This window comes from Chionomys nivalis, chromosome Y (assembly GCF_950005125.1).
Source record: "Chionomys nivalis chromosome Y, mChiNiv1.1, whole genome shotgun sequence".
NCBI classification, from domain to species: Eukaryota; Metazoa; Chordata; class Mammalia; order Rodentia; family Cricetidae; genus Chionomys; species Chionomys nivalis.
Window position 1 is genome coordinate 910907 of NC_080113.1, and position 288358 is coordinate 1199264.

Here is a 288358-nt window from a genome sequence, read left to right on the forward strand (position 1 = left end):
AAGACAGAGAGAATGGAACACCAGAGCATGTGTGTTCCTCCTGTACCATCCCAAAATCTTTATGAGTCAACCAGCATTTCAGAGACTCCAAGACATCCAACACAGAATTTACTTCTTGACCCCTAAGACCTTTCCATGGAGTATAGTAGTGTTCAAGATTTCTGTGTCCTAAGCAAAAGAGGAAAGGACACAAGTGAGCAAACCGGTGACAAGAGTGAAAAGGGGAGGAAGGGCAACTGAGTAAGTCACCCACCACTTGGACTCCAATTAGGACTACAAAATATCCTCCACAGGTTTTGTTGGTTAGGCCTGTTAGAAAACATCCTGTCCCTGAAGGGGAACTATCATTCTTGGATGGGAGAGATGGCTCAGCAATTAACATCACTGCCTTGTTTTCCATAAGACTGGGTTTCAATTCCTCACACCTATAAACTCACCTGTAACTCCAGTTCTAGAACATCTGACACTGGCCTCCACAAGCACTGAATTCACATGGTGAACACACTAATGTGCAGATAAACTCACACATAAAAATAAATTTAATCATTTATATTAAAAATAGTAGTTACTCTTTTATTTCAAACTAGCAGGGAACTATATTCAAGAGCACAATGCTCTTACAGACTGGAATTATTAGGTTCTGAGGTATCATGACTGCCAGTTTCATAAAAAAAAAACTGCCACACTGATTACCCAAGTAGTTGCTCCAGTCTGCATTCCTGACAATAATGGAAGGTTGTTCCTCTTTCTCTACATCCTTTCCAGCATAGTCTTTCATTGGTGTTTTTGATTTTAGCCATTCTGACAGTTCTAGCATTGCATAGCAGAATTGTTCTGATTTGCATTTCCCTGATTGATAAAAATGTTGAGCATGACATTGTCTTTTGGCCATTTGAACCTCTTCTGTTGAGAATTCTGTGTTCAGTTAAGTACCCCATTTTTAATTGCATTAATTTGAGTGTTAATGTCTAGTTTCTGGATTTCTTTATATATTTGGAGATAAGGCTTTTTATTCTGGATTGGTGAAGATTTTTCCCCATTCAGTAGGATGCCTTTTTGTCTCAGTGACAATGTCTTTTCCATTATAGAAGCTTCTCAGTTTCAGGAGGTCCCATTTATTCCTTTTTGGCCTCATTGTCTATGCAACTGGGGTTCTACACAGGAAGTGGTCTCCTTGCCCATGTGTTGCAGACTCATTACAACATTCTCTTCTATCAAGTTCAGTATGGTCAGATTAATATTGAGGTCTTTAATCCATTTGTATTTGCATTTTTGCATGGTGATAAATATGGATCTATTTTTATTGTTCTACAGGTTGACATGCAGTTATGCTGTCTGTCTTCACAAGTCTTTCTCCATGATTTAAAGAAAACAACTTCTTCCCATTACAGCTCCTGTCATGTTCACCTGCTGTATATCTCATATAGTTCATTCTGCTCTCTGTCTTACTCCCAGGTCTGATAATGATAATATTGCTTTTTCAACTAATGCACCACACACCTGATGAGCTGGCTACTTTTCCCAACCACTCCCAAGCTGTGCCAATATATTTAACAGCCAGTAGCAGTGACACTCTTTGAGACCTATGGAGCTTTTTATAGATAGAGTTCTAAAAATGGGATGGGTCCCAGGAAGTTGGAAGATTCCAGAAAGTTGGCTGGGGTTCTGCCTCATAATTAAGATAATTAAGCCACCCAATAGCTAAAATCTCATTATTCACCATTGGAAGGGGCACTGTCCAACAATCTATTCTTGGAAACATGACTGACACATGGCAAAAAAATGATGCCAAGTGTATTAAATAATTAGTATATATGCATCTGCAGTAATGTGATTTGGAGGGATATTTTGTGGCCTTTATAGTGTGTGTGTATGTGTGTGTGTGTGTGTGTGTGTGCATGAGTCTGGGTATTTGTGTGTCTTTTTGTTTGTACATGTGAGTTGACCAAAGGGCAACTTCAGTGATCATTCCTCATAAATCATCTACCATGCTAATTTAGGCATCATCACTTACAGGAATAGATATATGGTGGTTTGAATGAAAATGGTCCTCTCTCAGCACATGGGGAGTAACATTATTGGGAGGTGTGGCCTTGTTGGAGAAAATGTGTCACCAGAGATAGATTTGATGTCTGAAGCTCAACATAGGCCCAGTGTTTTATTCTTCCTTCCTGCTGCCCGAGGATCTGACTGTAGACCTCTTCCCTTCTCCAGCACCATGTCTTTCCGAAGTCTGATATAATACTGCCATGACGTTACTGGACAGCACCCAACTAAATGCTTTCCTTTATAACACTTATGGTGGTCATGGTGTCTCTTCACAGCAATAGAAACCATACCTGAAACAAGATGGATAGAAAGATAGATAGACAGACAGACAGGTGTTAGATAATAGGTAAAGAAATGAAGAATAAATGGATAGATGGAAGGATGGAAGGATAGATGCATAAAAAGAGAGAGATGATATTAATAGATTAAAAGAAATATAATTAATACATTATTGAAAGTCTCATGATTTCTAGGACACATGACAAGACAGAGAAGATTCATACAGCTGACTAGTACTTGATATGCAGAATGAGTAATGTGCCTCCAATGCACAACACTACTAACAGTAGCTGTAAGTAACTTCCTGACACATTGATTATAACTTCTCAGAATAAAGATTCACACTTCATGCCAACACACACATTGAGCCCTGCATAGATTGTGTCTTTTACAGTCTAGCAGGTAATTTAACAATAAAACCATATCAGTGTACTGTGGAATGAGAGCCACAGCTTTTACCACTAGAAAATGAGTCTTAAAATGGAAAGGAGATGCAACAGGAACTCTAAGCATGAAGTAGATAAGGGAGAACAAGTGAGAAAACTCATGTGCTGACCTATAGGTGTTCACATGTATACTGTAGTGAGTGTACGTGTGTTTATATAAAAGGCTCTTCCTGATGTTATTTCTGAGAGGCCAAAGATGCAAACATCAGATTCATTCAGTATTCATCATTCCAAGTGTTGGGGTTTAACATCTGATATCATTCCCCATAGAAGAAGATAACAGCACTCAATGGAAAAATGTTGGATTGATAGACAGAGGAATGCAGAGGGCAGAAAAGTAAAATATCTCATGCATCCAGGGTGGAACTAAGTTCTCAAACAACACAAAGGTCAAAATGTAAACATGAGATGGCATGAAGGCTTGTCAGTTCCCGACGAGGGACAATTACCATCCCAGAAACCAATAATAGCTGCCATTTTTAATCTTTGGAAGAAAATGGGTTTCTGAATCACAACTGCTATGATTAAACGAACAGCAGAGGAGGAAACTGGGTCCTTGGGGTGGCATTCCAACTCATGAATGCAAAGGAAACATAAAATTAGAAACCCACCACCTGGTAGCTACTCTTTATGCCTTAATTGGCTCAGGTAAAAATCATTCAGGGATTCCGCTGCTTACTGGAAGCCTAAGAAAATGGCTATTTTCAAAGTGTCAGTGTCTTTCTGCAAAAGTAACAATTTCCAATTGACTCAACTGTAGTTCATCCTGATGATCAAAGATACCATCACTTGTGAAGAAACAGCCTGGATTTTTAGAAGGACCCTTTGGAAGTACAAAATGAATGTGAAACAAGGACATGAAATAAAACCAGCCAGAGGTTGTTCAACAAAGAGAGAATGGATTGTATAAGCATGTCACAGTCTGAACACAAAGTATGGGAAAGTGCTATGGAATAGGGACAGGTCACATACAGTGTCTTAGACTAAGACCTCAGTTGGAAAAAATAATTTGGCTGCAATGAACACAATATATAAATGATAAAATGGGGAGAAAGCATGGAATTGAAATAATCATTTGTAGAAAAGTTGCTTTGTGCAATTGTGAACCCCAGGGAAACCATGTGGATGAGTTTTTAATATAAAATAAACAGCAGAAAACAATAACAATGATAATAACAACAACAACGATAACAACAACAACAATAACAACAACAAAAACAATAATAATAATAATAATAATAATGTCATTTTTGTTATGAAAGAACACTAACCATTGTGGGAATTCTAGAGGACAAATTTGAGAAAGGAATTTCTTCAGAATCATGAAAGCAATCAAATGACTAATAGAGTACAGCAAGGAGAAATAAAGCAATAAAGACTTGAGGTTTAAGTGCCTGATGAATATAACTAAACACAGATAATGCTTTCTAAAATATTAGATAACCAGCAGTTAATATGACAATTGATATCTGTCATATATTGAAATCTGATCTTAGAGGGAGTGATGAGGCATATAAGTCATCATACAGGCAATAAAGAAAGGGCAGAGATGAAAATTGGGGGTTTCTGAGTCCTTATTTGCACATGACACCTTCCTCTTTGTCATAAGCCAGGATGCACCATGCCCAAGCAAAGAATCACCACATTGGCTCCTAGTGTTTCCAGTGCGTTTCTCTCACTTGCTGTTCATCACAGTTTAGCTTTATCTGTAAACTAGCTATTAACTTTGAGTCATATGGAAAGATGGAACCACGGTGATCTGAATGGAATAAATGAATGTCTTTGGGGCTATTACTGCTAATTGATACAGGAAAGTTATACCATTGAGGTAGGTATCTTAGTACCATCCTGAAGCAGGTGGACATAAGGTTTATAAGACATTGCCTGTAAAGCACATTCTCCATGGCAGCTTCACTGTCAGTAGCCTATTAGTAAAGTGATAGGGAATAGAGTACTTCCTTGATTTCAAATTCATCTGCCAGTAACTCCCCAACAAGTGTCTGGGCCTTTTCTGGAAGTTGGTTTTTTTCATTCTTTATTTCTTTTTATGACAATCTCATTTTACATACCCCAGTTAAATCTTTCCTCTGTCCTTGCACTCCTGTAAACTTCTCCCTACCCCATCCTCTATCCACTCCTCCAATATGAACTCAGTGTTTGTTAAGGCCAGGAAAACATATCTGATGGCATTTCCAATTGCTAATAAGCACCCCAATAAGAACTAAGGCCTAGAGGACCTGTACTCCATGGTCACTTCAACTGGAAGAAGTTCTTGACTTTAGGCATAAGACCACATATGTTGCCAACATCTTCTAAGGAAACAGGAGGGCTGGAATAGCATCAAATTCATGATAGCTTCATTTGCCAGCTGTCCCAAAAAAGGATATGACCCGGAAGATATATTCCTAAGACAGAATTGCCAGCCTTACTACCAATAGCTCATAAGTAATGGAGAAAACCTGGAGAGGATTTGCCCATAGTAACTTCTCCTGCCAGCAACTCTTCAGTAAGAAAAAATCATGGAAGTTTACCACACTCTTGGAATCTTTTTCTACCAGTAGCTCCCCAGTTTGACAAGAGTGTGTTGGATTGCAAAAGAGGCAGAATGGGCTCTCCTATGTGGTTTTGGTGCCACAAAGTCACACCACACCTGGTCCAACCTTTCAAAGAACATTGGCCAAGGAGTTTCCACATCACCTCCCCTTTTACCTAATAAGAATGTTCAAAACCAATATAGAACTACATATAATAAGAACAGATATCATGTATAAAAATTAGAATTATGGCCAGTATAGGCAATATTGTGCATGAAATATAAGCTCAAAGTTTTAATAATTATTTTATTCCTGGAGTCTTAATCTTGTATTAGAAATGGGTTGGCTAGATCATAAGAGGAATTTAGCTACAACTCTCAAGACTTTAACTCCCATCGAGGCCTGAGAATTGAGATATAATATTAAGTATGCACTAAATGCATTAAAGCTGCTTCCAAAATGTCCAGTAGATAACAGAGATACATGGCTACCTGGGAAATCACCCAGTGTCTCATTTGCAATGTTAAAGCAAACCACTTTGGCTAAGACCTAGAGTAACTGACAGCACTTTTTCAGAGGCTGGAAGATTTTCAAAACAGTCATACCCTATCTTGGCAAGGTTTGACAGTACTTTTTCTTGTATTTGCTTGTCAAGTCCAGACACCATGAATTTTATCAGTCAAAACAAGGACAATTTTTTCACCAAAGCCTAGTTTTGCAATGAATAGTACAAATTCCAAGTACAGTGTCTTTGATGCTCAACATTCTTTCAGAGATAGATCTGTGCTACAAAGAGCAATTGTGTCTCACATCAACAGAATCCTAAGTTATTTATATTCCAGTTTATGCAGTTCCTTTAAGTGTTTGATGATTACCTATCTATACAGAATACAGGCACTATGTATCATAAGAACCTGATTAGTGTAAATATAAGTATGAAAATCATGATGACTATTAACTTATAATACTTAATACTTTAATATATATCTTAAAACTATTACTGCATATTAGAATATTAAACAATCTTTAAACAAATGTGCAACAAATAATGACAATACCCTCAATATAAGCAGCTTATAGATACCTTGATCAGATGTAGAGATGTATGATGCATTGTAATAGAGGAGTCAACCTACCTTAGGATCCAGTAATTCGACTCTTAGGGAATATACCCAAGAGTTACCCAATCGTACTACAAAAGCATTCATTCAACTATGTTCATATCAGCACTATTTGTTATAGCCAGAACCTGGAAATAAACTAGGTGCCCCTCAATAGAAGAATGGATAAAGAAGGTGTGGAAAATATTCATTTTAGAGATCTACTCAGTGGCATAAAACAATGACATCTTGAAATTTGCATGCCAAGAATGGAAATAGAAAACATTTTACTGAGGGAGATAACCTATATACAAAAAGATGAATATGTTATGATATCTATCAGAAGTGGATTCAAGCCATGAGCAAAGGACATTGGGCGCATAATTCATGATCCTAGAGAAGTAAATAAGAAGGAGAACCTAAAGAAAAACATATATTTATCCTCCTAGATATTGGATGTAGAAAAGATTGCCAGGCAAATGTTGGGATCATGGGGTTGGGAGTGGGGAGAGAGAAGGGAGAATGGGAGGATTGGGAATTTGGATAAATGAGATGTAGGAAGGGTGGATATAAGAGCAGAAAATTAGATATCTTTAGTAAGGGAACCATTTTAGGGTTGGCAACAGAATTGGCTCTAGATGAGGTCCCAGGTGTCCAGGAAGATATCTGCATCTCGGTCCTCTTGCAGAAGAGGAAGGTGTCTCTGAACTCCCCTTATCCCATAGACTTACTGATAAATATCTCGCATATTACCTTCGATCCTGCATCTAGTGATGTATGGAGATAGAGACACTTTCCCACATTGGAGCACTGGACTTAGTTCCCAAGATCCAGATGAAGATCATAAGGAGAGAGAACATGAGCAAGGGAGTTAGGACCTCAAGAGCTGCTTCCACGCAGAGACTATGGGACATATCTAATAGAAGCTCAAGAAGGCCAGCTGGACTGGTACTGAATGAGCATCTGATCAAACTAGACTCTGAATGTTCTTGACAATGAAAGCTGACTGAGAAGCCAATGATAATGCTACTGCATTTTGATTCTACTGCATGTACTGATTTTGGGGGGTTTAGTATGTTTGGATACACATCTTCCTTGACATGAATGGAGTGGGGAGGGCCTTGGACTTCCCACTTGGCAGGGTACCCTGTTATCTCTGAGGACTGCAGAGGGACGGACAGGGAAATGGGCAGATTGTGAGGGAAATTGGAGGAAGGAAGGTGGAAAATTTTAATAAATAAATTAATTAAAATAAAACCATACCAAGAGATACTTTTTTATCAGGGCTATTTCTTCTGCCTACCATTAACGAGATCAAGAGAAATAGTAAAAGATGGTAAATAAATATGTGATAGATATCATGGAGAAGAGATGATACAGAAGTGATAAAGACAGATGATAATAAAAAGGTCATAGAGAAAGAGATGACATAGATAATAGAAGAAGAGATGATACAGCAAGAGATGATAGAAGAAGATATGATAGAGAAAGAGATGCTAGAGGAAGAGATGATAGAAAATGGGATGTAGAGAGACGGATGGTAGTGGAAGACATGATAGAAGAAAAAATAAGAAAGAATCAGATGATAGAGTAGTGTTAGAGGAAATCATGATATAGGAAAAATGATAGAGGAGAGATGATAGAGAAAGAGATAATAGAGAAAGAGAAGAAGAGAATGTGATGACAGAGAAAGAGATGACAGAGAAATAATAGAGTAAGAGAAGATAGAGAGATGATAAAAAAGAAATGATAGACCAGAGAAAGAAATGATGTCAAACAGAGGTAATAGAGAAATGAATAATAGAGAAATGATAGAGAACAAGATCACAGAGTGATGACAGAAATATAAGATGATATTAGATGATAGAAAAGAGACAATACAGAAAGAGATGATAAAGAAAACATTAACATAGTAAGATATGATAGTAAAAACAATGATAGAGGAAGAGATAATAGAGAAAGAGATCAAAGAGGAAATGATGATAGTCCAAGACATGGAGGAGAAAGTGATGATAGAGGAAGTGAAGATAGAGACATGATGGAAAAATAGAAGAAGTGATAGATGGGATAGAGAAAATGATGACAGAGAGAGTAGAAAAATAATTGCTGGAGCATATATATAGAGACAATAGAGAGAAGATAGAAAGATGATAGAAAATGATTTGATAAAGAGATGGGAGAGTGATGATAGAGATGATATAGAAAGAAATGACAAAGAGATTATAGAGAGATTATAGATAATGAGATAACCTAGAGATAGTGCAGGAAGAGATGATAGTATAGAGAAAAAAATGATGGAGTATAGAGATGAAAGAGAGATGGTGAAAGGAATATAGAAAGAAAGAGTGAAATACATATAGAAAGCAGAGCAAATTGTGGAACTGTACTATTGGGAGTGCACCAAGGCCAGCTGCTCTGGCACTGAATAAGCATGGGATGAAGCTAGACTCCCTGAACAAGGCAGACAATGAAGGCTGATGAGAAGCAACAGACAATGGCAGTAGGTTTTGATCCTAATACATGAATTGGCTTTGTCCGAGCCTGGCCTGTTTGGAAGCTCACCTTCCTGGACCTAGATAGAAGTGGGAGGACCTTGGACTTCATACAGTGCAGAGAATTTGGACTTCACTTCAGTACCTAGAGTTAGGGAGCAATGTGTGGAAGGAGGGGCAGGGAATGGGAAATGGGGAGGAGGCAGAAACTGTAAGTAAAAAATAAAAAAATAAGGGAAAAAAGCATTTTCCTTTAATCTTTCAGAGTTATGTTCTCCAGAGTTAAGGTTACATTTCTCTGCATCCCATTCTGCCCTATCCATAATTTTATGCTTCATATTGAGTATGCTTCTACGTAGAAATGCTTCTCTTCCTTTGAGATGTCAATTCAAGCTCATTAGAGTGTATTGATATGTTCCAATCAAATGACAATAGAGAACAAGTCTGAATTCAAGTAATGAATGACCCTTATCCATTCAAGCAAGCCATATTGTTGTATATTCTTTCATATGCCTTGTGATTTAGATAGAAAAAGAAATAAAATCAGGAGTTGGGGGCAACCAGGAAGGATGTCTTTGTGTCTCTGTGCTGTAACCAGCAAGCTAGTCCTCTTATCTGTGAAGTCCCTGGCCAGAAGGTGGTCCTGATCCTGTATGAGTAAATTCATCAGAGAGATCAGTGTGCTTCTGACTGGCTGGCCGATGCCATGGGAATGGAGCACAGACACTCTCAAACCCCTGAAACTTTGTGGTCATTCTATAGGAGCTTCTTTCCACAGTTACTGCCTCTCTTATTAGATTCCATCCCATCTTGTTCCTGGGGTAATTCTCTTCTGTGGGGCCATAATCTTCGCCTGCTCTGCCTATTTGGGGGATGAAGCTTTTGGATGGTGTGTTGAGTGCAACCAGGCAGGATTTTCTTTGTTTCATTCAGCTTGGAAACAGCAAGCTAGTCCTTTTGTCTGGGACGTCCCTGGCCACCAAGTGGCTCTGATCCTGTACCAGAAGATCCATCAGAAGGCATTGAAGGAGGAGATGAGAAGACGAGTTCCTCTACCAACCTGAAAATCATGATTACACCAGAATCCAATGAATGTACAACAGAAAGATTTGAAACCCCTAATGTAGAATAAATAGACAAAATAGACGTTATGAAAATGATAGAGTCCCTTAAACAGGATGTAAAAAAATTCCTTAAAGAAATGGATGAGGAGAATAACATAAAGTTTGAAGAAATGATTCTGAAAAGATACCCTAGGAAACCAAGAAAAAACAATCAAACTGATAATGGAAACTGTTCAAGAATTGAAAACTGAAATGAAAGTAATGAAGAAAACAATAACCAAGGACCATCTGGATATGGAATATCTAGGTAAACAAACAGAGACAACAGAGACAAGCAAGCATAACCAACAGAATACAAGAGATAGAAGAAACTATCTCACATGCTGAAACACTATTGAGAAAATAAACACACTGTTCAACGAAAATAACAAACCTAAAAAAATCTCATCACCAAAACATCCAGGAAACCAGGGACACCATAAAAGGACCCAACATAACAATAATAGGGGTAGAAGAAGGAGATGAATTACAGATCAAAGGCCCAGAAAATATATTCCACAAACTTATCGAAGAAAATGATTCCAACCTAAAGATGGATATTCTTTTATTTTAACCTCTTTTAGGGGGTTTTATTGATACAGGTTTCTCTTTGTAACAGTCCTGCCTGCCCTGGAACTCTCTTTGTAGACCAGACTTGCTTCGAACTCACTGAGATTGGTCTGCCTCTGCCTCCTCAGTGCTGGGATTAATGGTATATACCACCAACACCTGGCTTTATTTTATTTATTTTATTTTATTTTTATTCTTTTTTAATTAAAATTTCCACTTCTCTCTGTTTCCCATTTCCCTCCCCCTCCTCCCAAATATTCCCCCCTCCCCCCACTCCCCTTGCCCAATCCCCACTCCTCTTCTCCTCCCCCCACTCCATTCCCCTCCCTCTCGATACTGAAGAACAGTACAAATTCCCTGCCCTGCAGGAACACCAAAGTCCTCCCACTTCTATCTAGGTCCAGGAAGGTGATCGTCCAAACAGGCTAAGCTCCCACAAAGCCAGTTCATGTATTAGGATTGAAACCTAGTGCCATTGTCCTTGGATTCCCATCAGCCTTCATTGTCAGCCATGTTCAGAGAGTCCAGTTTCAACCCATGCTTATTCAGTCCCAGTCCAGCTGGCCTTGGTGTGCTAGCAATAAATCATTTCCACTGTCACAGTGGGTGGGTGCACCCTTCGTTGTTCTGACTTCCTTGCTCATGTTCTCTCTCCTTCTGCTCCTCATTTGGACCAAGGGATGTACTCACTCATAATTGGATTCTAGCCATAAATAAAGAATATTGAGCATATAATTTGTGATCCTAGAGAAGCTAAATAAGAAAGTAAACCCAAGGAAAATGCCGGGCAAAAGCTGGGAACTTGCGGGTGAGGAGGCTTGGGGCTAAGGGGAAATGGGATGAGAAACATGAGAAGGGGAGGATGGGAGGAGCTTGAGGGATTGGGATCGTTGGGATATAGGAAGGGTGGATACGGGAACAGCGAATTATATATCCTAGCTAAGGGAGCCATCTTAGGGTTGGCAAGAGACTTAACTCTAGAGGGGATTGCAGGTGTCCAGGGAGATGTCTCCAGCTGGTAGCTTGGGCACCTGAGAAGAGGGAACCTGAAATGATCCTATGCTATACTGATGAATATCTTACATATCACCTTAGAACCTTCATCTGGCGATGGATCGAGATAGAGACAGAGACTCAATTTGGAGCAATCGTCTGAGCTCTTAAGAAGGATATTCTTATAAAGGTTCAAGTAGTATAAAGATTACCAAATAGAATGAATCAAAAAAATACTTACCATATAGTAATCAAACACAAAACATAGAATATAAAGAAATAATATTAAGAGTTGCAAAGGAAAAATGTCAAGTAAATTATAAAGAGAAACCTTTCAGAATTCATCTGACAACTCTATAGAAACCATGAAAGCCAGAAGATCTTGGATAGATTGCTACAGAAAGTAAGAGACCATGGATGCAAGGCCAGAATACTATACCCAGCCAAGCTTTTGTTCACCATCAGTGGAAAATCAAAACATTCCAGGATAAAAACAAATTTAAATAATATGTAGCCATAAAGCCAGCATAACGGAAAGAAATTGAGGTAAACTCACAACCAAAAAATCCAACAAGGCCCAAATAACCTAGACATCTTTGAACTCTTCACAAATACAACCCAAAAAAAGTTAACAACAAACTCTAACACCAAAAAGTAAAAAAAAAAAAAAACAGAGATAACAACCACTGGTCATTAATATTGCTTAATATCAATGTATTCAATTCACCTATAAAAAATAAAAAGGCTAAGAGTTGGATGCAAAAACAGGATCCATCCAACATTCATTTTTTTTGTTGTTGTACTAATCAACCCAATCACACTTATAATCATCTACATAACAATCATAATAGGACCCATAATTACAATAATAAGCTCCAACTTATTTACTATATGAATTGGATTAGAAATAAACTTATTAGCCCTTATCCCCCTCATAATTAACAACTCCAACCCATGCTCCACTGAAGCAGCAATAAAGTATTTCCTGACACAAGCAACCGCCTCCATAATTCTCCTCCTTTCCATTATCAAAAACTTTAAACAACTAGGCCTATGAACATTCAAACCAGAAACCAACAATATTATCATAACAATAACCTTCATCTCCTTGGCAATAAAATTAGCTTTAGCCCCCTTCCACTCATGATTACACAGGGGATTAAACTCAACACAGGACTTATCCTCCTCACATGACAAAAAGTTGCCCCATCATCTATCCTACTTCAATTTCATGAACTCATTAACCCCAACCTACTAATTTTATCAGCTATTATCTCAGTACTAATTGGGGCCTGAAATGGACTTAACCAAACACAAACACGAAAAATCCTAGCCTACTCATCCATTGCCCACATGGGTTGAATAGTCTCCATTTTACCTTACAACCCTACACTAACAACCCTTAACCTCACAATCTATGTCATTATAACTATTCCTATGTTCTTAATTTTCCATGCCCACTCATTCACATCAATCACCTCTATATCACTTATATGAAACAAAATACCAATAGCCCTACCCATAATTTCACTAATTTTACTATCGACAGGAGGATTACCCCCACTCACAGGATTTTTGCCTAAATGAGCTATTATCACAGAACTTTTAAAAAACAATAACCTATATCTAGCTACACTAATAGCAATAACCACCCTAATTAACCTATTCTTTTATACTCGACTTATTTATTCAACCTCGCTAACCACTTTCCCAACCAATAATAGCTCCAAAATGTACATCCACCAGAACTACACAAAAAACAATGAAATCCTGCCCCCACTGGCAATTACTAGCACACTTATACTTCCCCTATCTCCCCTACTCCTATAATAGAAGTTTAGGATAGTCAGTCCAAGAGCCTTCAAAGCCCTAAGCAAACCCACAAAGTTTAACTTCTGATAAGGACTGCAAGACTATATCTTACATCTAATGAGTGCAAATCAATTGCTTTAATTAAGCTAAATCCTCAACTAAATTGGTAGGACTCAAACCTACAAACTATTAGTTAACAGCTAAACACCCTAATGTGGCTTCAATCTACTTCTCCCGCCTATCAGAAAGGGGGCGGGAGAAGCCTTAGTAGAGTCAGTTCTCTACACCTTCGAATTTGCAATTCGATGTGATTATCACCTTAAGGCTTGGTAAAAAGAGGCCTTATCCTCTGTGCTTAGATTTACAGTCTAATGCTTTACTCAGCCATTTTACCTATGTTCGTTAACCGCTGATTGTTTTCTACCAATCACAAAGACATCGGGACCCTATATCTACTGTTCGGGGCCTGAGCAGGCATAGTAGGAACCGCCCTTAGCATCTTGATCCGAACTGAACTCGGTCAACCAGGGGCCCTATTAGGTGATGACCAAATCTATAATGTAGTTGTCACAGCCCACGCATTCGTAATAATCTTTTTCATAGTTATGCCTATAATAATTGGTGGTTTTGGTAACTGACTTGTACCACTTATAATTGGGGCACCAGATATAGCATTCCCATGAATAAACGACATGAGTTTCTGACTCCTACCCCCATCATTTCTTCTCTTACTAGCTTCATCCATAGTGGAGGCCGGAGCAGGAACGGGCTGAACTGTCTACCCCCCACTAGCCTGTAACTTAGCTCACGCTGGGGCATCAGTCGATCTAACTATACTTTCCCTTCACTTAGCAGGTGTATCCTCAATTCATGGGGCAATCAATTTTATTACCACAATTATTAACATAAAACCAACTGCTATAACACAATATCAAACTCCCTTATTCGTATGATCAGTTCTTATCACCGCTGTTCTCCTACTTCTCTCACTACCAGTACTAGCTGCAGGAATCACAATGCTTCTTACAGACCTTAATCTTAACACCACTTTCTTTGACCCAGCTGGAGGAGGCGACCCTATTCTTTATCAACACTTATTCTGATTCTTCGGACACCCAGAAGTCTATATTCTCATCCTCCCAGGCTTTGGTATTATTTCCCATATTGTAACTTATTATTCAGGCAAAAAAGAACCATTCGGCTACATAGGGATAGTCTGAGCTATAATATCTATTGGATTCCTTGGGTTTATTGTTTGAGCCCACCATATGTTTACAGTAGGGTTAGACGTGGACACACGAGCCTACTTTACATCAGCTACAATAATTATCGCAATTCCAACAGGAGTCAAAGTCTTTAGTTGGCTAGCAACCCTGCACGGAGGGAATATCAAGTGATCTCCTGCAATGCTATGAGCTCTAGGAATTATTTTTCTATTCACAGTTGGAGGACTTACAGGCATCGTATTATCTAACTCTTCCCTAGACATTGTCCTCCACGATACGTATTATGCAGTCGCCCATTTCCACTATGTTCTCTCCATAGGTGCCGTTTTTGCTATTATAGCCGGATTTGTGCACTGATTCCCACTATTTGCAGGATATACACTAGATGATGTGTGGGCTAAAGCACACTTCGTCATTATATTCGTAGGAGTAAACATAACATTCTTCCCGCAACACTTCCTTGGCCTTTCAGGCATACCACGACGCTACTCCAACTACCCAGATGCCTATACTACATGAATACAGTCTCATCCATAGGATCCTTTATCTCACTCACAGCAGTCCTAATCATAATCTTCATAATTTGAGAGGCTTTCGCATCCAAACGAGAAGTGCTTCACGTAGAACACGCCTCTACAAATCTAGAATGACTTCATGGTTGTCTGCCACCATATCACACATTTGAAGAATTAAAGTAAAATAAGAAAAAGTTAAAGTAAAATAAGAAAGGAAGGACTCAAACCCCCTAAAACTGGTTTCAAGCCAGCACCATAACCTTTATGTCTTTCTCAATGAGATATTAGTAAACAAATTACATAACTTTGTCAAAGTTAAATTATAGACTAAACTCTATATATCTTATATGGCTTATCCCTTCCAACTAGGCTTACAAGATGCTTCCTCACCTATCATAGAAGAACTGATAAACTTCCACGACCACACACTTATAATTGTTTTCCTAATTAGCTCTCTAGTACTATATATTATTATGCTCATACTAACAACAAAATTAACTCATACCAGTACTATAGATTCCCAAGAAGTAGAAACCATCTGAACTATCTTACCAGCTGTAATCCTAATTTTAATTGCTCTACCTTCCTTACGAATTCTATATATAATAGATGAAATTAATAACCCAGCTCTCATAGTAAAAACAATAGGCCACCAATGATACTGAAGCTATGAGTATACAGACTATGAAGACCTCTGCTTCGACTCATACATAATTCCAACCTCTGACTTAAAACCAGGAGAACTACGACTTCTAGACGTAGATAACCGAGTAGTCCTCCCTATAGAACTATGAATCCGAATGTTAATTTCATCAGAAGATGTACTACACTCATGAGCTGTCCCTTCCTTAGGACTTAAGACAGACACTATTCCAGGGCGACTCAACCAAGCAACCATTTCATCCAACTGCCCTGGACTATTCTATGGAAAATGCTCAGAAATCTGTGGGTCTAACCACAGCTTCATACCTATCGTACTTGAAATAGTCCCTCTAAAAAATTTGAGAACTGATCTTTATCAATAATCTAATATCATTATCAAGCTTAGAGCGTTAACCTTTTAAGTTAAAGTTAGGGATGTTAAGTCTCCATAGTGAATGCCACAATTGGACACATCTACATGATTTATTACAGTTCTATCAACCACAATCACTCTATTCATTCTTATGCAACTAAAAATTTCACTACACAATTTCCCACAAACCCCATCAGTTAAATCGATAAAAGTTACAAAAACAAACAACCCTTGAGAATCAAAATGAACGAAAATTTATTCACCTCTTTCATTACCCCTACAATAATAGGATTTCCCGTCATTGTTTTAATTATTATATTGCCATCAATACTTATAACCTCTTCCAAATGACTAATCTCAAATAGCCTTCACTCATTCCAACAATGGTTAATCAAACTTATTATCAAACAAATAATACTAATCCACTCACCAAAAGGATGCACATGATCACTTATACTAGTATCCTTAATTATATTTATTGGGTCAACCAACCTACTGGGCCTATTACCACATACATTCACCCCAACTACTCAACTATCAATAAACTTAGGAACGGCAATCCCACTATGAGCCGGAGCCGTAATTCTAGGCTTCCGACACAAACTAAAAGCCTCATTAGCCCACTTCCTACCACAAGGTACCCCTATCTCCCTAATCCCTATATTAATTATCATCGAAACTATCAGCTGATTTATCCAACCTATGGCCCTAGCAGTCCGTTTAACAGCAAACATCACAGCAGGACACTTACTAATTCACCTAATTGGAGGCGCTACACTAGTCCTCACAAGCATTATTCCACTGACAGCTGCAATCACATTTATTATTCTAGCCCTCCTTACTATTCTAGAGTTTGCCATAGCCCTAATTCAAGCCTACGTATTCCCCCTACTAGTAAGTCTCTACCTACATGATAACACCTAATGACCCACCAAACACATGCTTTCCACATAGTTAGCCCAAGTCCATGGCCTTTAACAGGAGCCTTCTCCGCCCTCCTGATAACAACAGGCCTAGTAATATGATTTCACTACAACTCAATAACCCTATTGTCTTTAGGACTTATAGGCAACACACTCACTATATATCAATGATGACGTGATATCATCCAAGAAGGAACTTATCAAGGCCATCACACCCCAGTTGTTCAGAAAGGCCTATGTTATGGAATAATCTTATTTATCATCTCTGAAGTATTCTTCTTCGCTGGCTTCTTCTGAGCATTTTATCATTCAAGTCTAGTCCCAACCCATGACCTTGGAGGCTGCTGACCATCAACTGGAATCACACCACTAAATCCACTAAAAGTCCCACTCCTAAACACATCAGTCCTGCTAGCATCAGGAGTATCCATCACATGAGCCCACCATAGCCTAATGGAAGGCAAACGAAATAATATAAACCAAGCCCTATTGATTACAATCATATTAGGGGTGTACTTTACATTCTTACAAGCCTCAGAATACTTTGAGACATTTTTTTCTATCTCAGACAGAATTTACGGATCCACATTCTTCATGGCAACCAGATTCCATGGTCTTCACATAATCATCGGATCAACCTTCCTCATTATTTGCCTTCTTCGACAATTAAAGTTCCACTTCACATCTAAACATCACTTTGGCTTTGAAGCAGCAGCATGATACTGACACTTCGTAGACGTAGTGTGATTATTCCTATATGTATCCATTTATTGATGAGGATCCTACTTTCTTAGTATAATAAGTACATCTGACTTCCAATCAGTTAGTTCTAGTCTACCCTAGAAGAAAGTAATTAATATAGCACTTATCTTACTAGTAAATGTCTCCTTGGCCATGATCCTAATTTCCGTAGCCTTCTGGCTCCCTCACCTAAATATATATACAGAAAAAGCCAACCCATATGAATGAGGATTCGACCCTATAAGCTCGGCCCGATTACACTTCTCAATAAAATTCTTTCTAGTAGCTATTACTTTTCTCCTATTCGACCTTGAAATCACACTACTACTGCCTTTACCCTGAGCCATACAATACCCTGATATAAACATACCAACCACCATTGCATTTATCCTCATCACAATCCTAGCCCTAGGCCTAGCATATGAGAGAACACAAAAAGGCTTGGAATGAACCGAATAATTGGTAATTAGTTTAATAAAAATTAATGATTTTGACTCATTAGATTATGATAATATCATAATTATCAAATAATGACAACTGCCGCACTCAATATCACACTGGCCTTCACTTTCTCTTTCCTACGCACTCTTATAATCCGATCACACCTGATATCTACTCTCTTATGCTTAGAAGAAATAATACTCTCTCTATTTATCCTAGCAACAATTACACCTCTAAACACACACTCAATAATTATATTCCCAATTCCCATTGTTATTCTAGTATTTGCCGCCTGCGAGGCAGCTGTAGGGCTAGCCCTACTAGCAAAAATCTCAAACACCTATGGCTCTGACTTCGTACAAAACCTAAATCTACTACAATGTTAAAAATTATCTTACCATCACTAATATTATTACCCCTAACATGACTCTCAAACAGCAAAAAAGTGTGAATCAATGTAACAACTTACAGCCTCCTGATCAACCTCATTTCAATCAACCTTCTATGACAAAACAACGAAAACAACCTAAGCTTCTCCACTATGTTCTCTGCAGACCCACTATCCGCCCCACTTCTAGTCTTAACAACCTGATTATTACCACTTATACTCCTAGCCAGCCAAAATCACATCAAAAATGAACACAAATATAACAAAAAACTATATATCTCCTTACTAGTATCACTTCAAATTCTTCTCATCATGACATTCTCTGCCAACGAGCTCATTATATTCTACCTCTTATTTGAGGCCACCCTAATCCCCACCCTCATTATCATCACATGATGAGATAACCAAACAGAACGACTTAATGCAGGAATTTATTTTCTGTTCTACACTCTAGTGGGATCAATCCCCCTATTAATTGCCCTAATCTATATTCAGAACTCCACAGGAACACTAAACTTTATCCTAATAACGTTAAACTCCTCACCAATTAACCAAACATGATCCAACAATATTCTATGACTGGCCTGTATCACAGCCTTCATAATCAAAATACCCCTATACGGAGTACACTTATGGCTCCCAAAAGCCCATGTAGAGGCCCCTATTGCAGGATCTATAATCCTGGCAGCAATTTTACTGAAATTAGGAGGATATGGCATAATACGACTATCCACAATCCTGGACCCCGTAACCAAATACATAGCATACCCCTTCATTCTTTTATCACTATGAGGAATAATTATAACCAGCTCCATCTGCCTCCGACAAACTGACCTTAAATCACTCATCGCCTACTCTTCAGTCAGCCATATAGCCCTCGTTATTGCTGCCATTATAATCTAAACTCCATGAAGCTTTATGGGGCCACAGCACTATTAATCGCTCACGGCCTAACGTCCTCCTTACTGTTCTGCTTGGCAAACACAAACTACGAACGCATCCACAGTCGAACAATAATTATAGCTCAAGGACTACAAACAATCTTCCCACTAATAGCTACATGATGAATTTTAGCAAGCCTAGCCAACCTTGCCCTACCACCAACAATCAATTTAATTGGAGAATTAATAATTACAGTCTCCCTATTCTCCTGATCGAACCCATCAATTCTATTAGGGACTAACATTATCATCACCTCTCTCTACTCTCTGTACATATTAATCACCAAACAACGAGGCAAGCTAGTAAACCACATAAATAACCTACAACCCTCACACACACGAGAATCAACACTTATAGCCCTCCACATCTTCCCACTCGTACTACTTACCATCAACCCCAAACTAATTTTAGGGCCCACACTATGTTAATATAGTTTCAAAAAAAAAAATACCAGACTGTGAATCTGAAGACAGGGTATGACAACCCTTATTAACCAAGAAAGCATGCAAGAGCTGCTAACTCATGCCACCATACTTAAACATACGGCTTTCTTACTTTTATAGGATAGAAGTAATCCGTTGGTCTTAGGAACCAAAACCTTGGTGCAACTCCAAATGAAAGTAATAAACATAATTACGTCCTCCATTTTCCTTATCTTTATACTCCTAACATTTCCTATAGTCGTCTCATTTACCAATATCACAAAACACATCGACTTCCCTAACTATGTAACCTCATGCATCAAATACGCGATCTTCATCAGCCTAATTCCTCTATCTTCCTTCTTTAACTCTGGCGCAGAATTAATTATTACAAACTGATACTGAATGACTATTGGATCTATTAAACTTTCGCTAAGCCTAAAATTTGACTCTTCTCAATTGTTTTCCTGCCAGTAGCCCTATTCGTTACTTGATCAATTATAGAATTTTCCACATGATATATACACCCAGACCCAAATCTAGACCGATTTATCAAATATCTACTAACATTTTTAATCACGATACTTATTCTAACCTCAGCCAACAACTTATTTCAACTTTTTATCAGCTGAGAACGTGTAGGAATTGTATCATTTATACTAATCGGATGATGATATGCGCGAACTGACGCAAACACAGCCGCCCTCCAGGCTATCCTATACAACCGTATCGGTGATATTGGCTTCATCTTGGCAATAGCCTGATTCTGCACAAAAACCAACTCATGAGAACTTTAACAGATCTTCATTATAGATAACCCTAACATCATCCCCCTAACAGGACTTTTAATTGCAGCTACAGGAAAATCGGCCCAATTTGGCCTCCACCCATGACTACCTTCAGCCATAGAAGGCCCAACTCCAGTTTCAGCACTACTACACTCAAGTACAATAGTTGTCGCAGGTGTATTCCTATTAATCCGATTCCACCCACTTATCTCCAATAACAACACCATTTCAACAGCTATACTATGCTTAGGTGCTATGACCACCCTATTCACAGCAATCTGTGCGTTAACCCAAAACGACATCAAAAAAATCGTAGCATTCTCAACATCAAGCAAATTAGGGCTTATAGTAGTAACCCCAGGAATTAACCAACCCCACCTGGCCTTCTCACACATCTGCACCCACGCATTCTTTAAAGCCATACTATTCATGTGTTCAGGGTCCATTACCCACAGCCTTAATGATGAACAAGACATTCGAAAAATAGGGGGACTAGCAAAAGCCATACAATTTACATCCTCATGCCTTACAATCGGCAGTTTAGCTTTGACAGGGATACCATTTCTCACAGGATTCTACTCTAAAGACCTAATCATCGAAGCAGCCAACACCTGCTACGCCATCACCTGAGCACTATTAGTTACACTAGTTGCCACCTCAATAACAGCTGTTTACAGCATGTGAATTATTTACTTTGTCCTTATAACTAACCCCCGCTTTCCCCCAACAATCATTATAAATGAAAACAACCCTTTATTAATTAACCCAATCAAACGATTAGCACTAGGAAGCATTTGGCAGGATTTTTCATCTCATATAATATCCCACCAACAACCGTCCAAGTAATAACCATACCCTGATATCTAAAAACTACAGCCATCATAGTCACGATTACAGGATTTGCAATCACACTAGAACTAAATAGCTTAACCAACAACCTTACAACGACAAAACCCTCATCCACAAATTCATTCTCAACCACCCTAGGTTACTTCCCTACAATCGTACACCGACTACTCCCCATAAAGCACTGAACACAAGCTTCAAGACAGCCCTAACCCTACTAGACCTCATCTGATTAGAAAAAAACTATTCCAAAGATTACTTCCACCTTACACACACTCACCTCCTCCACACTAAGTAACCAAAAAGGATTATTAAAATTATATTTTCTCTCTTTCCTAATCACCTTCATTTGTCTCCCAATTATCCTGCTCACCTAATTCCCACGAGTAATTTCAATAATAATAAACACACCCATAAACAAAGTTCAACCAGAAACAACCATCAACCATGCAGAGCAACTATACAAAGCAGCTACACCAGCACCCCCTTCACCCATTAATCCCAACCCATCGCCATCATAAATAGCTCACCCCCCTATGCTATTAAACTCTAATACCACATCTAAACCTTCATAATATTTAGTCACAAATAGTATACCCACCTCTATAAAAATACTTATCACTAAGATCCCAATTGTTAATCAACTAGAAACCCACGCCTCAGGATAATCCTCCGCAGACATGGCAGTAGTATAACCAAATACAACTAGCATTCCCCCTAAATAATTAAAAATACTATCAACCCTAAAAATGAACCCCCAAACCCTAACAGTGCCAGACAACCAGAGCACCCACTAACAATTAAACACAATCCCCCATAAATAGGTGAGGGCTTCAAAGAAGTACCCAAACAACCTAAAGTAATCGCTAAGCTTAAAAATAAATTAATTCTGTCATAATTTCTACATAGACTTTAACTATGACCAATGACATGAAAAATCATCGTTGTTATTCAACTATAGAAACACCTAATGACAATCATCAGAAAAAAAACACCCATTAATTAAAATCGTCAACCACTCATTCATCGACCTCCCCTCCCCATCGAACATCTCATCATGATGAAACTTTGGCTCTCTCCTAGGCCTGTGCCTAATAATTCAAATTCTTACAGGACTATTCCTAGCTATACACTACACATCAGATACATCAACAGCATTTTCATCAGTAGCCCAGATCTGTCGACACGTAAACTACGGCTGACTAATCCGCTACATACATGCTAACGGAGCTTCCATATTTTTCATTTGCCTGTTCCTACACATAGGATGAGGAATTTACTACGGCTCATATAACATAATCGAAACATGAAACATAGGCATTATCTTACTGTTCGCTGTAATAGCAACAGCATTCATAGGTTATGTCCTACCATGAGGACAAATATCATTCTGAGGAGCCACATTAATTACAAACCTCTTATCAGCTATCCCATACATCGGTACAACACTAGTAGAATGAATCTGAGGAGGATTCTCAGTTGACAAAGCCACTCTTACACGATTCTTTGCCTTCCACTTCATTTTACCTTTCATCATCACCGCCCTTGTTTTAGTCCATCTGCTATTCCTACATGAAACAGGACCCAATAACCCAACCGGACTTAACTCAGATGCAGATAAAATACCGTTCCACCCATACTATACAATCAAAGACTTTTTAGGAGTCCTCATTCTATTAATAGCTTTCATAATTTTGGTTTTATTTTTCCCAGATATTCTCGGAGACCCCGATAATTACACTCCTGCAAATCCACTCAACACTCCACCACACTTTAAACCAGAATGATATTTTCTTTTTGCCTACGCCATCCTACGATCCATCCCTAACAAACTAGGTGGTGTACTAGCCCTTATCCTCTCCATTTTAATCCTAGCATTCATACCTCTCCTACACACCTCAAAACAACGAGCACTTATATTCTGCCCAATCACACAAACAATATACTGAATCCTAGTAGCCGACCTACTAATCCTCACATGAATCGGGGGCCAACCAGTCGAACACCCTTTCATCACAATCGGTTAAACAGCTTCAATTGCCTACTTCACCATCATTGTAATTTTCATACGAATCGCAGGTATAATCGAAAACAACATCCTAGACCTAGATTAAATGTCCCGATAGTATAAATAATTACCCTGGTCTTGTAAACCAGTAATGAAAAAACCTTTTCTCGGGATATCAGGAAGGAAGGACTGCCCCCCACCATCAACACCCAAAGCTGACGTTCTACTTAAACTACTTCCTGTACATAAATTTATCTAGTACATAATACATTTATGTATATCATACATTAAATTATTTTCCCCTAGCATATAAGCATGTACTATACATTAATTATACAAGACATCATATAGTTTAACCAACATTACTGTACCCAACCATGCCTATTACTATCAATTACCTAGTTAATGCACATAGACATATCTGCGTTATCTTACATACACCATTAAGTCATAAACTCTTCTTGTCCATACGACTATCCCCTACCCCATTTGGTCTATTAACCTACCATCCTCGGTGAAACCAGCAACCCGCCCACCCGTGCCCCTCTTCTCCCTCCGGGCCCATTTTAACTTGGGGGTGACTAATGTGAAACTTTACCAGGCATCTGGTTCTTACCTCAGGGCCATAGAATGTTTTATCGTCCATACGTTCCCCTTAAACAAGACATCTCGATGGTACAGGTCTAATCAGCCCATGCCCAACATAACTGTGGTCTCGGGCAGTTGGTATCTTTTATTTTTAGGTATGCTGTGACTCACGATAGCCATCAAGGCATGAAGTTCAGCTTAACATGTAACTGGACTTCCTATTCAAGTGTCATTTATCCTCATAATTACCCCCATAGCATATTAATTAATGGGTCCGGGACATATTTACAAGCTGTACTAACTGTGCAAATGCTTTGTACCCCTTGTCAAGCCTCCAAGGGCATACTTTTCATGTTAGACAGACATAAATTTGACTCCACAAAACTCTAGAAACAAGGTAATCCTAACTGGGCTCTCACACATTCGAGTAATCACGCAAATATAGCTTAAAATTTAGTATTAACAACACAAAAAAATTAATACCAAAAAACAACTCCAACACCCCAAAATTTTCAAGTACAATTCCAGTACTGATTTTTTTTTGCTGTTAATGTACCTTATTAAAAGCAAAGCACTGAAAATGCTTAGATGGATGCAAGCATCCCATAGACATCAAAAGGTTTGGTCCTGGCCTTATAAATAGTTGGAGGCAGAATTACACATGCAAATATCCATAAACCAGTGTAGAATCCCACAGAGTTTAGCCTAACTCTTAGGAGAGGGCATCAAGTATATACAATAGCTAAAGACGCCTTGCCTAGCCACGCCACCACGGGACTCAGCAGTGATAAAAATTAAGCAATGAACGAAAGTTTGACTAAGCCACGCCTCTCTAAGGGTTGGTAAATTTCGTGCCAGCCACTGTGGTCATACGATTAACCCAAACTAATTATTACCAGCGTAAAACGTGTCACTGGAAATACTAAAAATAGAATAAAAATCCATCCAATATGTGAAAATTCATCTCTGGACCTAAGACCAATGACGAAAGTAATTCTAATTAACCTTATGCATGATAGCTAAGATCCAAACTGGGATTAGATACCCCACTATGCTTAACCCTAAACTTCAATAATTTAGAAACAAAATTATTTGCCTGAGAACTACTGGCCACAGCTTAAAACTCAAAGGACTTGGCGGTACTTTATATCCATCTAGAGGTGCCTGTTCTATAATCGATAAACCCCACTATACCTCACCACCCCTTGCTAATACAGCCTATATACCGCCATCTTCAGCAAACCCTAAAAAGGAACAAAAGTAAGCAAGAGAATCACCATAAAAACCTTAGGTCAAGGTGTAGCCAATGAGGTGGGAAGCAATGGGCTACATTTTCTTTTTAAGAACATTACGCTACCCTTTATGAAACTAAAGGACAAAGCAGGATTTAGTAGTAAATTAAGAATAGAGAGCTTAATTGAACCGCCCATCACCCTCCTCAAACTAAATAAACGAAAACTATATATAATTAAATCAAACTTTTACGAGAGGAGATAAGTCGTAACAAGGTAAGCATACTGGATGGTGTGCTTGGAATAACCATAATGTAGCTTAACAAAAGCATCTGGCCTACACCCAGAAGACTCCACAACCAATGGACATTATGAACTAAATCTAGCCCTAACATATTCTAAATATAATTATTGATAACAATAAAACAAAACATTTGACAAAAGAGAGTATTGGAGAAAGAAATCTCTCTTAGGAGCAATAGAGAAAGTAGCGCAAGGGAAAGATGAAAGAACACTTAAAAGTAAATAAAAGCAAATATTAAACCTTGTACCTTTTGCATAATGAGTTAACTAGAAAACATCTAACTAAGAGACCTTTAGCTAGATACCCCGAAACCAAACGAGCTACCTAAGAGCAGTACAAATGAACCAACCCATCTATGTAGCAAAATAGTGGGACGACTCCTAGGTAGAGGTGAAAAGCCTACCGAGCTTGGTGATAGCTAGTTACCCAATAAAGTATTTATGTTCAACTTTAAGATTACCACAAGAAAAAATAATCAAAATGTAATCTTAAAATTTAGCCTAAAGAGGGACAGCTCTTTGGGAATTGAAACAACCTTTTATAGTGAATAAATCTTATAATACAAAAACCATTGTTGGCCTAAAGGCAGCCATCAATAAAGAAAGTGTTAAAGCTTTATTGTTGTTTGGTCAATGATGGAGTGTCTTGTGGATGGGACATCACAGAAAGACATGCCTCAAAACAAAACAGGACTTATGGTCTTTTCCCCTTGGAGAGGAAAGGATGAAAGGAGATGCAGAGTGTGGAAGAGGACAAGATGGCTGTTTAGGAAACAGAGGAGAGTGGCAAAAAAGATGTAGGATCTCAGACAGGGATAACGCATGAGGGAAAATCATGTCATATAAAAAGTTGTGACATCGAGGTTTTGGGACTAAGGGGATACAGAGTGATCGCGAAGGGTTACAAATGTATACTCAGAAGCAAGAAAATTAGGTTTCATTTGATTAATGGTTTAATTCATACCATCTGGAAGTCACTGGGTATATTATCTCCACTGGAGCATGTTGAGTGACCAGGATCCTCATGCCTAAAGAAAAGTGTCTCCTCTCAGTGGCTCTTCTGCAATGTGTTGGACCTCAGGCTACCTACTTACTTTTGCCAGGCTTCTGTCTGCCACCTATTTGTTCATTCCTGGATTCTTTCTATCTTGAACTGTCACAGGTCTTATGCATGCCATCAAAATCCTGTGAGTTCATTTAAACAATTGGCCTGTCATAACGGTAAAAACTGTTCCCTTGTCATTGATCATATTCTGTGTGACTTGGGCTATAAAACTCATGAACAGACTCAACCGACCCCAGGCTAAACATGTACATATTGTTGCACATTGGTGTGTGACATGCACACATATGATGAATGCACCGAGCTCCATAAAATCAGTTACCTAGTGAATCTGTGATGTTAGGAGGAATGTGGCAAAGACCCCACAAACATCAGACCCGAAAATACCAGTATGATATTGATGCCTGACTCCCATCATGCAAGGTTCCTGCCATCTTGTATTCGGGCAGTTTTGGTTCCTTCATCTTCACAAACTTCTTTAGTAAGGTTGTAGGTGTCAAACTTCCAGTTAGGGTCCATTATGTAAATCAAGGGTCCCAGGTCAGGTGATAGCAGCAACATTTACCAATATGTGACACAAACCTATTTTAGTTTATTTTTTTCAGTCATTCAGGATACATGACAGAGACAGGATCTGCTTCATTAATTTGTGTGACAAATGATTTCCCTTTAAGAAAAAACCCACTTGAATTTTGCATGCAAATGGACAGAAATAGAAAACACTATCCTTAGTGTGGTAAGCCAGACCCACAAAGAGGAACATGGGATGTACTAACTCATATTTGGTTTCTAGCCATAAATAAAGGACATTGAGCCTAGAATTCATGATCCTAGAGAAGCAAAATAAGAAGGTGAACCCAAAGAAAAACATAGGCATCCTCACGAACAGTAACCTTCATCAGGTGATGAAAGGAGACAGATACAAAGACCCACATTGGAGCACTGGACTGAAAACTCAAAGTCCAAATGAAGAGCAGAAGGAGAGAAAGCATGAGCAAGGAACTCAGGACTGAGAGGGGGCCACCCACACACTGAGACAATGGGGATGTTCTATCAGGAACTCACCAAGGGCAGCTGGCCTGGGTCAGAAAAAGCATGGGATAAAACTGGACTTGCTGAACATAGTGGACAATGAGAACTACTGAGAACTCAAGAACAAATGACAATGGGTTTTTGATCCTACTGCACGTACTGGCTTTGTGGGAGCCTAGGCAGTTTGGATACTCCTCTTACTAGACCGGGATGGAGGTGGATGGTCTTTGGACTTCCGACAGGGCATGGAACCCTGATTACTCTTAGGGCTGATGAGGGAGGGGGGCTTGATTGGGGGACGGAAATAGGAGGTGGGGGTGGGGAGGAGGCAGAATTCTTTAATAAATAAATAAATAAAATAAAAAAAGAAAAAAGCCCACAAACACTCCCAACAACATCATCAGCATTCAACAACATGTCCATGATTTCTTTGCTTTGCCTTTGATGGAGCAGGAAATCATGCTGCTAGTTATGTGCAAGCAATGTGAATTTCCCTGTAAATATATAGACGGAACTGACAGGTTATCTTAAACACATCAGGGGTGCCATGAAGTGGGTTAATCATCACCATGTGACAGTGACATATTTAAGATCTCTCATTTGCCTTTAAATCTCAGAATTGTCAAGATGATATGTTTTTGTGCAGACTTCTCAGGGTTTTCTCCAATTCATGGTTTCCATGGATGTTTGCTAGTTATGCTTACATGTCTTTTGCCAGATTCTGTCAGTTTTTGCAATGCACTCTCAGCTCCATAACCGTTCCAGCCCTTAGATTCTAGTTCCAGGCATTTTAGACATCTTGTGACTGTTGCACGAGTGTCTCATGTTCCACCTAAATGATTTGGAATGCTATTTAGGCTGAGTTTTAACTTCCTTCCCTGAGTTCATTGGCTTTCCTTGACCATCTTTCCTGGGCCACTGAGCCTAACTACTAGGGGTTTCCTCCAGTTACTTCTCCATGCTGAGCCAGCCTACACTCTCTGTACTAATGTGATAGTGTTTCTGTAGCGAATATTCTTCTCAAGATAAGAAGAAATTTCAATATTATAATCCATCTGTTTTTATTGTGACTTAAACACACACACACACCCAAAAGTTAATGCACACACACTGTTGATATCTCAACTTAGGGTGCCATTCTGGGGTTAGAGAGGCTTATCTCTAGAGGGGTTCTCAGAAGACAATGGGGTGACATTTACTAGGACATGGGCAGGTGAGCTGTGGGTGCCTGAACTGTGCCATGTCTCTAGGCACTACGGGTGCTTTGTCCCATAAGCAGACTGATGACTATCTTGAATATCACCATAGAACTGTTGTACCAAAGAGGATGGAGATAAAGACAGGGGCCCACATCAGAAAACTAGACTGAACTTCCAAGCTCCAGTTCAAGAGCTGAAGGGGAGAGAATAAGAGCAAATAACTCAGGAATAGAAGGGCTTGGTCCACCCACTGAGTGTTGTAATAAGAGCAGCGGACTAAGTTTCTAGCAACCGGCTGCCCGCATGGCTAGATTTATACCCAAAATAATTACACGGAAACTGTATTCTTTTAATCACTGCCTGACCCATTAATTCCAGCCTCTTATTGGCTAGCTCTTACATATTGATTTAACCCATTTCTAATATTCTGTGTAGTACCACGAGCTGGCTTACCAGGAAAGATCTTAACCTGCATCTGTCTGGAATGGGAGAATCATGGCGACTCCTGACTCGGCTTCTTTCTCCCAGAATTCTGTTTTGTCTACCCCGACTATCTTATTTTCTGTCCTTTTAAAGGGCTAAGGCAGTTTCTTTATTTAACCAATGAAATTAACTCTTCCATCATTTGCTGCTCCTATTTCAACAGAGTGGCACCCAGCATGATAATGAACTCCATGTAAAACCTGAGAGAGCTTAAAAAGGACACACAGAGAGAATTTAAGACAGCTTTTTGCTGTTTGTCAGTTGCGTGTGGCAAAGAAATTGTCCTGACTCAGCAACAGGAAAAAACTGGATGTTTTAAAATGCTGGCTTTCTGGGCTGTGCCGCCATCGCGATCTCTGTCTGGCTCCTGCTGGAGACAGAGCTTTTGAATGGAGCATTTGGAGTAAAGTGCTATGGCTTGCTTGATGGCAATGTGGACTGCTGTGTGTCTAGAAGTGTGTGTGGCTCAGGGGCACCAAATTGCTCTGAGGCCTGAGCAGATCAGCTCCTCTGCCTTGGTAAACTGTGCTGATCTAAGGTAGGAACTACCATAATTACCATAATAACAGCGCAGTTAAAGTTTAGACTGGGCAGGACACACACAGGCGGTACCATATTATCTGTATATGGTGCAACTTAAGTTTTTGAGAAGTGCTTAACATTTTAAGAAATGCTCCTGGATAGTAAAAAACTTACAGATTCACAATAGAACTGATTCAGACACTGTTGGATGAATGTACGTAGGCTTGAGAGAGAGAAAAAAATATATATAAAGAATAAAGTTAATGTCTTAAAAAAGGGTAAAGTTTTTAAAGAGACAGAGTACAGATAGTTATAAATTAAAAGAAATAAAGAAAAATAAGCCACATAAAAATGGAAAATTCACAGATAGTCTGGATTATGTACATTGTGTTTTCTTTAAAATTTTTGACTGTAAAGGAGCTAAGGACAGAGAGACATTTCATTACATGGGCTGCCAAGCTAAACCAGAATGGATATAAGGGTATTATGATTTCAGAATATGGGTCTAAGGATATGATGCTTTGGAGAGGGTCTTCTTTTGTTTTCACAGAGGATGTGACCCTGTGGATTTCTTCTATCCCAATATGGTATGATAGACCACACCCTCCTGAAAGGTTACTGTGAACACCCTCAAAAAATTACTTCACTCAATTGCCAACTGAGATGACCCTGGCACACAGGTTATCCCATAAAAGACCCGAGTAACAGCACCCCCATACAGCAGGAAGCAGTTTGGAGAGTAAAAACTGCGCCCATGTTCCCAAATATTGTTTATAAATGTTCTTTTACATTTGAAGGGGCAAATGATATAGATATGAATAATTTTCATTGGTATGGATTTTAAGGTCAATTTTGTTATATGTATATGTATTTCTGCTCTTAAGGTATTGTGATTATATAGTTCATTTAAAAATTTAATGTAAATATAGGTTGTTAATGGATAATTATCGATAATAGTAAAGCTTGTAGTCATGTTAGTTAGACTTTCTAGATATACATAGATATATTTCAGCTAGATAGGCATTCTTCATATCTTTCAAAGACTGCAGAATATGGCATTTAATGTTTTAATAACTTAGGGCTTTTCATGATAATGAGACATGTCTGCTCCTGGCAGAACCAATCTACTTCAAGAGGAAGATGGGCACCGAAGAGGCTCCTTATGGAGTTTAATAGTCATTTGGACATTGAAACTGCTCATACCTGGACTGTTGCATAAACTGGACACAAAGAACCACAAAAAAGAACTGCTGAACTTGCCTAAAGCTGAGAACCCACAGAAAAAGAACTGCTGAACTTGACTAAAGGTGAGATGGTCTTCCGGGGTTCCAGATTCATGAAAGAGTCTACGAGACATTCTGCAGGACACAGCAAAAAGTGACTGAACTGTCTTTGAAATTTTACTGCTTCATGGAAATGTCTGCTGAAAACTATGGGCCTGTAGGCTGAAGATGGATGTCCCAACTCTACAGAGGAAATTTGGGTGACTGTCCAGGCAGCAAGAGGTCTCTGTCATTTCTAGAGTTTTCTTATTTCTTGTTTACTTAGGTAATATTATATCCTTCTGAAGTCTTTGATGGAGTTGAAGAATAAATAGATAGTTATAGTTTTTCTTAGTTATGATAAAAGATAAAATAGATATAAATATTGTATCTGTAATTCTTGCTTGATAACTGTTTTGTTACATGTAATTTTACTATGTTAAAGTTAAAGTCTTTCTTTTTTGTTTAAACAGAAAAAGGGGAAATGATGGAGGTGGGTCTTGTATTAATCTGTTGCTTTCATTGGTTAATTAATAAAGAAACTGCCTAGGCACATTTGATAGGCCAACCCTTAGGTGGGTGGAGTAAACAGAACAAAATGCTGGGAGAAAGAAGCTGTGTCAGTAAGTCTCCATAATTTTCCCACTCCAGACAGATGCAGGTTAAGATCTTTCCTGATAAGCCAGCTCGTGGTACTACACAAAATATTAAAAATGGGTTAGATCAAAATGTAAGAGCTAGCCAATAAAAAAACTAAAACTAATGGGTCAAAGAGTATTTAAAAAAATACAGTTTCGATGTAATTATTTAGGGACATAAGCCATGCGGGCAGCCGGGTGGCATCCTACCGCTCCTATTTCAACAACTTTAGACACTGTGTCTGAGCTAATGGGAGCTCAGAAAACCAGCTGTGATGGGACTGAAAGAGCATGGGATCAAAGCAGAAGCATTGAATGTGGCTACCAATTGGGGCAGAATGAGAATCCAATGATAATGGAACTGGGATTTGTCTGTACTGCACATAAAGCCTTTATGTGATCCTATTATATGTGGATGAATAACTACATCAAACTGGATGGAGTGGGGGGCATGGGCTTCCCACAGGTCAAGATACCCAGCCATCTATTAGGACTGGATTTGAAGTGGAGAGGTTTGGTGGTTGAGTGAGAAGTTAGTGGGAGGAGAAAAGGAAGTGGAAATTTGAAATGTATTATTTATGAAGGAATAAAGAATCAATTGAAGATAACCAATGGAGAGATGGGAGCTAAGAAAAAAAACTTTCATGTGAGTTGTTGACTCAGACACCAAAGACTTTTTCAGAAAAATAAGATACAGGAATTGAGTTGCTTGGGCAAGAACGTGACTCGAGTAATTGGGAAGATGAGTGGGGGCTTTATTTTGGGTCTTCTGGGGGCTGTATACAGACATCTATAGAACATTCCACCCAAATAGGAAAGAATATACCTTCTTCTCTACAGCTTATGGAACCTTCTCGAAAACTGACCACATACTCGGTAATAAATCAAACTTGCACAGTTACAAAAAAATTAGTAACCACCAGTGTCTTATCAGATCACCATGGATTAAAGTTAGAATTCAACAACAATGCTACCCCCAGAAAGTCTATGAACTCATAGAAACTGTACAGACAATTACTGAACCACACCTGGATCAAGGAAGAAATAAGAAAGAAATTAAAGTCTTTCTTGAATTCAATGAAAATAAACACTCAACATACTCAAACATATGGGACACTATGAAAGCAGTGCTAAGAGGAACGTTCATAGCGCTAAGTGCCCACTTAAAGAAAATGGAGAAAACACTCATTGGAGACTTAACAGCTCACCGGAAAGCTCTAGAAAAAAAAAGAAGCAGAATCACCTATGAGGAGTAGAAGACTGGAAATAATCAAACTGAGGGCTGAAATCAACAAAATAAAAACACAGAAAACAATCCAAAGAATCAAAGAAGCAAAAGACTGGTTCTCGGAGAAAATCACAATATTGATGAACCCCTATCCAAACTAATCAAAGGGTAGAGAATACGCAAATTAACAAGAAGAGAAACGAAAAGGGAGACATAACCACAGACACAGAGGAAATTCAGAGAATCATTAGATCTTACCATAAAAGCCTGTATGCCTCAAAATTGGAAAATGTAAAAGAAATGGACACATTTTTAGATAAGTATCATATACCAAAGTTAAACCAGGACCAGATAAACAATCTAAATAGACCTGTTAGTTGCAAAGAATTAGAAGTTGTTATAACAAACCTCTCTACCAAAACAGGCCAGGTCCAGGCGACTTCAATACAGAATTCTACCGGAACTTCCAAGAAGATCTAATACCTATACTCCTTAATATATTTCACAATATAGAAAGAGAGAAGTCATTGCCAAATTCCTTTTATGAAGCTGCAGTTACTCTGATACCAAAACCACACAAAGAACCAACCAAGAAAGAGAACTACAGGCCAACCTCACTCATGAACATCGATGCAAAAATCCTCAATAAAATACTGGCAAACTGAAATCAAAAACACATTAGAAAAATTATCCATTATGATCAAGTAGGCTTCATCCCAGGGATGCAGGGCTAGTTCAACATATGAAAATCTATCAATGTAATCCATTAAATAAATGAACTGAAAGATAAAAACCATATTATCATTTCATTAGATGCTGAAAAAGCATTTGACAAAATTCAACATCCCTTAATATAAAGGTCTTAGAGAGATTAGGGATACAAGCATCGTACCTAACTATAATAAAAGCTATTTATAGCAAGCCTACAGTTATCATCAAATTAAATGGAGAGAATTCAAAGCTATTCCACTAAAATCAGGAACACAACAAGGCTGTTCACTCTCTCCATATCCTCTTCAATATACTGCTTGAAATTCTAGTGATAGCAATAAGACAACATAGGGGGATCAAAGGGATTTAAATTGGAAAGAAAGAAGTCAAACTTTCATTATTTGCAGATGATATGATAGTGTATATAAGCGACACCAAAAACTCCAGCAAAGAACTCCTACAGCTGATAAACACCTTTATTAGCATGGCAGGATAAAAGATCAATTTCAAAAAATCAGTTGCCCACCTATACAGAAAGAATAAGGAAGCAGAGAGGGAAATCAGAGAAGCATCACCCTTCACGATAGACACAAATAGCATAAAATATACTGGGGTAACACTAACCAAGGAAGTGAAGGATCTATTTGAAGAGAACTTTAAGTCTTTGAAGAAAGAAATTGAGGAGGATAACAGAAAATGGAAGGATCTCCCTTGCTCTTGGATTGGGAGGATCAACATAGTAAAAATGGCAATTCTATCAAGGTCAATTTGTAGATTCAATGCAATCCCAATTAAAATCCCATCAAAATTCTTCACAGATCTTGAGAGGACATTAATCAATTTTATATAGAAAAACAAAATACCCAGGATAGCCAAAACAATCTTATATAATAAAGATTGTCTGGAGGCATTACCATCCCTGACTTCAAATACTATTACAGAACTTCAGTATTGAAAAAAAGCTTGGTATTGGCATAAAAATAGAGAAATCAATCAAAGGAATCGAGTAGAAGACCCTGATATTTACCCACAAACATATGAACACCTGATGTGTGATAAAGGAGCTAAAAGTACTCAATGGAAAAAAGAAAGCATCTTCAAAAAATGGTGCTGTAGGAACTGGTTGTCACCCTGTAGAAGAATGAAAATAGATCCATATCTATTGCCATGCACAAAACTTAAGTCCAAATGGATTAAAAACCTCAATATAAGTCTGAACACACTGAACCTGATAGAAGAAAAAGTGGGAAGTACTCTACAACATATGGGTACAGGAGATCACTTCCTACGTTTATCCCCAGCAGCACAGACATTAAGGACAACATTGAATAAATGGGACCTCCTGAAACTGACAGGCTTCTGTAAAGCAAAGGACACTGTCACTAAGACAAAAAGGAAACCCACTGACTGGGAAAAGATCTTCACCAATCCTGCAACAGACAAAGGTCTGATCTCCAAAATAAACAAAGAACTCAAGAAACTAGACTTTAAAATTCTAATTAACCCAATTAAAAAATGGGGCACTGAACTGAACAGAGAATTCTCAACAGAAGAAATTCAAATGGCCAAAAGACACTTAAGGTCATGCTCAACCTCCTTAGCAATAAGGGAAATGCAAATTAAAACAACTTTGAGATACCATCTTACACCTGTCAGAATGGCTAAAATAAAAACACCAATGATAGTCTTTGATGAAGAAGTTGTGGAGTAAGGGGCACACTCATCCTTTGCTGCTGGGAATGCAAACTTGTGCAACCACTTTGGAAATCAGTGTGGAGATTTCTCAGGAAATTTGGGATCAACCTACCCCAAGATCCAGTAATATCACTCTTGGTAATACACCCAAGATGCCTATCATAAGACAAAATTATCTGTTCAACTATGTTCATAGCAGCATTGTTTGTAATAGCCAGAACCTGGAAACAACCTAGATGCACTTCAATGGAAGAATGGATGAAGAAAGTGTGGAATATATACATATTAGTGTACTACTCAGTGGTAAAATCAATGACTTCTCGAATTTTTCATGAAAATGGATGGAAATAGAAAACACTATCCTTAGTCAGGTATCCCAGACCCAAAAAGAGGAACATGTGATGTACTCACTCATAATTGGTTTCTAGTCATTAATAAAGGACATTGAGCATATAATTTGTGATCCTAGAGAAGCAAAATAAGAGAGTGAACCCTAAGGAAAACGTATAGTCATCTGCCTGGATAGGGGAAGTAGACAAGATTGGCAGGCAAAAACTGGAAACTTGCGGGAGAGGTGGCATGACGCTAAGGTGAAATGGGGTGAGAAACGTGAGAAGGGGAGGATGGGAGGAGCTTGGGGGAGTGTAATTTTGGATTATAGGAAGGGTGGATAAGGGAGCAGAGAAATATATATCCTAATATAGGGAGCAATCTTAGGGTTGGCAAGAGACTTGACTCTAGAGGTGCTCGCAGGTGTCCAGAGAGATGTCCCCAACTCGTACCTTGGGCAACTGAGGAGAGGAAACCTGAAATGACCCTATCCTATCCTGATGAATATCTTGCATATAACCTTAGAACCTTCATCTGGCAATGGATCAAGATAGAGACAGAGACCCAATTTGGAGCAACAGACTGAGCTCTTAAAATCCAAATGAGAAGCAGAAGGAGGGAGAACATGAGCAAGGAAGTAAGGACCACGAGGGGTGCACCCACACACTAGGACAGTGCAACTGATTTATTGGTAGCCCACCAAGGCCAGCTGGACTGGGACTAAATAAGCTGGGTTGAAACTGGACTCTCTGTACATGGCAGACAATGAATGCTGATGAGAAGCCAAGGACAATGGCACTAGGTTTCGATCCTAATACCTGATCTTTCTTTGTAGGAGATTAGCCTGTTTGGATGCTCACCTTCCTGGACCTAGATAGAAGTGGGAGGACCTTGGTCTTCCGGCAGGGTAGGGAATTTGGACTGCACTTCAGTATTGAGGGGGAGGGGGAATGGAGTGGGGGGAGGAGAAGAGGAATGTTAATAGTGTGAGGAGATTCGGGGAGGGGGCAATATGTGGTAGGAGGGGGAGAAAAATGGGAAAGGGGAAGGGAAATTTTAATTAAAAAAGAATAAAATTTAAAAAAGGAAAAAAAAAGAAACTGCCATCACATATGTTTTCCTGGCCTTATCAAACACTGAGTTCCTTTTGTAGGAGTGGATGGAGAATGGGGTAGGGAGAAGTTGACAGGAGTGGAACTACAGAGGAAAGACTTAATTGGGGTATATAAATTGAGATTGTCCTAAAAAAATGAAAGAAAAAAACCAAATGCCTCAAGAGGCATGGACACTTATTCAGGAGTTACTGGCAGCTGAATCTGAAATCAAGGAAGTGCACTATTCCCTATCACTTTACTAATAGGCTACTGAGAGGTAAAGCTGCCATGGAGAATGTGCTTTTCAGGCAATATTTCATACTGCCTAGGCCCACCTGCTTCTGGATGGCAATAAGGTACCACCCACAGTGGTATAACTGTCCTGTATCAATTAGCAGTAATAGCCCCACAGACATTCATTTATTCCATTCAGATAGCCGTGGTTCCATCTTTCCATATGACTCAAGGTTAATAGCTAGTTTACAGCTAAAGCTAAACTGTGATTAACAGCAAGTGACAGAAACCCACTAGAAACACTAGGAGCCCAATGTGGCGATTCTTTTCTGGGGCGTGGTGCATATGAGGAGGAGGAAGGTGTTGTATGCAAGCAAGGACTCAAAACACCCCCATTCTCATCTCTGCCCTTCTTTCTTTATTGCCTCTACAATGGCATATATGATCCATCACTCCCTCTTAGATCAGATTTAAATAAATGACAGATATCACTTGTCATTGTCACTGGTGCTTATCATATATTTAAAAAAGCTTTATCTGTGTTTAGTTATATACATCAGGCAATTGAACATCAAGTCTTTATTGATTTATTTCTCCTTGCTGTGCTCTGTTGGTCTTTTGACTGCTTTCATGATTCTGAAGAAATTCCTTTCTCAAATTTCTCCTCTATATTCCCACAAATGTTAGTGTTCTTTCTCATCACAAACAAATGACATTTATTATTATTATTATTATTATTATTATTATTATTATTACTACAACTACTATTACTATAATTATTATTGTTATTATTCTTGTTGTTTTTGTGCTGTGTATTTTATCCTAAAAACTCATCTACAGGTTTTCCCTGGTATTCTGAATTGCACAAAGAGGCACTTCTACAAACAATTACTTCAATTCCATGATTTCTCCCATTTTATCATTTGTCTGATTGTGTTCATTACAGCCAAATTATTTTTTCTAACTGAGGCCTTAGTCTAACACACTGTATGAGACCTGTTCTTATTCCATAGCACTTTCCAACACTTTGTGTTTAGACTGTGACATGCTTATACAATCTATTCTCTCTCTGTTGTACAACTTCTGGCTGGTTTTATTTCATGTCCTTGTTCCAAGTTCAGTTTGTACTTCCAAAGGGTCCTTTTAAAGATCCAGGCTATTTATTCACAAGTGATGGTATCTTTGATCATCAGGATGTGCTACAATTGCTTCATTTGGAAATTGTTACTTCTGCAGGAAGACACTGACACTGCAAATAGCCAGTTTCTTAGACTTCCAGTCTGTAGCATAATCCAATGATTCTAACCTGAACCAATTAAGGCATAAATGGTGGCTGCAAGGTGATGGGGTTCTAATTTCATGATTTGTTTGCATTTATGAGTTGGAATGCCACCCCATGGACCCAGTTTCCTCCTCTGCTGTTTGTTTAATAATAGCATTTGGGATTCAGAAACTCATTTTATTCCAAAGATTAAAAATGGCAGCTAGTATTGGTTTCTGGGATGTTAAATTGTCCCTTGTCAGCAACTGACAAGCCCTCATGCCATCTCATGTTTCCCTTTTGACATTTGTGTTGTTTGAGAACTTAGTTACACCCTGGATGCATGAGATATTTTAGGCCTCTACCCTCTGCTTCCCTTTGCCTATCAATCCACCATTTCTCCATGGAGTGCTGTTATCTTCTTCTTCAGGGAATGGTATGCAGAATTAAACCCAAGCACTTGGAGTGATGAATACTGAATGAGTCTGATGTTTCCATCATGGCCTCTCAGGAAACTAACATGAGGTATAACAAAGGGGCAGTGGGTCTGCATCCCTGGCATCCGGCTGCCTGCCTGGCTTTAGGGGAAATAATTACACAGAAAATATATTCTTTTTAATACTGCTTGGCCTATTAGTTATAACCTCTTATTGGCTAGCTCTTACATATTGATCTAACCCATTTCTAATATTCTGTATGGAACCATGAGCTGCTGGCTTACCAGGGAGGATCTTAACCTGCATCTGTGTCCACCGGGAGAATCATGGCGACTGACCGACAAGGTTTCTTGCTCCCAGCATTCTGGTCTGTCTACTCTGCCTACCTAATTTTCTGTCCTATCAGGGCCAAGCAGTTTTATTAATTAACCAATGAAAGAAACAGATAAATACAAGACCCACCTCCATCATTTCCCCTTTTTCTGTTTAAACAAAAAAGAAAGGCTTTAACTTTAACATAGTAAAATTACATATAACAAAACAGTTATCAAGTAAAAATTACAGTTACAATATTTATATCTATTTTATCTCTTATCATTACTAAGGAAAACTATAACTACAACTAACCAATCTTCAACTCCATCAAAGACTCCAGAAGGATATAATATTACCTAAGCAAACAAGAAGTAAGAAACTTCAAACTCTAGAAATGACAGAGACATCTCGCTGCCTTGACAGTCACCCAAAGTTCTTTTATACCACTGAGGCATCCATCTTCAGCCTTCAGACCTATAGTATCCAGCAGACATTTTCATCAAGCAGGAAATTTCAAAGACAATTTAATCACTTTTTGCTGTGTCCTGCAGAATGTCTCACTGACTCTTTCATGACTGCAGAATGTCTCACTGACTCATTCATGAGTCAGGAACCCCCAAAACCATCTCGCCTTCAGGCAAGTTCAGCAGTCCTCTATCTGCAGGTTCTCTGTGTCCAGCTTATGTATTGAGTCCAGGCAAGAGCAGTTTCTTACCAAAATAGCTATCAAACTCCATAAGGAGCCTCTTCCAAGCCCATCTTCCTCTTGAAGTAGCTGGTGCTGCCAGGAGCAGACATGTCTCATTGTCATGAAAAACCCTAAGTTATTAAAAAATTTAAATGCCATATTCTGCAGTCTTTGAAAGATATGAAGAATGCCTATCTAACTTAAATATATCTCTATATATCTAGAAAATCTAAATAGCATGACTACAATCTTGACTATTATTGATGATTATCCATTACCAACCTATATTTCCTAATTATACATTACATTTTAAGATGAACTACACAATCACAGTACCTTAATCAAGATTAGAAATATGCATATACATATAACAAAATTGACTTTAAAATCCATACCAATGCAAATTATTCATACCTATATCATTTCCTCCTTTTAATGTAAAAGAACATTTATAAACAACATTGGGAATATGGGTACAGTTTTTTCTCTCCAAACTGCTTCCTGCTGAATGGGGGTGTCATTAATCAGGTCTTTTATGGTATAACCTGTGTGCCAGGTCATCTCAGTTGGTAGTTGAGTGAAGTTATTTTTTGAGGGTGTTCACAGCAACCTTTCAGGAGGGCATGGTCTATCATAACATATTGGGATAGAAACAATCCATAGGGTCTCTCTCACCCTCTGTGGAAACAAAAGAAGACCCTCTCCAAAGCCTCATATCTTTAGGCCCAAATTCTGAAATCATAATACACTTATGATATCCATTATGGTTCCACTTGGCAGCACATATAATGAAATGTCTCTCTGTATTTAACTCCTCTACAGTCAAAAACTTTAAAGAAAACACAATAATACAAAGAATACAGACTCTCTGTGAATTTTCCATTTTTACGTGGCTTATTTTTCTTCTTTGTTAATCTATATCTGTACCCTGTCTCTTTAAAGACTTTACCTTTTTTTTAAACCATTAACTTTATTCTCTATATTTTTTCTTCTTTCTCTCAAGCCTACATACACTCACCAACACTGTGGTCTTTTATGTCTGAATCTGCTTTATTGTGAATCTGTAATATTTTACTATCCAGGAGCATTTCCTAAAATGTTAAGCACCGCTTAAAAACTAAGTTGCACCATGTACAGGTAATATGGTACTGCCTGTGTCCTGCCCAGTTTAAACTTTAACTGTGGTGTTATTATGATAATTATGGTAGTTCCTGCCTGAGACCAGCACAGTTCAGCATGGCGGAGCTGAGCTGCTCCTGCCTCAGAGCTATTTGGTGCCCCTAAGCCACACACAGTTCCAGGCACACAGCAGTCCACATTGCCATCAAGCAAGCTGTAGCACTTTACTCCAAATGAACCATTCAAAGACTCTGTCTCCCACAGGAGCCAGACAGAGATCACAATGGCAGCAAAGCCCAGAAAGCTGGCATTTTAAAACAGCCAGTTTTTTCCTGCTGTTGAATCAGGAAAGTTTCTTTGCGGCAAGCAACCCACAAACAGCCAATAGCTGTGTTAAACTCTCTCTAACTTTTTTTAAAGCCCTCTCAGATTTTTAAGTGGATTTAGTCCATCATGTTGGAGCATCACTCTGTTGTGTTAGGAGTGGTGGGCTACATTCCTGGCACCTGGTCGCCTACACGGCTGGCTTTATACTCAAAATAATTACACATAAACTGTATTCTTTTAAACATTGTTAGCCTTTTAGTTATAACCTCTTATTGGCTAGTTCTTACATATTGATCTAACCCATTTCTAATATTCTGTGTAGCTCCATGAGCTGGTGGCTTACCAGGGAGGATCTTAACCTGCATCTGTTCCAGCAAAAGAATCATGGCGACTCACTGACTCGGCTTCTTTCTCCCAGCATTCTGGTCTGTCTACTCCGCCTACCAAATTTTCTGTCCTATCAGGGCCAAGCAGTTTTCTTTATTAATTAACTAATGAAAGCAACAGATGAATACAAGACCCACCTTCATCAGAGAGGAAATATCTTTTATATAAACACATGTACACCCACTACTGTATACACATGAACAGCTATAAGTCAGCACATGAGTTTTTTCACTTGTTCTCCCTTATCTACTTCGTACTTAGAGTTCCTGTTGCATCTCCTTTCCATTTTAAGACTCACTTTTGTAGTAGGAAAAACTGTGGCTCTCATTCCTCAGTACCCTGATAAGGTTTCATTGCTAAATCACCTGCTAGACTGTGAAAGACACGATCTAAACAGGGCTCAGTGTGTGTGTTTGCAGTAAGTTTGAATCTTTATTCTGAGAAGTTATAATCAATGTGTCAGGAAGTTACTTACAGCTACTGTAAGTAGTATTGTGCATTGGAGGAACATTACTCATTCTTCAAGTCAAGTACTAGGCAGCTGGAGGAATCTTCTCTGTCCTTGTCCTGGTTCCTAGAAGCCATGAGACTTTAATTAATGTATTAATTATATTTCTTTTAATCTATTAATATCATCTCTCTCTTTTTATTTATCTATCCATCCATCCATATATCAATTTATTCCTCATTTGTTTACCTATTATCTAACACCTGTCTGTCTGTCTCTCTATCTATCTATCTGTCTTTCTATCCATCTTGTCTTAGTTATGGTTTCTATTGCTGTGAAGAGACACCATGACCACCATAAGTCTTATAAAGGAAAGCATTTAGTTGGATGCTGTCAATTAACATCATGGCAGAATTATGACAGATTTCAGGGAGACATGGTGCTTGAGAAAGGAAGAGATCTACATCCAGATCCTTGGGCAAAATGAAGAAAGAATAACACACTGGGCCTTTGTTAAGCTTCAGAAACATCAAAGCCTATCTCTGGTGACACATTTTCTACAACCAGGCCACACCTCCCAAAAATGTCACTCCCCATTGACTGATAGAAGACCATTTTCATTCAAACCACCACATATCTATTAATTATATATATTTGGACGATCAATCATTACTTACCATCACTCTATCATTTATCTGTCATATATCTATTTATTTGTTATGCTATCAGTCATCTATCTATCCATCAATCTACTTATCTACCTATGTTAACTCCTATGTATCACACTATCAAGCTATTATGTTTATCTATGTACCTATTAGTCTGTCTACGTATTTATCTCTGTATCTCTACGATATGTATAATTATTCCTCTGTACATGTTTCCTCTATGTTTCTATGTAATTCTATTTATGTATCAATATATATATATATATCTGTATATATCTATATGTCGATTATTCTATTAACCCTTGTCCATTTATATAATTCTATCTGCCCACTAATCTATTTTCTATCTATGTTCCATCTATATAACTGTCTATCTACAATCTATCTGTTTATCTGTCTGTCTATATATATATAATCTTTCATCGATTTTTCCTTCTATCAAATTATTTATCTGTCTACATACAATCTATCTATCTATCTAGCCATCCATCCATATATATATATATATATATATATATATATATATATATATATATATATATATATATATATATATATATATATATATATCATCTATCTACAATCTCTCTATGTGCTTGTCACTTTTCCTTTGTGTTATTTCTCAGTATTTAGTCATAACCTTTTAAAACTTCCACCATCCTCTCAATCTTTGTGTTTTCCCCATAAGATTTTGATCAAGTGCTCTCTGTTGACCATGGCCTCTAAAAACACTGGTATTAAATAATTGGCCTTAATTCTGCTGGACAAACAACTCTTAGTAAAAGGATATTCCATTTGGTGAGCCTAGACTCATATCTTACACAGTTTGCCAAGCAGGTCCTCCTGTGACGAGGTATTGGAAGATCTCCAACTGCACCCATTGGACAGTGAATACACTATAGGCATTTCTGTGAAGGTAAAATGCCAATGTTTAAGAGAACTGCAGCTCAGGAGAGGAGGTTGATCTCAGAGTAAATGTCACTGAATTTTCTGGTTTCCTTCTGCCTAAAAAGCACAGAATCTGCATTTCTTGAATAAAGGGTCCCATATACATTTGGAATAATTGTTATCCATGGTATTTTTCAGCTTTTTTGTTGTTTTCAAAGGACATAGAATCTTCAACTTATCTTACTCTACCATCTTCTGTGGTATTATTCAGTTGAACATTTAAGGAAATGCACTTCTGAAAGGCTGTCTGCCCACTTTAGTGTGAAGTCTAACCCTTCCCAAATCAGGAGATGAGGAGTTATTTCCACCTACAGATGATATCCTTGTATCTTTGGCAGTGCATGATAGTGCTGTGATGTTGATCACGGAAATTTCTTTTTCAGTTTGCTGAGGGAAGGTAATGATAGATAACCATGGATGATGGTGAGTAAGGTGCAAAAATCCAAGCAAATCAAGGAAGAGTCGAAACATGGAAACAGAGACACTGATCAGTGTACAACAGGGTTTTAAGTCAAGGATAGCCTTGATTTGCTATAGGATACCTGTGTCTGCACTTGAAATGCAGGCTGGCAGAAACATCAGTGTCTCTTTCAATGGCTTCCCTAGATGCCTGAGTTGGCTTCATACTCTAAAGCATATCATATCCCCTAGTCTCACAGGAGACCTTTCAGTTGCAAGTGATAAAACACAATTCAAACTGGCTTTAGGGAAAGCTGAAGTTTAGTTAAAGCAGAAATTTATCTAAGCATCAAAAGACAGTGAGGAACCTTCAGATGTGGCTGGAATGGGTGATCAAGTAATCTTGACCAGGATCCTGGTCTTGCTTGCAATTTTTTAACTGACTTTACTATGGACATAATGCTATTATGCTTTCCATGGCTGTTTTAAGGTCATGTGCCTTTTCACAAAGCCTAATTTGGTCAGGTGAGGTCAACTCTAACAAAACCAGTATCTCATATGATGACTGGTCTAGCTAAATGAGGAAGATAGAACATACAGTGTCCAACAGTTTGCCACAGCAAGGGAGGATAAGCCACACATGCCTGGATTTGGAGGAAAGTCTCAGGGAGAACTAAAGGGGAGGGGCAGGAAGGTCCTTGTGGAAGATGGTGTATACAAGTGCTTAATTTTAGTCAGTACTCTCTGTCCCTTTGTGATATTGTTTTCTTAATTTGAACACCATTGGAATTCTGTAATCACTGTGCTGTGAAGTCTCCACAAATGAGCAATCACTTTCTGAATGAATCTCAAGATAAGAATAACATACTGAAAGAAGGGTTTTTTTTCTCAGTGATAAAGTAGCTTTATGTGTACAGCCCTGAGTTCAGATTCCTGAGACCTTATTCAAAGCTTGCCAAGGTGGTAGTGTGTGCCTGTAATGTTACTCCTGGGGAGGCAGACACAGGGGACTCTGGGACTGACTGGCCAAACTGCCTCTTTTATTCAGAAAATACTATTTCTCTGTAAGTGATGTTATCTAAATTAGCATGGTAGATGATTTCTGAGGAATGATCACTGAAGTTGTCATTTGGTAAACTCACATGCACATACACAGACACAGACACACACACACACAAACAGACACACACATACAGACAAACACACACACACACACACTAGAAAAGCCTCCAAATAACCTTCCAAACCACATAACTGCAGATGCACATATGCAAATTAATGAATAAAATTGGCAACATTTTTGTGCCAAGTGGCAGTCATGTTTGCAAGATTAAATGGTTGGACAGTGAGCCCTCCAATGGGGAATAATGAGATTTTATCTAAAGGGTGGCTTAATTATCTTAATTGTGAGGCAGAACCCCAACCAAATTTGTAGAATCTTTCAGCTTCCTGGGACCCATCCTATTTTAGGAACTCTGTCTATTAACAGCTCAATAAGGTCTCAAAGAGTGTCACTGCTACTGGCTGTTAAATATATTGGAGCAGCTTGGGAGTGGTTGGGCAAAGAAGTCGGCTCATCAGGTGTGTGGTGCATTACTTGAAAAAGCCACATTATCATTATCAAACCTGTGAGTAACAAGGAGAGCAGAATGAACTATAAGAGATATACAGCAGGTGAACATGACAGGAGCTGTAATGGGAAGAAGTTGTTTCCTTTAAAGCATGGAGAAAGACTTGTGAAGACAGACAGCATAACTGCGTATCAACCTGTAGAACAATAAAAATAGATCCATATTTTTCACCATGCCCAAAACTCAAATTCAAATGGATTCATGACCTCAATATTAATCTGACCACACTGAACTTGATAGAAGAGAAAGTTGGAAAGAGTCTGCAACACATGGGCACAGGAGACCACTTCCTGTGTAGAACCCCAGTAGCATAGACAATCAGACCAAAAAGGAATAAATGGGACCTCCTGAAACTGAGAAGCTTCTGTAATGAAAAGACATTGTCACTAAGATAAAAAGGCATCCTACTGAATGGAAAAATCTTCACCAATCAGGAACCAAAAGTATGATCTCCAAATATATAAAGAAATTTAGAAACTAGACATTAAAACTCAAATTAATCCAATTAAAAATGGGGTACTTAACTGAACAGATAATTCTCAGCAGGAGAGGTTCAATTGGCCAAAAGACAATGTCATGCTCAACCTTTTAAGCAATCAGGGAAATGCTAAACAGAACAACTCTGCTATATGATCTTACACCTGTCAGAATGGCTAAAATCAGAAACACCAATGATAGACTATGCTAGAAAGAATGTAAAGTAGGAGCAACACTCATTCCTTGTTGTCGGGAATGCAGACTTGTGCAACTACTTGGGAAATCACTGTGGCACATTTTCATGAAATTGGGAGTCATACTGCCTCAGAACCTTATAATTCCACTTTGTAAGAGCATTTTGATCTTGAATATAGTTCCATGCTAATTTGAAATAAGAGTGACTACTATTTTTAATATAAATGATAAAATTTCTTTTTAAGTGTGTGAGTTTTTCTGCACATTTGTATGTACACCATGTGCCTTCAGTGATTGTGGAAGCCAGAATCAGATGTTCTAGAACTGGAGTTACAGATGTTTATATGGGTCCAAGGAATTGAAACCCAGGCCTCTGGAAGAAAAGGCAGTGACCTTAATTGCTGAGACATCTCTCCCATCCAAGAATGACAGTTCCCTTTTAGGGGAATGAATATTTACCAACAGGCCTAAGCAACAAAACCTGTGGAGGATATTTTGTAGTCCTAACTAGAGTCGAGGTGATGGGTGACTCATTCAGTCGCCCTCTATCCCCTTCTCACTCTTGTCACCTGTTTGCTCACCTGTGCCCTTTTCTCTCTTGTTTAGGACACAGAACTCTTGAACACCACCATCCTCCCTGGAAAGGTCATAGGGGCCAAAAAGATAGTTCTGCGTTGGATGTCTTGTACGCTCTGGAATGCTTGTTGCCTGATAAAGATTTTGTGAAGGTACCAAAGGAACACACATGGTCTGTTGTTTCATTCTCTCTGTCTTTAAACCTCCAGAATGTTTTCTTTCTTTTTCTCTCCCTTCACCTCCACCAAGTCCACTCTTCTCTCTCCTGCATGTTCTGTCTGAATGTCTGTCATTTGAAGCAATGGAGATGACCTTACAAAAGAGGAGATTATTGTCAACAAAGAAGCTTTTGTTTCCTTCACTGGTTTTTGGTCTCAATGGATGATCTGTTCCTTTTTCCCTCTTCTTTATTTCTCTCTGTCTTTCTCATAAGCAGGCTGCTTCCTTTACTTTGGCAATCGATACATCATTGCAGCATTTACCAACTGGCAATGCCTAGTTGAATTATTTACTTAGTATTCTTTTTTATGTGCCCCACTTTACTGCAGCAGCTGTCTGCATTATCTGGCTGAAGTCTCATAACAATAAAGCCTCCTTTACTTTGGCTTAACAACTAATTTGCGGTCAATAAAAAATAATAAAATCCATGAGCTTGATGTGTTAAAATTACATTAATATACATTTAATTAAATGACTATTAAAATAACAATAAAAAGCCTCATCATGCACATCCTTGCTTAATTTGAATACCACCAAAGGAACACACAGCTTGTAGTTGAGATAACTGGACATGGGATATTTATACCCAATTCTCTTCATTTCTGATCAATGAATATTTTGGCTTTAATTTCTTTCAGAATCTTTTGGAGTTTTCATTATCCTTACTTTCTGTGAGAAAGCTTTAAGATTAGTATTTATGTTGTCCCCACTATTTTTTGCATATTGGTTGCTCATTGCTCTTCTAACAGAAACCACAGAAAGAAAAGATTTTAAATTTGAATCAATCAGAGAACTCCCAGTTCCAACTGGCTCAGATAGTGTAGGAAATTTAAATTCACCCAAAGATCCTGCACTTCACATCTCATCTATTTCTGTTTAGAGGTGAAAGGAGACCTGGACGTAGGCTTTTCCAACTTACATTAAAAAATGTAATTTCTTAACACGTGCATGCACAAACAGAAAAATGCACATGTGCAGGTCAGAAGACAGCTGTCTAGACTCATGTTCCTCCTTCCACTGTCTAGGTCTCTGACTTGAACTCAGGTCATGAAGCTTAGAGGAAGGTGGCTTTATCTGTTGAGCCACTTTGCCAGCCCTTGGCATCAGCCTTATTAGCCACTTCCCGGTGGCTAACAAGGGAATGTCTAGAAAAGCATGGTGCTTTTTCTGTGTGGCCTGCACAAGAATGAGGTGGTCTGGAGTATGTCTAATAAAGAAGGATGTTGGATCCATAAAGTCTCATTGAACAGGAATGTGAAGCAGCTTCCAATGTGACATACTTTGTTTCCTGGGCATGGGCTGCTTTAATACCTACACTATGGCCTTGCCCTGGAAATCCTGGCAATCCTTGTGTTTGTTAGGTATGACAAATTAAACAAAAAGGGCTTCCATATTAGGAGTCAAAATACCTGAGTTTAGGAGATAGGTACATATGAGACAGACTGACAATGCATATCTATACACACATAAACACACACACACACACACAGCCATATATTTGAGACAGGTTATCTCATTAAACCAGATGCTTACTGATTTTTCTAGAACAGGTGGTCTAATTGGTGTGTAAGTATGGATCTGAAGTTGACTCTAGATCAAGGAGAGGCCACCCTAGTGCCAGACTTGGCCCAGAAGGGTTTAGGGTGTGTATGGTTGCAATCATACATATGGAAGTTGTTTCTTTATTTGTGTGTGTGTGTGTATCTGTGTGTGTGTGTGTGTGTATTCATGAATGTGAGTGCAAGTGGGCATTGCAACAGTTAGGATGTGGGCTTGTGGAGATCAGAGGACAAGACAGCAAGTGAGTCATTGCCTTCCATTGTGTTTGATATGGTGTCTTTGTTGCTTATTCAAGGCTAGTTGACTAACTAGCTTCTGAAGAGTCTCCTGTCTCCACCTCCCACCTCCTGTTAAGAGAACTGGGCTTGCAGACAATTGTACACATCCTGATTTTAAGTAGATTCTGAGAATTCAGTCACAGTGCCTTTCACTTTCATGGCAAGTGTTTTGCCCAATGTACCAACTTCCTGGCCCAAGAGTTACTTATTGTTACTATTATGTAATTCAGTAACATTTTATTAGTCATGGTTCTCTAGAGTAACAGAACTTATAGAGAAAGTTTTAACACAATGCTTTATAGTTTGTGGCCTCATTAATTCCACTATGAAAGGAAATTCCAAGAGCATATTAGGTATTCAGACTTAGATTCTAAGTGTCACAGTTAGTCTTTGTACACCCAGAATTACAAAGAAGAAGGTGTTAATGCTGGTGAGGGAATATATAGTCTTGCCTTTGAGAGCAAACAGGCAGAGAAAGTGATTCCTTCTTCCATTTCCTTATATAAGCTGCCAGCAGAAGGTGTGGCCCAGACAAAAGTGCCTCTTCCCACCTCAAAAGAATCCTATCTCAAAGATCCAGATTAGGAGTGTGTCTTACCACTTCAAAATTGTAATTAAGAAGAAATACCTTTCCATAAATATGCCCAGTCATTAAAATTGCAGATGATATGATACTATACATAAGTGACACCAAAAAGTTTACCAAAAAACTCCCACAGCTGATAAACACCTTTAGTGATGTGGCAGGATACAAGATCAACTAGAAAAAATCAGGTGCGCTCCTATAAACTAAGGGTAAGTATGCAGAGAGGGAATTCAGAAAAGCATCCTCTTTCAAGATATCCACAAATAGCATAAAATATCATGGAGTAAATCTTAACAAGGAAGTCAAAGATCTTTTTAAAAACAATTCTAAATCTTTGAAGAAGGAAATTTAAGAGGATACCAGAAAATGGAAGTATCTCCCTTGCTCTTGATTTGGGAGGATCAACATAGTAAAAATGGCAATTCTCCCTAAAGCAATCTATAGAGTCAGTGCAATCCCCATCAAAATCCCATCAAAATTTCTCACAGAACTTGAGAGGAAAATAATCAAGTTTATATAAAAAAACAAAAAACCCAGGAGAGCCAAAACAATTCTTTTTTTAAAAAAATTATTTATTTATTTATTTATTTATTAAAGATTTTGGCCTCCTCCCCGCCACCACCTCCCATTTCCATTTCCCTTCCCTAATAATTTCCCCCTCCCTCGTCAGCTCTAAGAGCAATCAGGGTTCCCTTCCCTGTGGGAAGTCCAAGAATCATCCATCTCCATCCAGGTCTAGTAAGGTGAGCATCCAAATGGCATTTGAGCAGCACAGACATTAAGGGCAACATTGAACAAAGGGGACCTCCTGAAACTGAGAAGCTTCTGTAAAGCAAAGGACACTGTCACTGAGACAAAAATGCAATCCACTGACTGGGAGAAGATCTTCACCAACCCCGCAACTGAAAAAGGTGTGATCTCCAAATATATAAAGAACACAAGAAACTAGACCGTAAAAGGCTAATCATCCCAATTATAAAATGGGTCACTGAACTGTACAGAGAATTCTCTAGAGAAGAAGCTCAAATGGCCAAAAGACTCTTAAGGTTATGCTCAACCTCCTTAGAAATCAGGGAAATATAAATCAAAACAAATTTGAGATACATCTTACACCTCTCAGAATTGCTAAAATCAAAAACACCAATGATAGCCTTGGCTGGACAGGGTGTGGAGTAAGGGGTACACTCATCAATTGCTGGTGGGAATGCAAACTTGTGCAACCACTATGGAAAACTGTGTGGCAGTTTCTCAGGAAATTTCGGATCAACCTACCACAGGACCCAACAATGCCACTCTTGGGAATATACCCAATACATGCCCTATCATACTAAAAAAGTATTAGTTCAACTATGTTCATAGCGGCATTATTTGTAGAAGGTAGAACCTGGAAACAACCTAGATCCCCTTTCACGGAAGAATGGATGAAGAAAGTGTGGAATATATACATTTTAGAATACTAATCAGTGGTAAAAAGCAATGACATCTTTAATATTGCATGCAAATGGATGCAAATAGAAAACACTATCCTGAATGAGGTAACCCAGACCCAAAAAGATAAACATGGGATGAACTCACTCATATTTGCTTTCTCACTATATGCAATTGACGTTGAGCCTATAATTTGTGATCATAGAGAAGCTAAATAGAAGGTGAACCGAAAGATAAACACATAGTGGTCTGCCTGGATATGGGAAGTAGAGAAGATTGCCGGGCCAAACCTGGGAATTTGGGGGTGGGATAGGATGGGTGTAAGGGGAGATGTTGAGAGAAATGTGAGAAGGGGAAGATGTGGGGAGCTTGGGGAAATGGATGGTTGGGATAAAGGAAGTGGATATAGGAGCAGGGAAGTATATATCGTAATTTAGTAATCCATTTTAGGGTTGACAAGAGCCTTGACACTAGAGCGGTGCCCAGGTGTCCAGAGCGATATTCCTAAATAGTTCCTTGGGCAGCTGAGGAAAGAGATCCTGAAATGGCCTGATCCTATAGCCATAATAATGAATATCTTGCATATCACCATAGAATCATCATCTGGTGATGGATGGAAAGAGACAGAGACTCACATTAGAGCAATGGACTGAGATCCCCAGGTCCAAACTAGGAACAGAGGGATGGAGAACATGAGCAAGGAAGTCAAGACCGTGAGGGTGGCACCCACCCACTGAGATGTTGCGGTTGATCTATTAGGAGATCACCAAGGTCAGCTGGACTGGGACTGAAAATGAATGGCATAAAATCAGACTGTCTGAATATGGTGGTCAATGAGGGCTGCTGAGAATCCAAGGAAAATGGCACTGAATTTTGACCCTACTGTATATACTGGTTATGTTGGAGCCTAGCCAGTTAGGATGTGCACCTTCATAGACCTTGATGGAGGGGGGAGGACCTTGGACTGCCCACAGTGCAAGAAACCCTGAGTGCTCTTTGGACTGGAGAGGGACCTGGTGGGGAGTGGGCTTGGGGAGTGGAGGGAGGAGGAGGGAAATGGGAGGAGGTTTAATTAAAAAAATATATATGAAACAAAGAGTGCCCCGATTTTTCAAGGAATGCAGCCCCTGCAAAGGCTTATGACAGTGACTCTAGGCTTTTAATCCCCCTCCTACTCTGTACTGTCATCATATTGACTTTTGCCAAGCTTACCCTAAGAGGATGCATGGTCTTTCATAGGTAAAAGTGTGTCCCTTCTCTCTTACATGTCTTAAATGTACACAAGGAAACCAAAGATGTTAGGAGTCAATGGCTGACAAGCTCTCTTCCTAAATGGGAAAGGTGATGACTTAAACAGGAGACAAGGAGACTCTCATGTCTTGCCCAGACACTCAGGGGATTCACTGCCAGAAATAAAGTGCCTTATTGATGGGTATCAGCAGACAAATATGGATTTTAGAAAATAATGCTGCCCTTTGTTACTGGTGGGAAATATAAATTTTGCCTCTGCTGAGAGCATTGGATGAGGATCGTCAGAGTGAAGCGGTGAGCTACACAGCATCCCGTTGGGTAGACAGAGCTCCTTATTTCTAGCACGTGTTCAAATGATGAAGTGGATCGGAAAACTCATGTTTTTTTTCTTCCTACCAGCTTAATATTCTGAGGTGTATGTATGTGTGTGTATGTGAAGGAAATAGGTATACATATGCGTAGAATTGTGCTTGCAGGTGCCTGCATGCATGTGGCAGCCAGGGGCCAAATTCAGGTATCATTTTTCAGGTGTTTCTCATCTTTAATATTCTTGTTTTTATTTCATATGTGCATTATCCTATGACTTTGTGCACAAAACAGAGGTTAATGTATACCTTGCAGGAGTTGGTTTTCAATTTCTACCCTGTAGGTTGGGTATCAAACTCAAGTAGGCAGCCTTGACAGCCTGCGTCTTTACCTCCTCAGCCATATCACTGGTTCCACCAAGCAATTTTAAAGATACAAATGCTGCCAGGGTGTGGTGGCACATGCCTTTAATTCCAGCACCTGGGAGGCAGAGGCAGGTGGATCTCTGTGAGTTCGAGGCCAGCATGTTCTACAAGAGCTAGTTTCAGGATAGGCACCAGTGATACAGAGGAATGCTGTGTAGAAAAATCAAAAAAATGCAAAGGCCTCACACAGTCTAAAGTGACTTCCCAGATGTGAGTCCACATTGAATGGTTTGGGTCAGGGAACACTTTCCATCATCACAGTTTTCAAAAATGTCATTCCCAATAACATATGCCCCTGAAAACCTGGAGGTTAACAAAACTGTCAGAGCTATGCCGACAGTCCTGTGTCTAACCACCAGGATAATCTCATGATGAGATGACTATGTTTGAAACCATAGGGTAATGATGGATTTCTATGTCCTTTTTTTGGCTGAGCTCATGGGGACAAAACAGTTTACAAGGGTCCTACAAAATTTACCAGCTCTGATATTAGAACTTGCCCTATGTTTCTGCGAAGTGGGGTGACTCTGACTCATGGGAAAACTTGTTTTAGCAAAGAGGTACAATACATGGCTGGAGAACAAGGCTCAGTTGGCAGAGGGAACCTCTGGCATTCATGATGTCTTGTTTTGCTGCTCAGCACATCACCAACTAGTGATAGCACACATGTCTCTTAAGCCCCACACTTGGGAGGTGTTTTCTGTAGATGTAGAAGTTCAAAGTGTTGATGCAGAACCACAGTTTTGACATCAAGTTCAAAGAGAAAAAAGATGCTTTATTCTGGAACCAAATATAATTGAACATATTCTGGAAATAGTCAAATTTTCTCAAATGCTATGTTCCACAGGGCTTTTCTACATGGAGTTCTAGGTCAATTTTGGCTGTATGAGACCTCATTTCAAACAAAAGTTCCAACCAAACACACAATAATACAGAATAAATAAAACCTATATTTAAAACATCTAGTAAAGTGTCAGAAGAGATGGAACAGTGGTTAAAAGTACTGGGTGCTCTTGCATAGAAAGTGTGTTATGTTTCCAGCACCTTCATGAGAGCTCACAAACATCTGTAACTCTAGCACCAGGGGATATGATGTCCTTCTATGGTGTCAGTGGGCACTGCATATCCTTATTCTCTGTCTCTCTGTCTCTCTCTTTCTCTCTCTCTTTCTCTATCACACTCTCTTCTCCCTCCACCCCCTCTCTATCTCTACACACACATAAACACACACACACTCAGACACAAACACACATTTTTGAAAACAAAGCAACCAAGTCCAGTAAATGGCATAAAATATGCAGTTGATAAAAGTGAATTCTAATATGGTTTCTCTTTAAGCATTAACTGTCTTCTATACATCTATCATGTTTCCTACAGAAGATTAAAAAGATAAATAAAAACAGAACCCAAAATTGTACATTTCATGTAAGGCTGAGACAGGCCCAATCTCACACATTCATTCTGTTTAAAAAATGTTAATAATATTACAAATCTGACATTGGGTTGGTTGTCTCTCAGAGATGCATACAGCGTATGGTCGAGGATGGCCTTCTATTATTCATGATTTCTATCTGTCTTAGGATTGAAAGGAGACATCTTCTCTGAGCCTGTGAATCAAGCAGCAGTGTACACCAAGAATTACAGAACTCAAGAGATCAAGGCAGGAGGACCAGATATTTAAGTTCATTCTCAGCTACATCGTGAGCTTGAGGCCAACCAGGAGTACATGGGACACTTGTCTCAAAAAAATCAAAACACAACCTAGAGTGATAGGACAGAATATATTTTACTACCAACAATAGTATTTCTTAGCTGAAGCCTAAGGAGATTACACTGCTCTATTGAGACACGGACTTTGGATTCATTGAAAGATCAGTGAACTGACTCCATCTGCCAAACCTCAGGAATTACGTCAGTAAGGTGACAGACTCAGCAAACTGTAGCAATGAAGGCTCCCATGGGCCATGAAAGTACTTTCATTTTCACATGTGCAACACCTGGTTTTGTAGAGAAACTGCAGTGAGTAAGGACAGTTGTACCATGAGGGTGTCCAGAGAAACCCAGATAGGCAACCCCTCAGTACTGCATCAGCATCACACAGAAACCCCTTAATCATACATCCTAAATGTTGGTTTATTTGTTGAGCCCTTGTCTGGCATGAATGGTGCCTTGAGATCCATCTTCAGCCATGCATAAACAGCTGAGTCTCAGTGCTCAGGAGGTGGGCATTGAATCTGCCTAGTTGTTCATCAACAGACAGAAGGGAAGAGAGGTGTAATGTAATCATATGTATGGACATGTTTGTGTGTTGTATATTCAACTCAAGATACTGCACAGGTTAGACCAGTGCCATCTATTGCACTGCATCCCTAGCCACTACCTGAGGAGATGATTTTTGTCTGTAGTGGATATCGCTCCTTGGTGCCTTTTGGATTGGCTCACACCCAAAACCTATGAGCATTTGCGGAGGTGCTTGTGGAGCAGGAGACCAGGTGTCCTTATGATGTGCCAGGAGAGCTAAGGACAATATCCTCTGGTCAGAGGAATCTATTCTTTTTGCAGGCATGTGAAGGAGAAACACTTTAGAGGTGATGTCTTGGGGGTAGGGAAGATCAATCAATATGTAATGGCTAGGCCTTTGCTAGTCGGGTCTGCCCCAATATTGTAGCTGGTGAAATTAGCACAACATACATCCATAGCCTGTCCCTACAGCTGTGGCTCTAAAAGATGACCCATATATGAACTGCCTGCCTGACTCCCTCTTCCTCACAAAGAAGAGGAGTTTATGTATAACATGGATTTGGTGATAGAGGAATTGAAAATTACCTGGGAAGGAGAGAGGTTTGCACAAGGAGAGAGGGAACCAAAAATGTGTAAATGCTGTGTGTTGCCTCTTGGCTCCCAGAGAGCATGGCATCTGCCCCCACTAATGAGAAAGCAGCTGGTTTGTAATTCTCACTCAATTATTTCAACAAGGTGGACACCAAGTAGGCTGCCTTCCCTGGATGTGAAAATTCTATTTCCTTTTCTGATTTTTCTTTATTTCTGATAATTACTTCTACTTTCCTCATGTCATACATGTGAGTGAGCAGCTGGTAGCCATGTTTATACTTAAAGCAAGCTAAGTTGGTCAATTTGACTTTCAGGGATTTGAAATTAATTAGTATTGTTTGCAACTGTTAAAGGGTAACATGCCCATTGCTGGGTGTGTGTCCTGGAATATGGAATGAAGAGTTAACCATTGGCCAAAGTGAGAGGTGGGAAGTGGAGGAGACAGAGCAGATTTAGAAGGACAGGGGCCATGTCCTTCTCTTCCTATTCTCTAGTTTAAGTCTGTGGTTTGTGCAGAATCCAGTAATTATGAGAATGTTCTTCCATTCTTGCAGAAAATTTGTGCTTTGTCACAAAAGAGCCCTAAGTGGGCAAAGGATTTCTAGTTCAATTACAAGAGCTGTATATGGAGCTGCAAGCAAGTCTGCTTTTTATCCTGCTGAGACCTCGCACAGCTAGCATAGACCCAGAATAATTACAGGGAAACTATATTCATTTAAACATTGCCTGACCCATTATATCTAGCATCTTCTTGGCTAAATCTCTTATCTTGATTAACCCATTTCTATTAATGTGTGTACCTCCACAAAGTATTATTCATAGAAATTTTTGGCAATAGTTTATATTCATTCTCTTTTTGTATGAGTATGTGCATCCTCATATGTGTTCAGGTGCAATGCATATGTGTATGAGAGTGCAGAGTGTCCAGAGGACAGCTTCAGGTATTGTTCGCTGCTGCCATGGACCTTTGCTTTTAGTTTTTCTGTATTTGAGAAAAAGTCTCTCACAGAACCTAAACCTCCACAATTCAACAAGTTTGACTGACCGGTGAGGCCCAAGGATTTGTCTGTCTTCACGTGTGATTATGCATGTATGTTGCTTTCTGGGCTTTAACAAAAGTCATTGAAGGATTTCACTCACATCCTCTTGCTTTAATGCAAGCAATCTACAACCTAGGTACCTGTGTGACTCAGAGGTTTCTTCTGAAACCAGACAATAACAAAAGCATAAATAGATTTGCAATGTTTGAAAGAAACAAACCCAGAGAAAGGTTCCCTCTCACTTTCATCCTTCTTTCTATTCTCCTTTCCCCTGTCTACATATCTACATCATTCCTTCCCTCTCTCTCTCCTTTCTTCTCTCTATTAATGGCCCAGGGTATGCTTAATGTTATAACAATCCATCTCCCTCAGTTTCGTAAATGTGGGGAATTATAGTCATCAACAACAAACCTGATCCTGTTTATCATTTTTTCCCATGACCTAAGCATTCAGATGAAAGGGTCTCTTAATGATGAGGTGCCTAGTGGGACACAGGATAAGAAAGAAGGAAGATAATCACAATAACCAGGATAAGGATGTTTGCATAAGCTGATAATTTAGGCTCAGTAGGTATATTAAGTGGTACAGCATCATATATATTATTAAGTAGCTTGGGAGGACAAGGTCAGCAGAGAGATAACTAAGACCATGTTGGAAAGAGAACATGGGAAACCTTAGAAACAACAACCTAAGGACTGATAACCATAGCCAGAAGAGTTGAATTTCCAGAGACTGCAACTTTGACTATTCATTCTCAGACCAGCCTTGCCATGTCTGCTCCTGGAGAAAGGACCCAGAACTAAACTGCCCTTTGTTCTTTTATAAGAAACTGTGTAGCCTGGCGGTGGTGGCGCACACCTTTAATCCCAGCACTTGGGAGGCAGAGGCAGGTGGATCTCTAGGAGTTCGAGGCCAGCCTGGTCTACAAGAGCTAGTTCCAGGACAGGCACCAAAGCTACAGAGAAACCCTGTCTCAAAAAAATAAAAATAAAAAATAAAAAAAAGAAACTGTGTGAAAGCCTTGGATTGTTTGTCTCCCCCCAATCCTTCTAGAAGATATTTAATTTACTCAGATACTTTTCTTTTATGTGACTAAGTTATGCACATTCCCCAAGCACCTTGGCATCCTGACCCCTACATATGGGCTGAATGCACCTGCTCAGCAAATTTCTCCCAGGTAGCTCAGCGTTGTAAAAACTGGAGCAGAAACCTGGGCAGTACCCCATGTTGAGCCCTCACCAGCAAAACACTTCTCCATTCTTCTGGGCATACTTTGATGAGTAAGAGGTGCTTAGAACTCATCCTTTTTTTTTGCTTAAGTGCTGGCGCTTTTTAATCTCCTTATTTCTCTAAACCTCCTGTGTTGTAATGCACAAATGAAAACTCACAAAAACAATCACTCTGCTTGGGGTCACAGTTCTAGCCTCATGGAGTCCTCATAATGTACAGCAGTGTCTGAGATCATGGTCATGTGTAGAGTAGGGTTGGACCATGCTGAGCATGATGTGAACAGTACTTTTCCTATAGGTAAGTAATAGAAATAACTTTATTTAATCCATGGTGAGAGAAGTAGCAGTGAGTCCTCTTGGAAAGGATTCTTGAGGATCTCAAATCACTATGGGTACCAACCCCATCTTGTTCTTACTTTGGAATATACATAGCCAGACAGGCCCAGGCCCATGAGTACCATGTGTCATTAGCATTGAACCAGGCACCTTCAAAGCTCAGATGGATCTCCTTACCAAAAATCCCAGAATTTCTCTGTCTCTTGAGCCTTGCTTAGAACCCAGAGTGCTCACCCAGAGAAGGCTCTGGATTTTAGTCTCAGGTATGTCGTGAACTCCTTGTGTTTTCAAATCACAGGATAGTCAATTCAACCATAAACTGGCATAAACTGGAATCAGATATGAAGAGAATCTCAATGTGGGATTGCTCAGATCAGTTTGCCTGGTGAGCATGTTGTTGTCTTAATTGAATTGGTCAGATCAACCTTGAATGTAACCTGAGTGCTAGGGGCTATTCTGTGAGTAGACTCCTTAAATAGGTAAAAATTAATCAAGCAAGTGAACACATATAAACTTGCCTTCCTCTTTGTTCTTCTTTGACTGTGATGTGATCAGCTGTCCCATCCTCACGTCACTGTGACCTACTGACAGCAAGGTGTGTAGCCTGGAGTTGTGAGTGTAATAAACCCTTCCTCCCACTGTGCTTTTGGTCATGCCATAGCAATGGATGTGGACTCATCCTCTCTGGGCACATTCTCTAAAGTGTGGGTAGAAACTTGCATCTGAGGCCCAGGAACCTCAGAGAATACAGCCCTAGGTTTCCACTGAACAAAAAAGCACAAAGAAGAAACAGTGGTGATTGCAGCTGAGAGAGCAGTGAGGCAGATTCTCTGTGGATAACAATGGAAATATCTGAAAGTCAAAGAAGAGAAGTCTTGAGAAAATTAACCCTGGAATATGGGCTCATCTTATAATTTTGAGGGAGGGAGAAGCCTGTGAAGCTTTTGCTTTCTGTAGATTGAGCTTACCTTCTCAGAGCATGCCGAACCTTTGAGTAGATCAGTTAACCTATTCACTGAAAGCCTTGATGGACAGGTTATGCCCATTGCTGATTAGAAACAAATAATTCATCTCATCAATCTTTTTAAAAAAGTATTTATTTCTTTATTATGAATAAAATATTCTGTCTGTGTGTATGCCTAGAGGCCACAAGAAGATACCTGATCTCATTACAGATGGTTGTGAGGCAGCATGTGCTTGTCAGGAATTGAACTCAGTACAATTGGCAGAGCAGGTAATGCTCTTAACTGCTGAGCCATCTGTCCAGCTGCTTATCTCATCACTCTTTGTATCAGTTTGAACATATCTGACATACACCTATTATAAGTTATCAGTTTTTTGTCTTTGTGTGTGTGTTTGTGTGTATAAAGCTAAATAATGGGCTAAAGGAATGTTTGACAACAAAATATCTAAAATTACAAAGATACCAACTTTAAATCTGAGAGGTTATATACCACAAAAAAGAAAATTTCAATCAAATCTTATGGTAGGTATATGGCATTCAAAGGTGAAAACCAAAGAGAAAACTCTGTGAGTGTTTTAACAGGGTGTCCGTGACAGCTGGTTTGGTGTGGGGAATCTGCAGCCTTGATTTTCAAGTCCCACTATCTAAAATCAAGAATATCTTGATGATCACACAAAATGTGGTCAGTGGAGTAGTGTATACTCCACTTTTTTATGTATCTGATGAGTTCTGATGAGTTGGTGCTTCATACTGGTTGGGGGCACCCTCTGTCTTCATTTACTCTTCCTTTCCTTGTTTTATTTTTCTTTTAAGCCCTTTCTATGACCAAGTTGATTTTCATGTAACTATGTGATTCTTTTAATAAGTATCTCTCCCAGGTCAGCTTTTAAATATCAGTAGGCTGGGGGTTATGTCTGACCTTGCTCTTTGTTCAACACCTAGGTTAGGTTTAAGGTCTCAGCAAAGTTAAGGGTCTGTTAAGCAAAGGGCCTTTTTATTTCTATTTTACAGAAGAGGTGCCTCAGGCAGAGACAATTTATATGGTATCAGAACACATTGAGCTTCTTAATTTGGCTTTTGAATCTTTTCAAGAATGTACAACAGAACTTGAGATACTAGGATCCTCAGGGTAATTCTTGAAGCGTCTTATCTTCAGAGACTCAGAGGGAGCATGTTCAGAATTGTTAGAGGATGAACAGATAAGTCATAGGTTGCTGGGCCACAGACTGTGACACTGATCTCACAGTAGCCCCTCCCTGGATGTGAGGGTTTCCTGAAAATGTACTAATTATACATTGCATACTGCTCGGATGTAGTAGAATAAATGTTGAGGAATAATAATCTTTCTGCAGTTATAGATATAAATTTAGGACAATTTTTAATTAAGAGACATGGACTTAGAATGTACCCTTGCTCCCCCAGAAATTGCTATGTCAACTGGTGTAGTGGGGAGCTGCGGGCCTCTTCCCATAGCCCGGCTCCTGCATGGTTAGCCTTATACCTGAAATAACAACACATAAATGGTATTCTTTTAAGCACTGCCTGGCCCATTTCTATTCATGTGTGTAGCACCTTGAGGTGCGCTTACCAGGAAGATACTAGCCTACGTCCATCCTGGGTCGGAGCTTCATGGCATCTGCTCTGGAGCACATGGGCATTGCGATTGTCTCTCAGAGGAGCTGCCCTGGGTCTGCCCGGGAGAGGGGAGCATGGCATCTGATCTCACTTCCTCTTCCTCCCAGCATCTATTCTGTCTACTCCACCCACCTCAGGGATGGCCTATCAAATGGGCCAAGGCAGTTTGTTTATTGACAAATGACCTTCCTCCATCATTTCCCCTTTTTCTGTTTAAACAAAAAAAGGCTTTAACATAGCAAAATTACATATAACAAAACAGTTATCAAGCAAGAATTACAGTTACAATATTTATATCTATTTTATCTTTTATCATAACAGTGGAAAACTATAACTATAATTATCTATCTATTCTTCAACTACATCAAAGACTCCAGAAGAATACAATATTACCTAAGCAAACAAAAAGTAAGCAATTTTCAAAGCTCTAGAAATAACAGAGACATCTCGCTGCCTGGACAGTCACCCAAAGTTCCTCTGTACCATTGGGGCATCCATCTTCGGCCTACAGCTCCATGGTATCCAGCAGACATTTCCATGGAGCAGGAAAATTCAAAGGCAGTCAGTCACTATCTGCTGTGTCCTGCAGAATGTCTCACAGACTCTTTCATGAATCAGGAACCCCGAAAGATCATCTCACCTTTAGGCAAGTTCAGCAGTCCTCTCTCTGCGGGTTCTTTGTGTCCAGTTTATGCAACAGTCCAGGCAAGAGCAGTTTCTTGCCCAACTGGCTATCAAACTCCATAAGGTGCCTCTTCGATGCCCATCTTCTTTCTTCTTGAAGTAGATTGGTGCTTCCAGGAGCAGACGTGACTCATCGTCATGAAAAACCCTAAGTTATTAAAATATTTAAAATGCCATATTCTATAATCTTTGAAAGATATGAAGAATGCCTATCTAAAATATATCTATGTACATCTAGAAAATCTAACTAATATGACTACAAGCTTGACTATTATTGATAATTATCTGTAAATGATTGCAGACAGATTATAAAAATATATACAGCTTTAATAAGGAAATAGACTTACAGGACCAAAGGTTCCTGCGGAGAACAGGGAAAGCAAAGAAAAAAAGGGCTGCTGGGATCATGCCTGGCAGATTTATCAGTAAAAATTAGCACAAGGCGAACACGACCCCAATGGGTGGGGCTATATCCCTACATCTCCCCCTTTTGTCTAAATAAGATAGAACTAAACCAAATACAACTATATACAATAATAACAAATAATAAATATAACAAGCAATATTGAGAACAAAAGTTTTGCTATACATTCTATCTCAAGTAGTCTAAATAACATAGAGAGTAACTACAATTATATAATCTTCAACTCCGTCAAAGATCTGAGAAGGGAAAAATATTACTTAACAAACGAGAGATATTCAAAATGTGCAACAATTGACAGAGACAACTGACTACCTGGGCAATCACCCAAAGTCTCGTTTGCAATGTTGTGTCAACCAACTTTGGCTAAGGCCTAACATAACTGACATACCATTTTTAGAAGTATCCTACCCTGTCTTGGCAGGATAAGACAATCCTGTTTCCTCCACTTAGGGATATTCTGTATTCTTGTCAGAAGTTGAGGTATGGGCTCTTCTTAACCCAAAGGCCAGTTCTGCCAAGAAGACAAGCTCCCAGTGGACTGTCTTTGGTGCTCAACGTTCTCTTGGGAGTAGAGTGGTGTTGCCAGGAGTAATTGTGTCTCATTGGCACAGAAATTTTAGGTTAGATTAAAGGCCATTTTCTACAGCTCTTTGAAGAGGCTGAAGATTATACTATCTATACAAAATATAATCTCTATGTAACTAAAAGACCTAATTAACTTAAAAATAAATATGACAAACACATAATTCTCAATACCTATCTAACTTGAAGACTAAAAGAATAAACAACTGTGCAATATATGAAGACAATGATCTTCAACTGTAAACAAAATCATAGTATCAGAGGTAGAAATGTACAATGTAATACGGTAGATGTATCAATACAATATAGACAAAGTTATAAGCATACTCATACAAAAATAGAGGTAGTAACACTCACATTCAAAATTCAATATATCAATATACAAGAAACAGTACCAATACAATTTTCTATAAACAGTAATTCACAAATACCAATCATCCCATAAAACCAGTTAATCCCCCTTCTTCTTCCTCTTCTTCTTTTTTTTTTCATAAAAATATCACCCCATCCCCTCAACCCTAAACCAACCACTAAAAGATGTCCCTAACCCCGAGGGCAAACTCTGTTTGGAGAGGGGATGTCATCCTCTAAGATTGCTTCTAGCTGACATGTGGGCGACGTTCTTCTTAGGGGGTCCTGTGAAAGCAAATGATGGTAAAATTCCCAAATTAACCTTTGACATAAGAAAATTGTAACTAGTCTCAGAGCGTTTTGAGAAGGGCAAGTAGGGCATTACTTTACAATCTCCCTAGCTTGTTGCCATGTAATAGAAAACTCTTTCTTCAAACCTTTGCTATTAACATGATGTTTTTTTTTATGAAATTCAGAGGCTTGTAGCACACTACCAATCAATAATTGATCAATTTCTGCATTACCTTGTGCTAGAGGACCTGGCAGACTCGTATGGGATCGGATGTGTGTTATGTACATGTAGTAAGAGCTGTGGGCCTCTTCCCACAGCCCGGCTCATGGCTGCCTAGCTAGCTTATGCCCCAAAATAATGACACACAAACTGTATTCTTTTAAACACTGCTTGGCCCATTTCTATTCATGTGTGTAGCACCCCAAGGAGCGCTTACCGGGAAGATTCTAGCCTACGTCCATCCTGGGTCGGAGCTTTATCGCGTCTGCCGGGGAGAGGGGAGCATGGTGCATGGCGTCTGCTCCAGAGAGCAGAGCTGTCGAGTCTGAGCTCACTTCCTCTTCCTCCCAGCATTCTATCCTGTTTACTCCACCCACCTAAGGGGTAGCCTATCAAATGGGCCAAGGCAGTTTGTTTATTGACAAATGACCTTCCTCCATCATTTCCCTTTTTTCTGTTTAAACAAAAAAAAAGGAAGGCTTTAACATTAACATAGCAAAATTACATATAACAAAACAGTTATCAAGTAAAAATTACAATATTTGCATCTCTTTTATCTTTATCATAACTAAGGAAAACTATAACTATAACTATCTATCTATTATTCAACTCCATCAAAGACTCCAGAAGAATACAATATTACCTAAGCAAACAAAAAGTAAGCAACTTCTAAACTCTAGAAATGACAGAGACATCTCGCTACCTTGACAGTCACCCAAAGTTTCTCTGTACCGTTGGGGCATCCATCTTCGGCCTAAAGGCCCATAGTTTCCAGCACACATTTCCATGAAGCAGGAAATTTCAAAGGCAGTTCAGTCACTATCTGCTGTGTCCTGCAGAATGTCTCACATGAATTCATGTCTCTTTCATGAATCAGGAACCCCAAAAGATCATCTCACCTTTAGGCAAGTTCAGCAGTCCTCTCTCTGCGGGTTCTTTGTGTCCAGTTTATACAATAGTCCAGGCAAGAGCAGTTTCTTGCCCAAATAGCTATCAAACTCCATAAGGTGCCTCTTCGATGCCCGTCTTCTTTCTTCTTGAAGTAGATTGGTGCTGCCAGGAGCAGAGTGTCTCATTGTCATGAAAAACCCTAAGTTATTAAAGCACTTAAAATACCATATTCTCTAGCCTTTGAAAGATATGATGAATGCCTATTTGAAATATATGCATGCACATCTAGAAAATCTAACTAACATGACTACAAACTTGACTATTATTGATAATTATCCATTAACAACCTATACACATTACATTTTTAAGTGAACTACACAATCACAATACCTTAATCAATATCAGAAATACATATACATATAATAAAATTGACCTTAAATCTAAATCACTAAAGCAAAATCCATATCAATGCAAATTATTCATACCTATATCATAACCCCCTTTAAATGTAAAAGAACATTTATAAACAATATTTGGGAACATGGGCGCAGTTTTTTCTCTCCAAACTGCTTCCTGCTGAATGGGGGCGCTGTTAATCAAGTCTTTCATGGTATAACCTGTGTGCTAGGTTCCTCTCAGTCGGCAGTTGAGCAAAGTAATTTTTTGAAGGTGTTCACAGCAACCCTTCAGGAGGACGTGGTCTATCATACCATATCGTGATCAAAGAAGCAATCCACAGTGTCTCATCTTCTGTGAAAACAAAAGAAGAAACTCTTTTCCAAAGTATCATATCCTTAGATCCAAATTCTGAAGTCAAGGTATTTTGAAAATATCTATCTTGGATTAGTTCAGCAGCATTTATAAACAAATATCTTTTAGCATCTGTTACTCCTTCCTCAGCATTAAAACAATTCAAAGAGATCATAATAGCATACAGTATCAAGATTCTCATTGTATTTTCCATCTTTGTGCAGCTTTATTTTAACCTCTATTTCGTTTACTTTTACTTTTATTTTATATTTTCTGTATATCTTTGTCCTGGAATAACTCTTTAGACCAGGCTGTCCTTGAACTCTCAGAGATCTGTCTGTCTCTGCCTCTCAGGCATTGGGATTAAAGGCGTGTGCTACCACACCTCGAAGTCACAGAGGTCAATCTCCCTCTGTCTCCCAAGTGTTGGGATTAAAGGTGTGTACTACCATACCCAACTCTCTTTCTTCCTTATTTTTTTTAAGAACTTTTAGCCTGCATATACTTTTAACACACTAAACAATTTAGAAATTTTCTTTGTCTTTGAATCTCTCTTTACTGTATATCTCTCTTTTTCTGACCACATGAGTCTTTAATTTACCAAGCGATATCAGTAGGACGAAAGCTGTGGCTTTGACAACTGGATCCAGCACATTCCTTAGCTTTCCAGCCTCATGGCTGAGGTACTGGCTGTAGCCATGTTAATCACCACAACTCTGTGGCGTTTCAAGGTCCTTGCCAGCACACAAGCTACAACACTCAAATGCTCTCTCTGTAGCTGACCTCCTGCCTCAGACAGTCAGAGTTTGCCCTGGCAGGATGGCCCAGAAAGCCGGCATTTTAAAACAGCACAACTTTTTTCCTGCTACGGCTGAAAACAAACAAGCATGCAGTCAGCTTTTATCAATACCATTTAAGTGTTTCTTGGCAGGAACTCTTAATGAGCTGCAGGATTTTGCAGCTAAAGCTGAGTCAGGAAGCCTCTCTTAGATGAGAGCGCTTGCTTGCTTCTAGCAAGCAGGGCAGACCCAAGAAATTGCTGCTACCAAGAAAACATGCTTTACTCTATTCTTTCCCAAGCTTTCTCAGGCTTTCAGTAGATTCAGTGCCCCATTTCTGGGCGCCATCTGTAGTAAGAGCTGTGGGCCTCTTCCCACAGCCCGGCTCATGGCTGCCTAGCTAGCTTATGCCCCAAAATAATGACACACAAACTGTATTCTTTTAAACACTGCTTGGCCCATTTCTATTCATGTGTGTAGCACCCCAAGGAGCGCTTACCGGGAAGATTCTAGCCTACGTCCAACCTGGGTCGAAGCTTTATCGCGTCTGCCGGGGAGAGGGGAGCATGGTGCATGGCGTCTGCTCCAGAGAGCAGAGCTGTCGAGTCTGAGCTCACTTCCTCTTCCTCCCAGCATTCTATCCTGTTTACTCCACCCACCTAAGGGGTAGCCTATCAAATGGGCCAAGGCAGTTTGTTTATTGACAAATGACCTTCCTCCATCATGTACATAGGGCAAAGCCTATTCCTAATCAAATCTTGCACCTGGATAAACAAAGAGGTTAGTTCTGTATCAGCAGGTATAAATTCAGCAGTTTCAATATGCAAAATAACTCTTTCTGCATATTGTGAATCAGTAACTATATTAATAGGTTCTTTAAAATCCCTTAGCACCATAAGAATGGCATGTAATTCTGCCTTCTGGACAGAAACATAAGGACTTTGTTCCACCTTACCCAAGTCCTCTGATTTGTAACCTGCCTTCCCTGATTTATTTGCATCAGTATAGAATGTACGGGCTACAGTTATTGGAGTATCATGGCCGATTCGAGGAAGGATCCAAGAAGTTCTCTTTACGAAGTTAAGCCTCTTGCTTTTTGGATAGTTGTTATTAATGTCTCCCAAAAATAAGCACAAGCTCTTTGCCATGGTTCATTATCTTCCCATAATTTCTTTAGTTCATCAGCAGTGAAAGGCACTATAATTTCTGCTGGGTCTATGCCTGCTAGTTGACGAAGTCTCAACTTGCCTTTTATAATTAACTCAGAGACTTTTTCCACATAAGTTTTCAGTTTCTTACTTGGTTTATGTGGTAAAAAGATCCATTCCAAGATAATATCATCTCTCTGCATTAAAATTCCTGTAGGGGAAATTTTTGATGGTAGTATGATGAGAATACAGTTGAGCTCTGGATTTACCCTGTCCACATGTGCCTGTTGTAATTTTTCCTCAATCATCTTCAGTTCCTTTTCTGCTTCAGCTGTTAATTTTCTGGGACTGTTTAAATCTTTGTCACCATCCAAGGTTTTGTTCAAATGAATTATTAGATCAGGTTTTATCCCAATAGCTGGCCATAGACTGGAAATGTCCCCTAATAGTCTTCGAAAGTCATTAAGAGTCCGTAGGCGATCTCTCCGAATTTGTGCCTTTTGTGTCTTAATTTTTTGCAAACCTATTTTATAACCTAAATAATTAACAGAATCTCCCTTCTGAATCTTTTCAGGAGGAATTTGCAATCCCCATTTAGGTAAAAGTATTTTTATTTCTTCAAAAAGTCTGTTCAAAGTATCCATGTTTGAATCGGATAACAATATGTTGTCCATGTAATGATATACTATCTATTTGGGAAATTTCTTGAGTATTATTTGCAATGGTTGATTCAAAAAATATTGGCATAGGGAGGGGCTATTTAACATACCCTGTGGGAGGACGGCCCAGTGGTACCGCCTTGAAGGTTGAGAATTTTTGTAAGTAGGCACTGTGAAGGCAAATTTTTCTCTATCTTCTTTTTGTAAAGGTATAGTGAAAAAACAATCCTTTAAATCAATAACTATGAGAGGCCATCCTTTTGGCAATAAAGAGGGCAAAGGAATTCCAGATTGCAGAGGGACCATATCAACCTTGTTGATAACCCTGAGATCTGTCACCATTCGCCATTTACCCGATTTTTTTCTTAACCACAAATACAGGAGAATTCCAAGGGCTGGTAGAATCTTCTATATGTCCAGCATCTAATTGCTCTTGTACCAACTGTTCTAAATCCTGTAACTTTTCCTCAGCTAAAAGCCATTGCTTTGTCCATATTGGTTTCTCAGTCAACCATTTTAAAGGCAAGGCTGTTGGTATCTCTGAAGGGACATCAATTGCTTGTTCTTGTACAGCCCGAATGGCCGGTTTTCTCCATTTGTAATATCTTTTAATATTATCCCCAGAAATATTGGCTCTAGAAGTAGCAGGAATGTTAATTTGGGTATTCCATTGTTGTAATAGGTCACGACCCCATAAATTCATTGCAATATTGGCTACATATGGCCTTAATTATCCTATTTGTCCCTCTAGTCCTATACATTCAACCCATCTCGTGCTCTGCCTTACTTCAGATAGGGTTCCAATTCCCAGGAGCTGAACATTTACATTCTGAAGAGGCCAATACAGATGCCAAGATTCTGGGGTAATGATACTTACATCCGCACCTGTGTCCAGCAGGCCAGTAATAAAAATGCCATTTACACACACTCTCAGCTTTGGTCTTTGATCATTTATAGAAGTTTGCCAAAACACATGGAACTCATCTTTCTGATCATTATTGCTTGTAACCATAGGCATGGGGCTTTCTAATTGTCCTGATGAGTCACGTTCTCTGTAGTAACTGGAAATGACTGAACCATGTTTGCCATGAGGGCCTGTGAGGCCCCCCTCTCACGTTTCCCATCTGTATCAGGTTGCCTTGTCTATCTCTTGTAGACCTACACTCATTCATCCAATGTCTGCCCTTTCCACATCTTCTACACAAACCTGAAGGCTGAGTCCTCCTATTTCTGTTATTTCTAGAAGATGCATTATTATTATTTCTGAAAATCCGTTGTCTACAATTCCTTTTCATATGATCCATTTTGCCACAATTGAAACATTTGGTATTCTGATGTCTCCTTTTACCATTGAAAATTGCTTCTTCTACCCATGCTTCAGTGCCATAGTCAAATGTATCAACATTCAGTGTATGCAAGACCTATTCTTCCAATGGCGCTGATCTGAGCTCTAAACATCCTAAAATCCTTTTGCATTCCACATTTGCATTTTCATAAGCCAAAATCTCAATCATTATACATCTTGCTTCTGGGTCAGATGTCCCTATTTGTACAGCTTTAGTTAGTCTTTGTAAAAAGTCACTAAAGGGTTCTCTCTGACCCTGTTTAACTCTGACAAATGATTCCATTCTCTGTCCTTGGTCTTGTACCGTGTCCCAAGCCCTTAAGGCTGCTGCAGTACACATGGAGAGTGTACTTTCATCCAAATTAGCTTGTTCCTGAGGGTCAGAAAATAGCCCCTCTCCTAGAATTTGATCTAGGGAAACCTCAATTCCCTTTGCTTTTTCCTGCTGTTCTAAAAGTCTAGCCTCTTGCCTGAATAAGCATTTCCATTTAAAATGCGGTCCACTCTCAAGGACAGCAGAGCTCATTTGGAGCCAGTCCGAGGTCATGGCTTTATTTGTTGTGGCCCAAGATCTTAGCATCTCTTTAACATAAGAGGCATTCATCCCAAAAGTCATTACAGCATGTTTAATTTCTTTGATATCATTCATACGGACAGGTTCCCATGTATTTTTCTTGATGACCCTAGGGTTTCTGGAACCAACTACTTTCTCTGTTGTTAAAACTGGAAAGGCAGATAGAATTGTAGGTAGAGCTTTGTGGGAATTGTCCTGGAGAGATTTACCCACAGTTTTAATTAAAATTTGCCTTTCTACCTCTTGCTCTTCTTCCTCAGAATTTAGAAATTCTTCAATCTTTTAAATTCTATTCACCATTGCCTTCTGTAATATCTGAATCTCCTGTCCAGAATTATGTTCTAAAATCTTCATTGAGGATTCTAATGTATGAAGTTTGTCCATTAGAGATAACATCTCATCTTTGGACATAATTTTTATAGGATAAACCAAGCCTTCTTGTATTGAGAATCTTTCCAACAATCTGTCATAAGCTTTAGACAAAATCCGATTGTCACATTCAACAGTTTTGATTCTCTCATTTAATGTTTAAGTTCCTACTGAAAGGGACTGAAGCTTATGATCCAAATCAGTTGTTCCCTCTTCCATAGTAACGAATTTCTCCTTAACATCAGCCTGTACCTCTTCTAAATGTTGTTCAGTTTGTTGAGTTGTGTTAAACAAAGATCTGTTCTCTGCCTGGAGAACTTCAAACTGATTTTTTGAGAAGATTATTGTCATTCTCATTTGTTTTTAAGCGATCAACCTCGTCTCATAAAGACTTTATCATATTTCTATTATCAAACCATATAGTACCAAGGAAAACTAAGAATCCCAGAAATATCCATATCTGTGGGCTGAAAGACACTTCTTGTAAAATATCCCACATGGTACAATTGAAAAGGCTGTTAAAGTCTTGAATGGTAATGTTTTCAGATATTTTTCTTATTTATAAAAGAAAATTATGTACCTGTAATGACGTTTTCCTGCGAGTGGTGGTGAAAGAAATGCACCTGAGTCCACGTGGTCTAAGCCAGAGGTGGTCTGAAACAATTAACTCAAAACAAAAATTATTGTACTGCCTGACAAGGGAAGGGGTTGGCGGCTTTTGCTTCAAAACCGCAGGTGCTTCCATTAATTCAGGCAGTGAGGGTTTAGAAGAAGCAGGGAGCAATTAACTGCTCTGTGGGGGTCGCTGCTCTGTGACTGTATCTTGGCCTGGAATGGGGGAAGGGAAAGCGAGCAGGGAGCGCGCTGTAAAAGCTTACAGGCTATGCTCGCCCAATCGCACTTCCTGAGTTCTGGTAACTAACTTGCTCACAAAGGCTGGGAAAGATGGAGCTTGCGCCCCCCCCCCCCATGCCGGGTCAGGGGAAAAATACCCCAATGTTGGACTCCAAACTGGACTGATTATAACAGAATTTTTTTCCAACCCTAAGATGGCTCCCTGAGTTAGGATATATACTTCCCTGCTCCCGTATCCACCCTTCCTATAGCCCAACCATCCCAATCCCCAAGCTTCTCCCATACTCCCCTTCTCACGTTTCTCATCCCATTTCCCCTTTGCCCCATGCCACCTCACCCGCAAGTTCCCAGTTTTTGCCCTGCAATCTTGTCTACTTCCCCTATCCAGGCGGATGACTATACGATTTTCTTTGGGTTCACTTTCTTTTTTTTTTTTTTTTTTTCTTGCTGATTTTTTTTATTAATTAATTAATTTAATTATTAAAGATTTCTGCCTCTTCCCTGCCACCACCTCCCATTCCCTCCCCCTCCCCAATCAAGTCTTCCTTCCTCCTCAGCCCAAAGAGTAAGCAGGTTTCTCTGCCCTGTGGGAGGTCCAAGGACCACCCACCTCCATCCAGGTCTATTAAGGTGAGCATCCAAACTACCTGGGCTCCCACAAAGCCATTACATGCAATAGGATCAAGAACCCATTGCCATTGTTCTTCAGTTCTCAGTAGTCCTCATTGTCCATTATGTTCAGTGAGACCGGTTTTGTCCCATGCTTTTTCAGTCCCCGGCCAGCTGGCCTTGGTGAGTTCCCGATAGATCATCCCCATCGCCTCAGTGTGTGGGTGCACCCCTCGCCGTCCTGAGTTCCTTGCTCATGCTCACTCTCCTTCTGCTCCTCCTTTGGATCGTGAGACTTCAGTCCAGTGCTCCAATGTTGGTCTCTGTCTCTGTCTTCTTTCATCACCTGATGAAGGTTAATATTCAGGGGGATGCTTATATGTTTTTCTTTGGGTTCACCTTCTTATTTAGCTTCTCTAGAGTCACGAATTATAGTCTCAATGTCCTTTATTTATGGCTAGAAACCAAATATGAGTGAGTACATCCCATGTTCCTCTTTTTGGGTCTGGCTTACCTCACTCAGGATAGTGTTTTCAATTTCCGTCCATTTGTATGCAAAATTCAAGAAGTCATTGTTTTTTACTGCTGAGTAGTACTCTAATATGTATATATTCCATACTTTCTTCATCCATTCTTCCATTGAAGGACATCTAGGTTGTTTCCAGGTTCTGGCAATTACAAACAATGCTGCTATGAACATAGTTGAGCATATACTTTTGTTATATGTTTGGGCATCTCTTGGGTATATTCCCAATAGTGGTATTGCTGGGTCAAGAGGTAGGTTGAACCCGACTTTCCTGAGAAACCGCCACACTGCTTTCCAAAGTGGTTACACAAGTTTGCATTCCCACCAGCAATGGATGAGAGTGCCCCTTTCTCCAGAACCTCTCCAGCAGAGGCTATCATTGGTGTTTTTGATTTTAGCCATTCTGACTAAAATGTAAGATGATATCTTAATGTTGTCTTGATTTGCATTTCCCTGATTGCTAAGGAAGTTGAGCATGATCTTAAGTGACTTTTGGCCATTTGAACTTCTTCTGTTGAAAAGTCTCTGTTCAGCTCAGTGCCCCATTTTATAATTGGATTGATTAACATTTTACGGTCTAATTTCTTGAGTTCTTTGTATATTTTGGATATCAGACCTTTGTCAGTTGCGGGGTTGGTGAAGATCTTCTCCCAGTCAGTGGGTTGCCTTTCTGTCTTAGTGACAGTGTCCTTTGCTTTACAGAAGCCTCTCAGTATCAGGAGGTCCCATTTATTCAATGATGTCCTTAGTGTTTGTGCTGCTGGGGTTGTACGTAGGAAGTGTTCTCCTGTGCCCATGTGTTGTAGAGTACTTCCCACTTTCTCTTCTATCAGATACAGTGTGTTTGGACTGATATTGAGGTCTTTAATCCATTTGGACTTGAGTTTTGTGCATGGTGATATATATGGGTCTATTTTCATTCTTCTACAGATTGACTTCCAGTTTTGCCAGCACAATTTGTTGAAGATGCTCTCTTTTTTCCATTGTATACTTTTAGCTCCTTTATCGAAAATCAGGTGTTCATAGGTTTGTGGGCTAAAGTCAGGGTCTTCTATTCTATTCCATTGGTCGATTTCTCTGTTATTATGCCAGTACCAAGCCGTTTTCAGTACTGTAGCTCTGTAATAGAGTTTGAAGTCAGGGATGGTAATGCCTCCAGACAATCCTTTATTGTATAAGATTGTTTTGGCTATCCTGGGTTTTTTGTTTTTCCATATAAAGTTGATTATTGTCTTCTCCAGATCTGTGAAGAATTTTGATGGGATTTTGATGGGGATTGCGTTGAATCTATAGATTGCTTTTGGTAGAATTGCCATTTTTACTATGTTGATCCTCTCAATCCAAGAGCAAGGGAGGTCCTTCCATTTTCTGGTATCCTCTTCAATTTCTTTCTTCAAAGACTTAAAGTTCTTGCCAAATAGATCTTTCACTTCCTTGGTCAGAGTTACCCCAAGGTATTTTATGCTATTTGTGGCTATCGTGAAAGGTGATGCTTCCCTGATTTCCCTCTCTGCTTCCTTATCCTTAGTGTATAGGAAGGCCACTGATTTTTTGGAGTTGATTTTGTATCCTGCCACATTACCAAAGGTGTTTATCAGCTGTAGGAGTTCTTTGGTAGAGTTTTTGGGGTCGGTTATGTATACTATCATATCATCTGCAAATAATGAAAGCTTAACTTCTTCCTTTCCAATATGGATCCCCTTGATCCCCTTATGTTGTCTTATTGCTATTGCTAGAACTTCAAGCACTATATTGAAGAGGTATGGAGAGAGTGGACATCCTTGTCGTGTTCCTGATTTTAGTGGGATGGCTTTGAGTTTTTCTCCATTTAATTTAATGTTAGCTGTCGGCTTGCTGTAAATAGCTTTTATTATATTTAGGTACGCCCCTTGTATCCCTAATCTCTCCAAGACCTTTATCATAAAGGAGTGTTGAATTTTGTCGAATGCTTTTTCAGCATCTAATGAAATGATCATATGGTTTTTTTCTTTCAGTTTATTTATATGGTTGATTACATTGATAGATTTGCGTATGTTGAACCAGCCCTGCATCTCTGGAATGAAGCCTACTTGATCATAATGGATAACTTTTCTAATGTGTTCTTGGATTCGGTTTGCCAGTATTTTATTGAGAATTTTTGCGTCGATGTTCATGAGTGAGATAGGCCTGTAATTCTCTTTCTTGGTTGGGTCTTTGTGTGGTTTTGGTATCAGGGTAACTGTAGCTTCATAAAAGGAATTTGGCAATGACTCTTCTGTTTCTATATTGTGAAATACATTAAGAAGTATAGGTATTAGCTCTTCTTGGAAGTTCTGGTAGAATTCTGCATTGAAACCATCTGGCCCTGGGCTTTTTTTGGAAGGGAGATTTTTGATAACTGTTTCTAATTCTTCGCGACTAACAGGTCTATTTAGATCGTTCACCTGGTCTTGGTTTAGGTTTGGTATATGGTACTTATCTAAAAAAGTGTCCATTTCTTTTGCATTTTCCAGTTTTGTGGCATACAGGCTTTTGTAGTAAGATCTAATGATTCTCTGAATTTCCTCTGTGTCTGTGGTTATGTCCCCCTTTTCATTTCTGATCTTATTTATTTGCGTGTTCTCTCTCTGTCGTTTAATTAGTTTGGATAGGGGTTTGTCAATCTTGTTGATTTTCTCCAAGAACCAGCTTTTTGTTTCATTGATTCTTTGGACTGTTTTCTGTGTTTCTATTTTGTTGATTTCTGCCCTCAGTTTGATTATTTCCAGTCTTCTACTCCTCCTGGGCGAGTCTGCTTCTTTTTTTTCTAGAGCTTTCAGGTGTGCTGTTAAGTCCCCAATGTATGCTTTCTCCGTTTTCTTTAAGTGGGCACTTAGTGCTATGAACTTTCCTCTTAGCACTGCTTTCATCGTGTCCCATAGGTTTGAGTATGTTGTCTCTTTGTTTTCATTAAATTCAAGGAAGACTTTCATTTCTTTCTTAATTTCTTCCTTGACCCAGGTGTGGTTCAGTAGTTGACTGTTCAGTTTCCATGAGTTTGTCAGCTTTCTGGGGGTAGCTTTGTTGGTGGCTTCTAACTTTAATCCGTGGTGATCTGATAAGACACAGGTGGACACTGATATTTTTTTGTATCTGTGGAGGTTTCCTTTGTTTCCAAGTATGTGGTCAATTTTCGAGAAGGTTCCATGAGCTGCAGAGAAGAAGGTGTATTCTTTCCTATTTGGGTGGAGTGTTCTATAGATGTCTGTTAAGTCCATTTGATTCATTACCTCCAACAATTCTCTTAATTCTCTATTAGTTTTCTGTCTGATTGACCTGTCCATTGGTGAGAGAGGTGTGTTGAAGTCTCCTACTACTAGTGTGTGTGTGATTTGATATCTGCCTTGAGTTTTAGCAATATTTCTTTTACATAAGTGGGTGCTTTTATATTAGGGGCATAGATATTCAGGATTGAGACTTCATCCTGCTGAATCGTTCCTGTTATGAGTATAAAGTGTCCCTGTCGATCTCTTCCGATTGATTTTAGTTTGAAGTCAGTTTTGTTAGAAATTAGTATGGCCACACCTGCTTTTTTCTTAGGACCATTTGCTTGAAAAACCTTTTCCCAACCCTTTACTCTGAGTAGATGCCTGTCTTTGTGGTTGAGATGAGTTTCTTGCAAACAGCAGACTGTTGGATCCTGTTTTCGTATCCAATCTCTTAGCCTGTGCCTTTTTATTGGTGAATTGAGACCATTAATATTAAGTGATATTAATGACCAGTGGTTGTTAACTCCGGTTATTCTTACTGCTTTTGGTAGAAGAGTTTGTGTGTCTCCCTTCTTTGAGTTGTGCTGTTGAAGGGTCGCTAGATGCCTGGGTTATTGTAGGCAGTGTTGGCAATGTTGGATTCCTTGGGTTGTGATTTTCCTTCTCTTACTTTCTGTAGGGCTGGATTTGTCGCAACGTATTGTTTAAATTTGTTCTTATCCTGGAATGTCTTGTTTTCTCCATTGATAGTGAACGATAGCTTGGCTGGGTATAGTAGTTTGGGTTTGCATCCATGGTCTCTTAGTTTCTGTAGTACCTCTATCCAGGACCTTCTGGCTTTCATGGTTTCCATAGAGAAGTCAGGTGTAAGTCTGATCGGTTTACCTTTATAAGTTACTTGGCCTTTTTCCTTTGCAGCTCTTAATATTCTTTCTTTAATCTGTATATTTTGTGTTTTGATTATTATATGGCGAGGGGACGTTTTTTTTTGATCCAGTCTGTTTGGTGTTCTGTATGCTTCTTGAATATTCAAAGGAATATCTTTCTTTATGTTGGGGAAGTTTTCTTCCATAATTTTGTTAAAAATGTTTTCTGGACCTTTGAGCTGTGCCTCTTCTCCTTCTTCTATCCCTATTATTCTTAGGTTTGGTCTTTTTATTGTGTCCCATATTTCCTGAATGTTTTGTGATGAGAATTTGTTGGTTTTGGTGTTTTCTTTGATCAGTCCGTTTATTTTCTCTATGTTGTCTTCAGAATCTGAGATTCTTTCTTCTATCTCTTGTATTCTATTGATTATGCTTGTTTCTGTAGTCTCTGCTCGTTGACCTATATTTGCCATATCCAGCTGGTCCTCAGTTTGTGTTTTCTTCCTTGCTTCCATTTCAGTTTTCAATTCTTGGACTGTTTCCATGACCTGTTTGATCGTTTTTTCTTGGCTTCCCAGGGTATCATTTACGTATTTACTCATTTCTTCAGACTTTTTGTTATACTTCTCATCCATTTCTATGAGGGCGTTTTTTACATGTTGTTTAAGGGACTCTATTGCTTTCAAAAAGTCAGTTTTTTCCTCTTCTCCTGTGATAGGGTGTTCAAGTCCTTGTGTTGTAAGATCATTGGGTTCTGGTGTTTTCATGTTGTTTTTCAGATTGTTGGGTGAATTCTTGCCTTGGCGTCTGCCCATCTCCTCTTACCGATGCTATCTATTGGGTTTGATTTAATTGTAGCGGGGCAATCTGTTCTCAGTGCAGGCTTCACTGTTTCTTGCCCGCACTATCCTGTATCCAGTGCCTCCGCCGCCCGGGCCTGCCTGCCGGTGCCTCCGACGCCCGGAACTGTCTGTGCGCCGGTGTTTCCGCCGCCTAGGCATGCCTGCCAGTGCCTCTGCCACCTGGGCCTGCCTGCGCGCCGGTGCTTCCTCCGCCTAGGCCTGCCTGCCGGGCCTGACTGTTGGTGCCTCCGCCACCCGGGCCTGCCGGCACGCCAGTGCCTCTGCCGCCCGGACTTGCCTGCGTGCTGGTGCCTCCGCCGCCCGGGCCTGTCTGTGCGCCGGTGCTTCCGCTGCCTAGGCCTGCCTGCCGGGCCTGATTGCCAGTGCCTCTGCCACCCGGGCCTGCCTGCGCGCGGTTGCTTCCGCCGCCTAGGCCTGCCTGCCAGTGCCTCCGCCGGCCGGAACTGTCTGTGCGCCGGTGCTTCCGCCGCCTAGGGCTGCCTGCCGGTGCCTCCACCACCTGGGCCTGCCTGCGCGCCGGTGCTTCCGCCGCCTAGGCCTGCCTGCCGGGCCTGACTGTCGGTGCCTCCGCCACTCGGGCCTGCCTGCACGCCGGTGCCTCTGCCGCCCGGACTTGCCTGCGTGCTGGTGCCTCCGCCACCCGGGCCTGCCTGCGCGCCGGTGCTTCTGCCGCCTAGGCCTGCCTTGGGTTCACTTTCTTATTTAGCTTCTCTAGGATCACAAATTATATTCTCAATGTCCTTTATTTATGGCTAGAAACCAATTATGAGTGAGTACATACCCTGTTCCTCTTTTTGTGTTTGGGATACCTCACTCAGGATAGTGTTTTCTATTTCCATCCATTTGCACGCAAATTTCGAGAAGTCATTGTTTTTTACCGCTGAATAGTACTCTAATATGTATATATTCCACACTTTCTTCATCCATTCCTCCATTGAAGGGCATCTAGGTTGTTTCCAGGTACTGGCTATTACAAACAATGCTGCTATGAACATAGTTGAACAGATACTTTTGTGATATGATAGGCATCTCTTGGGTATATTCCCAAGAGTGGTATTACTGGCTCTTGGGGTAGGTTGATCCCAAATTTCCTGAGAAATCGCCACACTGATTTCCAAAGTGATTGCACGAGTTTGCATTCCCACCAGCAATGGGAGAGTGTGCCCCTTTCTCCACAACCTCTCCAGCAAAGACTATCATTGGTGTTTTTGATTTTAGCCATTCTGACAGGTATAAGATGGTATCTCAAAGTTGTTTTAATTTGCATTTCCCTTATTGCTAAGGAGGTTGAGCTGGACCTTAAGTGTCTTTTGGCCATTTGAATTTCTTCTGTTGAGAATTCTCTGTTCAGTTCAGTGCCCCATTTTTTTAATTGGGTGAATTAGCATTTTAAAGTCTAGTTTCTTCCAAGGAGATGTCCCCAGCTGGTACCTTGGGGAACTGAGGAGAGGGAACCTGAAATGACCCTATCCTATACTGATGAATATCTTACATATCACCTTAGAACCTTCATCTGGCGATGGATCGAGGTAGAGACAGAGACTCAATTTGGAGCAACGGTCTGAGCTCTTAAAGTCCAAATGAGGAGCAGAAGGAGGGAGAATATGAGCAAGGAAATCAGGACCACAAGGGATGCACCCACCCACTGTGACAGTGGAACTGATTTATTGGGAGCCACCAAGTCCGGCTGGTCTGGGACTGAATAATCATGGGTTGAAACTGGACTCTCTGAGCATGGCGGACAATGAAGGCTGATGAGAAGCCAAGGACAATGGCACTAGCTTTCGATCCTAATACATGAACTGGCTTTGTGGGAGCTTAGCCTGTTTAGACTCTCACCTTCCTGGACGTAGATAGAAGACCTTTATCTTCCCGCAGGGCAGGGAATTTGGACTGCTCTTCAGTATCGAGAGAGAGGGGGAATGGTGTGGGTGTAGGAGAAGAGGAGTGGGGATAGGGGGAGGGGAGTGGGGGGAGGGGGCAATATTTGGGAGGAGGGGAGGGAAATGGGAAACGGGGAGCAGGTGGAAATTTTAATTAAAAAAGAATAAAAATTAAAATTAAAAAAAGAAAAAAATGAAATCTAACATTCACAAATGAAAAAAAACTAATACAGAATTTTTAAATTCATTACTGATGGGGAAGAAAATACTAGACTAACTTGGGGTCAGTGAGGAGGTCTCCTTATTTTTCTTCCCCAGTGGTCCTTAACATGAAAATCCCTATGATTACATTAATAAGTGGATGAAGCTGATTAATTATTGGTTTCCAGCAGTATATAGCAGTGGCCTTGACTCAGGCCCCTGTAGATCTGACTTGGGTAATTACTAGCAGTTGGACATGAAGAAATAACATCAAAGATAATAGTAGCAATAGCAGTGGTGATACTGGTAGATTCACAGGGAAGTATTTTGGATGCAGAAGGGTGATGTGAGATCTACAAAGTACCTACACAAAACCGGACATTTCATATTCCATATAAGAACACATTTTCCCACTGTAAATCTAACAACTATCCATTTGCCCTTTATTTTTCTTTCCTCACTGGCGATCATCAGTCATGGAATGAGGTATCATGTGAACAAGACCATATTGTTTGAAATGAGAGTGTCTGGAAGTTATCCTTGGTTTCTCCAATGTACAACCCTGACCAGTTGACTCTTCCTGTCTGTTCTCTAGTTGCGTCAATTATAAATTTGGAGCAACAGTTTTATAAGATGTCTGAATATTTCTGAGAAATGATGTGTGTGGTAGGGCTAATATCAAAAGCCCCACCTGCTTCTCATTCAAATCTTTGGAAAGTTTATGAAATCTTCAGGAGGCAAAGTGTTTCTGGGTGAATTATATCCCCAAGGAACTTCTTTGAGAGTGTACCTCAGTTTCTGCCTATACTCTACTCTGCTTCCTGGGTATGTGTACAATGTAATCAGTGATTTTCTTTTTAGCCCTTTTGGTCATGACTTCCTCACCAAGATTGACTATAACTCTTGGGAACTGTGAAACAAAAATCATCCCATTCTTCCCTGAGTTTCTTTTCCTCAGTGTATTTTATGGCAGCAATGGAAATAAAATTAAAAATTCAGTCAAGTGTTAAATCTGGTGTTGTGCCAAGGAGTCTTTACAGATGCAATTGTAGCCAGCTACCAATCTATCTTAGAGTGTGGAGATGATCCTGGAAGGCCAGACACATCAGATGAGGCCCTTGAAGCAGAGCCTCCCAACCAGCTGGCAGAAGAAAGAATTGGAGAGGTCTGAGTGGTTAGGGACCATTTGAAAGAGGGATGGCTGACCTTGAAGATTGAGAAAATTTTGCACCATGGAAAATGGATGGAGCCGATAGGATCCAGAACTCTTCATTGCAACCACAACCCATTGTATAAACTATTTTAAGTGTAGAAACTGATTACTAAAGGTAACGCCTTAACCAACCTGACTTTCTAGATGTGAACACTTCCCCAGCAGCTTCAGTTTTCAAATCTGCATATAACTCCCCCATTTGAGGCTGTTTGGACTGTGACTCACATATCCCGAGGTAGCAAATGAATGGTGTTTGGAAACTCTGAGGTTTGTGGACATTCTGTCACACCACAAAGAATAAAGTAACCCATTTATTGTTACCCACTTTCAAGTGCAGCTGTAACAACTCAGAGAGAGAGTCTTTGAGGCAGAAAGTGGGCAGATGGTGCAAGAGCTGGAGAAACACAGTAGCCTCTGGCAGACTCTTCATAGGCTCATGGGTGGTGAAGGAGATTACAATGAGTTTGACTTCATGGAGCATTATGGGAAATCTTCCATCACCCAGTTGGAAATAGAAATAATCCTGTACATGACTGATCTAATAAACAGGTCTGGTGAGTGTGCAGACGATGTGGGAAAACATACATCCTCTTTTGACTACTAAAGAATTCCAGTGTGTCATGCCCTGTAGTTACATGGAAAAAATATTAAAGCTAGCTGTGCAGCTAAAATTTCCATGCAAAGTGTTAAATGTGTTAAACCAGAAGAGATTTAACTGAAGTGTATTCTTAGCAGCATCAGTGTGTACATTATTGTGTGTATGTGTGTGTTTATATCATAATAAAAACAGAAGTATTGTAATATTGTAAGTTCTTCTCATCTTGAGAAGAATATTTGCTACAGAAACACAGTCACAGCAGTACTGAAAGTGTATGCTGTCTCAGCAAAGAGAAGTAACTGGAGGAAACAACCAGTACTTAGGCTCAGTGGCCCAGGAAGGATGGCCATCGAAAGCTATTGAACTCAGGGATGGAAGATAAAATGCAGCATAAATAACACCCCAAATAATATAGGCGGAACATGAGACACTCGTACAACAGTCACAAGATGTCTAAAATGCCTGAAACTAGAATTTAAGGGGAAGACAATGATGTGAAGCTGAGGGTGCATGGCAAAAACTGACTGAATCTGGCAAAAGACATGTAAGCATAACTCAGCAAACATCCAAGGAAACCATCAGTGGGACAAAACCCTAAGAAATCTGCATGAAAACATATCATGTCTACAATTCTGAGATTTATAGACAAACGGGGGATCTTAAGTATGTCACTGTCACACTGGTGATAATTAACCCACTCCAACGCAGTGTGACTCCCTTATATATTTAAGAATACCGGTTAGTTCGGTCTATTTATTTACAGGGAAATTCACATTACTTGCACAGATTAACTAGCAGCATCATTTACTGCACCATAAAAGGCAAAGCAAAGAAATCATGGACATGTTGTTGAATGCTGATATTGTTGTTGGGAGTGTTTGTGGGTTTTTTCTTAAAGGGAAATCATTGGTCACACTCATGCATGAAGCAGATCCTATGTCTGTGATGTATCCTTAAGGACTGAAAAAAAAATAAACTAAAATAGTTTTTCTCACATACTGGTTCCTTTTTTGTTGTTATGTCCAAATATGGGTGTTGCAGGAGCCCCTTCCACTCCTTCAGGCTATAGGTGCTGAGATACCAGCCCATTGGGGTGTGGTCTGTCTCTCTTTCAAAAAGAGGCAACTTCATTCAGCCAGCTCTGCCCCTGACAACAGTCTCCTTTCCTGATCCTGCAAAAGGCCGTTGTCTTGAATTGTGATCTGTAAGTTTTCCCCTTTATATAAATGACCATTCTATTAATCATAATTTTAAACTGGTGTGGGAGATTGTTTGTGACTTATGGTTTCATATGTGATTAAAACAACCTGGGTGAGGAGGGGTTCTCTCTGTTCATATTGTGAAAGGTATGGCAAGAGGAGGAGGAGGCTGCTCGTCCTCTGTAAGGAAATCAGTAAATATGGGGACCAAGTGAAAGGATGTCCTGAACATTAAGAATTGTCCTTTAGACCCCAATTCCTCGATCTAGGTTATGGGTTTCCACAACCTCCAAAACTTGCTGAGGACCAAGTATTCATAACCAGAAGCCTGTGTGGTCCATATCACATGCAATCATTGTGAGTATGCCAATCTGTTTTTTAATGCTACATCCTTTTGTCCCTCAAGAACCATCTTTATTACCAGTAATGATAACTTGCACCATCTTTTGGGTCATACAATAGCTCTATGGTGGTGCTGGTGCATTCTTACATACCTTGCTGTGTTGTTATGAGACCTTAAGGGACAGCAATTGTTTCAGAAATCAAAGGCAGTTGGGTTAAACCTGTGGTTAGCAGTTGCTGGACACTAGGTTTGCCTATAGCTACTCTATGGAAGGATAAGACTAAGAAAGGGTGACAGCACATGTGGAGGCAGGTAGTCTTACATTTTAAAATGACCCATTTTGAGGCCTTACTTCAGTCTCATCTACTCTCCTCATCTTGGTTTCTTTATCAGATTAGGACAAAAATTTAAACATAATCTCCAGTATCTGTGAACACTGAATGAGTTACATATGTGTGACCACAGTGACAGAGCTCATGGGCATCTATTTCATTGCGCAGGAATGTCACTCATCAATCTGTGATCTGCCTTACTCTACTGCACAAGACTTTTCACAAGAGTTGCTCCTCTGCTGTTCCTAATATGGTCTCCATCAACAGAGAAGTCAGATATATCCATGCCCAGGAGGACAAGTTCTTTAGAAATGAAAATTTCTAGAACACGAGACATAGAAGATTTATCTGGGCATGCTGTTGACAGAATACAGGGAGAAATAAAAGAAGTAATTGAAGAATATAGAGACATGGAAGAAAGGATTAATTCAATCATTCATTGGAAAAATGAGTGAACCAATAGATGAGGATGCCTAGTAGGATAAAAAAAGGCTGCATTCACTTTGATGAACAGGCTAAATTGAGGGTACTTAAGGTTTTCTACTAAGGAGGAGGCTTAATCCATTTTACCTCTTTGTGCTCTACACCCACCCAGGAGTGTGATGATGAGGATGAGGATAAGAAGGGGCAATGGTGTACCAGCATGCCCTGATACAAGCTCTCACCCACATTGTAGCCAAATCAAATGACCTGGGACAACTGATCTACACGCTTGACCCTAACTGGCAGTTGACACCTCCAAATTTTTAATCAAGTTTGTGAAGATGAAGGAACCAAAGACTTCCCAATTACAGGATGACAGTATCCTTGCATGATGGGAGTCAGGCATCAATATCATACTGATATTTTGGGGTCTAGTGGGTATGTGGAGTCTTTGCCACACTCCACCTAACATAACAGATTCTCTAGTTTACTGATTTAATGGAGCTCAGTACATTCATCATATGTGTACATGTCACACTCCAATGTGTATCAATGTGTACATGTTTAGCCTGTGACCAAGGAAGTGAGAGATCTATTTGACAAGAACTTTAATTCTTTGAAGTAAGAAATTGAAGAGGATACCAGAAAATGGAAGGATCTCCCTTCTTCTTGGATTGGGAGTATCAACATAGTAAAAATGTCAAATCTCCCAAAAGAAATCTATAGATTCAATGCAATCCTCATCAAAATCCCATCAAAATTCTTCACCGACCTTGAGACGATAATAATCAACATTATATGGAAAAACGAAACACCAAGAGTTGCCAAAATAATCTTATACAATAAATGAATATCTGGAGGCATTAACAAAATAATGACTTTAAAGTCACTTCTATTTTACATTTTTTTTGGTTTTTTGAGACAGGGTTTCTCTGTGGCTATGGAGCCTGTCCTGGAACTAGCTGTTGTAGACCAGGCTGGTCTCTAACTCACAGAGATCTGACTACCTCTGCCTCCCAAGTGCTGGGATTAAAGGTGTGCACCACCACTGCACAGCTCTATTTTACATTTTCCAACAATAAGATGTTTAATATTATGAGATCAATCAATATTTTGCAAGATCACTAAAGTCTTTAATTATTGAAAAAAAATTTTTCTCCCTTCCTTCCCACCTCCCATTTCCCTCCTCTCCTCCCACGCCTCTCCCCCTCTCCCACTCCTCTTCTCCTCCCTCTCCAGTCCTAAGAGAAGTCAGGGTTCCCTGCCCTGTGGAAAGTCCAAGGTCCTCCCCCCTCCATCTAATAGAAGGAAAAAAGGCATTAGGTCTTGCTTATGTTTACAGTGGCAAGTCTCAGAAATAAATTATAACAAAAGCTCATATCTACACACTGAGATACCTGAACTAGAGTCCAGAAAACACTTCTTATCAAGCCACCCACCCCAAGATTACAGATGTGCTGGAGCAAATTAAACTATTGATTTGTTCAGTTCAAAATGACTTATTTTTATTTATTAAAAATTTCCACCTATTCCTCTCTTCCCATTTCCTTCCCCATCTGCCCAGGGCCATTGTCATTGGCTACTCAGTCAGCCCATATTGTTAGCCACATTCAGAGAGTCCGGTTTGATCACATGCTTCATCAATCCCTGTCCATCTGGCTTTGGTGAGCTCCCATTAGATTAGAACAACAGTCTCAATGGGGGACACTCTCTTCACAGTCCTGACTTCCTTGCTCATGGTGTCCTTTCTTCTGCTCCTCCTTTGGAGTTTGGGAGCTCAGTACAGTGCTCCCATGTGAGTCTCTGTCTCTATCTCCATCCATCGCCAGATGAAGTTTCTATGGTGATATGCCAAATATTCATCAGTGTGGCTATAGGATAAGGCCAGTTCAGGAGACCTCAACTCACCTATCCAAGGAACAAGCTGGGGAAATCCCCTTGGACTAGGGATCCCCACTGTGGTCAAGTCACTTGCCACCCTAAAATGGCTCTCTTAATTATCTATTTCCATGCTCCCTTATCCACCCATCCTCCATCCCAACCATCCCATTCCCCAACATTCTCTCCAAACTTCCCTTCTCCCTTCTCTTTCCCCATGTTCCCTTACACCCACACAACCACAATCCCCAAGCTCCCAATTTTTACCTCACAATCATGTCTACTTCCATATCCAGGAGGATAACTATATTTTTTCTTTGAGTTCAACTTCTTATTTAGCTTCTCTGTGATCGATCATGAATTATAGGCTCAATATCCTATATTTATGGCCAGAATCCATTTATGAGTGAGTAAATACCATAATCATCTTTTTAGGTCTGGGTTACCTCACTCAGGTTAGTGTTTTCTCTTTTCATCAATATGCATACAAAATTAAACATGTCATTGTTTTTTTTTAACCCCTGAGTAGAACTATAATATGTATATGTTCCATACTTTCTTTATCCTTTCTTCTATTGAGGGACATCTAGGTTGTTTTCCATTACTGGATATTACAAATAATGTTCTTAAAGAACAAATTCTTTTAGAGTATGATTGAGTGATTCATTGGTATATTTCCAAGAGTAGTATTGCTGGAACATGAGGTAACTCAATCCTGAAATTCTTGAGAAACAGCCACACTGATTTCCAAAGTGGTTGCACAAGTTTTCATTCTCACCAGCAATGGGTGAGTGTTCCCCTTACTCTACATCCTCTCCAGCAAAGGCTATTATTTTTAGTTTTCATTTTAGCCATTCTGACTGGTATAAGATGGTATCTCAAAGTTGTTTTGACTTGCATTTTCCTAATTGCTAAGGAGGTTGAGCTGGACCTTAAGTGTCTTTTGGCCATTTGAAATTCTTCTGTTGAGAATTCTCTGTTCAGTTCACTGCCCCATTTTTAAATGTTTTTTTAAAGAATTTTAAAGTCTAGTTTCTTGAGTTCTTTATATATATTGGAGATCAGACCTTTTTTATTGGTTTGTTTGTGGAGATCTTCTCCCAGTCAGTAGGTTGCCTATTTGTCTTAATGACAGTGTCCTTTACTATAAAGCAGCTTCCCAGTTTAGGGTGATCCAATTTATTCATTGTTGCTCTTATAGTCTGTGCTACTGGGGTTATAATTCAGATGTGGTCTCTTGTGTCCATGTGTTAAAGAGTACATCCCACTTTCTCTTCTGTCAGTTTCATTGTGGTCAGATTAATATTGATGTCTTTAATCCATTTGGACATGAGTTTTCAGCACGGTGAGAGATATGGATCTATTTTCATTCTTCTACATGTTGACAACCTGTTATGCCAGCACCATTTGTTGAACATGCTTTCCACCTTCCATCATACTTTTAGCTTCTTTGTCGAAAATCAGGTGTTCATTAGTTTGTTGGATAATATACTTGTCTTCATTTCCATTGGTCGACTTCTCTATTTTTATGCCAGTACCAAGCTGTTTTCAATACTGAAGCTCTCTAATAAAGTTTGAAGTCAGGGATGGTAATGCCTCCAGAAGTTCCTTTGTATCATATTGTTTTGGTTATCCTATTTTTTTTCAATATAAAGTTGATGATTGTTCTCTCAAGTTATGTGAATCATTTTATAGTGACTTTACTGGGGATTGCATTAAAGTTTTAGATTGCCTTTGTTAGAATTGCTATTTTACTATGTTGATCCTACTCATCCAAGAACATGGGATGTACTTCCATTTTCTTGAGTCCCCTTCAATTTTTTTCTTCAATGTTTTAAAATTCTTGTCAATTTGATCTTTCACTTCTTTGGTTAGAGGTACCCCAAGTTACTATATGCTTTTTATGGCTATTGTAAAAGGTGAAGTTTCTCTGAATTCCCTCCTTGCTTCTCTGTTCTTTGTGTATAAGAGGGCTACTGAGTTTTTTGAGTTAATCTGATAACCTGCCACATCACTGAAGATATTTATCCAAGGAAGGAGTTCTTTGGTAGGGTTGTCTCGCTCACTAGTGTACACTATCTTATCATCTGTAAATAACAAAAGTATAAGTTCTTCCTTTTGGATTCAAATCCCCTTGATCTCCTTATGTAGTCATATTACTATTGCTAAACCTTCAAGAACTATGTTGAAGAGATATGGTGAGAGTGGACAGCCTTGTGTTGTTCCTGATTTTAATGGGATGCTTTGAGTTTTATCCATTTTATTTTATATTAGTTGTTGGCTTGCTATATATTGCTTTTATTATATTTAGGTATAATCCTTTTATCCCTAACCACTCCAAAACCTTTATCATAAAGTGGTGTTGAATTTTGTCAAATTCTTTTTCTGCATTTAATGAAATGATCTTATAGCTGTTTTTTTCGGTTTATTTATATGATGGATTACATTGATAGATTTTCATATGTTGATTCAGGCCTATATCACTTGATGAAGCCTACTTGATTGTAATGGATAATTTTGTAAATGTATTCTTGGATTCTGTATGACAGAATTTTATGGAGAATTTTATCATCGATGTTAATGAGTGATATTGGTCTGTAATTCTCTTTCATGTTTGGTTCTTTGTGTGGTTTTGGAATCAGATGACTGACACTTCATAAAAAGAGGTTGTCAATGACTCTTCTGATTCTCTTATGTGAAACAAATTAAGGAGTATAGGTATCAGCTTTTCTCAGAAGTTCTGACAAAATTTAGCATTGAAACCATCTGGTCCTGAGCTTGATTTGCTTGGGAGTTTTTTTTTATGACCTCTTCTATTTCCCCATGTCTTATAGGTCTATTTAAATTGTTTATTTGCTTCTGATATAATTTTGGTAAATGGTACTTATCTAAAAATATGTCAATTTTTTTACATTTTCCAACTTTGTGGCATACAAGTTTTTGTAATAAGACCTAATGATTCTTGAATTTCCTCAATGTCTGTTGGTAAGTCCTTCTTTCATTCCTGATCTTGTTAATTTGGGTATTCTCTCTCTACCTTTTGTTTAGTTTGAAAAAGGGTTTGTCAATCTTGTTGACTTTCTGAAAAAAACTGCTCATTTTTTTCAATCATTGTTTGAATTGCTTGCTCTGTTCCTATTTTGTTGATTTCAGCCTCCTGGTTGATTATTTGTGGTTGACCCTCCTGGGTCAGTGTGCTTCTTTTTTTCTAGAGTCTTCAGCTGTGCTGTTAAGGCTCTAATGTGAACTTTCTCCATTTTTTTAATGTGGGCACTAGAAGCTATGAACTTTCTTCTTAGCACTGCTTTTATAGTTTCCATAGGTTTGGGTATGATGTGTCTTTATTTTCCTTGAATTCATGGAAGACTTTAATTTCTTTCTTTATTTCTTCCCTGACCCAGTTGTGGTTCAGTAGTTGACTGTTTATCTTCCATGAGTTTTTATGCTTTCTTGGGTTAGACCTATGGTTAAATTCTAACTTTACTCCATGGTGATCTGATAAGACACAGGAGGATACTAATTTTTTTGTATCTGTCCAAGTTTGCTTTGTTACTAAGTATGTGGTCAATTCTCAAAAAGGTACCATGAGATGATCAGAATAAGGTATATTCTTTTGTCTTTGGGTGGAATGTTTTATAGATGTCTGTTAAATCCATTTGATTTATTACCTCCATTAATTCTCTTGTTTCTCGGTTCAGTTTCTGTCTGATTGACCTGTCCATTGGTGAGCGAGGAGTGTTGAAGTCTCCTTCTATTAATGTGTGGGTTTTGATGTCTTCCTTAAGATCTATTATTTTTTTCTTTTACATAAGTTGGTGTTTTTAAATTAGGGATATAGATATTCAGAATTGAGAATTCATCCTGTTGAATTGTTCCTGTTATGAGTGAAAAGAGTCCATCACCATCTCTTCTGATTGACTTAAGTTTTAAGTCAATTTTTTTAGGTATTAGTATAGCCACACCCACTTGTTTCTTAGGTCCATTTGATTGAAAAAAACTTTTAACAACCCTTTACTCTGAGAAGATGTCTGTCTTTGTGGTTGAGGTGTGTTTCTTGTAAACAGCAGTATGTTGGATCTTGTCTTTTCATCCAATCTCTTAGCCTTTGTGTTTTTTATAGGTGAATTGAATACACAGATAATAAGTGATATTAATGACCAATGGTAGTTTACTCTGGTTATTTTTGTTTTCATTTTGATATTATACTTTGTTGTTACCCTTTTTTGTGTTGTGCCTGTGAAGAGTTGCTAGATGACTGAGTTATTTGGGCCTTGTTGGATTTCTTCGGTTGTGATTTTCCCTCAATTTCTTTCTGTTAAGTCGGCTGAATGGCTACATATTATTTAAAATTGTTTTTATCTTGGAATGTTTTGATTTTCCATTGATGGTGAAATAAAGTGTGTCTGGGTATAGTAGTCCGGACTTGCATCCATGGTCTCTTACTTTCTGTAGCAATCTATCCAGACCTTCTGGCTTTCATGGTTTCTATAGAGGTGTCAGATGAATACTGAAAGTTTTATCTTTATTATTTACTTGACATTTTCCTTTGCAGCTCTTAATATTTCTTCTTTATATTCTATGTTTTATGTTTTGATTATTATATTGTGAGGGGATTTTTTTGATTCGTTCTATTCAGTATTCTATATGCTTTTGAAACTTTATAAGAATATGCTTCTTTAGGCTGGGAAAATTATTTTCTATAAGTTTGTTGAATATATTATCTGTGCCCTTGAGCTGTAATTTGTCTCCTTCTTCTACCCCTATTATTATTAGGATGGGTCTCTTTATGGTCTCCCTGATTTCCTGGATGTTTTGTGATGAGATGTTTTTAGATTTGCTGTTTTTATTGACAATGTGTTCATTTTCTCTATAGTGTCTTCAGCATCTGAGATAGTTTCTTCTATCTTTTGTATTATGTTGGTTATGCTTGCCTGTCTCTGTAGTTTCTGTTTGTTTACCTAGATTTTCCATATCTAGATGGCCCTTGGTTATTATTTTCTTCATTACCTTCATTTCAGTTTTTAAGTCTTGAACTGTTTCCATTATCAGTTTGATTGTTTTCTTCTTGGTTTCCTAGGGTATCTTCTAGGTATCATTTCTTCAAACTTTTTGTTATTCTTCTCATCCATTTCTTTAAGGGAGTTTTTTCACATCCTGCTTAAGTGACTCTATCATTTTCATAATGTCAATTTTTTCGATTTCTTCTGCATTAGTTTGTCCAAGTCTTCCTGTTGTACATTCATTGGATTCTGGTGTAATCATGTTTTTCAGGTTGGTGGAGGAACTCGTCTTCTCATCTCCTCCTTCAATTGCCTTCTGATTGATCTTCTGCTACATGAACAGAGCCACTTGCTGGCCCAGAACAAAGGACAAGCTTGATGTTTCCAAGCTGAGTGAAACAAAGAAAACCCTGCCCGGTTGCACTCACCACACCATCCCTGAGCCTCAGCACACAAACAGTATGAGCAGGGGAATCTTATGGCCCCACAGAAGGGAATGTGTGCCGGGGAGCAAGCTGGGATGGAATCGGATAAGAGAGGCAGTAACTGGGGAGAGAAGCTTCTGCAGAATGACAACAAAGTTTAGGCTGTTTGGGAGCATCTGTGCTCCATTTCCATGGCATTGGTCAGCCAGTCGGGAACACACTCAACTCTCTGATGGATCTACTCATACAGGATCAGGACCATCTTCTGGCCAGGGACCTCACAGATAAAAGGACTAGCTTTCTCCTTGCAGCTCAGTGAAACAAAGGAAATCCTTCCTTGTTGCCCTCACATCCTGATTTTATTTATTTTCCTATCTAAATCACAAGGCATATGAAAGAATATACAATAATATGACTTGCTTGAATAGGGAAGGGTCATTCACTACTTAAATTCAGACTTGTTCTCTCTTGTCATTTGATTGGAACATATCAATACATTAGTGAGCCTTGAATTGACAACTCAAAGGCAGAGAATCATTTCTATGTTGAAGCCGATTCAATACAAAGCCTAAAATTATGGATAGGGCAGAATGGAATGCAGAGAAATGTAACCTTAACTCTGGAGCACATAACTGTAAAAGAAGATTATAAGAAAATGATTTAAACTAAGTATTAAGAACAATAAAATTTGTAGTCAATTTGTTCATTTGGTGTACATGCACTACTCAAAAAAAAAAAAAAAAAAAAAAAAAAAAAAAAAAAACACTGCATATGCCAGACATAGATCTCATGCTAGGTAAAAACAAATTTTTAATTTGTTTTTTACTTTAAAACAATCTATTTTATATATGAGTCCCAGTTCTTATGCCCTCTGTTTCATCCACTCCCCCCAACTTCTACCAACCCAAAATCCGATCATATGCTCAGAGATGGGAATTCATCTCTTGGAAAGTCAGCAAAGCCTGATAAATCACTTTGATGCAGGTTCAAGACCCTCTCCCTGTATCTAGTGTGTGCAAGATAGCCATCCGTCCAAAGAAAATGGGGTTGAAAAAACTAGTTCATGAAATAGGATATCATCCAAGTCTTACTGCCAGTGGACCCACAGTCTGCCCAAGCCTAATACTTGTCAGTCACATTCAGATGACCTAGTTTGGTCCAATGTCATCCCTGAGTCAGTGAGCTTGCACCAGCTCAGTTAAGCTGTCTCTGTTGGTTTCCCCACCATGGTCTTGACTCCATTACCTTTATACTCTCTTCTGCCTATTTTCTACTGGACCTCAGTAGCTTGGCTAACTGTTTAGCTATGGATCTTAGCATCTTTATCCAACAGTGGTTGAATAAATGATGATAATTAGAGTGGTCAAGAATGTGATTACATATGCAGGCCAGTTCAGACATCCTCTCCACTAGTAGTAGGAGTTTTAGCTGGGGCCGCTTTAAAGGGTTACTCAGAATTTTTCTGGCAGCAATTTTCTCTCTAACCACAGTATTGTTTTCTATATCAAGATATTTTCTTCATTGTTCTCCTTCTCTGTCCTTCCTGCATCTCAACCACCCCATTCCTTCATTTCTCCTTGCCCTTCCCTTCTTCCCTCTCCTTACTCTTATTCCCAACTTTCTTCCCTCACTGCTCCCAATTTTCTCAGGTGCTCTTTTCTGTTTCCCTTTCCCAGGGGTATCCATGCATGCATCACTTAAGATACTCCATGATACCTTCTTGTTGACAGATGAGTCTATCCTGCCTAGTCCCACTGTAACATACTTTAAAGACCACACAAAAGCTTATATTAATTATGAACTGTTTGGCCTATTGGCTCACACTTATTATTGGCAAGCTCTTACATCTTATATTATCCCTTAATTCTTATCTATGTTCAGAAACATGGCTTGGTATCTTTTCCCAATCAGTCATTCTCATTGTTTTTCTTCTGCCTCTAGCTGATAAGTCACTCTGTCATCCCCTCCCCATATTTCTCTTAGTCTATTAGCCTCAACTCTATTTCTTGCCTAGTTACTGGAAAGTCTATAGCTTTCCTGTGACTAAACATTATAGTCTACAAAAATGCTAACTCACAGTATGCCCCCTTTTTTGTTTTCAAAACAAAAGAGCTCTGAATTCTATCTTATTTGTTTAGCTTTAATATACATATTGAAGGTACAAGATGCCATCTATTGGTGTGGATGGCATTAGGCTGGTGAGAAGGCCTATTAGGTTAGTCACAAGGAAGTTGAATTTTCATCATTAATGTGTTCCTTTATCTGGAGCTTTGCAGATAGAGAGTTTGAGAGTTTGGTCAAAACTTTCTGAAAATAAAAGGAAAGCATAATTTTTTGGTCTGAAAGAATAGAAAGACTCAATTATGAGGAAATGGGTTTTTGAAATTTCAGTTCTATACACTCTGTGCCTCAGCCTTCACCCCTTGTCATGCTGACAGCTGATAGTCCTCCACACATGGGTCATCTAAAATGTTTCTGGCAGAATATGTAGAGTCATGTTCTTAGCCCTAGAACTAGTCTGTATCATCTAATTTGTTTCTGTGGCTTCTACTGACTCATGTATATAGTGAGGGAACTCCCAAGTTAGCTTTCCTTTGTGCTTCTTATAGTGTGAGCGATTGCCCTGAACTTTTGGAAAAGCATCTTGATACAGTGTAACTTAGTGGACCAGATCTCCAGGGTAAGGCTTCATATTGCAAAAGTGGCCAGGCTTGAACTCAGTTATCTTGAAGTGTTGGGACATGTTGTTTACTACTGTGGAATAATGCTTTGTATCCTGTAAATATTTGTTATTTGTGTTGGTTCAATAAAATGCTCAGTGGCTAGAATCCAGGCAGGTAGTATAGGCAGGGTAAACAGACTAGGAGAATTCTTGGACTAGAAAAAATATTATTCTGCTATCACCATTCAGATGCAGAGGAAGCAAGATGTGAATGCTGCACTGGGTAAGGTACCAAACAACATGACTAATTATAGATAAGAATTATGGGTTAATTTAAGTTATAAGATCTAGCTAGGAATATGTGTGAGCTATTAGACAAACAAAGTTGTATTTAATGTAGTTTCTGTGTAAAAATTTGTGTCTTGGTGACCAATAAAGGAAAGGGCAGTCTGTATCTACAATTTGCTGTTCTTTCTATATGTATTTCTCTATTTTTTTCTATATACCTTCCCCATCTCTCTATCATCTCTATACTCCATCATTTCTTTCTCTATACTGTCATCTCTTCCTGTTTCATCTCTAGATCATCTCATTGTCTATCATCTCTCTATATCTCTTTGTCATCTCTTTCTCTATCATCTCTATCAATACTCTTTCATCTCTTTATCATCTCATTTTCTATCATCTGTTTATCATATCTCTATTGTCTCTATATCTATCCTCCAGCATTTATTTCTCTAGTCTCTTTCCAACCCTTTCTATATCCCATCTATAATCTCTTCTATTTTTTATCATGTCTTTATCATCTCTTCCTCTATCATCACTTTCTCCTCCATGTCGTTGTCTATCAACATTTCATCTTTCATCTCTTTCTCAATCACCTCTTCCTCTATCATTGATTTTACTATCTTATCTTACTATATTAATGTTTCCTTTATCATCTCTTTCTCTATTGTCTCTTTTCCATCATCAGTTTCTCTATTATCTCTCTGTCATCACTTACTCTGTCATCTTCTTATCTATCATCTCTCTATTATTCATTTCTCTATTACCTCTATCTGCCATCATTTCTTTTTCTAGTTTATCATCTCCTTTTCTATCATCCATCTTCTCTTACACTATTATCTCTCTGTCACTCTTTCACTGTCACCTCATTCTCTATCTTATCTTTCTCTATTATCTCTTTCTTTATCATCTTTTCCTCTATCATTTTTCCTCTATCATGATTTCCTCTAAAACTTCTCTATCATCTCTTTTTCTATCATCTTTTCTTCTATCATCTCCTCCAAATCATCCCTTTCTCTACCATCCCATTTTCTATCATCTCTTCCTCTAGCATCTCTTTCTCTATCATATCTTCTTCTATCATCTCTTACCTTATTATCTCTATGTCATCTCTTTTTCTATGAACTATTATCATTTGTCTTTATGACTTCTGTATCATCGCATTCTCTATGATCTCTATTTCATATTTCTTTACCATCTTTTACTATTTCTCTCGATCTCATTAATGTTAGGCAGAAGGAATAGCCCTGATAAAAAAGTATCTCTTGGTACTGTTTTATTTTAATTTATTTATTTATTAAAAATTTCCACCTCCCTTCCTCCAATTTCCCTCACATTCTGCCCATCCCCATCTACCTCCCTCTGCAGTACTCAGAGATAACAGGGTGCCCAGCCCAGTGGGAAGTCAAAGGTCCGATCCACTCCATCCATGTCTAGGAAGGTGTGCATCCAAACAGACTAGGTACCCAAAAATCAGTACATGCAGTCAGCTTTCATTGTCAGGTACATTCAGAGAGTCTGGTTTGATCACATGCTCATTCAGTCACAGTCCAGCTGGCCTTGGTGAGCTTCTATTGGATCAGTCCCATAGTCTCTGTGGGTGGAAGCACCTCTTGAGGTCCTAACTCCCTTGATCATGTTCTCTCTCCTTATGATATTCATCTGAACCTTGGGAACTATGTCCAGTGGTCCAGTGTGGGTCAGTGTCTCTATCTCCATACATCGCAAGAGGAAGGTTCTAAGGTGATATGCAAGATATTCATCAGTAGAGCTATGTGATAAGGCCAGTTCACAGACACCCTCCTCTGTGGCAAAAGGACCAAGCTGTGGACATTTTCCTCGACACCTGGGACCCCCTCTAGAGCCAAGTCTTTTGCCAACCCAATTTGGCTACCTTAGTTTAGATATCTTCATCTCATTAATCCCTATTCCCAATCCTCCCATTATCCCTTCTCTCTCCCCACTCACACCCGGATAATCACAACATTCGCCTGGCAATCTTGTCTACAACTAATATCTAGGAGGACAAACATATGTTTTTCTTTGGGTTCTCCTTCTTAATTACTTCTCTAGGATCATGAATTATAGGCCCAATGTCCTTTGCTTAGGGCTTGAATCCACTTATGATTGAGGTCATAACATATTTATCTTTTTGTATCTAGGTTATCTCACTCAATAAAATGTTTTCTATTTCCATTCTTTGCATGCAAAATTCAAGATGTCATTGTTTTATTCTACTGAGTACATCTCTAAAGTGAATATGTGCCACACCTTCTTTATCCATTCTCCTATTGAGGGGCACCTAGGTTGTTTCCAGGTTCTGGCTATTACAAATAGTGTTGATATGAACATAGTTGAAGAAATGCTTTTGTAGTATGATTGGATATCTCTTGATATCCCAAGAGTGGAATTACTGGATCCTAAGATAGGTTGACTCCTCTATTATAATGCATCATAAATCTCTACATCTGATCAAGGTATTTATAAGCTGCTTACATTTTGAGGGTATTGTCATAGTATATACTTGATATCTGTTCTTATTATATTTAGCTCTGTATTGGGTTTTGAATATTCTTATTAGGTAAAAGGGGAGGTGATGGGGAAACTACTTTGGCCAATGGCCTTTGAGAGGTGGGACCAGGTGTGATGTGACTTTCTGCTACCAAAACCACTTAGGAGAGCCCATTCTGCCTCTTGTGCAAACCAACAGACTCTCTTCAAACTGGGGAACTACTGTTAGAAAAAGATTCCAAGAGTGTGGTAAACTTCCATTATTTTTTCTTACTGAAGAGTTTCTGGCAGGAAGAGTCACTATGGGCAAATCCTCTCCAGGTTTTCTCTCGTAATTATGAGCTAATTGTAGTAAGACTGGCATTTCTGTCTTAGGAAAGTATCTTCCAGGTCAAATCCCTACTTGGAAAAGCTGGCAAATGAAGCTATCATGAGTTTGATGCTCTTCCAGCCCTCTTGTTTCCTTAGAAAATGTTGGCAACAGATGTGACCTTATGCCTAAGCCAAGGGCTTTTTCCCGATGAAGTGGCCATGGAGGACAGGTCTTCTAGCACTTAGCTCTTATTTGGGAGCTATCATCAATTGAAACTGCCATCAGATAAGTTTTCCTAGCCTTATCAAACACTGAGTTCCTATTGGAGGAGTGGATGGAGGATGGTGGTATAGATATAAATAATTTGCATTGGTGAGAATTTGAAGGTCAATTTTTTATATGTATATGGATATTTCTAATCTTGATTAAGGTATTGTGATTGTATAGTTCATTTAAAAATGTAATGTATATAGGTTGATAATGGATAATCATCGATAACTGTCAAGCTTTTAGTCATGTTAGATTTTCTAGATGTGCATAGATATATTTCAGCTAGATAGGCATTCTTCATATCTTTCAAAGACTGCAAAATATGGCATTTACTTAGGGCCATTCATGATGATGAGACACGTCTGCTCCTGGCAGCACCAATCTACTTCAAGAGGAAGATGGGCACCAAAGAGGCTCCTTAAGGAGTTTGATAGCCATTTGGGCAAGAAACTGCTCTTGCCTGGACTGTTGCATAAACTGGACACAGAGAACCCGCACACAGAGGACTGCTAAACTTGCCTAAAGGTGAAATAGTCTTTTGGGGTTCCTGATTCATGGAAGAGTCTGCGAAACATTCTACAGGACACAACAGATAGTGACTGAACTGTCTTTGAAATTTCCTGTTTCATGGAAATGTCTGCTGGATACTATGGGCCTGTAGGCTAAAGATGGGTGCCCCAACGGTACAAAAAAAACTTTGGGTGACTGTCCAGGCAGAAAGATGTCTCTGTCATTTCTAAAATTTTAGAAATTACTTATCTCTTCTTTGCTTAGGTGTCTTTGATGGAATTGAAGAATAGTTAGTTATAGTTATAGTTTTCCTTAGTTATGATAAAAGATAAAATAGATATAAATATTGTAACTGTAATTCTTGCTTGATAACTGTTTTGCTATATATAATTTTACTATGTTAAAGTAAAAGCCTTTCTTTTTGTTTATACAGAAATGATGGAGATGGGTCTTGTATTAATCTGTTGCTTTTATTGGCTAATTAAGAAAGAAACTGCCTAGGCCCATTTGATAGGCCAACCCTTAGGTGGGTGGAGTAAATAGAAGAGAATGCTGGGAGAAAGAAGCCAAGTCAGTGAGTTGCCATGATTCGCCCACCAGACGCAGACACGGGTTACGATCTCCCTGGTAAGCCACCAGATCGTGGTGCTACACAGATTATTAGAAATGGGTTAATCTAGATATGAGAGCTAACCAGTAAGAGGTTAGAGCTAATGGGCCACACAGTGTTTAAAAGAATACAGTTTCCATGTAATTATTTCAGGACATAAGCTAGCCATGCGGGCGGTTGGGTGCTGGGGATGCAATCCTACAGCTCTTATTAAAACAGAGTGGCACCCAACGTGCTAATGAACTCCATGTAAAACCTGAGAGGGCTTGAAAAGGAGAGAGAGAAAATTTAACACAGCTTTTTGCTCTTTGTGGGTTGCGTGCTGCAAAGAAATTGTCCTGACTCAGCAGCAGGAAAAAATTGGCTGTTTTAAAATGCCGGCTCTCTGAGCTGTGCTGCCATCATGATCTCTGTCCGGCTCCTGCGGGAGACAGAGTCTTTGAATGGATCTTTTGGAGTAAAGCACTATGGCTTGCTTGATGGCAATGGGGACTGCTGTGTGCCTGGATCTGTGTGTGGCTCAGAGGCACCAAATGGCTCTGAGACAGGAGCAGCTCAGCTAGCCCTGCTAGACTGCACTGGTCTCAGGCAGGAACTACTGTAATTACCATAATAACAGCGCAGTTAAGGTTTAGACTGGGCAGGACACACACAGGTGGTACCGTATTATCTGTACATGGTGCAACTTAAGTTTTTAAGAAGTGCTTAACATTTTAAGAAATGCTCCTGGATAGTAAAAAAAATTACAGATTCACAATAGAACTAATTCAGACACTGTTGGATAAATGTACGTAGGGTTGAGAGAGAGAAAATATATATATATATATATATATATATATATATATATATATATATAAAATAAAGTTAATGTCTTAAAGGGTAAAGTCTTTAAAGAAACAAAGTACAGATAGTTATAGATTAAAATAAATAAAAAAATAAGCCACGTAAAAATAAAAAATTCACAGAGAGTCTGGATTCTTTGTATTATTATGTTTTCTTCAAATTTTTGACTATAAAGGAGCTAAATGCAGAGAGACATTTCATTATATGGGTTACCAAGCTAAACAAAAATGGATATAAGGGTATTATGATTTCAAAATATGGGTCTAAGGATATGATGCTTTGGGGAGGGTCTTCTTTTGTTTTCACAGAGGACGAGACTCTGTTGATTGCGTCTATCCCAATATGGTATGATAGACCATGCCCTCCTGAAAGGTTGCTATGAACACCTTCAGAAAATTACTTCACTCAACTGCCAACTGAGATGACCCTGACACACAGGTTACACCATGAAAGATCTAAATACAATGCCCCCATTCAGCAGAATGCAGTTTGGAGAAAAAAACTGCTCACATGTTCCCAAATATTGTTTATAAATGTTCTTTTACATTTAAAGGGGGATATGATATAGATATAAATAATTTGCATTGGTGTGGATTTAAAGGTCAATTTTGTTATATGAATATACATATTTCTAATCTTGATTAAGGTATTGTGATTTTATAGTTCATTAAAAATGTAATGTATATAGGTTGTTAATGGATAATCATCGATAACTCTCAAGCTTTTAGTCATGTTAGTTAGATTTTCTAGATGTGCATAGATATATTTCAGCTAGATAGGCATTCTTCATATCTTTTAAAGACTGCAAAATATGGCATTTACTGTTTTAATAACTTAGGGCTTTTCATGATAATGAGACACGTCTGCTCCTGGCAACACCAATCTACTTCAAGAGGAAGATGGGCACCAAAGAGGCTCCTTAAGGAGTTTGATAGCAATTTGGGCAAGAAACTGCTCTTGCCTGGACTGTTGCATAAACTGGACACAGAGAACCCACAGAGAGAGGACTTCTAAACTTGCCTAAAGGTGAGATGGTCTTTCGGGGTTCTGATTCATAAAAGAGTCTGTGAAACATTCTACAGGACACAACAGATAGTGACTGAACTGTCTTTAAAATTTCTTGCTAAATGGAAATGTCTGCTGGATACAATGGGCCTGTAGGCTAAAGATGGGTACCCCAACAGTACAAAAAAAAACTTTGGGTGACTGTCCAGGCAGAAAGATGTCTCTGTCATTTCTAAAATTTTAGAAATTACTTATCTCTTCTTTGCTTAGGTAATATTATATCCTTCTAGAGTCTTTGATGGAATTGAAGAATAGTTAGTTATAGTTATAGTTTTCCTTAGTTATGATAAAAGATAAAATAGATATAAATATTGTAACTGTAATTCTTGCTTGATAACTGTTTTGTTATATGTAATCTTACTATGTTAAAGTAAAAGCCTTTCTTTTTTGTTTAAAGAGAAAAAGGGGAAATGATGGAGATGGGTCTTGTATTAATCTGTTGCTTTCATGGTTAATTAAGAAAGAAACTGCCTAGGCACATTTGATAGGCCAACCCTTATGTGGGTGGAGTAAACAGAAGAAAATGCTGGGAGAAAGAAGCCAAGTCAGTGGAATCGCCATGATTCCCCACTCCAGACAGACACAGGTTAAGATCTTTCCTGGTAAGCCAACTTGTGGTGCTCCATAAAATATTAAAAATGGGTTAGATCAATATGTAAGAGCTAGCCAATAAGAGGCTGGAGGTAATGGGCCAGGCAGTGATTTAAAGAATACAGTTTCCATGTAATTATTTCAGGGCATAAGCTAGCCATGCGGGCGGCCGGGTGCCAGGGACGCAGCCCCGCCACTCTTATTACAACAGGATTGGGTAGGGAGAACTTGACAGGAGTGGAAGGAAAGAGTAAAGATTCAACTGGACTATGTAAAATGAAATTGTCCTAAAAAGAAAAAAAAGAAAGAAAAAACCAACTTCCAGAGGGGTCCCAGACACTTATTGGGGAGTTACTGGCAGCTGAATTTGAAATCAAGGAAGTTCACTAGTCTCTATCACTTTACTAATAGGCTACTGACAGGTGAAGCTGCCATGGAGAATGAGCTTTCCAGGCAATATCTCATACTGCCTAGGCCCACCTGCTTCTGGATGGTACTAAGGTACCACCCACAGTGGTATAACTGTCCTGTATCAATTAGCAGTAATAGCCCCACAGACATTCATTTATTCCATTCAGATAGCCGTGGTTCCATCTTTCCATATGACTCAAGGTTAATAGCTAGTTTACAGCTAAAGCTAAACTGTGAGGAGCAGCAAGTGACAGAAACCCATTGGAAAACACTAGGAAACCAATGTGGGGATTCTTTGCTGGGGCATGGTGTATCCTGAAATATGAGGAGGAGGAAGGTGTGGTATGCAAACAAGGACTCAGAAGCCCCCTATTCTCATCTCTGCCCTTCCTTTATTGAGTTTATGACGGCATATATACTCCATCACTCCCTCTTAGATCAGATATCTGTAAAAGACAGATATCACTTGTCATATTAAGTGCTACTTATCTAACATTTAAGAAAGCATTATCTGTGTTTAGTTATATTCATCAGGCACTTGAACCTCAAGTCTTTATTGATTATTTCTCCTTGCTGTACTCTGTTAGTCATTTGATTGCTTTCATGATTCTGAAGTAATTCCTTTCTCAAATTTGTCCCCTAGAATTCCCACAATGGTTAGTGTTCTTTCTCAACACAAACAAGTGACATTATTGTTGTTGTTGTTATTACTATTGTTGTTGTTGTTATTATTATTTTTGTTGTTATTATTATTGTTGTTGTTGTTCTGCTGTGTATTTTATCCTAAAAACTCATCCACGGGATTTCCCTGGGGTTCTCAATTGCAAAAAGAGACATTTCTACAAATGATTACATCATTTCCATGCTTTCTCTCCATTTTATGATTTGTCTGATTGTGTTCATTGCAGCCAAATTATTTTTTTTTCCAACTGAGGCCTTAGTCTAAGACACTGTATGTGACCTGTCCCTATTCCATAGCACATTCCCACACTGTATGTTCAGACTGTGACATGCTTATACAATTCATTCTCTCTTTGTTGAACAACCTCTGGCTCGTTTTATTTCATGTCATTTTTCCAAGTTCAGTTTGTGATGGAGGAAGGTCATTGGTTAAATAATAAAGAAACTGTCTAGGCCCATTTATAGGCCAGCCCTTAGGTGGGTGGAGTAAACAGACAGGATGCTGGGAGAAAGAAGCTGAGTCAGGGAGTCGCCATGATTCGCCCACCAGACACAGATGCAGGTTAAGATCTCCTGGTAAGCCACCAGATCGTGGTGCTACACAGAATATTAGAAATGGGTTAATCTAGATATGAGAGCTAGCTAGTAACAGGCTAGAGCTAATGGGTCAAACAATGTTTAAAAAAATACAGTTTCCGTGTAATTATTTCGGGGCATAAGCTAGCCATGCGGGCAGCTGGGTGCCGGGACACAGCCCTGCCGCTCTTATATGTTCCCAAATATGGTTTATAAATGTTCTTTTACATTTAAAGGGGGATATGATATAGGTATGAATAATTTGCATTGGTATGGATTTTAAGGTCAATTTTGTTATATGTATATGTGTTTCTGCTCTTTATTAAGGTATTGTGATGTAAAGTTCATTTTAAAAATGTAATGTATAATTAAAAAATATAGGTTGTTAATGGATAATCATCAATAATAGTAAAGCTTATAGTCATGTTAGTTAGATTTTCTAGATATATAGAGATATATTTCAGTTAGACATTCTTCATATCTTTCAAAGACTACAAAATATGGCATTTAATGTTTTAATAACTTAGGGCTTTTCATGACAATGAGACACTCTGCTCCTGGCAGCACCAGCTACTTCAAGAGAAAGATGGTCATCAAAGAGGATCCTTATGGAGTTTGATAGCCATTTGGGCAAAAAACTGCTCTTGCCTGGACTGTTACATAAACTGAACACAAAAAAAAACCACAGAGAGAGGACTGCTAAACTTGCCTAAAGGTGAGACGGTCCTTCGGGGTTCCTGACTCATAAAAGAGTCTGCGAGACATTCTGTAGGACACAACAAAAAGTGACTAAACTGTCTTTAAAATTTCCTGCTTGATGGAAATGTCTGCTGGATACTATGGGCCTGGAGGCTGAAGATGGATGCCACAACGGTACAGAAAAACTTTGAGTGACTGTCCAGGCAATGAAATGTCTCTGTCATTTCTAGAGTTTTGGATCTCTTGTTTACTTAGGTAATATTATATCCTTCTGGAGTCTTTGATGGAGTTGAGAAATGGTTAGTTATAATTATAGTTTTCCTTACTTATGATAAAAGATAAAATAGATATAAATATTATAACTGTAATTCTTGCTTAATAACCATTTTGTTATATGTAATTTTATCACGTTAAAGTTAAAGCCTTTTTTTTGTTTAAACAGAAAAAGGGGAAATGATGGAGGAAGGTCATTGGTTAAATAATAAAGAAACTGCCTAGGCCCATTTATAGGCCAGCCCTTAGGTGTGTGGAGTAAACAGAACAGAATGCTGGGAGAAAGAAGCTGAGTCAGGGAGTCGCCATGATTCGCCCACCAGACACAGACGCAGGTTAAGATCTCCTGGTAAGCCACCAGATCGTGGTGCTACACAGAATATTAGAAATGGGTTAATCTAGATATGAGAGCTAGCCAGTAACAGGCTAGAGCTAATGGGCCAAACAGTGTTTAAAAAAATACAGTTTCCGTGTAATTATTTCGGGGCATAAGCTAGCCATGCGGGCAGCTGGGTGCCGGGACACAGCCCTGCCGCTCTTATTACAACACAGTTTGTACTTCCAAAGGGTCCATTTAAAGATCCAGCCTGTTTTTTTACAAGTGATGGTATCTTTGATCATCAGGATGAGCTACAATTGCTTCATTTGGAAATTGTTACTTCTGCAGCAAGAAACTGACACTTTGCAAATAGCCAGTTTCTTAGACTTCCAGTCAGCAGTGGAATCCATTAATGATTCTTACCTAAGCCTATTAAGGCATAAATGGTGACTGCCTGGTGGTCGGGTACTAATTTCATGATTTCTTTGCACTTATGTGTTAGAATGCCAATCCAAGCACTCTGCTGTTTGTTTAATCATAGCAGTTGGGATTCAGAAACTCATTTTCTTCCGAACATTAAAACTGGCAGCTATAATTGGTTTCTGGGATGTTAAATTGTCCCTGGTCGAAAACTGAGAAGCCACCATGCCATCTCATGTTTCCCTTTTGACATTTGTGTTGTTGGATAACTTAGTTACTCCCTGGATGCATGAGATATTTTAGGCGTCTGTCCTCTGCTTCCCTCTGCTTATCAATCCACTATTTCTCCATGGAGTGCTGTGTGTTCACCCTGTGCATTTAGTGCTTGTGGAGGCCAGGGTCAGATGTTCTAGACATGGAGTTACAGATGTTTGTATGTGTGAGGAATTGAAACCCGGTCCTCTGGAAGACAAGGCAGTGACCTTAAGTGCTGACCATCTGTCCCATCCAAGAATGATAGTTCCCTTTTAGGGACAGGCCTTTTTACTAACAGGCCTAACCAACAAAACCTGTGGAGGATATTTTGTAGTCCTAACTGGAGTCCAAGTGGTGGGTGACTCATTCATCGCCCTCCCTCCCCTTCTCACTCTTGTCACCTGTTTGCTCACATGTACCCTTTTGTCTCTTGCTTAGGACAACGAACTCTGGAACACCACCATCCTCCCTGTAAAGGTCATAGGGGTCAAGAAGAAAATTCTGTGTTGGATGTCTTGGAGTCTCTAGAATGCTGGTTGCCTGATAAAGATTTTGTTAAGGTACCAGAGGAACACTCATGCTCTGTTGTTCCATTCTCTCTGTCTTTAAACCTCCAGAATGTTTTCTTTCTTTTTCTCTCCCTTCACATCCAGCATGTTCAGACTTCTCTCTCCTGCATGTTCTGTCTGAATGTCTGTCATTTGAAGCAATGGAGATGAACTTACAGAAGAGGAGATTATTGTCAACAAAGAAGATATTGTTTCCTTTGCTTGTTTTTGGTCTCAAAAGATGATCTGTTCCTTTTTCTCTCTTCTTCCCTTTTCTATGTCTTTCTCATAATAGCGCTGCTTCCTTTCCTTTGGCAATCGATACATCATTGCACTTTTTACCAACTGGCAATGCCTAATTGAATTATTTACTGAGTCTTCTTTTTTATGTGCCCTACTTTCCTGCAGGAGCTTTCTGCATTATCTGCATTACCAATAAACCCTTCTTTATTTTGGCATAAAAACTAATTTGGGGTCAATATAAGATAATAAAAGCCCATGTGCTTGATGTGTTAAAATTTTATTAATATACATAAAATTAAATGACTATTAAAATAACAATAAAAAGCTTCATCATGCACATCCTGGCTTAATTTGAATACCACCAAAGAAACACCCAGTTTGCAGTTGAGATAACTGGACATGGGACACTTCTACCCAACTCCCTTCATTTGTGATTAATGAGTATTTTGGCTCCAAATTGTTTCAGAACCTTCTAGAAGTTTCATTGTCCTTACTTTCTGTCAGAAATTTTTAAATTCGTATTTATGTTGTCCCCCCCTATTTTTTTGCATATTGGTTGATCATTGACCTTCTAATAGAAACCATAGTGGAAAAAGATTTTAAATTTTAATCAATCAGAGAGCTCCCAGTTCCAATCGGCTCAGATAGTTTAGGAAAATTAAATTCACCCAAAGATCCTGCTCTTCACATCTTATCTGCTTCTGTTCAGAGCTGAAAGGAGACCTGGCCTTAGGCTTTTCCACTTACATGAAATAATGTAATTTCTTAACATGTGCATGCAAAAACAGATGCATGCTTGCATGTAGAGGTCAGAAGACAGCAGTCTAGATTCATGTTCCTCCTTCCACTGTCTGGGTCTCTGGCTTGAACTCAGGTCGTGAAGCTTAGAGGAAGGTGGCTTTATCTGTCAAGCCACTTTGCGAGCCCTTGGCATCAGCCTTATTAGTCACTTTCTGGTGGCCAGCAAGGGAATGTCTAGAAAAGGTTGGTGCTTTCTCTGTGTGGCCTGCACAAGAATGAGGTTTGTCTAGAGTATGTCTGATAAAGAAGGATGTTGGATCCATAAAGTCTCATTGAACAGGAATGTGAAGCAGCTTCCAATGTGACATACTTTGTTTCCTGGGCATGGGTTGGTTTAATACCTACAATATGGCATTGCCCTAGAATTCCTGTCAATCCTTGTGCTCATTAGGTAAGACAAATTAAACAAAAAGGGCTTCCATATTAGGAGTCAAGAAAAACCTGAGTTTAGGAGATAGGTACATATGAGACAGACTGGCAATGCACATCTACACACACAGACACACACACACACACAACCATATATTTGAGACAGGTTCTCTCATTGAACCAGATGCTTACTGATTTTTCTAGAAGAGGTGGGCTAATTGGTGCATAAGTATGAATCTGTAGTTGACTGTAGATCAAAGAGAGGCAGCCCTAGTACCAGTCTTGGCCCAGATGGTTGTAGGGATGTGTATGTGTTCAATCATACATATGGAAGTTGTTTCTTTCTTTTTGTGTGTGTGTATCTGTCTTTGTGTGTGTGTATTCATGAGTGTGAGTGCAAGTGGGCATTGCCACAGTAAGCATGTAGACTTATGGAGATCAGACAACAACCCAGCATGTCAGTCGTTGCCTCCTATTTTGTTTGATATGTTGTCTCTGTTGTTTTTGTTGCTTATTCAAGGCTAGTTGACTAGCTAACTTCTGAAGAGTCTGCTCTCTCCACCTCCTACCTCCTGTTAAGAGAACTGGTCTTGCAGATACTTGTACACATCCTGATTTTAAGTAGATTCTTACAATTCAGTCATAGCGCCTTTCAATTTCATGGCTAGTGCTTTGCCCACTGTGCCAACTTACTGGCCCATGAGTTATATGTTGTTACTATTATTAAATTCAGTAACATTTCTATTAGTCATGATTCTCTAGAGTAACAGTACTTATAGAAAAAGATTTAACACAATGGTTTACAGGTTGTGGCCTCATTAATCCCACTATGAAAGGAAAGTCCAAGAGCACAGAAGGTATTCAGTCCGAGAGTCTGAGTGTCTCAGCTAGTTTTGGTACACACAGAATTCCAAAGAAGAAGGTGTTAATGCTGGTGAGGTAATAGCCTTGCCTTTGAGAGCAAACAGGCAGAGAAGGAGATTCCTTCTTCTATTTCCATTTTATAAGCTGCCAGCAGAAAGTGTGGCCCAGACAAAAGCGCCTCTTCCCACCTCAAAAGAGTCCTATCTCAAAGATCCAGATTAGGAGTGTCTCTTACCACTTCAAAATTGAAATTAAGAAGAAATACCCCTCCATAAATATGTCCAGTCATTAAAATTCTTGTTAACTCTAGATGTAGTCAAGTTGACAACTAAGAATAGCCATCACATCATTATGAATAATTTGTCTATCCACGTAGAAATCTGTATTTCTAGCTCATGAAAACCTCTAAGGTTGTATGGCCACAGATCTACTTCGCTTCTAATGCGACTTTTCTGAAGTCGAGCAGAGACTGCCCCTTCTGTGGAATGTCAATCCTGCTCACTGCAATCTACACCACCGGTTTAAAACCTTGTGGGGTTGTAGGGATGTCACATTTACATGCTGATTTTCTGGTTTAGATTTTGAAGGAAAGTAGAAAGTTTATTATTTAGGCCCCATCTTTTATAAAATAATGTGACACATACTACAGTTCATTCCATCACTCTGGTGGGAAGTCTGTCTATGTAAAATCTGAAAGGGACATTGGGAAGTGTGTGAGTTAGGAATGAGGTGAGGGGATGGAGGATTCTGGAAATCAAATCACAGAAGGAAAGATTGAGTAAAGTAGATTGCCAACTGGCACATAAAATACAGATGAATAAGATGTCATTGTGTCAGTGGAGACAGGGACATCATAATGCTCTTCATATCTGTCAAGGGACAATGTGGGGTAGATGCAGTGTTAACTTGCCTTTCAGGTCCTCAGAGTGTGGGTTCATTCTCAGTGGAAAGAAAATATGGTCACACAGTGAGTTCCTTGGTTAAGATTTTAGTCTTTCATAATGAATTCAGATCTTGATTCCGTGATTCCTTTCTGTTGGAACTTTGTTAGACTGTAAGACATGTCTGAACCTAGCTTCCTTATCTCTTAGGAAGAAAGGAGGCAGGATTCAAGAGGCCAAATGAGATAGTGGACAGGGTTCTTACAGAATGATTTCTACTAATGTCATTGTGTGAAGCAGGCCAAAGTTATGGAGGAGGGTTGTATGTCTATTTGTTAATAAGGAAACTGCCTTGGCCCTTTTGATAGGACAGCAGCTTAGATAGGCAGAGTAAACAGAACAGAATGCTGGGAGAAAGAAGTGAAGTCAAACAGATGCCATGCCCCTCCTGAGAAAAAAGCAGTTTAAGAATCTCCCTGGCAAGCCACCAGCTCATGGTGCTACACAGATTATGAGAAAGGGGTTAATCAAGATGTGACAATTAGCCAATAATAGGCTAGAACTAATGGGCAAAGGAGTATTTCAAATAATACATTTTCTGTGTAATTATTTCTTTTAAAGCTAGCCCATGCAGGAGCCGGTTGGCAGGATGCACCCTGCCGTTCCTCCAACACAAAAGAGAAGTCAAAATTAAGCTCAAAGTTCCTCTACAGAAATGTGTATATTTAGAAATTCAAAAGACAGTTGTTTAAAAAGATGAGTGTAACTTTTTATGGAAATATGTATGCATGCGTGCAGAGGCCAGAGTTAACCCTAGGTGTCTCCTTAGTTACCCTCTGTCATGTTTAAGATACATCATCTCTTTGAACCTGGAGCTGACCAATTCCCCTTGACCAAACAGTGAGTCTCAGAGACCCAGGTGTGGCTGTCTCCTCAGCACTGAGTTATGGGTGTATATCTTTAATGGCAAGATTTTTACACAAGTTTGAAGGGATCAAATTTATCTTCTCAATTTATATGGAAAGCACCTTACTGACTGAACCATGGCTGAAGAACAAGACAGTTGGTTAAAAAATATTGAGCTATGAGCAAATATTCTGGATCAGAAAAGGGAATGGTATAACTTTAAAAGAAGGGCTGTGGAGATTGAGATAAGAGACATTCAAACTTGAACTCCTTGGTTCCTCCCCTCAATCTCCTGGTGGATGTGTCCATAGGGCTACTGAATTTTCCCAGCATGGGGAAACTGCCAACTGTGAAATCTGTTTGTGCTCAGGTCTCGATATCAAATTTAGAGGGTAATTATATAAAAGTGTACTTCCAAAGGAAACATGCAATGATTGGTCTATCCCAGTAGTATATTGCTTTTAAAGGCAGATGTTCATTTCTATAGATGCTCATTTTAGAGGGGCATGACAGCAGATGCTCAATGCAGAGCTGCATTGCTATAGCTGCTTAAGACAAAGAAATATTGCTCCAGATGCTCAAGACAGAGATGCAACATTGTAGATGCCCAAGGTAGAGATTGATTACTTGGGATTGAAATAGAATTCCAGGTCTTGAGCTCTGACTGCCAGGATTTGTGGCTCATTAACCTTTAAAAATGCTCTCAGTATCTTCCTGGCATTGGGACTTAGGGTTCTTCATTGCTATGTGACCACCTTTGTCTCCTCACTTCCTCTTATTTTGTGTAATCTCAGTTTTTCTACTTTCAGATTATGAAATCCATCTTTTTCAGTCTTAGCTTGTTTGAGAATGTAATTGAATTTACTCTCTGGAACTCTGCAACTCCTCATGGTGTTGCATGCCTTAGCGTTGTATTAGGTCCTCAGCTTCCATTGATAGTCAGAATTCTTCATCTGTTTCCTTGTTGCTGCCTATGTAATTGTGGCAATGTATGTTATACCTCAAGCTGGATGTTCTACCTATTTTTCTGTTATTCCTGCAAGTGGTTCATCCCACTGTACTATAGACAGAGTCTACTCTGTGGTAGAAGACCAGCAAAGAAGATATTTTGATGCCCTGGTATTACAACCCCAGATGGGATGCTTCCCAAACCAGCAGGCATCCTGTTCATATGATCAGAAGAAAGGCAGAAGTTCCTTGTGTAGATTGACATCATCACATCCTGGAAGATGCATTAGCTCCCAATACTGTTAGTTATGACGCTTCACCACATGTCCTTAATAAGCTTTTTGTTACATCAGTGAGACTTGTTGCTGAGACTCTAGGGAGACTGGCTTCCTTCTGTCCATGGTGAGGATAACTCCGGGGTAAAAGTTCATCTGTGGCACTCTGGCTGGCTTTCTTAGAAGAGAAGCTTCGAATGCTTGTGCTAGCTGCTTGGAGATTTTTTAGCCTAGACAGGAGTAGTGACTGGGGAAACAGCTGTGGCTGTTTCCTTCCTAGCTCAGGTCCCCTGCTCCATTTTGAAAGCCCACAGGGTAGTGCCTTCATACTCCCTCTCCTTTTCTTTTCTCTATCCTGTGTGAATCCATAATTGTACCTTTTTATCTGACTCTGAACCTTCCATCTCTGCATATAAAGCTCTTTAATGCCAACATGGAGTCTTGGTTGATAGATTCCATCCTGCAGGGAAACTCCTTAGATAGGAAGTAAACAACTCAAATTAGCTAAAGAGATTCTGTTATCCTGAGCAGATTCACAAGGCCCCTTCCTCCAAACAGTATATTGGCAGTAAATATATAACTGAGCAATCATCAGAGACCAATAGAGATGCTTAGATGAGGCTCAGATCAACTGAGCCACCAGATTTACAAAAAAGCACTCTTCAGTTCATTGAGGTGCCTCAAGGCTGCATAGTGAATTCCAGGTTCTGAACCTTGCTGAACTATTAACCATGCTGGGGTGGGCTTTGTTGAATGAACTATTATTGAGTCATTTCTACTGTAAGTGCTCTCTCACCAATTTTCCTGTAAGTAATCCCAAAAAATTCATTGGTCACCTAGTTAGACTTGGTCTATTGTTGGTTCCATATACCTGGTGTGTAGTCAATTTGTTCACACAACATAGGTGTCACGCAGACAAGTCATCTCAGGATAGGCAATGAATCTTCAATACCCTTTGTTGGTGGAGGCCATTCATTAGTTAGTTTCCAGGCCACCTTGACTTGAAATGATCAATTAAAACCTATATTTTTCACAATACTGTTTGGCCAATAGCTTAACCATATTTCTAGATTCCTTCCTTATTTTAACCTCACCCATTTGCATTTATCTGTATCACCAATAGTTCATGTCTTACCAACAAATTTTTGGCAACTCCAGAGAATGTGTTCTTCCCTGGTGGTGTCTATGTGGCTTCTCACTGACCCCATCTTCTTTCTCCCAACATTATTTACTTTTCCCACCTAGGCCTATTCTGCTAAGCTACTGGCTGAAACAACTTTATTCGTTAACCAATAAAAGCAAACATAGACAAAAGGACTTCCCAAACCAACCCTTTGTCCAATGTATTAATTCCAAGAAATGCTATAAAAATTAACTATAAAACCAAGTACTTGAAAGAGGTTGATGTTTATTCTCAGGATCTGGAATAAATGTGTTAGTGGGTACCCTACTTCCTCAAGATATGCTAGGAAAGTTGTCTTTTGATATTCCTCTGTTTATATCACTTCTCTTATTGTCTACAATGTTTGTTAGCACACCACTGTTTTCCTGTGTGTTTTCTTTAATACAGGGGTTTGCCATTGAATTTGAAGACCATCCTAACCTGAGATGACCCATTTTTGATAATCTTAATCTTCTATTCGCAAAGTTCTTTTTTAAAAATATGATCCCTCTCAGTGGGGGATAGGACTTGGATATATCTCTTTTATGTCCTGGTTCCCTGTTGTACTGTGTATTCACATATTCTCAGGATTAAGACTGTGTTATTTGGCAAGAGGCACTACATTTTAGGTGACCCTGTGTGATTTGTTTATCCTTTGTTAAATAGTACCTTTAATGATCTTGAGAGAAAGGAAGGAAATGCTATTAATCCTTGGGCATCTGTCCTTCTGAGGGTTGGTTTTGTTTTAATTTCATGTATGTACTTGCAATATGTCATGGTTTCATTCCATTTGCTAAGATAAAGCATTGTAACAAACAAGCAAGCAAGCAAAAAGCATCAAGACAAAAACATCTTAAGGGAGAGAAGGTTTAATTTGCCCACAATTTCAGAGGGATTGGTTCAATAGCTATTGGAATGGCAGAGCAACAGGAGTATGAAACTGGCTGGGCACGTTGCATCAACAGTTAGGAAGCAGAGAGAGAAGAAGAAGTTGGTTGAGTCTATAGATTCTTAGAGCCTATCCACAGTGTCATCCTTCCTCCAGCAATTCTCTGACTCCTAAAGGTTTTGCAACCACTTCAAAGAGCACACCTGTTGGGGATAAAATGTTCAAATATGGGAGCTTATGGGAGACATTTCTAACTCAAACCACAACAGGTTCTATGCCATTAGCTTCCAGAACTAACCAGTGAAAACTATTATCATCCATGTTGGGCAACTTTTCATACTCAGGGCAAGATAAATATAAAGTCATGCACAACTTGAAGATGGCTCCTGTAACTTTAGGCTGTGATAATTACATGCATAACATATAGGCCTCAGGTAGGTTCATAATAATGAAACATTGAAAGGCTAATCAATTTTAATATTTTAAAGTCTATTTAACCCCAAGCAAGGATCCTGCTTCTGAAGAAACTGGTCTTGGGAGAAAAAGAGGTGACGAGGTCAATAACAGAGAAAAAGATAAAATGTTCTCTAGCTTGATGAGCTGTTTGAAGAACTGGTCATTGAAGCTCATGGGGAATGAAAGCAAGACCCACAGCAGCAGCTTTATTGGGTCAGTGTGTGCAACCGCAATAGGCTGTGTGATCAAAGTTACCCTAAGTGTTTCACTTCCAGAGTAGATTAAATGGAAGGCAAGTGTGTTCCGAGAGGGCTCCTCAGGGAGACACACTTGAGTTGATATCAGCCATCAAGCAATGGGAACAGATCAGGTGTAACAGACAGGAAGAGGGGGATTTGACAGAACGAGGATGAATTCTGGAATGAGCAACTTTTATTTTCTTTTTTTTTTGCTGTTTTTTTTTCTTGCTGATTTTTTTTATTAATTAATTAATTTAATTATTAAAGATTTCTGCCTCTTCCCCGCCACCACCTCCCATTCCCTCCCCCTCCCCCAATCAAGTCTTCCTTCCTCCTCAGCCCAAAGAGCAAGCAGGTTTCTCTGCCCTGTGGGAGGTCCAAGGACCACCCACCTCCATCCAGGTCTATTAAGGTGAGCATCCAAACTACCTGGGCTCCCACAAAGCCATTACGTGCAATAGGATCAAGAACCCATTGCCATTGTTCTTCAGTTCTCAGTAGTCCTCATTGTCCATTATGTTCAGCGAGACCGGTTTTGTCCCATGCTTTTTCAGTCCCCGGCCAGCTGGCCTTGGTGAGTTCCCGATAGATCATCCCCATTGCCTCAGTGTGTGGGTGCACACCTCGCCGTCCTGAGTTCCTTGCTCGTGCTCACTCTCCTTCTGCTCCTCCTTTGGATCGTGAGACTTCAGTCCAGTGCTCCAATGTTGGTCTCTGTCTCTGTCTTCTTTCATCGCCTGATGAAGGTTAATATTCAGGGGGATGCTTATATGTTTTTCTTTGGGTTCACCTTCTTATTTAGCTTCTCTAGAGTCACGAATTATAGTCTCAATGTCCTTTATTTATGGCTAGAACACTTAAGATCATGCTCAACTTCCTTAGCAATCAGGGAAATGCAAATCAAGACAACATTAAGATACCATCTTACACCGATCAGAATGGCTAAAATCAAAAACACCAATGATAGCCTCTGCTGGAGAGGTTGTGGAGAAAGGGGCACTCTCATCCATTGCTGGTGGGAATGCAAACTTGTGCAACCACTTTGGAAAGCAGTGTGGCGGTTTCTCAGGAATGTCGGGTTCGACCTACCTCTTGACCCAGCAATACCACTATTGGGAATATACCCAAGAGATGCCCAAACATACAACAAAAGTATATGCTCAACTATGTTCATAGCAGCATTGTTTGTAATAGCCAGAACCTGGAAACAACCTAGATGTCCTTCAATGGAAGAATGGATGAAGAAAGTATGGAATATATACATATTAGAGTACTACTCAGCAGTAAAAAACAATGACTTCTTGAATTTTGCATACAAATGGACGGAAATTGAAAACACTATCCTGAGTGAGGTAAGCCAGACCCAAAAAGAGGAACATGGGATGTACTCACTCATATTTGGTTTCGAGCAACTTTTATTTTCATTGTTGTTTCACATCACAGAAAACGAAATCTACCTGCCTCTTTCAATTTTACTTGAAAGTACATTGAGAGAATGGTAAAAATTCAGAGATTTAAAGACATTTCTTTTCCTCATGCAATGTACAATGCTTCAGACAAAAAAAAATTCTATATAAAAAAGCCCTACTCTTTGTCTCTCTCTGGACACAAATATCCTTCCTTCCCCACATTGCCAGGAGCCATACAGTTAAGAATAAGTTGTCAGGCAGTTTGTCTGTTGCTATTACCGAATTCTGTCCTTCTTCTTGCTGGTACTTTGGACTTTTATTGTTTCATTTCATGTTGGAGATGTTTGATGTATTAGTCATGCATACACACTACTGTATTCTCAGTCTTTTGTTCTGTAAACTTCATTACACAACTATATCAATTAGAGCATTTGTTTCTTTTTGTCTTTGGTATCTCTAATTAAGAAATAAGCATCCTGGCACTACTTCTGCATATATCTGTTCAATCTTGGAGTGAGCCAGCTCGAACCTACTTCCTCCAGCTTCTCCCAGGAGCTGTGCCCCTGCACTTCCTTCCCACCCATTTTATGATTTGAATACCTGTTGCTCTCCTTCTCTTTACAGAGACATGGGAAGATCTGGTTGCTGGTACCTATGACTTCCACAGATACATTTGTTGTCCCCTAGACATGTGCACCCTGGGCATTCCGTGATACCAAATGTATTTTTTTTATTTGACCTAAGAGTAATTAGATGGTGGGTGGAGCTCTCACCTTTTTTGGCATCAATTGAAACAAACTGCCAAGATCAACTAAGTCACACACATGTAATATTCAGTCCCAAGTAGGGGTGTATCTCGGGACAGGATATATGTGACAAGGATATATATGACACAAGAGTGTCAACCTCTGCCATATTTTTCCTAACAACTTTTCAGAGCAGTAATTGATGTCTGTGAAAGGTAAATCTTTTAATGAAAATCTGACAGGCTTTCTTTTATGTTACACGTGTTTTTCCAATGTATTGATGTTAACAAAATGATGCACCATCACTATCACAGCTGGCTTAAACTGCCAACCTGACCCAACTTAGAAGCAGATAAGAGTCTCCGTTGAGGAATTGCATCATCAGTTGGGTCTGTAAGCATGACTGTTAGGCAAGTGTTAATCAACCCCAATCCACTGTGGGTAGTATCATTCCCTTGGAAGACTTCCTGTTCTTTATGAAACCTAGCTGAGTGTGAGGCTTCAAGAAAGATAGCAAGTGGCATTCACTGTACTTCTGCTACACGGGATGCTGGAGTTTTAACAATAAAATAACTTAAACACACACACAAATTGGTTCTGTATTGGAGTTACCAGTCTAAGGAGAGTCAAGTGTAAATGTAGGCTCTTTGGTATAGCAGAGAGACAGGTATTTCACTATTCATTTTGGACCTGTGTTGCTGTCAATATAGAATGTATCAGGGAAATTACAACGGAAATAACTGAAGTGCTTTTCCTTGGTAATGTCTCTCTGCTGAGCTTTACTGACTTTTCTTAAATACACAGGAGTTTTGTCTGGTCTTAGAGTAAGCATATCTTTTCTTTCATCTGTCCTACATAAGAGGGAAGGATCAGAAGTTTGTGCCAGACCCCAAAACCACCAATTTGACAACTGGTATCAGTTGCCAGTGTGTTTTTAAGTTTGCTACAGTGTCTCCTGTGGGAGCGTAGAATATCCTGTTTCAGTCAGTGATGAGTTTTCTCCCCCTGAGGCCAACCTGGTGGACAGTATGTTTTTTAAGATTTTGTTAAAGGCACAAACTGCAAAATCATCTAGGAAATAATACCCCAAAGAGATATAAAAATGTTGCTGCTCTCACTTTATCCACTTGCTTCTTTTGCAGACAAAGAACACTCCAGAATGCAGGTGGTATCTATAACAGCATGGCTGTGATAGCTAAGCATACCTCATTGGAGTTTTTCAACACCTGAGGCGCTAGCTTACAACAAATGCGCAGGATAGTGTGGGGTTAGCACACATGCTCTAGGAACTTCTTAGGGAACTGGGTTACTGGCCATCTCCAATGTCTAATTTCTTCAAGCACCCTCAATTAGGCAGGTGCTTTTGTATCAGCTACAGCTTAAATTTCTTCTGACTCTAAAAATTTCACAGTATCTAGGACAAACTTTTCCATCTGATATCTCTTCGGAATATTAGATGAGTTCTCTGAGGGCCATAGATATGTCTCAATTTTCACCTCCCAGTCCCAGAAGTTTCAATGGTACCTGACAAACTCAGGACTCTCACTAAGTGTTAAAGGGAAGAATGAGGTTTTGGCATATCCAAAGACAGCAAAGAGGTCCTGAGGGACTGAAACCTCACCAGGTCTTTCATTAGATCTGCTGTTTTTCTCCATGCCTCTCTCCTGAAAAGTCATGGATGGAAATGTGACTATGAGTTTGTGTTTGATTTCAGGCAGGTGTGGAAGAATGCTGGCTAATTGAACTTGTGAGCAATTTCCCTTAGATTGAAGGCTGTGTGGTGAGGTGGGGATCATGCTAACTATCTTCTCAGTTTATCTGGGTCACCTGTCACCATGAGTGTCCTGTGTAATTGTCCTATGGACAAATCCCAGTGCAGTCTGATGAGGAAAGCTAAAAATACTGAAACATAATGTCATGGCCTGGAAAGACAGAGATTCTTTGAAGTTCTTTGTAAGAGGTTTCTAAAAGAACCCAATTACCATTTTCTGGGGTACTGTGGGAACAAACTGAGACTTAGGCACTGTTTGCCTTTTTTTTCATTTTGTGTGTGGTTTACTTATGGTGTATATGTGTTTATGCATGTTTCTTCATGCGTGTGTGTTCACATGCATGTATGTGTGCACATGCATTAAACAGCAGAGCTTCTTAACCAAATGTATACATCGACAGTGAGGCCAGCCTCTTTAGCTAGCACACCAAGTGGGTTTCTGGGGTATCAGACCTTTGATGCTTACACTATACCATACAGCCATCGCCCAAACCTCCTAGGCACCAACTTTACAAGAGATAATGTGTAGCATTTATTATGCACCCAGATGCTTGATGCCTAACAATTCCTGCAGTATTTCAAACTCATTGGGGATTGCCTCATATAGTCAACATCCTAGAGATGTGAAAACTATGTAGGGCCACATAGAAGTAGGAGTCAGGCTGGAACTAAAGGCTTAGAGCTCACATCACTATATTCAAAAGAGTGCACTAATTCCTCAGTTAATGCAGCCCCTACCTAGGCTTGTGACAGTGATTCCACTCTCTCGTTACATCTTCAATATAGTTCTTGAAGTTCTATTCATAGCAATCAGACAACATAAGTTGATCAAGTGGATTTGAATTAGAAAGGAAGAAGTTAAATGTTCGTTATTTGCTGATGATATGATAGTATACATAAGTGACCCCAAAACTCTACCAAAGAACTCCTACAGCTGATAAACACCTTTACTGATGTAGCAGGATACAAGATCAACTCGAAAAAATCACTTGCCCTCCTATACATTAAGGATAAGTATTCAGAGAGTGAATTCAGAGAAGTATCACCTTTCATGATAGCCCCAAAGAGCTTAAAATACCTTGGGGTAACTCTGACCAGGGAAGTAAAAAATCTATTTGAAAACAACTCTAAGACTTTGAAGAAGGAAATTGAAGAGGATACCAGAAAATGGAAGGATCCCCCTTGCTCTTGGTTTGGCAGGATCAACATAGTAAAAATGGCAATTCTCTCAAAAGCAGTTTATAGATTCAGTGCAATCCCCATCAAAATCCCATCAAAATTCTTTACAGAACTTGAGAGGAAAATAATCAACTGTACATGGAAAAACAAAGACCCAGGATAGCCAAAATAATTCTTTTTTTATAAAATTTATTTATTTATTAATGATTTTGGCCTCTTCCCCTGCCTCTGCCTCCCACAATAAAGTCCCCCTCCCTCATCATCCCTAAGAGCAATCAGGTTTCCCTGCCTTGTGGGAAGTCCAAGGACCACCCACCTCCATCGAGTTCTAGTAAGGTGAGCATCTAAACAGCCTAGACTCCCATATGTCTAGTACTGCTAGTACATGCAGTAGGATCAAAAATCCATTGCCATGGTTCTTGAGTTCTCAGTAGCCATCATTGTCCGCTATGTTCAGGGAGTCTGGTTTTATCCCATGATTTTTCAGACCCAGGCCAGCTGGCCTTGCTGAGATCCTGTTAGAACATCCCCATTGTCTCAGTGTGTGGGTGCACCCCTCGCGGTCCTGAGTTCCTTTCTCATGCTCTCTCTCCTTCTGCTCCATTTTGGACTTTGAAATTTCAGTCTGGTGCTCCAGTATGGGTTCTGTCTGTCTCCTTTCATTGCCTGATGAAGGTTAATATTCAGGAGAATGCCTATATGTTTTTCATTGTGTTCACCTTCTTATTTAGCTTCTCTAGGATCAAGAAATATAGGCTCAATGTCCTTTATTTATGCCTAGAAACCAACTATGAGTGAGTATGTCCCATGTTCATCTTTTTGGGTCTGGCTTACCTCACTCAGAATACTGTTTTCTATTTCCATCCATTTGTATGCATAATTCAAAGTCATTGGTTTTTTTTTTTTACTACTGAGTTGTACACTAACATGTATATATTCCATAATTTCTTCATGCATTCTTCCATTGATAGGCATCTAGGTTGTTTCCAGATGATGGCTATTACAAACAATGCTGCTATGAACACAGTTGAGCATATATTTGTTTTGGCTATCCTGGGCTGTTTTTTCCATATAAAGCTGATTATTGTCTTTTCCAGTCCTGTGAAGAATTTTGATGGGGATTGCATTGAATCTATAGATTGCTATTGGTAGAATTGCCATTTTTACGATATTGATCCTCCCAATCCAAGAGCAAGGGAGATCGTTCCATTTTCTGTGTCCTCTTCAATTTCTTTCTTCAAAGACTTAAAGCTCTTGTCAAATAGATCTTTCACTTCCTTGGTCAGGGTTACCCCAAAATATTTTATGCTATTTGTGGCTATCATTAAAGGTGATGCTTCTCTGATTTCCCTCTTAGTTTCCATATCCTTAGTGTATAGGAAGGCACCTGATTCTTTGGAGTTGATCTTGTATCCTGCCACATTACTAAAGGTGTTTATCAGTGGTAACAGTTTTTTGGTAGACTTTTGGGGGTCGCTTATGTATACTATCATATCATCTGCAAATAATGAAAGCTTAACTTCTTCCTCTATAATACAAATACCCTTGATCCCTTTTGTGGTCTTATTGCTATTGCTAGAACTTCAAGAACTATATTGAAGAGGAATGGAGAAAGTGGACATCCTTGTCGTGTTCGTGATTTTAGTGGGATGGCTTTAAGTTTTTCTCCATTTAATTTAATATTAGCTGTCGCCTTGCTTTAAATAGCTTTTATTTTATTTAGGTATAGTCAAAACAATCTTATACAATAAAGGAATGTCTGGAGGAATTACTATCCCTGACTTCAAGTTCTATTACAGAGCTTCGTTATGAAAACAGCTTGGTTTTGGCTTTATAAAAACAGAGAAGGCGATCAATGGAATTGAGTAGAAGACCGGATTTTAACCCAGAAACCTATGAACACCTGGTTATCAACAGAGGAGCTAAAAATATATGATTGAAGAAAGAGCATCTTCAACAAATGGAGCTGGCAGACCTGGTTGTCAACCTGTAGAAGAATGAAAATAGATCCATATCTATCACCATGCACAAAACTCAAGTCCAAATGGATCAAAGAACTCAATATCAGTCTGAACACACTGAACCTGACAGAAGAGAAAGTAGGAAGTACTCCACAAGATATGGGCACAGGAGACCACTGCATACATATAATCCCAGCAGCACAGACATTGAGGGCTACATGGAACAAAGGGGACCTCCTGAAACTGAGAAACTTTTGTAAAGCAAAGGACATTGTCACTGAGACAAAAAGACAATCCACTGACTGGGAGAAGATCTTCACCAACCCCGAAACTGCAAAAGTCTGATCTCCAAAATATATGAAGAACTCAAGAAACTAGACCGTAAATCGCTAATCAACCCAATTATAATAGGGGGCACTGAACTGAACAGAGAACTCTCAACAGAAGAAGTTCAAATGGCCAAAAGATAATTAAGGTCATGCTCAACCTCCATAGCGATAAGGGAAATGCAAATCAAAACAACTTTGAGATACCATCTTACAGCTGTCTGAATGTCTAAAATCAATACACCAATGATAGCCTTGTCTGGAGAAGATGTAGAGTAAGGTATACACTCATTCATTGCTGGTGGTAATGCAAACTTGTGCAACCACCTAGGAAAGCAGTGTGGCAGTTTCTCAGGAAATTTGGGATCAATCTACCCCAGGACCTTGCAATACCACTCTTGGGAATATACCCAAAAGATGCCCTATCATATGACAAGAGCATTTGTTCAACTATGTTCATAGCAGCATTATTTGTAATAGGCAGAACCTGGAAACAACCTAGATGCCCTTTCACGGAAGAATGGATGAAGAAAGTGCGGAATATATACATATTAGTGTACTACTCAGTGGTAAAAAACAATAACTTCTTTAATTTTGCATGCAAATGGATGCAAATAGAAAACACTCTCCTGAATGAGGTAACCCAAACCCAAAAAGATAAACATGGTATGTACTCACTCATATTTGCTTTCTTGCCATAAGTAAAGGACATTGAGCCTATAATTTGTGATCATAGAGAAGCTGAATATGAAGGTGAGCCGAAAGAAAAACATAGTCTTCTGCCTGGATATGGGAAATAGAGAAGATTGCCAGGCAAAACTGGGAATTTGGGGGTGGGGTCGGATGGGCGTAAGTTGAGATGGGGAGATAAAAGTGAGAATGGGAGTATGGGGGGACCTTGGGAAAATGGATGGTTGGGATAAAGGAAGGGTGGTTATGGGAACGGGGAAGTATATATTGTAATTTAGGAAGCCATTTTAGGGTTGGCAAGAGCCTTGACACTACAGGTGTTCCCAGGGATCCAGAGTGATATTCTGAACTAGGTCCTTGGGCAGCTGAGGAAAGAGATCCTGAAATGGTCCGATCCTACAGCCATAATAATGAATATCTTGCATATCACCACAGAATCTTCACCTGGCGATGGATGGAGATAGAGACAGAGACCCACATTAGAACAAAGGACTGAGCCCCCAAGGTCCATATGAGGAACAGGGGGAGGGAGAACATGAGCAAGGAAGTCAAGACTGCGAGGGGGAACCCACCCACTGGGATGTTGGGGAGGATCTATAAGGAGATCACCAAGGTCAGCTGGACTGGGACTGAAAATGCATGGGATAAAACTGGACTCTCTGAATATGGTGGACAATGAGGCCTGTTGAGGATCCAAGGTCAATGACACTGAATTTTGTCCCTACTGCATGTACTGGCTTTGTGGGTGCCTAGCCTGTTTGGATGCTCACCTTCGTAGACCTTGATGGACGGGGAAGGACCTTGGACTGCCCATAGGGCTGGGAACGCTGACTGGTCTTTGGACTAGAGATGGAGAGGGTGGAGAGTGGGCTTGGGGAGTGGAGGGAGGAGGAGGGAAATGGGAGGTGGAGAGGAGGCAGAAATTTTTTTTTAAATTATATATTGAAAAAATTTCTTATTTATTCTTTCAAATGACTGACTTACAAAATATTGGCACAGAGTTGGGCTATTTAAAATTCCCTTTGGGAGGACCTTCCATTTATATATTTTGACTGACTGAGAATTGTTATTAGTTGGCACCATGAAAACAAATTTTCCCCTGTAATTTTTTGGTAAAGGTAGAGTAAAGCAACAGTCTTTTAAATCGATAATTATAGTAAACAATTCTTTAGGTAAAAGAGAAGTCAAAGGCATCCCAGGCTATAAAGAGGCCATTGGCTGAATTACTTTATGTATGACTCTTAAATCTGTCTTCATTCTCCACTTTCCAGATTTTTTTTTCATTTAACAAATACGATAGAATTGCAAGGATTTGGTTGAATCTTCAATATGTCCAGTTTTTAGCTGGTCCTGAAACATCTCTTTTAAGGTCTGTAACTTTTCTGCTGCCATAAGCCATTGACCAACCCAGACAATTTACTTAAGTAACCATTTTTTTTAATATATTTTTTATTTTATTCTTTTTAAATTAAAATTTCTGCATCCTTCCCGTTTCCCTCCCCTTCCTCCCACACATTCCCCCTCCCCCTCTCCCTACTCCATTGCCTCTCCCTCTGGATACTGAAGAGCAGTCTAAATTCCGTGCCCTGCGGGAAGTCCAAGGTCCTCCCACTTCTATCTAGGTCCAGGAAGGTGATCATCCAAACAGGCTAGGTTCCCACAAAGTCAGTTCATGTATTAGTATCGAAACCTAGTGCCATTGTCCTTGGCTTCTCATCAGCCTTCATTGTCCATCATGTTCTGAGAGTCCAGTTTCATTGCATGCTTATTCAGGCCCAGTCCAGCTGGCCTTGGTGAGCTCCCAATAGATCACTTCCACTGTTACAGTGGAAGTGGGTGGGTGCACACCTCGTGGTCCTGACTTCCTTGTTCATGTTCTCCCTCCTTCTACTCCTCATTTGGACCTTAAGAGCTCAATCCATTGCTCCAAATTTGTTCTCTGTCTCTATATCGATCCATCGGCAGATAAAGTTTCTAAGGTGATATGCAAGATATTCATCAGGAGAGAATAGGGTCATTTCAGGTTCCCTCTCTTCAGTTGCCCAAGGTACTAGCTGGGAACCTCTCTCTGGACACCTGTAAGCTGCTCTAGAGTCAAGTCTCTTGCCAATCCTAATATGGCTCCATTGATTAGGATATATATTTCTCTGTTTCCGTATCTACCCTTCCTTTATCCCAAGCATCCCATTCCCCCAAGCTCCCTCATCTTCCCCTTCTCACGTTTCTCACCCCATTTCCCCTTAGCTCCATGCCACCTCACCCGAAAGTTGTCAGTTTTTGCCCGGCAATCTTGTCTACTTCCCCTATCCAGGCGGATGTCTATACGTTTTTCTTTGGATTCATCTTCTTATTTAGCTTCTCCAGGATCACAAATTATATGCCCAATGTCCTTTCTTTATGGCAAGAAAAAAACGATGAGTGAGTACATCACATGTTCTTCTTTTTGGGTCTTAGATACCTCACTCAGGATAGTGTTTTCTATTTCCATCCATTTGCATGCAAAATTCATGATGTCATTGTTTATTACCATTAGTAGTACTCTAATACGTATATTTTCCACACTTTCTTCATCCATTATTCCATTGAAGGGCATCTATTTTTTCCAGGTACTGGCTATTACATACAATGCTGCTGTGAACATAGTTGAAAAAATGCTTTTGACATATGATAGGGCATCGCTTGGGTATGTTCCCAAGAGTGGTATTACTAAATCTTGGGGTAGGTTGATCCCAAATTTCCTGAGAAATAGTCACACTGATTTCTAAAGTGGTTGCACAAGTTTGCATTCCCACCAGCATGGATGAGTGTGCTTCTTACTCTACAACCTCTCCAGCAAAGGGAAATAGAGGGGAGTGGGCTTGGGGAGTGGAGGGAGGAGGAGGGAAATGGGAGGCGGGAAGGAGGCAGAAATTTTTAATAAATATAATTTCAATAAAAAAGATACATATGAAAAAAAGAGTGCCCCAATTTCACAAGGAATGCAGCCCCTGCAAATGCTCATGACAGTGACTCTAGGCTTTTAATCCCCCTCCTACTCTGGACTGTCATCATATTAACTTTTGCCAAGCTTACCCTAAGAGGATGCATGGTCGTGTATAGATGAAAGTGTGTCCCTTCTCTCTTAAATATCTTAAATGTACACAAGGAAACCAAGGATGATAGGAATCAATAGATGACAAGCTCTCTTCCTGCATGGGAAAGGTGATAACTTAAACAGGAGACAGGGAGACTCTCGAGTCTTACCCAGACACTCAGGGGATTCACTGTGAGAAATAAAGTGCTTATTAATGGGTATCAGCAGACAGATATAAATTTTAGAAAAGAATGCTGCCCTTTGTGATCGGTGGGATATAAATTCTGCCTCAGTTGAGAGCATTGGATGAGGATCTTCAGAGAGAGAAGTGAGCTACACTGCCTCCCATTGGGTAGACAGTGCTCCTTATTTCTAGCATGTGTTCAAATGATAAATTGGATCAGGAAAACCCATGTGTTTTTTTTTCTTCCTACCAGCTTAATATTCTGAGGTGTATGTATGTGTGTGTGTGTCTGTGTGTATGAGCAGAAAATTGGTATACATATGTGTAGGATTGTGCTTGCAGGTGCCTGCATGCATGTGGCAGCTAGGGGTCAACTTCAGGTATCATTTTTCAGGTGTTTCTCATCTTTAGGCTTCTTGTTTTTATTGCATATGTGCATGTGCCTATGTCTTTGTGCACATACCAGAGGTTAAAGTCTACCTTGCAGGAGTTGGTTTTCACTTTCTACCCTGTAGGTAGGGTATCAAACTCAAGTAGGCACCCTTGACAGCCTGCATCTTTACCTCCTCAGCCATCTCACTGGTTCCACCAAGCAATTTTAAAGATGCAAATGATGCCAGAGTGTGGTGGCCCATGCGTTTAATTGCATCCCATGGGAGTCAGAGGCAGGTGGATCTCTGTGAGTTCGAGGCCAGCATGTTCTACAAGACCTAGTTCCAGGACAGGTACCAGTGCTACGGAGAAATGCTGTGTAGAAAAATAAAAAAAAAATGCAATGGCCTGACACAGTCCAAAGTGACTTCCCTGATGGGAGTCCACATTGAATGGTTTGGGTTAGGGAACACTTTCCATCATCACAGTTTTCAAAAATGTCATTCCCAATAACATATGCCCCTGAAAACCTAGAGATTAATATATCTGTCAAAGCTGTCCTGATAGTCCTGTGTCTAACCACAAGGATAACCTCATGCTGAGATGACTATGTTTGAAACCATATGGTAATGATGGACTTCTATGTCCTTTTGTTGGCTGAGCTCATGGGGACAAAACAGTTAACAAGGGTCCTACAAAATTTACCAGCTCTTCTATCAGAACTTGTACTATGGTTCTGCGAAGTGGGGTGACCCTGGCTCATGGGAAAAAGTGTTTTAGCAAAGAGGTACAATACATGGCTGGAGAACAAGACTCAGTTGGCAGAGGGAACCTATGGCATATAATGTCTTGTTTACTGCTCAGCACATCACCACCTAGTGATAGCACACATGTCTCTTCAGCCCCACACTTGGGAGGTGTTTTCTGTAGACTCAGCAGTTCAAAGTGTTGATGCAGAACCAGAGTTTTCATATCAAGTTCAAAGAGAAAAAAGATGCTTTATTCTGGAAACAAATATAAGTGAACATGTTCTGGAAATAGTCAAGTTTTCTAAAATGCTATGTTCCACAGGGCTATCCTACATGGAGTTCTAGGTCAATTTCAGCTGTATGAGACCTCTTTTCAAAAAGCTCCAACCAAACACACAATAACGCAAAGTAAGTAGGACCTATATTTAAAACATATAGTAAAGTGTCAGAAGAGATGGAATAGTGGTTAAAAGTACTGGGTGCTCTTACATAGAATGTGTGTTAAGTTTCCAGCACCCTCATGACAGCTCACAAACATCTGTAACTCTAGCACCAGGGGATCTGATGTCCTTCTATGGTGTCAGTGGGCACTGCACATCCTTATTCTCTCTCTCTCTCCCTCTCTCTCTCTCTCTCTCTCTCTCTCTCTCTCTCTCTCTCCTCTCTCTTACTATCACTCTATCTTCTCTCTCTTTTCCACTCTCTCTATCTCTTTACATAAACACACACACACAAATTTTTCAAAACAAAGCAAAGAAGTCAGAATCTGGCTTAAAATATGCAGTTAATAAAAGTGAATGCTAATATGGTTTATCTTTAAGCATTAACTGTCTTCTATGCATCTGTCATGTTTCCTACAGAAGATCAAAAAGATAAAGAGAAACAGAACCCAAAATTGTACATTTCTTGTAAGGCTGCTACAGACCCAGACTCGCACTGTCATGTTGTTTAAAAGATATCAATAATATTACAGTTCTGACATTGTGTCGTTTTTCTCTCAGAGATGCATACAGTGTAGTGGCAAGGATGGCCTTCTATTATTCATGATTTCTATCTGTCTTAGGATTGAAAAGAGATATATTCTCCCAGCCTGTGTATCATGAGGCAGTGTACACCTATAATTCCAGGACTCAAGAGGTCAAGGCAGGAGGACCAGATATTTAAGTTCATCCTCAGCTACATCGTGAGCTTGAGTCAAACTAGGAGTACATGGGACACTTGTCTCAAAAACATCAAAACACATCCTAGAGTGATAGGACAAAATATATTTCACTACCAAAAATAGTGTTTCTTAGTAAAAGTCCAAGGTGATGACACTGCTCTATTAAGACACAGACTTTGGATTTATTGAAAGATCAGTGAACTGACTCCATCTGCAGAACCTCAGGAATTAGGTCAGTAAGGTGACAGACTCAGCAAACTCTAGCAATGAAGGCTCACTTGGGTCATGAAAGGACTTTCATTTTCTCATCTGCAACACCAAGTTTTTGTGGAGATGCTGCAGTGAGTAAGGGCAGAAGGACCATGAGGGTGTCCAGAGCAACCCAGATAGGCAACCCCTCAGTATTGCATCAGCATCACACAGAGACAATAAATAATACATCCTCATTGTTGGATAATTTGTAAAGCCCTTTTCTGGAATGAATGGATCCTTGATATCCATCTTCAGCCATGTATAAACACCTGAGTCTCAGTGCTCAATAGGAGGGCATCGAATCAGCCGAGGTGTTCAACAGACAGCAGGGAAGAGAGGTGTAAGGTAATCACATGCATGGAGATGTTTGTTTGTTGCATATTCAATTAAAGATACTGCACAAGTTTGACAAGTGCCATAATATTGCGCTGCATCCCTAGCCTCTACTCGAGGAGACGATATTTGTCTGTAGTGGATATCGTTCATTGGTGCCTTCTGGATTGGCTCACACCCAAAATCTATGAGCATTTGTGGAGGTGCTTGTGGAGGAGGAGACCAGGTGTCCTGATGATGTGCCAGGAGATCTAAGGACAATATCCTCTGGTCAGAGGAATCTATTCATTTTGCAGGCATGTGAAGGAGAAACACTTCAGAGGTGATATCTTGAGGGCAGGGAAGATAAATCAATATGTAATGGGCTAGGCCTTTGCTAGTTCTGCCCCCTTATTGTGGCTGGTGAAATTGGCACAACATACATCCATAGCCTGTCCCTATAGGTGTGGCTCTAAAAGATGACCAATATACGAACTGTCTGCCTGACTCGCTCTTCCCCACAAAGAAGAGGAGTTTATGTATAACAGGGCTTTGGTGATAGAGAAATTGATAATTACCAGAGATAGAGAGAGGTTTGCACAAGGAAAGAGGGAACCAAAAATGTGTAAATGCTTTGTGACGCCTCTTGGCTCCCAGAGAGCATGTCATCTGCCCCCACTAATGAGAAAGCAGCTGGTTTGAAATTCTCACTCAATTATTTCAACATGGTGGACACCATGTTGGCCGTCTTCCCAGGTTGTGATAATTCCATTTCCTTTTCTGATTTTTCTTACTTTCTGATTATTACTTCCACTTGCCTCTTCTAATACATGTGAGTGGGCAGCTGGCAGCCATGTTTGTACTTGAAGCCATCTAAGTTGGCCAATTTGACCCTCGGCGATTTGAAGTTAATTAGTATTGGTTGCAACTGTTAAAGGGTAACGTGCTCATGGCTGGGTGTGTGTCCTGGAATATTGAATGAAGTGTTAACCATTGCTCAAAGTGTGAGGTAGGCAGTGGAGTGGACAGAGCAGATATAGAGGGACAAGGGCCATGTCCTTCTCTTCCTAGTCTCCAGTTTAAGTCTGTGGTTTGGGCATAAGCCAGTAATTATGAGAATGTTCTTCCATCCTTGCAGAAATTTTGTGCTTTCTCACAAAAGAGCCCTAAGTGGGTAGAAGATATCTAATTTAATCCCCAGAGCTGTCTATGGACCTGCAAGCAAGCCAGATTTTTATGCTGCCCAGACCCCGCACAGCTAGCTTAGCCCCAGAATATTACAGGGAATGTATATTCATTTAAACATTGCCGGGCCAATTATATCTAGCATCTTCTTGGCTAAGACTCTTGTCTTCATTAACACATTTATATAATGTGTGTAGCTCCATGAAGTATTATTCATGGAAATTTTTGGCAATAGTTTATTTTCACTCTCTTTTTGTATGAGTATGTGCATCCTTATGTGTGTGCGGATGCAAAGCATATGTGCATGAGAGTACAGAGAGGCTAGAGAACAGCTTCAGGTGTTGTTCTCTGCTGCCATGGACCTTGTTATTTTTGTCTGTTTTTGAGAAAAAGTCTCTCACAGAACCTAAAACTCCACAATTCAACAAGTTTGACTGACCAGTGAGGCCCAAGGATTTGTCTGTCTCCACCTGTGATTAAACATGTATGTTGCTTTCTTGGCTTTAAAAAAAGTCATGGAAGGATTTCACTCACATCCTCATGCTTTTATGCAAGCAATCTATCAAGCAAGGTCCCTGTGTGACTCAGAGGATTCTTCTGTAACCAGACAATACCCAAAGCGTAAATAGCTTTGCAATGTTTTAAAGAAATAAGCCCAGAGAAACGTTCTCTCTCACTTTCGTCCTTCTTTCTATTCTCTTTTCCCTGTCTCCATATCTACTTCATTCCTTCCCTCACTCTAAACCTCCTTCCCTCTATTAATGGCCCAGGGTATGCTTAATGTTGTGACAATCCATCTGCGTCAGTTTATTTATTTTTTTGGTTTTTCGAGACAGGGTTTCTCATGCTTCAGTTTATTAAATGTGACAAATTATAGGAATCAACAACAAGCCTGATCCTGATTAGCATTTTATCCCATGACCTAAGCATTCAGGTGTAAGGGTTTCTGAACGTTGAGGTGACTAGTGCGACACAGGATAAAAAACAAGGAAGATAATTGCAATAACCAGGACCAGAAAGTTTTGCATAAACTGATAACTTAGTCCCAGTGGGTATATTAATTGGTTCAGCATCATATATATTATTAAAGATCTTGGGAGGATAGGTCAGAAGACCATGTTGGAAAGAGAACATGGGAAACCATAGAAACAACAACCTAAGGACTGATAACTACAGCCAGAAGAGTTGAATTTCCAGAGTCTGCAAATTTGACTATTCATCCTCAGACCAACCTTGCCATTACTCCTCCTGGACAACGGACACAGACTAAAGTGCCCTTTGTTCTTTTATAGGATCCTCTGTGAAAGCCCTAGATTGTTCTGTCTCCATACAGTCCTTCTAGAAGATATTTAATTTACGCAGATACTTTTCTTTTATGTGACTAAGTTATGCACACTCGCCAAGCACCTTGGCATCCTGACCCCTACACTTGTGCTGAATGCACCTGCTAAGCAAGTCTCTCCAAGGTGGCTCAGGGTTGAAAAAACTAGAGCAGGAAACTGGGCAGTATCACATGTTGAGCCCTCACCAGCAAAACACTTCTCCATTCTTCTGGGCATACTTTGATGGGTAAGAGGTGCTTAGAACGCATACTTCTGTCTTTAAGTGCTGGCGCTTTTTAATCTCCTTATTTCCCAAAACTTCCTGTGTTGTAATGCACAAATGAAAACTCACAAAAACAAGCACTCTGCTTGGGGTCACAGTTCTAGCCTCATGGAGTCCTTATAATGTACAGCAGTGTCTGAGATCATGGTCATGTGTAGAGTAGGGTTGGACCGTGCTCAGCATGATGTGAACAGTACTTTTCCTATAGGTAAGTAATAGAAATAACTTTATTTAATCCATGGTGAGAGCAGGAGCAGTGAGTCCCCTTGGGGAGGTTTCTGGAGGATCTCAAATCACTATGAGCAGCCACCCCATCTTGTTCTTACTTTGGAATATACATAGCCAGCCTGGCCCAAGCCCAGGAATACCATGTGTCATTAGCATTGAACCAGGCACCTTCAAAGCTCAGATGGAACTTCTCAACAAAAATCCCAGAATTTCTCTGTCTCTAAAGTCTTGCTTAGAACCCAGTGAAGGAGTGATCACCCTGAGATGGCTCTGGATTTTAGTTTCAGGTATACACTGAACTCCTTGTGCTTTTCAAATGACAGGATAGTCATCTTCAACCATCAGCTGACACAAACTGGAATCAGATATGAAGAGAATCTCAATGAAGGATTGCTCAGATCAGTTTGCCTGGGGGTCATGTTGTTGTCTTAATCGAATTGGTCAGATCAACCTTGAATGTAACCTGAGTGCTAGGGGCTATGCTGTGTTTTGACTACTGAAATATATAAAAATGAAGAAAGCAAGTGACACACATACACTTGCCTTCTTCTTGTTTTTTCCTTGACTGTGATGTGATCAGCTGTCTCATACTCACGTCACTGTGACCTACTAATAGCAGTGGTGTGTAGCCTGGAGTTGTGAGTGTAATAAACCCTTCCTCCCACTGTGATTTTGGTCATACCATAGCAATGGATGTGGACCCATCCTCTCTGGGCACATTCTCTAAAGTGTGGGTAGAAACTTGCATCCGAGGCCCAGGAACCCCAGAGAATGCAGCCCTAGGTTTCCACTGAACAAAAAAGCACAAGGAGGAAACAGTAGTGATTGCAGCTGAGAGAGGAAGGATGCAGATGCTCTGTGGATAACAATGGAAATATCTGAAAGTCATAGAAGAGAAGACTTGAGAAAATTAACCCAGGAATATGGGCTCATATTCTAATTTTGAGGGTGGGGAGAGGACTGTGAAGCCTTTGGTGCCCTTAACTGGAGCTTACCATCTCAGAGCAGGCTGAACCTTTGAGTAGATCAGTAAACCTCTTCTCCCAAAGCCTGATGGACAGGTATTGCCCATTGCTGATTAGAAAAAAAGAATTCATCTCATCATTCTATTTTTAAAAAGTATTTATTTCTTTATTATGAATAAACTATTCTGTCTGTGTGTATGCCTAGAGACCAGAAGAAGACACCAGACCTCATTACAGATGGTTGTGAGGTATCATGTGCTTGCCAGTAATTGAACTCAGTACATTTGGCAGAGCAGGTAATGCTCTTAACTGCTGAGCCATCTGTCCAGCTGCTTAACTCATCATTCTTTGTATCAGTTTGAACATATCCATCATATACCTATCAAAAGTTGTCAGGTGTGTGTGTGTGTGTGTATTTGTGTATATAAAGCTAAATAATGTGCTAGAGCAATGTTTGAAAACAAAATAGATAAAATTACAAAGATACAAAACTTTAAATCTGAGAGGTCATATACCACAAAAAAGAAAATTTCAATCAAATCTTATGGTAGTGCTATGGGGTTCAAAGCTGAAAACCAAAGAGAAAACCCTGTGAGTGTTTTAACAGGGTGTCAGTGACAGCTGGCTTGCTGTGGCTTGCTGTCTGCAGCCTTTATTTTCAAGTCCAGCTATCTAAAGTCAAGAATATCTTGATGATCACACAAAATGTGGTCAGTGGAGTAGTGTATACTTCACTTTTCTATGTTTCTGATGAATTCATACTGGTTGGTGGTGCTGATTTAGGACATTTTTGTCTATTGATTTTCATTATTGAGAAATGTGTGTTAGATATCATAGTCAGTGGTGGAACTACTTTTTCCATTAGCTTTAGTATCTTATACACTGAAGTTCTGAACGAATATACCTGTGTATCTGGAAAAATGTAATCATGTTCTTTGTGTGTGTTTGCTGTTTATATATTTAATATGGTTATGTAAACATGTATATGGGTATATGTCTGTGCATGTGGAGATGAGGCCAGTATCAGGGTACTTCCTCAGTAATTCTCCACTGTATTTTTAAGGGTCTTGGAGATCCTCCTGCCTCAGTGCTGTCATAACAAATGTTCCATAATTCTGTTAGGGTCTGGGGGTCATAACTCTGGTTCTCATGCTTTTGTGACATGTACTTCATTACCTGAGCCATCTCCCAGTTTCCTTGTTCTTTATGTAGCATCTCTTTTTATCTCCTTATTAGGGATTCATACAGACTTTAGGATCTTTCTCTTTTAATGTATCACTAGTGTCCTCATGTTTTTCTAATTTACAATGAGTTTCTTTTTTTTTTCGAGACAGGGTTTCTCTGTGGTTTTGTAGCCTGTCCTGGAACTAGCTCTTGTAGACCAGGCTGGTCTCGAACTCACAGAGATCCGCCTGCCTCTGCCTCCCGAGTGCTGGGATTAAAGGCGTGCGCCACCACCGCCCGGCTACAATGAGTTTCTTATACCAAGTATTGGCTTGGCCTTGAGATTAGAAAAAAGGCTTGCTGATCTTTATATTAATTTATGCACATAAAACATTCATAATTGTAATTAATATCTGTAGAACTATACTGGAAGCTGCTGCCCTACTGTTATCTATTTTCCCATCTGCTCTCTACTTCTCTTCCCAATTTCTGCTGCCCTTCTGGCCAATTGAACATTTCATCTCCACCTTAGAGATAATTGTTTTTTATTCTTTTATAAATAAAATATTTATGCTGAGGACACATCTCAGTGACAGAATGCATGCTCAGTGCATGCAAAATCTGGATTCCAACCTCAGCATTGAGAATTTTTTTAAAAAAATAAAACAATTTGTGTTTTATGTGTTCCACCACAGCTGATATTTGGAATATGTGTCAAAGAATCCAGATTCACCATTGGGTAAATACTGCTCTAAAGATATATATATATATCCTGTGAAATATTATATTCCAATTACTCCTAACTATCTGTTCTGTTTTGCCATCTATATTATATTTGCTTCAGATGTGAACATATTAATATTAGTTTTATTTTAAAGAGCAATTTTGACTCTGAAAAAATGTTAAATTTTAGTCTTGTTTAGGTTACTCTATTCACATTCACATATTTCTGTGCATAGATGTGAAATTGTACTCATTTTCTTCTCTTTTGATGTTTATTCCTTAGCATTCCTTTTCAAGGTCTTCTACTTTTTAATTTTAAATAATCTGTATATGTGTATTGTGTGTTCCCATTTGTGCAGTGCCCCAAAGCCAGAGAGGGGTGAAACATTCTGCTTGAGCAAAAAGTGTTTGTGAGCCACAGAACATGGGAGCTTTGATCCAAATTGAGATCTTCTGTAAACAGAGGATACATTCTCAATCACTGTTTCAAATCTGTGGTCCCACATGATGAACTTTCTTTCAGTTACTTCTACTTGTTAGCAACTCCATTAGATTTTGTCTGGAAAAAAAACTTTAAGAAAGTTTTGTCTTTGATAGGCATTTTCCATGAGCATAAAGTTATAATGTAACAGTTACGTATTTCAAAAGTGAGCAGCTTTAATCCTGCCTTTTTTTTTTTACAGCATCTATGATTTCCAGTCTATCGTCTATCCACTTTGGCACCCTCTGTCTTCATTTACTCTTCCTTTCCTTGTTTTATTTTTTTTAAGCCCTTTCCATGACCAAGTTGATTTTTCATGTAACTATTTGATACTTTAATGAAGTATCTCTCCCAGTCCAGCTTTTAAATATCAGTAGGCTGGGGGTTATGTCTGACCTTGGTCTTTGTTCAACACCTAGGTTAGGTTTCAGGTCTCAGCAAAGTTAAGGGTCTGTTAAGCAAGGGGCCTTTGTATTTCTATTTTACAGATGAAGTGCCTCAGGAAGAGACAGTTTATATGGTATCAGAACACATTGGGTTTCTTAATTTGGCTTTTCAATATTTTCAATAATGTACAACAGAACTTGAGATACTAGGATCCTCAGGGTCATTCTTGAAGAGTCTTATCTTCAGAGATTCAGAGGGAGCATGTTCAGCATTGTAAGAGGATGAACAGAAAAGTCATAGGTTGCTGGACCTCAGACTGTGGCACTGATCTCACAGTAGCCCCTCCCTGGATGTGAGGGTTTCCTGAAAAAGTACTAAGGTGTTAAATTATACATTGCATCCTGCTCGGGTGTGGAAGAATAAATATTGAGGATTAATAACCATTCTGCAGTTATAGCTATAAATTCAGGATAAGTTTTATTTAAAAGACACAGACTTAGAATGTACTCTTGCTACCCTAGAACTTTCTATGTCAACTGGACTGATTAGAACAGAATCTTTAAATGCATTACTGATGGGGATGATAATACTAGACTAACTTGGGGGAAGTGAGGGGGCCTCCTTATATATCTGCTTCAGGGGTTCTTGCCATGGGAATCCCTATGATTACATTAATAAATGGAAGAAGCTGATTAATTATTGGTTTCCAGCAGTATATGGCAGTGCCCTTGACTCAGTCCCCTGTGGATCTGACTTGGGTAATTACTAGCAGTTGGACATGAAGAAATAACATCAAAGATAATAGTAGCAATAGCAGTGGTGATACTGGTGGATTCACAGAGAAGTATTTGGGATGCAGAAGGGTGATGTGAGATCTACAAAGTTCCTACACAATGTCTGACATTTCATATTTCATATCAGAACACAATTATTTCCCACTGTAAATCAAACAACTATCCATTTGTCCTTTATTTTTCTTTCCTCACTGGCCATCATCTGTCATGGAATGAGGTATCATGTGGACAAGATCATATGGTTGGAAATGAAAGTGTCTGTAAGTTATCCTTGGTTTCTCCAATGTACAACCGTGACCTGGTGACACTTCCTATTTGTTCTCTAGTTGCCTCAATTATAAATTTGGAGCAACAGTGTTACAAGATATCTGAAGTTTTCTGAAAATGATGTGTGTGGAAAGGCTAATATCAAATGTCTCACCTGCTCCTCATTCAAATCTTTGGAAAGTTTATGGAACCTTCAGGAGGCAAAGTGTTTCTGGACGAATTATATCCCCAAGTGGCTTCTTTGAGAGTGTACCTCACTTCTTGCCCATACTCTACTCTGCTTCCTGAGTATGTGTACAATCTAATCAGTCATTTTTATTTCAGCCCTTTTGGCCATGCCTTCTTTACCAAGATGGACTATATCTCTAGGGAACTGTGAAACAAAAATCAACCCATTCTTCCCTGAGTTGCTTTTCCTCGGTGTATTTTATGGCAGCAATGGAGATAAAATTAAAAATTCAGTCAAGTGTTATATCTGGTGCTGTGCCAAGGAGTCTTTACAGATGCAATTATAGCCAGTTACCAATCTAAGAGTGTGGAGATGATCCTGGAAGGCCAGACACATCAGATGAGGCCCTTAAAGGAAAGCCTCCCCACCAGCTGGTGGAAGAAAGAAATTGGAGAGTTCTGTGTGGTGGTGAACCATTTGACAGAGGGATGGCTGACCTTGAAGATTGAGAAAATATTGCATATTGAAAGTAGATGGAGCTTTTATGATCCAGAAATCTTCATGGTGAGTACAGCCAATTGTATAAATTAATTTAAGTGTAGAAACTGGTTACTAAAAGTAACACCTTATCCAACCTGGCTGTCTAGATGTGAACTCTTCCCCAGCAGGTTCAATTTTCAAGTCGGCATAGAATTCCTCCATTTGAGCCTGTTTGGACTATGATGTACATACCCCAAGGTAGTAAATGAATGGTGTTTGGAAACTCTGAGGTCTGTGAACATTCTGTCACACCACAAAGAATAAAGTAACCCTTTTGTTGTAACCACTTTCAAGTGCAGCTGTAACAACTCAGAGAGAGAGTTTTTGAAGTGGGCAGATGGTGCAAGAAGCTGTAGAAACACAGTAGTCTCTGACAGACTCTTCATAGGCTCATGGGTGGTAAAGAAGGTGACAATGAGTTTGACTGCATGGGGCATTATGGGAATTCTCCCATCATGCAGTTGGAAATAGAAATAATCCTGTACAAGATTGAGCTTAGAAAACAGGTCTGGTGAGTGTGCATAGGATGTGGGGGTACATAGATCCTCTCTTGATTGAAACAGAATTTCAGTGTGCCATGCCCTGTAGTTACATGGATAAAATGATAAAGCTAGCTGTGCAGCTAAAATTTCCATGCAAAGTGTTAAATGTGTTGAAACAGAACAGATTTAACTGAAGTGTATTCTTAGCAGCATCAGTGTGTGTACATTAACTTGTGTGTGTGTGTGATTATATCATAATAAAAAGAGATGGATTGTAATATTGAAATTTATTCTTATCTTGAGAAGAATATTTGCTACAAAAACACAGTCACAGTAATACTGAGAGTGTATGCTGTCTCAGCAAGGAGAAGTAACTGGAAGAAACCCCTAGTAGTTAGGCTCAGTGGCCCAGGAAGCATGGCCATTGAAAGCTAATGAACTCAGGGATGGAAGATAAAATGCAGCATAAGTAACACTCTAAGTCATTTAGGCGGAACATGAGGCACTCTTGCAACAGTCACAAGATGTCTAAAATGCTTGGAACTAGAATCTAAGGACAGGACAATGATGTTAAGCTGAGGGTGAATGGCAAAAACTGATTGAATCTGGCAAAAATCATGTAAGCATAACAAAGCAAACATCCAAGCTAACCAAACAAAGCAAACATCCAAGCTAACCACCAGTGGGAAAAGACCCTAAGAAATCTGAATGAAAACATACCATGTTGACAATTCTATGATTTAAAGACAAAGGGGAGATATTGAGTATGTCACTTTCACAGTGTTGATGATTAAACCACTCCATCACAGTGTGACTCCCTGATGTGTTTAAGATAACGTGTCAATTCTGTCTATTTATTTACAGGGAAATTCTCATTGCTTGCACAGGTTAACTAGCAGCATCACTTACTGCACCATAAAAGGCAAAGCAAAGAAATCATGGACATGTTGTTGAATGCGGATGATGTTGTTGGGAGTGTTTTGGGGTTTTTTCTTAAAGGGAAATCATTGGTCACACTCATCCATGAAGCAGATTCTGTCTCTGTGATGTATCCTTAAGGACTGAAAAAAATAAAAACTAAAATAATTTTTCTCACATACTTGTTACTTTTTGTTGTTGTGTCCAAATATGGGTATTGCAGGAGCTCCTTCCACTCCTTCAGGTTATTACTGCTGAGATAACAGCCCATTGATGTGTGGTCTGTGTCTCTTTCAAAAAGAGGCAACTTCCTTCAGCTTGTTCTCTTTCTTCCAGTACTACCCCTGGCAGCAGTCTCCTTTCCTTATCCTGCAGAGGGCTGTTGTCTTAAATTGTGATCTTTGAGTATTTTCCCTTTAAAGAAATAACCATTCTATTGCATAATTCTAAATTGGTGTGGGAGATTGTTTGTGACATACTACTGGTGTGGAGGGGTTCTCTCTGTTCATGTTGTGGAACGCATGGCAAGAGGAGGAGGAGGCTGCTCGTTCTCTGTAAGAAAATCAGTAAATATGGGCACCAAGTGAAAGGATGTTCTGAAATATTAGGAATTTTCCTTTAGACCCCAATTCCTCGATCTAGGTTCTAGGTTTTCACCCCCTCCGAAACATTCTGAGGACCAAGTTTTCAGAACCAGAAGCCTGTGTGGTCCATATCCCATGCAATCATATTGAGTATGCCAATCTGTTATTTAATGCTACATTCTTTTGTCCCTCCAGAACCATCTTTATTATCAATAATGATAACTTGCAGCATCTTTTGTGTCATAGAATTGCTTATGGTGGCGCTGGGGCATTCTTACATACCTTGCTGTGTTGTTTTGAGACCTTAAAGGGACAAAAATTATTTCACAAAACAAAGACAGCTGGGTTCAAAACTGTGATTAGCAGTTGGCTGGACACTTGGTTTACCTATAGCTACTCTATGGAAGGATAGATTTGACTAAGAAAGGGTAGCAGCACACTTGGAGGTAGGTAGTCTTACCTTTTCAAATGACCCATTTTGAGGTCTTACATCAGGCTCCTCTATTCTCCTCATCTTGGTTTCTTTATCAGATTAGGACAAAATTTATAATCCAATCTCCAGTATCTGTGAATACTGATTGAGTTACATATGTGTGACCACAGTGACAGAGCTCATGTGCATCTGACTCATTGCACAGGAATGTCACTCATCAATCTGTGATCCACCTAAATCTACTGCACAAAAGTTGTCATGAGAGTTGCTCTTCCTAATATGGTCTCCATCAACCGTGAAGTCAGAAATATTCATACCCGAGAGGATAAGTTCTTTACAAATGAAAATTTATAGAACAGACGAGACGTAGATTTATCTGGGCAAGATGTTGATAGAATACAGGGGGAAATGGAAGAAGGGATTGAAGAAGATAGAGACAAGGAAGAATGAATGAATTAAATCATTCATTGTATAAGTGAGTGAACAAATAGATGAGAATGGCTAGTAGGATAAAATGTGTGGCATTCCCTCTGATGAACAGGCTAAATTGAGGGTACTTAAGGTTTTCCTCTAAGAAAGAGGCCTAATCCATTTTGTCTTCTTTATGCTCTAGACCCACCCAGGAGTGTGACGATGAGGATGAGGATAAGAAGCTGCAAGGGTGTACCTGCATGCCCTGGTACAAGTTCTCATCTGCATTGTAGCCAAATCACTTGACCTGGGACAATTGATCTACATGCTGGACCCTGACTGGCAGTTTGACAACTCCAAACTTTTAACCAAGTTTGTGAAGATGAAGGAACGAAAAACTGCACCATTACAGGATTGCAGGATTCTTTCATGATGGGAGTCAGACTTCAATAGCATATTGGTATTTGGGGGTCTGACAGGTTTGTGCGGTCTTTGCCACACTGCACTGAACATAACAGATTCCCTAGTTTACTGATTTTATGGTGCTCTGTGCATTCATCATATATGTGCATGTCACACACCGATGTGAATCAAGGTGTACATATTTAGCCTGGGTGCAGGTGAGTCTGTTCATGAGTTTTATAGCCCAAGTCCCACAGAACATGATCAATGACAAGGGAACAGTGTTTTCCAAGTATGGCAGGGCAATTGTTTAAATGAACTCACAGGGGTTGGATGCCAAGCATAAGGCCTCTGAGAGTTCAAAACAGACAGAATCCAGGCATGACAAAGTAGGTGGCAGACAGAATCCTGGCAAAAGTAAATGGGGAGCCTGAGGTCAAAACCCATTGCAGAATAGCCATGAGACGTGATACTTTTCTCTAGGCAGGAGGCCCCTGGTCACTCAACATGCTCCAGTGGAGATAAAAAACCCAGTGACTTACAGCTAGTATGAATTAAACCATTAATCAAATGATTATACATTTATGCCTCTTCATAATCAATAATCTTTATCCTCTTAAGCCCCAATACCTCACTGTCACATCTTTCCATATGACATGCTTTGTCCTCATGTTTTATCCCTCCACGACATCCTATTTCTTTTTGGCACCTCTCTACTGCTTCCTATACAGCCATCTTGTCCTCTTCACTACCCTGCATCTCGAGTCGTCCTTTTCTCTTCAAGGGGAAAAGAACATAAATCCTGTTTTTTTTTTTGAGGCATGTCTTTCTGTGATGTCCCATCCACCTGACACACTACATCATTGACAAAACAATATAACATATTCACAAATTTTTTATTTTTAGAGAAAGAAAATTCCATTGGAAAAGATAGCAGGATTAATAGAGGACCGGAGGAAGCTCTGAAAAGTAAAATTCCCCACACAGAGTTTTAAGTATGACCCCCAAAATATCCGAATATCACTTTAACACATCTTCACAAAATCATAGACATAGATATGGAAGTCATTATAAAACTTGATGAAATACTCAGAATGTTTGTTGGGAACTTGGTAAATACTTTTACCTATCATTTGTGTTCTCTCTTTTTTGATGTGCTGCACACTTTTGCCTGCCAAGGATTCACTGCCTAATTCCAAACTCATCTCTACTTGAGGAAATACTGGAATGATGTTTAGGTTGCTTTCAATGTAGTCATCTTATGGTGGTAAAGGTACAGAACTGGATATTTCTCATAGGTAATGTAGAAACAGGTCTTCATGGTCTGCACCTCATCTTGGACCACCCCACTCCACTCCTCCATAGAGCGTGGCATGATGTGGAGGTTGCCTTCAAGGTAGTCGACCTGGAGGTGGTAAATGTACAAGACCGGATCTTTCTTGTAGGTAATATAGAACCAGGTCTTCAAGATTGGCACCTCCTCTAGATACATCCCCTTCCAGTCATCCTTAGAGCCATTTGTGCCCTCGAATGTATGATTCACTGCTCTGCCAACTATGGTGTTTTAGAGATGAGTGTGAGTGTCTGTCACCTGAGAAAATGGCATGTTATTAGACAGGATATTAAGGTTTAAAGTCCTTTCATCACTGCGAATCTTCAATCCATAGACACAATCAATCCCATCATATCAACAAATAGAGAGAGGGATATGTTGGCAGTTGATCTAGAATGATGACTTTACACTGGGTAATGTGTTCATTGACTTCCTTACATTCATGAGAAATTCTGCAGCTGAAAAGATTCTCCATGGCCTCAAAAGCCCTACTCAATTTTTGCTTCTGGAGAGATCACCCATTCCTTATCTGGAGAGGTGGTATGCATCTCATACTAAGAGGCATCTTCATCATGGCTGTAGACTTACTGAGATTGGCCACAGCACTCCTGGTCCACTGTGTCTTGGCTATCTTTCTGTGCTTGGGCTTCATAACTGCCCACTCCCTAGGTTGAAAGAACTCTTCTGTTTAAATCGGAAACAAAGTTGTAGCCTCCACCATGAGTGCCTGCAAGGATACGAAGGGGAGGATGTGAGGTCAAGGCTCTTTTCTTGAAGAACATTGGCGAAGGTGACAAAGACAGTGCTGAACAGGTTTGGATACCTAACTGCAATTTTGTCTTAAGAAATTAATAGGAAAATTAGCAAACTTTTCTCTACAGCTCAGTATATCAGTCTCAGAGACACATTCCTGCTACTCAAAGGCACATGACCTCTGCTGAAAATCCTACTTTCAAACCAACTAAGTCAATGAGAGGAGAAGATATGCCTTTCCCCATGTGAGTAAGAAAAATCTGAACAGATAGCAAAGAATTCAAAGAACAGAACACCTCTCCTTCAACATCAAACTAGTGGTTAGATCGCTGAATCCAAGACCACCTGTCCAAGGTCATGGTACTCTAGTCCACTGGCTCTCTGTATTGTTTCTCCTGATCCAGACCCAGGTATATTACATAAAGCCATTCTGTGTCTTCATTGTGGAAGTGAATACTGTGAAAGCCACTTCAACCTGAAAGACTAATTAGTCTGGGCAACAGCTGCTGTTGAGAAATAATTAGTGTCATTTAAAACACCTATGGACAAAGAGGAGCTTTGCCATTTTAGTGGATTGATGAATTTGATATTGTTAGAAAAGATAAGTGGGAAGAAGAGCAGGCATTCACCATCCCCACAGCTATCAAATATAGGAGCTGGTAACAACATACATGGTGGACCTGCCGAAAACTTGAAGATAAACATTCTGGTACTACCAAGGTCTTATTTGCTTTGTAAAAATATTTACGAACTTTCCTCTCAGGACTGCTTTCATAGTGTCCCATAGGTTTGAGTATGTTGTTTCTTTATTTTCATTGAATTCAAGGAAGACTTTAATTTCTTTCTGTATTTCTTCCTTAATCCAGGTATGGTTCATTAGTTGACTGTTCAGTTTCCATGAGTTTGTAGGCTTTCTGGGGGTAGCATTGTTGTTGAATTCTAGCTTTAATCCATGGTGATCTGATAAGATACTGGTGGTTACAGATATTTTTTTGTAACTGTGGATGTTTGCTTTGTTACCGAGTATGTGGTCCATTTTCGAGAAGGTTACATGAGCTGCAGAGAAGAAGGTATATTCTTTCCTATTTGGGTGGAATATTCTATAGATGTCTGTTAAGTCTATTTGATTCATTACCTCCAATAATTCTCTTATTTCTCTGTTAGGTTTCTGTCTAATTGACCTGTCCATTGGTGAGAGAGGAGTGTTAAAGTCTCCTACTATTAATGTGTGTGGTTTGATTGCTGCCTTGAGTTTTAGCAATGTTTCTTTTACGTACGTGCATGCTTTTGTATTAGAGGCATAGATATTCAGGATTGAGACTTCATCCTGATGAATTGTTCCTGTTATGAGTAGAAAATGTCCCTCTCCATCTCTTCTGATTGATTTAAGTTTGAAGTCAACTTTGTTAGAAATTAGTATGGTCACACCTGCGTGTTTCTTAGGTCCATTACCTTGATACGCCTTATCCCAACCCTTTACTCTGAGTAGGTGTCTGTTTTTGTAGTTGAGGTGTGTTTCTTGTAGACAGCAGAATGTTGGATCCTGTTTTCATTTCAAATCTCTTAGTCTGTGCCTTTTTATAGGTGAGTTGAGTCCATTGACATTAAGTGATATTAATGACCAGTGGTTAACTCCGGTCATTTTTTTAGTAGTAAATTTTGTGTGTTTCCCTTCCTTGTGTTGCGCTGGTGAAGGGTCTCTAGTTGTCTGAGATATTGTGGTCATTGTTGGACTCCTTGGTTAGTGATTTTCCTTCTATTACTTTCTGTAAGGCTGGATTTGTGGCTACGTATTGTTTAAATTTGTTTTTATCCTGGAAAATTTTGTTTTCTCCATTTATAGTGAATGAAAGTTTGGCTGGGTATAGTAGTCTGGGCATGCATCCACAGTCTCTTAGTTTCTTCAGTACATCTACCCAGGACCTTCTGGCTTTCATTGTTTCCATAGAGAAGTCAGGTGTAAGTCTGATAGGTTTACCTTTATAAGTAACTTGGCCTTTTTCCTTTGCAGCTCTTAATATTCTTTCTTTGTTCTCTATGCTTTGTGTTTTGATTATTATATGGCGAGGGGATGTTTTTTTTTGATCCAGCCTATTCGGTGTTCTGTATGCTTCTTGAACCTTCATAGGTATATCTTTCTTTAGGTTGGGAAAGTTTTCTTCTATAATTTTATTAAATATATTTTCTGGACCATTGAGATACGCTTCTTCCCCTTCTTCTACTCCTATTATTCTTAGGTTTGGTCTTTTTATTGTGTCCCATATTTCCTGAATGTTTTGTGATGAGAGTTTGTTGGCCTTGCTGTTTTCTTTGATCAGCGTGTTTATTTTCTCTATGGTATCTTCAGAATCTGAGATTCTTTCTTCTATCTCTTGTATTCTGTTGGTTATGCTTGTTTCTGTAGACTCTATTCATTTACCTAGATTTTCCATGTCCAGCCAGCCTTCTGTTTGTGTTTTCTTCTTTGCCTCCAATTCAGTTTTCAAGACTTGAACTGTTTCCATTATCTGTTTGACTACTTTTCCTTGGTTTCCTAGGGTATCATTCACTGATTTACTCAATTCTTCAAACTTTCTGTTATGCTTCTCATCCATTTCTATAAGGGCATTTTTTACATGCTGTTTAAGGGTGTCAATCACTTTCATAAAGTCAATTTTTTCTACTTCTTCATGATTGAGGTGTTCATGTCCTCCTGATGTGAGGTCGCTGGGTTCTGTTGGTTTCATATAGTTTTTCAGATTGTTGGGTGAATTCTTGCATTGGCGCCTGCCCATCTCTTCCTCCGAATGCTCTCCTATTGATCTTCTTTTACAGGATCAGGTCTCCTTGCCTACTGTTGTACCTTCCCAGTGATGGCACTCCCCAGTGATGGTTCTCCTGGTGCTGCCATGTCACAAACTCACCCCAATGATGTCTCTCCTGGTACCGAGCTCAGATCTCTGTGCTGGTTGGGTAGTTTGTGAACAAAGTGCCTACCTTGGTTGGTGCAGGCAGCCCAGTGAAACAAAGGAACTCCCGCCCACCTGTTTGCTCTGAGGATTCGCCCCCTGAGCCCAGATAGGCCAGTGAAACAAAAGTCTTCCTTGAATTCAATGAAAATAAAGAAACAACATACTCAAACTTATGGGACACTATGAAAGCAGTCCTAAAAGGAAACTTCATAGCACTAAGTGCCCACTTAAAGAAAACAGAGAAAGCACACATTGGAGACTTAACAACCCACCTGAAAGCTCTAGAAAAAAGAAGCACACTCACCTAGAAGGAGTAGAAGACTGGAAATAATCAAACTAAGGCTGAAATCAACAAAATAGAAACACAGAAAACTATTGAAAGAATCAATAAATCAAAAAGCTGGTTCCTGGAGAAAATCAACAAGATTGATAAACCCCTATCCAAACTAATCAAAAGGCAGAGAGAGAATTTGCAAATTAATAAAATCAGAAATGAAAAGGGGGACATAACCACAGACACAGAGTAAATTCAGACAATCATTAGATCTTACTACAAAAGCCTGTATGCCACAAAACTGGAAAATGTTAAAGAAATGGACACTTTTTTAGATGAATACCATATACCAAACTTAAACCAATACCAGGTAAACAACCTAAATAGACCTGTGAGTCATGAAGAATTAGAAGCTGTTATCAAAAACCTCCCTTCCAAAAAAAGTCCAGGACCAGATGGTTTCAATGCGGAATTCTACCAGAACTTCCAAGAAGACCTAATACCTATACTCCTAAATGTATTTCACAATATAGAAACAGAAGAGTCATTGCCAAATTCCTTCTATGAAGCTACAGTAACTCTGATACCAAAACCACACAAAGACTCAACCAAGAAAGAGAATTACAGGCCAATCTCACTCATGAACATCGACGCAAAAATACTCAACAAAATTCTGGCAAACCAAATCCAAGAACACATTAAAAAAATTATCCATTATGATCAAGTAGGCATCATCCCAGAGATGCAGGGCTGGTTTAACATACGCTAATCTATCAATGTAATCCATCATATAAATAAACTGAAAGAAAAAACCATATGATCGTTTCAATAGATGCTGAAAAAGCATTTGACAAAATTCAACATCCCTTTATGATAAAAGTCTTGGAGAAATTAGGGATACAAGGGTCATACCTAAATATAATTAAAGCTATTTACAGCAAGCCGACAGCTAACATCAAATTAAATGGAGAGAAACTTAAAGCCATCCAAATGAAATCAGGAACACGCCAAGGCTGTCCACTCTCCCCATACCTCTTCAATATAGTTCTTGACGTCTTAGCAATAGCAATAAGACAACATAAGGGGATCAAGGGGATTCGAATTGGAATGGAAGAAGTTAAACTTGCGTTATTTGCAGATGATATGATAGTGTACTTAAGCGACCCCAAAAACTCCACCAAAGAGCTTCTACAGCTGATAAATACCTTTAGTAATGTGGCAGGATACAAGATCAACTCCAAAAAATCAGTCGCCCTCTTATACACAAAGGATATGGAAGCAGAGAGGGAAATAAGAGAATCATCACCTTTCACGATAGCCACAAACATCATAAAATATCTTGGGGTAACTCTAACCAAGGAAGTGAAAGATCTACTTGACAAGAACTTTAAGTCTTTGAAGAAAGAAATTGAAGAGGATACCAGAAAATGGAAGGATCTCCCTTGCTCTTGGATTGGGAGGATCAACACAGTAAAAATGGCAATTCTACCAAAGGCAATCTATAGATTTAATGCAATCCCCGTCAAGGTCCCATCAAAATTCTTCACAGATCTTGAGAGGACAATAATTAACTTTATATGGAAAAACAAAAAACCTAGGATAGCGAAAACGATCTTCTACAATAAAGGAACTTCTGGAGGCATTACCATCCCTGACTTCAAACTCTATTACAGAGATACAGTAATGAAAACAGCGTGGTACTGGCATAAAAACAGAGAAGTCGACCAATGGAATTGTATCGAAGACACGGATTTTAACCCACAAACCTATGATCACCTCGTTTTCGATAAAGGAGATAAAAGTGTACAATGGGCCCTTTCCTCTTTGGGCACATAACACCATCCAGCTCAGTCTGTCTGGCGCTGGGGGCAAATCCTCAGGGCAAGTAGGCAGGCGAGAATTCCTTTGTCTCACTGGCCTGCCTGCAACAAGAAGGTAAGGGATTTGTTTACAAACTACCCAACCTGCAGGGAGATTTGATCTAGGCACCAGGAGAGACAGCAGCAGGGTGAGTTTGTGACCAGTGGCGGCGGAAGCAGCCCTAGACAGGGAACTCTGAAGTTCCTCATCCCCCACCCTATACTCCCTGGGCTCCCTGCAGGGGCTCTACACCCTGCATACTGCCTCTCTCTTCTTGTCCCACCCAGCTTGCATCCAGAACCCTTCTTCCTTCTGCCCCCTTTCCTCTTTGGGCACATAAAACCATCCAGCTCAGTCTGTCTGGCGCTGGGGGCAAATCCTCAAGGCAAGTAGGCAGGCGAGACTTCCTTTGTTTCACTGGCCTGCATGCAACAAGAAGGTAAGGGCTTTGTTTACAAACTACCCAACCTGCAGGGAGATCTGATCAAGGCACCAGGAGAGACAGCAGAGGGGTGAGTTTGTGACCAGCGGAGGCGGAAGCAGCCCTGGACAGGGAACTCTGAAGTTCCTTATCCCCCACCCTATACTCCCTGGGCTCCCTGCAGGGGCTCTACACCCTGAATACTGCCTCTCTCTTCTTGTCCCACCCAGCTTGAATCCAGAACCCTTCTTCCTTCTGCCCCCTTTCCTCTTTGGGCACATAAAACCATCCAGCTCAGTCTGTCTGGCACTGGGGGCAAATCCTCAGGGCATGTAGGGAGGCGAGACTTCCTTTGGTTCACTGGCCTGCCTGCACCAAGCAAGGTAGGAGCTTTGTTTATGAACTACCCAACCTGCACAGAGATCAGATCTTGGCACCAGGAGAGCCATCAGTGGGAGAGCTAATCTGGGTACCAGGAGAGCCGTCTTTGGGCACCGAGATCTGATATTAGTACCAGGAGAGACATCACTGGAGCACCAGGAGAGCTATCACTGCAGGGTGCCATCACTGGGAAGATACATCAGTAGGCAAGGAAACCTGATCCGGTAAAAGAAGATCCATAGGGGAGCATTCAGAGAAAGAGATGGGCAGGCGCCAATGCAAGAATTCACCCAACAATCTGAAAAACTATATGAAACCAACAGAACCCAGCGATCTCACAACAGGAGGACATGAACACCTTAATCATGAAGAAGTAGATAAAATTGACTTTATGAAAGTGATTGACGCCCTTAAACAGCATGTAAAAAATGCCCTTATAGAAATGGATGAGAAGTATAACAGAAAGTTTGAAGAACTGAGTAAATCAGTGAATGATACCCTAGGAAACCAAGGAAAAACAATCAAACAGATAATGGAAACAGTTCAAGACTTAAAAACTGAAATGGAGGCAAAGAAGAAAACACAAACAGAAGGCCAGCTGGACAGGGAAAATCTAGGTAAACGAATAGAAACTACAGAAGCAAGCATAACCAACAGAATACAAGAGATAGAAGAAAGAATCTCAGATTCTGAAGATACCATAGAGAAAATAAACACGCTGATCAAAGAAAACAGCAAGGCCAACAAATTCTCATCACAAAACATTAAGAAAATATGGGACACAATAGAAAGACCAAACCTAAGAATAATAGGAATAGAAGAAGGAGAAGAAGCGCAGCTCAATGGTCCAGAAAATATATTTAATAAAATTATAGAAGAAAACTTTCCCAACCTAAAGAAAGATATACCTATGAAGGTTCAAGAAGCATACAGAACACCGAATAGGCTGGATAAAAAAAAAATCCTCTCGCCATATAATAATCAAAACACAAAGCATACAGAATAAAGAAAGAATACTAAGAGCAGCAAAGGAAAAAGGCCAAGTTACTTATAAAGGTAAACCAATCAGACTTACACCTGACTTCTCTATGGAAACAATGAAAGCCAGAAGGTCCTGGATAGATGTACTGCAGAAACTACGAGACCATGGATGCATGCCCAGACTACTATACCCAGCCAAGCTCTCGTTCACTATAAATGGAGAAAACAAAATTTTCCAGGATAAAAACAAATTTAAACAATACGTAGCCACAAATCCAGCCTTACAGAAAGTAATAGAAAAAAAAATCATTAATCAAGAAGTCCAACAATGAGCACAGTAACTCAGACATCTAGAGACCCTTTACCAGCACATCTCAAAGAAGGGAAACACACAAAATCTACCACTTAAAAAAATGACCGGAATAAACAACCACTGGTCATTAGTATCACTTAATGTCAATGGACTCAATTCACCTATAAAAAGGCACAGACAAAGAGATTGCATATGAAAACAGGATCCAACATTCTGCTGTTTACAAGAAACACACCTCAACCACAAAGACAGGCACCTACTCAGAGTAAAGGGCTGGGATAAGGCTTATCAAGTAAATGGACCTAGGAAACAAGCAGGTGTGGCCATACTAATTTCTAACAAAGTTGACTTCAAACTTAAATCAATCAGAAGAGATGGAGAGGGACATTTTCTACTCATAACAGGTACAATTCATCAGGATGAAATCTCAATCCTGAATATCTATGCCCCTAATACAAAAGCATGCACGTACATAAAAGAAACATTGCTAAAACTCAAGGCAGCCATCAAACGGCACACATTAATAGTAGGAGACTTTAATACTCCTCTCTCACTAATGGACAGGTCAATTAGACAGAAACCTAACAGAGAAATAAGAGAATTAATGGAGGTAATGAATCAAATTGACTTAATAGATATCTATAGAATATTCCAACCAAATAGGAAAGAATATACCTTCTTCTCTGCAGCTCATGGAACCTTCTCAAAAATCGACCACATACTCGGTAACAAAGCAAACATTCACAGTTACAAAAAAATATTAATAACCACCTGGATCTTATCAGATCACCATGGATTAAAGATAGAATTCAACAACAATGCTAGCCCCAGAAAGCCTACAAACTCATGGAAACTGAATAGTCAACTACTGAACCATACCTGGATTAAGGAAGAAATAAAGAAAGAAATTAAAGTCTTCCTTGAAGACAATGAAAATAAAGAAACAACATACTCAAACCTATGGGACACTATGAAAGCAGTCCTGAGAGGAAAGATCATAGCACTCACTGCCCACTTAAAGAAAACAGAGAAAGCACACATTGGAGACTTAACAGCCCACCTGAAAGCTCTAGAAAAAAAAGAAGCAGACTCACCTAGAAGGGGTAGAAGACTGGAAATAATCAAACTGAGGGATGAAATCAACAAAATAGAAACACAGAAAACAATTGAAAGAATCAATAAATCAAAAAGCTGGTTCCTGGAGAAAATCAACAAGATTGATAAACCCCTATCCAAACTAATCAAACGGCAGAGGGAGAATCTGCAAATTAATAAGATCAGAAATGAAAAGGGGGACATAACCACAGACACAGAGGAAATTCAGAGAATCATTAGATCTTACTACAAAAGCCTGTATGCCACAAAACTGGAAAATGTAAAAGAAATGGACACTTTTTTAGATAAGTACCATATACCAAAGTCAAACCAGGACCAGGTGAACAACCTAAATAGACCTGTTAGTCGTGAAGAATTAGAAGCAGTTATCAAAAACCTCCCTTCCAAAAAAAGTCCAGGACCAGATGGTTTCAATGCGGAATTCTACCAGAACTTCCAAGAAGACCTAATACCTATACTCCTTAAGGTATTTCACAATATAGAAACAGAAGAGTCATTGCCAAATTCCTTTTATGAAGCTACAGTAACTCTGATACCAAAACCACACAAAGACCCAACCAAGAAAGAAAATTACAGGCCAATCTCACTCATGAACATCGACGCAAAAATCCTCAACAAAATACTGGCAAACCGAATCCAAGAACACATTAGAACAATTATCCATTATGATCAAGTAGGCTTCATACCAGAGATGCAGGGCTGGTTTAACATACGCAAATCTATCAATGTAATCCATCATATAAATAAACTGAAAGAAAAAAACCATATGATCGTTTCATTAGATGCTGAAAAAGCATTTGACAAAATTCAACATCCCTTTATGATAAAAGTCTTGGAGATTAGGGATACAAGGGTCATACCTAAATATACTTAAAGCTATTTACAGCAAGCTGACAGCTAATATCAAATTAAATGGAGAGAAACTTCAAGCCATCCCACTAAAATCAGGAACACGCCAAGGCTGTCCACTCTCTCCATACCTCTTCAATATAGTTCTCGAAATTTTAGCAATAGCAATAAGACAACATAAGGGGATCAAGGGGATTCAATTGGAAAGGAAGAAGTTAAACTTGCGTTATTTGCAGATGATATGATAGTGTACATGAGCGACCCCAAAAACTCCACCAAAGTACTCCTACAGCTGATAAACGCCTTTAGTAATGTGGCAGGATACAAGATCAACTCCAAAAAATCAGTCGCCCTCTTATACACAAAGGATATGGAAGCAGAGGGGGAAATAAGAGAATCATCACCTTTCACGATAGCCACAAAAAGCATAAAATATCTTGGGGTAACGCTAACCAAGGAAGTGAAAGATCTATTTGACAAGAACTTTAAGGCATTGAAGAAAGAAATTGAAGAGGATACCAGAAAATGGAAGGATCTCCCTTGCTCCTGGATTGGGAGGATCAACATAGTAAAAATGACAATTCTACCAAGAGCAATTTATAGATTCAATGCAATCCCCATTAAAATCCCATCAAAATTTTTTTACAGATCTTGAAAGGACAATAATCAACTTTATATGGAGAAACAAAAAACCCAGGATAGCCAAAACAATCTTATACACTAAAGGAACTTCTGGAGGCATTACCATCCCTGACTTCAAACTCTATTACAGAGCTACAGTAATGAAAACAGCGTGGTACTGACATAAAAACAGAGCAGTCGACCAATGGAATCGTATAGAAGACCCGGATTTTAACCCACAAACCTATGAACAACTGATTTTCGATAAAGGAGCTAAAAGTATACAATGGAAGAAAGAAAGCATCTTCAACAAATGGTGCTGGCACAATTGGATGTCAACCTGTAGAAGAATGAAAATAGACCCATATCTGTCACCATGCACAAAACTCAAGTCCAAATTGATCAAAGACCTCAATATCAATCTGAACACACTCAACCTGATAGAAGAGAAAATGGGAAGTACCCTACAAGATATGGGCACAGGTGATCACTTCCTATGTATAACCCCAGCAGCACAGACATTAAGGGCAACATTGAATAAATGGGACCTCCTGAAACTGAGAAGCTTCTGTAAAGCAAAGGACACTGTCATTAAGACAAAAAGGCAGCCTACTGACTGGGAGAAGATCTTCACCAACCCTGCTACAGACAAAGGTCTGATCTCCAAAATTTATAAAGAACTCAAGAAACTAGACTTTAAAAGGATAATTAAAAAATGGGGCACTGAACTGAACAGAGAATTCTCACCAGAAGAAGTTAAAATGGCCAAAAGATACTTAAGGTCATGCTCAACCTCCTTAGCGATCAGAGAAATGCAAATCAAAACAACTTTGAGATATCATCTTACACCTGTCAGAATGGCTAAAATCAAAAACACCAAGGATAGCCTTTGCTGGAGAGGTTGTGGAGAAAGGGGTACCCTCATCCATTGCTGGTGGGACTGCAAACTTGTGCAACCACTTTGGAAATCAGTATGGCGGTTTCTCAGAAAAATTGTGATCAACCTACCCCTGGACCCAGCAATACCACTCTTGGGAATATACCCAAGAGATGCCCTATCATATGACAAAAGCATTTGTCCAACTATGTTCATAGCAGCATTATTTGTAATAGCCAGAACCTGGAAGCAACCTAGATGCCCTTCAATAGAAGAATGGATGAAGAAAGTGTGGAATATATATATATATATATATATATATATATATATATATATATTAGAGTACTACTCTGCGGTAAAAAACAATGAGTTCTCGAATTTTGCATGCAAATGGATGGAAATAGAAAATACGATCCTGAGTGAGGTAACCCAGACCCAAAAAGGAGATCATGGGATGTACTCACTCATAATTGGTTTCTAGTCATGGATAGGGGCCACTGAGTCTATAACTTGTGATCCTAAAGAAGCTAAACAAGAGGGCAAACCCAAGAAAAAACATATAGTTATCCTCCTGGCTATGGGAAGTAGACAAGAGTGCCGGGCAAAAAATTGGAATCTTGGGGGTAGGGTGGGATGGGTGTAAGGGGCGATGGAGAAAGAAAAGTGTGAAGGAGAGGATGAGGGGAACTTGGGGAAATGGGATGATTGGGGATATAGGAAGGTTGGATAGGGGAGCAGGGAAACTCATATCTTAGTTAAGGGAACCACCTAAGGGTTGGCAAGATACTTGAACTTGGGGTGGCTACCAGATGCCCAGGGCAATGTCCCCAGTTAGTTCCTTGGGCACCTGAGGATAGGGAACCTGAAATGATCCTATCCTATAGCCATACTGATGAATATCTTGCATATCACCATAGAACCTTCATCTAGCGATGGATGGAGATAGAGACAGAGACCCACACTGGAGCCCTGGACTGAGCTCCCAATGTCCTAATTAGGAGCAGAAGGAGGGAGAACATGTACAATGAAGTCAGGACCACGAGGGGTGCACCCACCCACTGAGACAGTCGGAACGATCTATGGGGAGATCACCAAGGCCAGCTGGACTGTGACTGAAAAAGCATGGGATAAAACCGGACTCTCCGAACATGGCGGACAATGAGAGCTGACAAGAGGCCAAGGACAATGGCATGGGGTGTTGATCCTACTTCAGATTCTGGCTTTGTGGGAGCCTAGACAGTTTGGATGTTCAAATTCCTAGATCTGGATGGAGGGGGGAGGACCTTGGACTTTCCACAGGGCAGGGAACCCTGACTGCTCCTGAGACTGGAGAGGGAAGAGAAGAGGAGTGGGAGAAATGGGAGAGGGGCGGGAGGAGGGGGAGGGAAATGGGAGGCGGGGAGGAGGCAGAAAAATTTTTTTTCAATAAAAAAATAAAGAAATTAATAAAAAATTAAAAAAAATAAAGCTGTACTGAGAAAAGGAAAAAAAATATATTTATGAAAAGAAAATGTCCTATCTCTCCAGATTCCATCTTCTGGAAATGTTCAGGTGCCAAAAACCTGTTGAACAATTGTAGAGCCCAGGAGCTGAACTCTCTTCCTCAGCCACTGTGAGGATAATAAGCCCACCTTCATGGAAGACTAGTGCTTTGAGTGGAACAGAGTTGCTACCCCAAACCAAGGCTTTGTGACCTCACCAAGGCTCTACTTATGTAAGAAATCCCATCGCAGACTTGTTCCTTCCCTATTTACCCACAGAAACATCCAGCATACAGCTCCTAAAAAGCTGTATATAGCCCCCTGGAGACACAAAATGAGGTCCCCACTCATCTTCACAATTACTTGAATCTCACTATTGTCCAAGCAACTCAATCCCTGTATCTTATTTTTCTGAAAAAGTCTTTGGTGTCTGAGTCAACAACTCACATGAATGTTTTTTTTCTTAGCTCCCATCTCTCCATTGGTTATCTTCTATTGATTTTTTATTACTTTATAAATAATAAATTTCAAAATTTCCACTTCCTTTCCTCCTCTCACTAACTTCTCATTCAACCACTAAACCTCTCCACTCCAACTCTTGTCCTAATAAAGGGCAGGGTACCTTGACTTTGTGAAATCCATGCCCCTCCCCCTCCATCCAGATTGAGGAAGGTATGCATCCACATATAATACTATAATACGATCACATAAACCCTGTATATGCAGTACAGATAAATCTCAGAGCCATTATCTTTGGGTTCTCAGTCTGCTTCAATTGTCAGACACATTCAGAGCTTCCACTTCATCCCATGCTTTGTCAATCACAGCCCAGATGGATTTGTTGAGCTCCCATTGGCTCAGGCACAATGTCTCATTGGATGGACCAAGCCCTTTTATTCCTGACTTCTATGGTCATATTCTCCCCCCTTATGCTCTTCAACTGGAGCTAGGAAGCTCAGTCTAGTTTTCTGATGTGGGTACATCCCTTTATCTCCATCCTTTTCGAAACAAAAGTTCTATGGTGATATTCGAGATAGCCATCAATCTGATTATGGGACAACACACCCATAGTGCCTAGGGACATGTCACTCTCAGCTCACCTGCTCAAGTTCCAAGTTGGATTCACCTTCTGGGAACCCCTTTAGAGATAAGCCTATTGCCAACCCCAGAATGGCCCCCTAAGTTGAGATATCATCAGTGTGTGTGTGTGTGTGTGTGTTTAAATCACATTAAAAACAGATGGATTGTAATACTGAAATTTCTTCATATCTTGAGGAGAATATTTTCTGCAGAAACACAGTCACAGTAGTACTGAGATTGTAGGCTGTCTCAGCATGGAGAAGTAACTGGAGGAAACCCCTAGTAGTTAGGCCTAATGGCCCTGGAAGTATGCTCAGGGAAAGCCAATGAATTCAGCAATGGAAGATAAAACTCAGCCTAAATAACAACCCAAATCATTTAGGTGGAACATGAGACATTTGAGCAACAGTCACAAGATGTCTAAAATGCCTGGAACTAGAATCTAAGTGCAGGACAATTATGTGGCGCTGAGAGTGCATGGCAAAAACTGACTGAATCTGGCAAAAGACATGTAAGCATAACTCAGCAAACATCCAAGGAAACCACAAGTGGGAGAAAATCCCTGAGAAATCTGCACAAAATCATATCATGTTGACAATTCTGAGATTTAAAGACAAAGGTGAGATCTTAAATATGTCACTCTCACACTGGTGATGATTAACCCACTCCATCGCAGTGTGACTCCCTGATGTGTTTAAGATAACCTCTCAGTTATGTCTATATATTTACAGGGAAATTCACATTAGTGACAATGTCCTTTGCTTTACAGAAGCTTCTCAGTTTCAGGAGGCTCCATTTGTTGAATGTTTCCCTTAATGTCTGTTCTTCTGTGGGTATATGTAGGAAGTGGTCTCCTGTGCCCATATGTTGTAGAGTACTTCCCACTTTCTCTTCTATCAGCTTCAGTGTGTTCTGACTGATATTGATGTCTTTAATCTTATGTGATTGTGAATTGTAGGCTGTTTTTTGTTTGCCTTATTTCTAAAAGTCACTTATGTGGGAATTTATGTGATATTTGTCTTTCTGGGTCTGGGTTACCTCACTCAATATGGTGTTTTCTAGATCTATCCATTTGCACACAAATTAGGTAATTTTCTGGTTCTGGTTATGACATGTAATGCTGCTATTAACATAGTTGAGCACATTTAGTAACATGGCAGTATACTAGATTATCTCCAAATAATCAGTAGCCCTCCTATATACAGATGATAAAGAAGCAGAGAGGGAAATTAGAGAAGCATCACCTTTCACGATAGCCACAAATAGCAAAATATCTTTGGGTACTCTGAACAAGGAAATGAGAAATCTATTTGACAAGAACGTTAATTCTTTAAAGAAAGAAATTGAAGAGGATACCATAAAATAAAAGGAACTCCCTTGCTCTTGGATAGGGAGGATCAACATATTAAAAATGTTGATCCCAAAAGAAATCTATAGATTAAACGCAATCCTCATCAAAATCCCATCAAAATTCTTCACAGACCTTTAAAAGACAATAATCAACTTTATACGGAAAAACAAAGAAACAAAAAAACACAGGGTTGCCAAAGTAATCTTTATTTATTTATTTTATTTATTTTATTTTTTTATTAAAGATTTCTGCATCCTCCCCACCTCTGTCTCCCATTTCCGTTCCCATCCTCCAATCAAGTCCCCCTCCCTCATCAGCCCTAAGAGCAATCAGGGTTCCCTGCCCTGTGGGAAGTCCAAGTACCACCCACCTCCATCCAGGTGTAGTAAGGTGAGCATCCAAAATGCCTAGGCTCCCACAAAGCCAGTATGTGCAGTAGGATCAAAAACCCATTGCCATTGTTCTTGAGTTCTCAGTAGTCCTCATTGTCCGCTATGTTCAGTGAGTACGGTTTTATCCCATGCTTTTTCAGACCCAGACCAGCTGGACTTAGTGAGTTCCTGATAGAACATCCTCATTGTCTCTGTGTGTGTGTATACCCCTCGTGGTCCTCAGTTCCTTGCTCGTGCTCTCTCTCCTTCTGCTCCTGATTTGGACCTTGAGATTTCAGTCCGGTGCTCCAATGTGGGTCTCTTTCTCTGTCTCCTTTCATCGCCTGATGAACATTAATATTCAGGAGGATGCCTATATGCTTTTCTTTGGGTTCACCTACTAATTTAGATTCTCTAGGATCACAAATTATAGAACAGCATCACCATGGGCAAAACTCAAATCCAAATGGATTAAGACCTCAATATCAGTTTGAACACACTGAACCTGATAAAAGAGAAAGTGGGAAGTACTCTACAACACATGGGCACAGCAAAATAATCTTATACAATGAAGGAACATCTGGAGACATTACCAAAAATGACTTTTAAAGTCACTTCTATTTTACATTTCCAAATGATAAGATGTTTTATATTATGCAATCAACCAATACTTTGCAAGATCATAAAATTTTACAATAGAAGGAAAAAAGTCATTAGGTCTTACAAATGTTCACAGAGGCAAGTCTAAGAAATTAATTATAACAAAAGCTCAAATCTACACACTGAGATACCTGAACTAGAGTCCAGAAAACAATTCTTATCAAGCCCCCCACCCCAAGATTACAGGTGGGCTGGAGTAAATTAAACTATTGATTTGTTCAGTTCAAAATGATTTATTTTTATTTATTAAAATTTTGCACCTCCTCCCCTCCTCCCATTTCCTTCCCCCTCTGCCCAGGGCCATTGCCCATAGCCTATCCATCAGTCCTCATTGTCAACCACATTCAGAGAGTGTGGTTTGATCACATGTTCCATCAATCCCAGTCCAGCTGGCTTTTTTGAGCTCCCATTAGATCAGCCTAACAGTCTCAAAGGGGGGCATGCTCCTCATGGTCCTGACTTCCTTGCTCATGTTCTCCCTTCTTCTGTTCCTCATTGAGACTTTGGGAGCTGAGTCCACTGCTCCAATATGGGTCTCTGTCTCTATCTCCATCCATCACCAGATGAAGGTTCTATGGTTATATGCCAAATATTCATCAGTGTGGCTATAGCATAAGGCCAGTTCAGGAGACCTACCTCAGCTGTTCAAGGAACAAGCTGGGGAAATCTCCTTGGACCAGAGATCCACTCTGGAGTCAAGTCACTTGCCAACCCTAAAATGGCTCTCTCAATTATCTACTTCCCTGCTCCCATAGCAACCCATCCACCTCCCCAACATTCTCTACAAACTTTCATTCTTCCTTTTCTCTCCCTATGTTCCTTTACCCACACACAACCATCATTCACATGTTCCCAATTTTTACCTCATAATCTTGTCTAAGTCAAGATCCAGGAGGATAACTATATGCTTTTTTGGGGGAGGGGCGGGGGTTCAAATTCTTATTTACCTTCTGTATGATCAATTATGAATTATAGGCTCAATATCCTATATTTATGGCCAGAATCCACTAACTAGGGAGTAAATACCATATTCATATTTTTAGGTCTGTGTTACCTCACTCAGGGTAGTGTTTTCTATTTCCATCAATATGTATGCAAAATTAAAGTTATCATCGTTTTTTTACCACTGAGTAGAACTATAATGTGTATAGTTTCCATACTTTCTTTATCCATTCTTCTATTGAGGGACATCTAGGTTGTTTCCCATTACTGGATATTACAAATAATGTTCTAAAAGAACAAATTCTTTTAGAGTATGATTGAGTGATTCTTGGGTATATTTCCAAGAGTAGTATTGCTGGAACATGAGGTAAATTGATCCCCAAATTCCTGAAAAACAGCCACACTGACTTCCAAAGTGGTTGCACAAGTTCCATTCGGACCAGCAAATGGGTGAGTGTTCCTCCTTTTATGCATCCTCTCCAGCAAAGGGTGTCATTTATGTTTTTCATTTTAGCCATTCTGACAGGAATAAGATGGTATCTCAAAGTTGTTTTGTCTTGTATTTTCCTAATTGCTAAGGAGGTTGAGCTTGACCTTAAGTGTCTTTTAACCATTTGAAATTCTTCTGTTGAGAATTATCTGTTCAGTTCACCACCCCATTTTTAAGTGTTTTTCTTTTTTTTCTTTTTATTAATTAATTAATTAATTAATTTAATTATTAAAGATTCCTGCCTCTTCCCCGCCACCACCTCCCATTTCCCCCCTCCCCCAATCAAGTCTTCCTCCCTCCTCAGCCCAAAGAGCACTCAGGTTTCCCTGCCCTGTGGGAGGTCCAAGGACCACCCACCTCCATCCAGGTCTATTAAGGTAAGCATCCAAACTAAGATCGTGCTCAACTTCCTTAGCAATCAGGGAAATGCAAATCAAGACAACATAAAGATACCATCTTACACCTGTCAGAATGGCTAAAATAAAAAACACCAATGATAGCCTCTGCTGGAGAGTTTGTGGAGAACGGGGCACACTCGTCCATTGCTGCTGGGAATGCAAACTTGTGCAACCACTTTGGAAAGCAGTGTGGTGGTTTCTCAGGAAATTCGGGTTCAACCTACCTCTCGACCCAGCAATACCACTATTGGGAATATACCCAAGAGATGCCCTAACATACAACAAAAGTATATGCTCAACTATGTTCATAGCAGCATTGTTTGTAATAGCCAGAACCTGGAAACAACCTAGATGCCCTTCAATGGAAGAATGGATGAAGAAAGTATGGAATATATACATATTAGAGTACTACTCAGCAGTAAAAAACACTGACTTCTTGAATTTTGCATAATTGTTTTTCTTAAAGAATTTTAAAGTCTAGTTTCTTGAGTTCTTTATATATTTTGGAGATCATACCTTTTTTTACTGCCTGGTTTGTGGAGATCTTCTCCCGGTCAGTAGTTGCCTTTTTGTCTTAATGACAGTGTCCTTTACTATACAGAAGCTTCTCAGTTTTAGGTGATCCCATTTATTCATTGTTGCCCTTATTGTTTTTGCCACTGAGGTTATATGTAGGAAGTAGTCTCCTTTGCCCATGTGTTGAAAAGTACATCCTTTTTTATCTTCTATCATGTCCAGTGTGGTCAGATTAATATTGATGTCTTTAATTTATTTGGACAAGCATTTTGTGCATGATCATAGATATAGATCTATTTTCATTCTTCTACATGTTGACAACCTGTTATGCCAGCACCATTTGTTGAAGATGGTTTCTCTCTTCCATCATATACTTTTAGCTTCTTTGTCGAAAATCAGGTGTTCATAAGTTTGTTGGTTAATATCCTTTTCTTCATTTCCATTGGTTGACTTCTCTATTTTTCTGCCAGTACCAAGCTGTTTTCAATACTGAAGCTCTCTAATAGTGTTTGAAGTCAGGGATGGTAATGCCTCCAGAAGTTTATTTGTATAATATTGTTTTGGCTATCCTGTTTTTTTTATAATGTTGATGATTGTTCTCTCAAGGTATGTGAATCATTTTGTTGTGTTTTTACTGGGGATTGCAATAAATTTATAGATTGCCTTTGTTAGGATTGCCATTTTACTATCTTGATCCTACTCATAGAAGAATATGGGCGATACTTTCATTTTCTTGTGTCCTCTTCAATTTTTTTCTTCAATGCTTTAAAGTTCTTGAAAAATAGATCTTTCACTTCTTTGGTTTTGAGGTACCCCAAGATACTATATGATTTTTGTGGCTATTGTAAAAGGTGACATTTCTCTGAATGCCCTCCTTGCTTCTCTGTTTTATGTATAAGAGGTCCACTCATTTTTTTTGAGTTAATCTGGTAACTTGTCACATCACTAAAGGTGTTTATCCAGGTAGGAGTTCTTTAGCAGTGTTTTTTGGGTCATTATTGTACACTATCTCATCATCTACAAATAACAAAAGTTTAACTTATTCATTTTTTTTATTCAAATCCCCTTGTACTCCTTATGTAGTCTTATTGCTATTTCTAAACCTTCAAGAACTATGTTGAAGAGATATGGTGAGAGTGGACAACCTTGTCTTGTTCCTATTTTTAATGGAATGCTTTGAATGTCTATCCATTTTATTTTATATTAGTTGTTGGCTTGCTATATATTGCTTTTATTATGTTTAGGTATAATCCTTTTATCCCCAACCCCTTCAAAACCTTTATCATAAAGTGGTGTTGAATTTTGTCAAATGCCTTTTCTGCATTTAATGAAATGATCTTAAGGCTTTTTATTTTAGTTTATTTATTTGATGGATTACATTGATAAATTTTCATATGTTGAACCTGGCCTACATCACTGAGATGAAGCCTACTTGATTGTAAAGGATAACTTTGTAAATGTGTTCTTGGATTCTGTATGACAGAATTTAATGAGAATTTTTGCATCGATGTTAATGAGTGATATTGGTTTGTAATTCTCTTTCATGTTATCTCTTTGTGTAGTTTTGAAATCAGAGTGACTGTCACTTCATCCAAAATGTTTGGCAATGACTCCTCAGATTCTATTATGTGCAACACATTAAGGAGTATAGGTATCAGCTTTTCTCAGAAGTTCTGATAAATTTCAGCATTGAAACCATCTGCTCCTGAGATTTATTTGCTTGGGAGCTTTTTTATAACCTCTTCTATTCCTCATGACTTATAGATCTATTTAAATTGTTCACCTACTCTTGATTTAATTTTGGTAAATGGTACTTATCTAAACACATGTCAATTACTTTTACATTTTCCAACTTTGTGACATACAAGATTTTGTAAAAAGACCTAATGATTCTCTGAATTTCCTCAGTGTCTGTTGTTAAGTCCCTTTTCATTCCTGATCTTGTTAATTTGGGTATTCTCTCTCTACCTTTTGTTTAGTTTGAAGAAGGGTTTGTCAATCTTGTTGACTTTCTCAAAGAACCTGCTCATTGTTTCATTGATCCTTTGAATTGTTTGCTCTGTTCCTATTTTGTTGATTTCAGCCTTCTGGTTGATTAATTCTGGTCTTCTATTTCTCCTGCATGTGCTTATTTTTTTTTTCTAGAGTTTTCAGCTGGGCTGGTAAGGCTCTAATGTGAGCTTTCTCCATTTTTTAATGTGGGCACTAAAAGCTATGAACTTTCTTCTTAGCATTGCTTTCATAGTTTCCCATAGGTTCGGGTATGATGTGTCTTTATTTTCATTGAATTCAAGGAAGACTTTAATTTCTTTCTTTATTTCTTGCCTGACCCAGTTGTGGTTCAGTAGTTGTCCATTCAGTTTCCATAAGTTTTTAGGCTTTCTTGGGGTAGAACTATGGTAAATTCTAACTTTACTCTATGGTGATCTGATAAGACACAGGAGGATACTAACTTTTTTTTTGTATCTGTGGAAGTTTGCTTTGTTACCGAATATGTAGTCATTTCTCAAGAAGATTCCATGAGATGCTAAGAATAAGGTATATTCTTTTGTCTTTAGATGGAATGTTCAATAGATGTCTGTTAAGACCATTTGATTCATTACTTCCATTAATTCTATTGTTTCTCAGTTTGGTTTCTGTCTGATTGCCCTGTCCATTGCTGAGAGAGGAGTGTTGAAGTCTCCTTCTATTAGTGTGTGGGTTTTGATGTCTGCCTTGATATCTAGGAATTTTTCTTTTACATAAGTGGGTGCTTTTTTATAAGGGACATAAATATTCAGGATTGATACTTCATCCTGATGATTTGTTCCTGTTATGAGTAAAAAGTGTCCATCTCCATCCCTTCTGACTGACTTTAATTTTAAGTCAGTCAGTTAGATATTAGTATAGCGACACCCGCTTATTTCTTAGTTCCATTTGATTGAAAAACCTTTTCCCAACCCTTTATTCTGTGTAGATGTCCGCCTTTGTGGTTGAGGTGTGTTTCTTGTAAACAGCAGAATGTTGGATCCTGTCTTTGCATCCAATCTCTTAGCCTTTGTCTTTTAAATAGGTGAATTGAATACATTGATATTAAGTGATATTAATGACCAGTGGTTGTTAAATCTGGTGATTTTTTTTTCTTTTTGGTATTAGAGTTTGTTGTTACCCAGTTTTTGTGTTGTACTTGTGAAGCATTGGTAGATGTCTGTGTTATTTGGGCCTTTTTAGATTTCTATATACCTTTTACCATCTCTCTATCATCTCTATAGTCCATCATTTCTTTCTCTAAACTATCTTCTCTTCCTGTATCATCTTTATGTCATCTCATTTTTTATCATCTCTCTATAATCTCTTTGTCATCTCTTTCTCTATCATCTCTATCATCACACTTTCATCTCTTTATCATCTCATTTTCTATCATCTCTCTATTTTCTCTATGTCTTCCTCCAGCATTTATTTATCTAGTGTCCGTTATTCCTTTCTCTATCCCATCTATCATTTCTTCTATTTTTCTATCATGTCTCTCTCATCTCTTCCTCTATCATTACTTTCTCCTTCATGTCTTTTTCTATTATCATTTCCTCTTTCATCTCTTTCTCTATCATCTCTTCCTCTATCATTGCATTCACTATCATATCTTACTATGTTAATGTTTTCTTTATCATCTCTTTCTGTATTGTCTTTTTTTATCATAGGATCTCTAATATCTCTGTCATCACTTACTCTATCATCTTGTTCAGTATGATCTCTCTATTATTCATTTCTCTATTACCTCTATCTGCCCTCATTTCCTTCTCTAGTCTATCATCTCCTCTTCTATCGTCTCTCTATCTTCTCTTACTCTATTATCTCTCTGTCATCTCTTACTCTGTCATCTCATTCTCTATCTTCTCTTTCTCTTTTCTCTTTCTCTATCTTCTCTTCCTCTATCATTTTCCTCTATCATGATTTCCTCTTACACTTCTATATCATACCTTTTCTATCGTCTTTTTTTGTAGCACCTCTTCTACTATCATCTCTTTCTCTACCATCCCATTTTCTATCATCTCTTCCTCTAGCATCTATTTCTCTATCAAATCTTCTTCTATCATCTCTTCCTCTATCATCCCTTGATCTATTATCTCTATGTCATCTCTTTCTCTATGATCTATTTATTATCATCTGTCTTTATCACTTCTGTATCATCTCATTCTCTATGATCTCTATCACACATTTCTTTACCATCTTTTACTATTTCTCTTGATTGCATTAATGGTAGGCAGAGGGAATTGCCTTTATAAAAAAGGTCTGGTTTTATTTTAATTAATGAATTTATTTATTAAAAATTTCCACCTACCTTTCTCCAATTTCCCTCACACTCTACCCATCCTCCACTACCTCCCTCTGCAGTTTTCAGAGATATCAGGGTGCCCTGCCCTGTGGGAAGTCCAAGGTCCTCCCCACTCCATCCATGTCTAGGAAGGTGTGCATCCAAACAGACTAGGCATCCAAAAATCAATACATGTAGTATAATCAAAACCCAGTACCATTATCATTGACTTCTCAGTCAGCTTTCAGTGTCAGGCACATTCAGAGAGTCTGGTTTGATCACATACTCATTCGGTACCAGTCCGGTTGTCCGTGGTGAGCTTCTATTAGATAAATCCCATAGTCTATGTGGGTTGAAGCATCTCTTGAGGTCCTAAGTCCCTTTCTCATATTTTCTCTCCTTATGATCATCATCTGGACCTTGGGAACTAATTCCAGTTGTCCAGTGTGGGTCAGTGTCTCTGTCTCCATACATCGCTAGATGAAGGTTCTAAGGTGATATCCAAGATATTTAACACTAGCGCTATGGGATAAGGCCAGTTCAGGGACATTCTCCTCTGCTGCAAGAGGACCAATCTGGGGACATCTTGCTGAACACCTGGGACCCCCTCTAGAGCCAAGTCTTTTGACAACACTAAAATGGCTCCTTCGATAAGATATCTTCTTTTCTGCTCCCATTTCCATCCTTCCTGTATCTCATTCATCCCTATTCCCAATCCACCCATTCTCCCTTTTCTCTCTTCACTGCCACCCCCATGATCTCAATTGTCACCTGGCAATCTTGTCTACATCCAATATCTAGGAAGATAAATATGTTTTTCTTTGGGTTTTTCTTCTTATTTTCTTCTCTGGGATCATGAATTATAGGCCCAAAGTCCTTTGCTTATGGATTGAAACCACTTCTGATCGCGTTCATAACATATTCATCTTCTTGTATCTAGGTTATCTCACTCAGTATAATGTTTTCTATTTTGATTCTTTGCATGCTAAATTAAATATGTCATTGTTTTATTCCTCTGAGTACATCTTTAAAGTGAATATCTGCCATACCTTCTTTATCCATTCTTCTATTGAGGGGCACCTTAGTTGTTCCCAACTTCTGGCTATAACAAATATTGCTGATATGAACATAGTTGAACAAATGCTTTTGTAGTATGATTGGGTATCTCTTGGTTATATTCCCCAAGAGTGGAATTACTGGATCCTAACCTAGGTTGACTCTTCTATTATAATGCATCATACATCTCTACATCTGATCAAGGTATTTATAAGCTGCTTACATTTTGAGGGTATTGTCACCATTAGTTGCACATTTGTTTAAAGATTGTTTAATATTCTAATATGAAGTAATAGTCTTTATGTTATAGATTAAAGTATTAATTATCATAAATTAATCGTCATCCATGTTTTCATGTTTATATTTACACTAATAAGATTCTTATGAAACATATAGACTGTATTCTGTATTGATAGGTAATCAACAAACACTTAAAGAACCACTGCACAAACAGGCATTTAAATAACATAGGGTTCTGTTGATGTGAGACACAATTGCTCTTTGCAGCACAGATCTATTCCTGACAGAATGTTGAGCATCAAAGACACTGTACTTGGAGCATGTTTTATTCTTTAAAAAACTGGGCTTTGGTGAAGGAACTGCCCATGTTTTGACAGACAAAATGCATGGTGTCTGGACTGGACAAGATAGATACAAGAAAAATGACTGTCAAACCTGCCCAAGATAGGGTAAGACTGTTTTTAAAATCTTTCTGCCTCTGAAAAAGGTCTGTCAGTTACTCTAGGCCTTAGCCAAAGTAGTTTGCTTCAACATTGCAAATGAGAAACAGGGTGACTTCACAGGTAGCAATATGTCTCTGTAATCACTGGACATTTTGGAAACAGCTGTAATGCTTTTACTGCCTACTTAAGAAATATTATATCTCAATTCTCAAGCCTCAATGGGGGTAAAGGGCTTGATAGTTGTAGATAACTTCCTCTTGTGATCTAGCCAACCCATTTCTAATACAAGAATAAGACTACTAGGAATAAAATAATTATTAAAATTTGAGCATATATTTCATGCTGAACAGTTGCTGGCAGGAGGAGTTACTATGGACAAATCATCTTAATGTTTTCTCCCTTACTTTGAGCTAATGGTAATAAGACTGGCAATTCAGTCTTAGGAAAATATCCTCCAGGTCATATCCTTTGTTGGGACAGCTGGCAAATGAAGCTATCATGAGTTTGATGCTCTTCCAGCCATCCTGTTTCCTTAAAAGATATTGACAACATATGTGGCCTTATGCCTATGCCAAGAGCTTTTTCCAGTTGAAGTGGCCATGGAGGACAGGTCCTCTAGGACTTAGCTCTTATTGGGGAACTATTAGCAATTGAAACTGCCATCAGATATGTTTTCTTTGCCTTATCAAACACTGAGTTCCTATTGGAGGAGTGGATGGAGGATGGGGTAGGGAGAAGTTCACAGGAGTAGAAGGAGAGAGGAAAGAATTAACTGAGGTATGTAAAATGAGATTCTTCTAAAAAGAAAAATGAAAGAAAAAAACCAACTAACAGAAGAGGCCCAGACAGTTATGGGGAGTGAATGGCTGCTGAATCTGAAATCAAGGAAGTGCACTAGTCTCTATCACTTTACTAATAGGCTACTGACAGTTGAAGCTGTCATGGAGGTTGTGGTTTTCAGGCAATATCTCATACTGCCTAAGCCCACCTGCTTCTGGATGGTACTAAGGTACCACCCACAGTGGTATAACTGTCCTGTATCAATTAGCAGTAATAGCCCCACAGACATTCATTTATTCCATTCAGATAGCCATGGTTCCACCTTTCCATATGACTCAAGGTTAATAGCTAGTTTACAGCTAAAGTTAAACTGTGATGAGCAGCAAGTGACAGAAACCCACTGGAAACACTAGGAGCCCAATTTGGTGATTCTTTGCTGGGGCATGGTACATCCTGGCATATGAGTAGGAGGAAGGTGTGGTATACAAGCAAGGACTCAGAAGCCCCCAATTCTCATCTCTGCCCTTCCATTTTATTGAGTCTATGATGGCATATATGCTCCATCACTCCCTCTTAAATCAGATTTCTGTAAATGACAGATATTGCTTGTCATAGTAACTGGAGCTTATCTAATATTTAAGAAAACATTATCTGTGTTTAGTTATATTCATCAGGAACTTGAACCTCAAGTCTTTATTGCTTTATTTCTCCTTGCTGTGCTCTATTAGTCTTTAAATTACTTTCATGACTCTGAAGAAATTCCTTTCTCAAATTTCTCCTCTAGAATTCCCACAATGGTTAGTGTTCTTTCTCAACACAAACAAATGACATTATTATATTATAATTATTATTGTTATTATTATTATTCTTTTTGTTGTTCTGCTGTGTATTTTATCCTAAAAACTCATCCACAAGGTTTCCCTGGGGTTCTCAATTGCGCAGAGACATTTCTACAAATGATTACTTCAACTCTATGCTTTCTCATCATTTTATGATTTGTCTGATTGCGTTCATTGCAGCCAAATTATTTTCTTCCAACTGAGGCCTTAGTTTAATACACTGTATGTGACCTGTCCCTATTGCATAGCACTTTCCCACACTTTGTGTTCAGACTGTGACATGCTTATACAATCCATTCTATCTTTGTGGAACAACATCTGGCTGGGTTTATTTCATGTCCGTTTTCCAAGTTCAGTTTGTACTTCCAAAGGATCCTTTTAAAGATCCAGGCTGTTTCTTCACAAGTGATGGTATCTTTGATCATCAGGATGGGCTACAGTTGCTTCATTTTGAAATTGTACTTCTACAGTAAGACACTGACACTTTGCAATAGTCAGTTTTTTAGACTTCCAGTCAGCAGTGGAATCCATTAATTCTTCTTACCTGAGCCAATTAAGGCATAAAGGGTGGCTGCCAGTTGGTGGGGTTCTAATTTTATGATTCCTTTGCATTTATGAGTTGGATTGCTACCCCAAGGACCCAGTTTCCTCCTCTGCTGTTTGTTTAATCATAGCAGTTGGGATTCAGAAATCCATTTTCTTCCAAAGATTAAAAATGGCAGCTATTATTGGTTTCTGGGATGTTAAATTGTCCCTCGTCGGCAACTGACAAGCCTTCATGCCATCTCATGTTTCCCTTTTGACATTTGTGTTGTTTGAGAACTTAATTACTCCCTGGGTGCATGAGATATTTTAGGCTTCTGCCCTCTGCTTCCCTCTGCCTATCAATCAACCATTTCTCCATGGAGTGCAATTATCTTCTTCTTCAGGGAAGGTTATGCAGAAGTTAAACTCCAGCACTTGCAGTGAGGAATACTGAATGAGTCTGATGTTTGCATCTATGGCCTCTCAGAGTACTAACGTGAGGAAAAGCCTTTTATATAAACAAAAGTACACTCACTACTGTATACACGTGAACACTTATAGGTCAGTACATGAGTTTTCTCACTTGTTCTCCCTGATCTACTTTGTGCTTAGAGTTCCTGTTGCATCTCCTTTCCATTTTAAGATTCACTTTTCTAGTGGTAAAAGCTGTGGCTCTCATTCCTCAGTACCCTGTTATGGTTTTATTGCTAAATCACCTGCTAGACTGTGAAAGACACAATCCAATCAGAGATCAGTGTGTGGTTGCAGTAAGTTAGAATCTTTATTCTGAGAAGTTATAATCAATGTGTCAGGAAGTTACTTACATCTCCTGTTAGTAGTATTGTGCATTGGCGGCACATTACTCATTCTGCATATCAAGTACTAGGCAGCTGTAGGAACCTTCACTGTTCTTGTCCTGGTTCCTAGAAGCCATGAGACTTTCAATAATGTATTAATTATCTTTCTTTTAATTTATAAATATCATCTCTCTTTTTATTCATCTATCCATCCATCCTTCAATCTATCAATTTATTCCTCATTTGTTTACCTGTTATCTAACACCTGTCTGACTGTCTGTCTATCTATCTTTCTATCCATCTTGTCTTAGTTATGGTTTCTATTGCTGTGAAGAGACACCATGAGCACCATAAGTCTTTTAAAGGGAAGCATTTAGTTGGGTGCTGTCAAATAACATCATGGCAGAATTATGCCAGACTTCAAAGGACATGGTCCTGGAGAAGTGAAGAGATCTACATCCAAATCCTTGGGCAGCAGGAAGTAAGAATAACACACTGGGCCTATGCTGAGCTTCAGACCTCAAAGACTATCTCTGGTGACACACTTTCTCCCACAAGGCCACACCTCCCAATAATGTGACTCCCCATGGGCTGATAGAGGACCATAGTCATTCAAACCTGCACATATCTATTAATCACTTATATTTGGACGACCAATCATTATTTACCATCACTCTATCATTTATCTGTCATATATGTATATATTTGTTACTTATCAGTCATATATCTATCCATCAATCAACTTCTTTACCTAGGTATCGCACTGTCAAGCTATTACGTTTATCTATGTACCTATTAGTCTGTCTATGTATTTATCTCTATATCTTTAAGATATGTATAATTATTCCTCTGTACATGTTTCCTCTATGTTTTTATATTATTCTATTGATGTGTCAATCTATGTATCTGTATATATCTATATGTAGATTATTTTATTAACCATTGACAATTTATATAATTCTTTCTGCCTGTTAATCTATCTATTTTCTATATTTCATCTATATAACTGTTTATATATTATCTATCTGTTTGTATCTCTGTCTATCTATCTATCTATCTATCTATCTATCTATCTATCTATCTATCTATCATCTATCTAAAATCTGTCTATGAGCTTGTCACTTTTCTTATAGGTTATATCCCAGTAATCAGTCATAACCTTTTAAATTTCCCACCATCCTCTCACTCCCTGTGCTTTCCCCATAAGATTTTGATGAAGTGCTGTCTGTTAACCATGGCCTCTGACAACACTGGTATTAAATAATTGGCCTTAATTCAGCTTGGTGAACAACTCTTAGTAGAGGGATTTAATATTTGGTGAGCCTATACTCAGATCTCACACAGTTTGCCAGGCAGGTCCTCCTATGTTGAGGTATTGAAAGATCTCCAGCTGCACCCATTGGGCAGTGTCTACACTATAGGCATTTCTGTGAAGGTAAGATGCCAATGTTTAAGAGCACTGCAGCTCGGGAGAGCAGGAGAGATCTCCGGGTAAATGTCACTGAGTTTTCTGTTTCCTTCTGCCTATAAAGTCCAGATTCTGCATTTCTTGCTAAAGGGTCCCATATGCATTTGGAATAATTGTTATCTATGGTATTTGTCAGCTTTTTGTTGCTTTCAGAGGACATAGAATCTTCTACTTATCTTACCCTGCCATCTTCTTTGGTATCATTCAGTTGAACACTTATGGAATTGCACTTCTGAAAGGCTGTCTGCTCACTTTAGTGTGAAGTCTAACTCTTCCCAGATCAAGAGATGAGTAGTTATTCCCCCGACAGATGATTTTCTTGTATCTTTGGCAGTGGATGATAGTGCTCTGATGTTGATCACAGTAATTTCTTTTTCAGTTTGCTGAGAGAAGGGAGTGATAGATATCCATGGATGATGGTGAGTAAGGTGCAGAAATGTAAGCAACTCAAGGAAGAGTTGAAATATGAAAACAGAGACATGAGCAGAGTACAACAGGTTTGTAAGTCAGGGACACTCTTGATTTGCTATAAGATACATGTGCCTGCCCTTGAAACTCAGGCTGGCAGAAACATCAGTGTCTCTTTAAATGGCTTCCCTAGGGCATAAAGGGATGCCTGAGCTGCTTCATTTTGTAGAGCCCATCATATCTCCTAGTTTCACAGGACACTTTTCACTTGCAAGGGATAAAACACAATTCAAACTGGTGTTAGGGAAAGCTGAAGTTTAGTTAAAGCAGAAATTCACCTAAACATCAAAAGATAGTGAGTAACCTTCAAATAGGGCTGGATTCAGTGATCAAGAAATCTTGACCAGGATCCTGGTCTTGCCTGCTATTTTTTTACTGACTTTACTATGGACAAAATGTTAGGATGTTTTCCTGGTCAGTTTTAAGTTCATGTGACTTTTCACAAAGCCTAAAGTGATCAGGTGAAGTCAACTCTAACAAAACCAGTATGCCATATGATGACTGGTCTAACTAAATAAGGAAGATAGAAAATACAGTGTCCAACAGTTTGCCACAGCAAGAGAGGAAAAGTTGCACATGCAACTTTTGGAGGACAGTCTCAGCGAGAACTAAAGGGAAGGGGCAAGAAGGTCCATGTGGCAGATTGGGTATACAAGTGCTTGTTTATATTCAGTAATCTCTGTCCCTTTGTGATATTGTTTTCTTAATTAAAACACCATTGGAATTCTGTAATCACTGTCCTTTGAATCCAAAAATGAGCAATCACTTTATATATGAGTCTCAAGATAAGACTAACATACTTAAAAGAGAGTTATTTTGTTAGTGATAAAGCAGCTATATGTGGACATACCTGAGTTTAGACTCCAGAGATCTTATTCAAAGATTTCCAAGGTGGTAGTTTGTGCTTGTAATGTCACTGCTGGGGAGGCAGACACAGGGGACTCTGGGACTGACTGGCCAAACTGCCTCTTCTCTTCAGAAAATCCTAGGTCCCTATAAGTGATGCTGTCTAAATTAGCATGGTAGATGATTTCTGAGGATTGATCACTGAAGTTATCCTTTGGTCAACTCACACACATACACACAGACTCACAGACACACACAGACACACAAACACACACACTCACACACTCACACACACGAAAAGCCGCCAAATAACCCTCCAAATCACATAACTGCAGATAGACATGTGCTAATTATTTAATACACTTGGCATCATTTTTGTGCAAGTGGCAGTCATGTTTGCAAGATTAGATGTTTGGACAGTGCCCCTTCCCATGGGGAATAATTAGATTTTAGCTATTGGGTGGCTTAATTATCTTCATTGTGAGGCAGAACCCCACCCAAATTTCTGGAATCTTCCAGGTTCCTAGGGCCCATCCCATCTTATGAACTCTATCTATTAACAGCTCTATCTTTTAACAGCTCAAAGAGTGTTACTGTTACTGGCTGTTAAATATATTGGAGCAGCTTTGGAGTGGTTGCAAAAAGAAGCCAGCTCATCGGGTGTGTGGTGCATTTGTTGAAAAAGCCACATTATCATTATCAGACCTGGGAGTAAGAGGGAGAGCAGAATGAACTATATGCGATATACTGTAATGGGAAGAAGTTGTTTCCTTTAAAGCATGGAGAAAGACTTGTGAAGACAGACAGCATAACTGGATGTCAAACTGTAGAAGAATAAAAATAGATCCATATTTATCACCATGCCCAAAACTCAAATTCAAATGGATTAATGACCTCAATATTAATCTGACCACACTGAACTTGATAGAATAAAAAGTTAGAATGAGTCTGCAACGCATGGGCACAGGAGACCACTTCCTGTGTAGAACCCCAGTAGCATAGAAAATGAGACCAAAAAGGAATAAATGGGATCTCCTGAAACTGAGAAGCTTCTGTAATGCAAAAGACATTGTCACTATGACAAAAAGACATCCTACTGATTGGGAAATGATCTTCACCAATCTGGAATCAAAAGTCTGATCTCCAAATATATAAAGAAATCCAGAAACTAGACATTAAAACTCAAATTAATCCAATTAAAAATGGGATACTTAACTGAATAGAGAATTCTCAACACAAGAGGTTCAAATGGGCAAAAGACAATGTCATGCTCAACCTTTTAAACAATCAGAGAAATGCAAATCAGAACAACTCTGTTATACCATGTAACAAATGTCAGAATGGCTAAAATCAAAAACACCAATGATATACTATGCTGGAAAGAATGTAGAGCAAGAGCAACATCCATCCCTTTTTGTTGGGAATGCAGACTTCTGCAACTACTTGGGAAATCAGTGTGGCAGTTTTTCATGAAACTGGGAGTCATGCTACCTCAGAACCTAATAATTGCACTCTGTAAGTGCATTGTGCTCTTGAATATAGCCTTTGTTGGTGGAGGCCACTCATTAGTTAGTTTCCCGACCACCTTGACTTCAAATATTCACATAAAACATATATTATTCGCAATACTGTTAGGCCAATACCTTAAACATATTTCTAGATTCCTCCCTTATTCTAAACTAACCCATTTGCATTTATCTGTATCACCACTAGTTCATATCTTACCAACAAATTTTTGGGAACTCCAGAGAAGGTGTTCTTCTCTGGTGGTTTCTAGATGTCTTCTCACTGACTGAACCTTCTTTCGCCAAACATTGTTTTCATTTTCCACCTAAGTCTATTCTGCCAAGCTACTGTCTGAAACAACTTTATTCATTAACCAATAAAAACAAACATAGACAGAAGGACTTCCCAAATCAACACTTTGTCCAATGTATTAATTCTAAGAACTGATATAAAAATTTACTATTAAAACAAGTACTTTAAAGAGGTTGATGTTTATTCTCAGGATGCTGAATAAATTTGTTGGTGGAGACCCTACTTCCTCAAGATGTGCCAGGAAAGTTGTCTTTTGATATTCCTCAGTTTGTATCACTTCTCTTACTGTCTTCATTGTTTTGTGAGCACACCACAGTTTTCCTTTTTGACCCTTTTGATACAGGGGTTTGCATGCTATTCTTAATTCAAAATCAAAACTGTTAGTAAATTTATTTGTAATAAATAGAACTCTCATATAAAAAAACCATAAAAAATAAAATAAAATAAAGACCATCCTAACCTGAGATGCCCTATTTTTGAGAATATTAAGCTTCTATATGCAAAGTTCAATTTTTTAAAAATATGTTCCCTCTCAGTGGGGACTAGGACTTGGATATATCTCTTTTATGTCCTGATTCCCTGCTGTACTGTTTATTCACATATTCTCAGGATTAAGATTGTGTTACTTGGCAAGATGCACTACATTTTAGGTGACCCTGTTTTATTTGTTTTTCTTTGTTAAATAGTATCTTTAGTGATCTCAAGAGAAAGGACGTGAAATGCTATTTCAATGTGTTAAATATGCCTTAATCCTTGGGTATCTGTACTTCTGAGGGTTGGTTATGTTTGAATTTCATATTTGTACTTGCAAAATATCAGGGTGTCATTCCGGTTGCTGTGACAAAGCATTGGACATGAGTTTTGTGCATGGTGATAGATACTGGTCAATTTTCATTTTTCTAAATATTGACAAACAGTTTTGCCAACACAATTTGTTGAAGATGTTCTTTTTTTTCCATTGTATACTTTTAGCTCCTTTATCAAAAATCAGGTGTTTGTCGGTTAAATTCTGGGTCCTTTATTCGATTCCATTGGTTGACTTCTCTGTTTTTATGCCAATACCAAGCTTTTTTCATTACTATAGCTCTGTAATAGAGTTTGAAGTCAGGGATGGTAACGCCCCCAGGGGATCTTTCATTGTATAAGATTGTTTTGGCTATCCTGGGTTTTTTGTTTTTCCATATAAAGTTGATTATTGTCTTCTCCAGATCTGTGAAGAATTTTGATGGGATTTTGATGGGGATTGCATTGAATCTACAGATTGCTTTTGGTAGAATTTCCATTTTTACTATGTTGATCATCCCAATCCAGGAGCAAGGGAGATCATTCCAATGTCTGGTATCCTCTTTAATTTCTTTTTTCAAAGACTTAAATTTCTTGTCAAATAGATCTTTCAAATCCTTGGTCAGAGTTACCCCAAGATATTTTATGCTATTTGTGGCTATCGTGAATGGTGATGCTTTTCTTATTTCCCTCTCTGTTTTCTTATCCTCAGTGTATAGGAAGGCAACTGATTTTTTGAGTTGGTCTTGTATCCTGCCACATTACTAAAGGTGTTTATCAGCTGTAGGAGTTCTTTGATAGAATTTTAGGTGTCGCTTATTTATACTATCATATTATCTGCAAATAAAGAAAGTTTAACTTCTTCTTTTCCAATATGAATCTCCTTTATTCCCTTATGTTATCTTATTGCTATTGTTAGAACTTCAAGCATTATATTGAAGAGGTATGGAGAAAGAGGCCATCCTTGTCATGTTCTTGATTTTAATGGGATGGCTTTGAGTTTATCTCCATTTAATTTAATGTTAGCTGTCAGCTTGTTGTAAATAGCTTTTATTATATTAAGTATAGCTAAAACAATCTTATACAATAAAGGAATGTCTGGAGGCATTACATCCCTGACTTCAAACTCTATTAAAGAGCATCAATATAAAAACAGCTTGGTATTGGCATAAAAACAAAGAAGTCAATCAATGGAATTGACTGGAAGACACAGATTTTAACCCACAAACCTATGAACAACTGATTATCAACAAAGGAGCTAAAAGAGTATAATGGAAGAAATAGAGCATCTTCAACAAATGGTAATGGCAGACCTGGTTGTCAATCTGTAGAAGAATGAAAATAGATCCATAGCTAGAACCATGCACAAAACTCAAGTCCAAATGGATCAAAGACATCAATATCAGTCTGAACACACTGAACCTGATAGAAGAGAAAGTGGGAAGTACTCTACAACATGTGGGCACAGAAGACCACTTTCTACATATAACCCCAGCAACACAGACATTAAGGGCAACATTGAATAAATGGGTCCTCCTAAAATGGAGAATCTTCTGTAAAGAAAGGAAACTGTGACTAAGACAAAAAGGGAACCCACTGACTGGGAGAAAATCTTCATCAACCCCGCAACAGACAAATGTCTGATCTCCAAATTATATAAAGAAATCAAGAAACTAGATGTTAAAATGCTAATTACCCCAATTATAAAATGGGGCACTGAACTGAACTGAGAATTATCAACAGAAGAAGTTCAAATGGCCAAAAGACTCTTAAGGTTATGCCCAACCTCCATGGAAATCAGGGAAATGCAAATCAAAACAACTTTGAGATACCATCTTACACCTGTCAGAATGGCTAAAGTCAAAATCCCCAATGATGGCCTTGGCAGGAGAGGATGTTGGGTAAGGAGTATACTCATCAATTGCTGGTGGGAATGCAAACTTGAGCAACCACTTTGGAAAGCAGTGTGTCAGTTTCTCAGGAAATTTGGGATCAACCTTCCCCAGTACCTAGCAATACCACTTTTGGGAATATACCCAATAGATGCCCTATCATACTACAAAAGTATTAGTTCACCTATGTTCATAGCAACATTATTTGTAATAGCCAGAACCTGGAAACAACCTAGATGCCCTTCCATGGAAGAATGGATGACGAAAATGTGGAATACATACATATTAGAGTACTACTCAGCAGTAAAATCAATGACTTCTTTAATTTATCATGCAAATGGATGCAAATAGAAAACACTATCCTGAATGAGGTAACCCAGACTCAAAATATGACATGGGATGTACTCACTAATATTTGCTTTCTTGTCTAAGTAAAGGACATTGAGCCTATAATTTGTGATCATATAGATGGTAAATAAGAAGGTGAACTGAAAGAAAAACATATAGTCATCTGCCTGGATATGGGAGGTAGGGAAGATTGCTAGGCAAAATCTGGGAATTTGGGGGTGGCGTTGGATGGGCATAAGGGGAGATGGGAGAGAAAAGTGAGAAGGGGAGGATGGGGGGAACATAGGGGAATGGATGGTTGGGATTAAGGTAGGTTGGATATGGGTGCAGGGAAGTATTTACCATAATTAAGGAAGCCATTTTAGGGTTGGCAAGAGCCTTGTCACTAGAGGGGTTCTCAGGGGTCCAGAGTATATTCCTAAATAGGTCCTTGGGCAGCTGAGGATAGAGATCCTGAAATGGCCTGATCCTATAGCCATAATAATGATTATCTTGCATATCACCATAGAATCTTCATCTGGCGATGAATGGACATAGAGACAGAGAACCACATTAGAGCAATGGACTGAGCCCCCAACGTCCAAATGAGGAACAGAGAGAGGGAGAACATGAGCAAGGAATTTAAGACCATGAGGGGGCACCCACCCAGTGAGATGTTGGGGCTGATCCATTAGGAGAACACCAAGGTCAGCTGGACTGGGACTGAAAATGCATGGAATAAAACCGTACTCTCTGAATATGGTGGAAAATGAGGGCTGCTGAAAATCCAAGGACAATGGCACTGAGTTTTGACACTAATGCATGTACTGGCTTTGTGCTAGCCTAGCCAGTTTGATTGTTCACCTTCGTAGACCTTGATGGAAGGGGGAGGACCTTGGACTGCCCACAGCGCAGGGAACGCTGACTGCTCTTGGACTAGAGAGGGAGAGGGAGGAGAATGGGCTTGGGGAGTGGAGGGAGGAGGAGGGCATTGGGAGGTGGGGAGGAGGCAGAAAATTTAATAAAAATAATTTTAATTAAAAACAGATACATATGATAAAAACGAGTGCCCCAATTTTTCAAGGAATGCAGCCCCTGCAAAAGCTAATGACAGAGATTCTAGGCTTTTATCCCCGTCCTATTCTGGACTGTCATCATATTGCCTTTTGCCAAGCTTACCTTCAGAGGATGCATGGTCTTTTATAGGTGAAAGTGTGTCCCTTTCTCTCTTAAATATCTTAAATGTACACTCGGATACCAAAGATGGTAGGAAACAATGGCTGACAAGCTCTCTTCCTGCATGGGATAGGTGATAACTTAAACAGGAGTCAAGGAGACTCTCGTGTCTTGCCCAGACACTCAGGGGATACACTGAGAGAAATAAAGTGCCTTTTTGATGGGTATCAGCTGACAGATATAGATTTTAGAAAAGAATGCTGCCGTTTGTGACTGGTGGGAAATATAAATTCTGCCTCCTCTGTGAGCATTGGATGAGGATCTTCAGAGAGAGAAGGGGTGAGCTACACAGCCTCCTGTTGGGTAGACAGTGCTCCTTATTTCTAACATGTGTTCAAATGATAAAGTGGATCAGGAAAACTCATGTTTTTTTATTCCTACTAGCTTAAAATTCTGAGGTGTATGTATGTATATCTGTGTATGCGCAGGATATGGTATACATATGTGTAGGATTATGCTTGCAGGTGTCTGTATGCATGTGGCAGCCCAGGTCAACTTCAGGTGTTGTGTGTATGTGTGTGTATGTATGTGTGTATTTGTGTGTATGTGTGTGTGTGTGTGTGTGTGTACAGGACATAGTTTTATATATGTATAGGATTGTGCTTGCAGGTGCCTGCATGCATGTCACAGCCAGAGGACGACTTCAGGTATCATTTTTCTGGTGTTTCTCATTTAGGCTTCTTGTTTTTATTGCATATGTGCATGTGCCCATGCCTTTGTGCACATAACAGAGGTTAAGTGATACCTTGCAGGAGTTGGTTTTCACTTTCTTCGCTATAGTTGGGATATCAAACTCATGAAGGCTGCCTTGACAGCCTGCATCTTTAAGTCCTGAGCCATCTCACTGATTCCACCAAGCCTTTTAAGATGCAAATGCTGCCAGGGTGTGGTGGCACATGTATTTAATTCCAGATAATGGAAGGCAGAGGCAGGTGGATCTCTGTGAGTTCGAGGCCAGCATGTTCTACAAGAGCTAGTTTTTAGGCTCCAGTTCTACAGAGAAATGCTGTGTAAAAATAAAAAAAAATGCAAAGGCCTCACACAGTCAGAAGTTACATCCCTAATGGGAGTCCACATTGAATGGTCTGGGTTAGGGAACACTTTCCATCATCACAGTTTTCAAAAATGCCATTCCCAATAACATGTGCCCCTAAAAACCTGGAGGTTAATAAATCTGTCAGAGCTATCCTGATAGTCATGTGTCTAACCACCAGTATAACCTCATGCTGAGATGACTATGTGTGAAACCATATGGTAATGATGGACTTCTATGTCGTTTTGTTGGGTGAGATCCTTGGGACAAAACAGTTAACAAGGGTCCTATAAAATTGCTATCAGAACTTGTACTATGGTTGTGCAAAGTGGGGTGACCCTGGCTCATGGGAAAAAGTGTTTTAGCAAAGAGGTACAATACATGGCTGGAGAACAAGGCTCATTTGGCAGAGGTAACCTCTGGCATTCATGATGTCTTGTTTTGCTGCTCAGCACATCACCACCTAGTGATAGCACACATGTCTCTTCAATGCCACACTTGGGAGGTGTTTCCTGTAGACTCAGAAGTTCAAAGTGTTTATGCAGAACCAGAGTTTTGACATCAAGTTCAAAGAGAAAAAAAGATGCTTTATTCTGGAACCATATAAGTGAATATGTTCTGGAAATAGTCAAGTTTTCTCAAATGCTATGTTCCACAGGGCTATCCTACATGGATGCCTAGGTCATTTTCTGCTGTATGAGATCTCTTTTCAAACAAAATCTCCAACCAAACACACAATATCACAGAATAAATAAAACCTATAACTAAAACATCTAGTAAAGGGGCAGAAGAAATGGCACAGTGGTTAAAAGTTGTGGGTACCTTGCAGAGAATGTGTGTTGGGTTTCCAGCACCCTCATGATATCTCACTAACTCTAGCACCAGGGGATCTGATGTCCTTCTATGGTGTCAGTGGGCACTGGACATCCTTATTCTCTCTCTCTCTCTCTTCTCTCTCTCTTTCTCTATTACTCTCTCTTCTCTCTTCCACTCCTCTCTCTCTCTCTCTCTACACACACACACACACACACACACACACACACACACACACACACACATTTTGAAAACAAAGCAACCAAGTCCAGTATCTGGCATAAAATATGCAGTTGATAAAAGTGAATGCTATTATGGTTTTTCTATAAGCATTAAGTATCTTCAAAGCATCTATCATATTTCCTACAGAAGATCAAAAATCTAAAGTGAAACACGTCCCAAAATTTTACATTTCTTGTAAGGCTGCTACAGGCCCAGCCTCACACTTTCATGTTGTTTAAAAGATGTCAATAATATTACAAATCTGACTTTGGGTCATTTGTCTCTCAGAAATGCAAACAGGGTAGGAGCGAGGATGGCCTTCTATTATTCATGATATCCATCTGTCTTAGGATTGAAAGAAGACATCTTCTCCCAGCCTCTGAATCATGCAGCAGTGTACACCTAGAATTCCAGAACTCAGGAGGTCGAGGCAGGAGAACCAGATATGTAAGTTCATCTTCAGCTACATAGTGAGCTTGAGGCCAACCAGGAGTGCATGGGACACTTGTCATAAAAAAAATCAAAACAACCTAGATTGATAGGACAGAATATATTTTATTACCAACAATAGAGTTTCTTAGTTGAAGTCCAAGGTAATGAAACTACTCTATTGAGACACAGACTTTGGATTCATTGAAAGATCAGTGAACTGACTTCATCAGCAGAACCTCGGGAATTAGGTCAGTAAGGTGACAGTCTCAGCAAACTGTAGCAATGAAGGCTCACTTGGGCCATGAAAGGACTTTGATTTTCACATCTGCAACACCAAGTATTTGTGGAGATGCTGCAGTGAGTAAGGGCAGATGGACCAGGAGGATGTCCAGAGCAACCCAGTTAGGCAACCCCTCATACTGCATCGGCATCACACAGAGACCCCTTAATCATACATCCTCATTGGTGATAAATTTCTTGAGGCCTTGCCTGGCGTGAATGGTGCCTTGTGATCCATTTTCACGCATTCATAAACACCTGTGTCTCAGTGCTCAGGAGGTGGTCATTGAATCAGCCTAGGTGTTCATCAACAGACATAATGGAGATGTTTGTGTGTTGTATATTCAATTCAAGATACTGCACAGGTTAGACCAGTGCCATACTATTGTGCTGCATCACTAGCCACTACCCGAGGAGATGATTTATGTCTGTAGAGGATATCCCTCAGAGCTGGCTTCTGTACTGGCTCAAACCCAAAACCTATGAGCATTAGAGGAAGTTCTTTTGGAGCAAGAGACCAGGAGCCTTTATGTTGTGCCAGGAGTGCTAAGGACAATATTCTCTGGTTAGAGGAATCTATTCTTTTTGCAGGCATGTGAAGGAGAAACACCTCAGAGTTGATGTCTTGAGAGCAGGGAAGATAAATTCAATATGTAATGGGTAGGCCTTTGCTGATCGGGTTCGGCCCCCATATTGTGGCTGGTGTAATTAGCACAACATACTCCCATAGCCTGTCCCTATAGGTGTGGCTCTAAAAGAAGACCCATATATGAACTGCCTGCCTGACTCCTTTTTCCCCACAAAGAAGAGGAGTTTATGTATAACAGGGCTTTGGGGACTGAGTAATTGATAATTACCAAAGAAGGAGTGGTTTGCAAAAGGAGAGAGGGAACCAAAAATGTGTAAATGCTGTGTGTTGCCTCTTGGCTCCCAGAGAGCATGGCATCTGCCCCTCTAATGAGTAATTATCAGAAAGTAATTATCTTTCTGATAATTATTTCCATTTGCCTCTTCTCATACATGTGAGTGGGCTGCTGGCGGCCATGTTTATACTTGAAGCCAGCTAAGTTGGCCAATTTGACTCTCCGGGATTTGAAATTAATTAGTATTGGTTGAAACTGTTAAAGCATAATGTGTCCATTAATGGTGTGTGTTCTGGAATATGGAATGAAGAGTTTACCATTGCTCAAAGTGAGAGGTGGGAAGTGGAGGGGACAGAGCAGGTGTAGAGGCACAGCGCACATGTCCTTCTGTTCCCAGTCTCCAGTTTAAGTCTGTGGTTTGGGGCAGAATCCAATAATTATGAGAATGTTCTTCCATCCTTGCAAAACTTTTGTGCTTTCTCACAAAAGAGCCCTAAGTGGGCTGAGAAGATCTAATTTAATCCCTAGAGCTTTCTATGGAGCTGCAAGCAAGCCTGCTTTTCATCCTGCCCAAGTCCCGCACAGCTAGCTTAGCCCCAGAATAGTTACATGGAAACTATATTCATTTAAAGATTGCCTGGCCCATTATATCTAGCATCTTCTTGGCTAAGTCTCTTATCTTGATTAACCCATTTCTTTTAATGTGTGTACCTCCACAAAGTATTATTCATGCAAATTTTGGCTACAATTTGTTTTATTCTCTTTTGTTATGAGTATGTTCATGGTCATGTGTGTGCAGGTGCAATTAATATGTCTATGAGAGTACAGGAAAGCAAGAGGACAGCTTCAGTTGTTCTCTGCTGCTGTGCACCTTTGTTTTTGGTTTTTCTGTTTTTGAGAAAAAATCTCTCACAAAACCTAAAACTCCACAATTCAACAAGTTTGACTGACCCAGTGAGGCCCAAGGATTTGTCTGTCTTTACCTGTTATTATCCATGTATGTTGCTTTCTTGGCTTTAAAAGAAGTTGTTAAAGGATTTCATTCACACCCTCATGCTTTTATGCAAGCAACCTACTAACCTAGGTACCTGTGTGACTAAGAGGCTTCTTTTGAAACCAGACACTTACAAAAGCGTAAATAGCTTTGCAATGTTTTAAAGAAACAAGCTCATAGAAAGGTTCCATCACTCTTTCATCCTTCTTTCTATTCTCTTTTACTCTGTCTCCATATCTACTTCATTCCTTCCCTCTCTCTTTCCATCCTACCCTGTATTAGTTGCCCAATGTATGCTTAATTTTGTGAAGATCCATCTGCCTCAGTCTACTAAATGTGGTGAATTATTGGCATCAACAAGCCTGATCCTGATTATCATTTTATCCTCTGACCTAAGCATTCAAGTGTAAGGGTCTCTGAATGGTGAGGTGCCTAGTGGGACATAGGACTAGAAAGAAGGAAGATAATCACAATAACTAGGCACAAGAATTTTGCTCCTTGACAAAGGACACAGAACATGAGTGCCCTTTGTTCTTTTCTAAGAGCCTCTGTGAAAGCCTTGGTGTGTTCTGTCTCCCCACATCCCTCTAGTCCATACTTAATTTACTGAGATACATTTCTTTTATGTGACTTAGTTATACACTCCCCAAGAACGTTAGCATCCTGACCCACACACTTGTGCTGACTGCACGTGCTCAGAAAGTCTCTCCCAGGTGGCTCAGAGTTGAAAAAACTGGAGCAGAAATCTGGGCAGTACCCCATGTTGAGCCCTCACCAGCAAAACACTTCTCCATTCTTCTGGGCAGACTTTGATGGGTAAGAGGTGCTTAGAATTCATCCTTTTTTACTTAAGTGCTGGTACTTTTTAATCTCCTTATTTCCTAAAACTTCCTGTGTTGTAATGCTCAAATGAAAAATCACGTAGACAAGCACTCTGCTTGGGGGTCACTCTTCTGGCCTCATGGAGTCCTCATAATGTACATCAGTGTCTGAGATCATGGTCATGTGTAGAGTAGGGTTGGGCCATGCTGAGCTTGATGAGAACAGTAATTTTCCTAGAGGTAAGTAATAGAAATAACTTTATTTAATCCATGGTGAGTGCAGGAGCAGTGAGTCCTCTTGGGGAGGTTTCCTGAGGATCTCAAATCACTAGAGCAGCAACCCCATCTTGTACTTACTTTGGAATATACATAGCCAGTCAGGCCCAGGCCAATGAGTACCATGTGTCATTAGCATTGAATCTGGCACCTTCACAGCTCAGATGGATCTCCTCAACAAAAATCCCAGAATTTCTCTGTCTCTAGATCCTTGCTTAGAGCCCACTGAAGGAGTGCTCACCCAGAGATGGCTCTGGATTTTAATTTCAGATATGTCGTGAACTTCTTGTGCTTTTCAAATGACATGGTAGGCAACTTCAACCATCAACTGGCACAAACTTCAATCAGATATGAATAATCTCAATGAGGGATTGCTCAGATCATTTTGCCTGGTGAGCATGTGGTTGTCTTAATTGAATTTGTCAGATCCACCTTGAATGTAACCTGAGTGGTATGGGCTATTCTGAGGTTAGACTTCTGAAATAGGTCAAAATGAAGCAAGCAAGTGAACACACATACACTTGCCTTCCTTTTGGTTCTTCTTTGACTGTGATGTGATCAGCTGTCTCATGCTCATGTTACTGTGACCTACTGATAGCAGTGGTCTGTATCCTGGAGTTGTGAAGTAAAAAACCCATCCTCCCACTGTGCTTTTGGTCATACTATAGCAACGGATGTGGACTCCTCCTCTCTGGGCACGTTCTCTAAAGTGTGGGTAGAAACTTGGATCTGAGGTCCAGGAACCCCCTAGATTGCAGCCCTAGGTTTCCACTGAACAAAAAAAGCACAAGGAAGAAACAGTAGTGATTGCAACTGAGAGAGCAATGAGGCAGATGCTCTGTGGATAACAATGGAAATATATGAAAGTCACAGAAGAGAAGTCTTGAGAAAATTAACCCTGGAATATGGACTCATATTCTAATTTTGAGGGATGGGAGAGGAATCTGAAGCCCTTGGTGCCCTTAGCTTGAGCTTACGATCTTAGAGCATGCCGAACCTTTGAGTAGATCAGTAATCCTCTTAACCCAAAGCCTTGATGGACAGGTATTGCCCATTGCTGATTAGAAAAAAGAATTCATCTCATCATTCTTTAAAAAATATTTATTTCTTTATTATGAATACAATATTCTGTCTGTGTGTATGCTTTGAGGCCAGAAGAAGACACCAGTCCTCATTACAGAGGATTGTGAGGCACCATGTTCTTACTGGGAATTGTACTCAGGATCTTTGGAAGAGCAGGTAATCCTCTTAACTGCTGAGCCATCTGTCCAGCTGTTTATCTCAATATTCTTTCTATCAGTTTGAACATATCCATCATATGCCTATCATAAGTTTTCAGGTGTGTGTGTGTGTGTGTGTATGTGTGTTTGTTTGTGTGTATAAAGCTATATAATGGGGTAGAGGAATGTTTGACAACAAAATAGATAAAATTACAAAGATACCAAACTTTAAAAAAAGAAAATTTCAATCAAATCTTATGTAGGTCTATAGCGTTTAAAGCTGAAAACAAAAGAGAAAACCCTGTGAGTGTTTTAACATGGTGTCAGTGACAGCTGGCTTGCTGTGGGGAATCTGCAGCATGATTTTCAAGGCCTGGTATCTAAAATCAAGAATCTCTTGGGGATCACACAAAATGTGGTCAGTGGTGTAGTGTATATTCTGCTTTTCAATGGGGTAGAGGAATGTTTGACAACAAAATAGATAAAATTACAAAGATACCAAACTTTAAAAAAAGAAAATTTCAATCAAATCTTATGTAGGTCTATAGTGTTTAAAGCTGAAAACAAATGAGAAAACCCTGTGAGTGTTTTAACATGGTGTCAGTGACAGCTGGCTTGCTGTGGGGAATCTGCAGCATGATTTTCAAGGCCTGTTATCTAAAATCAAGAATCTCTTGGGGATCACACAAAATGTGGTCAGTGGTGTAGTGTATATTCTGCTTTTCAATGTTTCTGATGTGTTCATATAGGTTGGTGGTGCTAATTCAGGATATTTTTGTCTACTGATATCATAGTCAGTGGGAGAACTGCTTTTCCATTAGCTTTATTATCTTATACCTTGAAGCTCTGACCATATACCTATGTATCTGAAAAAAATGTTCCTTGTGTGTGTGCAGTTTATATATTTAATATGGGTGTGTACACATATGTATATGGAAATATGTCAGTGCATTTGGAGATGAGGTCAGTATCAAGGTACTTCCTCAGTAATTCTCCACTGTATTTTTGAGGGTCTTGGAGATCCTTCTGCCTCAGTGCTGTCATAACAAATGTTCCACAATTCTATTGAGGTCTGGGGGTCATAACTCTGGTTCTCATGCTTTTGTGACATATACTTCATTACCTGAACCATCTCCCAGGTACCTTGTTCTTTAAGTATCATCTCTATTTATCTCCTTATTAGGGATTCATACAGACTATAGGATCTTTCTCTTTTCATGTATCACTACTGTCCCCATGCTTTTATAATTTAAAATGAGTTTCTTATATCAAATATTTGCTTGGCCTTGAAATTAGAAAAAAGCTTGCTGACCTGTATGTTAATTTATACACATAAATCATTCATAATTGGAATTATTATCTGTAGTATTATACTGGAAGCTGCTGCCCTACTGTTATCTATTTTCCTATCTGCTCTCTACTTCTCTTCCCTGTTTTTGCTGACCATCTGGCCAATTGAACATTTCATCTCCACCTTAGAGATAATTATTTTTAATCCTTTTATAAATAAAATATTTATGCTGAGTACATAGCTCAGTGACAGAATGCATGTTCAGCACATGGAAAATCTGGATTCCATCCTCAGCATTGACAATGTTTTCAAAAAATATAAAACACTTGGTGCTTTATGTGTTTACACCACAGCTGATATTTGCAATATGTGTCAAAGAATCCAAATTCACCTTTGGGTCAATACTGCTTTAAAGTAATATATGCCTGTCAAATAATATATTCCTATGACTCCTACCCATCTGCTTCATTTCACTTCTATTTTATATTTGTTTCAGATGTGAACATGTATTACTATTAGTTTTATGTTAAAGAGCAATTATGACTATGAAAAATGTTAAATTTTAGTGTTGTTTAGGTTACTCTATTCCTCATGCACCTATTTCTGTGTATAGATGGGAAATTATGACTCCCTTTCCTCTATTTAGATATTTATTCCTTAGCATTCTTTTTCAAGGTCTTCTACTTTTTAATTTTTAATTATCTGTATATATATGTATTCTTTGTTCCCATTTGTGAAGTGCCCCAAAGCCAGAGAGGGGTGACACATTCTGCTGGAGCAAAAAGTGTTTGTGAACCACAGAACATGGAAGCTTGGATCCAAATTGAGATCTTCTGTAAACACAGGATACATTCTCAAACACTGTGCCAACTCTGTGGTCCCACTTGAAGAACTTTATTTCAGTTAGTTCCATTTGTTAGCAACTTTATTAGTTTTTGTCTGGAAAGAAAAACTTTAGGAAAGTTATGCCTTTGATAGGCTTTTTTTCCATGAGCATAGAGTTATGATGTAACAGTTACTTGTTTCAAAAGTGAGCTGCTTCAATCCTGCCCTTTTTTGCAGCATCTATGATTTCTAGTCTATCTACTTTGGCACCCTCTGTCTTCATTTACTTTTCCATACCTTGTTTCATTTTTCTTTTAATCCCTTTCCATGACCAAGTTTATTTTTCATGTAACTATGTGATACTTTTAATTAAGTATCTCTCCCAGGCCAGCCTTTAAATAAGGAGCCTGGGGCTTATGTCTTACCTTGCTCTTTGTTCAATACCTAGGTTAGGTTTCAGGTCTCAGCAAAGTTAAGGGTCTGTTAAGCAAAGGGTCTTTGTATTTCTATTTTACAGATGAAGTGCCTCAGGCAGAGACAGTATATATGGTATCAGAGCACATTGGCCTTCTTAATTTGGCTTCTGAAAGTTTACAAGAATGTGCAACAGAACTTGTGATACTAGGATCCTCAGGATGATTCTTGAAGAGTCTTATCTTCAGAGACTCAGAGAGAGTATGTTCACCATTCTAAGAGGATGAACAGATAAGTCATAGGTTGCTGGGCCTCAGACTGTGGCCCTGATCTGACAATAGCCCCTCCCTAGATTTGAGGGTTCCTTAAACAAGTAATAAGGTGATAATTTATGCATTGCACCCTGCTCTGATGTGGAAGAATAATTGTTAAGGAATAAAAATCTCTCTGTAGTTATAGCTATAAAATCACGACAAATTTTATTTAAGAGACATGAACTTAGAATGTTTTCTTGCTCCCCTAGAACTTGCTATGTCAACTGGACTGAATTACTGATAGGGAAGAAAATACTAAACTAACTTTGAGGAAGTGAAGAGGCCAGCTTATTTTTCTGCCCCAGTGGTCCTTGCCATGGGAACAAATATGATTAGAATAATACATGGAAGAAGCTGATTAATTATTGTTGAAACTACTCTATGGCTCTGGCTGGAAGGAGCCAAAGGACAGCCTGGGGCCACTATATAGCCAGACAGAAGCAAGGCCTGAACTTGAAAGTATGATACAAGGAAAAGGGACAAGATCATTATTCCATCTGTATGTTCTAGAGAGCAAAAGCTAGTCTATCGTAGTAAAGGGACTTGCTATCAAATCTAACAACCTGAGTTTGATCCTCAGGACACCAGGGTGGAAGGAGAGATCTGAACTCATCTTTTTTCCTCCCGGATGAATGTGTACATGTGTGTGAGCAAACACTAACAGTAACTTGAAAATTAAATGAACACTATCTGAATCCCTGCTGCCTTTTAGTGGATTTTGTAACCTACAAAGTGTTTAGATTCTCTGACAATTTATCCTCTCTCTGTTTAAATGTGAACTCTGAATTTTCTTGTGATTATTTGTAAGAAACTGTGTCCCTCTTGGATCCTGTAATGGTAGGCACAGTCTTTGAGTTGGAAAAGATCACAGCAAGCTACCTATCTCTCCTCCCTGTTCATAGCCTATTGGACCATTGGCAGACTAAATGCAAGATGGTATATCCAGGATCCATTTTCCTGCTGTTTCGAATGTAGAATTACATGTGCAGCTCGCAAGATGCTCTGATGGCCCATCCCCATGTATCAAGGCTCCTTTTTGTGTCTTTTTTCCTGAGATTATGGAGTTGCAAAGTATTAATATCTTGAAAGTAAAATATTAACCTCTAAAGGCATATTTCCTAAGATGACATTTTGCAGGCTGTTTTACACACACTGCAAGATGAACATGACATGGCTCAGCCTTTTTCTGATCTTCATTCTCCTATTCTCCGCTCTACTTATATGAAAATGGATAGGATTTACTTCATGGTGCTCCCCTTGGGGCTCAGAGTGATCAAGAGTTTTCATTTAAATACGTCATGGGGCCCTTAGTGTTGACAGAGCTGTTAAGGGCAATTGCTGTTCTTACAGAGGACTTGAGTCCTCTGTGAATCAAAGGACCTTCTGTGACTCCAGGTCCTAGGGATCTGATGCCCTCTTCTGACCTCTGCAGACACTGCACTTACATACTGCACCCCACCTCCCATGCGTACAGGAAAAACACCCATACATATGTTTTTTTTTTTTTTTTCTAGATGAATGATCAATTTGGGAACTTGAATTTTATACTGCCATGTTTTCCCTACCTAACATTTATGTATGCAATGTTGCAATCTCAGTTTCTAGTCAAAGGCTTGTATTGGGCATTCAAATTCCAAGGTCAAAAGTGTTTGTAAGCTTTGATTGCCCAAGCATCAAGCCCAGGAACTTTTCCTGATCTGTTTCCATCTTCAATGTATTGAATAAATTCCATTTATTTTTTATCATATTGTGTGTGTGTATACAGAAGCATTCATTTGTGTGCTTGATTAAAGGTGTGCATGTACTTACTTACACATAGCTCCTAACCTGCTGTTTCACTTGTTTTTGAGTCAAGGTCCTCTTTAGCCTGGAATTTGACAAGGAGGCTAAAATTGACTCTCAGGTGGTCATCCTACTGCACACTGCGATTACCAGTATACCACAAAATGCTTCTATAATTTTATTCTATTTTTATGTGTGGGTTCTGTGCTAGAACTCTCTTCCTCACACTTGGGTTGCAAGCACTATAGATCTAAGCTCATTCCTCAGCCCAACATTTATGTTTCTTCATGGATTAGCAGGATGACATTGCTGATTCATGCACTGATCTTTCTTAACTAAGCTCCTATTACCTAGGTATCCTGGATGGAAGGTTTGCCATGGGCAACAGCTGTGATGTAGTCATGCCTTGAGTATCCTCTGCATCCTCTTCTGAGTTGAGAACAGTTCATGTGTGCCCCCACAAAACCACCAAAGTATATTGAGAATGTTTATCATTGTGAAGTAAATGCTAGTGCCCATCTTGGGAGCAGCTTCCTCCAATTGAAGGGATACCCCATTCTTTCCCCAGTTCCAATTGAGATAATTTTGCACTGGCCTGGAACTTGCTAATTTGGCTAGTATGACTGCCCAGCAAGCTCCAGGAATACACCTTCTTCTCTGTCCATACCTTGGAAATTATGAGTATATGATAGCACACCACACTTTTTTCTTTTAAAATTTTATTTATTTATATTTAATTTTCTGTGCATGTATATTTTGCCCACTTGTATACTTGTGCGCCATTGAGTGCAATGCCCATGGATGCCTAACAAGTGATTTGAGTTCTTAAGCAGAAGGTACTAGAGCCAATATGTACCTAATGGTTACAGTCAGAGTGAGCTGAGGTGAAAATTCCTGTTTGTGTGAGCCAGCTGACCTGCAGACATTGGGGATTACTCATAAACACAGGAAATGTGAGATCTGAATTTTAGAAAAGTGTATTGGGAAAGTTCTAGGGAGGAGTGACCAACTTTTGAGGAAGAAAGAAAGTGACTGATGTCCAAATTGGCTTGACTGCAGGCAGAACACATGTTCTCATAGAGTGACAAAAGTCCAGGGAAATTTATGACCTAATGAAACTCCATTTCCCCCAGTTCAGTGCTCATGCATAAATGGAGGGCTTTTTGTGATCTTCTTTTACACTTCCCTGAGAATATAATGAATCAGATTCTGCACCATGGGCTCTGCAGAATTTAAGAGTGTGGTTCTCTTTCTCTTGTGTCCTGCTCTAAATGGAAACCTTGTTTCAATTGTTTTCTTCATGATTGTGGGCTCAACCACATATGCAGAGAGAGACAGTCAACTTTTGGGGCTCATTGCCATATTTCTCAAATGCAAAAGAAGCAAAGAGAAGTCTGAAAAAGAGTATTTTTTTTTTTTACTAAAGTTGAGAAGTTAAGAGAAAAGGCCTTTTCCGGAGCCCTCACTGGGATGATAATTTCAAGTGAGACATGAAACACTTGTGGCATTGTTGCCTTTAATATTGTTCTTTTGGTTGTATTGATTTGTGTGTAAGTTGCTGACAATTCTATACTTGTTTGCAATGTGTAATGGTCAAGTGAAGGCTTTCAGTATATTCACGTCTTCAAACATTTGAAAAATTAATTCATGCCAGGCAGTGGTGGCTCATGATTTTAATCCCATCACTTGGGAAGCAGAGCAGGATCTCTTTGAGTCTGAGAGCAGACTGGTCTACAGCGAGAGTTCTAGGTCAGAGAAGGCTACACTGAGAGTCCCTGCCTCAGAAAAACTAACAATAAATAAATAAGGAAATAAATACATTCACACAGAATGGTGGTGGTGGTAGTGGTGTGTGTTTGTGTGTGTGTGTGTGTGTGTGTGTGGTGGGGAAGGACACTCCAATATAAATCTGGTAACCCAATTTTTATCTTCTTATTATTACCCTGTGGTTGGAGCCTGTAAGTTCCCCTATTTTAGATACTGGTTAAATATATAATAGTTTATTTGAACTACAGTACTTCAGCAGTTCTGGCACAAAGTGTCTTACCTCCCATCATCCCTGTCTCTGAGACGCTGGAGCCAGGTTTGAAACCTTTTACTGCTGGGTCAGACTTTAGCCACTTTAGGTAGCCTACTCTCTTTCATCACACTACACCAAACAGCATATATGTTCTAAATTGATGTTGGGGAGCATTTGGAGGGACTTCATTATATTGAGTGTGTAAGATCCTATTTATTCCTGATATCATTCATTGACAGAGCAATGATTTGCAACTAGGGACTGGGAAGATGATTGAGCTGAGGAAGTACTTAATCCATAAGCACAGGGCCTGAGTTCAGTCCTCAGTATCCAGGTTTTATGCTTGTGATCTAAACTCTGGGGAGTAAGGAACTGGAGGATACCAGGGGATAATGGCTAGATAGTCTTGTCCAATCGATGAGCTCTTTGACGTAAAGAGACATCCTGTCACAAAACACAAATTAAATGGATCCTGGGATATTCGATGTCTCTTGATGTTGACCCCTGGCCACTACACAGACACACAAACACACACATTCATGCAGGCAAATATGCACACACACACACACACAAACACACACAGTTTGCACCTCCAACCAGCCATGCCACAATGGTTCTCATGCTTCAGAAGTCTACAATGAAACCACTGGTCTTAATTATTTGTGATTCACTATGACTCTTCAAACTCTCCGGTGATCTTCGCACAAAGACACTTTCCTAATGTAGGACAAGACCACAGCATTTTATTTACTCATCCAGGAGATGGGAAGTGACACACTGGGTGAGCTAGAGCACCTTCAAATACTGAGAAAGAGACCGCTTTCTGATGCCACCTCCTTCTCTCCAGTTTTCAAAATTGCAGGTTATGGTATGTAGGATTGATTCCATCCATGTTTCTAGTGAATTCTGTGAAGAATCTGCCTCTCAGGGTTTTAATATAGGGCACAGCCTTCCTGATCTTTTGTCAGATATTTCACTTTATGCCCAGAACAAAGCATTTTTTTAGTAACATTTAAACATTTATCCATCATCAAATGTGGTAGAGGCAGAGAATAAGATACACCTGGGGTTCCAATAGTGGTGATTTGAGCACATAAGTAAAGGTAAGTTAAGAAAAATAGTGCTCTCCCAAAAGGCAGCTGAGGTTACGAAACTACATTAAATTATGTTTATGGTTTTACTTGTCAGAATTTTGTGACACAAAGTGGCTTTGCTGGAGCCATTCTATCAGTTATTTGTCACCAATGAGTGCTAACACATTTCTCTTTGTCCCAATTTTTTTCTGGTTCCTAATAAATCCGAGCTCTCAAAAGCTTGTTAACAACTATTGGTGTCAAGGTCTTTGTATGGTGTGTCTCTTGCTGATGTGTCTCCATGTTCTTGCCTTCTCCCCCAAGGACTACAAGACACATGTTATCATTTTTGTGAATGGAAAAAAGATAAAAAGAAAAGTGAGCACCTTTGTGAACTACACCCACTAGTACTTAATTTCCAAGGGGGTGTTCACTGTTTGGGTGCCCCACTTGTTGCGGTAGATAGAGATCTCAGACACAGAGCTGAGCATGATCATGGACTGGAGGATCCCAGTGGCCTCCAAGAGAAGGTGAGTTAGAGGCTGCTGGGACCAATGTGTCTGTGGGAGGCAACATCTGAAGTGTGTTGCCATGGACTGGGTTTGGTTTTCAGCAGTGTATGGCATTGCAATTGACTCAGGACCCTGTAGATCTGATTTGGGTAATTACTAGCAGTTGGACATGAGGAAATAACATCAAAGATAATAGTAGCAATAGCAATAGTGATACTGGTAGATACACAGAGAAGGATTTGGGATGCAGGAGGGTGATGTGATATCTACAAAGTACCTACACAAAGCCTAACATTTGATATTTCGTATCAGAACATAACCATTTCCCACTGTAAATCAAGCAATTGTCCATTTGTCCTTTATTTTTCTTTCCTCACTGCCAGTCATCAGTCATGGAGTGAGGTATCATGTGGACAAGACCATATGTTTGGAAATAAGACTGCCTGGAAGTTATCCTTGGTTTCTCCAATGTACAACCCTGACCTGGTGACTCTACCTGTTTGTTCTCTATTTGCCTCAATTATAAATTTGGAGCAACAGTACTAAAAGAAGTCTGAGGTGTTCAGAGAATGATGTGTGTTTAAGGGCTAATATCAAATACCTCGCCTGCTGCTCATTCAAATCATTAGAAAGTTTATGAAACCTTCAGGAGGCAGAGTGTTTCTTGGGGAATTATATTCCCAAGGGGCTTCTTTGAGAGTGTACCTCTCTTCCTGTACATACTCTACTCTGCTTCCTGAGTATGTGTACAATGTAATCAGTCATTTTCTTTTTAACCCTTTAGGCCATGCCTTCCTCACCAAGATGGACTATATCTCTTGGGAACTGTGAAACAAAAATCAACCCATTCTTCCCTGAGTTGCTTTTCCTCAGGGTATTTCATAGCAGTAATGGAAATAAAGATAAAATTTCAGTGAAGTGTTACATCTGGTTCTGTGCCAAGGAGTCTTTACAGATGCAATTTACAGCCTGCTACCAATCTACTTTAGAATGTGGAGATGAAACTGGAAGGCCAGACACATGAGATGAGGACATTAAAGCAGAGCATCCCCACCAGCTTATGGTAGAAAGGAATTGGAGAGTTCTGAGTGGTTGGGGACCACTTGACAGACTGATGTCTGGCCTTGAAGATTGAGAAAATATTGCACCATGCAAAGTGGATGGAGCCTATAGGATGCAGAACTCTTCATGGTGAGCACAGCCCATTGTATAAACTATTTTAGTGTAGAAACTGATTACTAAAAGTAACACCTTAACCAAGCTGGCTGTCTAGATGTGAACACTTCCCCAGCAGCTTCAGTTTTCAAGTCTGCATAGAACTCCCCCATTTGATCCTGTTTGGACTATGACTCACATGCCCCCAAGCAAGCAAATGGATGGTGTTTTCAAGATCTGAGGTTTGTGGACATTCTGTCACACCACAAAGAATAAAGTAACCCATATATTGTTACCTACTTTCATGTGCAGTTGTAACAACTCAGAGAGAGTATCTTTGAAGCAGACAGTGGGAATATGGTGCAAGAAGTTGGAGAAACACAGTAGCCTCTAGCAGACTCTTCATACGCTCATGGGTGGTGAAGGAGGTGACAATGAGTTTGAGTGCATGGAGAATTGTGGGAATTCTTCCATCATGCAGTTGGAAATAGAAATAATCCTGTACAAGACTGAGCTTAGAAAACAGCTCTGGTGAGTGTGCCGAAGATGTGGGGGAAAAAGGATGCTCTATTGGCTGCTACAGAATTCCAGTGTCCCATGCCCTGTAGTTACATGGAAAAAATGATAAAGCTAGCTGTCCAGCTAAAATTTCCATGCAATGTGTTAAATCTGTGTCTCAGATTTTTCATATTTATTGTTAAATATGAAAGAAAAGATAAGCAGAGGCAAGGGCTGCTAAACTGAAGGGAACAGGTACCCAATGGTGTTTAAATAATCAACACTTCCAGTTAACGAGTGATGGGAGACCTCAGACATGCTTTGGAACATAGACTGGGGTGAGTGTCACAAAGGCCCAGCTCTAGACTCCTGGCTCCTTCTCTGAAACATGAATGGTCAGCACAGTAAAGTGGTATGGCCTGTATGACTGACACCTTTCACCTGTTTCCTTAAACATAGAGGGACATATTATCCCTTGAGAAAAATCAGCAAGGATATAATTGGAGCTAGGATAATTAGGCACTTCATGAAACCAGAAAAACACTGATGGCTTCTCACATCAAAAGGACCTTTAAAGCCAGAACCTCTGTGCCAAATTGGCACAGTTTTAACTGAGGTGTATTCTTAGCAGCATCAGTGTGTGTACATTAACTTCTGTGTGTGGGGGTGGGTGTGTAACCCAATAAAAATAGATGGATTTTAATATTGAAATTTCTTCTTATCTTGAGAAGAATGTTTGCTACAGAAACACAGTCACAATTTTACTGAGAGTGTAGGCTGTCTCAGGAAACAACCAGTACTTAGGCTTAGTGGCCCAGGAATGGTTGCCATTGAAAGCCAATGAACTCAGGGATGGAAGATAAAACACAGCATACATAACACAGCAAATCATTTAGGCGGAACATGAGACACTCATACAACAGTAAGAAGATGTTTAAAATGCCTGGAATTAGAATCTAACAGGAGGACAATGATGTAGAGCTGAGAGTGCATGGCAATAATGGATTGAGTCTGGCAAAAGTCATGTAAGCATAACAAAACAAACATCAAAAAAAAGCACGAGTGGGAAAACACCCAGAGAAATCTGCACGAAAAATGTCATGTTGATAATTCTGAGATTTAAAGACAAAGGAGAGATCTTAAATATGTCACTGTCACACTCGTGATGATTAACCCATTTCTTTGCAGTGTGGCTCCCTGAAGTGTTTAGTGAGGTAAGCCTGACCCAAAAAGAGGAACATGGATGTACTCACTCATATTTGGTTTCTAGCCATAAATAAAGGACATTGAGCCTATAATTTGTAATCCTAGAGAAGCTAAATAAGGTGAACCCAAAGAAAAACATATAGACATCCTCCTGGATATTACCATTCATCAGGGGATGAAAGGAGACACAGACAGAGTCCCACATTGGAACACCAGACTACAACCCCAAGGTCCAAACCAGGAGCAGAAGGAGAGAGAGCACGAGCAAGGAACGCACGGTCAAGAGGAGTGCACCCACATACTGAGACAATGGGGATGTTCTTTTGGAAACTCACCAAGGCCAGCTGGACTGGGTCTGAAAAATATGAGATAACATGGGACTAACTGAACATAGCAAAAAATGAGGACTGCTGAGATGTCAAGAACAATGGCACTGGGTTTTGATCCTACTGCACATACTGGATTTTTGGGAGCTTAGGCTGTTTGGATGTTCACCTTAATAGACCTGGAAAGAGGTGGGAGGATTTTGGACTCCCCAGAGGGCAGGGAACCCTGAGTGTTCTTAGGGCTGATGAGACAGGGGGAGTTGATTGAGGGAGAGGGAGCGATATGGGAGGCGGTGGCAGGGAAGAGACAGAAATGTTTAATAAATAAATAAATTTATAAAAATAAATAAATAAATAAAAGATTACCTGTCAGTTCTGTCTATTTATTTACAGGGAAATTCACATTGCTTGCACAGATTAACTAGCAGCATCATTTACTGCACCATCAAAGGCAAAGCAAAGAAATCATGGACAGGTTGTTGAATGCTGATGATGTTGTTGGGAGTGTTTGTGGCATTTTCCTTAAAGGGAAATCATTGGTCACTCTTATGCATGAAGCAGATACTGTCTCTGTGATATATCCTGAAAGACTGAAAAGAATAAATTAAAATAGTTTTTGTCACATACAGTTTACTGTTTGTTGCTATGTCCAAATATGGGTGTTGCAGGAGCTTCTTCAACTCCTTCAGCTAATAGCTGCTGAGATCCCAGCCCATTGGGGTGTAGTCTGTCTCTCTTACAAAAAGCAGCAACTACCTTCAGCTTGATCTCTTTCTTCCAGCTCACTTTCTGGCACCAGGCTCCTTTTTTGGGCCTGTACAGGGCTGTTGTCTTGGTTTGTTATATGTAAGTTTTTCCCCTTAAAAGAAATACCATACTATGAATCATAATTCTAAACTGGTTTGGGCGATGTTTGTGACTTACTCCTTCATATGTGACAAAAGCAACCTGGGGATGGAGGGGTTCTCTCTGTTCATGTTGGGGAAGGCATAGCAGGAGGAGGAGGAGGCTGCTCGTCCTCTGTAAGGAAATCAGTAAATACGGGGACCAAGTGAAAGGATGTCCTGAACATTAAGAATTGTCCTTTAGACCCCAATTCCTCCAGCTAGGTTCTGGGCCTCCACAACCTCCAAAACCTGCAGTGGACCAAGAATTAAGAACCTGAAGTCTGTGTGGGCCATATCAAATGCAATCACAATGAGTACACCAATCTGTTAATGCTACATCGTTTTGTCAAACCCAAACAATCTTTGTTATCAATAAGGATAACTTACTACATCTTTGGTTTCATAGAATTGCTCTAAGGTGGTGCTGACACATTCTAAAGAACCTTGCTGTGTTGTTATGAGACCTTAAAGGGACAGCAATTGTTTAAGATATCAAAGGCAGTTGGGTTCAAACCTGTGCTTACCAGTTGGCTGGACACTTGGTTTCACTGTAGCTAGTCTAAGAAGGATGGATTTGATTAAGAATGGGTGACAGCACACATGGAGGCAGGTAGTCTTATCTTTTCAAATGACCCATTTTGAAGCCTTTCATCTGGCTCCTCTATTCTCTTCATCATGGTTTCTTTTATCAGATTAGCACACACACACACACACACACACAAAGAAAAAAACCTTAATCTTCGTAATCTGTTAACACTGAATGAATTACGTATGTGTGACCACAGTAAGAGAGCTCATGGGAATCTGACTCAAAGCACATGAATGTCAGCCATCAATCTGTGGTCTGCCTAATTCTACTGCACAAGAGTTGTCATGGTTGCTCTCTGCTTTTCCTCATAGGGACTCTATCCACAGAGAAGTCAGAAAAATCCACCACCGTGAAAGCAAGTCCTTTACAAATGAAAGTTTCTAGAACAGAAGCGACAGAGAAGATTTATCTGGGCAAGCCGTTGACCGAGTACAGGGGGAAATGGAAGAAGAAATTGAAGAAGATAGAGAGAGACATGGAAGAATGGATCAATTCAATCATTCATTGGATAAGTGAGTGAACCAATGGATGAGGATGCCAAATAGGATATAATGTGCTGCATTTCACCTGACAGTCAGGCTAAATTGAGGGTAGATAAGAGTTTCAACCAAGGAGGAGGCTTAGTCCCTTTGCCTTCATTGTGCTCCAGACCCACCCAGGAGTGTGCCGATAAGGACGAGGAGAAGAAGGGGCGAGGGTTTACCAGCATGTCCTGGTAAAGTTCTCACCCACATTGTATTCAAATCACCTGAACTGGGACAGCTGATCTATATGCTGGACCCTGACTGGCAGTTTGACACCTCCAACCTTTTAACCAAGTTTGTGAAGATGAAGAGACCAAAAACAGCCCCATTACAGGATGGCAGAATCCTTGCATGATGGGAGTCAGGCATCAATATCATACTGGTATTTTGGGGTCTGATGGATTTGTGTGGTATTTGCCACACTCTACCTAACATCACAGATTCCCTAGGTAACTGATTTTATGGAGCTTGGTGCATTCATCATATATGTGCAAGTCACACACCAATGTGCATCTTCAGCCTTTGTGCAGGTGAGGCTATAAATGAGTTTTATAGCCCAAGTTCCACAGAACATGATCAATGATGAGGAAACAGTGTTTTCCAGGTATGGCGTGGCAGTTTTTTAAAGAACTCACATGGTTGGATGGCAGCTTAAGACCTGTGAGAGTTCAAGGCAGACATAATCCAGGCATGACAAAATACATGGCAGACAGAATCTGGGAAAAAGTAAGTAGGTAGCCTGAGGTCCAACCCATTGCAGAAGAGCCACTGAGAGGAGACACTTTTCTCTAGGCAGGAGGCTCCTGGTCACTCAACATGTTCCAGTGGAGATAAAACACCCAATGACTTACAGGCGGTATGAATTAAACCATTAATCAAATGAAACCTAATTTTCTCTGATTTTGAGTATACATTTGTGACCCTTCAGGATCAATCTACTCTTTATCCTTTTAATTCCAAAACCTCACTATAACATCTTTCCATATGACATGCTTTTCCCTCATGCTTTATCCCTCCATGAGATCCTACGTCTTTTTGACCATTCTCTACTGCTTCCTAAACAGCCATCTTGTTCTCTTCCCCACCCAGCATCTCCAGTGGTCCTTTCCTCTCCAAGGTGAAAAACCATAAATCCTGTTTTGTTTTGAGGCATGTCTTTCTGTGATGTCCCATCCATCAGACACACTCCATCATTGACCAAACAACATAACAAGTTCACAATTTTTTATTTTTCGAATAAGAATGTTCCATTGGGAAAGATACTAGGATTAATAGAAAACCTGAGATATCTCTGAGAAAAAATTCTTCAAACAAAGTTTAAAGTCTGACCACCAAAATATGTGAATTTCATTTTAACAGATCTTCATCAAATTATAGACGTAGATATGTAAGTCATTATAAAACTTGATGAAATACACAGAAGTTTGGTGGGAATTTGGTAAATAATTTTACCTATCTTTTGGAATCCGTCTTTTTTGTTGTGCTGTACACTTTTGCCTGCCAAGGAGTCCCTGCTGAATTCCACAGCCACCCCTATTGGAAGACATCCTGGCATAATGTGGAGGTTGCTTTCAATGTAGTCATCTAGATGGTTGTAAAGGTACAGGACTGGATCTTTCTCATCAGTAATGTAGAAACAGGTCTTCATGGTCTGCACCTCATCTGGGACCACCCTACTCCACTCCTGCATAGAGCTTTTCATGGTGTGGAGGTTGCCTTCAAGGTAGTCATCCAAGAGGTGGTAAATGTACAAGACCGGATATTTCTTGAAGTTAATATAAACCAGGTCTTCATGATTGGCACCTCCTCTAGGACCATCCTCTTCTAATCATCCTTAGAGCCATTTTTCCCTCAAATGTATGTTTCACCGCTTTGCCAACTATGGTGTTTGAGACATGAGTGTCTGTCTCCTGAGGAAATGGCATGTTGTTATTTAGGAACTTAAGGTTTAAAATCCTTTCATCACTGTGAAGCTCCAATCCATAGACACAATCAATCCCATCATACTTCAAAAAATAGAGAGAGGTATTTGTTGGCATTTGATCTAGAATGATGGCTTTCCCCGGGGTGACTGGTTCATTGGCTTCCTTCCAGCCACGAGAAATTCTGCGGCTGCCAATATTCTCCAGGGCCTCAAAAGGCCTACTCAATTTTTGCTTCTGGAGAAATGACCCATTCCTCTTCTGGAGAGGTGGCATGCATCTCCTACTAAGAGGCATCTTCATAATGACTGTAGACCTACTGAGATAGGCCACAGAACTCCTGGTCCACTGTTCCTTGGCTATCTTTCTGTGCTTGGCCTTCATAGCTGCCCACTCTCTAGGTTGAAAGAACTCTACTGTTTAAATCAGAAACAAAGTCATTGTCTCCACTATGCATGTTGACAATTCTGAGATTCAAAGACAAAGGAGAGATCTTACATATGTCACAGTAACAATGGTGATAATTAACCCACTCCATCACTGTGTGACTCCATGATGTGTTTAAGACAACCTGTCAATTCTGTCTATTTATTTATAGGGAAATTCACATTGCGTGCACAGATTGACTAGCAGCATCATTTACTGCTAGATCAAAGTCAAAGCAAAGAAATCATGGACATGTTGTTGAATGCTGGTGATGTTGTTGGGAGTGTTTGAGGCTTTTTTCTTAAAGGGAAATCATCAGTCACACTCATGCATGAAACAGATCCTGTCTCTGTTATGTATCCTTAAGCACTGAAAAAAATAAACTAAAATAGGTTCTTGTCACATACTGGTAACTTTTTGTTCCTATGTCCAAATATGTGTGTTGCAGGAGCTCCTCCACTCCTTCAGGCTATACCAACTGAGATACCAGCACATTATGGTGTGGTCTCTCTCTCCTTTAAAAAGGAGCAACTGCCTTTAGCTTTCTCTCTTGCATCAGCTACACTTGCAGCTACTAGGCTTCTTTCCTGATCCTGCAAAGGGCTATTGTCTGGGATGGTGATCTGTATGTTTTTCTTGTTTAAAGAATTAACCATTTTATTAATCATAATTCTAAACTGGTATGGGAGATTATTTGTGACTTACGCCTACATATGAAATGAAAGCAACCATGGGGTTGAGGGGGTTCTCACTGTTCACGTTTGAGAAGCCATGGCAGGAGGAGTAGGAGCCTGCTTGTTCTCTGTAAGGAAATCAGTAAACAGTGGGAACCAGTGAAAGGATGCCATGAAACATCAAGGCTTGTCCTTTCAGACCCCAATTAATCGAGCTAGGTTCTGGGTCTCCACAACCTCCAAATCCTGCTGAGGGCCAGGTTTTCAGAATCAGAAGCCTGTGTGGGCCATATCACATGCAATCCGTAGTGAGTAGACCAATCTGTTTTTTAATGTACATCCTTTTGTCCCTCCAGAACCATTTGTATTTCCAATATAGATAATTTTCTGCCTCTTTGGAGTCTTGAAATTGCTCTAAGGTGGTGAGGGGGCATTTTTACATACATTGCTGTATTGTTATGAGACATTAAGGAGACAGCAATTGTTTCAGAAATCAAAAGCACTTAGGTTCAAACCTGTGGTTAACAGTGTGCCAGACACTTGGGTTGCCTATAGCTAATCTATGGAAGGATGGATTTGACTAAGAAAGGGTGGCAGCACACATGGAGGCAGGTAGTCTTACCTTTTCAAATGACCCATTTTGAGGCCTTACATCAGGCTCCTCTATTCTCCTCATCTTGGTTTTTTTTTTTATCAGATTAGGACAACAATGAAAACACAATCTCCATGATCTGTGAACACTGAATGAGGTACATATGTGTGACCACATTGATAGAACTCATGCTAATCTGACACATTGCACAGGAATATCCACCATCAATCTGTGGTCCTCATAACTCTACTGCACAAGAGTTGTTATGGTTGCTACGCTGCTCTTCCTAATATGGTCTCCATTCACAGAGAAGTCTAAAAAATCCACCCCTGAGAGGGCAAGTTCTCTACACATGAAAGTTTCTAGAACAGAAGAGACAAAGAAGATTTATCTGGGCAAGCTGTTGACAGAATACAGGGGAAATGGAAGAAGGGATTGAAGAAGATAGAGACATGGAAGAATGAATGTATTCAATCATTCATTGGCTATGCGAGTGAAAAAAAATGGATGAGGATACCTATTAGGATAAAATGTGCTAAATTCCTTCTGACAGTCAGCCCAAATTGCCGGTAAATAAGGTTATCCCCTAAGGATAAGACTTAGTACATTTTGCCTTCATTGTGCTCTAGACCGAACCAGGAGAGTGACAGTGAGGATAAGGAGAAAAAGGGGTGAGGGTTTACCAGCATGCCCTGGTACAAGTTCTCACCCACATTGTAGCCAAATCACATGACCTGGGAAGGCTGATCTCTGTGCTGGACCCGGACAGGCAGTTAGACACCTGCAAATTTTTAATCAAGTTTGTGAAGATGAAGGAACCAAAACTGCCCCCTTACAAGATGGCAGGATCCTTACGTGATGGGAGGCAGCCATCAATATCATACTTGTATTTTATAGGCTGATGGGTTTGTGGGATCTTTGCCACACTTTACCTAAAATCATGGATTCCCTAGTTAAATGATTTTATGGAGCTCAGTGCATTCATCATATGTGTGCATATTTCAAAACAATGTGCATCAATGTGTACATGTTTACCTGGGTGAGTCTCTTTGTGAGTTTTATAGCAGAAGTCCCACAGAATATGATCACTGACAAGGAAACAGTGTTTTCCATGTATATCTTGGGCAATTGTTTAAATGAACTCACAGGGGTTGGATGGCATGCATAAGACCTGTGAGAGTTCAAGGCAATAGAATTCAGGCATGACAAAGTAGGTGGCAGACAGAATCCTGGCAAAAGTAAGTAGGTAGCCTGAGATCCAACTCATTGCAGAAGAGCCACTGAGAGGAGACACTTTTCTCTAGGCAGGAGGCTCCTGGTCATTCAACATGCTCCAGTGGAGATAAAACCCCCTGTGACTTAAAGCCGGTATGAATTAATCAAATGAAACCTAAATTTCTCTGCTTCTGAGTATACATTTGTGACCCTTCATGATCAATCTACTCTTTATCCCCTTAAGTCCCAACACCTCACTGTCACTTCCTTCTATATGACATGCTTTTCCCTCATGCTTTATCCCTCCCTGAGATCTGATGACTTTTCGGTCCCTTTCTACTATTTCCTTAACAGCTATCTTGTGCTCTTCCCAACCCCACATCTCCAGTCATCCTTTCCTCTCCATGGGGAAAAGACCATAAATCCTGTTTTGTTTTTAGGCATGTCTTTCTGTGATGTCTCGTCTATCAGACACATTCCATCACTGACCAAACATCATAACATATTCACAGTTGTTTTATTTTTAGAGCAAGAAAATTCCATTAGAAAAGATAGCAGGATTAATAGAAGACCTGTGGTATCTCCGAAAAAAATTCCCCAAACACAGTTTTAAGTTTGACCACCAAAATATGTGAATTTCACTTTAACAGATCTTCACCAAATCATAGAAATAGATATGGAAGTCATTTTAAAATTGATGACATACACAGAAGGTTTGGTGGGAACTTGGTAAATAATTTTACCTATCTCTTGGGTTCCATCTTTTTTGTTGAGCTGCACACTTTTGCCTGCCAAAGAATCCCTGCAAAATTCCAAAGTCAACTCTACTGGAGGACATTCTGGCATGATGTGGAGGTTGTTTCAATGTAGTCATCTAGATGGTGGTAAAGTTAAAGGACTGGATATTTCTTGTTGGTAATGAAGAAACAGGTCTTCATGGTCTGCACCTCATCTGGGACCACCCCACTCCACTCCTCCATAGAGCCTGGCATGATGTGGAGGTTGCCTTCAAGGTAGTCAACCAGGAGGTGGTAAATGTGCAAGACTGGATCTTTCTTGTAGGTAATATAGAACCAGGTCTTCATGATTGGCACCTCTTCTAGGACCATCCCCTTCCAGTCATCCTTAGAGCCATGTGTGCCCTCAAATGTATGTTTCACTGCTCTGCCAACTATGGTGTTTGAGAGATGAGTGTCTGTCTCCTGAGGAAATGGCACGTTGTTAGGCAGGAACTTAAGGTTTAAAATCCTTTCATCACTGTGAAGCTCCAATCTGCATCTGGTTTACCTCACTCATGATGGTGCTTTCTGGATCTATACATTTGCCCACAAATTAGGTAATTTCCTGGTTCTGGCTATGATAAATAATGCCACTATTAACATAGTTGAGCACCTATAGTAATGTGGCAGGATACTAGATTAAATCCAAAAAATCAGTAACCCTCCTATACACAGAGGATGAAGAAGAAGAGAGGGAAATCAGAGAAGCATCACCTTTCACTATAGCCACAAATAGCATAAAATATCTTGAGGTAACTCTGACCAAGGAAGTGAAAGATCTATTTGACAAGAAATTTAATTCTTTGGAGAAAGAAATTGAACAGGATACCAAAAAATGGAAGGATCTCCCTTGCTCTTGGATTGGGAGTATCAACATAGTAAAACTGGCAATTCTCCCAAAAGCAATCTATAGATTCAATGCAATCCCCATCAAAATCTTCACTGACCTTGAGAGGACAATAATCAACTTTATACGGAATAACAAAAAACCCAGAATAGCCAAAATAATCTTATACAATAAAGGAACAACTGGAGGAATTTCCAAAATATGACTTTTAAAGTAATTTCTATTTTATATTTTCAAACGATAAGAAGTTTTATATAATGCAATCAATCAATAATTTGCAAGATAATTAAACTCATACAATAGAAGGAAAAAAGCCATTAGGTCTTGTGTATGTTCACAGTGGCAAGTCTCAAAAATAAATTATAACAAAAGCTCATTTCTACACACTGAGATACCTGAAGTAGAGTCCAGGAAACAATTCTTATCCAGCTCCCCCCTCCAAAGATTACAGATGTGCTGGAGCAAATTAAACTATTGATTTGTTCAGTTCAAAATGATTTATTTTTATTTATTAAAATTTTCCAATTCCTCCCCTCCTCCATTTCCTTCCCCTTCACACAGGGCCATTGTCTTTGGTTTCTCAGTCAGCCCTCAGTATTGGCCACATTCAGAGAGTCCAGTTTAATCACATGCCCCATCAATCCCCGTCCAGCTGGCTTTCATGAGCTCCCATTACATCAGCCCAACAATCTCTATCGGGGGGATCCTTCTCAAGGTCCTGACTTCCTTGCTCATTGTCTCCCTTCTTCTGCTCCTCATTTGGACTTGGGAGCTGAGTCCAGTGCTCCAATATGGGTCTCTGTCTCTATCTCTATCCATCGCCAAATGAAGGTTCTATGGTGATATGCTAAACATTCATCAGTGTGGCTATAGGATAAGACCAGTTCAGGAGACCTCTCCTCAGCTGTCCAAAGAACAAGCTGGGAGATCTCCTGGGACCAGGGATCCCCTCTAGCATCAAGTCTTTGCCAACCCTAAAATGACTCTCTTAATTATCTACTTCCCTGCTCCACATCCACCCATCCCCCATCACAACTATGCCATTCCCCAATGTTCTTTCCAAACTTTCCTTATCCCTTCTCTTTCCCCATGTCCCCTTACCCTGACACAACCACCATCCCCAAGTTCCCAACTTTTACCTGACAATCTTGTCTACTTCTATATTCAGGAGTATAACTATATGTTTTTCCTTGGGTACAATTTCTAATTTAGCTCTCTATGATTGATCAGAATCATAGGCTCAATATCCTATATTTATGGCCAGAATACACTTATGAGTGAGTACATACCTTATGCATCTTTGTAGGTCTGTGTTACCTCACTCAGAGTAGTGTTTTCTATTTCCATAAATATGTATGCAAAGTTAAAGATATCATTGTTTTTTACCCCTGAGTAGAAATATAATGTGCATATCTTCCTTTCTTTCTTTATCCATTCTTCTATTTAGGGACATCTAGGTTGTTTCCCATTACTGAATATTACAAATAATGTTCTAAAAGAACAAATACTTTTAGAGTATGATTGGGTTATTCTTGTGTATATTCCCAAGTGTAGTATTGCTGTAACATGAGGTAGGTCAATCCTGAAATTCCTGAGAAACAGCCACACTGTTTTCCAAAGTGGTTGCACAAGTTTTCATTCCCACCAGCAATGGGTGAGTGTTCCCCTTACTCCACATCCTCTCCAGCAAAGCTATTATTTATGGTTTTCATTTTAGCCATTCTGACAGGAATAAGATGGTATCTCAAAGTTGTTTTGATTTTCATTTTCCTAATTGCTAAGGAGGTTGGGCATGACCTTAAGTGTCTTTTGGTCATTGGAACTTCTTCTGTTGAGAATTCTCTGTTCAGTTAACTGCCCCATTTTAATTGGATTTTTTAAAGAATTTTAAAGTCTAGTTTCTTGATTTCTTCATATATTTTGAAGATCAGACCTTTTTTTGTTGCTTGGTTTGTATAGATCTTCTCCCAGTAAGTAGGTTGCCTGTTTGTCTTAATGACAGTGTCCTTTACTATACAAAAGCTTCTCAGTTTTAGGTGATCCAATTTATTCATTGTTGCCCTTTTTGTCTGTGCTACTGGGGTTATATGTAGGAAGTGGTCTCCTGTTGCCATGTGTTGAAGAGTACATCCCTGTTTCCCTTATATCAGGTTTAGTGTGGTCAGATTAATATTGAAATCTTTAATCCATTTTGGGCTTGAATTTTGTGCATGGTGATAGATATGAATCTATTTTCATTCTTCTACATGTTGACAACCTGTTATGCCAGCACCATTTCTTGAAGAAGCTTTCTATCTTCCATCATATAATTTAAGCTTTTTTTTTCGAAAATCAGGTGTTCATAGGTTTGTGGGTTAATATCCTTTTCTTCTATTCAATTCCATTGGTCAACTTCTCTATTTTTATACCAGTACAAAGTTGTTTTCTATACTGAAGCTCTGTAATAGAGTTTGAAGTCAGGGATGGTAATGCCTCCAGAAGTTCCTTTGTATAATATTGTTTTCGCTATCCTGTTTTTATTCCATATAAAGCTGATGATTGTTGTCTCAAGGTATGTAAATCATTTTTGTAGTGATTTTTACTTGGGATTGCATTAAATTTAAAGATTGCCATTGTTAGAATTGCCATTTTACTATGTTGATCCTATACATTGAAGGACATGGGAGATACTTCCATTTTCTTGTGTCCTCTCCAAATTTTTCTTCAATGCTTTAAATTTCTTGTCAAATTGATCTTTCCCTTCTTTGGTTAGAGGCATCCCAAGTTATTTTATGCTATTTGTGGCTATTGTAAAATGGAAAGTATCTCTGAACTACCTCCTTGCTTTTCTTTTCTTTGTTTATAGGAGGGCTACTGATTTTTTTGAGTCAATCTTTTAACCTGCCACATCAGTGAAATTATTTATCCAATGTAGGAGTTCTTTGGTAGCGTTTTTGGGGTCACTAATGTACACTATCACATCATCTGCAAATAAAAAAAGTTTAACTTCTTCCTTTCTTATTCAAATCCCCTTGATATTCATATGTTATCTTACTGCTATTGCTAAACCTTCAAGAACAATGTTGAAGAGATATGGTGAGAGTGGACAACCTTATCTTGTTCCTGATTTTAATAGAATGCTTTGAGTTTCTTTCCATTTTATTTTTTACTAGTTGTTGGCTTGCTATATATTGCTTTTATTATACATAGGTATAATCATTTTATCTCTAACCCCTCCAAAACTTTCATGTTAAAGTGGTGTTGAATTTTGTCAAATGCTTTTCCTGCATTTAATGAAATGATTTTATGGCTTTTTTTAAAGTTTATTTTTATGATGGATTACATTGATAGATTTTCATATGTTGATCCAGGCCTACGTCACTGAGATGAAGCCTGTTTGATTGTAATGGATAATTTTGTTAATGTGTTCTTGGATTCTTTATAAGAGAATTTTATTGAGAATTTTTGCATTGAAGATAATGAGTGATAGTCATCTGTAATTCTCTTTCTTGTTTGGGTCTTTGTTTGTTTTTGGAATCAGCATGACTGTCACTTCATTAAAATAATTTGGCAATGACTCTTATGATTCTAATATGTGAAACACATAAAGGACTATAGGTATCAGCTTTTCTCAGAAGTTCTGATAAAATTCAGCATTGAAACCATCTGGTCCTGAGCTGTATTAGGTTTGGAGGTTTTTTTATGACCTCTTCTATTTTCTCATGACTATTTAAATTGCTCTTGATTTAATTTTGGTAAATGGTATTTATCTAAAAATAGGTCAATTTATTTTACATTTTCGAACTTTGTGGCATAAAAGCTGTTGTATAAAGACCTAATGATTTTCTGAATTTCCTCAATGTCTTTTGTTAAGTCCCTCTTTTCATTCTTAATGTTATTAATTTGGGTATTCTCTCTCTACCTTTTGTTTAGTTTGAAAAAGGGGTTGTCAATCTTGTTGACTTTCTCAAAGAATGGGCTCAGTGTTTCATTTATTCTTTGAATTGTTTGCTCTGTTCCTATTGTGTTGATTTCAGCCTTCTGGTTGAATATTTCTGGTCTTCTACTCCTCCTGGGTGAGTGTGCTTCTTTTTGTTTCTAGAGCTTTCAGCTGTGCTGTTAAGGGTCTAATGTGAGCTTTCTCCATTCTTTAATGTGGGCACTAAAAGCTATGAACTTTCTTCTTAATACTGCTTTCATAGATTCCCATAGGTTTGGGTATGATGTGTCTTTATTTTCATTGAATTCAAGGAAGACTTTAATTTCTTTCTTTATTTCTTCCCTGACCCAGTTGTGGTTCAGTAGTTGACTGTTCAGCTTACATAAGTTTGGCCATTCTTGGAGGAGAACTATGGTTAAATTCTTCCTTCCATGGTGATCTGATAAGAAACAGGAGGATATTAATTTTTTTTTATCTGTGGAAGTTTGCTTTGTTACTAAGTGTGTGTTCCATTCTTAAGAAGGTTCCATGAGATGATCAGAATAAGGTATATTCTTTTGTCTTTAGGTGGAATGTTCTATAGATGTCTGTTAATCCATTTGATTCATTACCTCCATTAATTCTATTGTTTCTTGGTTTGGTTTCTGTCTGATTGACCTGTCCATTGGGGAGAGAGGAGTATTCAAGTCTCCTTCTATTAGTGTGTCAGTTTTCATGTCTGCCTTGAGATCTAGTAATTTTTCTTTTACATAAGTGGGTGCTTTTTTATTTTGGTCATTGACATTCAGTGTTGCGTCTGCCTCGGACCAGCAAAGAAGACACAACACCAGACTCTTCTTTCAGCAGTTTATTCAGGAACCTTGAACAATTCTTCAAATAATAGGGAAAGCCAACCCATAGCTAAAGTAGCCCCTGGTCAGCCAGCCCCAGCAAGCTACATGGAAAAAGCAGATAGGTCTAGGTACACGAAAGCAAGCCACATCCTCAACCTAGGCCATCTATGGGATGGTATGTGACTGAGACCACCTTCTCAGTCTTAGCCATATATGGGAATAATACGTGATTTAGTGCACATTCTCAAGAGGGGGTGATGGGCAGAAACCAGCGCCATGCTTATGGCACTACACAATCCAGCTCTCTATAATTCAGGATTGAGATTTCATCCTGATGAATTGTAGCTTTATAGGTAAAAGTATCCATCACCATCTCTTCTGATTGACTTTAGTTTTGAGTCAATTATGTTAGATATTATTGTAGCCATACCCGCTTTTTTCTTAGGTCCATTTTAATGAAAAACATTTTCCCAAACCTTTACTTAGAGAAGTTGTCTGTCTTTGTTGTTGAGGTGTGTTTCTTGTAAACAGCAGAATTATAGATCCTGTCTTTGCATCAAATCTCTTAGTCTTTGTCTTTTTTATAGGTGAATTGAATACATTGATATTAAATGATATTAATGACCAGTGGTTGTTAACTCCGGTTATTATTTTTTTCTTTTTCGTGTTGAAGTTTGTTGTTACCATGTTTTGTGTTGTACTTGTGAAGAGTTGCTAGATGTCTAAGTTATTTGGGCCTTGTTGGATTTCTTTGGTTTTGATTTTCCCTCAATTAATTTCTGTAAGCATGGCTTTGTGGCTGCATATTATTTAAATTAGTTTTTATCCTGGAATGTTTTGATTTTCCATTGATGGTGAACTAAAGATTGACTGAGGATAGTAGTCTGGCCTTGCATCCATGGTCTCTTACTTTCTATAGCAATCTATCCAAGACCTTCTGGACTTCATGGTTTCCATATAGATGTCAGAAAAATTCTGAAAGGTTTATCTTTATAATTTACTTGACATTTTTTCCTTTGCAGCTCTTAATATTTTTTCTTTATTTTTTTTATGGAAAAAAAAATTTTCCGCCTCCTCTCCGCCTCCCATTTCCCTTCCCCTCCTCCCGCCCCTCTCCCCCTTCCCCCACTCCTCTTCTCCTCCTTCTCCAGTCCCTGGAGCAGTCAGGGTTCCCGGCCCTGTGGAAAGTCCAAGGTCCTCCCCCCTCCATCCAGATCTAGGAAGTTGAACATCCAAACTGTCTAGGCTCCCACAAAGCCAGAACGTGAAGTAGAATCAAAACCCGTGCCATTGTCCTTGGCCTCTCATCAGCTCTCATTGTCTGCCTTGTTCAGAGAGTCCGGTTTTATCCCATGCTTTTTCAGTCACAGTACAGCTGGCCTTGGTGAGCTCCCAATAGATCGGCCCCACTGTCTCAGTGGGTGGGTACACCCCTCGTGGTCCTGACTTCGTTGTACATGTTCTCCCTCCTTCTGCTCCTCATTAGGACCTTGGGAGCTCAGTCCGGTGCTAGAGGGTGGGTCTCTGTCTTTGTCTCCATCCATCACTAGATGAAGGTTCTATGGTGATATGCAAGATATTCATCAGTATGGCTATAGGATAGGTTCATTTCAGGTTCCCTATCCTCAGCTGCCCAGGGAACTAACTGGGGACATTGCCCTGGGCATCTGGTAGCCACCCCAAGTTCAAGTCTCTTGCCAACCCTTAGGTGGTTTCCTTAACTAAGATATGAGTTTCCCTGCTACCCTATCCAACATTTCTATATCCCCATCATCCCATTTCTGCAAGTTCCCCTCATCCTCTCCTTCACACTTTTCTCTCTCCATCTCCCATTACCCCCATCCCACCCTACCCCCAAGATTCCAATTTTTTGCCCGGCAATCTTGTCTATTTCCCATAGCTGGGAGGATAACTATATGTTTTTCCTTGGGTTTGCCCTCTTGTTTAGCTTCTTTAGAACCACAAATTATAGACTCAGTGGCCCCCTATCCATGGCTAGAAACAATTTATGAGTCAGTACATCCCATGATCTTCTTTTTGGGTCTGGGTTACCTCACTCAGGATCGTATTTTCTATTTCCATCCATTTGCATGCAAAATTCGAGAAGTCATTGTCTTTTACTGCAGATTAGTACTCTAATGTGTATATATTCCACACTTTTTTCATGCATTCTTCCCTTGAAGGACACCTAGGATGTTTCCAGTTTCTGGTTATTACAAATAATGCTGCTATGAAGATAGCTGAACAAATGCTTTTGTCATGTGATAAGGAATCTCTTGGGTATATTCCCAAGAGTGGTATTGCTGGGTGCAGGGGTAGGTTGATCCCAATTTTTCTTAGAAACCGCCACACTGATTTCCAAAGTGGTTGCACAAGTTTGCAGTCCCACCAGAAATGGATGAGGGTACCCCTTTCTCCACAACCTCTCCAGCAAAGGCTATCTTTAGTGTTCTTGATTTTAGCCATTCTGACAGGTGTAAGTTGTTTTGATTTGCATTTCTCTGATCGCTAAGGAGGTTGAGCATGACCTTAAGTATCTTTTGGCCATTTGAACTTCTTCTGTTGAGAATTCTGTTCAGTTCAGTGCCCCATTTTTTAATTGCGTTAATTATCATTTTAACGTTTAGATTCTTGAGTTCTTTATATATTTTGGAGATCAGACCTTTGTCTGTTGCGGGGTTGGTGAAGATCTTCTCCCAGTCAGTAGGGTGCCTTTTTGTCTTAGTGACAGTGTCCTTTGCTTTACAGAAGCTTCTCAGTTTCAGGAGGGCCCATATATTCAATGATTCCCTTAATGTCTGTGCTGCTGGGGTTATACATAGGAAGTGATCTCCTGTGCCCATATGTTGTAGGGTACTTCCCATTTTCTCTTCTATCAGGTTGAGTGTGTTCAGATTGATATTGAGGTCTTTGATCCATTTGGACTTGAGTGTTGTGCATGGTGATAGATATGGGTCTATTTTCATTCTTCTACAGGTTGGCATCCAGTTGTGTCAGCACCATTTATTGAAGATGCTTTCTTTCTTCCATTGTACACTTTTAGCTCCTTTATCAAAAACAAGGTGTTCACAGGTTTGTGGGTTAAAATCCGGGTCCTCTATACAATTCCATTGGTCGACTTCTCGGTTTTTATGCCAGTACCACGCTGTTTTCCTTACTGTAGCTCTGTAAGAGAGTTTGAAGTCAGGGATGGTAATGCCTCCAGAAGTTCCATTATTGTATAAGATTCTTTTGGCTATCCTGGGTTTTTTGTTGTTCCAAATAAAGTTGATATTGTCCTCTCAAGATGTGTTAAGAATTTTGATGTTACCTTGATGGGGATTGCATTGAATCTATAGATTGCCTTTGGTAGAATCGCCATTTTTACTATGTTGATACTCCCAATTGAAGATAAAGGGAGATCCTTCCATTTTATGGTATCCTCGTCAATTTCTTTCTTCAAAGATTTAAAGTTCTTGTCAAATAGACCTTTCACTTCCTTGGGTAGAGTTACCCCAAGATATTTTATGCTGTTTGTGGCTATTGTGAAAGGTGATGATTCTCTGATTTCCCTCTCTGCTTCCATATCCTTTGTGTATAAGAGGGCGACTCATTTTTTGGAGTTGATCTTGTATCCTGTCACATTACTAAATGTATTTATCAGCTGTAGAAGTTCTTTGGTGGAGTTTTTGGGGTCGCTTAAGTACACTATCATATCATCTGAAAATAACGCGTTTAACTTCTTCCTTTCCAATTTGAATCCCCTTGATCCATTTATGTTGTCTTATTGCTATTGTTAAGACTTCAAGACCTATATTGAAGAGGTATGGGGAGAGTGGACAGCCTTGGCGTGTTCCTGATTTTAGTGGGATGGCTTTAAGTTTCTCTCCATTTAATTTGATGTTAGCTGTCGGCTTGCTGTAAATAGCTTTAATTATATTTAGGTATGACCCTTGTATCCCTAATCTCTCCAAGACTTTTATCATAAAGCGATGTTGAATTTTGTCAAATGCTTTTTCAGCATCTAATAAAACGATCATATGGTTTTTTTCTTTCAGTTTATTTATATGATGGATTACATTGATAGATTTGCGTATGTTAAGGCAGCCCTGCATCTCTGGGATGAAGTCTGCTTGATCATAATGGATAATTTTTCTAATGTGTTCTTGGATTCGGTTTGCCAGTATTTTGTTGAGGATTTTTGCGTCGATGTTCATGAGTGAGATTGGCCTGTAATTCTCTTTATTGGTTGAGTCTTTGTGTGGTTTTGGTATCAGAGTTACTGTAGCTTCATAGAAGGAATTTGGCAATGACTCTTCTGTTTCTATATTGTGAAATACATTTAGCAGTATAGGTATTAGGTCTTCTTGGAAGTTCGGGTAGAATTCTGCATTGAAACCATCTGGTCCCGGACTTTTTTTGGAAGGTAGGTTTTTGATAACAGCTTCTAATTCTTCACAACTCACGGGTCTATTTAGGTTGTTTACCTGGTCCTGGTTTAAGTTTGGTATATGGTATTCATCTAAAAAAGTGTCCATTTCTGTAATATTTTCCAGTTTTGTGGCATACAGGCTTTTGTAGTAAGATCTAATGATTCTCTGAATTTCCTCTGTGTCTGTGGTTATGTCCCCCTTTTCATTTCTGATTTTATTAATTTCCAAATTCTCTCTCTGCGGTTTGATTAGTTTGCATAGGGGTTTATCAATCTTGTTGATTTTCTCCAGGAACAAGCTTTTTGTTTCATTGATTCTTTCAATTGTTTTCTGTGTTTCTCTTTTGTTGATTTCAGACTTAGTTTGATTATTTCCAGTCTTCTACTGCTTCTAGGTGAGTCTGCTTCTTTTTTTTTCTAGAGCTTTCAGGTGGGCTGTTAAGTCTCCAATGTGTGCTTTCTCTGTTTTCTTTAAGTGGGCTCTTAGTGCTATGAACTTTCCTCTCGGGACTGCTTTCATAGTGTCCCATAGGTTTGAGTATGTTGTTTCTTTATTTTCATTGAATTCAAGGAAGACTTTAATTTCTTTCTTTATTTCTTCCTTAATGCAGGTATTGTTCAGTAGTTGACTGTTCAGTGTCCATGAGTTTGTAGGCTATCTGGGGGTAGCATTGTTTTTGAATTCTAGCTTTAATCCATGGTGATCTGATAAGATATAGGTGGTTACAGATATTTTTTTGTAACTGTGGATGTTTGCTTTGTTAGCAAGTATGTGGTCAATTTTCCAGAAGGTTCCATGAGCTGCAGAGAAGAAGGTATATTCTTTCCTATTTTGGTGGAATATTCTATAGATGTCTGTTAAGTCCATTTGATTCATTACCTCCATTAATTCTCTTATTTCTCTTAGGTTGTTGTCTAATTGACCTATACATTGGTGAGAGAGGAGTGTTAAAGTCTCCTACTATTAATGTGTGTGGTTTGATTGCTGCCTTGAGTTTTAGCAATGTTTCTTTTACGTATGTGGGTGCTTTTATATTAGGGGCATAGATATTCAGGATTGAGACTTCATCCTGATGAATTGTTCCTGTTATGAGTAGAAAATGTCCCTCTCCATCTCTTTTGATTGATTTTAGTTTGAAGTCAACTTTGTTAGAAATTAGTATGGCCACACCTGCTTGTTTCTTAGGTCCGTTTGCTTGATAAACCTTTTCCCAACCCTTTACTCTGAGTAGATGTCTGTCTTTGTGGTTGAGGTGTGTTTCTTGTAAACAGCAGAATGTTGGATCCTGTTTTCGTATCCAATCTCTTAGTCTGTGCCTTTTTATAGGTGAGTTGAGTCCATTGATATTAAGTGATATTAATGACCAGTGGTTGTTAACTCCGGTCATTTTTTTAGTAGTAAATTTTGTGTGTTTCCCTTCTTTGAGTTGCGCTGGTGAAGGGTCTCCAGTTGTCTGAGATAATGTGGTCATTGTTAGACTCCTTGGTTAGTGATTTTCCCTTTATTCCTTTCTGTAAGGCTAGATTTGTGTTACGTATTGTTTAAATTTGTTTTTATCCTGGAAAATTTTTTTTCTCCATTCTCCATTTATACTGAACGAAAGTTTGGCTGGGTATAGTAGTCTGGGCTTGCATGCACAGTCTCTTAGTATCTGGAGTACATCTATCCAGGATCTTCTGGCCTTCATGGTTTCCATAGAGAAGTCAGGTGTAAGTCTGATAGGTTTACCTTTATAAGTAACTTGCCCTTTTTCCTTTGCAGCTCTTAATATTCTTTCTTTGTTCTCTATGCTTTGTGTTTTGATTATTATGTGGCGAGAGGATTTTTTTTTTTTTTTGATCCAGCCTATTCGGTGTTCTGTATGCTTCTTGAACCTTCCTAGGTATATCTTTCTTTAGGTTGGGAAAGTTTTCTTCTATAATTTTATTAAACATATTTTCTGGACCATTGAGCTGCGCTTCTTCCCATTCTTCTACTCCTATTATTCTTAAATTTGGTCTTTTTATTGTGTCCCATATTTCCTGAATGTTTTGTGATGAGAGTTTGTTGGCCTTGCTGTTTTCTTTGATCAGCGTGTTTATTTTCTGTATGGTATCTTCAGAATCTGAGATTCTTTCTTCTCTCTCTTGTATTCTGTTGGTTATGCTTGTTTCTGTAGACTCTATTCATTTACCTAGATTTTCCATGTCCAGCCAGCCTTCTGTTTGTGTTTACTTCTTTGCCTCCATTTCAGTTTTCAAGACTTGAACTGTTTCTGTTATCTGTTTGATTGTTTTTCCTTGGTTTCCTAGGGTATCATTCACTGTTTTACTCAATTCTTCAAACTTTCTGTTATACTTCTCATCCATTTCTATAAGGGCATTTTTTACATGCTGTTTAAGGGCATCAATCACTTTCATAAAGTCAATTTTTTCTACTTCTTCATGATTAAGGTGTTCATGTCCTCCTGTTGTGAGGTCGCTGGGTTCTGGTGGTTTCATATTGTTTTTCAGATTGTTGGGTGAATTCTTGCATTGGTGCCTGCCCATCTCTTCCTCCGAATGCTCTCCTATGGATCTTCTTTTACAGGATCAGTCTCCTTGCCTACTTTTGTACCTTCCCAGTGATGGTACTCCCCAGTGATAGTTCTCCTGGTGCTCCAGTGATGTCTCTCCTGGTGACAATATCAGATATCCTTGCCCAATGATGGCTCTCCTGGTGCTGAGATCAGTTCGCCTTGCCGGTTGGGTATTTCGTTAACAAAGCACCTACCTTGCTTGGTGCAGGCAGGCCAGTGAAACAAAGGAACTCCAGCCCACCTGTTTGCCCTGCGGATTCGCCCCCAGTGCCCAGACAGGCTGAGCTAGGTGGTGTTATGTGCCCAAAGAAGGAAGACGGCAGAAGGAAGAAGGGTTCTGGATGCAAGCTGGGTTTGATAGGAACAGAGAGGCAGTCTGCAGGGAGTAGAGTCTCTGCAGGGAGCCCAGGAGGGATGGGGGGTGTGAGGAACTTCTGAGTTCCTTCTTGGGGCTGCTTCTGCGTCACAAACTCACCCCAATGATGGCTCTCCTGGTACCGAGCTCAGATCTCCGTGCTGGTTGGGTAGTTCATAAACAAAGGGCCTACCTTGCTTGGTGCAGGCAGGCCAGTGAAACAAAGGAACTCCTGCCCTCCTGTTTTCCCTGAGGATTCGCCCCCAGCACCCAGACAGGCTGAGCTAGGTGGTGTTATGTGCCCAAAGAAGGAAGGCAGCAGAAGGAAGAAGGGTTCTGGATGCAAGCTGGGTGTGATAGGAACAGAGAGGCAGTCTGCAGGGAGTAGAGTCTCTGCAGGAGGCCTAGGAGGGATGGGGAGGTGTGAGGAACTTCTGAGTTCCCTGTCAGGGCTGCTGCTGCGTCACAAACTCACCCCAATGATTGCTCTCCTGGTACCGAGATCAGATCTCTGTGCTGGTTGGGTAGTTCATAAACAAAGGGCCTACATTTCTTGGTGCAGGCAGGCCAGTGAAACAAAGGAACTCCCGCCCTCCTGTTTGCCCTGAGGATTCGCCCCCAGCGCCCAGACAGGCTAACTAGGTGGTGTTATGTGCCCAAAGAAGGAAGGGGGCAGAAGGAAGAAGGGTTCTGGATGCAAGGTGGGTGGGATAGGAACAGAAAGGCAGTCTGCAGGGAGTAGAGTCTCTGCAGGGAGCCCCTTCTTTCTTTATTTTGTATGTTTTATGTTTTGATTATTATATGGTGAGCAGATTTTTTTTTGATTCATTCTATCTGTTATTCTTTATGCTTCTTTAACCTTTATAGGAATATCCTTCCTTAGATTGGGAACATTTTCTTCTATAAGTTTGTTGAATATATTTTCTGGGCCTTTGAGTTGTAATTCATCTCCTTCTTATATGCCTATTATTTTTATGTTGGGTCTTTTTATGGTGTCCCTGATTTCCTGGATGTTTTGTGATGAGAAATTTTTGGATTTGCTGTTTTCGTTAAACAGTGTGTTTATTTTCTCTATAGTGTTTTCAGCATCTGATATAGTTTCTTCTATCTCCTGTATTCTGTTAGATATGCTTGCTTGTCTCTGTAGTCTCTGTTTGTTTACCTAGATTTTCCATATCCAAATATCACTTGGTTATTGTTTTCTTTTTTACCTTCATTTCAGTTTTCAAGTCTTGAACTGTTTCCATTATCTGTTTGATTGTTTTTTCTTGGTTTCATAGGGTATCTTTTAGGGATTTATTTATTTCTTCAAACTTTTTTTATTCTTCTCATCCATTTCTTTATGAAAGTTTTTCACTTTCTGTTTAAGTGACTCTATCATTTTCATAATGTCTATATTTTATATTTCTTCTGCATTAATGTGTTCAAGTCTTCCTGTTGTATGTTCATTGGATCTGGTGTAATCATGTTGTTTTTCAGGTTGGTGGAGGAACTCGTCTTCCCATCTCTTCTTCAGTTGCTCTCTGATGGATCTTCTGGTACAGAAGCAGAGCCACTTGCTGGCCAGGGAAGTCCCAGACAAAAGGATTAGTTTGTTGTTTGCAGGCTCAATGAAACAAAGAAAATCCTGCTGGTTGCACTCACCACACCATCCCATATCCTCAGCCTCCAAACAGGCTGAGCAGGGGGATCTTATGGCCCCATAGAAGGAATGGGTGCCTGGCAGCAAGCTAGGATGGAATCCAAAAAGAGAGGTAGTAACTGTGGTGAGAAGCTACTGCGGAATGACCACAAAGTTTAGGGGGTTTGGGAGTGTCTGTGCTCCATTTCCATGGCATTGCCTGGCCAGGCAGGAACAGACTCAACTATCTGATAGATCTACTCATACAGGATCAGGGCCACCTTCTGGCTAGGGACCTCAAAGATAAGAGGACTACCTTGCTGCTTGCAGCTCAGCAAAACAAAGGAAATCCTGCCTGGTTGCCCTCACATCCTGATTTTTTTCTTTTCCTATCTAAATCACAAGTCATATGAAAGAATATACAACATATGATTTGCTTGGATAGGTAAGGGTCGTTCATTACTTGATTTCAGACTTGTTCTCTATTGTCATTTGATTGGAACATATCAATATCCTCTAGTGGGCTTTGAATTGACAACTCAAAAGTAGAGAAGCATTTCTATGTTGAAGAATACTCAATACAAAGCATGATATTATGGGTAGGGCAGATTGGGATGCAGAGAAATGTAACCTTAACTATGGAGCACATAACTGTAAAAGAAGATTATAGGAAAATGCTTTAAATTAAGTATTAAGATCACTAAAATCTGAACCCAATTTGGTGTACATGCACTACTAAAAAAAAAAAAAAAAAAAAAAAAAAAAAAACACTGCATATGCCAGACATAGATCTCATGTTGGGGAAAAACAAATTTTTAATTTATTTATTACTTTAAAACAATCTATTTTATATACTAGTCCCAGTACTTACTCCCTCTGTTTCTTCCAATCCCCCCTACATCTACCAACCCAAACTCCCATCCACTCCTCAGAGATGGAAAGCCTTCTCATGGAAAGTCAGCAAAGTCTGATACATCTTTCTCCCAATATCTTTCTCCCAATATCTAGTGTGAGCAAGATAGCAATCCATCCAAAGAAAATGGGGTTGAAAAAACTAATTCGTGAAATAACATGAAGACACGCCAGTCTTACTGCCAGTGGACCCACAGTCTGACCAAGCCATATACCTGTCAGTCACATCAGATGACCTAGTTTGGTCCAATGTTGGTACTCTCAGCTGTCATCCTGGAGTCAGTGAGCTCCCACTTGCTTAGGTAAGCTGTCTCTGTGGGTTATCCCACCATGGTGTTGACTCCATTGCTTTTACACTCTCTTCTGCCTCTCTCCTACTGGAATTCAGTAGCTTGGCTAACTCTTCAGCTATGGATTTTAGCATTTTTTCATCAGTCATTGAATAAAAATTCTATGATGATAATTAGAGAGGTCAAGTATGCGATTACAGAAGCAGGCCAGTTCAGACACCCTCTCCACTAGTACTAGGAGTTTGTACTGGGGCTGCTTTTAGGGATTACTGAGATTTTTTTTCTGGCAGCGGTTTCCTCTCTAACCCCAGTATGGTTTTCTTTTTTTTAATTGATTAATTTATTTATTAAAGATTTCTGCCTTCTCCCCACCACCACCTCCCATTTCCCTACCCCTCCCCATCAAGTTCCCCTCCCTCATCATCCCTAAGAGCAATCCGGGTTCCCTGCCATGTGGGAAGTCCAAGGACCACCCACCTCCATGCAGGTCTAGTAAGGTGAGCACCCAAACTGCCTAGGCTCCCACAAAGCCAGTATGTGCAGTAGGATCAAAAACCCATTGCCATTGTTCTTGAGTTCTCAGTAGTCCTCATTGTCCATTATGTTCAGCAAGTCTGGTTTTATCCCATGCTTTTTCAGACCCAGGCCTGCTGGCCTTGGTGAGTTCCTGATAGAACATCCCCATTGTCTCAGTGTCTGGGTGCACCCCTCGCGGTCCTGAGTTCCTTGCTCGTGCTCTGTCTCCTGCTCTTGATTTGGACCTTGAGATTTCAGTCCGGTGCTCCAATATGGGTCTTTGTCTCTGTCTCCTTTCATCAACTAAATGTTATTCTTTTGCTGGAGAGGTTGTGGAGAAATGGGTACACTCATCCATTGCTGGTGGGAATGCAAATTTGTGCAAGCACTTTGGAAAACAGTGTGGCGGTTTCTCAGGAATTTCGGGATCCACCTACCCCTGGACCCAGCAATATCGCTCTTGGGAATATACCCAAGAAATGCCCTATCATACAACAAAAGTATATGCTCAACTATGTTCATAGCAGCATTGTTTGTAATAGCCAGAACCTGGAAACAACCTAGATGCCCTTCAATGGAAGAATGGATGAAGAACGTATGGAATATTTACATATTAGAGTACTACTCAGCAGTAAAAAAAATGACTTCCTGAATTTTGCAGGCAAATGGATGGAAATAGAAAACACTATCCTGAGTGAGGTGACCCAGTTTGGTTTTCTATACCAAGATATTACCTTGATTGTTCTCCCTCTCTTTCCTTTCTGCATCTCAACCATCCCATTCCTGCATTACTCCTTGCCCTCCCCTTCTTCTGTCTCCTTCCTATTCCTCCCACCTTTCTTCCCCCACTGCTCCCAATTTTCTCAGGAGCTCTTTTCTCTTTCCTCTTCCCAGCAGTATCCATGAAGGCATCACTTAAGATCCTCCATGTTACCTTCTTGTTGCCAGATGAGTCTGTCCTGCCTAGTCCCACAGTAACTTACTTCTAAAGAGCATAGAGAAGCTTGTATTAATTATGAACTGTTTGAGCTATTAGCTCACACTTATTATTGGTTAGCTCTTACATCTTATATTAACCCTTAATTCTTATCTATGTTTAGACACATGTCTTGATACCTTTTCCCAATAAGTAATTCTCATTGTTTTCCTTCTGCCTCTAGCTGATAAGTCACTCTGCCATCTCCTTCCCTTATTCCTCTTAGTCTAGTAGCCTCAACTATATTTCCTGCCTAGTTACAGGTAAGTCTGTAGCTTTCCTGTGACTAATCTTTGTAGTCAACAAGAACACTATCCCACAGTATTCCCCCATTTTTCTTTTCAAAAAAAAAGAGCTCTGAATTTTATCTCATTTGTTTAGCTTTAGTATATATATTGAAGGTACAAGTTGCAGTCTATAAGTGTGGGTGGCCTTTGGCCAGTGAGAAGGCATATCATGTTAGTCACAACGAAGTTGAATTTTCATCAGTAATGTGTTCCTTTATCTGGAGCTTTGCAGAGATGGAGAGTTTGAAAGCTTGGTTAAAACTTTCTGAAATTAAAAGGAAAGATTCCTTTTTGTCTAGAAGTATAGAAAGACTCAATTATGAGGAGATGGGTTATTGAAAGTTCAGTCCTATACAGTCTATACATCAGGCTTGACCCCTAATCATGGTGACAGCTGATAGTCCTCCACACATGGGTCATCTAAAATGTTTCTGGCAGAATGTGTATAGTCATTTGCTTAGCACTAGAACTACTCTGTATCAAGTAATTTGTTTCTGTGGCTTCTACTGACTCATGTATATAGTGAGAAATCTCCCAAGTTAGTTTTCCTGTGTGCCTCTTATTGTTTGAGGGATTGCCTTGACCTTGTGGAAAAGCATCTTGATACAGTGTATCTTAGTGGACCAGATCTCTAGGATAAGTCTCCATATTGTGAAAGTGGCCAGGCTAGAACTCAGTTATCCTGAAGTGTTGGGACATGTTGTTTACTACTGTGGGATAATGTTCTTGTATCCTGTAAATAGTTGTTATTTGTGTTGGTTCAATAAAATGCTCATTGGCCAGAAGCCAGGCAGGTAGTATAGGCAGGGTAAACAGAGTAGGAGAATATTGGGAAGAGGAAATAAATTATTCTGCAATCACCATCCTGATGCAGAGGAAGCAAGATGTGAATGCTGCACTGAGTAAGGTACCAAACCACATAGCTAATCATAGATATGAATTATGGGTTAATTTAAGTTATAAGAGCTAGCTAGGCATATGTGTGAACTGTTGGCAATAGAAAGTTGTAATTAATGTAGTTTCTGTGTAAAAATTTGTGTCTGGGTGACTAAGAAATTAAAGGGCATTCTGTATCTACAATTTGCTGTTCTTTCTATATGTATTTCTTTATTTCTTTCTATATACTTTCACCATCTCTCGATCATCTCTATACTCCATCATTTCTTTCTCTATACTATCATCCCTTCCAGTATCATCTCTAGGTCATCTCATTGTCTTTCAACTCTCTGTAATCTCTTTGTCATCTCTTTCTCTATCATCTCTACTATCACTCTGTCATCTATTTATTATCTCATTTTCTATCATCTCTCTAGCATCTCTATATTGTCTCCATGTCTATCTTCCAGCAATTATTTTTCTAGTCTCTCTGTCATCCCTTTCTTTATCCCATGTATAATCTCTTCTATTTTTCTATTATGTCTCTATCATGTCTTCCTCTACCATCACTTTCTCCTCCATGTCTTTGTCTATCATCATTTCCTCTGTCATCTCTTTATCATCTTTTCCTCTATCATTGCTTTTACTATCCTATCTTACTATATTAATGTTTTCTTTATCATCGTTTTCTTTATTGTCTCTTTTCCATCATCAGTTTCTCTATTATCATTCTGTCATCACTTACTCTGTCATCTTGTTCCCTATCATCTCTCTATTACTCATTTCTATGTGGCGGCGCAAATGAATGCAGACAGATTATATAGATATATACAGCTTTAATAAGGAAATAGACTTACAGGACCACAGGTTCCCTCGGAGCACTGGTAAAGCGGAACAAAAGAAAAGGACTGCTGGGCTCACGCCTGGCAGATTCATCCGTAAACATTAGCCCGAGGCGAACACGCCCCCAATGGGTGGGGCTATGTCCCTACATTTCTATATTACCTCTAACTGCCATCATTTCTTTCTCTAGTCTATCATCTCCTTTTCTATCATCCCTCTATCTTCTCTTACTCTGTAATCTCTCTGTCATTTCCTTCACTGTCATCTCTTTCTCTAACTTCTCTATATTATCTCTTTCATCTCTTTCTCTCTCATCTCTACCTCTAACATTTTCCTCTATCATGATTTCCTCTAACACTTCTAAATCATCTTTCTCTATCATCTTTTCTTCTGTCATCACTTCCACTATCATCCCTTTCTCCACCATCCTATTTTCTATAATGTCTTCCTCTAGCATCTCTATCATATTTAATCTCCTCTATCATATCTTCTTCGATCACCTCTTCCTCTATCATCTCTTGCTCTATTATCTCTATGTCATCTCTTTCTCTATGACCTCTATATTATCATCTGTCTTTATCCCTTCTGTATCATCTCATTCTCTATGATCTCTATCACACATTTCTTTACCATCTTTAGTATTTCTCTTGATCTCATTAAGGGTAGGCAGAGGGAATAGACTTGATAAAAAAGTTTCTCTTGGTACTGTTTTATTTTAATCTATTTATTTATTAAAAATTTTGAACACATCCCTTCCTCCAATTTCTCTCACAATTTGCCCATCCCCCACTCTGCAGTCCTCAGAGATATCAATATTCCCTGACAAGTGGGAAGTCCAAGGCCTTCCCCACTCCATCCATATCTAGGAAGGTGTGCATCCAAACAGACTAGGCTCCCAAAAGTCAGCACATGCAGTAGAATCAAAACCCAGTGCCAATATCATTGGCTTCTCAGTCAGCTTTCAGTGTCAGTCACATTCAGAGACACTGATTTGATCACATGCTCATTGAGTAGCAGTCCAGCTGGCCTTGGTAAGCTTCAATTAGATCAGTCCCATAGTCTCTGTGGGTGGAAGCACCTCTTGAGGTCCTAACTCCCTTGCTCATGTTCTTTCTCTTTATGATCTTCTTCTGGACCTTGGGAAATAAGTCCAGTGCTCCAATGTGGGTCAGTGTCTCTATCTCCATACATTGCTACATGAAGGTTCTAAGGTTATATGCAATATATTTATCAATAGGGCTATGGGATAAGCCCAGTTCAGGGACACCCTCCTCTGATGCAAAAGGACTGGACTGGGGACATCTTCTTGGACACCTGGGAACCCCTCTAGAATCAAGTCTTTTACCAACACTAAAATGGCTCCCTTAGTTAAGATATCTTCTTTTCTGCTCCCATATCCACCTGTCATCCATCTCATTCATCGCAATTATCAATCCTCCAATTCTCCATTCTCTCTCCCCACTGCCACCCCCACGATCCCAACTTTTGCCTGGAAATCTTGTCTACATCCAATATCTATGAGGATAAATATATTTTTGGGGGTTCTTCTTCTTTTTACTTCTCTAGGATCATGAATTATAGGCCCAATGTACTTTAATTATGACTTAAATACACTTCTGACTGAGTTCATAACATGTTCATCTTTTTGTATCTAGGCTATCTCACTCAGTAAAATGTTTTCTATTTCCATTCTTTGCATGCAAAATTCAAGATGTCATTGATTTATTCCACTGAGTAGATCTGTAAAGTGAATATGTGCCACACCTTTTTTATCCATTCTTCTATTGAGGGGCACCTAGGTTTTTTCCAGGTTCTGGCTATAAAAGTATTGCTGATATAACATAGTTGAACAAATGGTTTTTTAGTATGATTGGGTATCTCTTGGGCATATTCCCCAAGAGTAGAATTACTGGATACTGAGGGTGGTTGACTCCTCTATTATAATGCATCATATATCTCTACATCTGATCAAGGTGTCTATAAGCTCTTACATTTTGAGCCTATTGTCATCCTTTGTTGCACATTTGTTTAAAGATTGTGTAATATTCTAATATGAATAGTCTTTAAGTTATATATTAAAGTATTAAGGATTATAGGTTAATAGTCAACCATGTTTATCATACTTATATTTATCTAAACAGGTTCTTATGATATATAGAGACTGTGTAGATAGGTAATCATCAAACACTTAAAGGAACTGCAGAAAATGGTATTTAAATAACTTAGGGTTCTGTAGATGTGAGACACAATTGCCCTTTGCAGCACAGATCTATTCAGAAAGAATGCTGAGCATCAAAGACACTGTAGTTGGAGCTTGTTTTATTCTTTGGAAAACTGTGCTTTGGTGAAAGAATTGCCCTTATTTTGACTTATAAAATGCATGGTGTCTGGACTGGACAAGCAAGATACAAGGAAAATGACTGTCAAACCTTGCCAAGATAGGGTAAGACTGTTTCTAAAATCTTCCTGCCTCTGAAAAAGGGCTGTCAGTTACTCGAGGCCTTAGCCAAAGTGGTTTGCTTCAACATTGCAAATGAGACACTGGGTGATTTCCCAGGGAGCCATATGTCTCTATAATCTACTGGACATTTTGGAAGCAGCTTTAATGCATTTACTGCTTACTTAAGTAATATTATATCTCAATTCTCAGGCCTCAATGGGGGTTGAAGACTTGATAGTTGTAGCTAACTTCCTCTTATGTTCTAGCCAACCTATTTCTAATACAAGACTAAGACTCCTAGGAATAAAATAATTATTAAAACTTTGAGCATATATTTCTTGCTCAATATTGCCTATACTGGTTAGAATTCCATTTTTATACTTGAAATCTCTTCTTATTATATGTAACTCTGTATTGGGTTTTGAACATTCTTATTTAGATAAAAGGGGAGGTGATGGGGAAACTCCTTCTGCCAATGGCCGTTGAGAGGCTGTAGCAGGTGTGGTATGACTTTGTGGTACCAAAAACACTTAGCAGAGCCCATTCTGCCTCTTGCGTGAACCACCAGGCTCTCATAAAACTGGAGATATACTGGTAGAAAAAGATTCCAAGAATGTGGTAAACTTCCAGGATTTTCTTCTTACTGAAGAGTTATTGGCAGGAGGAGTTATTATGGGCAAATCCTCTCCAGGTTTTCTCCCTTACTTTTGAGCTAATTGTAGTAAGACTGGTAATTCTCTTTTAGGAAAGTGTTCTCCAGGTCATATCCTTTCTTGGGTCTGCTGGCAAATGAAGCTATAATGAGTTTGGGGCTCTTCCAGCCATCTTGTTTCCTTGGAAGATATTGGCAACATATGTGGCCTTATGCCTAAGCCAAGAGCTTTTTCCAGTTGAAGTGGCCATGGAGGACAGGTCCTCTTGGATTGAGCTCTTATTAGGGAGCTATTTGCAATTGAAACTGCCATCAGATATGTTTTCCTGGCCTTATCAAACACTGAGTTCCTATAGGAGGAGTGGATGGAGGATGAGGTAGGGAGAAGTTGACAGGAGGTGAAGGACAGAGGAAAAATTTAACTGGGGTATCTAAAATGAGATTGTCCTAAAAAGAAAAAAGAAAGAAAAAAACCAACTGCCAAAAGAGGCCTGGACACTTATTGGGGAGTTACTGGCAGCTGAATTTGAAATCAAGAAATTGCACTAGTCCCTATCACTTTACTAATAGGCTATTGACAGATGAAGCGGCCAAGGAGGATGTGGTTTAAAGGCAATATCTCATACGGCCTAGGCCCACCTGCTTCTGGATCGTACTAAGGTACCACCCACAGTGGTATAACTGTCCTGTATCAATTAGCAGTAATAACCTCATAGACATTCATTTATTCCATTCAGATAGCTGTGGTTCTGTCTTTTCATATGACTCAAGGTTAATAGCTAGTTTACAGCAAAGCTAAACTGTGATGATCAGCAAGTGACAGAAACCCACTGGAAACACTAGGAGCCCAATGTGGCGATTCTTTGCTGCGGTGTGATGCATCCTATCATATGAGGAAGAGGAAGGTGTTGTATGCCAGCAAGGACTCAGAAGCCCCCAATTCTCATCTTTGCCCTTCCTTCTGTATTGCCTCTATGATGTCATATATGCTTCATCTCTTCCTCTTAGATCAGATTTCAATAAATGACAGATATTACTTGTCATAGTAAGTGGTACTTATACAATATTGAAGAAAGCATTATCTGTGTTTAGTTATATTCATCATGCACTTGAACCTCAAGTCTTTATTGATTTATTTCTCCTTGCTGTCCTCTGTTGGTCTTTTGATTGCTTTCATTATACTGAAGAAATTCCTTTCTCAAATTTCTCCTCTAGAATTCGCACAATGGTTAGTGTTCTTTCTCATCACAAATGACATTTATTATTATTATTATTACTATTATTATTAGTAGTATTACTATTAGTATTATTGTTATTGTTGTTCTGCTGTGTATTTTATCCTAAAAACTCATCCACAGGGTTTCCCTGGGGTTCTCAATTGCACAAACAGACATTTCTACAAAGGATAACTTCAATTCCATGCTTTCTCCCCATTTTATCATTTGTCTGATTGTGTTCATTGCAGCCAAATTATTTTTTTCCAACTGAGGCCTTAGTCTAAGACACTGTATGTGCCCTGTCCCTATTCCATAGCACTTTCCCACACTTCGTCTTCCAACTGTGACATGCTTATACAATCCATTTTCTCTTTGTTGAACAACTTCTGGCTGGTTTTATTCCATGTTCTTGTTCCAAGTTCACTTTGTACTTCAGGGGTCCTTTTAAAGATCCAGGCTGTTTCTTCACAAGTGATGGTATCATTGATCATCAGGATGAGTACCTTTGCTTCATTTGGAAATTGTTACTTCTGCATCAAGACGCTGACACTTTACAAATAGCCAGTTTCTTTTTTTTTTTTTTTTTTTTTTTTTTTTGGTTTTTCGAGACAGGGTTTCTCTGTAGCTTTGGAGCCTGTCCTGGAACTCCCTTTGTAGACCAGGCTGGCCTCGAACTCACAGAGATCTGCCTGCCTCTGCCTCCTGAGTGCTGGGATTAAAGGCGTGCACTACCACCGCCTGGCTATAGCCAGTTTCTTAGTCTTCCAGTCAGCAGCGAAATCCATTAATGATTCTTACCTGAGCCAATTAAGGCATAAATGGTGGTTGCCAGGTGGTGGGGTTCTAATTTCATGATTCCGTTGCATTTATGATTTGGAATGCAACCCCAAGGACCCAGTTTCCTCCTCTGCTGTTTGTTTAATCATAGCAGTTGGGATTCAGAAACTCATTGTCTTCCAAAGATTAAAAATGGCAGCTATTATTGGTTTCTGGTATGTTAAATTGTCCCTGGTCAGAAACTGACAACCCTTCATGCCATCTCATGTTTCCCTTTTGACATTTGTGTTGTTTGAGAACTTAGTTACTCCCTGGATGCATGATACATTTTAAGCTTCTGCCCTCTGCTTCCCTCTGACTTTCAATCTACCATTTCTCCATGAAGTGCTGTTATCTTCTTCAGGGAATGGTATGCAGAAGTTAAACTCCAGCACTTGGAGTGATGAATAGTGAATGAGTCTGATGTTTGCATCTTTGGCTTCTCAGAGAACTAATGTCAAGAAAAGCCTTTTATATAAACACATGTACACTCACTCCTGTATACACATAAACACCTACAAGTGAGCACATGAGTTTTCTCACTTGTTCTCCCTGATCTACTTCGTGCTTAGAGTTCCTGTTGCATCTCCTTTCCATTTTCATACTTACTTTTCTAGTGGAAAACCTGTGGCTCTCATACCTCAGTACCCTGATATGGTTTTATTGTTAAATCACCTGCTAGACTGCGAAAGACACAATCTAACCAGGGCTCAGTGTGTGTGATTGCAGTAAGTTTGAATCTTTATTCTGAAAAGTTATGATCAATGTGTCAGGAAGTTACTTACAGCTACTGTTAGTAGTATTGTGCATTGGAGGCACATTCTCTATTCTGCATATCAAGTACTAGACAGCTGTAGGAATCTTCTCTGTCCTTTTCCTGGGTCCTAGAAGCCATGAGACTTTCAATAATGTATTAATTATATTTCTTTTAATCTATTAATATCATCTCTTTCTTTTTATGCATCTACCCATCCATCCTTCCATCTATCCATTTATTCCTCATTTGTTTACCTATTATCTAACACCTGTCTGTCTGTCTGTCTGTCTGTCTGTCTGTCTGTCTGTCTATCTATCTATCTATCTATCTATCTATCTATCTATCTATCTATCTATCTATCTATCTATCTTTCTCTCTCTCTCTCTTGTCTTAGTTATGGTTTCCATTGCTGTGAAGAGATACCATGACCACTGTAAGTCTTATAAAGGAAAGCATTTAGTTGGGTGCTGTCCACTAACATCATGGCAGAATTATGCCTGATTTCAGGGAGTCATGGTGCTGGAGAAGGGAAGAGATCTACATCCAGATCCTCGGGCAACAGAAAGGAATAATAAGCTCTGGGGCTGCATTTCTGGCACCCAGACGCCTGCATGGCTTTACTGGAAAGAATTACACAGGAAATATATTCTTTTAAACACTGCTTGGCCCATTAGTTATAACCTCCTATTGGCTAGCTCTTACATATTGATCTAACCGATTTCTAATATTCTGTGTAGCACCACAAGCTGGTGGCTTACCAGGGAGGACTTTAACCTGCATCTGTGTCCGGTGGGAGAATCATGGTGACTCACTGACTCTGTTTCTTTCTTCCAGCATTCTGTTCTGTCTACTCCACCTATCAGGGCCAACCAGTTTTCTTTATTAATTAGCCAATGAAAGCAACAGATAATACAAGATCCAACTCCATCATTCCCCTTTTTCTGTTTAATCAAAAAAGAAAGGCTTTAACTTTAACAGAGTAAAATTACATATAACAAAACAGTTATCAAGTAAGAATTACAGTTACAATATTTATATCTATTTTATCTCTTATCATAACTAAGGAAAACTATAACTATAACTAACCATTCTTCAACTCCATCAAAGACTCCAGAAGGATATAATATTACCTAAGCAAACAAGAAGTAAGACACTTCAAACTCTAGAAATGACAGAGACATCTCACTGCCTGGGCAGTCACCCAAAGTTCTTTGTACCATTGGGGCATCCATCTTCATTGTTCAGGCCTATAGTATCCAGCAGATATTTTCATCAAGCAGGAAATTCCAAAGACAGTTCAGTCACTTTCTGCTGTGTCCTGCAGAATGTCTTGCAGACTCTTTCATGAGTCAGGAACCCCAAAAGACCATCTCACCTTCAGGCACATTCAGCAGTCCTCTCCCTGCGGGTTCTCTGTGTCCAGATTATGCATTAGTCCAGGCAAGAGCGGTTGCTTACCCAAATAGCTATCAAACTACATAAGGAGCCTCTTCCATGCCCATTTTCCTCTTGAAGTACCTGGTGCTGCCAGGAGCAGACATGTCCCATTGTTATGAAAACCCATAAGTTATTAAAACATTTAAATGCCATATTCTGCAGTCTTTGAAAGATATGAAGAATGCCTATCTAACTGAAATATATATCTATATATCTAGAAAATCTAACTAACATGACTACAGGCTTCACTATTATTGATGATTATCCATTACCAACCTATATTTCCTAATTATAAATTACATTTTAAGATGAACTACACAATCACAGTATCTTAATCAAGATTAGAAATATGCATATACATATAATAAAATTGACTTTAAAATCCATACCAATGCAAATTATTCATACCTATATTATTTCTCCCTTTAAATGTAAAAGAACATCTATAAACAATATTTGTTAATATGGGCACAGATTTTTCTCTCCAAACTGCTTCTTGCTGAATGGGGGTGTCGTTAATTGGTTCTTTCAGGGTATAACCTGTGTGCCAGGGTCATCTCAGTTGGTAGTTGAGTGAAGTAATTTATTTTATTTTATTTTTTTAATTAAAATTTCTGCCTCCTCCCCATTTTCCATTTCCCTCCCCCTCCTCCCACATATTGCACCCTTCCCCACTCCCCTCCCACTATCCCCACTCCTCTTCTCCTCCTCCCACTCCATTCCCCCTCCCTCACGATACTGAAGAGCAGTACAAATTCCCTGCCCTGCAGGAAGACCAAGGTCCTCCCACTTCTATCTAGGTCCAGGAAGGTGAGCATCCAAACAGGCTAAGGTCACACAAAGCCAGTTCATGTATTAGGATCAAAACCTAGTGCCATTGTCCTTGGATTCTCATCAGCCTTCATCGTCTGCCATTTAAGAGAGTCCAGTTTCAACTCATGCTTATTCAGTCCCAGGCCAGCTGGCCTTGGTGGACTCTTTTTTTTTTTTTTTTTTTTTTTTTAAAGATTTATTTATTTATTGTGTACACAGTGTTCAGCCTCCATGTATGCCCTCAGGCCAGAAGAGGACACCAGATCTCATTACAGATGGTTGTGAGCCACCATGTGGTTGCTGGGAATCGAACTCAGGACCTCTGGAAGAGCAGTCAGTGCTCTTAACCTCTGAGCCATCTCTCCAGCCCCCGTTGGTGGACTCTTAATAGATAAGTTCTACTCTCCTAGTGGGTGGGTGAACCCTTTGTGGTCCGGACCTCCTTGCTCATGTTCTCCCTCTTTCTGCTCCTCATTTGGACCTTACAAGCTCAGTCTGTTGCTCCAAATTGGGTCTCTGTCTCTATCTCGATACATTGCCAGATGAAGGTTCTAAGGTGATATGCAAGATATTCATCAGTATAGGATAGGGTCATTTCAGGTTCTCTCTCCTCAGTTACCCAAGGTACCAGCTGGGGACATCTCCTGGACACCTGCAAGCCCCTCTAGAGTCAAGTCTCTTGCCAACCCTAAGATGGCTCCCTTAGTTAGAATATATATTTCGCTGTTCCCATCCCGTTCCTCCAAGCTCCTCCCATCTTCCCCTTCACACGTTTCTCACCCCTTTTCCCCTTAGTCCCATGTCACCTCACCCACAAGTTCCCAGTTTTTGCCGGGCAATGTTGTATACTTCTCCTATTCAGGTGGATGACTATACATTTTTCTTTGGGTTCACTTTTTTATTTAGCTTCTCTAGGATGACAAATTATATGCTCAGTGTCCTTTATTTATAGCTAGAAACTAATTATGAGTGAGTACATCCTATGTTCCTCTTTTTGGGTCTGACTTACCTCACTCAGGATAGTGTTTTCTATTTCCATCCATTTGCATGCAAAATACGAGAAGTCATTGTTTTTTACCACTGAGTAGTACTCTAATATGTATATATTCCACACTTTTTTCATCCCATCTTTGATTGAAGGGCGTCTAGGTTGTTTCCAGGTTCTGGCTATTACAAACAATGCTGCTATGAACACAGTTGAACAGATACTTTTGTCATATGATAGGGTATCTCTTGGGTATATTCCCAAGAGTGGTATTACTGGATCTTGGGGTAGGATGATCCCAAATTTCCTGAGAAATTGCCACACTGATTTACAAAGTGGTTGGACTAGTTTGCATTCCCAAAAGCAATGGATGAGTGTGCTCCTTTCTCCACACCCTCTCCAGCAAAGGCTATCATTGATGTTTTTGATTTTAGCCATTCTGACAGGTGTAAGATGGTATCTCAAAGTTGTTTTAATTTGCATTTCCCACATCACTAAGGAGGTTGAGCAAGACTTTAAGTGTCTTTTGGCCATTTGAATTTCTTTTGTTGAGAATTCTCTGTTCAGTTCAGTGCCCCATTTTTTAATTGGGTTAATTATCCTTTTAAAGTCTAGTTTCTTGAGTTCTTTATATATTTTGGAGATCAGACCTTTGTCTGTTGCAGGGTTGGTGAAGATCTCCCCTTCAGTGGGTTGCCTTTTTGTCTTAGTGACAGTGTTCTTTGTTTTACAGAAGCTTCTCAGTTTCAGGAGGTCCCCCTTATTCAATGTTGTCCTTAATATCTGTACTGCTGGGTATATATGTAGGAAGTGATCACCTGTACCCATATGTTGTAGAGTACTTCCCACTTGTTCTTCTATCAGCTTCAGTGTGTTCAGAATGATATTGAGGTCTTTAATCCATTTGTACTTGAGTTTTGTGCAAGTGATAGATATGGATCTATTTTCATTTTTCTACAGGTTGACAACCATTTCTGCCACGACCATTTTTTGAAGATGCTTTCTTTCTTCCATTGAAAACTTTTAGCTCCTTTATCAAAAATCAGTTGTTCGTATGTTTGTGGATTAAAATCAGGGTCTTCTACTGAGTTCCATTGATTGACTACTCTGTTTTTATGCCAAAACCAAGCTGTTTTTAATGCTGAAGCTCTGTAATAGAGTTTGAAGTCAGGGATGGTAATGCCTCCAGACGATCCTTTATTATATAAGATTGTTTTGGCTATCCTGGGTTTTTTGTTTTTCCATATAAAGTTGATTAATGTCCTCTCAAGATCTGTGAAGCATTTTGATGGGATTTTAATGGGGATTGCATTGAATCCATAAATTGGCCTTGGTAGAATTGCCATTTTTACTATGTTGATCCGCCCAATCCAAGAGCAAGAGAGATCCTTCCATTTTCTGGTATCTTCTTCAATTTCTTTCTTCAATGACTTAAAGTTTTTGTCAAATAGATCCTTCATTTCCTTGGTTAGGGTTACCCCAAGATATTTTGTGCTATTTGTCGCTATCGTCAAGGGTGATGCTTCTCTGATTTCTCTCTCTGCTTCCTTATCCTTTGTGTATATGAGGGCAACTGGTTTTTTGGAATTAATCTTGTATCCTGCCATGCTACTAAAAGTGTTTATCAGCTGTAGGAGTTCTTTGCTGGAGTTTTTGGGGTTGCATATGTACACTATCATATCGTCTGCAAATAATGAAAGTTTAACTTCTTCCTCTCCAATTTGAATCCCTTTGATCCCCTTATGTTGTCTTATTGCTATCGCTAGAATTTCAAGCACTATATTAAAGATGTATGGAGAGAGTGGACAGCCTTGTCGTGTTCCTGATTTTAGTGGAATAGCTTTGACTTTCTTTCCATTTAATTTGATGTTAGCTGTCGGCTTGCTATAAAAAGCTTTTATTATACTTATGTACGACCCTTGTATCCTTAATCTCTCTAAGACCTTTATCATAAAGGGATGTTGAATTTTGTCAAATGCTTTTTCAGCATCTAATGAAATGATCATATGGTGTTTTTCTTTCAGTTTATTTATATGATGGATTACATTGATAGATTTGCGTATGTTAAACCAGCCCTGCATCTCTGGTATGAAGCCTACTTGATCATAATGGATAATTTTTCTAATGTGTTCTTGGATTCGGTTTGCCAGTATTTTATTGAGTATCTTCGTGTCGATGTTCATGAGTGAGATTTTCCTGTAGTTCTCTTTCTTGGTTGTATCTTTGTGTAGTTTTGGTATCAGAGTAACTGCAGCTTCATAAAAGGAATTTGGCAATGACTTCTCTGTTTCTATATTGTGAAATACCTTAAGGAGTATAGGTATTAGGTCTTTTTGGAAGTTCTGGTAGAATTCTGCATTGAAGCTGTCTGGACCTGGGCTCTTTTTTGGTAGGGAGGTTTTTTATAACAACTTCTAATTCTTCGCGACTAAAGGTCTATTTAGATTGTTCACCTGGTCCTGGTTAAACTTTGCAATATGGTACTTATCTAAAAAAGTGTCCATTTCTTTTACATTTTCCAATTTTGTGGCATACAGGTTTTGTAGAAGATCTAATGATTCTCTGAATTTCCTCTGAGTCTGTGGTTATGTCTCCCTTTTCGTTTCTGATCTTGTTAATTTGCGTATTCTCTCTCCCCTGTTTGATTGGTTTGGATAGGGGTTTATCGATCTTCTTGATTTTCTACAAGAACCAGCTTTTTGTTTCATTGATTCTTGGATTGTTTTCTGTGTTTCTCTTTTGTTGATTTCAGCCCTCAGTTTGATTATTTCCAGTCTTCTACTCCTCCTAGGTGAGTCTGCTTCTTTTTTTTCTCGAGCTTTCAGGTGGGCTATTAATTCTCCAATGTGTGCTTTCGGGGGTTGCCGAGGCCTGCCTGGTAGGCAGGCCCTCACTGCTCTGGGTGGGAAACCTTAGTGTAGGAGCAGGAAGCTGATCCTCAGCAAAGGACCTTGCAGACAAGTCAGGCTTGGGGGTATGGGGGACACGTGTGTAGGAAAGAAAGCCCTACAGCAGAAGCTGGGGGAAGGGGCTTTGTGCTCTCTTCCGGGACAGTCCGCCCCAGGATTGCACACACTCACCCCTCAAGAAAATTCTTAGGGAGTTGTGTTACCGGCCATCTCCAATGTCTGCTTCTTTCCAGCATCATCAATAAGGCAGGAACTTTCATGTATCAGCTACAGCTGAAATTTGTTTTGACTCTTAACAATTTCACAGTATCAGGACAAAATTTTCCACTGACATCTCATTGGAATAATAGATCAGTTTCCTGAGTGCCACAGACATGTTTCAATTTTCACCTTCCAGTCCTAGAAGTTTCAATGGTACCTGAAAAACTCAGGGTTCTCAGTAAGTGTTAAAGGGATGAATGAGGTTTTGGCATATCCAAAGACAGCAGAAAAGTTCTGAGAGACTGAAGCATGGACAGGACTTTCCTTAGATCTGCTGTTTTTCTCCATGCCTCTCTCCTGAAAGTTCATGGAAGGAAATGTGACTGTAAGTCTGTGTTTGATATCAGGAAGGTGTGGAAGAATGCTGGCTTATTGACCTTGTGAGCACTTTTCCCTTAGATGAAGACTGTGTGATGAGGTGGGGATCATGCTAACTTTTCTCTCAGTTTATCTGGGTCACATGTCACCATGAATGTTCTTAGCAAATATCTATGGACATATCCCAGTGTGGTCTGATGAGGAAAGCTAAAGGTACTGAAACATAATGCCATGGCCTGGGAAGACAGAGATTCTTTGAAGTACTTTGTAAGAGGTTTATAAAAGACACCAATTATCATTTTCTGGGGTACTGTGGGATCATACTGTGACTTAGGCACTGTTTACTTTTTTTTTCATTTTGTGTTGGTTTACTTATGGCATATATGTGTGTATGCATGTTTCTTCAAGTGTGTGCATTCACATGCATGTATGTGTGCCCATGCATTAAGCAGCAAGCAGAGAGATTAATGTTGGGAGTCAAGCTCAGTCATTCTCCAACTTCAGTCATTCAAGCAGAGCTTCTTAACCAAATATATCCATTGACAGTGAGGCCAGCCTCTTTAGCTAGCACACCAAGTGGGTTTCTGGGGGATCAGACCTTTGATGCTTGAACTATACCATACAGAAATTGCCCCAACCTCTTAGGCACCAACTTTACATGAGATAAGGAGTAGAATTTATTGTGAACCCAGATGCTTGATGCCTATTAATTCCTGCAGTATTTCAAACCTCTTGGGGATTTCCTCATAAACTCCACATCCTACTGATGTGAAAACCATGTAGGGCAACATAGAGGTATGCTTCAGGCTGGAACTTGAGCCTTAGAGCTCTGATTATTATGTTCAAAAGAGTGCCATAAATACTCAATTAATGCAGCCCCTGCAAAGGCTTGTGACAGTGGCTCCACTCTCTCCTTATCTCTTCAATATAGTGCTTGAAATTCTAGCAATAGCAATAAGACAACATAAGGGGATCAAGTGGATTCGAATTGTAAAAGAAGAAGTTAAACTTTCTTTATTTGCTGATGATATGATAGTATACATAAGCGACCCCAAAACTCTATCAAAGAACTTTCACAGCTGACAAACACCATTAGTTTTATGGCAGGATACAAGATCAACTCGAAAAAAATCACTTGCCCTCCTACACACTAAGGATAAGTATGCTGAGATGGAATTCAGAGAAGCATCACCTTTCATGATAGCCACAAATAGCATAAACTATCTTGGGGTAACTCTGACCAAGGAAGTCGAAGATCTATTTTAAAACAACTCTAAGACTTTCAAGAAGGAAATTGAAGAGGATACCAGAAAATGAAAAAATTTCACTTACACATGGGTTGAGAGGATCAACATAGTATAAATGGCAATTCTCCCAAAAGCAATCTATAGATTCAGTGCAATCCCCACCAAAATTCTTCACAGAATTTGAGCAGAAAATAATCATCTTTATATGGAAAAACAAAAAAACCATGATAGCCAAACAATTTTTTTAATTTATTTATTTATTAAAGATTTTTGCCTCCTCCCCACCACCGCCTCCCATTTCCCTCGCCCTCCCCAATAAAGCCCCCTTTGTCATCAGCCCTAAGAACAATCAGGGTTCCCTGCCCTGTGGGAAGTCCAAAGACCACCCATCTTCATCCAGGTTTAGTAAGGTGAGCATCCAAACGTCCTAGACACCCACAAACCAGTGGGTGCAGTAGAATCAAAAACCCATTGCCATTGTTCTTGAGTTATCAGAAGTCCTCATTGTCCTGAATGTTCAGCGAGTCATGTTTATCCCATGCTTTTACAGATCCAGCTGGCCTTGCTGAGATCCTGTTAGAACATCCCCATTGTCTCAGTATGTGGGTGCACCCCTCGCAGTACTGAGTTCCTTGCTCATGCTCTCTCTCCTTCTCCTCCTGATTTGGACTTTGAGATTTCAGTCCTGTGCTCAAATGTGGGTTCTGTCTCTGTCTCCTTTCATCGCCTGATGAAGGTTAATATTCAGGAGGATGCCTGTATGTTTTTCTTTGGGTTTACCTTCTTATTTAGCTTCTCTAAGATCATGAATTATAGTCTCAATGTCCTTTATTGATGGCTAGAAACCTAATATGAGTGAGTACATCCCATGTTCCTCTTTTTGGGTATGGCTTACCTCACTCAGGATAGTGTTTTATATTTCCATCCATTTGCATGCAAAATTCAAAAAGTCATTATTTTTTACTGCTAATTAGTACACTAACATGTATATATTCCATACTTTCTTCATTCATTCTTCCATTGCTGGGCATCGAGGTTGTTTCCAGGTTCTGGCTATTACAAACAATGCTTCTATGAACATAGTTGAGCATATGTTTTTGTTGTATGATAGGGCAACACTAGGGTATAATCCTAAGAGCAGTATATCTGGGTCCAGGGATAGGTTGATTGAAAATTTCCTAAGAAACCATCACACTGCTTTCCAAAGTGGTTGCACAAGTTTGCATTCCCACCAGCAATGGATGAGTGTAACCCTTTCTCCACAGCTTTTCCAGCAAAGGTTATCATTGGTGTTTTTGATTTTAGCCATTCTGACAGGTGTAAGATGGTATCTCAAAGTTCTCTTGATTTGCATTTCCCTGATCTCTAAGGAAGTTAAGCATGACCTTAACTGTTTTATGGCCAATTGAACTTCTTCTGTTGAGAATTCTCTGTTCAGTTCAGTGCCCCAATTTTTAACTGGGTTAATTAGTATTTTAACATCTAGTTTCTTGAGTTTATATATTTTGGAGATCAGACCTTTGTATCTTGCTGGGTTGGTTAAGATCTTCTTCCAGTCAGTGGTTTGACTTTTTGTCTTAGTGATAGTGTCTTTTGCTTTACAGAAGCTTCTCAGTTCCTGGAGATCCCATTCATTCAATGTTGCCCTTAATGTCTGTGTTGTGGTGGTTTTATGTAGGAAGTGGTCTCCTGTACCTATATGTTGTAGAGTATTTCCTACTTTCTCTTCTATCATGTACATTCCTGGTCCACTGTCTCTTGGCCTTCTTTCTAGGTTGAAAAAACTCTCTGTTTACATCAGAAACAAAGTCATTGCCTCCACTATGAGTGCCAACAAGAATAAGAAGGAGAAGATATGAGTTCAAGGCTTTTTCTGGAACAACTTTGGGGCAGGCGACAAAGGCAGCGCTGAACATATTTGGAAACCTAAATGTCATTTTGTCTTAAGAAATTAATAGGAAAATTAGCAAATATTCTCTAAAGCTCAGTATATCAGTCTCAGAGACACATTCCTGCTGCCCAAAGGCAACTGACCTCTGCTGAGAAACCTACGTCCTGACTGACTGAGTCAATGAGAAGAGAAGGTATGTCTATCCCCAAAGTGAGTACAAAAAATCTGAACAGATAGCAAAGCATTCAAAGGACAGCTACACCTCTCCTTCAACATCAAGCTAATAGTTAGGTGGCTGATCCATGAAAACCTGCTGAAGGTAATGGCACTCCAGTCCACTGGCTCTATGTATTTTGTCTTCTCATCCAGACTCAGGATTATTACTAAAGCCATTCTGTGTCTTCAATAAGAAAATGAGTACTGTGAGACCCACTGCAACATGAAAGACTCGTTAGTCTGGGCAATAGTATCCCCCTCAATTCAGATTGAGGAAGGTATGCATCCACATATAATAGGATCAAATAAAGCCTGTATATGCAGTACAGACAAAAAGCAGTGCCATTATCATTGTCTTTTCACTCAGCCCCAATTATCAGTCACATTCAGAGCTTCCACTTTGATCCCATGCTTTGTCAGTCCCAGCCAAACTGGTTTTGTTGAGCTCCCACAGTGTCTCAGTGGGTGGACCAAGCCCTTGTATTCCTGACTTCATTGCTCATATTCTCCCCTGTTATGCTCTTCAACTGGAGCTTGGAAGCTCAGTCTAGTTTTCTGAAGTGGGTCCCTGTCTTTATCTCCATCCTTTTCCGAACAAAAGTTCTATGGTCATATTAAAGATAGTAATTAGTCTGATTATGGGTCAAGGCACCCATAGTGCCTAGGGATAAGGGACAGTGCAGGTACTCTCTGCTCACCTGCCCAAGGTCCTAGTAGGGGTCACCCCATGGCTTTATGGGAACCCCTCTAGAGATAAGCCTCTTGTCAACCCCATTATGGATCCCTAAATTGAGAAATCATCAGAGTGTGTGCATTAACTTGTGTGTGTGTGTTTAAATCACAATAAAAACAGATGGATTAAAATACTGAAATTTCTTCTTATCTTAAGAAGAATATTTGCTACAGAAACACAGTCACAGTAGTACTGTGAGTGAAGGCTTTCTCAGCATGGAGAAGTAACTGAAGGAAACCCCTAGTAGTTAGGCTCAGTGGCCCAGGAAAGGTGGTCAAGGTAAGCCAATAAACTCAGGGATTGGGATTAAAGATAAAACTCAGCATAAATAACATCCCAAATCATTTAGGCAGAACATGAGACACTTATGCAACAGTCACAAGATGTCTAAAATGCCTGGAACTAGAATCTAAGGGCAGGAAAATGATGTGGAGGTTAGAGTGCATGGAAAAAAACTGATTGAATCTGTTATGTAAGCATAACTCAGCAAACATCCAAAGAAACCACAAGTGAGAGAAAACTCTGAGAAATCTGCTGGAAAACATATCATGTTGACAATTCTGAGATTTAAAGACAAAGGAGAGATCTTCAATATCTCACTGTCACACTGGTGATGATTAACACACTCCATCGCAGTGCGAGTCCCTGATGTGTTTAAGATAACCTGTCAATTCTGTCTATATATGTACAGGGAAATTCACATTAGTGACAGTGTCCTTTGCTTTACAGAAGCTTCTCAGTTTCAGGAGGTTCCAATTTTTCAATGTTGCCTTTAATGTCTTTTCTTCTGAGATTATATATAGGGAGTGGTCTACTCTGTCCATAAGTTGTAGAGTACTTCCCACTTTCTCTTCTATCAGCTTCCTTGTGTTCTGACTGATATTGATGTCTTTAATAATATGTGATTGTGAATTTTAGACTGATTTTTGTTTGCCTTATGTCTAAAAGTCATTTATGTGTGATTTTATGAGATATTTGTCTTTCTGGGCCTGGGTTACCTGACTCAATATGGTGTTTTCTAGATCTATCTATTTGCCCAAAATTAGGTATTTATTGACAAATAATGCTGCTATTCACATAGTTGAGCACCTTTAGTAATGTGTCAGGATACTAGATTATCTCCAAAAAATCAGCAGCCCTTCTATACACAGAAGATAAAGAAGCAGAGAGGGAAATCAGAGAAGCATCACCTTTTATGATACCCACAAATAGCATAATATCTTGGGGTAATTCTGAACAAAGAAGTGAGAGATCTATTTGACAAGATCTTTAAGTCTTGAAAGAAAGAAAATGAAGAGGATTCCAGAAAATGGAAGGATCTCCCTTGCTCTTGACTTGGGAGGATCAACATAGTAAAAATGTCAATTCTCCCAAAGGAAATCTATAGATTCAATGCAATCCTCATCAAAATCCCATCAAAATTCTTCACAGACCTTGAGAGGACAATAATCAACTTTATATGGAAAAACAAAACCCCAGAGTTGCCAAAACAATTTTTTACAATAAAGGAACATTTGGAGGCATTACCAAAATATGACTTTCAAAGTCACTTCCATTTTACATTTTCAAACAATAAGATGTTTTATATTATGCAATCAGTCAATAATTTGCAAGATCATTAAACTCTTACAATAGAAGGAAAAAAGCCATTAGTTGATGCGTATGTTCACAGTGGCAAGTCTCAGATATAAATTTTAAAAAAAGCTTATATCTACACACTGAGATTCCTGAACCAGTGACCAGAAAAGAATTCTTATCAAGCAATCCACCCCAAGATTACTGAAGTGTGGGATCAAATTAAACTATTGATTGTTCAGTTCAAAATATTTTATTTTTATTTATTAAAAATTACCACTTCCTCCCATTTCCTTCCCCCTCTTTCAGGGCCATTTTCATTTGCTTCTCAGTCAGCCCTCATTGTCAGCCACATTCAGAGAATCAATTTTGATCACATGCTCTATAAATCCCAGTCCAGCTGTCTTTGATGAGCTCCCATTAGATCAACCCAACAGTCTCAATAGGGGGCACGCTCCTCAAGGTTTTGCCTTCCTTGCTCATGATCTCCCTTCTTCTGCTCCTCATTTGGACTTTGGGAGCTCAGTTCCGTGCTCCAATATGGATCTCTGCCTCTATCTCCATCCATGGCCACATGAAGGTTTTATGGTGATATGCCAAATATTCATCAGTGTGGTTATAGGATAAGGCCAGTTCACGAGACCTCACCTCAGCTGTCCAATTAACAAGCTGGGGAAATCTCCTTGGACCAGGCATCCCCTTGGTGTCAAGTCACTTTCCAACCCTAAAATGGCTCTCTTAAATATCTACTTCCCTGCTCCCATATGCACGCATCATCCATCCCAACCATCCCATTCCCCAATGTTCTCTTCAAACATTCCTTCTGCCTTCTCTCTCCCCATGTCCCCTTACCCCCACACAACGACCATCCCCAAGTTACCAATTTTTACCTCACAATCTTGTCCACTTCCATATCCAGGAGGATAACTATATGTTTTTCTTTGGGTTCAACTTCTTATTTAGTTTCTCGATGATCGATCATAAATTATAGGCTCAATATCCTATATTTATGGCCAGAATCCACTTATGAGTGAGTAAATACCATATTCATTTTTTAGGTCTGAGTTACCTCTCTCAGGGTAGTGTTTTTTATTCCCATCAATATGTATGCAAAATTAAAGATGTCATTTTTTTTTACCCATGAATAGAACTATAATGTGCATGTTTTCCATACTTGTATTGAGGGACATCTAGGTTGTTTTCCATTACTAGATATTACAAATAATGTTCTAAAAGAACTAATTCTTTTAGAGTATGATTGAGTGATTCTTGCGTATATTCCCAAGAGTAGTATTTCTGGATGAGGAAGGTCAATCCTGAAATTCCTGAGAAACAGCCACACTGATTTCTAAAGTGGTTGCACAAGTTTTCATACCCATCAGCAATGGGTGAGTATTCTCCTTACTCCACATCCTCTCCAGCAAAGGCTATAATTTATGTTTTTCATTTTAGCCATTTTTACTTGTATAAAATGGTATCTCAAAGTTGTTTTGACTTGCATTTTCCTAATTGCTAAGGAGATTGAGCTTGACCTTAAGTGTCTTTTGGCCATTTGAGCTTCTTCTGTTGAGAATTCTCTGTTCAGTTCACTGCCACATTTTTAAATGTTTCTTTAAAGAATTTTAAAGTGTAGTTTCTTGAGTTCGTTATATATTTTGGAGATCAGACCTTTTTTGTTGCTTGGTTTGTGGAAATCTTCTCCCAGTCAGTAGGTTGTCGTTTCATCATAATGACAGTGTCCTTTACTATGAAGAAGCTACTCAGTTTTAGGTGACCCCATTTATTCATTGCTGCCCTTATTGTCTGTGCTATTGAGGTTATTCATAGGAAGTGATCTCCTGTGCCCATGTTGATCTGATAAGACACAGGAGGATACTAATTTTTTTTGTATCTGTGGAATTTTGCTTTGTTACCTAGTAAGTGGTCAGTTCTCCAGAAGGTTCCATGAGATGCTCAGAATAATGTGTATTCTTTACTCTTTAGGTAGAATGTTCTATAGATGTCCGTTAAGTCCATTTGAATCATTACCTCCATTATTTCTATTCTTTCTCAGTTTGGTTTCTGTCTGATTGCCGTGTCCATTGGTGAGAGAGGTGTGTTGAAATCTCCTTCTATTAGTGTGTGGGTTTTGATTCTGTTTTGAGATCTAGTAATTTTTTTTACATAAGAGGGTGCTGTAATATCAGGGACATAGATATTGTGGATTGAGCCTTCATTCTGATGAATTGTTCCTGTTATGAGTAAAAAGTGTTCATCACCATCCCTTCTGATTGACTATAGATTTATGTCAATTTTGTTAGATATTAGTATAGCCACACCTGCTTCTTTCTTAGGGCAATTTGTTTGAAAACCCTTTTCCCAAACCTTTTCTCTGACTGTCTCTCTTTGTGGTTGTGGTTTGTTTCTTTTAAACAGCAGAATGTTGGATCTTCTTTTTGCATCCAATCTCTTAGCCTTTGTCTTTTTTATAGGTGAATTGAATACATTGATGTTAAGTGATAGTAATGACCAGTGGTTGTTAACTCTGGTTATTTTTTTTTCTTTTTGGTGTTAGAGTTTGATGTTATCTTTTTTATGTTGTATTTGTAAAGAGTTGCTAGATGTCTGAGTTATTGTGGTCTTGTTGGATTTCTTCAATTGTAATTTTTCCTCAATTTCTTTCTGTTATGCCGGCTTTATGGCTACATATTATTTAAAATTGTTTTTATCCTGGAATGTTTTGATTTTCCATTGATGGTGAAATAAAGCTTGGCTGGGTATAGTAGTCTGGCCTTGCATCCATGGTCTCTTACTTTCTGTAGCAATCTATCCAAGACCTTCTGGCTTTCTTGGTTTCTATAGAGATGTCAGATGAATTCTGAAAGGTTTATCTTTATAATTTACTTGACATTTTTTCTTTGCAGCTCTTAATATTCTTTCTTTAAATTCTATGTTTTGTGTTTGATTATTATATGGTGAGGGGATTGTATTTTTGAATCATTCTGTTTGGTATTCTGTGTGCTTCTTGAACATTTATAAGAATATCCTTCTTTAGGTTGGGAACGTTTTCTTCTATAAGTTTGTTGAATATATTTTCTGGGCTTTTGAGCTGTAATTCATCTCCTTCTTCTCCCCTATTATTTTTATGTTGTGTCTCTTTATGGTGTCCCTGATTTCGTGGATGTTTTGTGATGAGATTTTTTTCAGGATTTGCTGTTTTCTTTGACAGTGTGTTTTTTTTCTGTATAGTGTCTTCAGCATCTGAGATAGTTTCTTCTATCTCTTGTATTATCTTGGTTATGCATGCTTGTTTCTGTAGTCACTGTTTGTTTACCTAGATTTTCCATATCCAGATGGCCCTTGGCTATTGTTTTCTTCATTACCTTCATTTCATTTTTCAAGTCTTGAACTGTTTTCAATATCTGTTTGATTTTTTTTCTTGGTTTCCTAGAGTATGTTTTCAGAATCTTTTCTTCAAACTTTTTGTTATTCTTCTCATCCATTTCTTTAAGGGAGTTTTTCACATCCTCTTTAAGGGATGCTATCATTTTCATAGTGTCTAATTTTTTTCTATTTATTCTCATTAGGGGATTCAAGTCTTCCTGTTGTAGGTTCTTGGATTCTGGTGTAATCATGTTTTTCAGGTTGGTGGAGGAACTCAATTTTGAATTTCTTTCTTCAGTTGCCTTCTGATGGATATTCTGGTACAGGATCAGAGCTACTTGGTGGCCAGGGACATACCAGACAAAAGGACTAGCTTGCTGTATCCAAGCTGAGTGAAACAAAAAAACCCTGCCTGGTTGCACTTAACACAACAACCATGAGCCTCAGCCCCCAAATAGGCTGAACAGGGGGATCTTATGGCCCCACAGAAGGAAATTGGTGCCTGGGAGCAAGCTGGGATAAAATCGGACAAGGGAGGAAGTAACTGGGGAGAGAAGCTCCTGCAGAATGACCACAAAGTTTAGGGGGTTTGGAAGTGTGTGTTCTCCATTTTCATGGCATCAGCTGGCCAGTCAGGAGCACACTCAACTCTCTGATGCTTTTTCTTATACAGGATCAGGATCACCTTCTGGCCAGGAACTTCACAGATAAGATGACTAGCTTGCTGGTCGCAGCTCAGTGAAACAAAGGAAATTCTTGCTGGTTGCCCTCACCTCCTGATTTTATTTCTTTTCCTATCTAAATCACAAGGCATATGAAAGAATATACAATAATATGGCTTGCTTGAATAGGTAAGGATCATTCATTACTTGAATTCAGACTAGTTCTCTATTGTCATTTGATTGGAACATATCAATACACACTAGTGAGCATTGAATTGAAAACTCAAAGGCAGAAAAGCATTTCTATGTTGAAGCATACTCAATACAAAGCTTGTATAGTGCAGAATGGGATGTAGAGAAATGTATCTTTAAGTCTGGAGAGCATAACTATGAAGGAAGATTATAGGAAATTTTTCCCCTATATTTTATTCTTTTTTACTTAAAATTTCTGCCTCCTCCTCATTTCCCATTCCCCCCTCTCCTTCCACACATTGCCCCTTCTCCCCACACCCCTCTGCTTCTCCTCTCTCCTCTCCCCCTCCTGCCCTCCATTCCCCCTCCCTCTAGGTACTGAAAAGCAGTCCAAATTCCCTGCTCTGCAGGATATCCAAGGTCCTCTCACTTATATCTAGGTCCAGGAAGGTGATCATCCAAACAGGCTAGGCTCCCACAACGCCAGTTCATGTATTAGGATCGAAACCTAGTGCCATTTTCCTTTGCTTCTCATCAGCCTTCATTGTCTGCCATGTTCAGAAAGTCTGGTTTCATCCCATGCTTATTCAGTCCCAGTCCAGCTGGCCTTGGTGACCTCCCAATAGATCAGTTCCACTGTCACAGTGGGTGGGTGTATCCCTCGTGGCCCTGACTTTCTTGGACATGTTCTCCCTCCTTCTGCTCATCATTTGGACATTAAGAGCTCAGTCCATTGCTCCAAATTGGGTTTCTGACTCTATCTCCATCCATCCCCAAATGAAGGTTCTAAGGTAATATGTAAGATATGCATCAGTATGGTTTTAGGTTAGGGTCATTTCAGGTTCCCTTTCCTCAGTTGCCCAAGGTACTAGCTCTTGACTTCTCTCTGGACACCTGCGAGCCCCGCTAGAATTAAGTCTCTTACCAAACCTAAGTTGGCTCCATTAATTGGAATATATATTTCTCTGCTCCCGTAGCCACCCTTCCTATATCCCAACCATCCTATTCCCCCAACCTCCCCCCACCCTCCCCTTCTCACGTTTCTCACCCCATTTCCCCTAAGCCCCATGCCACTTCACCAGCCAGTTCCCAGTTTTTGCCAGAGAATCTTGTCTACTTCCCCTATCCAGGTAGATGAGTATACATTTTTCTTTGGGTTCATCTTCTTATTTAGCTTCTCTAGGATCACAAATTATATGTTCATTTACTGGCTTTGTGGGAGCCTAACGAGTTTGGATGCTCACCTTCCTAAACCTGGATGGAGGGGGAGGACTGTGAAGTGCCCACAGGGCAGGTAACCCTGACTGCTCTTTGGACTGGAGAGGGAGAGGGAAGAGAGTGGGCTTGGTGAGTGGAGGGACAAGGAGGGAAATGGGAGGTGGGGAGGAGGTAGAAATTTTTAACAAAAATAATTTTAATAAAAAAAGATACATATGAAAAAGTAGAGTACCCCAATTTCTCAGGGAATGCAGCCCCTGTAAAGGCTCGTGATAGTAACTCTAAGCTTTTATTCCCCTCCTACTCTGGACTGTCATCATATAATTTTTGCCAATATTACCATAAGAGGATGCATGGTCTTTTATAAGTGAAAGTGTGTTCCTTCTCTCTTAAATATCTTAAATGTACACAAGAAAACCAAAGATGTTAGAAACCAATGGCAGACAAGCTCTCTTCTTGCATAGGAAAGGTGATGATTTAAACAGGAGACAGCGAGGCTCTCATGTCTTGCCCAGACACTCAGGGCATTCATTGTGAGAAATAAAGTGCCTTATTGATAAGTATCAGCAGACAGATACAGATTTTAGAGAAGAATGCTGCCTTTTGTGACTGGTGGGAAATATAAATTCTACCTCAGTTGAGAGCATTAGATAAGGATCTTCAAAGAGAGACGAGGTGAGCTACTTAGCCTCCAATTGGGTAGACAGTGCTCCTTATTTCTAGCATGTGTTCAAATGATAAAATTGATCATGAAAATTCATGTTTTTTTTCTTCCTACCAGCTTAATATTCTGAGGTGTATGTATGCGTGTGTGTATGTGCAGGACATAGGTATACATATGTGTAGGATTGTGCTTACAGGCGCCTCTATGCACCTGAGGTCAACTTCGGGTATCATTTCTCAGGTGTTTTTCACCTTTAGGCATCTTGTTTTTGTTGCATATGTGCATGTGCCTATGCCTTGGTGCACATAACAGAGGTTAAGGGACTCCTTGCAGGAGTTGGTTTTCACTTTCTACCCTGTAGGTGGGGTAACTAACTCAAGTAAGCAGCCTTGACAGCCTGAATTTTTACCTCCTCAGTCATCTCACTGGTTCCACCAAGCCATTTTAAAGATGCAAAAAGTGCCAGGGTGTGATAGCACATGACTTTAATTCCAGCACATGGAAGGCAGGTGGATCTCTGTGAGTTTGACGCCAGCATGTTCTACAAGACCTAGTTCCAGGACAGGCACAAGAGCTACACAGAAATGCTGTGTAAAAAAAATAAAAAATAAAGCAAAGGCCTCACACAGTCCAAAGTGACTTCCCTGATGGGACTCCACATTGAATAGTTTGGGTTAGGGAACACTTACCATCATTCACAGTTTTCAAAAATGCCATTCCCAATAACATATGCCCCTGAAATCCTGGAGATTAATAAATCTGTCAGAGCTATCCTGATAGTCCTGTGTCTAATAACCATGATAATTTCATGCTGAGATGACTATTTTGAAACCATATATTAATGATGGACTTCTATGTCCTTTTGTTGGCTGAGCTCATGGGGACAAAACAGTTAACAAGGGTCCTACAAAATTTACCAGCTCTGATATCAGAACTTGTACTATGGTTCTGTGAAGTGGGGTGACCCTGGCTCATGGGAAAAAGTGTTTTAGCAAAGAGGTACAATACATGGCTGGAGAACAAGGCTCAGTTGGCAGAGGGAAACTCTGGCATTCATGATGCCTTGTTTTGATGATCAGCACATCACCAACTAGTGAAAGGACATATGTCTCTTCAGCCCCACTCTTGGGAGGTGTTTTCTGTAGACTCAGAAGTTCAAAGTGTTGATGCAGAACCAGAGTTTTGACATCAAATTCAAAGAGAAAAAGAAGATGCTTTATTCTGGAACCAAATATAAGTAAACATGTTCTGGAAACAGTCAAGTTTTCTAAAATGCTATGTTCCACAGGTCTATCCTACATGGAGTTCTAGGTCAGTTTCAGCTGTATGAGACCCCATGTCAAATAAAAGTTTCAACCAAACACACATAATATTAAAGAAAAAATAAAACCTATATTTAAAACATCTAGTAAAGGGGCAGAAGAGATGGCACAGTGGTTAAAAGTACTGGGTGCTCTTGCAGAGAATGTGTATTGGGTTTCCAAAACCCACATGACACCTCACAAACGTCTCTAACTCTAGCACCAGCAGATCTGATGTCCTTCTATGGTCTCAGTGGGCACTGCACATCCATGTTCTCTCTCTCTCTCTCTCTCTCTCTCTCTCTCTCTCTCTCTCTCTCTCTCCCTCTTATCTCTCTAAAACTCTACACACACAAACACACATATACACACACACACAGATTTTTGAAAACAAAGCAACCAAGTCCAGTATCTGCCATAAAATATGCAGTTGATAAAAGTGAATGCCACTATATTTTCTCTTTAGGCATTAATATCTTCTAAGCATCTATCACGTTTCCTACAGAAGATCAAAAAGATAAAGCAAATCAGGGCCCAAAACTGTACATTTCTTGTAAGGCTGCTACAGGCCCAGCCTCACCCTTGCATCTTGTTTAAAAGATGTCAATAATATTACAAATCTGACTTTGGGTCGTTTGTCTATCAGAGATGCATATTAAGTAGAGGAAAGGATGGCCTTCTATTATTCATGATTTCTATCTGTCTTAGGATTGAAAGGAGACATCTTCTCCCAGCCTGTGGATCATGCAGCAGTGTACACCTAGAATTCCAGAACTCAAGAGGTCGAGGCAGGAGGACCAGATATTTAAGTTCATCCTCAGTTACATAGTGAGCTTGAGGCCAACCAAGAGTACGTGGGACACTTGTCTCAAAAAAACCAAAACACAACCTAGAGTGATAGGACAGAATATATTTTACTACCAATAATAGTGTTTCTTAGTTGAAGTACAAGGTGATGACACTCTTCTATTGAGACACAGACTTTGGAGTCATTGAAGGATGAGTGGACTGACTCCATCTGCAGAACCTCAGGAATTAGTTCAGTATGGTGAGAGACTCAGCAAACTGTAGCAATGAAGGCTCCCATGGGTCATGAAAGGACTTTCATTTTCACATCTGCAACACCAAGTTTTTGTGGAGATGCTGCAGTGACTAAGGGCAGATGGACCATGAGGGAGTCCAGAGCAACCCAGATAGTCAAACCCTCAGTACTGCATCAGCATCACACAGAGACACCTTAATCATACATCCTCGTTGTTGGTTAATTTGTTTAGCCCTTGTCTGGAATGAATGGAGCCTTTTTATCCATCTTCAGCCATGCATGAACACCTGAATCTCAGTGCTCAGGAGGTGGTCATTGAATCAGCCTTGGTGTTCATCAACAGACATAAGGGAAGAGAGGTGTAATGTAATCACATGCATGGAGAAGTTGTTGTGTTGTATATTCAACTCAAGATACTGCACAGGTATGACCAGTGCAATACTATTGCGCTGCATCCATAGCAACTACCCAAGGAGATGATTTTTATCTGCAGTGGATTTTTGTCTCAGAGGTGGCTTCTGGAATGGCTCACACCAAAAAACTATGAGCATTTCCAGAGGTGCTGGTGGAGCAGTACACCAGGAGCCCTTATGATGTGCCAGGATAGCGAAGGACAATATACTATGGTCAGAGGAATCTCCTCTTTTTGCAGGCATGTGAAGGACAAACACTTCAGAGGAACTCTTGAGGACAGGGAAGATAAATTTAATATGTAATGGCTAGGCCTTTGCTGGTCGGGTTCTGTCACCATATTGTGGTTGGTGAAAATAGCACAACATACATCCATAGCATGTCCCTATAGGTTCGGCTCTAAAACATGATTCATATAATAACTGCCTGCCTGACTCCCGATTCCCCACAAAGAAGAGGAGTTTATGTATAACAGGGCTTTGGTGATAGAGGAATTGATATTTACCTGAGAAGGATAGAGGTTTGCACAAGGAGAGAGGGAACCAAAAATATGTAAATTTCATGTGTTGCCTCTTGGCTCCCAGAGAGCATGACATCTTCCCCCACTAATGAGAAAGCAGCTGGTTTGGAATTCTCACTCAATTATTTCAACATGGTCAACACCATGTGGGCTGTGTCCCCAGGTTGTGATTATTCCATTTACTTTTTTGATTTTTCTTTCTTTCTGGTAATTACCTCCACTTTCCTCTCTCATACATGTAAGGGGGCTGCTGGCAGCCATGTTTGTACTTTGTCAATATGACTCTCGGAGATTTGAAATTAATTAGTATTGGTTGCAACTGTTAAAGGGTAATGTGCCCATTGCTGGGTGTGTGTCCTGGAATATGGAATGAAGAGTTAACTATTGCTCAAAGTGAGAGTTGGGAAGTAGAGGGGACAGAGCAGATGTAGAGGGACAAGGGCCATGTCCTTCTGTATCCAGTTTAAGTCTGTGGTTTGGGCAGAATCCAGTAATTATGAGAATGTTCTTCCATCCTTGCAGAAATTTTGTGCTTTTTCACAAAAGAGCCCTAAGTGGGCTGAGGAGATCTAATTTAATCCCCAGAGCTGTATATGGAGCTACAAGCAAGCCTGCTTTTTATCCTGCCCAGATCCCGCACAACTAGCTTAGCCCCACAATAATTACAGGGAAATGATATTCATTTAAACATTGTGTGGCCCATTATATCTAGCATCTTCTTGGCTTAGTCTTTTATATTGATTAACCCATTTCTATTTATGGGTGTACCTCCATGAAGTATTATTGATGGATATATTTGGCAACAGTTTATTTTCATTCTCTTTTTGTATTAGTATGTGCATCCTTATGTGTGTGCAGTTGCAATGCATATGTGTATGAGAGTTCAGCGAGGGCAGAGCACAGCTTCAGTTGTTCTCTGCTGCTATGAAACTTTGTTTTTGGTTTGTCGGTTTTCAGAAAAAGTCTCTCACAGAACCTAAAACTCCACAATTCAACAAGTTTGACTGACCAGTGAGTCCCAAGCATTTGTCTGTATTCACCTGTGATTATGCATGTATGTTGCTTCTTGGCTTTTAAAAAAAGTCATTGAAGGGTTTGACTTCCATCCTCATGCTTTAATGCAAGCAATGTACCAACCTAGGTATCTCTGTGACTCAGAGTTTTCTTCTGAAACCAGACAATAACAAAAGCGTAAATCGCTTTGTCATGTTTTAAAGAAACGAATCCCGAGAAAGGTTCTCTCTCACTTTCGTCCTTTTTTTCTATTCTCTTTTCCCCTGTCTCCATATCTACTCCATTCCTTCCCTCTCTCTCTCCCTCCTTCCCTCTATTAATAGCCCACGGTAGGCTTAATCTTGTGACAATCCTTCTCCCTCAGTTTCCTAAATGTGAGGAATTAAAGGCATCAACAACAAGCCTGATCCTTATTATCATTTTATCCTGTCACATAAGCATACAGGTGTAAGGGTCTCTGAATGGTGAGGTGTCTAGTGGGACACAGGATAAGAAAGAACATAATAGCAATAATCAGGAACAGGAAGTTTTGCATAAGCTGATAACTTAGGCCCAGTAGGTATATTAAGGGGTACAGCATCATATATATTATTAATGAGCTTGGGAGCACAAGGTCATCAGAGACATAACTAAGACCATGTTGGAAAGAGAACATGGGAAACCTTAGAAACAACTACCTAAGGGGTGATAACCACAGCCAGAAGAGTTGAATTTCCAGAGACTGCAACTTTGACTATTCATTCTCAGACCGGCCTTGCCATGTCTGCTCCTGTACAAAGGACACAGAACTAAAGTGCCCTTTGTTCTTTTATAAGATCCTCTGTGAAAACCTTGGGTTGTTCTGTCTCCTCACAATCCATCTAGAAGATACTTAATTTACTCAGATACTTAGTGTTACACACTCACCAAGCACCTTGGCATCCTGTACCCCACACTTGTGCTGAATGCACCTGCTCAGAAAGTCTCTCCCAGGTGGTTCAGGGTTGAAAAAACTGGAGCAGGAACCTGGGCAGTACCCATGTTGAGCCCTCACCAGCAAAACACTTCTCCATTCCTCTGGGCATACTTTGATGAGTAAGAGGTGCTTAGAACTCAACCTTTTGTGCTTACGTGCTGGCGCTTTTTAATCTCCTTATTTCCCAAAACTTCCTGTGCTGAAATGCACAAATGAAAAATCACACAGACAAGCACTCTGCTTGGGACCACAGTTCTGGCCTCATGGAGTCCTCATAATGTACAGCAGTGTCTGAGTTTTCATGGTCATGTGTAGAGTGGGTTTGGGCCATGCTGAGCATGACGAGAACAGTAATTTTTCTATAGGTAAGTAATAGAAATAACTTTATTTAACCCATGGTGAGTGCACAGGAGCAGTGAGTCCTCTTGGGGAGGTTTCTTGAGTATCTCAAATCATTATGAGCAGCAACGCCATCTTGGCCTTACTTTGGAATAGACACAGCCAGCCAGGCCCAGGCCCATGTGTACCATGTGTCATTAGCATTGAACCAGGCACCTTCAAAACTCAGATGGATCTCCTTAACAAAAATCCCAGAATTTCTCTGTCTCTAGAGCGTTGCTTAGAGTCCAGTGAAGGAGTCCTCACCCACAGATGGCTCTGGATTATAGGTTCAGGTATATCGTGAACTCCTTGTGCTTTTAAAATGGTATGATAGTCAACTTCATCTATCACCTGGCACAAAGTGGAATCAGATATGAAAACAATCTCAATGAGGGATTGCTCAGATCAGTTTGCCTGGTGAGCATGTGGTTGTCTTAATTGATTTGGTCAGATCAACCTTGAATGTAACCTGTGTGGTAGGGGCTTTTCTCTGGTTAGACTCCTGAAATAGCTAAAAATGAAGCAAGCAAGTGAACACATATACCCATATATTCCTCTTTGTTCTTCTTTGACTGTGATATGATCAGCTGTCTCATGCTCACGTCACTGTGACCTACTGACAGTAGTGGTCTGTAGACTGGAGTTGTGAGTGTAATAAACCCTTCTTCCCACTGTGCTTTTGGTCATACCATAGCAATGGATGTGGACTCCTCCTCTCTGGGCACATTCTCTAAAGTGTGGGTAGAAACTTGCATCTGAGGCCCACGTGCCCCAGACAATGCAGCCCTAGGTTTCCCCTGAACAAAAAAGCACAAGGAAGAAACAGTAGTGATTGAAGCTGACAGAGCAATGTGGCAGATGCTCTCTGGATAACATTGGAAATATCTGAAAGTCACTGAAGAGAAGTCTTGAGAAAATTAACCCTGGAATATGGGCTCATATTTTATTTTTTAGGGAGGGGACAGGACTGTGAAGCCCTTGGTGTCCTTAACTTGAGCTTACCATCTCAGAGCATGCCCAATCTTTGAGCAGATAAGTAAACCTCTTCACTCAAAACCTTGATGGACAGGCATTACCCATTGTTGATTAGATAAAAGAATTCAGCTCATCATTCTTTTTTAAAAAAAATATTTATTTCTTTTTTATGAATACAATATTCTGTCTTTGTGTATGCCTAGAGGCCTGAAGAAGACACCAGTCCTCATTACAGATGGTTGTTAGGCACCATGTGCTTTCCTGGAATTGAACTCAAGACCTTAGGAAGAGCAGATAATGCTCTTAACTGCTGAGCCATCTGTCCAGCTGCTTATTTCATCATTCTTTGTATCAGTTTGAACATATCCGACATACACCTATCATAAGTTATCGGGTTTGTGTGTGTATGTGTGTGTTTGTGTGTATACAGCTAAGTAATGGGCTAAAGGAATGTTTAAAAACAAAATAGCTAAAATTACAAAGATACCAAACTTTAAATCTGAGAGGTCATATACCACAAAAAAGAGAATTGCAATCAAATCTTATAGTAGGTCTATGGTGTTCAAAACTGAAAACCAAAGAGAAAACCATGTGAGTGTTTTAACAGGGTGTCAGTGACAGCTGACTTGTTGTGGTGAATCTGCAGCCTTGATTTTCAAGGCCTACTATCTAAAATCAAGAATCGCTTGGGGATCACACACTATGTGGTCCATCTTGTAGTATATACTCTGCTTTTCCATGTTTCTGATGATTTCATACAGGTTGGTGCTGCTGCTTCAGGACATTTTTGTCTACTGATTTTCATTACTAAGATATGTGTGTTAGATATCATAGTCAGTGGTGGAACTGCTTTTTCCATTAGATTTATTATCTTATACACTGAAGCTCTGACCATATATACTTATGTATCGGAAAAATGTAATCATATTCTTTGTGTGTGTGCTGTTTAAATATTTAAAATGGGTGTGTACACATATGCATATGGGTATATATCTGTGCATGTGGAGATGAGGTCAGTATTAGGGTACTTCCTCAGTAATTTCCCACTGTATTTTTGAGGGTCTTGGAGATCCTCCTGCCTCAGTGCTGTCATAACATATGTTCCACAATTCTGTTAGGGTCTGGGGGTAATAACCAGGGTGGTTCTCATGCTTTTGTGACAGGTGCTTCATTACCTGAGCCATCTCCTAGGTCCCTTGTTTTTTATGTAGCATGTCTTTTATCTCCTTATTAGGGATTCATACAGATTTTAGAATCTTTCTCTTTTCATGTAGTACTAGTGTCCCTGTGATTTATAATTTACAATGAGTTTCTTATACCAATATTTTCTTGGCCTTGAGATTAGAAAAAAGCTTGCTAATCTGTTTATTAATTTATACACATAAATCATTCATAATTGAAATTAATATCTGTAGAAATATACCAGAGTGTCTTGTCCTATTGTTATCTATTTTTCTATCTGCTCTCTACTTCTCATCCCCATTTCGGCTGCCTATCTGGTCACTTGAACATTTTATCTTCCTATCTTCACCTTAGAAATAATAGTTTTTTATCCTTTTATACATGAAATATTTATGCTGAGGACATAACTCGGTGACTGAATGCATGCTGAGCACATGCAAAATCTGGATTCCATCCTCAGCATTGAAATTTTTTTTTTAAAAAAAATGAAACTCAGGGTGATTTATGTTTTTCCACTACAGCTGATATTTGCAATGTGTGTCAAAGAATCCAGATTCACTATTGGGTAAATACTGCTCTAAACATAATATATAGACTGTGAAATAGTATATTCCCATTACTCCTACCCATCTGCTCCATTTTGCCATCTATTTTATATTGGCTTCAGATGTAAACATATATTATTATTAGTTTTATTTTAAAGAGCAATTATGACTCTGAAAAATGTTAAATTTTAGTCTTGTTTAGGTTACTCCATTCTGTGAAGAGATGTGAAATTCTGACTCATTTTCTTCTCTTTAGATGTTGATTCCTTAGCATTCTTTTTCAAGGTCTTCTACTTTTTAATTTTTAATTATCTGTATATGTATACTGTGTGTTCCTATTTGTGCAGTGACCCAAAGTCAGAGAGGGGTGACACATTCTGCTGGAGCAAAAAGTGTTGTGAGCCACAGAACATGGGAGCTTGGATCCAAATTGATATCCTCTGTAAACACAGGATACATTCTCAAACACTGTACCAACTCTGTGGTCCCACTTGAAGAACTTTCTTTCAGTTCTATTTGTTAGCAACTCCATTAGTTTTTGACTGGAAAAAAAAAACTTTAGGAAATTTTTGCATTTTATAGGCTTTTTTCATGAGCATAGAGATATAATGTAATAGGTATTTGTTTCAAAAGTGAGCTGCTTTGTTCCTGTCTTTTTTTTGCAGCATCTATGATTTGTAGTCTATCCACTTTGGCACCCTCTGTCTTCATTTACTCTTCCTTTCTTTGTTTTATTTTTTTAAGCCCTTTCCATGACCAAGTTTATTTTTCATGTAACTATGGGATACTTTTAATTAAGTATTTCTCCCAGGCCAGCTTTTAAATTTCAGGAGGGTGGGGGTTATGTCTGACCTTGGTCTTTGTTCAACACCTAGTTTAGGTTTCAGGTCTCAGCAAAGTTAAGGGTTTGTTAAGCAAAGGGCCTTTGTATTTCTATTTTACAGATAAGTGCCTCAGGCAGAGACAGGCTATATGGTATCAGAACACATTTGGCTTCTTATAATGGCCTCTGAAAATTTTCAAGAATGTACAATGGAACTTGACTTACTAGGATCCTCAGGGTCATTCATAAAAAGTCTTATCTGCAGAGCCTCAGAGGGAGCATGTTCAGCATTATTAGAGGATGAACAGATAAGTCATAGGTTGCTGGGCCTCAGCCTGTGGCACTGATCTCACAGTAGCCCTTACTGGATGTGGAAGAATAAATTTTGAGGATTAATAATTTTCTGCAGTTATAGCTTTAAAATCAGGACAATTTTTTATTTAAGAGACACAGACCTAGAACTTGCTCTGTCCACTGGACTGATTAGAACAGAATCTTTAAATGCATTACTGATGGGGAAGAAAATACAGACTATCTTGGGGGAAGTGTGGAGGCCTCCTTGTTTTCCTGCCCCAGTGGTCCACAATAATTCATGGAAGAAGCTGGTTAATTATTGTTGAAACTGCTTTATGACTCTGGCTGGATGAAGCCAAAGGAAAGCATAGTGCCACCATATAGCCAGGCAGAAGCAAGGCCTGAACTTGAAAATATGATACAAGAAAAAGTGACAAGATCATGATTCCATTTGTATGTTCTAGAGAGCAAAAGCTAGTCTATAGTAGTGAAGGGGCTTGCTACCAAATCTAAAACCTGAGATTGATCCTGAGGACACCAGGGTGGAAGGAAAGATCTGAACTCATCTTTTTCCTCCCAGATGTATGTGTACATATGTGTGAACAAACACTAACAGTAACTTAAAAATTAAAGATGAATAAATAAACACTATATGAATCGCTGATGTCTTTTAGTGGATTTTGTAACCTACAAAGTGTTTAGTTTCTATAATTTATCCTCTCCCTGTTTAAATGTGGTCTCTACATTTTCCTGTGAAGATTTCTAAGAAACTCTGTCCCTCTCTGATCCTGTAGTGTAGGCACAGTCTTTGGGTTGGGAAACGTCACAGAAAACTACCTATCTCCCCTTCCCTGTTCATAGCCTGATGGGCTACTAGCAGACTAAATGCAAGATGGTATATCCAGTATCTATTTACCCACTGTTCTGAAAGTAGAATGACATGTGCAATTCGCAAGATCCTCAGATGACCCATCCCCATGTATCAAGGCTCCTTTTTTTGTCTTTTTTCCTGACATACTGGAGTTGCAAAGGTTTAATAGCTTGGAAGTAAAAATATTAACCTCTAAAGGCAGATTTCATGAGATGACATTGAACAGGCTGTTTCACAAACACTCCAAGATGAACATGATATGGCTCAGCCTTTTTCTGAACTGCAGTCTCCTATTCTCTGTTCTACTTATATGAAGGTGGATAGGATTAAGTTCTTGGTGCACCCCTTGGGACTGAGGGAGACCTGATGTTGTCATTTATGTCAATGATGGGGGCTGAAGTGTCGCCTGAGTTTTTAAAGGCAATTGCTGTTCTTGCAGAGGACTTAAGTCCAGTTTCCGTCACTCAGAGGACCTCCGTGACTAAAGCTCCTAGAAATCTGATGCCATATTCTGGCCTCTTCAGACACTACACTTACACACTGCACCCCACCTCCCATGCATGCAGGCAAAACACCCATACACATAAGTTTTTTTTTTGTTTGTTTGTTTTTTTGTTTTTTTTGCTAGATGAATTATCAATTTGGGAACTTGAATTTTATAATGCCATGAGTCCCCTATCTAACAGGTATGTATGCAATGTTGCAATCTCAGTTTCTAGTCAAAGGCTTGTACTGGGCATTAGAATTCCAAGGTCAAAAGTGTTTATAAGTTTGACTGCCCAAGCTTCAAGCCCTGTGTCTTTTCTGATCTGTTTCCATCCCCAATGTATTAAATAAATTCCATTTATTTTTATCATATTGTGTGTTTGTGTGTGTCTGTGTGTGCAAGTGCATACAAGCATTCATGTTTGTGATTGATTAATGTCATGCAGGTACTTACAAATAGCTTCTAAAATGTTGTTTAACTTGTTTTTGAGTCACAGTCCTCTTTAGCCTTGAATATGAAAAGGAGGATAGAGTTGGCTCTCAGGTGGTCCTCCTTCTACACCCTGGGATTACCAGAATACCTCACAATGCTTCTATAAATTTATTCTATTTTTAAGTGTGGGTTCTGTGCTAGAACTCTCTTCCTCACACTTGGGTTGCATGCACTGTAGATCCAAGCTTATTCTTCAGCCCAACATTTATGTTTCTTCATGGATTAGAAGAAGAACATTGATGATTCATGCACTGATCTTTCTTCCTTAAGCTCCTATTACCTAGGCATGCTGGATGGAAGGGATGCCATGGGCAACAGCTGTGATGTAGTCATGCCTTGAGCAACCTCTGCATCCTCTCCTGTGTTGGAGACAGACATGAAAAAGTACATGTGTGACCCCCAAAAACCAAAAAAAGTATATTGAGTGTGTTTATCATTGTGAAGTAAATGCTAGTGTTCATCTTGGCAGGAGCTTGCTTCAACTGAAGAGCCACCCCATTCTTTCCCCAGCCCCATTTGAGACAGTCTCTCACTGGCCTGGATCCTGCTAAGTAGGCTAGTATGACTGGCCAGCAAGCCTCAGAATATACCTTCTTCTTCGTACATAGCTTGGAAATTATGAATATATGATAGCACACCACACTTTTTTCTTTTAAAAATTTATTCATTATTATTTAATTTTCTGTGCATGTATATTTTGCACACTTGTATAGTTGTGTACCATTGTGTGCAATGCCCATGGATGCCAGGGGTGTCATATTCCCTGGACTTTTATTATGGATGCTAGGAGCTTAATCTGTTTGTCCTGCAAGATCAGTCAGAACTCTTAACCAGAGATCCACCACTTTATCCCATCTTCCTTTTCATGTTATAAATGGTAAGTTCTGGAAATAGATATTGGGTCTTCAAACTTGTAAGACAGGTGCTTTCCTGACTGACCTATTTTCTCAACCAAGCGATTTGTGTTCTTAAGACAGAAGGTACTACGGCCAATATGTACCTGATGGCTACAGTCAGAGAGAGCTGAGGTGGAATTTCCTGTGTGTCTAAGCCACCTGACCTGCAAATATTGGGGATTACTCATAAACACAAGAAATGTGATGTCTGAATTTAAAAAAGTGTATTGGGAAAATTCTAGGGATGGGTGACCAAGTTTTGAGGGAATAAGAATGTGAATGGTGTCTAGATTGGCCTGACTGCAGACAGGACACAATGTTCTCCATAGAGTGAACAAAGTCCAGGGAAACACATTACCTTATGAAACTTCATTTCCCTGAGCTCAGTGCTCATGCAGAAATGGAGGGGTTTTTGTGAACATCTTCCACCCCTCCTGGAGAATATAATTAGTCAGATTCTGCAGCATGAGCTCTGCAGAACTTAAGAGTGTTGTTCTCCTTCTCTTTTGTCCTGTTCTAAATGGAAACATTGTTTCAATTGTTCTCTTCATTATTGTGGGCTCAACAGCATATGCCCTGAGAGACAGTCAACTTTTGGGGCTCATGCCATATTTCTCACCTGCAAAAAAAGCAAAGAGAAGTCTAAAAAAGAATAATTTTTTACTGACGTTGAGAAGTTAAGAGAAATGGGCCTTTATGGAGCCTTCACTGGGATGATAATTTCAAGTGAGTCATCAGACACTTGTGGCATTGTTGCCTTTTAATATGGTTGTTTTTGTTGTATAGATTTGTGTGCATGTTTCCGAGAATTCTATACTTGCCTGCAGTGTGTAATGGTCAAGTGAAGGCTATCAGTATATTCGCCTCTTTAAACATTTGAAAAATTAATTCATGCCAGGCAGTGTTGGCTCTTGTCTTTAATCCCAGCACTTGGGAAGCAGAGCAGGATCTTTCTGAGTTTAAGGCCAGCCTAATCTACAGAGGGAGTTCTAGGTCAGTCAAGGCTATACTGAGAGACACTGTCTCCGAAAACCAACAATAAATAAATAAGTAAATAAATTCACATAGAATGGTGGTGTGTGTTCATGTGTGTGTGTGTGTCTGTGTGTGTGTGATGGGGTAGGACACCCCAGTATAAATCTGATAACCCTGGTTATCTTGCCCTATGGTTGGAGCATGTAAGTTTCCCTATTTTGGATACTGGTTAAATATATAATAGTTTATTTGAACTACAGTACTTCGCAGTTCTGACACAAAGTGTCTTACCTCCCATCATCCCTGTCTCTGAGCAGCTGGAGCCAGGTTTGAAGCCTTAACTGCTGGGTCAGTCTTTAGCCACTTAAGGTAGCCTACTCTCTTTGATCTTCCTACACCAAACAGCATATATGTCCTAAATTGATGTGGGGGAGTATTTGAGGTACTTAATTATAGTTGAGTTTGTTAAGTTCCTATTTATTCTAGATATCATTCCTTTGAGAGAGCAATGATTTGCAAATAAGGACCAGGGAGATGATTGAGTTTACAAAGTGCTTAATCCATAAGCACAGGACCTGAGTTCAGTCTTCAGCACGCAGATAGAAAAAAAACAGGTTTTATGCTTGTGATCTATACTCTGGTGAGGAAGGAACTGGATAATACCAGGGGAAAAATGGCTAGATAGTCTTGTCCAATCAATTAGTTCTTTGATGTAATGATACATCCTCGTCACAAAGCACAAATTAATGGATCCTGAGGGATTTGATGACTCTTGATCTTAACCCTTTGCCACTACACAGACACACAAACACACACATTCATGGAGGCACACATGCACACACACACACACACACAAACTCAAACACACATATTTTTCACCTCCAACCAGCTATGCGACATTGGTTCTCATGCTTCTCGTGTCTACAATGAAACCGCTGGTCTTCATTATCTGTGATTCACCGTTACACTTCAGCCACTCCCTTGATCCTCACACAAAAACACTTTCCCAATGGAGGACAAGACCACAGCATTTTATTTTTTAATCCCGTGGATGGAAAGTGAAGCAGTGGGTGATCTAGAGCACCTTCAAATACTGAGAAAGAGACTGCTGTGTGAAGCCACCTCCTTGTCTCCAGTCTTGGAAAATTGCAGTTTATGGTATGTAGGATTGATTCCATCCATGTCTCTAGTGCATTCTATGAACACTCTGCCTCTCAGCGTTTTAATATAGGGCACAGCCCTCTTGATCTTTTGTCAGATATACCACTTTATGGCCAGAAAAAAGCAATTTCTTAGTAACATTTAAACCCTTTATGCATCTTCAAATGTGGTACAGGTAGAAAATAAGATACACCTGGGGTTCCAATACTGGTGATTTGAGCAAAAAAGCAAAGGAAAGTTAAGGAAAATAGTGCTCTCCCAAAAGGAAGCTGAGGTTACAAAACTCCTTTAAATAATGTTTATGGTTTTACTTGTTACTATTTTGGGACACAAAGTGACTTTCCTGGAGCCATTCTATCAGTTATTTGTCACCAATGAGTGCTAACAAATTTCTCTTTTTCTGCATCCTGCTCTTCTGGATCCTAATAAATCAAAGCTATCAAATTCTTGTTAACATCTATTGGAGTCAAGGTCTGTGTATGTTGTGTCTCTTCCTAATGTGTCTCCATGTTTTTGTCTTCTCCCCCAAGGCCTCCAAGACATATGATACCATTTTTGTGAAAGGGAAAAAGAACAAAGTGAGCACCATTGTGAACTACACCCACCAGCAATTCATCTCCCAGGGGGTGGTCACTGTTTTCGTGCCCCACCTGCTGCTGAAGATAGAGATCTCAGACAGAGCACTGAGCATGATCAAGGGCTGCAGGATCCCTGTGGCCTCCAAGAGAAGGTGAGTTAGAGGCTGCAGAGACCAATGTGTCTGTGGGAGGCAATATCTGAAGTGTCTTGCCATGGACTGGGTTTGGTTTCCAGCAGTGTAGGGCAGTGCCCTTGAGTCAAGCCACTGTAGATCTGACTTGGGTAATTACTAGCAGTTGGACATGAGGAAATAACATCAAAGATAATAGTAGCAATAGCAGTGGTGATACGGGTAGATTCACAGAGAAGTTTTGGGGATGAAGGAGGGTGATGTGAGATCTATAAAGTACCTACAAAAAGCCAGACATTTCATATTTCATATCAGAACATAACTCTTTCCCACTGTAAATCAAACAACCATCCATTTGTTTGTCCTTTATTTTTCTTTCCTCACTGGCAGTCATCAGTCATGGGGTGAGGTATCATGTGGACCAAACTATGTGGTTGGAAATGAGACGGCCTGGAAATTATCCTTGGTTTCTCCAACCCTGACATGTTGATTCTACCTCTTTGTTCTCTAGTTGCCTTCAGTTATAAACTTGGAGCAACAGTGTTACAAGTTGTCTGAATTGTTTGGATAAATGATGTGTGTGGAAAGGCTAATGTCAAATGCCCCACCTGCCATTTATTGATATCTTTGGCAAGTTTATGGAACATTACGCAGGCAGAGTGTTTCTGGAGGAATTGTATCCCCAAGGGGCTTCTTTGAGAGTTTACCTCACTTTCTGCCCATACTCTACTCTGCTTCCTGAGTATGTGTACAATGTAATCAGTCATTTTCTTTTGAGCCCTTTTAGCCATGTCTTCCTCACCAAGATGGACTACATTTCTTGGGTACTGTGAAACAAAAATCAACCCATTTTTTCCTGAGTTTCTTTTTCTTGGTGTATTTTGTGGCAGCAATGGAAATCAAATTCAAAATTCAGTCAAGTGTTAAATCTGGTCCTGTGCCAAGGAGTCTTTATAGATGCAATTACAGACAGGTACCAATCTATCTTAGAATGTTGAGATGATCCTGGAAGGCCAGACAAATCAGATGAGGCCCTTAAAGCACAGCCTCCTCAGCAGCTGGTGATAAAAAGGAATTGGAGAGTTCTGAGTGGTTGGGGACCATTTGAAAGAGTGATGGCTGGCCTTGAAGATTGAGAACATATTGTACCTTGGAAAGTGGATGGAGCCTACAGGATCAAGAACTCTTCATGGGCAGCACAGCCCATTGTATAAATTATTCTAAGTGTAGAAACTTATTAGTAAATGTAACACCTTAACCAACTTGGCTGTCTAGATGTGAACACTTCACCAGCAGCTTCAGTTTTCAAGTCTTCATAGAACTCCCCCATTTGAGCCTGTTTGGACTGTTACTCACAAACCCCCAAGCAAGCAAATGAATGGTGCTTTGAAACTCTGAGGTTTGTGGACATTCTATCACACCACAAAAAAGAGTAAGCCATATATTGTTCCCCACTTTCAAGTGCAGCAGTAACAACTCAGAGAGAGTATCTTTGAAGCAGACAGTGGGCAGATGGTGCAAGAAACTGGAGAAACACATTAGTCTTAAGCAGACTCTTCAGAGGCTCATGGGTCGTGAAGGAGGTGACAATGAGTTTGACTGCATCGAGCATTGTGGGAAATCTCCAATCACGCAGTTTGAAATAGAAATAATCCTGTACAAGATCGAGCTTAGAAAACAGCTCTGGTGAGTGTGCAGAGGATGTGGGGGAACATAGACCCTCTTTTGGGTGCTACAGAATTCCAGTGTGCCATGCCCTGTAGTTACATGAAAAAAAAAAATAAAGCTAGCGATGCAGCTGAAATTTCCATGCAAAGTGTTAAATATATGTCTCGAATTCTTCTTTACTGTTAAATTTGAAAAAAAAAAAGATAAACAGAGGCAAGGGCTGTTAAACGAAAGAGAACATGACCCAATGGTGTATAAATAAACAACTTTTCCAGGTAATGAGTGATGGGAGACCTCAGACATGCTTTGAAACATAGACTTGGGTGAGTTTTACAAAGGCCGATCACTAGGCTTTTGGCTCCTGCTCTGAAAAACAAAGGGTCAGCTGAGTAAAGTGGTATGGCCTGCATGACTGACAACTTTGGCCTGTTTCCTTAAACATAGAGGGACATATTATCCCTTGAGAAAAATCAGCAAGGATACAATTGGGTCTAGGTTAATTAGGCACCCCAATGAAACCAGAACATCACTGATGGCTTCTAAACTCCAAACGACCTTTAAAGCCAGAGCCTGTGTGTCAAAATGGAACAGATTTAACTGAAGTGTATCTTAGCAGCATCAGTGTGTGACATTAACTTTTGTGTGTGTGCTTAAATCACAATAAAAACAGATGGATTGTAATATTGAAATTTCTTCTTATCTTGACAAGAATATTTGCTATAGAAACACAGTCACAGTAGTACTGAGAATTTAGCCTGTATCAGCAAGGAGAATTAACTGGAGGAAACCCCAGTAGTTAGGCTCAGTGGCCAAGGAAGGATGGCAGTTGAAAGCCAATGAACTCGGGCATGGAAGATAAAACATAGCATAAATAACACCACAACATGAGACACTCGTGCAACAGTCACAAGATGTCTAAAATGCCTGGAACTAGAATCCTAGGGCAGGACAATGATTTGGAGATGAGAGTGCAGAGCAAAAACTGATTGAATCTGTCAAAAATAATGTAAGCATAACAAAGAGAACATCCAAGGTAAGCAATAGTGGGAGAAAACCCAGCACAAATACATATCATGCTGACAATTCTGAAATTTAAAGACAAAGGAGAGATCTTAAATATATCACTGTCACACTGGTGATGATTAACACACTCCATTGCAGTGTGACTCCCTGATGTGTTTAAGATAACCTGTCAGTTCTGTCTACATATTTACAGGGAAATTCACATTGCTGGCACAGATTAACTAGCAGCATCATTTATTGCACCATGAAAGGCAAAGCAAAGAAATCATGGATACGTTGTTGAATGCTGATAACATTTTAGGGAGTGATTGTGAGTTTTTTCTTAAAGGGAGATCATTGGTCACACTCATGCATGAAGCAGATCCTGCCTCTGTGATGTATCCTGAAAGACTTCAAAAATAAACTAAAACAGTTTTTCTCACATACTGGTTACTTTTTTGTTGCTATGTCCAAATATGTGTGTTGCAGGAGCTCCTTCTACTCCTTCAGCTAATAGCTGCTGAGATACCAACCCATTGGGGTGTGGTCTGTCTCTCTTTCAAAAAGCAGCAACTTCCTTCAGCTTGATATCTTTCTTCCTACTCTGCCTCTGGCAACAGTCTCCATTCCTGATCCTGCAGAGGGCTGTTGTCTTGGATTGTGATCTGTAAGTCTTTCCCTTTTAAAGAAATAACGATTCTATTAATCATAATTCTAAACTGGTTTGGGAGATTGTTTGTGACATACACTTTCATATGTGATGAAAGCAACCTGGGTGTGGAGGGGTTCTCTCTGTTCATGTTGGGGAAGGCATAGCAACAGGAGGAGGAGGAGGCTGCTCGTCTCTGTAAGGAAATCAGTAAATATGGGGACCAAGTGAAAGGATGTCCTGAACATTAAGAATTGTCCTTTAGACCCCAATTTCTCCAGCTAGGTTCTGGTTCTCCACAACCTCCAAAACCTGCAGTGGACCAAGTATTCAAGACCACAAGCCTGTGTGGGCCATATCACATGCAATCATAATGAGCATGTCAATCTGTTTTTTAATGCTACAATCTTTTGTCCGTCTAGAACCATCTTTATTACCAATAATGGTAACTTGTGGCATCTTTGGGGTCATAGAATTGCTCTATTGTGCAGCTGGTGCATTCTTATGTACCTTGCTGTGTTGTCATGACACCTTAAGGGGACAGCAATTGTTGCAGAAATCAGAGGCAGTTGGGTTCAAACCTGTAGGTAGCAGTTGGCTGGACATTTTTATTTGCCTATAGCTACTCTATTGAAGGATGGATTTGACTAAGAAAGGGTGACAGCACATGTGGAGGCAGGTACTCTTACCTTTCCAAATGAACCATTTTGAGGCCTTACATTAGGCTACTCTATTCTCCTCATCTTGGTTTCTTTATCAGATTAGGACAAAAATTAAAACTCAATCTCCAGGATCTGTGAACACTGAATGAGTTACGTATGTGTGACCACAGTGACAGAGCTCATGGACGTCTGACTCATTGCACAGGAATGTCAGCCATCAATCTGTGGTCCACCTAACTCTACTGCACAAGAGTTGTCGTGGTTGCTCCTTTGCTCTTCCTCATGTGGTCCCCATCCACAGAGAAGTCAGAAAAATTCTCTGCTGAGAGGGCAAGTTCTTTACAAATGAAAGTTTCTAGAACAGAAGAGACATAGAAGATTTATCTGGGCAGTTGTTGACAGAATACAGGGGAAAAGGGCAGAATGGATTGACGAAGATAGAGACATGGAAGAATGGATGAATTCAATCATTCATTGGAAAAGTCAGTGAACCAATGGATGAGGATGCCTAGTAGGATAAAATGTGCTGCATTCCCTCTAAAAATCAGGCAAAATTGAGGGTACATAAAGTTACCTACTAAGGAGGAGGCTTATTCCATTTTGCCTTTTGTGCTCTAGACCCACCCAGGAGTGTGACGATGAGGACGAGGAGAAGAAGGGCCGAGGGTGTAACAGCATGCCCTGGTACAAGTTCTCACGCACATTGAAGCCAAATCACCTGACCTGGGACCGCTTATATACATGCTGATCCCTGATTGGCAGTTTGACACCTCCAACCTTTTAACCAAGTTTGTGAAGATTAAGAAACCAAAAATTGCCCCATTACGGGAGGGCAGGATCCCTGCATGATGAGAGTCAGGCTTCAATATCATACTGGTATTTTGGGGTCTGATGGTTTTGGGGGGTATTTGCCACACTTCACCTAACATCACAGATTCCATAGTTAACTGATTTTATGAAGCTCCATGCATTCATCATATGTGTGCATGTCACACAGCAGTGTGCATCAATGTGTACATGTTTCGACTGTGTGCAGTTGAGTCTGTTCATGAGTTTTATAGCCCAAACCCCACCGAACATGATCAATGACAAGGCAACAGTGTTTTGCAGATATGGTAGGGCAGATGTTTAAATGAACTCACCAAATGCTAATAAACCTCTTGAAAGTACTCTATGGAGTCAACCAACTTGACTGTCTAATCATATGCATTGGGAACACTCTATGTCTCTCCAAGGTGCACTGGGTTCTTTCTCATCCAGATCATGTACTGTAGTACATTCTGCATCTTCCCCATTAATTCTGGGTCCACCAGCATCTTTCCAATGTAAGCTAGGATACTTGTTTGCACAGACTTATCACCATTTTTCAAAAAGCCTACGGGGCCTTGGTGATTTCCTTCTGGAACTACAGGACATTTACAACAATGCACCAGATCTCATGAATCTTCTTTATCAACATCTAATGATCTAGCACATTTTCTTTTCTTCTCTTTTTTTGGTTTTTGGAGACAGGGTTTCTCTGTGAACTTTACATATCTACTCAAGAAACTCTAGCTTCTTCACCATATAACCAACAATCACTTCAACAGTCAACACCTTCCCAAGAAATGTTAAGACTATACAAGTTTGACCATTGCACACATAGCTATCTGTCTTCTATACCAGATGATTTGGGAATGTCTCCATTTGTCCCAGTGATTACAGGCACATTGCCACAAACACCAATGACTCAAGGACTTTCCTCTCTAACACAAGCAAGTCTAGTTCCTTCTCCATCTTTGCAAAAAGATGATAAATTTTGACTATCTTCACAAGAAACTCTGGAAGTGAACACATCAGGGCAGGTGATACTAAGACCTTCACCTACTACTCTAATTCCTAAAATAGCTTTTTTTTTATACATAACCCAATTTGGTAAAGCCCACACAGGCAGAGAGCACTGAAGGTCATCCACCTTCCAAGTTAGGGACTAATAAATTGCCCATGATAAACTCAGTGTTTCTCCACCTGCTCAAAGGCTGCTGAAAATTTCTTTACCTATACAAGGAACTGTAGGATTTTGGGCATCTCTCCCAGAATCTAGGATCTTCACTATCTGAACAAGTGTCTCTAAAACTATCTATATCAACACAATGAACTTTAGGGTCTCTGGCACCTTCTAATGGGGCTTTGAAACATCCAAATTCTTTCCAATATTCTAAATAATTTTCTTCATCTACTCAACATACTACAAGGACTACAGGACATAACAAATCTACCCAGAAACCTCAGTGAAATTTTTGTCTTTACTAGCTCAGGAAAATCCTTTATTTAATCCATGGTCTCTAGGAACTTTGCTATCTTCTAAATTGCCTAGGGAACTCTCCACAGCTAAAAAGATAACATTGCCTTATGGCGAACTCCCTGACCAGCAGGAAAAGATGACCTGACCAGACAAGGATTCTTCCCAGATCATGCTTTATTGGAGCCTCTTGGTAGAAGGAAGAGCGGAAACAAGGGGCCCTGAGCGCCAAGCGGCAGCTGCTTATATAGGGGGTAAGGGAACAAGTCATGCCTGGATTGGCTGATGCACGCCTGCTGATGCTCCTAGCCACAGATTGGCCCTAAGCACATCAGTGCCATTGCACATGTGAGAGGCACGGTTCCACTGCATTGCCTAATATGGAGTTGTTCACCAAGCGAGGCCATGGCCAAGTGCCATCTTCTAATGGCGGACACTCGATAGGCTCCCAGCAGCTCCACCTTTTTGTTTTTCTCTGTAGGCCAGTGAGAAGGTCTTACTCCCGCTCAGGTCCTCACCTCATGATGCGAGGACCGATCAAAGGAGGCCCAAATCTCCTGGTACGCCTTCTCCCGTGCAATGGAATAAACTCCTGGGAGGTACAAAGGCAGTACTCAGAGTAAAAATGATTACCTTCCTCAGTGCAATGGAAAATTTCTCCCTGAGAGTGCAAAGACTATGCAAGGAACAAACCTACTGGCTTTTTAACCATACTTGGGGTGAATCACCATTCTCCAAAGTGGCTAACACTTGTAGAACCGCAACCTTATCTTGAGATGTCTGAGCTCTGAGGCGGCATATTAGCCAAAGGAAGACTATACATTCTACTATACAGCATGCAAAAAACATTCCTGATATCCTAAAACCTTTTCTTGCAACCTCCAGTGAAATTAGCGGGGGCACATTGAGGCCTAGAATAGCCTGTACCATTACTCACTTTGCACTTATTAGTGGTATTGGTAGCACAACCTTGGGGATTGTAGGGTATGCTAGTGGAATGTTCCACCTAAAGCTGTGCACAGAAGGCGCAGAAACCTTTTGAGGAATAAGCAGGGCCATTATCAGTTTTAAGGCGGGTGGGTTTGCCCCAAGCCTCTAGGCAGTGGGTCTTGACATGGGTGATCTTTTTGCCTGCCAATGGAGTGGCAAATATGATACCAGAATAGGTATCAACAGAAACATGAAGATATTTAAGTTTTCCAAACTCAGGAACATGGGTTACATCATTTGCCACAACGCATTTGGACGAAAGCATCGGGAATTAACTCCTATGTGAGGAGGATAAAAGAAGGTGACACAAGTGGAACAGACTTTTACAATGTCTCTTGCATTACTTCGAGAGAGGGCAAATTTTCTGTGAAGTGTGTCAGCAGGTACATGATAAAGATTATGAAACTCCTGAGCGAGCTGCAATGGGTCAGCTGTAACCAAAGCCATGGCTCTAGTAGCTTGATCAGCTTTGGCATTATTCTCTGACATGAAGCCAGGTAATAAGGTATGTGCCCTAATATGACCAATATAAAATGGATTATTCCTCTGTAAGATGTAATGTTGAATTTGGAGCAAAATATTAGATACTGGGCTCGCCTGGAGAACCGTCGCAACTATCTCAAACAAAGTGATAGCATTAACCACATACTGAGAATCTGAGAACAAATTAAAAGGCTCCTGGAATCTCTTAAAAACTTCTAACACCACCAGACATTCTGTGCCCTGGGGTTGTGCTGTGCTGGTAGCTGAAAACCTCCGGTGGTCGATTACCCACCTTTCCCTGATTTGGACCCATCAGTAAATATAGTCAAGGCTCCCGCTATTGGTCTTAGGGAGGTCACTCGGGGGAAATAGATCAAGTTATTTTCTACAAAACTTAGGATGGGATGTTTAGGGAGATGATTATCTACGATATTTGGAAAAGCACAGACCAAAGGGGCCCAATCGTCCATGGTGGCAGCCAAACTCTCCACCTGATCCTTGGTATTGGGTATAATTAATTTGTCGGGCATTTTTGAAAATGAGGACAAGCAAAACCTTATGCCACTTAGAGCCTGAACAGCCACCAAGTTGGGGTAATAGCTAAGTGTTTTTGTCCCAATGGGATTGCCATGCAACCACCATAAGGGCCCCATTTGCCACAGGACCCCTGTGGGTGAACGTCTCGTCTTTAAGATGCACAAGAGAATAGGCAAAGAGGGATCATATCGATGTAATTGAGCCTGGGATAGGGCTTTCTCAACCTCTTGCAAGGAGTGCATGACTGCAGGTGTCAAGGAGCAAGGGGAAGTTACTTCAGGATTACCCTCCAGGATGGAAAACAAAGGCAACAGCTTGGACCAAGGTATGTGAAGATACCCCCGGATCCAGTTAATATCCCCAAGCAATTGCTGAAAATCAATAAGTGTTTTTTTTATTCTTTTTTACTTAAAATTTCCAACTGCTCCCCGTTTCCCATTTCCCTCCCCCTCCTCCCACATATTGCCCCCTCCCCCCGCACCCCTCCCCCTATCCCCACTCCACTTCTCCTTCCCCTAGTCCACTCCCCCTCCCTCTCGATACTGAAGAGCAGTCCAAATTCCCTGCTCTACAGGAAGACCAAGGTCCTCCCACTTCTATCTAGGTCCAGGAAGGTGAGCATCCAAACAGGCTACGCTCCCACAAAGCCAGTTCATGTATTAGGATCGAAACCTAGTGCCATTGTCCTTGTCTTCTCATCAGCCTTCATTGTCCGCTTTGTTCAGAGAGTCCAGTTTCAACCCGTGCTTATTCAGTCCCAGTCCAGCTGGCCTTGGAGAGCTCCCAATAGATCAGTTCCACTGTCACAGTGGGTGGGTGCACGCCTCGTGGTCCTGATTTCCTTGCTCATGTTCTCCCTCCTTCTGCTCCTCATTTGGACCTTAAGAGCTCAGACGGTTGATCCAAATTGGGTCTCTGTCTCTCTCTCGATCCATCGCCAGATGAAAGTTCCTGTGCCATTCTCCTTGGCCTCTCATCAGCTCTCATTGTCCACCACATTCAGAGAGTCCGGTTTTATCCCATGTTTTTTCAGTAGCAGTCCAGCTGGCCTTGGTGAGCTCCCAATAGATCGGCCCCCCTGTCTCAGTGGTTGGGTGCACCCCTCATGGTCCTGACTTCCTTGTTCATGTTCTCTCTCCTTCTGCTCCTCATTATAACCTTGGGAGCTCAGTCCGGTGCTCCAGTGTGGGTCTCTGTCTCTATCTCCATCTATCGCTAGATGAAGGTTCTGTGGCGATATGCAAGATATTCATCAGTATGATTATAGGATAGGTTCATTTCAGGTTTCCTATCCTCAGGTGCCCCAATGAACTAACTGGGGACATTGCCCTGGGCTTCTGGTAGCCATTCCAAGTTCAAGTCTCTTGCCAACCCTTAGGTGGCTCCCTTACCTAAGGTATGAGTTTCCCTGCTCCCCTATCCAACCTTCCTTTATCCCCAATAACCCCGATTCCCCCAGTTCCCCTCATCTTCTCCTTCACACTTTTCTCTCCCCATCACCCCTCATCCCAATCCCACCCCACCCCCAAGATTCCAATTTTTTGCCCATCAGTCATGTCTATTTCCCATAGCTGGGAGGATGTCTATATGTTTTTCTTTGGGTTTACCCTCTTGTTTAGCTTCTTTACGATCAGAAATTATAGACTCAGTGGCCCCTATCCATGGCTAGAAACCAATTATGAGTGAGTACATCCCATGGTCTTCTTTTTGGGTCTGGGTTACCTCACTCAGGATCGTATTTTCTATTTCCATCCATTTGCATGCAAAATTCAAGAAGTCATTGTTTTTTACCACAGAGTAGTACTCTAATGTGTATATATTCCACACTTTCTTCATCCATTCTTCCATTGAAGGGCATCTAGGTTGCTTCCAGGTTCTGGCTATTACAAATAATGCTGCTATGAACATAGTTGGACAAATGCTTTTGTCATATGATAGGGCATCTCTTGGGTATATTCCCAAGAGTGGTATTGCTGGGTCCAGGGGTAGGTTGATCCCAATTTTTCTGAGAAACCGCCACACTGATTTCCAAAGTGGTTGCACAAGTTTGCAGTCCCACCAGCAATGGATTAGGGTACCCTTTCTCCACAACCTCTCCAGCAAAGGCTACCCTTGGTGTTTTTATTTTAGCCATTCTGACAGGTGTAAGATGATATCTCAAAGTTGTTTTGATTTGCATTTCTCTGATCGCTAAGGAGGTTGAGCATGACCTTAAGTATGTTTTAGCCATTTTAACTTCTTCTGTTGAGAATTCTCTGTTCAGTTCAGTGCCCCATTTTTTAATTGGGTTAATTATCCTTTTAAAGTCTAGTTTCTTGAGTTCTTTATATATTTTGGAGATCAGACCTTTGTCTGTTGCGGGGTTGGTGAAGATCTTCTCCCAGTCAGTAGGCTGCCTTTTTGTCTTAATGACAGTGTACTTTGCTTTACAGAAGCTTCTCAGTTTCAGGAGGTCCCATTTATTCAATGTTGCCCTTAATGTCTGTGCTGCTGGGGTTATACATAGGAAGCGATCTCCTGTGCCCATATGTTGTAGGGTACTTCCCATTTTCTCTTCTATCAGGTTCAGTGTGTTCAGATTGATATTGAGGTCTTTGATCCATGTGGACTTGAGTTTTGTGCATGGTGATAGATATGGGTCTATTTTAATTCTTCTACAGGTTGACATCCAATTGTGCCAGCACCATTTGTTGAAGATGCTTTCTTTCTTCCATTGTATACTTTTAGCTCCTTTATCGAAAATCAGTTGTTCATAGGCTTGTGGGTTAAAATCCGGGTCTTCTATACGATTCCATTGGTCGACTTCTCTGTTTTTATGCCAGTACCACACTGTTTTCATTACTGTAGCTCTGTAATAGAGTTTGAAGTCAGGGATGGTAATGCCTCCAGAAGTTCCTTTATTGTATAAGATTGTTTTGGCTATCCTGGGTTTTTTGTTTCTCCATATAAAGTTGATTATTGTCCTTTCAAGATCTGTGAAGAATTTTGATGGGATTTTAATGGGGATTGCATTGAATCTATAAATTGCCCTTGGTAGAATTGCCATTTTTACTATGTTGATCCTCCCAATCCAGAGTAAGGGAGATCCTTCCATTTTCTGGTATCCTCTTCAATTTCTTTCTTCAATGGCTTAAAGTTCTTGTCAAATAGATCTTTCACTTCCTTGGTAAGAGTTACCCCAAGATATTTTATGCTTTTTGTGGCTATCGTGAAAGGTGATGATTCTCTTATTTCCCTCTCTGCTTCCATATCCTTTGTGTATAAGAGGGCGACTGATTTTTTGGAGTTGATCTTGTATCCTGCCACATTACTAAAGGCGTTTATCAGCTGTAGGAGTTCTTTGGTGGAGTTTTTGGGGTCGCTCATGTACACTATCATATCATCTGCAAATAATGCAAGTTTAACTTCTTCCTTTCCAAATTGAATCCCCTTGATCCCCTTATGTTGTCTTATTGCTATTGCTAAAACTTCGAGAACTATATTGAAGAGGTATGGAGAGAGTGGACAGCCTTGGCGTGTTTCTGATTTTAGTGGGATGGCTTTAAGTTTCCATCCATTTAATTTTATATTAGCTGTCGGCTTGCTGTATATAGCTTTAATTAAATTTAGTTATGACCCTTGTATCCCTAATCTCTCCAAGACTTTTATCATAAAGGGATGTTGAATTTTATCAAATGCTTTTTCAGCGTCTAATGAAACGATCATATGGCTTTTTTCTTTCAGTTTATTTATATGATGCATTACATTGATAGATTTGCGTATATTAAACCAGCCCTGCATCTCTGGTATGAAGCCTACTTGATCATAATGGATAATTTTTCTAATGTGTTCTTGGATTCGGTTTGCCAGTATTTTGTTGAGGATTTTTGCGTCGATGTTCATGAGTGATATTGGCCTGTAATTTTCTTTCTTGGTTGGGTCTTTGTGTGGTTTTGGTATCAGAGTTACTGTAGCTTCATAAAAGGAATTTGGCAATGACTCTTCTGTTTCTATATTGTGAAATACCTTAAGGAGTATAGGTATTAGGTCTTCTTGGAAGTTCTGGTAGAATTCCGCATTGAAACCATCTGGTCCTGGACTTTTTTTTGGAAGGTAGGTTTTTGATAACCGCTTCTAATTCTTCACGACTAACAGGTCTATTTAGATTGTTCACCTGGTCCTGGTTTAACTTTGGTATATGGTATTTATCTAAAAAAGTGTTCATTTCTTTTACATTTTCCAGTTTTGTGGCATACAGGCTTTTGTAGTAAGATCTAATGAGTCTCTGAATTTCCTCTGTGTCTGTGGTTATGTCTCCCTTTTCATTTCTGATCTTATTAATTTGCAAATTCTCTCTCTGCCGTTTGATTAGTTTGGATAGGGGTTTATCAATCTTGTTGATTTTCTCCAGGAACCAGCTTTTTGATTTATTGATTCTTTCAATTGTTTTCTGTGTCTCTTTTTTGTTGATTTCAGCCTTCAGTTTGATCATTTTCAGTCTTCTACCCCTTCTAGGTGAGTCTGCTTCTTTTTTTTCTAGAGCTTTCAGGTGGGCTGTTATGTCTCCAATGTGTGCTTTCTCTGTTTTCTTTAAGTGGGCAGTTAGTGCTATGAACTTTCCTCTCAGGACTGCTTTCATAGTGTCCCATAGGTTTGAGTATGTTGTTTCTTTATTTTCATTGTCTTCAAGGAAGACTTTAATTTCTTTCTTTATTTCTTCTTTAATCCAGGTATGGTTCAGTAGTTGACTATTCATTTTCCATGAGTTTGTAGGCTTTCTGGGGGTAGCATTGTTGCTGAATTCTAGCTTTAATCCATGGTGATAAGATACACGTGGTTATTAATTTTTTTTTTTTTTTGGTTTTTTGAGACAGGGTTTCTCCGTGGCTTTGGATCCTGTGCTGGAACTATCTCTGTAGACCAGGCTGGTCTCGAACTCACAGAGATCCGCCTGCCTCTGCCTCCCGAGTGCTGAGATTAAAGGCGTGCGCCACCATCGCCCGGCTATTAATTTTTTTTGTAACTGTGAATGTTTGCTTTGTTACCGAGTATGTGGTCGATTTTTGAGAAGGTTCCATGAGCTTCAGAGAAGAAGGTATATTCTTTCCTATTTGGGTGGAATATTCTATAGATGTCTGTGTTTTTAAATGCTGAGTACATATAAGAACTTTCTGGGGACGAATGGCATCAGGAGAAATAATAGATCCAAAGAATATCACTGTCATAGAACTTTGTTCCTTGTCAGGGACTATGGTTAACCCATATGCCTCCAAGGTTTGAACTGTCTTTTGAAAAGCATTTTCAAGCGTCCGTTGGGATGCTGCTGCCATTAAGATATCATCCATGTAATGAATAATTCTAACAGAAGGGTATTGTTGCCTCACAGTCATCAAGGTAGAATACACAAATAGCTGACACATAGTGGGACTATTGGCCCTTCCCTGTGGGAAAATTCGCCATTGAAAACAGGCATCTGGTTGTTTATGATTGACAGAAGGTAAAGTGAAAGCAAATCTCTCCCTATCTCGTGGGCATAGAGGAATGGAGAAAAAACAATTTTTAATATCCAGGACCATGATAGACCAACCCCTTGGCAATGCTGTTAGCAACGGGAGGCCTCTCTGGGTTGAGCCTATAACTTGCATCTGACTGTTAACGGCCCTCAAATCATGAAGTAATCTCCATTTTCCTGATGTCTCTTTTACAACAAAAATTAGGTGTTCCATGGAGACATGGATGGTTCAATACGACCTAGTAATAACTGTTCTTGAATCAATTGTCTAGCAGCTTCCGGTTTTTCCTGGGAAAGTGGCCACTGGGGTACCCATACTGCCTTGTTTGTTACCCATAGTATTGGCAAGGATTTTATAATAGAAGCTGATATGTCAGTGGACCCTAGGAAAAACCCAGTCCCATTCGATCAGTTTTGCTGGCTGGCAGAATCGGTTGGGGTATACCTTGAAGGCACCTCCCCAAATCTTGTGAGGGAACAAACCCCTGCTGCTGCATCATATCCTTGCTTTTTTTCTGAAAACTCATTGGTTAATCTGAGCTTGAGCTGCTGTTGTATGTCCCTCCCCCATAAGCTGATCAGGAGATCTACCACAAAAGGCTACACCTTTCCTTGTTGGTCCTCCATCCTGGTTAGTTCTCTGAAGCTTATGCATGGAGTCCGTGCATACCCCATCCCCTGTAAGGACTGGGAGGATTGTTGCAAGGGCCATTGTTTCAGCCAGTCCTGGCTTCTGATAATGCTTCGATCTGCCCCTGTATCCACCAGGCCTGAGAAAGTCCTACCTTCAATTATCAACTGTAAAACAGGCCTATTGTCCAAGGCCATTGATAAATAGGTGAGATCAACTCCAGTAGAGCCTAGACCAGCACTCCCCATTGATGCGCCCGTGGAGGGAAACTTCTCATGCTGAGAATGCAAAATTAACAATTGTGCAAGCAGATCACCAGGGGTGATAGAGATGACACCATTGAGAGAATAACAAAGGAGCTTGATCTGTCCCATATAATCAGGGTCAATAACTCCTAGAAGGACAATCAAACCTTTCATTGTGGATGAGGAATGCCTCAGGACAATCCCCACATGGCCCCATGGCAAGGGGCCGGACATGTCAGTCCGCAATATCTGGATGCCTACCTCCGGGGTCAGTACCATTCCGGAGGTGGCACAGAGGTCCATCCCTGCGGAACCAATGGTTGCCCTCCAGACTGGTGGGTTGATCCTACTGGATTCTGGGCTGGAACAGAAATCTGAAATGCCCCAAATATTTTGGCAACCAGAGACTTGAAATCCAGAAACTGTCCCCATGTCAAGCATGTCCTAGCCATCTCGGTCCAATCTGTAGGCGTCAGCACAGAGGTGCAAAGTCTGCACAGGAGGGCGATTGGAATATCTGCAGTAGCCCCAAAATTTTTAACTGCTGCTACCAGATCTTTGAGTTGTTTATATGGCACTGGCTCATACCACCTATGATGGATGAGGGGATCCTCCATCACCGGGTATTCTGAGGCTAAGCATGCCCAAGTGCTCTGGCTAATATTATGGCAACCCTTTCCTGGTTCAGCCGCTTGTGCACCTAATGGTGGTGCCAAGAGGCGAGACACACCCCCCATTGGCGTGCGAGCATTGGGTGGGTTATAGGCTGGGGGACGGTAATAGTCCCACTCATACCTTTCTTCCTCATACTTAGCAGCCTCCTCCTCTAGCTTCCCCTCTTCCTGTGAGCTATGTTCATTGTCCGACAAATCTAAGTCAGCAAACTCTGTGAGGAGTAGGTAAAGTTGGTTTTTCTCCTTTTAATCCCCTTCCTCCCACTGAGGGTCCTCTTGAGTTTCTTCTCTAGGTATACCCTTTATCTTGTTATCCTTTTCCTTTTTACTATCCTATTTTATCTTTATTCTTTTTGGTCTAGACCTGCATAAGTCCCTCCCTTTTGAATCCAACTCTGATAGGCTGTCCTGGTGTGCTTGGAGTGCCCTCCTTCCTTCCCTGTGCAACCAAAAGCAGCACAGAAAAACAACAATCACGAGGGCCACACAGATCAAGCAAAACACCTCAGGTGCAACCCCAGCAATAATCATACCTGGGAGACTCACTCACCCACGTCACCACTCCGTGTGTCGAGTTCTGAATCCTCTTTGGCCCCTCACTCGGTACCAAAGCTTGTCCCAGCTTCCCGGGTTACTGGCACCAGTTGCGGCGAACTTCATGACCAGCAGGAAAAGACGACCACCAGACAAGGATTCTTCCCAAATCACGCTTTATTGGAGCTTCTTGGTTGAAGGGAGAGCAGAAACGAGGGGCCCAAGTGCCAAGACTACTGCTTATATAGGGGTTAAGGGAACGAGTTGTGCCTGGATTGGTCGATGCATGTCTGCCGATGCTCCTGGCCATGGGATTGGCCCTAAGCACATCATTACCACTGAGCATGCGAGAGACACAGTTCCACTGCATTGCCTAATATGGAGTTGTTCACCAAGCAAGGCCTGGGCCAAGTGCCATCTTGTAATGGTGGCCGCTTGAATTGGCTCTCAGCATTGCCTGTCCCAAGTTCTTTGTCATTTATGCAAAGGTCTTCAAAACTTTCAGTATATTCTTTAAAATTTTTGAGACAACAGCAATATTCTCAGAATACCTTGGGGTATTTGCATTTGTGAGAGTTGGTGTGGAAACTGATCTGTCTGCTACAAGCATTATAGAAGCTTTGTTACCACCTCTAGTACCTAGATGATTCTTTACTTCTGTCAAAGGATCTGCAGAATTTGTCCCTTCTGACCAGGGAATCTAAGACCTTTGAAACCTGCCCATGGGCCTCTGAATCATGTTATGTCATCTGAGAAAATGCTGAATATAGCATGATATGCTGAAGAAACTCAACAACTTTCTGCACTATTCAAAGCAGTTCCAGGGACATATTCAAACTTTCCATCTACCCAAGTGACTAGTGCAACATTCCATCTGTGCCAGTGCATCTGATTGTCCTGTCATCAAGATAAACAACTCCACCATCTTCTTATTGTGATCAAACGATTGTGGAAACATGCTCATTATCTGAAGGAATCTGAAAATGTAAAGATCTCTTAGAGTCTTCTTCTGCTACACAGGACACTGTGGAGATTCTCTTACCTGTCAAAGGCACAATTGGAAATTTGACATCTGGAAAACCTACTGTAGGACCTTTTGCATCAAGGACAGAACCTCTGAGGTTTATTCAAAATACCCAGGCACTGTTAGAATCTTTGCAATCTAGTCAGAGTTTTTTGTGATTGTCAGGCTGCAAAAAGGCCTGTGGACCCTTTATTATTTTCCCAAGGGTCTTTGGACTTATCTGTGTCTGCACATGGAAAGATAGTAATATTGCTGTATAATCAAGAACTAGGAAACATCCTGCTTCATCCCAAACTCTCAGAAAATTTCTAACTCTGTGCAAAATTGGCTACAGCATCATCCATCTGCCCCAGGATTTCTGAATCCTTCCCAATCTGAAAAGAGCACACTAGGATCTTTGCCCTCTCCCAGAGGTACTGGAATATCTGCCCCTGGTTCTCAGGAAATATTCCAAATTTCTGTGATTTCAGGATATTATGAACATTTGCTATATTTTTTTATCACATCTGGAAATTCTTTGTGTATACAAGGAACTCTGTAACTTTTTTTTCATTTCCTCAAGGAGAACTTTATCTTTTACCTTGTTTCTCTGGTACTCTAGAATCATCTCAACCTGCCCAAATGAATCTCAGCCATTTGTCTTCTGTCAGAGATCCTGTGGTAAACTCTCCATCTGTCCAATCTCCTAGATAGTCTTCACCATTTAATAAAGTGCCTAGAAGACTTCATCACATGTCCCAAGTGATTCAGCATTTCTAATCTCTGCTCATCTGCCTTTAGAACTTAATGTATCTGTTTACTGAGTCCATCAGCATCTTCAAAAGCAACTCTGGGGCCATTGTTATCTTCTGCAGACATCCAAGGAAAAGTCCAATGTACACATACTTATCATGGGCAATAAGAGAGACATTGGAAACTTCTCCATCTCATGTAGCAAGTTCAGTATATTATGAGTCTTGTTTTCTGGAGACTCTGGGACTTTACTCCTTTTGCCAGGGGAATTAAGCAACTTCTCAATGTGCTCACAAAACTGTAGGTTCTTGTATATTTACACAAGGGTCTGGCCACATCTGCACAAAGAAGTCTAGGAAATCCTTTACCTGCTCAAGGGCTCTCAGGAACTTCCTCACATACACTACATACATTATCACAGTTCACTTCTGCACAGAGTACAGTAACATGTTCATCATCTACCCCAGGATATAGCCAGGATGCCAAAAAGATGGTAGAAACTTTGAAATCTGTTACAGGGTCTCCAAGAATTTCTATCACAGCACAAGGTTCGGTAGAACCTTTGCTAACTCCCTGGGACTCCTCAAGATAGTCCTCATCTTCATCAGGTGTATGGAAAACTTCTACAACTACCAGATGACATGGGGTATCTGTTGGGCCTGGGGAACATTCTGTATATGCCCAGGAAAATGAGTTATTTCTATTCTTTCCACTGCCTTTTGAAACCTACCCTGTCTGAAGAAGGAACTTTTGGTTACTCTAAACCTATGCAACCCTTTCTAGGACCGTCTATTTCATTCTACGTTACCTCTTGGATATTGGAAGTCTGGCCAAAGGGTTCAAAAAACAGATGAATCTGCTTCAGACATTTTAGGAACTTTACCTGCTTGAAAAGGGCAAATGGTGATTTCTTTATCTGGTCAAGGGACTCTATCGTCTTCCCTAGAGTCATTGGAAATTTCCTTATCTGTTCAAGTGAGTTACAGACATTAGGAGGTGTGGAATCTTGCCTTTCTTCGCATGGAAAAAAGACTCTGGAAGTTTCTACCTGTACACATGGCAATCTAATGTGATCCAATTACTCAAGACGGGATTTGGGATCTTCATCTTCTACTCCAGTGTCTAGGATTTTCTCCATCAGACAAAATGGATTTAGGAATGTCTCCATCTGTTTCATGCACTCTGAGACCCCCTTGTATATCCAGTGTGTTCCAAGAACACGTACATCTTCCAAAGAGGTATGGGAAATCTTCATTAATCAGAGGATAACAGAAACTTTGCCATATGCCAATGATGATCTCTTTCCTTTGGAACTGAGGGAAATTCTTAATTTTCAAAGGGGGAATTAAAAGACTGGCCATCTGCCCAAGTGGGGTGTAAAACTGCTCTGTCTTCCCCAGGGCCTGTAGAAAAATTTCTATCTGCCTCAGGGACACAAAGACTTTTCAGTTCCACACTCCAAGATGCTGGGAGCTTTTCTCTGTCCTTCCAAAATAAATCAGAACTCTACACACCTTCATAGAAGCATCTAGAATCTTCACCAAATCTCCTAACTTCTCTGAAACATTCTCTATCTTCCCAAGAGTCTCCAGGACCTACCCCACCTGCAGCAGGTACTCTGCTACATTCCCCACAAGACCGAGGGTGGTAGAAAGGGTGTGTACCCACAAACGTGACTCTAGGATAAAGACCACATCAGAAGGAGTGTGAAGGATGTTCATTATCTGTCCAAGGAACTGTGTGATTGTCTCTATCAGGACAAGAGTCTCTAGGACATTTCTCATTTGTCCAAGGGTCTCCAGAATCATCCAGATCTTCCCAAAGTGCAAGATACTTCTTAAAATCAAGGGTCTGTGGTAAAGTTTCCATCTGTCCTACATGAAACACATTTTTCCCTGCCCAGAGAATATTGCAAAATTTTTCGTCTTCTCAAGTTACTCTAGAAACATCATCTTCTCTCCAGAAAGATATAGAAGGTTCTATAAATGTACATGATGCTCAGCAACTTCAACCTGAGCCACAGGGTAGTTGGGACATTCTCAATGGATTCCAAAGTCATCAGAAAATTTGACATCTCCCCAAATGATTTTTAAATGTTCCGAATCTTCACCTGTGAGTCTAGAAACTTTGACACTTGTCTCAGAAACTCCGGGACATTCAATATCTGCCCAAAGTGCTCTGTTCCCTTCTGATTCTGACCAACAAATTCAAAAATCATAATCTCTCAAAAAATCTGTTCAATTGTCTCCATCTTCTAAATTTTCACTGAGGCCTACTCCATATGTACTAGGGACCTCCCAATCTTTATTATCAGCTCAATTGTACTCAACATTGTCTATGGCTGCCAAAGGGATTCCAGGATCATCACCACTTCAGTAAGGGTGTTTAAGAGATTCATTATCCTTGCAAAGGACCCTTGGAACATTCATATAAGCACAAGTATTTGTAGGACATTCAAAATCTCATCAAGAATTTCTAGAAATGTTCATACCTTCTCAAGAGGTCCTAGACCCTTCTTTAGCCCAGGAGGCTTTTGTACATTCTTCATCTTTTCCACAAGATTGTGGACTTTCTCAATCTTCAAAAGATATTTTAGGAACATCACTATCTACACAAGGTGCTAGGAAAACTCCATTATCTATCCAAAGGTCTATAGTAACAGCACCATTATTAGTTCAAAGTGTTCTAGAAATTCAGACTTATTTGGAGTGGCCTCTGGGTACTTCCCAAATTTGCTTAAGAGACAACAGATCCTTTGCCATTTTATGAAGAGATTTATAGTACTTTGAAATCTCTCCCAGGGTATATAGAAACTCAGACATCTATTTTAGAGACACTGTGATTTTCAACATTCACCAAAGGTGCACAGCCCTTTCTATAACTCAGACCTCCACCTTATGATCTTCAGCACTTTAGTTCACCCTAAGACTAAAGAACCATCAAGTTCTTGAGTTGTTGACCTCACGCATTCCTCTAAGATTGCTTTAGATCTGGCCCCTCTGACAAAGATAATCATACAAACACATATGTGATCAATGGGATCTTAAAACTTCCTGCTTTTAGATCACAGGACAGAAGGTAGAAAGAGAAAATTGGCACTCAAGCCATCTGTCTACAAGTTTGTTTTTCAAAAATGCGCTGTTTCTATATTTACAGATATGTACATCCAAACTCATCCTTGAGGAAACATCAATGCTTGCATTACTACTTAGTCTGTTGGAAGATTGTTATGAGATGCCTTAGACTCTCAAAGATTTCACATTGGGTATGTATGTTTCATTGTGAAAAATAGCTGGATGCTAGTGTAGAGCCAGACTCTTATCCCATTATCCATGATGCCTTGGGACCTTCCACTTTTGATCATGGGTGAATTGCACATTACTATTCTACCAAATATGACTGGAGCCCTCCTCCCTTTGAATAAAGACATTCAGGATTTCTCATTTGCTAAAGGTATTCTCATAACTCTCCATTCTACAAAGAGGTTCTCTGTAGTCCTGATTTCAAGAGACCTCATATATACTTTGTTTATTGAAGGTTTCATGAGAATTACCCTGGGTCAAATTGGGCCATCATCCTTCTCTCCATTAAGAATGTGTACTTATACATAATTGACCTATACCACGGAGATTAGGAAGCATTGTCTTTGAATCAGGGAAACTCATGCATTCTTTTATTCACAGGTGGCATTAGAGATGCTATTTTGAATAATACTGCAAACTACCTTGTAGGATTCTGTCAAAAATTCTCAAGAATTTTTTTCTGTTTTCAAAGTACCTCCAAAATATGCTTCTCTAAATAAAAATGGTTTAAATCTTTAATAATTGGTACAGGTGGCTAGTGAATCCATTTCTCCACTGTAGATTTTAGTCCCCTGTCATAACTTTAGAACTAGAAACTGAATCCTAAGCTATGTTTTTCAATCCAATCACTAGAAATCAACTGGCCACATCACTGGTGCCCATACATGGAATAAGAAAACAACCTGACAAAAAGAAAAAAATATCTTGCTGTTGACAGGCAGCCAGACATAATGAAGAAAGCTCTTGCTGCTGTCTAAACTCTCCAACAGTCAACACAAGATTAGCAAGCTCTAAAGAAGAATTGGAAGCTGAAGTGCAATAATGGGATTTTCCTTCTCTGAATGGATTAGTAAGAATATTAACCTACAACAGGATGGTGCCTGACACTTCTCCCCTGTGTGCAAGGGTTTTCCAACTTATACTCTTGTCTATACAGGTCTCAAAATTTACCCTTTCTCACAAAGAGCCAATGCCTCGATTCTCCCCAAATTAGCTTACACCATTTATTTCACTGATGAAACTGTCAGACCTCCCTTCTAAGACAAAGCCTACTGCAGACTTTCCCCATTTGCAAAAGCTGGTCTCAAGGATTCATTTTTGTCAAAAACCCTTAATCTTTACCTTTGTACAAAAAGGACCCAGACTAAATAATCCTGACATCACTGACACTGTAAAAGTGAGAATGAGATTTGCCCATATTCAGTCCAGTGTAGTGAAAGGGGGGAACTATGATTACAAACTTCAACCACAAAAATTACAAAAATCCCATTTTTTCCAAAGGGTGTCTGGAATATTCCACAGTCAGAATTGGTTTCCATGACCAAAGGGACTGCAAACCATTCACTTAGTACAAAATAAACTTCAGGTCTAGCCACTGACCCTGACAGGTCCTAGAGCATCCCCCTGCTTCCATGGACACATTTAACTTGACCCTTGGACTCATATTATTTTAATGCCAATCCCAGGGTTTAAGAATGCTAGGGAAAAACTTTTGTAATCATGGAACCTCACCAGACTCTAGGAAGAGGGAAAATTATAAAAAGCTAAAACTATTAATCATGGACTCTGCCTAAAATTTAGCAGTCAGAAATGAAAAATGTTCATATCTTTCATGTAAGTAAAGACTGCCCTTATGTTTCCCAACTGCCCCAATCAAATAATTACACAGAAAATCACAATATCACTTAGACTATTAGCTCAGTCTTCTTATTAACTAACTCTTACATCTCAAATTAACCCATTTCCTATTAATCTTTAAAATTCTGGTGTACTTCACCTTCAGTAGCTACCTGGAACCCACGGATCTCTTGGAATCAACCTAATCTCTTCCTATATATCTTCCAGCCTGACTATATTCCACCATGCCATAGGTCAAAGCAGATTTATTCATTAACCAAAGAAAAGAAAAAGAAAAACACATATACAAGGGCATCCCACATCACTTACATTGATGGATATGCACAGATCATTACAACTCTTAGGAGGCATCAACATTTATACCACCAATATTCATGATGAAAGAGTATTGTGATTGTTTCTTGCACTCTTCCCAGTATTTGATGTAATATATCGGTCATGGAAGTTGGAAACCCAGTAGGAAGCAAATGATGCCTAACCAACCTTACTCAGGTTAAATTAGTTCTTCCCTTTCTATACAATATTGTGATTGGATCGTGCTATTTGGTCAAACATTGTCAGGCATTTTCTCACAAAGCAAGACTGTTCAGAATGACCTCAGAAGTTTCCCATCTGAACATGGGATCCCCATAATGTTCCTATTTTCAAGGCATCTCACACATAGCTTTCTTGATGATTGGTTATCTGAAGATCTTTATGATTAAAATTGCTGTCATGCCTTTTTGCTATTACAGATAACTCCCAAGGCTTTCCCACTCTGTTTAAGGAAATTCATAAAAATAAGTGGTTTTTCCTAAAGTCATCTCATAATTTCCATTTTTCTCAAGGTGAACAGTACTAAAGAATCCTCAGATCATCCCCTATATGCTTGTGGGCCTCAGAATTGTCCCCATAATGGAGATCAGTGCCCTCTAAGCTGAAACTTGAATGATACCCTGAGAAATACGGTAGAGTAGAATGAGATATGATATGACAGATGTTTTTATACAATGAGGTCACTATCCTACTTGACCTATCTGATGGTAACTAAAAGCCTCGATGCACAATTTCAATACCACTGAGGAATACTGAACATTCTGTGGGTCACCATTAAACTTTGTGTCCAGATAAAGCCTGAATGTGCTGTAAAACTGTTCATATCAATTTACTTCTGTTATGTACAGAAAACTCCTGGGATCTGACTCTTGGGCTAGTATCAATGACTTATTTCTTAGGATTCTGGAATATCTGCCAAAAAAGGATCTTGTTCTCTTCAGCTTTCTGAACCCATGTTTTCTTCATATGGGGATGATATTATTTTCACTGTGGGAATGTTTTAATTTTATTAAAGGGAGAATCCAGTAAAAACTTCAAACCCAATATCATTCCACTAATTCAACAAGTTAGAACCATCTAAACCAGCACTAATGAATTAAGTGACTTACTATAATGTTGGAATTTTGGGGTAGGCAGGCAAATGGCAAATTGGAAGAACAGGGCACACTGTGAGTGAAGTGAACCTAGGTTAAAAGCAGCTTGACATTCAAGTATAAACACTGACCTTAAAATGAATGGGCTTCCTTATGTATCCAATACACTTTTTGTCAAGAAATGAATTGAGTACCATCTCAATTCACCAAGAAAGTGTAAGGGCTCCAACTCTCTTGAAATTCCAAGACCATTTAAAGTTTATAGATTGTGTTATAGAATATTATTTCCTAAAGGATATAGGCCTCTATAATTATTGATTAAAGGAAAACAGAAAATATAGATTCCTAGTTCCACCAGAGAACATGTTTGCAAGGAAAAGGACATAAATGTGACCTAGGACTACATATGATACTGCAACAAAAGAGGAACTTGCCTGGAATCCCAGCTTTTGTTGCTAGCAGAAATTCACTATCTCAGTTCTATTGGCTATCCAAACCTACAAAGTCCTCATATCCTGGGGGCAAACTTGTACTGGTTATTTTGGTTTCTACTGGTGTAATTAAGACACATAGTTTTTCCAAAAGCAATTTTTTGTTTTAATTTTGAGATCATGTGATTATTTCTTTTCTTTGCTATAACCAAATATTTATTTATGCATTTGCTCTCCAATCTGATAAAATTTTCAAATGTGACAACTTAAAAATGACCTGAACTATCGGTAAAAAGATTTGACAAAATGTATGTGGGAGACTATGGGACAAGAATGATAATAATAATTAAACCTTGAGAAAAATAAGCAATACTGGAAGTGGTAGAAATTATATTGCTAAGGGAACAGACAAATTCATTATCCAAAATTCTTCTTTCTTCATTCCTCTGATTAAATAATGATATTATAAAATGTTCTCCCATGTGCCTACTAAGTCACCTGTATTCTTTTCTTTGATCATTAATGGTCTCTTTAATCATTAGTTACCTTTGCATAGATTAATGGATAAATAAAAATATATCTCCATGATATAATAAATATTAACTACTTGATTATCTACCATTCCTTCCTTCTTTTGTTATTTTTGTTTCTTCTTTCCTACTTCATAAATGCCTTATTGACTCTCTGTTCATATTTTTTTCTTCTTTCCTCTCAGTAATTATTAATTCTGCTTCATTTGATTTCTTTTTTCCTTTCTCTTTCATTCTTACGTTATAATTTTCTTGCATATATCCATTCTATTCTCTTTCTCTCTTTTCTTTTCTTTTTTTAAGTTTTATTCTTTAAAAGATGTGATTAATAAATTTACTGTCAGATATTTTCAAGTCAGAAATATTTTTACATGACTATTACTAAATACATATTATTAAAGCATTGTGATATGTATTCTTTACATTGCTATACAAATTAGACATCTGGTTTTGATACTGCATATTTGGTATCAAGAAGAAATTAAAGTGTCTTTTCCTGGGCAGAGACTTTCATATGAGGGTCAAATCATATTTGAAGCCAATGAAATGGGAAGAGTTTCATGTATCCAGGTTTCACTGCCATTTTGGATTACAAAGGAAGTATTCAGCATCTAATATGTGACTAATATTTAATTTGCACATATTTACTTCATCCAAGATACTTTATAGAGAATTATATAGAGAGCTTTACAGTCATTCTTTTCATAGGAATGTATCCTTCATTTGTGATGTAGCATTATCACAGATGGAATGATGACTATCATATGGCTTAATAATAATATATTATAGGTCTCATACATGAAATGATATGAGAGTATCCATGCAGAGTTTGTTCTCTAGAGATTAAAAAAGCCATGGGTCATGAAAGAATCTCACAAAGTGATTTAAGTAAGAAGCATCAATCTTTTTCAGGGTGGTTGTCTATTATATTGTGAGAACATAAAATACCATTTGTTGAAACCCATATGGAAAGCAAATGATCAATCCAAAGAAGTACATAGCCACATGCTAGTGAAAACAATAAAAAGTGAAATATACTTGGAGAAAATGTCAGGAACAAAAGACATAGATTTCTTATTGGCAAAGAGGAAGAGGAGGATGTCTCTAAGTCACATATAGGGTGGTCTTTTTTCCAGAAACACTAACAAAATCACAAAAGTAAGGTTTATTATGCAAATCCATAACTTAAAGAGGGGAAAGTTCCCTATTGTTATATTAAATATGACTTTATAATAAAAAGGCTGTTTACCAAGAATCTAGACTACTTTCTTTTGCTAGTGATGGAAGATATTGAATATAATCATGGGTATTTGTGAGCATGGTGCTATTTTTCTGATTTCTGTTGTTCGGTGCATGTGTATGCTTGTGTATGAATATGTGTGTTTACTGGTGCTCACTCTGTGTGAACCTGAAGTCTTATTTCCTCAGTTACCTCCACTTAATTGACAATTGATAAATGCTTCATGTTTCACTGATTAAAAAACAGTATAAATAGAGCATATTTTCATGCAAGTCCAAACAGCTGAGGAAAGTAGAAACACCTGAGTACTAGAGTATATGTGCCTTAGAAATGAAACAAGGAATATATTGACTCTGTCTAAGTACTCATCAATCTATTCTCTAGGCATAGTGATACGCTCAATTGCTTGTGTCTTTTACAACAATCACAGAAGAGTGCTTTGTGAAGGGGAAGTAAAAGCAGTCACAACTTATAAAGAGACATATATTAATAGAAAATAAATAAAGATATAATGTGATATGATGAGTGGGAGGGCTCAGTTTAATATGAGGAACTTTACTACAATGGGATAGACTTGAAAGATAATTGCTGTTTGCCAACTAACCAAGTGTGATTATCTTTAATTATCCTATATGTAGAAAAGAAGGGAGGAAAGTGAGCAGGAGAGAAGTAATATTTTTTTTTACTTTTTTTGGAGAGACAACTATTTTAAATATTGTAATGTCATAGTATTTTATGAGAACTGAAACATCATTGGATGACAACCGCTGATGAATTACTTGATTTTGACTACTCAGGTAGACAACTCAGAACAGGATAACATAGAGAGATCACTTGTCAGCATAAAGTTATTTACTTTATTCTAGGTGGTAGAGTGTGAAAATAGGATGTGTCTAACCTGCAGAAGGAAGTCTTTTCCCTTTAGCATCAACAAAATTTCTAAACATTGAGGAGGTAGCCAATGCACATTCAACCTGAACGTGGGAGAGAATATCTTTTGACTTAAGAAAAGCATTTCTCAAGTGAAAATCATCACTTCACTGTAATCAGAGATACTTATCTGTACTGATGATAAATGTCATGGAATCTATTTGTCAATTGGTGTTTTAAGAATGGCTATCAAAGTCTGCACAATGTAAGTGTGTATGTGTTTTTCTGAGCTTAATCAAATATTGATATACCTACTTCATTCACTGATGTTTACTGTGCTGCTGTTCCACTTACATTTATGAGATAA

At 39.5% G+C, this 288358-nt stretch overlaps 1 pseudogene; it reads right to left on the minus strand.

The window, feature by feature from the left end:
• Nucleotides 1-139894: 139894 nt before the first annotated feature.
• On the minus strand, nt 139895-142378 carry LOC130868857 (spindlin-2-like; annotated as a pseudogene).
• Nucleotides 142379-288358: the final 145980 nt, after the last annotated feature.